This window comes from Rhineura floridana, chromosome 6 (assembly GCF_030035675.1).
Source record: "Rhineura floridana isolate rRhiFlo1 chromosome 6, rRhiFlo1.hap2, whole genome shotgun sequence".
In the NCBI taxonomy this organism is placed as follows: Eukaryota; Metazoa; Chordata; class Lepidosauria; order Squamata; family Rhineuridae; genus Rhineura; species Rhineura floridana.
In genome coordinates, this window is record NC_084485.1 from 34,645,304 (window position 1) to 34,914,263 (window position 268,960).

A 268,960-nucleotide genomic window follows, 5' to 3' on the forward strand; every position below is an offset into this window, starting at 1 on the left:
CTGGCAACCAGTCTCAAATCAGAACTACTACTGCCAAGTTTGAAGAGTCAGGGTACATTTGTTTCATTTCAACAGGCAATTGGCTTTGATTCAGAACTGTATAAGGAACACTCCTTCACTATTAACTCTCAGTAGTTATGATTTTTCTTCCTGCTGAGTGATTATACATGGATTAAAGAGAGAGCAGTTGAAATGCTCTCTCTCATTGTTCACCGTCACTGTAGAGTAAATAACAAGTGGAGGAGCCTGCAACCTCTCTCAGAACTCATTACTAAAAGAAAAGACTAAATAATCCTTTGAGTATACTATTTTCTGCTTGCTTTGATCTCTCTGGATACCATGAGAAGGGAATTCACTGCAACCTCCATCTGTGCAGTGTCTCCCATACAAACACAGAGGTCATTGACTGCAATAGCTGTATAAGAATCCAGAAGGCATTTCCCTTCAATAGCAAAAAAATCACAGCAGAAGAAACCAAAACCTACAGATAGCATAGTTTCAGAGGCATTCCAGGGGAGAACAGCTCAATTGCTTTGAAAGTGAAGTGGGTTAAAGAGAAACTTGGAACGATGTAATTGTCCTGCAGTCTGTTGTTATCTGTTAAAAATCTCTCAGCTGCTGCAGGGGGTGAAGTGGCAGGCCCTGTTCTGCATGGTGCCTTGGTGTTCACACCTGGGCATTTAGGGGCTTGTGCAGTAGACACAAGATATATTCTCTTCACTCGGATATTAAACTGCAAAGAAGGTGGGAGGGGGCTGATGTGCCAGGGCTCACAGGCAAGGAGTTGCAGTACCATGGAGAGCTCTGAGTGAGCTGCTTGCTCCAGCAAAGGTCAAGAAGCGATATACATTTTAAAGACTGCAAAAAAGGCAAATGCTATTTTAGGCTCCATTAACAGAAGTATAGTTTCCCAAATGAGTGAAGCATTCATTCCCCTCTATTCAGCATTGGTTAGGCCTCATCTTGAGTGCTGCGTCCAGTTTATTTATTTATTTATTTATGAGATTAATCTGCCACGCTGGGCGACTTACAACCAAACAGAAGTACATTCCATATAAACATAATCAGTATCCTAAAAATTAGACATTAAAAATTAAAAGCTTAAAAAGCTTAAAATTAAAAAGTTCTGGACACCACACTTTAAGAAGGATGCAGACAAACTGGAACAGGTTCAGAGGAGGCCAACAAGGATGGTCAGGGGATTGGGAAAGAACTGGGCATGTTTAGCCTTGAGAAGAGAAGACTGAGGGGAGATACGATAGCACTCTTCAAGTATTTGAAAGGTTGACACACAGAGGAGGGTCAGGATCTCTTGTCAATTGCCCCGAAGTGCAGGATGTTGAATAATGGGCTCAAGTTGCAGGAAGCCTAATTTCAACTGAACATCAGGAAAAACTTCCTAACTGTTAGAGTGGTATGACCACCTCCTAGGGGTGTGGTGGGCTCTCAACACTGGAAGCATTCAAGAGATGGCTGGACACCCACCTCTAGGGTATGCTTTAATTTGGATTCCTGTATTGAGCAGGGGTTGGACTTCATGGCCCCTTATAGACCCCTTCCAACTCTATGATTCTAAAGCATTCTTGTACCATTTAAACAGTTGTGGAGAATTTCACAGTTATGGGAACTGTAGTTTGTTAGGGTGCTGGGAACTGTAGCTCTGTTAGTTCAGCACCTTCAATAGCAGGAAAGAGGGGTAGCTCAGTGGTAGAGTATCTGCTTTGCATGCAGAAGGTCCGCAGTTCAATCTCCAGGTAGATCTGGGAGAGACTCCCTATCTGAAACTTGGGAGAGGTGCTGCCAGCCAGCATATACAATACTGACTTAAATGGACTCGGTATAAGGCAGCTTCCTGTATCTTGAATTGCAAAATGACCAGAAAAAAAGCCCTATCGTGCATTGCCTTTGTGGCTTTAACAGCAGCTCGGTCTGCAGAAATGACCAAGTGATTTTTTTTGCAGGTAAATGTCTTCATAGCCTGGTAAACAAGCTCGCAAAACTTACTAGCCTGCCACAATGATTGCTAGCCTGCTGGGGTTTGCCAGAGAAGGAATGGAGAGCTCTGGCCCTCTTGCAGCAGTCTGCCTTTCTATGTTAGGCGTGGAGCAGGACAGCCCACTTGGTTTGTTTTGGGTGATGAAGACAAATGGAGCTTTCTGTCACCCACCCACCAGCCTGTTCATTCGCATGCGTGGAATTCCAGCAATTCCTTGTCATCTATGGCTGCCAGGCTAGAGTTTAAATTCAAGGCTGCTGCTGATCAAGCTGTTATTAAAAGCACAGGGAGAGTGATCAGTTGAAAAATGTGCAGCCCTGATTATACCAGGAGTAACTGCAAATTTGAGGCATTTGTGCCAATTTTTACTTGCCTCTTATCATCTGATATGGAAATCCGTGCTGGTACAGAGTAATGCTACTTCACCAAAAACGGCATCTGTTTGAGGATCAGCAATTTTTAAAGCATACAAAGTAGCAAAATGGCTTGTAGTTTGAAAAATGTTATCAATACAATCTTCTGATTTACCTGTCTTGGTCAGTCGCTTACCTCTGTAAGGATAGAACTGGTAGGGTGGAAGGCAAGGAGGCCAATGGTAGGTGAAGCCAGAGCCAATGAGAGACCGAGTCAAATAATTATAGTTTTGCCCCCATCTTCCCAAGTGAGTTCCTCAAGGACGACACTGAGGCTAAGGCTATGTATACACCATACATTTAAAGCACATCCCCCTGCAAGAATAATGGGAACTGTAGTTTACCTCTCACAGAGCTGCACTTCCCAGCATCCTTAACAAACTACAGTTCCCAGGATTCTTTGAGGAAATGTGCTTTAGATGTATGGTGCGAACCAATGGTGGCTGGTGGCTCCATGTCAGTGGGGCAGTGGAATACACCCTGGGTTTTAGTCTGGACTGTCAAGGAGCTGTCCAAGGTTCTTGACAGTTCAGACTAAAACCCAGCTCCTTGACAGTTCAGACTAAAACCCAGGGTATATTCCACTGCCCCACTGACATGGAGCCACCAGCCACCATTGGTTCGCACCATACATCTAAAGCACATTTCCTCAAAGAATCCTGGGAACTGTAGTTTGTTAAGGATGCTGGGAAGTGCAGCTCTGTGAGAGGTAGAGTTAAGGTTCTTCAGCTGGCTAGTCTTCCTTACCTTTACCTCTGCTCTTTACCTAACTTCCTTCCATTGTAAACTGATATGCTCAGGGATCTGTCCCTTCTTCCTTTGTCTTCTTCAACTGTCCAAGGAGAGAGGAGACATCTCTGTCTTTGCTCTCTCTCCTGAGCCATAGGGCAATACCCAAGTCTGGGCATTGTGCCTCCAACTTAGTTAGTTAGAACTAGGTATACCTTTCCTATCTACTATGTATTTCTATAAATAAAGTAGCTTTTCTTATGTTACTAAGTCTTAAGAGTGATCTAAATGCAGGCTAAAAGCCTGCTACTTAGGTAAATACACACACTGGCACATATGCAGCTCAGACGCTCAGTATCTCTGCATATTTCCATAACAAGCCTGCGCTAGTTGAAAGAAGTAGGCAGATGGAACCTGACTGCAGTTGGTGGGATAGTGCCCTATTCTCCCTAATGGACCAGACTCCACCGGAAGGCAACATTTGCAGTTGCATTTTTTTAACCTTTCCTTTGATTGTATTTCATGCAACATCAGCCTCACAATGATGTATACCAGGGATCTGCATCCCCAGATGTTGCTGGACTCTGACTCTTGCCATCCCTAACTGTTGGCCATGCTGGCTGGGTGCTGGAATCCAACAACATCTGGAGGACTACAGCCCCCCCAGTACTGGCATATATAATAAACACAGAAGAAGGAGAGCTGGCATAGTTACTCCCTAGAATGAAAACAAAAACAAAACATACCATATATCACTGGGGAAAAGATTTCTGCATTTCTTTATTAGGTTTTGTGCGACTGAGCAATTCTTGCCAAACATTTCTTTAAATGCTAGGAATGGACTGCTGTCGGCATAATGCTATTACGGGAATAATGCTAGTCAAATCCTAGCTATATATCCTTAAGGACAGTTGGCCTGGGTAACTTCTGGCCAATGCAAGATATAATTCTCTTATACCAGAGTGCATGAGAGAAAAGCAGGCAATCAGATTAAAATGCAGTTTAGCATTTTCCTTTATTTCTAAGGAGACTCTAAAAATAGCTCTGTGCTAGTGCTCTGTCCATGCCGACTTGAGCTACATGCAGCTGAGATACTGGAATGGTCTGGGATAGAGACAGTGTAGAACTCCTCATAGACTGGTCTCTGCATACAGATGTACTATGGGGCAGAAAAGAGGATTCTGCACCCTCCAGATGTTCTTGGACCACACCTCCCATCATCTCCAACCAGTGGGATGGTCCCATACTGGTTGGGTCTGATGGAATTTGGAGTCCAAAAATCTGATGTCAAATTCATCATTAAAAAGTGGTTGTGTGCAACAAGAAATTCTGAATGGATACATCACCCGGACAGAACTAAAATGCTAACATATAAGAACCATGCCACACTTTAGCAGCCTGTTCTCTTTTAAAGAAGTAAAGTCTTTAAGAAAAAGATAAAACAATCACATTTAGTGGTGTGGACCATTCCAGCATGTTTATTACCAATCAGAAGTGTTTCATTTTTGTTTTTGCTGCACAAGCAGAGTAGCCAAGACTTCAAAATGGCAAAAACCGCCCACAATGCTTGAGCTATTTTGACTTCAAATTAAGTAGAAGCAGCTAAATGGAAGGTCAGCTGCTCAAACCATGACTGGAAACACAAACAGTGAATGCAATATGAGTTATTAGGTCTCCTTGAATTCATCATTTCTCTGCAGCTAAGGTTCATTTAATGGCTGTTGGCGAGACAACTGCAAGTGTATTGGAAATCTTGGTTGTACAAATGATGTACAGCCCACCCAAGACATGAAACAAATGGCTTCCAGCTGAAATATAATCCTGGCAACTCTCCCCACCTACTTTAGAAATTTTGGCTGCAAAGCCCTCATTTGTTAAACACAACTGCGTTATTGGCATTGCTGCAACATCCTGGTTGGGCTTATAAATATTGCCATACTGGAGACTTCCAACGCTTGTGGCTTATTCTAAAGAAGAACTGGTGTTCATACACTCACAAGAATACTTAATATCAGATCTAATAGGCAAACTAAACATTTTTGCCAAAAATGTCAGACCCTGCCATATTCCCATACATGGGAATACAGCGGCCTGGTTTGCACATAATGCTAAGCTAAATTATGGCTTATGAACAAGCAAGCTCAGGGACTCCTGGAGAGGAGATAAAGGCTGCTTTGCTCCTCCTCCAGTGGTTCTGCTGTTGTGCATGAGCTAAGCCATGGTTTAGATTAGTGTGTCATCCGAACCCAGGTTTATGGTTTAGCTTCTTCCAAACAAACCATAAGATGTAACGAAGGTTTGTCCCATGGTTTACAGTTTGTGGTATGTCTGGGATATACTAAACCAAACCATGGCTTAGCTCAGTGCAGTAGCAGAATGACTGGAGAAGGAGCAAAGAAGTGGCAATGTCCTCTCTGGGAGCAAACATGTTTGCTTGTTTCTACCAAGCTGTTGTTTGGCTTAATGTTATTATGTGTGAATATGGTCAGTGTTGCATTCTATGTAGGAGACTGTCATTTACAATATATACTTCCTTGGGAGTAAGTCCCATTTAACTCAGTGGATTAATTCTGAGTAAACCTATATATAGGCAGGCTGCGTAGTTCTCAGGAAAGCCTTCTCCCTGACATGCTACATTCCTATGATCAGGAAATTATTTTGTACAGAGTGGAGCATTGACACATATCTGTAATGTGAAATGGTGCAGTCCTGCAAGGGCTGCACGCCATGATTCTTCTCAGGGACCCCGGGGTGGGAGCAGAAAGGGCTAGAGAAAAGACATATCTTTTCTCCCACGCATTTGATAGATTGAGATGATGTTTTGTTTTTAATATGCTGCCAAACCTTCCTGTGGCTGTGGGGGGTGCTGGTATTGCTATTGTATTGTTGTTGTTTATTGTTATGTTTTTACAGTCTGTTTTATATGTTTTGTTTTAACATTGTGTAAGTTGCTTGGGGACCTTCAGGTATCAAGCGACTAATAGTAGTAGTAGTAGTAGTAGTAGTAGTAGTAGTAGTAATAATAATAATAATAATAATAATAATAGATCCTCCCTAAGATTAGATGGGGGGGAATGCACACCCCCAGGAATAATCAAGCAACAAAACAAAACACTGTTTTGGTAACTTATAAAGAACAGGGAAGTAAGAAGCCAACAATGTCAATTCCAATCTGTGTTCATCACATGAAGTGTTGTTTCTGTTCTGCTACAATTTGGCTTCCTCTTAAGATGGTATCTGCAGGAGGCCCTCACCTGCAGAGCACAGTGATCGACTGGGTGGATAAGGGATAAGACGGTCTTTCAGGTATCCTGGTCCCAAGCTGTATGGGGATTTGTACACCAAAACTAGAACCTTGAACTTGGCCCGGTAGCAAATGGCCAGCCAGTGCAATTCTTTCAGCAGCGGGGTGACATGTTGGCGATACCCTGCCCCAGTGAGCAGTCTCGCTGCTGCAGTTTGCAGCAGCTCCAGCTTCCAGACCAACCTCAAGGGCAGCCCCACATAGAGCATGTTACAGTAATCCAGCCTGGAGATTACCAGTGCGTGTACAACAGTGGTCCGTCTATCCCAGTCCAGGAATGACCGCAGCTGTTTTACCAGCCAAAGCTGGTAAAAGGCACTCCTAGCCATGGAAGTCACCTGGGCCTCTAGCAACAAAGATGGATCTAGGAGCACCCCCAGACTATGAACCTGCTCTTTCAGAGGGAGTATGACCCCACCCGAGCAGGCAACCGACCAATTATCTGAACTCGGGAACCACCAACCCACAGCACCTCTGTCTTGTTAGCCTTCAGTCTCAGTTTATTGTGCCTCATCCAGCCCACCACTGAGTCCAGGCAGTGGTCCAGGGCTTGCAAGGCCTCTCCCGATTCAGATGTTACAGAGAAATAGAGCTGGGTATCATCAGCATACTGCGGACACCTTGCCCAAATCTCCTGATGACCTCTCTCAAGGGCTTCATATAGATGTTAAACAGCATGGGGGACAAGATGGTACCCTGTGGCACCCCACAGCACAACTGCCAGAGGGCTGAAAGACAGTCACCCAATGCTATTCTCTGAAAATGACTCTGGAGATAGGATTGGAATTACTGTAAAACAGTGCCTCCAATACTCATCTCACCAAGTCGGCCCAGAAGGATACCATGGACAATGGTATCAAAAGCCAGTGAGAGATCAAGTAAGAGTAACAGGGTCGCACTCCCCCTGTCCTTCTCCCGATAAAGGTCATCCATCAGGGCAACCAAGGCCGATTCAGTCCCATAACCAGGCCTGAACCCAGACTGGAATGGGTCAAGATAATCTATTTTATCCAATAGTACTTGCAGTTGCTGCACCACAACCCTCTCAATCATGTTCCCTAAAAAGGGGGTATTTGCGACCAGTCGGTAGTTGTCACAAACCAATGGATCCAGGGTGGGCTTTTTCAGGAGTGTTCGGATCACCGCCTCTTTCAGGGTGGCTGGAACCACTCCCTCCCACAATGATGCATTGACCACACCCTGGATCTACTCGGTCAACCCCCCTCGGCAAGCTTTAATGAGCCAAGAAGGGCATGAGTCGAGAGGACACGTTCCTGGCTGCATCAATGCAAGCGCCTTGTCTACTTCATCAGGCCGCATCAACTGAAACTGTTCCCAAGAAGTTGCAGTACATGTTGCACTGGACACCTCTTTGAGGACTACAGTAGATGTGGATGGGGCACCAAGACTGCTACAGTAGCAAGCAACTTTACCCTCAAAGTGCCTTGCAAACAATTCACAGTGGGCCTCTGAAGGATCTAAGACTCCATTTCCTGGAGTTGATGTCAACAGACCCCTGACAATACGGAAAAGCTCCACTGGACGGCTACTTGAGGATGCAATGAAAGCAATGAAGTGGGCCTTCTTCGCTGCCCTCACTGCCACACAGTAGGCACGGCTATGATGTTTTACTTGTTCCCAATCAGCCTCACAGCAAATCTTTCGCCACTTGTGCTCTAGCCATCATCCAACCTGTTTCATTGCCCTTAGCTCACTGGTGTACCAAGGTGCAAACTGGGCTCCACAGTGCTGGAGAGGGTGCCCGGGGCAACCGTGTCAAGGGCTTCAACAGGGTCACCTGCTCTATCTACTGGAAACTCCCCCAGGGCATTCACAAATCCAGTGGATTCTATTAGTCTCTGGGGGCGGACCATGTTAATCTCTCCACTACCCCTGCAGGGAAGGATCGGAGCCACAAGTCTAAACTTCACGAGAAAGTGGTCTGACCATGACAATGGAGTGACATCCACCTCTCCTATCTCCAGATCACCCCTTCCTCCATCTGGAGCAAAAACCAAGTCAAGGTTGTGCCCTGCCCTATGCATCAGGCCGGTGACAACTTGAGACAGCCCCATGGTCATCATGGAGGCCATGAAGTCCCCAGCTGGAACACTAGAGGCAGCCTCAGTGTGGACATTGAAATCACCCAGGACTATCATTTTGGGCTTCTCCAATACCACAGGCGAGATGGCCTCTGCCAGCTCAGTCAGAGAAGCTGCCGGGCAGCAGGGTGGAAGGTACACCAGCAGCAACCGTAGTTTACTGTCTCCTTGGCCTGATACCAGGTGCAGGCCCTCACAGCCAGCTCCAAGACAGACTGGTTTCCTGGTGACAGAGATGGAAGTTCTGTAGACCACAGCAACTCCTCCCCCCCATCCCTGCAGCCTGTGCTGGTGTTGCACCAGGTATCCAGGTGGGCAAAGCTGGGTCAGATCAAGTCCTCCCAGCTCACCCAACCAGGTCTTGGTAATGCACACCAAATCAGCACCTTCTTCCAAAATCAAATCATGGATGAGTATGGTCTTATTGTGTATCGATCTGGCGTTAAACAACAACACACACAGGCCAGTGGGCATAGCAGATGCACAATGAGGAACTCATCCATGAGAGGAGTGGGAGGGAGGAACAAGGCATAGATAGCATTGCTCTCGTCTTCTATGGTAATTCACCACCATCCCATGGCTATATTTCCCTCTACCCGTGATCACCGAAATTAGGGTGGCATCACAAATGTCCCTCCTTACTAAGACTCCTCCTAAACACCTGATATGGACCCAACAAGAGCCCACCCACAAAACCTATCTGAGCCAATTATCCCAGTAGGACTCTGTGAGAATTTGGAACAGTCAGACCCAATCAATATTTTTCACACAGGGCACATCTACTCCCCCTCTGTCACACACCCAGGGAGGGCCAGCTTTCTGCCAGTTGCAGACTCTCACTCTGAAGGCATCTGGCAACTTTCTCCTATTCAGTTCACTGCATAGGCTCTCGCCCTGTGCAGGAACTACACATGAACCAGACGCCCTCCCTACTACCCAATCTCCTCCAGATTGGTTAGGAAAAAAGAAAGAAAGAAATAGAAGAGGGTAGCTCCTTCACCCTCGGGACTCCCTAAGGGGATCCCCAAGGGGTGACTCCCTTTGGTGTTCTCCCTTCAGTGGTGACCCCACCAGCAGCAGACCCACTGCCCAAGGGCAGCCAGGCTTATATGCCTCCTGACCCAGCCAGGAGCTGATGCAAGAGGCTGAGCGATTAACGGCAGCCTCTCTCTGGAGCCAGGGCCAGGCAGGGGGTCCCAGTCCTTGCAGCTCTTACCAGGGACTAGCGGCATCACTACGGGAGTGCGGGGGGTGCGGACCTCCAGTGCGCGCCCTCCCAGGGGTATGGACAAGGTGGCTGGGCTGGCGTGCATGTGAGCATGTGTGCGCACTCGAGGCCAGCCACCCCGTCCATGCCCCTGGGAGGGCACGCACCGGAGGGGCACCCAGCCGGAGAAGGCCTGGGAATGCTGGCACGCCTCCCTCGCCCCGCCGACGCTGCTCCTGGTCTTGCCCGCCCGCCCGCCTCCGAGGAGGAGTTGGAGCAGCCTTGCCAGGCAACGGCGTGGGGTGGGGCAGCTCTGGGTGTCATCCCCCTCATGGTGACACCCGGGTGCGGGCCGCACCCTCTGCACCCCGGTAGTGACGCCCCTGCCAGGGACTTCAGCTGTCTCAAAAGACAGCAACCCAGAGGAGCGAGCAGCAAGCACCCAGATGCTCACTCACTCCCAGGGCAGGTCTTCTTCAGTCCCCCTAGTGCTGCAGCTGTTCCCAAGGACCCAAAGGGCAGCTGGGCTTATATGTGCTTATATGCCTCCTGCATTGTACCATGTATTATTCCCTTATGCCTGAAGCTAAGGCATCTTCTTTTTTATCAGTAAAGATTCTGGGACATAACCCTGTCTTGTGTGGGAGGGCAGGAGAAATGCTACAGTAACTATAACAACAGGAATTAAATGAACAATAACTAATAGTGAGATACCACCCGCATTAGTGTAACTAGGAAATGATGACAAAGCAGCTGCTTATAGAAGATGCACATAGCAGAAGGATCCAGGATTCTAGTTTAAAAGACCTTTCTAAGCCACTGTAGCAAACCATGGCAACAGCACAGGCATTTTCCTGGCCACCTTGCCCAGAATGCCTGACGCTGAGAAGAAGGACCCACCTGGCCCTTTCTCAGAGCCTAGCTCAGGCAGTAGGGAGGTGGAGATGGGCAGCTAGCTAAATGGGATGGGAACTGAGCTTGGTTCCCAAGTGGTGTCCACACAATGCCACCTGGAATGGGTAGCAAATGAGTGGGAGGCAGACCGGACCAGTGAGGGGCCCTTCTGAACCCTGGGGCCCTCAGCCAGTGCCCAACCTGCCAGACTGCTGGCCCCAGGACTGTTACTATCAATTCCCCACTCACTGCAGCTGCCTGTGCCACATCAAGCACTGTTCTTGAGGGGCCTCTGACCATAGGGGAGCACAGAGGGCTGCAGCAGGAGATCGGAGACAGGAAAGTCCCACTCTTCAAGCAGAAGTCTTTGCATAATTCGGCCTTAAGTCTGGACTTTTTGTTGGAGTCTATTTTTATATTTTCAAATGTCATATTTTGCTGCAGAAGGTAATGGCTTCAAGAATAGATCTGTTTTGAAATTCTGTGGTTTATTATCACACTTGCATCTCATCTTTCATCCAAGGCTCTTAAAGGGAGGCAGACTGGATTATATGTCATTTTACTCAAAAAGTAACTTTCTAAGGTCAGCCAGGCCAAAAGACCGTTACTTGCCCAAGGCCACCCTGTCACATTTGTGGCTGAGCGGGGATTCATATTCACAGCTCAGTAGCCCAGCATCCTATGCTGGCTCGGAAAATACACAAATACACAAATGATGCATCATATACAGAACCTGGAATTGAGTGATATATTTGCCCAAAGTAGGACTGCCAACTTTTCAATACAGCAGTACTAGAACTATTTGGTGGAAACTATGAGGAAGTGGATTCAGCAAAGCATTAGGACAAAGGTGGGGAACCTCAACCCTAAGAGGCAAATATGGCCCTTGAGATCTCACTGTCCAGTCCTTAAAACTCTCCCTGAGCTACACCCATCACTTGTCTTGCTTCTAGAATCAGTGGAACTAGATTGGTCCGGTTGCAACCCAGCCACCTGCAATGGTGCAGTTAAGAAGGAGGCAGCCTTGGCTTCTGCCAGTTCCTTTCCTGACTGATGTAACGCACATGAGGGAAGAGGAGTTGGACAAAAGGGATGGCACAGGTGAAATGACGGCTCCCATATCTCCTGCTGCATGAGCCAATGTCAAAGTACAGTACTGGTCTCGGGACTGCAAGCTGGCAAATGCAGCTTGTAACATCACCATCACTCCCTGTAACTTGCCCAGAGGTTAAAATGTTCTTTTAAATAGATTCGGGTGAGCAATGAAAGTTGACACCAGCTGTGCTAATTAGGTTGCTTTATTTGGCTAACAGCAGCACTACATAGACTTAATTCTACAGAGCAGATAATACTTCATCACTCCCTTCTCTAGATCTTAACAGTATCTGTTGCTGGGTCACACACTCTTCCTGTCCAGAGCCCGCTCACATCTGGAGCTGGCCCTACGATCTACTCCTACTGAAAGTACAATCTCAATCACATTCAGCCAGGCTGACTTTAAAAAAGGATTACACAAATTCATGGAAGATAAGGCCATCAGTGGCTACTAACTATAGTGGCTATGTTCTGTCCTCACTGTTGGAGACAGTATGCTTCTGAATGTCAGTTGCTGGGAGTCCCAGGTGCTGCTGCATCCAGCTTCTGCTTTAAGGTTTCCCATACGCTTCTGGTTGGCCACTGTGAGAACAGGATGCTGAATTAGATGGGCCATTGGCCTGATCCAGCAAGCTCTTTTTATGTTTTTGAATTCCTATGTAGAGCAATCATAATAGCAATGGATGAGGTATTGAGGAGCAGAGGTAGAATAATATTTTCCCAGGCTCAAAACATCACATGTGGGAAAAGATGATATGCTTTTACTGGAAGAACCATTTGCTAGAAAAGATGCATAACAAATGCACCCTTCCTTCCCCTCCAAGGCCAGGAACAACAAGAATCTTGAATGACCTTGAAGAATTACTTGAGCAGGAACCTGCTGTTGACACCCCCTGTAGAAGGAGGAGGGGGATTGTTCCCTTTTTGCATTCACTTCACCCAATGAATTGAAATGCTTGAAATCCTGGTGCTACTGTATTCGCCAAGTATAAATAGAAGCAGTAAGGTGATAATTGGGTTCCTGCTTCATTGGGTTTCCAGTTCCATTCCATTAACTCAGGGCGGGATAAGGGTTTATGTCAATGTCTCATTGCTTCTAATTCCACTAATAGGTGCAATACATCAGCTTCTGAAAGAGAGCATGCAGAGGGGAGGGGAAACAGCTGAGTAGGGTCCTTTTTTATTATTTGCTTACCACTTTGCTAACAGCCCACTGTGACATGTCCAGAGTAGGCGGCTGGCCATTGCAACAGGAGAAGGAAGACTTTTCTGTTCCGATGAAATGAATAGTTTGTGAACATTAAGGTGCTGCAGAGAACCTCAAGCCACAAGCTGTGTGTATGTGTGTATGTGTGTGTAAAATAGCACTTAGCTTGTTTGCAAACCATGGCACTGATTCTGTGAGTGAAACATTTCTGAAGGGAAAGAAACACCATCTCTGTTAGCCTGGCAAACCCACTGCACCTAGCATCTTTCTACATATTCTTCATGCAGCTGATGAAATACATTCTTTCTGACAGAAGCTCTGATTATATTAAGCGTCATTTCACACACTGCACAAAGACAATGGGGAAAGGCTGTAACTCAGTGGTAGAGAGCATATGCTTTGCATAGAGAAGGTTCTAAGTTCAATCCCACAAGAACATAAGAAGAGCCTGCTGGATCAGGCCAGTGGTCCATCTAGTCCAGCATTCTGTTCTCATATTGGCCAGCCAGTTGCCTATGGGAAGCCTGCAACCAGGACCTGAGCACAACAGCATTCTCCCCTCCTGCTGTTCCCAGCAACTGTTAGTCTCCAAACAGGGCTGAGAAAAAGTCCTGGTTAGAAACCCTGGAGAGCTGCTGCCAGTCAGTGTTGGCAATATTGAGCTTGATGGACAAATGGCCCAAGTGTATCAGCATCCTATGTTCCTATGACATTTTGGGAAGTGTGAAGATGCCACTGTAACAGCTGAGTTGTTTGTTAGCAGCATGCACGGCACAGCTACAAGGAGATGTCAGTTTGACTAAGCCAGATACCTAATCCCAACCCAAGGAAGATGATGATGATAACATATAATAAGGGGATGCCACTCACTGATTATGGGGTTGGAACATTGGTCATTCAGGAGTATTGCATAAGATCCAACTACAAGGCTCAACATATCTCCATCTACCTTGTTATTTCCAGTCCTAAAAGTTGCCAGTTTGGGGATATTTGGACTGCAGAATGTTCATACAGTGTGAAGGTTGTAAAGACATGTCTGTGGAGTCTGTTGGGTTTTCCTCTTCAGAACACACCAGAATTTTGGCCTTATGGGCAGAGAAATGGGATAGTACTCCGAGGAGAATTTTCCAACTCTCCCCAAGGGCATTGGCTCACTGCTGCTTCTTAGAGACCTGGCTCTCACTTCCCCAACGTTTTTCCATGGGCAACAGCAGAAGAGTCTGCTGGTTCCTTTACAGCAGCCTTTCCCAACCAGTGTGCCTCCAGATGTTGTTGGACCACAATTCCCATCTTTCCTGACCATTGGTAATGCTGGCTGAGGCTGATGGGAGTTGTGGTCCAACAACATCTGGAGGTACACTGGTTGGGAAAGGCTGCTCTAGAGGACCAGAAGCATATAAGTAAATATCAGTAACCTCATGAGCTTCATGAGAATGTGAAGGTTATTTCTAGCAGCTGGCCCTGCAATGTTTTTATTTGGAAGTATTTTTCAAGAGTAGCAACGCATAGCCCAAGGTTGCTCTTCTGAATAGCTGCAGTCCTTAATAACTGAAGGAATGGATGATTACATGTATTGTATCAATTCTTCAGGAGTTTGAAGGGTCCCCTAGAGGATGGCCTTAACAATAATTAATACATTACAACAAATAAATAGAATATAAATGAGCTTGTCTTCCTTTCTCAAAGTTTTCCGTGAGGCTTTATTCATATCCTATGCAACCACATATTCATTATTATCCTCTGCAATGAAATACTATTATTTCCCCAGAGTTTTCAGTTCATTAGCTAAAGATCCTTTGGAATGTTGTTGTGCACACAATAGCAGCCACCGGGATCCCAATATTTTTGAGTAGAACAGCCATTCTGGGCTTAGAACTTCTAGGGTGGAAAAGTAGAAGCTCTTGTTTTCTATCCTATTTGCTAATTATTAGCTATAGAACAGGAAAAAGAGCATGTGTGCTCCTTTTCCCTGGGAGGAGAAATGGAGGAGTTTAACAAGGTGCACATGGGGATAGGGTAGGATAGCAAGTGAAGGATGATGCCTTAATATCTGTGATGTAAGTCAGAGTTGATACCTTCGCCGACTAAACCTGATGCATAGGATCTTCTGAAATAACCAAACTACTATGGTTTGTTCCACATGAGCAGTTAAGTCTGGGATTTCCATCCATTATTCACTTTTTTTTTTTATGGAGAATTCAGATAATGCCGTTCCCAGCTTGTTGCATTCTGGTGTTTTCTGTGATGTCCTCACATATTTTTCCTGACCTGATTTGTAAATATTGTTCCATTTAATTGCAAAGCCAGCCTGGCTGCTGTTGATTAGCAAAGTGTTGAGGTTTATCCGGGTTCCTGTGCCTTTAATTTATACCTTTCTCCTTACAGTTTCTGTCCCTTTTACAGCTTTCTGTTCAGTGGCAGCATTATTGATGAATAGCCTCTAGATTGCACCTTACTTACCCTGTTCCCTACAAAAATGGGCTGCTCTAGCTACTGTTTTTGCATTTTTGTATTTTCCTATTTAAAAATAAAAGAGAGAGAGAAAGAAAAAGCCTTGGGTGTTGAGATCAGCTGAGGGGGCCCTTTTGGTAGTTCCTCACCCTCAGAAGTTTGGGGGGGGGACCCAGGAGAGGGCATTCTTTGCGGCACCCTCCCTACTGAGGTGCATCTGGCAACTTCATTGTACAACTATTGGTAAATGCTGAAGACACACCTCTTTACCCTGGCCTTCAACACCTAAGATGTATATTTTTAGGACCAACCCTATTTTTTGTGATGTTGTTTAGGTTGTTTTTCACTGTTTTAATTATGTGCTTTAAAATAGGTGTAACCTGACCTGGGACCTCTGGGTGATGGGCAGGTAATAATAATAATAATAATAATAATAATAATAATAATAAGCACTGCAGTAGGTAGGGTTGCCAGGTGTCCAGTTTTTGCCTGGAGACTCTGAATTTTTGGGGTCCTCTCTGGGTGAGTCAGCTAAATCTCTGGACTCTCAGCTTTCATTTTTTAAAAAAATTAAGTTTCTAGGTGGTCTGGTTCACAAGATATACACCAAAATGTCAGCTGCCCCACATACAACTTCAGCGGAACGATCTCTTAGCTGGCTGCTCTAACCCCACCCTTTCAGGTTTGTAGCCAATAAGTGGTCAGGGTTGTGATTGATAAAGGATTTCTAGGCCTCAGCAGTACCTAGACTGCACTGCAAAGGTAGAAAACAGTTGTTTTTGCTTGTTCATCTGAAAATCTCATAAATAAATAAATGTCTTAATAATGGTGCTTCCTCCCGGCTAAAACAAGATCAGCACAGGACATATCTTCTTTCTATTCTTTGGGCTGATTACAGGTGTTGCCACCACTCACCATATGCTCAGGCACATCATGTTACCAAATTCTTCCAAGCTACACAGGAAGTGGATTGGACTGTGAAAGACCAACCCAAATTGTGTTTGCATTTTGACAACTTTGTAGTGTAGTACAATATCTCAGAGAGGAGTTCAGGTCTCCTGCTTCCCTGGTGCATTCACTATAGCTGCCCAATTTCCCTGCTTTTTAAAGTTGGATAGAAATATCTGTGGGCTATAGGTACATTCTTAAACCGCAAGGTTTTTTGCCTATTAGTGAATATAATATAATATACTGTCATATAATATAACATAATTGCTGTGTAGAACCATCTTTTTAATTATACTTCCAGCTAATTGAGTGAAAGCCTTGCCTCAACAGCACTAAAGGCCTCTAGAATGTAAGGGTTGTATCCAGTGCTAGTCCAACTCAAGCCCACTGAAATTAATGAACACGACCAATTTAGGACCATTAATTTCAATGGATCTACTCTGAGTAAATAACTTATGTGCTGTGCCAAATCTGTATTCACATGCCATTCATTGAATGTAAACATCAAATATACAGCTGCATGTATAATCTTTTGTACTGAAATATGAATGCCATTATGAAAGGAGCAAAAAGAAAGAAAAGGAGGGGTTGTTTATTCTTGATTGCATGGAATATCATGTATAAGTAATTGTAACCTAAGCAATGCAAGGGTTATGCAGACAGCAGCCCATGTTTATAAAATGCTCCTAGTCTTTTGCAAAGCCAGAATTATTTAAAGTGAAAACTTAAATTCCCCTGTAATCCTCCTTCTAGCCATTCAGGCCAGCTGCAAACCACAAAGGGAATGTTTCCAAGTGGTTGTCTAGCCTGGATCAAAAATGTAAATCTCAGCAGAAAAAGAGCGGAATTTATACCTGGATGTGCCTCTGTCCAGGCTGTGGCATACGTAGGAGGTTCTGAGCATTGCTGAATAGCAGGGAAGTGAACAGAATTGATAACTAGCCAAAGATTCAGTACAATTTTCAGAATATTCTGGGAAGAAGAATATTAGCCAGCCAGCAAAAGAACTTCCTAGATTTGTAACTACAAAGAGATACAATCCCTTTGCAGGCTTGTTTGAGTTGGTTTTCAAAAAGAGTCAATATCCAAAATTGGGATACAAGCGGAGATATGAAAGTCTCCTTCCCTCTTCCAAAAAAGTCTCTGCATGCCATTGGGGGATGGAACTAATGACACCATTTGGGCCAGAATGCCTCATTAAGAGAGGGGAAGAGATTCAGCCTGGTTTCTGTCATGGAACATGTCCCCATCTAATTAGGCTGCAGCTTGTCAACTGGCAGATGTGCATTTCAGATGCAGATATGAAAGCTTTGCTTCCTTTGGGGTCTCTGCTGAATTTTAAACAAAATCTTAGGTGGGAGATACTTAATCCTCTTTCTTTCTTTCTTTCTTTCTTTCTTTCTTTCTGGGCAATGACTCATATACTGCTTCCCACACAACAATTTCCCTCTGCTTGTCTCATTAAGACTCGGGGCAGCTGATACCAACAAAAAGCAGGGATGTCACAAGTTGCACCCGCCCCAACGTGCCATTCCCATCATATTCCAACTACACCTGCTCAAGCTCACAGGGCCAGATTTACATACAAGGTAAACAAGCTACAGCTTGGGGCCTTGCATTACAAGGGGGCTCGCGTTGAAAGACAAAGAAAGAAAGAAAGAAAGAAAGAAAGAAAGAAAGAAAGAAAGAAAGAAAGAAAGAAAGAAAGAAAGAAAAAGAAAGAAAGAAAGAAAGAAAGAAAGAAAGAAAGAAAGAAAGAAAGAAAGAAAGAAAGATAGAAAGAAAGAAAGAAAGAAAATGTTTACAAATTGCCACCGGAAAGCCATAAACATCATACAAAATGAAGATAATTTTTGGTAGGTATTGAATATCACTGTTGTGACTCGCTTGCTGACAACAGTAAACAGTAAACAATTCTATATAACGACGTACACAAGCGGCCTTTTGGATTCTTGCAGAAGACAGCCCGTGTGTCGGCAGCGGTGTCAACTGCGCTAACCCTATAAGTAATGCACATACTTGTTGAAGAGGGAAGGGCCTCACTCATGTTATAGCTTAGGGCCACAACAAATTTAAATTCGGCCCTGCAAGTTCAGTTCCTCCTTCCTGCTCCATCCCAGGACTGCCCATGGAAGCCATGAGAGCTAAAGGCCTCCTGGCTTCACCTCCAGGTGGAAGAATAAAGGCATGGAATTTAAAATGGGCAGCTGTTGTCCAATCAGATGCCACTTGCCATTGCTTTGTTAGCCCACCTACCTTTACCACTCATCCCTCCTCCGCTATGCCTCTGCACAGGTGTCCATGGTATGCTAGTCTACAGGGGCATATAGGGAGTAAATCCTGAAAACTCTTTTTGTTTTCCTAAGACTGGTTCCAACTTGGATCGTTCAATTTAATTTTCAATAGCACTGGTCACGAATATGGACTTGGGACAGGGTCAGTGTGTCGCCCACTGTCCTTTGATCTCATGGAGCAACCGTCACTTACCCAATGTATGAAGGGGGCTGTATTGAAACTTAGAAGTTTTACTCTGAATGTCATAAATTCTCTAAAATATTGCAGCGTTGCTCTGAATGTTACTCTCTTATTTTATGCACACAAATACATAGTTGTTTTCAACCAGCTGTATTTAAAAATAGAAGTGATTGGCTGTTTTCTCACTCTTCCATTGCTAGCCATCTGCTTGTTCTATTATGGTTTATAAAACAAAAGAAATGGAACTGCAGGGAAAATATCGATCCAGAAGGTTTCATCCCTGATATTTGGAGGTATCGGTCAACATGATGAACACGTGATCCACATACACTGCAGATTGTGCTGGAGTGCTCTTCAGCCTCTGAATCTCCTAGCAGCCTCGGGAGGGTACAGAGGGTACTTACTATCTATCAGCAAGAATAGCTGGGAGCTAAATTTATACTGACACCATCTTGGCTTTGATCCAAATGAATCAAATTAGCACTTTTTCCAACTGCATGTTAAACAGCCTTGTTTATTCCATTCTAGTATAGTTTTTGATAAATCCAGTATAGTTTTTGATAAATCCAGTATAGCTTTTGATAAATCCACAACTGGATGAAAATTATTCGATGCTACTTAGTTTGATGTATCAATGAAATGTGGTGTGAGATTTGTATTTCCAGCCACCATAGTAACTCACATTTCCCCAGTCTTAATGTGAGAATAACTGGAAAAATCTTTGCTTGCAAATAGATAATGATGGTGAACCCATTTGCAAGCAAATATATTTCCCCAGTTCCTGTCACATAAGGGGTAGGAGAAAGGTGTGTCCAACACTAATTTATTTGGGATGTGATGCAGTTAGGTAATTTTGGACTATCAACTTAATGGTCTTGTGGGAGGGGGATAGCTCCTTAGATGGCAATGTTTGCATTAGTTCACTTACTTTGAGATGTAGTAAGCTAGTCCCACTGTGTTTGGGGGCTGTCCTGCTCATTCTGCTGAGTGGGGACCTGGACTTTAACCCCAAGTCCTAGTCTGATAGCACTACTTAGTGAATAAGTGGAATGCAGTTGATATTTTGTACTTTGATTTCAAAAATGCTTTTAAACATAGTGACATTCTAGTGGATAAACATGTACATCTGTATCTTTGTTAGTAGTATTTCTCTATTTTTCTTGTTTCCTAGAATAGCTTGCTCATCCCTGCTCATGTGGGAGCAGTGTGGTATAATGGTAAGGGTGTTGGACTATGATCTGGGAGAGCAGCGTTCGAATGCTCACTCAGCTGTGAAGCTCACTGGGTGACCCTGGGCCAGTCAATATTTCTCATGCTAGCCTACATCACAGGGTTGTTGTGGGGATAAAATGGGGAGGGAAAAACCAAGACAGTTTCAGTGCCATGGCCAGGTCTGAAGCCAGACTGGAATGGATCCAAGTAATCAGTTTCCTCCAAGCATACTTGAAGCTGGACTACCACCACCTTCTCAAGCCCCTTGCCCAAAAAGGGGATATTCGCCACTGGGTGATAGTTGTTTAACATTTCTGGTCCAGGGAGGTCTTCTTAAGGAAGGGACACATCTCCATCTCCTTCAAGGCAGATGGTATCTTCCCCTCCTCCAGTGAAGAATTAATCAGTCCTTGGACATAGAATCCAACAAACTAGAAATCCCAAAATGGGCAGTCTGCTTCACAGAATCACTGTCTGTATGGGTGATGGTACTGAGCCTCAAGAGCAATTTAGTAGTGGGGACATACTGTCATCCCCTGAACAAAATGCTCACAGTGATCTTGAGCTGGAGTTGGAGAATGAAATCAAGGAGGCATCCAAAAGAGGAAATGGTGAAGTAATGGGTGACTTCAATTATTGTCACATACACTGAATACATGCATGTTCTTAGATGAATTGGTCATGAAACCGACCAGAAAGGTGGCAACCCTGGACTTAATCTTAAGTGACATCCAGGTGGCACCAGGTGCAAGATGTAAATATTATTGAAACAACTGGGAATAGTGACCATAATGCTATCAGATTCAACATATATTTAACATAGTCACATTTGACTTCAAAAGAGGAAACTTTCCCAAAATGAGGGGATTGGTAAGAAGGAAGTTGAAAAACAAAATCATGAGCTTCAGATCTCTCCAAAATGCTTGGGGGTTGTTCAAAACCACAATAATGGAAGCTAAGCTAGAATGTCTACTGCAGTTTAGAAAAGATGTAACCAGGGCTAAGAGGATGTCTGTGTAGTTAACCAGTGGAGTCAAAGAAGCTACTAGAGGCAAGAAAACTTACTTCAGAAAATGAAAGTCTTGTCCAAATGAGGAGAATAAAAAGGAATAAAACTTTGGCAAAAGAAATGCAAACAGACAATAAAGGATGCAAAAAGAAAAAAGAGAAAAGAATATGACACATTGCAACAAACATTAAAAACAACACCAAAATTATTTAAATACATGGGTGGTGAAAGACCAACTAGGGAAGCAGCTGGACCTTTGGACAACAAGGGAGATAAAGGTGTGCTAAAGGAGGAAAAGGAGATATGTAACTTGCCCCTAAGATAATCCTCCATACTTGAAAACTGGAAAGTGGTCAATGTAATGACAATTTTTAAAAAGGGATCTGGGGTGGATCTGGGAAATTATAGGCTGGTTAGGTTAATGTCTGTTCTGGGGAAACTGATGGAAAGCATTGTTAAAGATGGAAATACCAACCATATAGAAGAATAAGTCTTGCTGAAGCAGAACTAGTATGGCTTTTGCAAGGATAAGTCTTGTTTCACTAACCTATTAGAGTTCTTTAAGGGTGTCAGCAAGCATATAGATAGAGGGGATCCACAGGACATTGTGTACTAAGACTTTCAAAAAGCTTTTGACAAAGTACCTCACCAGACTCCAGAGTAACTTCAGCAGTCATGCAATAAGGGAAGTCCTCTTATACATCAGTAACTGGTTAAGAAACAGAATGGAGAGTAGGAATAAACTGACAGTTCATCCGGTGGAGAGATGTAGGAAGTGGAGTGCCCAAGGGTTGATATTGGGACCTGTGTTTTTTAACTTGTTCATAAATTATTTAAAGTTAGGGGTGAGAAGTACGGTAGCCTATTTCTTGATGCTAAGAAATTGTTCAAAGTGTTTAAAACAAAAAGGATTGTGAAGAGCTCCAAAAGGATCTCTCCAGATTGACTGAACGGGCGGGAAAATGGCAAATGCAATTCAGTGTGAGCAAATGTAAAGTGATGCACATTGCATTCCTAATTTCAGATATACATCAATGCTGAACTGGCAGCGTCTGACTAGGAATGAGACCTTGGATAGGTCAGTGTGTGGCAGCTGTGAAAAAGGTGAATTCCATGTTAGCGATCATTAGGAAAAGGATTAAATATAAAACTGCCAATATAATGCCATTATATAAATCTATTTGCCAGTTGCTGGGCATCACAACTGGGGAGATTGCTGTTGTGCTCAGGTCGTGCTTTTGGTCTTCTGATAGGCATCTGGTTGGCCACTGTGAGAACAAGATGCTGGGCCAAATGGGCTGTTGGCGTCATCCAGCAGACTCTTCTCACATTCTTACAGTAAGACCAAATTTGGAATACTGTGTATAGTTCTGGTTGCCTCATCTCAAAAAGGATACTGCAGAGCTGGAACAGGTTAAGAAAAGGGCAACAAAAATGACCAAGGGCTTGGAGGAACTCCCCTTTGAGGAAAGGTTATGACATTTGGAGCTTCTTAGTTTAGAAAAAATATGTGCATGGTGTGGAGAAAGTCATTTGATAGGAAGTTTTTCTTCCTCTATATTAGAACCATCCAATGCAGCTGAATGTTGGAAGATTCAGGGCAGACCAAAGAAAGTACTTCTTCACACTGTGCATACATCAACTATGGAAGTCACTCCCACAAGAGGTAGCAAAGAGCCCACCAATCTGGATGGCTTTGAAAGAGTTTAGACAAATTCATGGAGGATAAGACAATCAGGTGGCTGTGTTCTATGAAGGCAGTATACTTCTGAATTCCAGTTGCTGAAACCCGCAGGAGTGGGGAGAGAGGGCTCTTTCTCTCAGGTCCTGCTTGAAGGGTTGCCACAGGGATCTGGTTGACCACAGTGAGAACCGTTTGCTGGACTACATGGCCCTTTGGTCTCATCCAGTAGGGCTCTTCTTCCGTACTTCTGAGTAAACATGGGTAGGATTGGGACTCTTATTAGGGTTTTATCTCGCCTATATCAACGGGCTTAGGGCTACACTACAAAAGCATCACGAAAACGAGTAGGAGGCGAGGGAATCCATAAAAGGGCGACCCTGGCTGCCGGAGGAGGCAGACAGCGCATCCCTTGGACTTCCTCCAGCCACGCTGTGGGTGTGGCCTGTGATGGCGCAACAGCTCTGACACCGCCCGCTGCTCCTCCTCCTGACAGCCGGCCGAGGAAAGTGGAGGCGTGGCCGCGTCCGGCAAGTGCCTGCGGCGGGAGCATGCGGGTCGCAGCAGCTGCTGCCGCGCTACTTTCTGTTCCTTAGCCCCAGGGTTGCGTTGCCGTAATGCGCCGGGGGCTGTGATCGCAGCAGGTGGGAGCTGAACCCCGGTGCTAAGGAGGAACGGACCAGCAGGTGGCCACCTCCCGTACCTAGTGCGGCAGGAGTCGCGGGCGGGAGCCGGTGCTCCGGAGGTTGGCGCTGCTCGCGGGACGAGAGGCGATCCTCGATGTTAAGCGGGAGTTGGTAGCAGCCCCGGGCGGGCTCTTGGGTGAGGCTGTGCCGTGAATGCCCTGCGCTCCAAAGATACTGATGCCCGCAGGTCGGTGCCCGGGGAGGCCGGCAGCGCTCTGGAGTCTCTAGTTTGCCTGCGCGGTGCCATGCGGTGCCCCGGCTGATGCGCTGTGCCCGGGGCAGCCCCCGCCTCGCCATGAAGCGGCAGAACCTGCGCACGGTCTCGCTGATCGTCTGCGTTTTCTCCTATTTGCTGGTGGGCGCCGCCGTCTTTGATGCGCTGGAGTCGGAGGCCGAGATCGGCCACAAGCGCCTCCTGGAGCAGAAGCGGAACGACCTGCGAAGGAAGTACCGCTTCACGCCAGAGGACTATCGGGAGTTTGAGCGGCTGGTCCTGCGGGCCGAGCCTCATCGAGCCGGCAGGCAGTGGAGGTTCGCCGGCTCCTTCTATTTCGCCATCACCGTCATCACCACCATCGGTGAGTGTGTGGCGTCCAGTCCCCGCTCCCCGTTTGTCTACGGCTGGATGCCCCCTCCCCAATCCATTTAGGGCGATCCTAAAAATTACCCACCGAAGGGTGCGTTGAGTCACTACCTGTGACTGACTCTCTAGGGCAGGGAAGGAGTATCTATGTCCCTCCAGATGTCGTTGGACTCCAACTCCCATCAGCCCCCAGCCAGCGTGGCCAGTGGTCAGGGATGATGGGAGTTGGAGTCCAGCATCATCTAGAAGGCCACAGGTTTCCCACCCAAGAGCCAGAGGTGGGTGTGGGCTCTTTTCAGGCTTACCCGATTTCCCCCCATTCTCTCTCTGTCTCCCCCCCATGTGTGCTTGCTAAAAGCAAGGGGTGCATCTTTGCAGACCCTTTTACGTCAGAGACAACTATGGTGACCTGAAATGTGTGGAGGGGAAGCTGGATTTAAACCACCATCCATTTACTGGCTCTGTGTACCTAACTTATGTACATCCAAGTTGTATACATTTAGCCACCATGCAATCTGGAACCTACTTTTTGTAGGGGTCCTGATCATGTAATAGAGAGAGCCTACATGTGTCCAAGTTGTGCATCCATAGACTCTGTGCACAGAGAGCCCTTGAATACCTAGGAGACCAGGAATAACAGAAATACGTGCCATCCTGTGCCCCCTCTACAGATCCAGCTAACATAATTTCCAATCATGGGGAAAGGCCTCCTGAATAGGACATTCTTGTTTTAGGACTATAAGATGTAGCTTGCTGGATCAGACCAAGGTCCATCTAATCCAGCATTCTTAGCAAGAATGCCAGCATCCAACAAGCTATAGGTGGCCTGCCAGAAATTGGTGAGTGGGTCTTCCAGGAGAACATGTGCTGGGCATCAGCGGGGCCAGATTCCAACCTGGGCTTCCATCCTAGAAAGTGTGGAGCAGCTATGATGAAGGCACTTGCAAGTAAATACAGAGTGCTCTACCTGCAGCACTGTGTAACCAAAGCCAGCTTCTGCTTACCTAAAACTGGGGTGTGCATTTCCATAGGATTTCTGAAGCAAGCTTGAAACCCAGTGCTGCTCATTCTGGAAATCAAGTATCAGATACTCAATCATCTTGAAGCACATCCATATCAGTACATAGCGATCAAGAGAATTTGGATACTTATTACCTATTAAATTTATGTCCCACTTTTCCTCTCAAAAAGAGCCCAAGGCCAGATATGAGCAGCATTGGGTCTCAAACTTTCCTGCTTGTGCAGGAGATGGTGGCAGCTCATGCTGATCTCTCAAGAAGGCAAAGACAGATCAGCATGAGTTGCCACCTTCGACTGCCAAATGTCCACAAGCCACATTGAGTTGCCAAAGCCACCAGGACTCTCTCCTGCCCATTCTGGTTCCCTTTCCCTCTGCACTGCTCCGACTATAACTCCTGCACTGACTTTGCCAATCATCCCTGACCATTGCCCTGGAGGGAGTCCAACAACATCTAGAGGGGCGTGGCTTCTCCACCCCTGCAGTATGTGGTGCCAGCGAAGAGCTAAGTGCACGAAGATGGGTAATAAACACCAATATATCCTTAATGCAGAGAGCAAGTAGCTCAGCTGGCACTTTTGGGGGGGGGGCTGGAAGTGCCCTTTCCCCAGCATTTGTGGGTCACTGACAGGCACTACAGCTTCTGTCTAGCAAGCTAGTCTGCTAAATACTAGATGCTGCATTTTAATGACTAGCTACAAAGGCCAGGTGACAGTTATTATTTTTTTGCTACTCAATTATTTTATAGAGCCTTGATGGAAAAATAAAATTATAAAACAAATTACAGTAAGAGATAATAATGGTTGTTCAATAAACTCCCTTCTCATCCCATTTTGAAAGTAATTGCCCCATTTGCTGCAAATATAAAGTCCATTTATGGTGTCTGCATCCAGGACATTCATTGTGAACTGTCTGTTCTTTGTATAATTACAACTGGCATCAATGATGCACTTTTTCCACACAAGGGGAGAAGAAAAGCAGAATAAGCAGGAGAGTGTCCTGGTGGCTTTGGTAAGTTAATGTGGCTTTGGACTTGCCAAAATTTGTGGACATTCAGCATAGTCAGTGTGGATGCCAAGCTGTCATCAGAGACCTGTTGTGTATATTGTCACTCCCATTGGCTATGCCCTCATCAGCTGCATTCAGTCTTTTGTCCTCTTGCTGATTTTCTCTCCAGTATAAAATCCAGGCATCCTGAGGCGTCCCTACCATCTGGCAAGGTGAAGTGGCTCCTGAGTAAATTTTGTTGTCATGGGATTAGAGGATGGGGCCTTTTACGGACCGGTAACTGGTTTAAGAATAAATGGACATGTCTCATAATTGAGAGCTGTAAGATGTGGCATCTTCCAAAGATCTGTATTGGAACCACTGAGTTTTTTTAAAAAACTTAAACCAAAATGGTTTGAAGTTGGGATGAACAGTGAAGTGGCAGAGTTTGCAGATGGCACCAAGTTGTTCATGGTGATACCTACTTCACAGGGTTGTTGTGAGGATAAGATATGGAGGGGGAGAACCATGTATGCCACCTTGAGCTCCTTGGAGGAGATGATTATGATAATAATGATAGAAAGATTAGAAGAGCGCCAAAAAGATTTTTCCAAACTGGGTGAATAGGCAACAAAATAGCAAATGTTTAATAATGGAGAGGAAATTGTGGCTTTTTCTCTTCCTCCAATCCTGCTGTTGCACAGCTGTGAGATAAACCATAGTTTGGCTTGGTGTGCCATCTGAACCTAGGCTTGTGGTTTATCTTCCGCCAGACAAACCATGGGGTATATCCAAGGTTTCTTTTTCTAGTCCCCCCCCCAGGCCTTCACATCTCTAGCCTGAGGTTCTCCACTCTTGCACTAAGCCAAACCATGGCATAGTTCACAGTGGTGCAGTAGCAGGTGAGCCAGGGGAGCAGCACATGGGCTGTGTTCTCCTCTCCAAGAGCTCTCACGCATGCACATTCATGCTAAGCCATTGTTTTGGCTTAGGATTGCATAGGAATCAACTCAGTGTGCGGCAAGTGTGGAAAAGGCAAATTCTATGCAAGGGATCATTAGGAAAGGAATTGAAAATAAAACTGCCAGTATTGTAATTCCTTTTACACAAGTCTGTGGGGTAGCCACACTTGGAATACTGTGTACAGTTCTACTTGTTGGCTTGAAAACATATAGAAAAGGACAACCAAAATGATCAAGCAGTATGAAGAAAGGTTTGGCTTTTATTTGAAAGAAAATCTAAGTTTCAAGGCTGTGGGCAATAGTCTACTGAAATCCCAGAAGCCAGAGGATTCACGAACAGGATTTTCTAGTGCTCAGGCTGCATTACTCTGCATAGATCTTTGACACTCACGCACATACACATCCACTTAGCTGCTGTGATTGGCAGAATAAATGATGCCAATAAGCAAATATGTATGTTAGCCTAATTTGCATCATTCATATAGGTTTTATTTACTGCAGGGAGTGCCCATGAGTAAACTCTAAGACGAGTGCAACAAATTCTCACATTTTTCTCCCTATGGAGATTTTTTTTGAAACACATTTTTATTAATTTTCTTTTTCTCAACAAGAATGAAGTTATAACAATGAACATATGATAGTGAACATTGTCAAAGGCATGCTATGTAGCTGGAGCGATACAGAAAGTCTTATCCAGTAGTGTACATCAGAAGAAATGGGAGGTCTCGATGTGTAGTTGGAAAGGGAAGAAAGGAAGAACAGGAGTGTCATAAAGAGTAAGGTGGTCATGGCTACAGGCCTTTCCAAGTGTCCCAGTAATGTGGTAAAGGTTTCCATATAATGGATGTGTCCATTGTATAAGAAATAAAAGGATGTCAAATCAAGTAGGAGGAAGCTGGAGGTTCTTGTCCTTGTGAGACTTTCATCTGGTGTGTTGTCTTTTCCATAATCATAGTTTTCCATAAGTTTGTGTCCAGTGACAGATTCTGTGCAGCTTTCCACTGGGAGGCTATGGACATGTGAGCGGCAAGTAACATATAGATAACTACAATTGTTCTCAGTATAGTATCTCAGTATTATTGTCTTCAAAAATATTTAGTAATATCAATTTTGGACATAATTAAATTTTGTCTGGAAGAATTAAAAGCATTTGTTTTTGCACTAATTTCTGATAATGCTGTACATAAACACAGTAGATGTAGACAAGAATACTTTAGAAAGGGGTATAGTACCAGCAGTGTATTAATTTCAGAGAGTGCTCCCAAAGAGAGCTAGAGACCAATCAGAAGGGTCTAGCTTTCCAAATTGTGTTCCAGTCCCCAGTGTAAATTTCTGTTCCCAAATCTGACTCCCACTGCTTTTCACCGGATTCTAGTGACATCAGTGTAACATTAATAAGTATCCCATAAAGGCTGGATACCATGCTCTTTTGGCCTTTTTCCATGCTGAGAAGCAAATTTTCAAATTGCATAAGTGGCCTCAAAGCTTAACAAAATCTTGTGTGATAAAACTGCAGACTTGGAAAATAGTTACCTGTCCTGGATTTGCCTCTCTCAAAGTGAATTGGAACTGTTTGATAGGAATAGGAAGACCATTTGTGTAAAAATTAAGGTAATAAAGTTTTTTAATTTCACAGTTCTCCTATGGAAGTTTTTAAAATGATGCTGGCTAGCATCATCCCAGGGATGGTTCAAGTCTCTAATCTGTTTCCACCGAAGAGTGCCTGAGGCAGTTATGAAATCTATAACAATCAACTGGAAGTGCAATAAAAATTGCATTAAAATCCACACAGTAAACAAAATGTAGGTTATCATAAAAGTAAACTGTCAGTCTAGCAATCCAGCAAAATGGCAACAGCAGGAGATTGTCACTCTTTAGTTACCAGGCTTTTAATCTGGTGTCTAAATCTTTGAGGCCATTTGGTTCAAAAGGCTGTGTCTTGGATATAGCTTTTGATGGCTCTTCTATCCATACTGGTTACAGCAAGTGATAGTGTAATTCTGTTCCATCAAATTACTGATTTCTGTGTGTATTACAGAGGTTACCAGCTCTGCTTATGCTTGCACAGCTCAACTATGTGCATGAACAATTGCAGTTTTCAATCTGTTGGGTATACAGTACTGCAGGTATCTTAGTACAGCCCCCTCTAATTGTTTTTCTGATTGTTTTGAAAACAGGGCCCAAGAAGCTTGAAATGTTAAGCCTCTTATTCATGGAGAACCAACATGGTGCTCTCCAGATGTTGCAAACTCTACCTCCCATCAGCCCCAGGCAGCATGGCCAGTGATTAGGGATGATGGGAGTTGTAGTTCACAACAACCAGAGGGCATTGTGTTCGCTGCCTCTGTTGCTATTGATAGTGGATGACATTAGCATCCTCCCCCTTGCAGTCTCAGGTTTCCATATGGCTTGCCTTTATCTCTTGGAGCATTGTTTCATTCGGTATGCTGAGTGATGCTTGCACCTGATTAAATTAGAAGTCGCTCTGTTGGATGATATGAAAAAACTGCTGAAAATAAGAAACCGTGATGTCGTCATACTGATAATTTGGGCATTACTGTGTCTACCTGAGAACCAGTATGATACAGTCATATTAAATATTCATTTCATTTCTCAGTTAACCAATAACCAGAGTTCTCTGGGCAACATGCACATTAAAATGGATTAAAATTGCAGTACTAATAAAAATAACTTGTAGCAACACTAAAATACAGTACTGCCAAGGAATGTCAGAGCAGAGATATGGTGTTGGAATTGGACTGATAAGACCTGGGATCAAATCCCCATTCAGCCAGGAAGCTCTCCAGGTATGCTTGGTCACTCACTACCTCTCAGGTTGTTGTGAGATGAAAAATGGGTTGCCATCCTGAGTTCCTTGGATGAATGAACTAAATAAAATGACTTTTCAAAATGACAAAAATTATGTGACAGTGGATCATGTCACCATTGGGGGGATAGAGATGGTGGCAGGTTCCCCTCAACTTTGTTTAAAGCAAAGTTCCTGATGAGTTTCACTTGTCTTAATACTGTATGGCTTCTCTAGACCAGAGCCATAGAGAGTTGTGGCCTAGATAAAGAGTCAGTTTCTTATTGCTCCCTCATCTCCATAGCTCACATCTTTTGATGCTGCTGATCAGGCAAGTGGTTGTTGACAAGCTACGGTTGCATCCTTGCCATTGGACATCACCATTTATTTCTTTGGAGAAGGCCCATTTCTAATTAGTCAATCTAGTAAAAATGTTAACTTGTGGGTATCAGACAGGAGTGTTTTGCCGGGTAGAATGGAACTGCTAGCTATGTTGATTCCCAGGCAGGAGGATCACGGTTGCTTGCAAGGAGGCAGAGGTGGGGTGGGGAGGTTGGTGTGATGAAAATGCATCAGTAGGAGCAACTCCCCCGCTTTGGCTCTTACCCCCTCCCTCCCAGTGGGCAACACTGACTCATCTGCCTGGAAGTTAGTGTAGTAGTTCTACCCCACCCGACAACCTGGTCTTCAAAGGCTTAATGATGGTCCAACTATTTTGTTACTGGGCATAAACAAACATGTACTTCTTTGCTGAACATGCACATACCATGTGAAATGCAGAAGTCATTGTATTTTGTGTTTTAGCAGTGATCAAGTCTGGAAAAATAGGAGAGTTGTGCTTTACGGAAGGAGGAAGAGCTATAATCTGTTTGTATTAGGAATGATTTATTGACCCAACTTGTTTCAAGTCCTGTTGTTCTTTGCCAGGAATGGTGGGAGTTGTAGTCCACCAACATCTTGAGGGTGGCGGGTTCCCTCCCCCTGATCAATGTGCCCAGTCCCTAAGTACTCTTCTCTATGTACCCTTAAAAATCTGGTCCTTCAGAAGCAGGTGAGATTACATTTTATTCACGCTGTACAAAGTCACGATGTGTTCAGGGTCAGGTTGTGTAACCTAAAGGAACATTCATTCCTTGAGGCCACAATTATATCCTGCATCATTTATTGTCCTGAGTCCCCCACAGAGGAATACAGTTGGCAGAAACAGGCATTGCCTTGCATGTTTGTGATATAGATTCCCATTAAAGCTGCAATCTAGATAATGCTTACTTTTCTCTCTGTTACCTTCTTTGGCTGTAGGTTACGGACACGCTGCACCTGGAACCGATGCTGGCAAAGTTTTCTGCATGTTCTATGCGATCCTTGGCATCCCCCTCACCCTGGTCATGTTCCAGAGTCTCGGTGAGCGAATGAACATTCTGGTCCGAATGGTGCTGAAGAAAATAAAGAGGTGCCTGGGAATGAGGCAACCCACGGTCTCCATGAAAAATATGGTTGTGGTTGGCTTCCTCTCCTGCATGGGTACGCTGGGCATTGGAGCAGCTGCTTTCTCCTATTTTGAAGGCTGGACTTTTTTCCATGCCTTCTATTACTGCTTCATAACATTGACCACCATTGGGTTTGGAGACTTTGTGGCCCTGCAGAAACACGACGCATTGCAAAATAAGCCCCCTTACGTTGCCTTTAGCTTCATGTACATCCTGGTGGGCTTGACAGTGATTGGGGCTTTCCTTAACTTGGTTGTCTTTAGGTTTTTAATTATGAACTCTGAAGACGAGCGGCGAGATGAAGAAGAAAGAGCATCTCTGAGAAGGGCCAGGAATTACATCAACTTGAGACCCCGGGAAGAGAACAGGAGCAGGAACGATATCCTGCTCCCCATAGAAGACAGGACAAGTCAAATGAACCTCATTCCACTGATTCACGAAGAGGCTGGGAGGCAGAGGGGCAGGTCGTCGAGCTCCACCACGAGGGTCCCTTCCTTTTGCACGTGTCTGTGTTACCGGCCGCGGTTGAGCAGGAGCCCTGATCCTTCCCACCCAGAGGCCTTCAACGGCCATACCAACCTTGTATATTATAATTCCATTTCTTACAAAATCATGGAAGTCTCCCTGGGTGGTAAGGACCACACTGGCTTGTCTTCTCCCAGGAGCACTCTGTCATCCAATAGTCCCAGCTGCAGGGAGCACTCCCAACGTCGGAGGAAATCTATTTGAAATGTGCATGCTGTTTTTGGACCCCCCCCTTTTTCTTTTTTTACTCTGAGCTGTGTTCTACTACTGAACTTGTTTTTTGATGATAAATGATTAACTGAGATGCCAGGCTCTTCTGCTTGCCTTCCTTTCATCTCCTTATTTTTCCCTTTCCTTTGCAGGCACGTTCCAAAATGGCTACCAGCACATGGTGCTGCCAACTCCACAGTGGCACTGCTTGAGCACCACTTTTTAAAAATACTCATGGTGAATAAGAGTTTTTTCCAGCAACAAAGTATGTCACAATGTTTGCATTAGAAGCCAAGTGTTTCAGGGGATTTCAATAATAGAACCCCACAGTGCATCCGAGTTGCCATGTCATCTGTAGAAAGCCCTAATTATTCCCTTGGAGGAAAACTCAATTACATCATTGCAGCTTGTGTTCTAGGTTTGTTCTGGCTTTACTCCCAACTGTAGGAGTATGCAGGTGTAACTCCTACAGAATTTGGTGCCTTTCCCCTCCTGCTGTGGGGTGAGCTCTGCTTTCCCACCGCCCTCCACCTTAGCTCTTTTAATGGCACTTGTACCTGGCCCTGAATCCAGTGGTGTTTTGATTTTTGTGTATGTATGGGGAGGGGAGGGAACAATCCATGGTTTGGCAGACTTTCCGCTTTTTTTTATTGTTCAGGCTTCTAGCTTATGTTTATCCAGTTCAATGTGTATTCAGTCTTTTTTAAAAAGCACATGTTGGAAACACTGCCCCAGATGTGGGGGAATGGAGTGGCTTTGTGCTTGCTATAAGGGCCAGCAAAGTAGCACTCTGCTCAGCCAGCTAAAAGGAGAGGAAGGGAGATGGCTTTGTGGCTGTCACAATGCCCAGACAATCAGCATTCTGCACAGCCTGCTTTGCTGGAAACAGGGAAGCCTAGTTGCTTCTTAGAAGAAAGCTGTATGCCTGACCAAAAAGGGGTGAGTGAAGACCCACAGTGGGCTCATCACTCAACCTATGAATGTCTATGCAGCATGCTACTATTTTTTTGCTGTGTTTATACAATGGCTGATGTTGGACTCCAGCTCCCATTGGCTCCAGCTGCCATGACCAATGGCCAGGGATGATGGACGTTTTAGTTCATCGACGACTGGAGGGTCACTGGTTCCACACTCATGCTTTCAACTGCTGGGTCTCGACTACAGATTTGCATTCATAATGGCAATGCACAGAAAAATTCTGCTCATTGTGCAATGTTATGATGCCAATTTTAAAAGTGTATTGGGGATGAAGGCAGAATTTAGGGGAAGTGGGAAGAAAGACTGTGTATAAAAAGACTGTGCAGTCTTTTTAAGCCATCGGAAGTTGGTAATGTGATGCCAGTGTATCCAGCCAACTTTCATGAGCAGAAGTGATCCAATTAGAGGTGTTGCTTAGCTTGGCAGATAATTTTGTAGCAGTTGCCTGCTACTGCTGTAGCATAATACACACCTGTGACTCTCCCACCCCCAATTATCTATCCTCCAGATACTCCCACTAACACCGGGCTTTTCCAGCTGTCTATTCTAGCCCTTTAAAACAGGGAGAGGTGGCCACAGTAGAGCCACCAGCTGCTATTTGACTTGTGCTCCTTTGCTTGCTTTTTCAAACTTTCATTTTCTTCAGCTCTTCTGCAATCCTGAGAGTTCACTATAGAAGCCTTTTCTTTCCTAGGCCAAAAGTGTGTAAAGCAGTTGAGGGGAACCTTTGACCCTCCAGATGTTGCTGGACCACCACTCCCATCTATCTATCCAGCTAATTGAACCATAAGAAGGCCCTAGCCCTATTGGAGCCCTACACATATGGCATACATAGGGTAGAACTAGACTTTATTGGATGCATGGAGTCACTGTTGCTCCAGGTCTCCTTGCTTCCTCCTCCTCCTGACTGTGCTGCAATACAATACATGATGGGATGGACACAGGGCATGACGTCATTGCTCTGTATCTTCCCATCCCCACCTCACATTGTTGGTTGATCAGGGAAGGGAATATACAGTGCAATGACATCAAGCTATATCTTATGTTATAGTAGACTTTGAAAGAAGAAGGTAGCAAAGATATGGAGCAGCAGCTCCATAACTCTTAAAAAAGAGGTAGTCAATATGGCACTCTCCAAATGTTGTTGGCCATGCTGGCTGAGGCTAATGGGTACAATGATGGCTATAACATCTAGTTCTGGTGTGGAGAACCTTTGACTCTCCAGACGTTGCTGAACTACAACTCCCATCATCCCCAGCGAGGATGGCCAGTTGCCAGAGATGATGGAAGTTGTAATTCAGCAACATCTGGAAGGCAAAGATTCCGTACACCTGATCTAGTTCCACCTTTAGCTTAACGATTAATCTAGGCCTACTCTTGAGCACCTTTCATCCTGATCCTATGTATGTTTCCTTGCAAGTCCCTCTGACTTCAGTGGGCATAGGGTTATATCTTTAGAGCAGGGATGGGGAACCTTTGCCCTCCAGATGTTGAACTACAGCTCCCATAATCACTGTTTATTGACCATGCTGGCTGGGGCTGATGGGAGTTGGAGTTCCTTGACCTAAAGTTTTTCAGGTGCAATACACACACACGTATACATGTATGTACATCTCTTTCCGCTGGCTTGCAATCTAATAGATGTGATATAAAAAGGATGAGGGATCAGGAAATCATGCTAATTTAGCCAGAACATGTTCATGAAGTTACATGAATGTTTATTGACCAGGTGGAATGGTTACTACCAGAGACAGTTCTGGGAGAAGAGAAGCCAAATGACAGTTGGCCACAGATGAGATGATGCATGAAGCCATGCTGTCTCATCTCTGCTGCAGCCAGGCAAATGTCTCTCCGTTGTCGGCTTTTTTTCGGTAGTATTTTGTCCTGTGATGGATTTTAGACCGTAGACTTGGCATGGCAGGAGTCAATATGGCCCTCGGAATGTGGCTCTTGAAATCTCAGTCTCAAATCACTGCCGAAGGCAAACACTCCCCCCCCCCCATTTTCAAATCTGTGGGCCTGGGGTACTGAGGGAAAGTGCTTGGATTTGAACTGCCCCAAGATTTCTGGGGTAGAGAAAGTGCAGACAGAAAGCACCCCTTTACACACACAGATAGCTCCCTCAAAGGTGGATAATTAGTTTGGGACAATGGCCTCCCCTTGATCTGTAATTGTGATTGTTAATCCTGATCACTTCCCCTGGAAGCATCCATTCGTGAGGAACGAAGGCAGCTTTTTGCTTCTCTTTAACCCAGGGGGACCATTTAGGGGGGGAGCTGGGGCCAGGCACACACACCCTTCCCAGTGTTTCAAACAAGGGATCATGCTCCTCAAAAGCATCTTTATCTCTGACCAGCTCGCAGGGTCTGCAAGCTAACTGTTCCGTAAACCATGGAATGGGCATGCCCAAAGGTATAAACCTCCTTGCCTAAGAAAAGAAAAGAAAACAGAAGGCCCTTGTGAAGTGTTATTAACAGCTGATAATACTAATATAATTGTGAAGTGTTTTTTTTAAAATTGCCACAAATTCCCAATAATATATCGGTATTATTTTGCAATTTGACCTCACACGCCTTGGGGAAGGGCCATCGCCCAGTAACAGAGCATTTGCCTTGCATGCAGAAGGCGTCAGGTCCAACCCTTGGCATTTCTAGGCAGGACTGGCAGAGGCCCTATGTCTGAAACGCTGGAGAGCTGCTGCCAGTCTGTAGATGACAATGAGCAAGATGGACCAATGGTCTGACTCCGTATAAGGCAGCTTCCTGTGTTGTCCCACAAGAGTGTTCTTCTGGACCTTGTTGAATCACTCTTCCCCCTTGCTAAAAGCTTGTTGCCCTATTGCCCTGGTTAATCGCTTTGATTAGGAGTAGGACAGAATAGTTAAAACACGGTAACAATAATGGATCAGTGCTATGTAATCTTGAACATGCCCCTTTAGGCTGCATCCCTCCGGCTGCGTTTTGATAGGGGAAACAGTCTTGCCAGAAATAGGCACACTCCCATTTGAGCATATGTTGGGGGAGCACCTTGCATACAAAAATATGTACTATGGAAGAGCAAGTGAAGAGCGTGCAGCGACACTGTTGTTGCTAGGGCTAGAAAACGACATTTTCAGGACTTGGAAAAAGAAGGAAGGAGGTCCTTGTTTGACACAAAAGAGTGCCATCTTGTGGTCAACACAGAACCAGTATTCAGCAATGGCTCTCCAGAGATTCCAGAATTCATGGCAAAGTAAGAACTAAAGAAGCTCTTACATGCCCAACTGATCAGCTGGTTGAACATCTGGGCCCAAAGGCAAAAGCAGTATATTCTCAGTATTTTTATTAGCATAGTGCAAAATGAATCCACGGTCTTAAATTAGTTTGGAGTAAAGCAAACAAGTGAGTAATTCTCAGTTTTGATAACGGATAGAATATGAAGGCTGCAGTCCATTGCAGATGAAACTCGCTTAAACCCATTTATTTAAATGCACCTAAGGCATATTTATGCACACTTATCTGGGACCACATCCTATTGAACATAGTAGAACCTGTTTGTGAGTACATATGTATTGGATTATGCTGCATGGCTGTAGCCATGTGCTTATTTACTCAGAAGTAAGTATGCTCTTAGCTAAACCAACTTTCAGTATTTGCCAGCAGATGTGATAGGAGAAATTCCTAAATGCATCAGACCTGAGGTCAGATTGTTTTGAAATTGGGTGCTGAGCATGTTCTGAAAAGAGCTGTCTGTGTGTGGTGGAATCGTGGAGTTCACTAAAGCTCACCATGCACTTGTTCCTATGGTAAATATAGACTAATTTAGTCAATTTCCAGAGACTAATGGAATCCACTGGATTACTGAATGCTTTGGGGGAGTTCCCAGTAGAGAGAGCAGGTGACCCTGTTGAAGCCCTTGTCACGCTGTGGAACAGCCAGGTGCATTGGGCTCTCGACACGGTTTCCCCCAAGCACCCTCTCCGGCATTGTGGAGCTTGGTTTGCACCTTGGTACACCAGTGAGCTAAGGGCAATGAAACGGCTGGACAATGGCTAGAGTACAAGTGGCGAAAGATGTGCTGTGAGGCTGATTGGGCATGAGTAAAACATCATAGCTGTGCCTACTGTGTGGTGGTGAGGGCGGCAAAGAAGGCCCACTTCTCTGCCTCCATCATTTCCTCAGGTAGCTGCCTAGTGGAGCTTTTCCATATTGTCAGGGGTCTGTTGACATCAACTCCAGGAAATGGAGTTTTAGACCATTCGGAGGCCCAGTGAATTGTTTGCAAGGCACTTTGAGGGTAAAGTTGCTCGCCTCCGTAGCAGTCTTGATGCCCCATCCACATCTACTGTAGTCCCCAGTGAGGTGTCCCGTGCAATGTCTGCTGCAACTTCTTGGGAACTGTTTCAGTTGATGCGACATGATGATGTAGACAAGGTGCTTGCAATGATAGGTCCAGCAACGTGTCCTCTTGACCCTTGCCCTTCTTGGCTCATTAAAGCTTGCCGAGGGGGTTTGACTCAGTGGATCCAGGGTGTGGTCAATGCAGCATTGCAGGAAGAAGTGGTTCTAGTCACCCTGAAAGAGGCGGTGATCTGACCGCTCCTGAAAAAGCCCACCCTGGATCCATTGGTCTGCGACAATTACTGACTGGCCGCAAATACCCCCTTTTTAGGGAATGAGAGGGTTGTTGCGCAGCAATTGCAAGTACTCTTGGATGAAACAGATTGTCTTAACCTGTTGCAGTCTGGGTTCAGGCCTGGTTATGGGACTGAATCAGCCTTGGTTGCCCTGATGGATGACCTTTATTGGGAGAAGGATGGGGAGTGTGACCCTGTTACTCTTGCTTATCTCTCAGCAGCTTTTGATACCATTGACCATGGTATCCTTCAGGGCTGACTTGGTGAGATGGGTATTGGAGGCACTGTTTTACAGTGGTTCCGATCCTATCTCCAAGGTTGTTTTCAGAGAATAGCATTGAGTGATGGTCTTTTGGCCCCCTGGCAGTTGTGCTGTGGGGTGCCGCAGGGTACCATCTTGTCCCCTGTGCTGTTTAACGTCTATATGAATCCCTTGGGAGCTGTCGTTAGGAGACTTGGGGTGAGGTGTCAGCAGTACACTGATGATACCCAGCTCTATTTCTCTAACATCTGAATCGGGAGAGGCCATGCAAGCCCTGGACCACTGCCTGGACTCAGTGGTGGGCTGGATGAGGGCCAAAAAACTGAATCTGAATTCTAGCAAGATGGAGGCACTGTGCGTTGGTGGTTCCCGAGTTCAGATAATTGGTTAGTTGCCTGCTTTGGATAGGGTCATACTCCCCCTGAAAGAGCAGGTCTGTAGTCTGGGGGTGCTCCTGGATCCATCTTGTTTTGTACATCGCCTAGAGTGGCTGATGGCCAGCCAGATAGGCAATTAATAAATGTAATAAATAAATAAATAATAAATCTTTGTCGCTAGAGGCCCAGGGGACTTCCGTGGCTAGGAATGCCTTTTACCAGCTTTGGCTGGTAAGACAGCTGTGGCCGTTTCTGGACCGGGATAGCCTGACCACTGTTGCCCACGCACTCGTAACCTCTAGGCGCAGTTACTGTAATGCGCTCTATGTGGGGCTGCCCTTGAGGTTGGTCCGCAAGCTGCAGCTGGTGTAAAATGCAGTGATGAGACTGCTCACTGGGGCAGGGTATCGCCAACATGTCACCCCGCTGCTGAAAGAATTGCACTGACTGCCCATTTGCTACTGGGCCAAGTTCATGTTTCTAGTTTTGGCGTACAAATCCCCATACAGCTTGGGACCAGGATACCTGAAAAACCGTCTTATCCCTTATATACCCAGTTGATCACTGCTCTCTACAGGTGAGGGCCTCCTGTAGATACCATCTTATCAGGAGGTCTGTTCCGCACAACATAGGAAACGGACCTTTAGTGTGGCAGCACCTACCGTGTACAATTTCCTCCCCTTAAATATTAGACAGGCTCCAACTGTGTTATCTTTTCAGCGCCTATTGAAGACTTTCCTCTTTCAGCAAGCCTTTTAAGTTGAGACGTTATCCCAGTCTGCGTCTGTGTTGGAATTGCTTTTTAATATGTTTTTAAACCTTTTTTTTAAAAAAGCAATATGTTTTTAACCCTTTTAAAAAGATGTCTTGAAAGCTTTTAAAAAATGTTTTTAAAGATGTTTTGTTTTAATGTATTTTAAAGTCTGTTTTTATGATGTTTTAAAGTGTTTTTAGTGCTTTTGTTTGCCTCCCTGGGCTCCTGCTGGGAGGAAGGGTGGGATTTAAATCAAATATTATTATTATTATTAATAGTAATAATGATTATGATAATAATGATTATACAGCCACGAGAGTGGCTGTATACTATAGCCAGCATGGATTTTTCACATTCCACAGTGTTAAATTGAAAATACCCCCATTGCATTCTGATGCTCATTTCTTCCCATAAGCTCAACCTTACAAAAATTATAGTCCTGAACTCAGAAACGCTTGCTTAACAACCCTCCAAATGTTCATGGTGATACACAAAACAGTCAGAGAAAACTGAAAGTTCAAAGTCTAAAAAGAAAGAAAACCCAGAGCCCTTTTGGACTTTTTTCTGTCAGAGTTCTCATAATCTCTGGAAATTCATTAAAAATCAGCCATGTTCACAGAGTACCTGTAATCCTATTATTGACCTTGCCCCATACTCTGACCTTCATCCTCTGCAGTTTAAAAGTTTTTTAAAAAGCCTGGCTGATTTTTCATTAATTTAATTAATTTTGCATTGAACTGAATGATAATGTTGGGCATACTCAGTAAGAACCAACTATCAGTGCTCTAAAAGCCAGACTCACAGCTGCTTGGCTTGCCTAATCAGGGGTCCACACCCACACCAGACTTTGATTTCACTTTAGACAGTCATGGCTTCCCCCAAAGAATCCTGGGAAGCGTTGTTCGTGAAGGGTGCTGAGAGGAGACTCCTATTCCCCTGACAGAGCTCCAGTGGCCAGAGTGGTTTAACAGTCAGCCACTCTGATTGACGGTCTGTGAGGGGAACAGGGCGTCTCCTAGCAAGTCTCAGCACCCTTCACTAACTACACTTCTCAGGATTCTTTGAGAGAAGCCATGACTGTCCAAAGTGAATTAAAGGCCTGGTGTGGATGTGGCCAGGGACAGCTTTGGTTTAAATTTGGGTGGGAGGCTATATGCGCCTGCTGTAGAATAAAAAGGGAGGGAAATGCTGAAAAGCAATGATACTGTTCACAATGTTTTCCTTTTGGAAAGGAAAGGGCTTCCTCTCTACCCAGTGCCCACCCACCCAATCTCCTCCCCTTCCTGCCCCTCCCCCAGGACAGTGCTAGACTATGACCTGAGAGACCAGGGTTTGAATTCCCACACAGCCATGAAGCTCACTTGGTGACCTTGGGCCAGTCACTGCCTCTCAGCCTCAGAGGAAGACAATGGTAAAACCATCTCTGAATACCATTTACCATGAAAACCTATTTATAGGGTCGCCATAAGTCGGGATCGACTTGAAGGCATTCCATTTCCATTTTCAAACATGATTGCACAGAAATAAATCCCACTGAACTCAAAAAGTATGTAAATGATCAAACCCACCCTCCTCCTCCCTCCTATCCCCTCCCTCTTGCTCCTCCCCTCCTTTTGCCCCTCACTCCCCATCCCCTTCTAATTCCCTCCTTCCCCTTCCCCCTCCTTCCCCTCCCCTTCCTCCCCCCCGGTCAGTTTTACCTATCTTAAGCATGAATGCACGGGAGTAAATACCAATGAACTCTATAAGCATGCAAATGATCAAACCTGCCCTTCGCTCCCCCTTCCTTTGCCCCCCTCCAATCCACTCCTTCCCCCTCCCCCTCCTCCTCCCCCATGGTCAGTTTTACTTATCCTAACCATGATTGCATAGGAGTAAATCCCATTGAACTCAATAAGCATGCAAACGATCAGACCTGCCTTTCCCCTCCTTCCCCTCTCCTCTCCCTTCCTCCTCCCCTCTTCCTCCTTCCTCCTCCCCTTCCCATTACAGCCCTCCCTCCCCCCCAGTCAGTTTTACCTATCCTAAGCATGATTGCATGGGAGTAAATCCTACTGAACTCAATAAACGTGCAAATGATCAAACTTGTCCTCCCCTCCCCCTCCTGCCTGCTCCCATCCTCCTCCTCCCCTCTGCCCTTCCTCCCCTCCCCATCCCCTGTGGTCAGTTTTACCTACCCTAAGCATGATTGCAGGGGAGTAAATCCCACTGAACTCAATAAGCATGCAAATGATCAATCCATTCTCAGGAAACTTGCACAGGATCCCATTTCTTACCTCCCGGATTAAAAAGCAGAGAAATCCACTAATAGGCAAAAAACCTTGCGGTTTAAGAATATACCTATAGCCCACAGATATTTCTATCAAACTTTAACAAGCAAGGAAATTGGGCAGCTATTAGAGAATGCACCAGGGGAGCAGGAGACCTGACCTCCTCTCTGAGATACTGTACTGCCCTACAAATTGGTCAAAATGCAAACACAATTTGGGTTGGACTTTCACAGTCCAATCCACTTCCTGTGTAGCTTGGAAGAATTTGCTAACGTGCCACCACCTTACTGAAGTTAAGATCTGACTTGGCTAGTGCCTGGAAGGGTGGCTGCATCTCAGGTTGCATGATATATAATAATAATAAAATTTTATTTTTGAGTTGCCTATCTGGCCGAATAAACGGCCACTCTAGGCGACGTACAATATCATGATAAAATACAATATAACCAAAAATATAGTAATTAAAATTAAACAGCATTAAACAACATTAGAAACTGACCCATCCCCAGAGACCCCATAGGCCTGCCTGAATACCCACGTCTTTAAGGCCTGGCAGAAACCTGGCAGGGAGGGGGTGTGGCGAAGATCGAAAGGAAGGGAGTTCCAGAGGGTGGGGGCCACAATCGAAAATGCCCTCTCTCTGGTCCGCACCAGCCTAGCTGTTTTAACTGATGGGACCGAGAGAAGGTCTTGTGCGGCTGATCTTGTCATGCAGCATAATTGGTGATGCTGGAGGCACTCCTTCAGATAAACTGGGCCGGAACTGTATAGGGTTTTAAAGGTCAATACCAACACCTTGAATTGGGCCCGGTAAACAACTGGTAACCAGTGTAGATCCACTAACACCGGGGTGATATGATCACTGCGACAGCTGTTCTTAATCAAGTGTGCCGCTGCATTCTGTACCAGCTGTAATTTCCAGACCGTTTTCAAGGGTAACCCCACGTAGAGCACATTACAGTAGTCTAAGCAAGAGGAGACCAGGGCATGTATCACCCATGGGAGCAGATGTACAGGAAGGTAGGGTTGTAGCCTCCGTATCAGATGTAATTGATACCAAGCCGCCCGGCTCACTGGGATGGAACAAAAGCAATATATAAATGTAAGAAGTTTTTAAAAAATACTTTGGGAGTGGTCAGATACAACACAGAATGGGGTTAATGGAATAATAGCATAGGAAGACAGTTCTTTGTTGCAAATCACCACCATGGAAGTCTGTGTAGAGAAAACCAGATTTGGCTCAGGACTATCTGCACATAGAAGAAAAGTTCTGTGGACCCTGAGAGATGATAATCATTGCAGCTTAGTACTTCCACAGGGCAGCATACGCTGAGACCAAAGGGAGAGTCTGCTTGGATGCAGTCATTGGCTCCCTGGTGGGGAATTGAAACCGGGTGCCCTTTTTTTTCCTCTGGTGTGGTGAGATGCAGAATTTGGCTGTGGAGAGTGAGTAGCTTGGCTTTTTGTGGTTTCTCTCTTGGTGTCTTCAGAGTCTTTTATATTGCTGCATCACCTTCTCTACCCAGAATTGCCCTGGTGCTGCAAAAATAATATGATTTCAGGGAAGCTGCTTAAAATCATCAGACAGGTGGTGTATTACAAGTACTCTCAAAAACTGCAGATGGAAAGCACCATCTTAAACAGACATCCCTTTTTTCTCAGGAAGGAGGAAATGCCTGTGTAAGACAATGCCTCCTAAATTTCAGATGTATATCATTTAAAAACAACCCATTTTTAAAATTTCACAGCTATTTAACTCACACAAATGTATGCAAATATAATAATTCTAACAGTGCAGTTTGGGTGACCAGACGCAAACAGAAGAGGGCTGTTGCATCTTTAATAGTGGTTTTGAAGAGGGAATTTCAGCAAGCTATACCTGCTGAACATCCCTCTTCTGCACAACTATTAAAGGTGCAGGAACCCTGCCCCTTTGTCACTTCACCACCCTACGTGCAATTATATGCATGCTTTCGTGGAAGTAAGATCAGAGCTTGGAAAAGTTACTTTTTTGAACTACAACTCCCATCAGCCCCAGCCAGCATGGCCACTGGATTGGGTTGATGGGAATTGTAGTTCAACACAGTAACTTTTCCAAGCTCTGAGTAAGACCCATTCTATATAACAGACTTGCTTCCATTTAAGTGGATGTAGGATTGGTGTCCAACATTCTATCAAACAAGGTCTGGTCTATGCATGCAGCAGAATGAGGTGGTAGAATGCGTTGCACCACTACAAACTGCAGGTGGGTCCCCCCCCCAAAATGGTCTCTCATTTAAAAATACTTTCAGGTAAAAAACAAAACAAAAACACCCAACCAAAACAACTTAGCATATCAGCAGTTCTATCCCACCCCCCTCTGTAGAGATGGGGAACATGTGGTCTACACCTATCATTCCTGATCACTAGTCATGCTGGTTGGGGCTGATGGGAGTTGGAATTTTATTATATTTAAACATTTACAGACCACACTTTTTGTAAAAATACAGCAAGTTGGTATTCAACATACAATATTACAATAAAAACTTCAATACAAACCGATTGGGAAAAAGCCCTGGCTAAATAACACATTTTTCAGGAAACATCTAACAGTAGGCAGGTGTGGTTCCCGCTGAGCCTCTTCTGGCAGTGAGTTCCACAAGGCAGGGCCTGCCACATTAAAGGCTCTGTCCTTGGTAATGGCCAACTGAACCTCAGGGCCATGGGGAATAATTGAAAGTGCCCCATCAGAGGATCTCGGTGATCAAAGTGGAGCTTAACGAATCAGATGGTCCTCAGGAATAAGGAAGACTGCAAGCTGTCCATCCTTGCTTTACTGTGATTGTTTTCTTTCCACTTGCCCTGAGTTTTTGTGGGTTTTTTTTAATGTGGAGGAGAATTGTTAAAAATGGTATCCCCATCATCACTACCACCTACAATCTGAAGTGGCGCCATCCATATTTCTACCACTTCATTTTTCGGCTGTCTCATTTCCACCTCCTGCTGCAGGTGTAAACCAGGTCTAAGATTTCTTTAACTGAGTGTCAGCCCTACTCTTTATATTAGGCGCCTGGAAAAGCAAAGCCACAGCACCAAAGGGTAGCTAAAAAGAATCTTCAGGGCTTGGATTGTTCCTTAGCTGCTTCCGTAGGCTGGTTCATACAGTTGCTCACTGTGTCTGAGCAGCTTGTGACGCAGATAATGCCAGAGTACAAAAAACTGCAAAATTGACAGCACAGCAAGCAATGCCAAAGACCCTGCAGGAATTGATGAACCGGGACATCTGTAGTGCCTTGTTTGTTTCACAAAGAGTGGCTGTCATTCATGAAGAATCTGAGAAGCCAGCAAGAGAAGGCACCTGTTTATTTATTATTATTTGTTGCTGTCACAGTGCTTGGGTTGCTAGGAGATATTAGCAACAGAGAGAAGCTAATGCCCCTTTTTGCAGTTGGTGACGGGGGAGCTCATTGTGATTTTTCCACATCCTTTTTTTTTTAAAAAGCTTTCGAGCAATGGGGAAGTAATAAATCTGAGGCTACCTCTTCTCTTCCTCTGCCATTCTGTTTCTGTATTTTGTGTCTACTCTTTGCTTTCCTCCTCCTACCCTGCTCCCCCCCCACCATGTAGCTTAATAGGAGGGTTAATTTGAACCAGGGCTCAGTTTTGAAATGTCTGGTCAATGTCCAGAGTTCTGTGAGAAAGCTTTTGAACACTAGGCTGATTCTGAATTAAGCCAACTGAATTAAGCTTTGCATGTTGTTGCAGCAGAGTTTGTGCAAATGTGCATGAGAATCTTCACATGCTCCTCTATGGAACATATGATTAGTATTGGGTTAAGTGGATCACAAGCTAAAGTTGGATCATTAAGGAGGGGTCATATTCAAACAAATTGAGAAACACTGTGGTAGTCTGAAGAAAGGCTGGTGAGGCTTGCAGTGCCTTATTCCATGGAGAAATAGCTATGAATAAAGCAAACATTTGATTTGACAGTGTGCTCATTAACAGAGGAGAAAGATGCTCCATGTCAACTTTATCATGAAGGCAACTTCTCATTTTATGTTTTTTTCTTGAGGCCTGATGGGAATTAGTCACACGTATTTAAAATTGAAATGGAAATGGCCTGCCTTCAAGTTGATCCTGACTTATGGTGATCCTATGAATAAGAGACATGAGTGGGGATTTTAACTCACAGACTCTGGACTCCCAGCCAGGCTCTCCTCCCCACTACTTTAGTTATTACTGGGGATCCTCCCCCCACCTCACTGGCAATTTCTTCACAAGTGAAGGCTGCTTCTATTTTAAAGCTTTCCAACTTCTCTGTTTCTAGTGTGAGAGAGAATGCACATTTCCCCCTTAACCTGTAAAATATCCAGGTAATAATGTATGGAGAGCCAGTCATGAGCTTCAGAAGGTTAGCATCCATAAACAGGCCTCGAGCAGGTTTTGTTTTGTTTTTTAAAAAGAATGGATTCCTGTAATTTAAATGCAAATGAAAGCCCTTCACATGTGCACAAATGAGGTGCAAAATCGCATGCTATAATTTTCAGCCTTGTGAGTTGAGCCAATTGTGTGCTTAGTATGTAAACTAATTATTGCCTGAGAATAAAGAGGGCTATGTGTCACCTTTTATGAGCTGGAATCCATCTCCCTGACCCCAGCTGATTACAACTCAGTGGTAAAAAGAAAAAAAAACCGACTGCCTTCAAGCCAATTCCGACTTATGGCAACCCTATGAACAGGGTTTTCATGGTAAGCAGTATTCAGAGGGGGTTTACCATTGCCTTCCTCTGGGGCTGAGAGGCAGTGACTGGCCCAAGGTCACCCAGTGAACTTCATGTGTGCGGATTCGAACCCTGGTCTCCCAAGTCCTAGTCCAACACTCTAACCCAGCCTTTCCCAACCGGTGTGCCTCCAGATGTTGTTGGACCACAACTCCCATCAGCCTCAGCCATTGGCAATGCTGGCTGAGGCTGATGGGAGTTGTGGTCCAACATCATCTGGAGGCACACCGGTTGGGAAAGGCTGCTCTAACCACTCCACCAAAAGAAAGACACTTCTTTTCTTTGATGTGTTTTAATACTGAGCCTTGAGGGAAGAGACACATTTACTGTTGTGCCAATGCATCTCTTTTTCCTGAAAATGGGGGCAGGTGATGCTAGTCAAACTCTGCCCCTTTTTACTCTAAAACTCTGGTCGGATCAACTTGAGTGTTTTTTTAAAAATATTTTTAAATTCAGCTTCAGGCAGATTTTGCAACTGATTGGTAGATCAATCTGCTTGTCTTCCAGGTATGGCCAATGGAAACACTTTGCTGGAGGTTCAGGCAGAGACAGTGATTAGCCCAACACTTTGCTGTAGGTGGTCCTGAAAGGTCTAAAGTCAGCAGTGGGGAAGGGAGGTGTGGCCAGCAGAGGGAAGAGTCTCTTCAAAATGCAGCCAGAAACAAAAACCATTCTGGCTGCTTTAAAAGCGACTAGTGTGCCCACAGCCCGAGTCTCAGTGTCCCTGGAATATACAGACACCTGACCAATGCTCTCGTATTACTGAATTACAAATGGTACATTGTAATTTCATTCCGTATGATATTTTATTTTGAAACACAAACTCAAAACCAATTATTGTAAGGTGACATTGGTTTTATGTTGGGAAATGTTTGTAAGAAACATAAAAAACTGAAACATGCTGCTTACATAAGTATTCAAACCCCACACATTAATATTTGCTAGAGCCACCTTTCGCTGCAATAGCAGCTTTAAGTCTTTGGGGGAAGGTATGTATCAGCTTTGCACACAGTGTCGGAGGGATTTTGGCCCATTCTTGGCAGATTTGCTCCAGGTTGTTCAGGTTGGTTGGACTTCACTTGTGGACCAGATACAATTATACGAAGCATCAAATGTAAAGTCCTCTCAGGTGTTAAAATTGGCAGAAGGGGGCCTCGGACGTTCAGGGCATTCTCTGTGGAGGCCCCTCAGCTGTGGAATTCCATCCCCACAGAATTTCCCTGTGGGATTCCCTTCCCACATCTTCGTTATGTAGTTTTCATTGTACGCTGAAGAAGCACCTCTTTACCCTGGCCTCTCTCACCTGAGAGATAGTTTTAGGATCCACCCTATTTTTTTTTACAGTGATTTGTTTTAATTGGTTTTAATGTATTTTTAAACTGTTGTGACCTGCCCTGAGGCCTCATGGTGAAGGGCAGGCAAGAAAAGTATATCATCATCAAAAAAATAAATTCAATTAAAGGCATCAGATTCAACTTAGGAAAAAAAAATGAGGAATGTTTATTTTCAACAGTTCCAGTAGCTTAACACTACATTGTAAATTACCCAGCCATTTGTGTATTGTCTGGATAAAACTGATAGACAAAGGAAACAGCACATCCAAATCTTCCCTTAAAGACAAAGGACAGCATCCAACATTAATGTGCTGGACACTATGTGCGAACTCACACTTTGCCACATGTACAGCACTGTTACAGAGCAATCTGCCACAGAAGATGCCAAAGAGAGAAGTTCATGCACCTTATTAAAACTTCAATCGGATTTGTTAATAGAAGATACCAGTTGATAGAAGCTGCAGGAGGGGAGAGTGCTCTTCTCACTCTGGTCCTCCTTGAGGGCTTCGCGCAGACATCTTGTTGGCCACCTTGAGAACAGGATGCTGGACTAGATGAGCCATTGGCTTGATTCAGCAGGCTATTATGTGCTTAAGATGATAATTATTTTGTCGCCCAGCAGTCTCAATTTTTTGCTAACTTCATGTGCTATGTGGCTTGACATGCCAGTGGACAGGGCTTCTAGCACATTACACTATTACTTTTTTAACCCAGGGATAGTCCAGCAAAAGTTGTCTTCACTAAGTCCTACTGAAAGCAATGTTATATGAGTTGGTCACACCTAAGAACATTTCCATACATGAGATTTACACCACCTTTGAACATTTCTTGGTGGTGCTTAATGTATAATCAATGTATATATAGAAAAGTGAGAGACAAATGTAATTTAGAATGTATAATTGCAAATGTGTGCTGGGCAGACTGGATTTTTGGCCAAGGTGCATTGATCAAATTAGGATGCTGAAGCAGTCATAAAGCCATGACCCAAGTGGGTTTAATCATGAGATGAATGCAAGATGTGGTGAGGAAAATCTGATTCATGAATTCCCAGTCAGCGTTAGCTTCTCTTGGGATATGGACATTTCCTTTTACCAAGCAAATGCACTCTAGTTTGGAACATAAGAAGAGCTTGTTGGATTAGGCCAATGGCCCATCTCTTCTTACAGTTCTTACATCCTGTTCTTCCAGTGGCCAACCAAATGACTGTGAGAAGCCTGAAAGCAAAACCTGAGTTCAACAGCTCTGTTTCCTCCTGTGGTTTCCAGCAACTTGTATTCAGAAAGCATACTGCCTCCGACAGTGGGGTCAAAGCATAGCCATCATGGCTAGTAACCTTTGACAGTCTTAATCTCCACGTAGTTGTCTAATCCTCTTTTAAAGCCATCCAGGTTGGTGGCCATCACTGCCATTCCATAGTTTAACTATGTGCTGTGTGAAGAGGTACTTCCTTTTGTCTGTCTTGAATCTTCCAACATTCAGCTTCATTGAACAACCACGAGTTTTAGTGTTGTGAGAGAGGGAGAAAAACTTTTCTCTGTCCACTTTCTCCATGCCATGCATAATTTTAAACTATGGATTAGACAAATATATAGAGACTGAAGCTATAAATGGCTACTAGCCACAATACTTGTGTTCTGCCTTCATTGTTGGAGGCAGTGTATCTCAGAGTACCGGTTGCTGGGAATTACAAATGGGGAGAGCGTTGTTGAACTCGGGTCCTCTTGCGGGCTTCCTATGGGCATCTGGCTGGCCACTGTGAGAACAGGATGTAGGAACTGTATCACTGGCCTGATCCAACAGGCTCTTCTTATGTTCCAAACTAGAGCGCATTTGTTTGGTACAAAGAAATGTCCATATCCCAAGAGTGATCTCAAGACTGTGAGAACAGGATGCTAGATGGCCCACTGGTCTGATCCAGCAGGCTCTTATGTTCTTATGGTATTTGAGGCATAGGGCTGTACTCTATTAATTGGTTGCAGTAGGAGAAGACAGCTCAAGGATTCCCACTAGCATAACAGGACTCTTCCCCCCCCCGCTAAACTTTAGCACTGATTGGACCGTAATCATTTTATTCACTTGACTGATGCAAGTGATGCAATATTGATGCAACTGAACAGCAAAGTTGATTCGACTCCTTCTGTTTGGCAGAAGCCGTCATGTATATCACCGGGTATTGTCTGCCATCATGGTGAATGCTTTTGAACAGTGTGATATTCTTTGTTTTATACATCAATCCGTGCCTATAGTTTACAAAGGTGCATGTATTCCCCTGCTTTGGTGTCATGTACAGTAATAAAGGATGGAACAGCAGCTCTGGAAAAACACACAACCTGCCTCCCTTTAGCTTCAACCAAGTGTCTTTGCCAAACAGGCCCGTTAGAGGGCAGAGCTGCTGTCAAATTCAGAATACAAAACGTTGGCAGTGGCGGTGCCTGAAACAGCCGTGACAAATGTTGAACAGTTATCTGAAAACGAGATCTGACACATTTCTGAGCTTTATATTGTAACTTTTGACAGTTGTAGCATGAAATTCAACTACAGAGATTTTAATGGTCAATGAGTGGACTTGCTTACACAATTAAATTGAATTAAACCGATGGTATGGCACTACCCCAGCTTCTCTTTTTTTAAAAAAATAACCAAATGACCAATATTAATATGGCCTATTCAAGCCTGGCATCCCTAAAAACTAAGTCTGCCATCACATATTGTTATCCATGGTATATACTGCCATCTGCACATCACAACTTGCACACACCAAAAGGAATATATTATTGCTTGTAAGCCTATTCAGACTCTCTTCCTAAAAAGACTTTTTGTTTTATTTACAGAATACACGATTATGACAAACTTGCTAAGTTTTTTTTCAAATGGAAAATTACAACATCAAGTCCTTCAAGAAAGGCTGAGATCTTAGGCTAAGATCTTTAGCAGAGATGTACTGGACAACCGCAAATATTCTTACAAAGTATTAATAATAATAATTTAATTATAGTTTCAAGTGATGTTTCTATAGGAATATTTCCTGGAAGCTATTTACATTTTTTTCATCTGGGGGGGAATAAACTTTGATAAAATTTAACACATAGAATCTAAAATTAAACCAGTAAGGCCCTAAAAACCAGAGAACATGAGCTGTGCTGAAGTTCCATTGAATTCAATGGATATCTAGTCATGAGTAACCAATGTTCCATTTAATTCAATGCGACTTGTGACTGATATTCTCCAGACTAGGAAAAAACCATGAATACACATTGTATCAAAAAACTTTTTTTTTTAATAAAAAATATTAAGGTTGCAATCCTAAACATACTTAGAATGGAATAAGTCCCACTGAACACAGAAGGATTTATTTTTGAGTAAACATGCAGAGGATTGCACTGTAAAGTATATAATCTGTTAAAAAAACATACAGCATTTTTGTTTTTAAAGAAAATCTCCAGTGTCAAAATTATTAATTAGCATGTAGTAAACTAACTTAAGTATCTTAAAAATGTTGTCTTGCTATCTAAGATGGTTATTACTAAACATGCTTACACTAAGATTCTTACTGCCTCAACATCTACAGAATTTCATTTTAAACATAAATTTGTGACATTTCTTTTGCCTGAAGACCTAGTTTTTTAAAAACAGTACATGTATAAGGGATCCAGTATTAAAAACATTAAAAAGGTATACAACAGCATTCACAATTTGATTTTTTTTCTTTCTTCAAAAGTCCTTTGCCCCAAAGTTGGGAAGCAGTGGTTGAGCTAATTGCAGGATGGGTGTTGCTTAATCCCTGATCCTCAAAAACAACTCTGTGTATAGAGGAAGAATGTTTTGGTGCTTAAGAGGCAATGGAAATCCAGATTCAACTTCCTACCCTAAAAACAGATTTCTTGTGTGAACCTGGGCAATTCCTATGCAATGAGAATAGCTACAACTTGGAGGCCATTGACATAGACTGAAATACTGTTTCAGTAGTTAAATACTGTTTTGAAATATTTCATTTTGGATTTGTATTGTGAGATCAACCATATGCATTTCAGCACTATCATGTTATGGTTTGTTTGCTTTTTTAACTTTATAAACAGCTCAGAGTATTTTTTAAAAAAAATCTTGAGCACTCTTTACAATGATTAAATAAATAAATAAATAAATGTGACTTGATGGGCACTCCTGGAGCTAAGAGATTTCTCTCTATTTCTACCATTTGCAGTCAGAATCGAGGGGGTATAAAGCACTGCCAGATGACTGAAAAACCCACATTTGCATCTGAAAAAATTGAGGCTTTTAAGATGCCCTCCTGTTTTTGAACAGAACAATAGGGCAATGGATCTCAGAGCCAGTATTTTATGCATTCTCAGGATAATGGCTGAGAGGATACTGCTTTGGGCATGTTTACACCATCCATTTACAGCACATGACTTCCCCCAAAGAATCCTGGGAAATGTACTTTACTCCAGAGCTACAATTCCCAACACTTTTAACAAACAGCAGTTCCCAGGATTTAAATGTGCTTTAAACATATGGTGGGGGGGTAGTGATGTAGGTGTCAGTCATTTACCCAAAGAGCAAAGGGGTTGAAAATGTCATAAAACTAGGGTTGCCAGGTTCATGGCCTGAGACTGATCCTGTATCTTTAGGAGAAGAGAAAGTCAGCCAAGTGCAGGTGTTCTTGCAACTCTGTAATCTGAAAAACCACAAGGTGGAATTCTCCATTCCCCCTGCACAACTTTTAAAGATACAGAAGACCTCTTGGAGGCCGGGCCTGGCAACCATATGCATTTCAGCACTATCATGTTATGGTTTGTTTGCTTTTTTAACTTTATAAACAGCTCAGAGTATTTTTTTAAAAAAATCTTGAGCACTCTTTACAATGATTAAATAAATAAATAAATGTGACTTGATGGGCACTCCTGGAGCTAAGAGATTTCTCTCTATTTCTACCATTTGCAGTCAGAATCGAGGGGGTATAAAGCACTGCCAGATGACTGAAAAACCCACATTTGCATCTGAAAAAATTGAGGCTTTTAAGATGCCCTCCTGTTTTTGAACAGAACAATAGGGCAATGGATCTCAGAGCCAGTATTTTATGCATTCTCAGGATAATGGCTGAGAGGATACTGCTTTGGGCATGTTTACACCATCCATTTACAGCACATGACTTCCCCCAAAGAATCCTGGGAAATGTACTTTACTCCAGAGCTACAATTCCCAACACTTTTAACAAACAGCAGTTCCCAGGATTTAAATGTGCTTTAAACATATGGTGGGGGGGTAGTGATGTAGGTGTCAGTCATTTACCCAAAGAGCAAAGGGGTTGAAAATGTCATAAAACTAGGGTTGCCAGGTTCATGGCCTGAGACTGATCCTGTATCTTTAGGAGAAGAGAAAGTCAGCCAAGTGCAGGTGTTCTTGCAACTCTGTAATCTGAAAAACCACAAGGTGGAATTCTCCATTCCCCCTGCACAACTTTTAAAGATACAGAAGACCTCTTGGAGGCCGGGCCTGGCAACCAAGAAGTCTTCTGTATCATTAAAAGTTGTGCAAGGGGAAGGGAGAATTCCACTTTGTGGTTTTTCTCATTACAGGGTTGCAAGAACACCTGCACTTGGCTGACTTTCTCTTCTCTTAAAGATACAAGATCAGTCTCAGGCCATGAACCTGGCAACCCTACATAAAACAGAGAGGCTGAGCCTCAGCTCCTCCTGTTAACAACAAGCAGAATTTTACAAGTAAAATCCCAGGGGCAACAATCACCTATCAGATACATGCTAACTCTTCTACTTCCTCATAAAAGAAGTAATAATTAAAATTTACAGAAAGACACAGTTCTATTTTAAACTTTTGAAAGGCAGTTAGAGGTTAGGTTTAAAATGTGAACATTTGCTTTACAAATCCAAAATGACAAAATAAAAGTTAGATCTATGGGTCTTAAGTTTTTATTGTCATTTCAAAAGACGATACAATAAACTACTCCCCAAATCTTGGAGTGGCTTCAGAAACATCTTCTGACTCAACATGAATAACTGTTATGTATGGCGGAGAGGGTAGAGGAGGGGAAAGGAGATATTCTGGTTTGCACACCTAAAGAAGCTCTTTGGATTGTATTATGCAATCATACACAGAACAAAACTGGCTCCAGACTTTACACAAGAGGAACTGTTCCAAGCCAAGTGATATCTGTTATATTTTTAGCACTTGGATTCCCCCCCCCCCAAAAAAAACCATCTTGGGGCATCCCCAGTAAAAAGGCGTGCACAGGTGCAAAACAGCTGCACCTGTTTAAAATCACCTTTAGATGAAAAACTTACTTGCTCTTTTGTATGTCTACAGCACAGGTGGGCAATCTGTGCCCCCTGAAGCTTTCTAAAGCTGCCTCAATCTTCCATCACATCAGAGTTCCTTCCTTCCTTGTCTCTTTTTGCCTCTCTGGATTGTGTGTGTATAGCACACTAAAGTCAGAAAGGAATTACTTTCATTTGCTTTCCATATTGGTCTATTGCCATAAGTAAAAAAAATCCTCTGTATACTTGTTTGAGAGTAGCCCCTATCAAAACCAGTGGGGCTTACTTCTGAGTAATTCTGCACATGGCTGGGAATTCTAAACTAGATTAGTTAATGCAGAACACTTTTGTCTCTGGCTCTGCCCATTACTGGCATGTGGTGCCCAATAGATTACCCTGAGGGAATGCAGCCCTCAATAGAAAAACGGTTGCCCACCACTACTCTAGAGAGTAGGGGCTTTCACAAGGGAGGATAAGAATGAAAACAACAGCTTTACTTTGGAATGTATCATTTCTAGATGTTGTTCATGTGGACTGAAAAGTGAGGTGTTTGAAAATCAGATCCGTATTCTAGCTTTTCATTTACATATACTGGTCAGGGAACTAGGGAGGCCTCTGCAAATGTGTGCCCAGGAGCATTGCCAATCCTTTACCAAGGCAGAACCTTGTGACTGTTTCTGAGGTTGCCTCTACCTTTCAGCATTTTTACTCCTACTCCCCCTATTAACATTTGGGTAAGAACTGACGTCTACACTGCAGGGTACATACAAAACCGGACTAACTAGATTTACAGGCTCAAACAAGTAAGCAAAATCTTTGAATGTATAAAGCATTAACATCTGCTGCTCAGTTCCCAGGTTTGGAATGTGTTTGTTTTTCTCATAGTCCTTTTAAAGACAAGGTTATCAAAAGAGTCAATGGCTACCAATCACTAAATCTAACCCAGTCTATTCTAGTTCATACACATACTATACAATATTGCCTAGTACCTACTATACACAAATACGAAGAAGATTCAGTTTGAAGTATAGTTAAGTGTGTTTATAAAGGAATAGAAAAAAAGTCACAACTTATTTTGACCAGCATGCAACAATCTTCCTTCAGCCAATACACAGAAAATGTTTAATATGAATTGGAAAAGGAATTATACTTGAAACCACAGGCATAGAAGAAATTCAGATAATCAGACTGAAACTCTGGAACTTCTATGACTTTAATATATTTAAAATTAGTGTTCTCTTATGCTATTATCTATATTAGGTTACTTCTAACAGAGCTCATTACTGGGCCTACTGTTTTTCTAGTCATTTGGTTGTTATTTCCCAAACCATTAAAAATACTATCTATAACATATGACTGTCTAAGTTTCATTCTATAGTAAGTCATGCTTTAGTCATGCTTAGTTCACAGTCCACGTATAAACCTTGTTATTACTTTGTGGTGTAACAATAGATCAGGAAGCCATATTGAGAGATGGTTCCTAAATGTTAACACGGGACTCAGCATCTTGAACCTGTGAAACGAAATCAGCTTTCAATGTCCTAACAGGAAAACAGATTTGAGATAGAAATCAGTAAATCTTCATTAGAAATGAGAACGAAAACAAAACATCTAACAATGTACAAAAGGTAGATCTAACTACAGATAGAGTATCCTGGCCTGAAGTACTTTCTATAATTACTCTCTAGAGCCTCCAGTCATAGCTGTGACCAGGTAAATTGTTTCATTTGTTTCATTTGTGCAGTCTGCTGTATTAAATAAACCACCCACCTACTCTATCATGCAGAGCTTGGAAAAGTTACTTTTTTGAACTACAACTCCCATCAGCCCAATCCTGTGGCCATACTGGCTGCGGCTGATGGGAGTTGTAGTTCAAAAAAGTAACTTTTCCAAGCTCTATAGGTGACTCTTTCTCTTGACAATTTGCTGTCTTCTTAGCTGTATGCAGAGTATATATCTATAGCGATATCTTTTTATTGGTTAACATAAAAATTTCCCTTTTATTTTTGTGTTCATTTGAAAACAATCCACAAAGCCTATCTGCACTGACTAGGTCATTTTCACAAGTGGGTTGGACTAAGTCCCCCTTTCGCCCGCAGTCCTTTGATGGCATCATTGCTCCAGCTGAGTCACATGTAGCTCTGCTGAAAAATAAAGCTTCTTCTGTTGACTTGCCATACACCCCTCGAATGCACTAGAAGACACACCCTTATTTACTGAATCTGGAATGTACACAGCTTTGTGGCAATAATGGTGGATGGAGGATCAACAATGCATGATGAGTAGAGCACATCCACTCCTTGATCATACATATATACAGGCAGATGCATACACACAAAAAGACAAGTGGAAGCTGACATGCCAATGTTCATCTCTCCCTCCCATTCATTCAAAAGTGCATTATAGTCATTCACACATGTGCACAAACCAAGCGAGAGGTTGAACAGTGCTCTTCTAGTGTCACTGGTGAAAACACCCTTAATAAGTCATTAGCTGTCTTCTGGGCCTGAGCTTTGGGGAAATCCTGTTCCTTCTCCTTCTCCAAGTTATTTCATACCATGAGGGAATCAGCTGCCTGAATGCAACACTCCTTTTTCTTTCAGTGCAGGGTTCAAAGCTCTCCTGTATTCATCTCTCAGATGACAAAGAAAACTTCCTCTTCTGATATTTCCCCGCTTCTTCTTTTTTAAACACACAAACAAATTCAACCTTTCATGTTGTCGTTTCATTTACAAAGGCAGAAGAAAGTATTGCTACCTCAAACCGATCCCTTTCCCAGAGGAAAGTGGCACATCACAACCTATGCGCTACAAAACCACAAAGCATGACTAGAACATGGAAGCAAAAACGCAACAGGGTGAACAGCAAAAGCTGAGGTAAGGTATGGTGTGTGTTTTTGCAATGCTCATATCTAACAATGGCCTAGCGAATATCATCTCTGCCAGATTTCCAGTTTGCATTCAGCAACATTCTCTGTGCAACGTTTCAGCTAATGGGCTTGCTACGCACTCTGCATTACAACTAACTGGTATAACCAAAGCATATTCTTTTGTTCTTCCAGCAAAAATGCATCAGCAGTACTGTTGGCCTAAGTCCTGTAGTAGAAGACACTGCTGGTAGTTTGGCACAGTGTAAAAAATACAGTGATGTCTGTACATCAAACTGAACTGTGGAACTTGTTCTAAATAAATAGTTGCAGTTCCTTCCCCAAACCTCCACTCTTTAAAGGAAAACAAAAGTTTACAAAACCCACAAAATTTCCCTGAAACTACTGTTTTCTTTTAGGTCAGATGCTTGCTTTTGAATATTTAAGAACTGCCAAAAGTTCTCTTGTTTTTCAATTTGTAAAATAGCTTTAAGAAAAAAAAACATCTTCCCCAATTAAAAAAGATGCTGCAACATTTCAAGGTTTTACACTGATTTGAAGCAAGGGTGCATGAGTGACAGTGAAAAAGGGGAACAAAAAGGTATGTTTTGTGTGTGTCATTTCATAATTAGGATTCATTCCCTGCAGCTCCTCCTACTTAGATGGAGAAAGATCATTGCCCTCCATCTTGGTTCCTGTCCAAGGTTACTTGGCTATCCCCACCTTCAGGTTCCTCCAAGGACTGATCGAAGATGCAATGCGCTTGAGGACAGCGTTCTGGCAAACAAAACCTTGACAGCATGATTTTAAAAACAGAAGCAGTCCCCCCGGAACTTCCTTGTCAATTAAGACCTGTCACAACAAGGTCCTACTGTGCTCTCCAAGGAAAGCTGCGAGGATTGGCGCAGGAGTGGAGCAGTAGCAGGATCCACCATTGAAGAGGTTGGGAAAAGCTTATACCAACCCACCGCCAAAGTTGACAAATCAAGTTCTTCCAAAAGAACCCGGGCAACTCCCATGAAGTGTTTGCGTTCCATGCGTCCGTAGTTTCCCCAGACTATCACCTTGGAAACAAGAGGGGTGGGAGCCGTGCTTAGTTCACAATTAACATCACACAAATAATGGGAGGGTGGCATGGGACTGCTTTTTGACAATGCATTCATACAGATTAGGATTGGAACAATACTGAAGAAGACCAAAGAAGAACTCAAGGAGAAGGTAGGTGGAGATTCAGGTCAACTGCAGTGCATTTTCATAGTAGAAAATGCAACCTCCTGACTTCTAAGCTTCCTGGGCAAGCTTAAAAGTATGCACCACCTCCTCTTCCTTCAATTCTTCATAGAATGGCCGTTTATGCATTGTCAAAAAAGAGGAAATGCACTACCAAAAAAGAGGACAAAAGAGGACACAGATTTGTATAACACTTGCATATGCTAATAGAGAGCCAGTGTGGTATAATGGTTAGGGAGTTGGTCTATGTCGTAGGAGAGCAGAACCTGAATCTCCACCCGGCCATGAAGTTCACTGGATGAACTTGGGCCAGTTACTCTCTCTCAGCCAAACCGACCTCACAGGTTGTGAGGACATAGTGGGGAGGGGAAAACCATGTATACCACCTTGAGCTCCTTGGAGGAAAGGTCTGATATAAATGTAAGAAAGAAATGTACCCAGTGACATGCAACTAAGTTACACTCAGTGTAGACCTACTGAAATCAATACTCTGGGTATGACTAACATAGGACATCACCTCATACTATAATTTAAATAGAAATACAATACTTCTCATCATATTGACCAGGTGGCCTGTGTACCTGTTCAGTCCGCTGTCCTGGTGTTTATTGCTGATGGGCAACTTAAAAGCCTGTCCTGCTCTCCCTTGTGACCAGTCTTTTTCTTTAAACTGGATTTGACTGGGCAGTCTAAGTAGAGGGCTGTCCTTTGTAAAGTAGGACACATGGCTACTCTAGTTCTTGACCAAAATGGCAATTCATCAAAAGCACAACTTCTCTTTTCCTGTGTTGTGCCTCCCCCATAAGTGCCACGTTCTAGTTGGCTTCACAAGTCATCCTGCCCTAGTTGTGAGATTTACCCGCAGGTCTCCAACAGGTCCATCTTACCTGCAGTACTTTGCCTTGTGGACTCTCTGGGAAAAGTAACACTTGATTGTACAGGGGATCTAAGGATTTGCGAGCCACTTTGGTCTTTTTCTTTGCAATGCACACCCCATTTTCTAGAAGATAGGCCTTGATGTAAGCAGCTAGAAGAAAAACAGTAAAAGTTTGATTTTTCATGTTAAATACAAAGGATGTATGGAAGAATGGTTTAGTTGACAAGCGTTTGTTTTGAGGGGAAAGCTTCCTGCATATTATTGGAAGTGCCTTTTCCCCCCAGAAGGCCTTGCTTGGTGACTGAGAGAAACTGAAATAAGGTGCAACTGGCTTTGGTTTATGTTTATCTCAGTGGAGGCTGGTCCATTAAGGCAAATGGAGCACTGCCCCACCAACTTCAGTCTGCTCTCAGCCAACCCCGACTTGTCTGCTTTTTAAAGTTACAACCAGTCTAGGGGGTAACACTGCCTGCCATCTTCTTCCTCCTTAGTCTCAGTGCTGCCCTTGTAGAACTAAGTAAGGAGGAGGAGGATGGGGACAAAACTAGAACTAGTTGGCTCTGCCTGTCGTTGGCTCTGGCTCCACCTAGTGTTGACCTCCCTGCATTCCGCCCCACCAGTCCCAATGAGCACCAGCCACTACTGGTTTATCCCAGAGCTTGGAAAAGTTACTTTTTTGAACTACAACTTCCATCAGTCCAATCCAGTGGTCATGCTGGCTGGGGCTGATAGGAGTTGTAGTTCAAAAAAGTAACTTTTCCAAGCTCTGGTTTATCCTAAGTCATCATCACACATGTAACAAGTGTCTATCCAGGACCAGCCCAAGACTTTTTGCTGTCTAAGGTGAAGGACAAGATGGTTCCCCTGCTATTCCTTATACAGAAGTCGAATGGACTGAAAGGCGAATCTTGTTTCAACATTATTGCTGGGACAGTATCCTCCTCCACAAATTAGGACAGCAGAGTAGCTTGCGGGTGCAAGGTGGGTTGTCCACCCACAGAGGAGAATGCCTGGATGGGCTGACACTACTGTCCCTCCCTCATCCCAACTGTGCATCCCAGCATCTGCAACCTGAAGTAGCCACCTTGTTCTACCTAACAGGGCTGGTAATTCCTTTGTAAAAACCAATCAACCTTTGTCAATGCTAGTCAATGATCTAGCTATTATCCAGCATTTTGTAGAGGCAAAGAGCCAGCCATTTGTTAAAAGACAGAGAAAATTTAGACAGAGAGAGAGAGAGACTGAAAAACTCTACCTGGTAGGGTTTTGGAACCAGGCTTTGGAGTCAGTCCTCGGGCTTGAATGATATCCACTTCCAGTTGTCCATTTCGTTCCTGTAACCCAATTTCCACATCACCTGGACAGCAAGCAAAATGCAACATTAAGGACAAATATCCAATTGTCAACAAAGATCTCTATAAATGGCTGCTCACTGCCATGAGTACTCTTTAAAATTAGAGGCTTTAGAATAATGCAGTACTCTCCACTCTGTCACTAGATTATCATTACGCACAAGTCAGGCCTATACTTGCAAGGCATGAAACCCCACTTGATAATCTAGAGGTAAGGAAGATGTGGAGAAAGTGGCAACAGGACCACTGACCAGCCATTTCAGAGGATATGACTGAGATACTGGCCTACCACTTCTTAAAGTGGTCCACCAGGCAAATTAACTGCCAGACCCTTTGAACCAACCTTCTCTTTCAAACTATGCACCCTTCCTCAAATGACTTTTAATTTTTTAAAACAAATTTAACATCAGGAGAAAATCCAGAGGGAAACCTGTTTTGTTTTCAGAAGTTCTGATCAGTGAGGCAATAAAGGGGGACACATATTATAAAGGTGCATAACATTGTGTGTGGTATCATGAAAGTGAAAAGAGAGACATTTTTCCAATAAAGCTGAAGAGTGAGTGATTCAGGGACAGACAATATACTTCTTCACACCACATATAGTTAAACTATGGAATTTGCTACCACAAGATGTAGTGAAGGCCCCCAATTTTGCTTAAAAAACTGGTTAGACCAATTCATGGAGGATAAAACTATCGACAGATACTACTCATGACAGCTATACTATCTCTGGGATCAAAGGTTTTCTAATCAGAAATTCTCAGAGTGGTTTAATAGTCAATTGTAATTCTGTGAGCAGAATAGGAGTTTCCTAATAACTCTCAACAGCACCCTTAACAAACTACAGTTCCCAGGATTCTTTGGGAGGGAAGCCATACTGCTTTAAATGCATAGTGCAGATGGAGCCTTGGTTAAACTAGTATGGTAAATATTATTTGGAAATGTGACAAGATGACCACGTAGTAGTTTTTTTTTTTTTTTACAGCTTGAAAGCAGTTATTAAGAGGAGGTCACATCTAGGGAACTCAGCATAACATTCAGAGTTTTGAAACACTGACATGTAGAGGACTTCAGACAGCTCCAAGAGTGATGATCCAAGACTTTATTTTTTAAAAAGTTAGACATTATTGCCAACCTATATGAATTTAAGGGTATAAATATTAGATTCAGTTCAAAGAAAATTTCAAGAGACTTTTGACACCTTAGCATCCCACATCATTATGTTTTGTCTTTTCCTCCTGTGGGACAAGCTCTGAGAGATCATTTGGATAGGACTTTCTAAAGAAAAGTTACCTCCTTAAAAACCCTTAGAAAGCTTTTATTTTGAAACATGTTTTTGCTTATTACATCTACCACTACTTTGTGTGTGTGTGTGTGTGTGTCTGTTTATGTCTCATGCTCGCATACCATATCTTATTATGTAAATATTGTTTGATATTTTAAAGTAAACTAAATTGTGATAAAGGCCCTTCTCTTAAGTAATTTGATTTATATCTAATGTTGATATAATACCTGTCAGGACCCATACAATATTGGGGATGGGGGAGAATATTCGCTACATCAGATTTATTACTGGATTTTGACATAATCCGACAATCCGCACTGTTTTTGGACTGGCATTGATTTCTTGCAGTGGGTCATGGCTGTCATCAGCATGTTTTTTTTTAATCCGCTCCAAATTTTGCGTTATTGACTTCATAATCAGGTTTCCTCTAAACTGATGCATTCTTAACTCAATAGAACAAGTGCGTACAGCATAAGCATTTTCGTTAGCAATTATGTTATTTTTTCCCTGGGAAAAAACCCACAAATTGGCAATTGCGCAAACAATCAGGAACAAAAAAAATGGTGGATTGGTACTGAAAGCTGGACTGTCACAATTCAAATGGATAGGAACCACCAACCACCCATTCCTACACAACTTACAGGGGTACATTCTTTATGGGTAATGCCACACATTCTGGTTTACATAAGCCACTCAGGGTTTCCTTAGCTACTGGGATGATAGAGCTTGGACACTTCCAGATGGTCAGTGTCTTCAGATGGGATTCAATCACACACTGGCAAATTCAGGTTGCACAGTTACAGCTGACTGAGAGGTCTCACACAACCCGCTACCCCAAAAGATCAGACTTTTTGCGATAAAAAAATTGATGGGAAAATGCACTGGAAAGTGAGGGATCACACTTGCTTTGATGCAACATCATCTAACCCTCCCACAAAGAAATCAGAATGAATGCTCCTGAAATAGACAAGATTGTATAATCTCCCTGGAAACAAATGAATGCTCAATACACAGGTTATCTGGAAGCACCCCTTATCTGTTAGAAGCATACAGCGACACCGTGTTCATTTCTGTTCCTCTCTTGTATCCCTGTGTCTGTTTATACATTCATAAGTCTCTTGCGGTAGGGACCTAGCAAACCTGTACTTTGCAAAGCACCATGAACATTCATAGTATGATACAAATTCATACATACATTCATGTATAAACACATACAAATAATGGATTTCTGTTCCTTACCCATAGAGGTAGTGGCCAAGGTCTGGCGACCCACAAATTGTGCTGGCCCCATGCTACCGAGGAAATCGCTAAACTGCCCAGCGGCTGCCAGATGAACTCCATTGAAATTCAAGCTGTAAAATAAATTGGTTGTTGTCACTCATTATTTCAAGACCCAGTAATTAAAGAGCCTTAAGTTATCTGGAAATATGCATGAAATGAAGAGCTATTTTCTATGAGCTCCAGTCTCACTGGTTTCCACATTGGCTTGTTGCAGATCATCCACTTTCAGTTTCTCCCCACAACCCACAAGAAATGTGACTGTATTTATAATAATCACAGACAAAACAATTATAATCAGGATAAATTAGCTTGGGAAAAATTGTAATCTTTTCCTGTAGCAAGTTTCTCTCCCCTCCTTCCTGAAACTTTAGCCTGCGGGGCTGAGTGGTTTGCAATTAATTTTTTTGCTGATGTGCATACTCTCTCTTTCTCCCAAGGCTATTACTTTTGGGAGGGAATCTAAGCTAAACAGACTAGCTGTTCTCTATTTATACTCAAAGAAAAGCACATCAGATGAACGCAGAAATTCCCTTTCACCATTAAAAAATCATTGCTAAGCTGAATAGATTTGTGAAGTGAAAATTATGCATTAGTAGGATGTATCTGTTAAGGTGCATCCTGATTTACTTCCTTGCTGTATTTCATTTAATTTCACTTCTGACCCTCTGTTAATTTCTGGCACATTTCCCATACTAAAGTGCTTCCTCCACCCAGAAATTTGAAGGACTTTTTTTTCTTTTCTTTTGAAAAATTTAATTTCCTGATTATGCCACCAATGAGATCATCATGCACTAATCAGCAATTGCCATGCTTCTAAAATGATCTGAACGATCAAGAAAATGATCAAGAAAATTCAGTTGGATGTTCCTAGTCAACCCAAGATCCTGGTTTCTGGTACATGTGAATTGGACTGTCCAGGTTTCCAATCTTAAGTTCAGTTCTTCACATTTCCACAACAGTTTGCAATTTTTAAAAAGTCCTCATGAAAATTCATCCCTATTTCAGTGTGAATTTCTCCTAAAATATAATTTTTGTATGCATTTTTGCCTAATGTACATTTTTGCACAGCATGTTTTCCCTAATATTTATATTTCCCCTAGTATAATACATTTTGTGTGCTATTTTCACTAATATATGCATTTTGTGCATACTTTACCGTAGTACATACATTTCCGTACACATTATTTGGGTGAACTGCTTTGTAAAATCTGGAGAACTGTGAATTTCAAAGGATGGCTGTTGGAACCACAACAGCAGGGATCATTCAGTGTATGTAGGTTCATTCTGTTATCGGTTGGCTGACAGCAGATTATGATTGGCTGGAAGTTCTAGTCAGTCGGGAGTTAGCTGTTAGTGAGGGAGAGGGTTGACTCTTATCAACCCTGACCACTGACTGCTAGGACTGATGGGAGGTGTAGTCCAAAACATTTGGAGGGCACCAGGTTTGGGTAGATAATACTGAACTCGGCGGAACAATATGAAGATAGCTTCATATGTTAATGTGATCACAAAAAGCAGACTGACATATTAACCATGTCTAACTATGGATGATGCCAGCTCATCATCAGCCAACCTCTAACTGAATGGGGTTTTGACACCTACTAATTCTCGCATGTGGATGTTTGTAGGATTGGGGCAACTCATCTATATAATTAACAGAAAACACATGTCATCTTATGTACAGCAGGCATGGTATGAATGTATGTTTGCTCTTCTCAGTACAGATGTACCTTTCTCTAATGACACACTTTGGGGAAGGACCATAGCTCAGTGCCAAATAGGGATGGGTGAGAAATTCAATTCAAGCCAAATTTATCAAATTTGTACTTTCCAAAACAATGTGAGAACCGAAACACAGTCACATTTTGAACTTGGCACTTTTCCAAATTTTGCAATGAAGTTTGCCAACCAACCAGTGTTTACAAAAATGCATATGTAAGGGGAAAGTGTGCATAAAAATGAAATTATGAGTGAAAGTAACATACAAAAGCGCATTATATTAGAAATTGCTTGCAAAAATGTGTACTGTTAAAATTGCCTACAAAATGTGTTTATTAGGAGAAATTCACACTAAAATGCTAGAGAATTTTCATGAGGATTAAAAAAAATCTTTAAATTGCTGCACAAATGTAGAGAACTGAATTTAAGATTGGAAAAATGCAAAACAGAAAGAAATGCAATTGACAGATTTTTCCATCCCTAGTGGGAGAGGCTTTGCATGCAGAAGGTCCCAGTTTCAATCCCCAGCATTTCCAGGTACTGCTGGGAGAGAACCCTGTCTGAAATCTTAGACAGCCACTGCCAGTTAGTGTAGACAGTACTGGGCTAGATGGACTAATGGTCTGACTCACAGCTCCCCGTGTCCCTATGTTTCTTCCATAGAAAGGTGTGGGAAGCACAGTACTCCAGCATTTGACTTATTTGCATGGGTGGAGGCAGAACACAAATTCAGTATGGAGATTGGTTCTATGTGTATAGCCCAGGTAAGGAATGTGGGGCTGTTCTGGGTGCAAAAAGCCTGTACTGACTTCTCAACAAATTGTACATGATGTATGCACAGTTCAGTTAAGATACTGGAAGTTATTAGTTAGCAATTTTAGGTTTCACGAAGCAGAGATGCAGCATTAGTGAATGTATGACCCCAAGTACAGATTTGTTTCTGAGAAACTAATTTTAAGAAACAGTGAACCATTTCACAGGGCTGGTATGCATTCCCTGCGGCAATATGTGCCAACAGTGCCACAAAATTTATAATTATGCCATTAATGTGTAGCAGCTTCCACAGGAAAGATGGTTTAAAAGCAAAGGAGGTCATACGAGGAAAGCATGGCAGAACTGGTCCAGAGGACATTTGTTTATTTATTATTATTATTTATTATTTTATTAAAATTCTATCCCATTCTTCCTCCCAAAGGAGCCTAGGGCAGTAATTTATTTATTGACAAAGGTATACAGCCCTCTTGAAGATGCTGCGCTCTAATGAAAACCCTAGCAGAGAACTGAGACCCTGAAACAAAATCTTGCTTTGGTGCAGGGAAAGAAGTATTTATGCCCTCTGGATTCTCCCTCACTGGTTATTTCTTGACTTGGAACCATTCAAGGTGTGGATCGAGCTGGATTTTCCAATGATCTGCATATTCTTCATCTTTGCAGAACAATCCTGTTTGTTCTGAACTTCAATGGCTTTCCTACGACACTGGATTCCCCCTCTCAATATATTGTTCTTTTCTTGATTATACTCACATCACATCTCTCTCTCTCTCTCTCTCTGTGCCATCCCCCTCCATTTGAATAATGCAAGCTCTAAGCAGGGAGGAAACAAGCTAAGCCTATAATAGCCTACAACAGTGGTGGAGGAAAAGGCAGTGAAGCTGCTTTCCTTTTGAAATACTGATAATTTCTTTTGAAATATTGATATCTCCTTTCATTTATCAATATTTTCCTTTCAAAATATCAATATTTCCTTTTAAAATATCAATATTAATATTGATAGTTTGGGGAGGAAAAAAATGGACAGGTAAAAGCAAAAGACAGCAGACAAAGAACCAATTTGAATTGATACCACCCATTAGGTCGACAGAACGCTTTCAAAGCAGCACTAGGCAACGGATCCAATCCATAGTACAGATGCAAATTGAGAAATAATTACCTATAATTTTAAATGAAAATACAATTCTCAACATAGTGGGAAATACTGTGACCAGGTGAGCTGTATGCCTGCTCAGTCAGTACTCCTCCAAACTGACAGCTACCTTCTGGCTGGATTCATGGCCACCTTAGTCACCAAACTAATTTGCACCTTCAGAGTTCTACTGTCCCAGATGGAGAGGCTATCCAAAGCCAGCTGGTCAGGCAGTCTCCCTGCCTGCCTTGTGCTAGGAGACCCCCTCAATACAGAGCAGAAGAAAGTTAATCTTTGTTAGCAGTGAGGGGAGTCTCCCTGAGCTTCCTCTGAGCTGGGAGGAGCATGGGAAAGTATCCAAAATGAGACCAGGGCCAGCTCCAGATCTCTGGGGGCCCTTGAGCACAGGCTATTAAGTGGGGCCCTTGTCCTCCTCCTCCAACCATACTCCTCCTCTCTCATGGTCCCAGACCTTGAAAGGAAAAATCTCGACTGAACCCCCCCCCCTATTGTCAAAGAAAAGCAACACGACATTTTGAACTTTTGAAATTATGTGTGCCATTTTATTTATTTATTTATTTATTATGAGATTTGTTAGTCGCCCATCTGGCTGGATAGCCAGCCACTCTGGGCGACGTACACGATAAAACAGTATATAAAACAGTTAAAAAATTTAAAACACAGTAAACTAGCCTATTCCAAAAGCCTGCCTAAAAAACCAGGTCTTCAGGGTCCGGCGGAAGCTCATTATAGACAGGGCATGGTGTAGATCATTTGGGAGAGAGTTCCATAGGGTGGGGGCCACAATTGAGAAGGCCCTCTCTCGAGTCCTCACCAGTCTAGCTGTTTTGACAGGTGGGATCCAGAGAAGGTCTTCTGAGGCTGATCTTGTTGAGCGGCATCCCTGTCGATGCTGGAGGCGCTCCTTCAAATAAGCTGGGCCACAACCGTATAGGGTTTTAAAGGTTAAGACCAACACCTTGAATTGGGCTCGGTACACAACCGGTAAGCAATGCAACTTCTTCAACACAGGAGTGATGTGATGTCTACGGCGGCCGCCTGTAATCAGACGCGCCGCTGCATTTTGTACCAGCTGTAACTTCCGAACAATTTTCAGGGGTAACCCCACGTAGAGCGCATTACAGTAGTCTAGGCGAGTGGTGATCAGGGCATGTACCACCGGTGGGAGCAGATTATTGGGAAGGTAGGGGCGTAGCCTCCGTATCAGATGGAGTTGATACAGAGCTGCCCGACTCACAGCCGAAACTTGAGCCTCCATGGACAGCTGGGAGTCAAGAATGACCCCCAGGCTATGGACCTGGTCTTTCAGGGGCAGTCATACCCCATTAAGCACCAGGTCTATATCTCCCAACCTTCCCTTGTCTCCCACAAACAGTACCTCGGTTTTGTCAGGATTCAGCTTCAGCTTATTCCTTCCCATCCAGCCACTCACTGACTCCAGACATTTGGACAGGGTTTCCACAGCCAACCTTGGTGAAGATTTAAATGAGAGATAGAGCTGTGTGTCATCCGCATACTGATGACACTGCAGCCCAAATCTCCTGATGATTGCTCCCAGCGGCTTTATATAGATGTTAAAAAGCATTGGAGAAAGGATAGACCCCTGTGGTACCCCACAAATGAGGGGCCAGGGATCTGAGACCTCCTCCTCCAGTACCTCCTTTGGTACCTCCCAGAGAGGAAGGAATGGAACCACTGCAATACAGTACCCCCAATACCTAACCTCTGCAGACGGTCCAAGAGGATACCGTGGTCAACGGTATCAAAAGCCGCTGAGAGATTGAGAAGGACAAGGAAGGTGCATTCGCCTCTATCCCACGCCCTTCTCATATCATCTACCAAGGCGACCAAGGCTGTTTCAGTCCCATGTCCTGGTCTGAAGCCCGATTGAAATGGATCTAGATAGTCCGTTTCTTCCAAGTGTGCTTGCAGCTGTTTAGCCACCACCCGCTCAACTGCCTTGCCTAAGAATGGCACATTTGAGACTGGGCGAAAGTTGTTCAGATCTTGAGGGTTCAAGGAGGGCTTTTTTAAGATTGGTTTTATTATTGCCTCCTTGAGCACTGATGACATTATTCCCTCTTCAAGCAATGCATTTACCATCAGCTTGATTCTCTCTCCCAGTCTATCTTTGCAGCTCATGATGAGCCACGAAGGGCAAGGATCAAGTAGGCAGGTGGTCGGCTTTAAAGTTGAAAGCACCTTGTCCACTTCCTCAGAGGGAAGAAGCTGAAACCGATCCCACGCCACCGAAGCAACACTGATCACATCTGGCTCACTTCCTGTATCCACAGTGTACGGAATATCGCTTTTAATACGATCGATTTTATCCGCAAAGTGTTTAGCAAACTCATCACAGGAGACCTTATCATGTTCCAGCAGTACCGGAGCAACTGGACCGACCAGGCTCCGGACCACTTGGAACAGTCTCCTGGGACAGCACTCTGCAGATGCAATAGAGGCAGCATAGAAATCCTTTTTTGTTGCCCTTATTGCCACATGATAGGCTGCAGCAGCGGCTCTAACCAGTGTTCGATCGTCCTCAGAGTGAGACTTTCGCCACCGGCGCTCTAGCCATCTCACCTCCCGCCTCAGAGTTTGCAACCGTGGGGTAAACCACGGTGCCGTCTGAGTTCTGTTCAGGGGGAGAGGGCGTTTTGGAGCCACTCGGTTCAGTGCCCTGGTGATCGCGTCATTCCAGCCCTCCACCAGGGCCTCAGCCGAGTGGTTGTTTGCTTGCTCCAAAGTATCCCCAAGCGCATTCAAGAATCCATCTGGCTCCATCAGACGCCTGGGGCAGACCATTTTAATGGGCCCTTCAACCCCGCAGAGGTCCATCCTCACCAGGTAGTGATCTGACCATGACAAGGGGGTGATGGATGTATCCCCAATTCCAAGAAGTCCCGAGGTGCTCCAGTGAGACTGGCCTCCGAGTGCACGTTGAAGTCCCCCAACACCAAAAGGTTTTGGGACTGCACCCGCACATCCGAGACCAGCCCCAGCACCTCGGCCAGGGATTCCGTCGTGCAGCGGGGTGGGCGGTACACGAGCAGAATCCCTAGACTGCCCTTCGGTCCCAACCTCCAGTACATGCAATCTGCCACCTTGGTCTCATAGAGTGGGGGTCTGGTGATAACCAAGGACCTTCGATAAATAACCGCCACTCCCCCTCCCCAACTACCAACCCTCGGCCGCTGTGCATACGAAAACCCAGCTGGGCACATGGCAGCCAGAGTAGGAGCGGAAGCTTCATCCAGCCAGGTTTCTGTAATGCATGCTAGGTCCGCGCCCTCATCCAGTATCATATCATGGATGAGGGATGTCTTCTGGGCGACAGACCTGGCATTGCACAGCAGCACTCGAAGGCCGGAGCATGGAGCCAAGCACCCCCCAGCTATCTGTTGGTTCCGGGCAGGCCTGGAACGAGGGACAGATATTACGCATCTCTCTCTGGTTCCTCTTACCTGACATGGCCTGCCCCTAGCTCCCCACCAGCGTCTGCCGCTCAGCCTCGGTATACATTGGCCTCCCACCCTTTCCCCATCTCTCCCCTGTGAATAGCACATGCCCTGATGTTAGCTTCCGCCGCCGTTGAACCTCCCTCACAAGAAGTGGCAGAGTTGAATGGCGCCACAAGGTCTCTTCAAAAGGCCCTCCAACAAAAGGGAGGCGATGCTGTTCCACACAGAGTAGACCCACTGGATTAAGGCCAGTGCCACGGGCGGCCGCAATGTAAATCCGCTGCCAATCTCCTCTTCCTCCTCCTCCTCCGACTTAATGAGGGCCCGGCGGCAGCAGTGGCAAAAGTTCTCCCTCTTCGGCTGGCTACGGTGGACAAGGGGCCGGCAGCCATATGGTAGGTGTTGTAGGCTAATTGGGGCTCCACGGTCAGGAGGAGGGCAACGGCAGCGAGGCAACCACCCGCCGCCTCCTTCTCCTCCGGCTTTGAAAGAGCCCGGCAGCGGCGGCGGCAGTGGCGGCAGCGGCGAGGGTTTCCCAACGTCTCAGCCCTGCTAGCTGGCTGGGCTGGGTGGATGGATGAGCCGGCAGCCGTGGTGAGCGGTACAGGCCAGTTAGATTTTGCGGGCAAAGGGAGAACGGTAACAGCAGCGCTTCTCAGCCCAGCGAGAAGCCGCGGTCCAGAAGAGAAGATGCAACAGCCGCAGTTCCCACTCCTCTGCACCGGCCCTTCGCCCCGCTCCCCACCAGCGAAAGCTCGACTCACCACCGCCCGAAAGGAACACAACTCAACGCCGCCCAGCGCTCCAGAGACCCTCTTTGTTCCCTCTAACGCTCCCACCAAGGCCGTCACAGTCACAGTCACCAGATTTCGTAGGTGCTTATCGGCAGTACAGGTAACAGCGTTTTCTTCTCCATATGGGCTCCAAGAAAAGATGTTGAAAACAACTGCGGAGCTCTAAACGCAGCTCTAAACGCAGAGCTCTAAACGCAGCGTCCTCTTTCTACGCCGCCATTTTTTCATTCTTTCATTTCTTCATCACTGAATGGATACCCCCACCCCCAAACATCTAAAGTTAATCCTTGGGTCTCTCTACCATAATCTCATTTCACACTTCTTTTTGGAGATAAAATTGTAACATTTTTGTGCAAAGTACATAAAGAAATAATATTTGATATTACAGCAACATCCATAAGAGAGGTTGGCTGGTGGGTTGAGCCAGTGAGGGGCCCCTCTGAGCTCCCGGGCTTCGGCCAGTGCCCCAACTGGCCCACTGCTGGAGCTAGGCCTGGATGGGACAGGCTGGCAAGGGAAGGGCGTTGATGCAACTAAAGCTGTTAAATGGCATTACTGGGCTGTGGGCATATTGGTTCATTGCTCCTTCTTCCTCCTGTGTCCTCACTTCCTATGTTCTCACCTCCTATGCATTTTCTTTTCTCCTTTATTCTGCACAACTGAACGCATAGCTTTTTTCTACAGTTTTTTTGCCCCTATGTTCTATAAAAAGTTATTTTCTGTGTTTTCTATATTTTTGCAAATCTCTTGTGTTCCCAAAAGCTTGCCAATAATTTCCTCTTGTGTCTGGATGGTGACATCTTGGCTACACAAGGATCAGCACCCCAAGAAGAAATTCTCCAATAGTGTACAGGGTTCTGAACACAGCAGAAAAGAATTTGCTCCCCAAAACGTTTGTGTGATATGTGTTATTGCATTTTTAAGATGAATGGAATCTTAAGAGCAAGTCAGTTCAATTAATTTTGTCAGTAGGAGAAAGCTGAGTTCAGTTGATTGTGTTTGTACTTATTGTATATGTGTGTTTGCTTATTAATAAAATATATCTTCTAAATCACTATATTAAAGCTTAAACTGCATATAGAAGACAACATAGTTTGTGCATTCTAATACTGAATATTTACCCACAAAAGATATCATTGCATGTTCATCCAATAGTTTGTTTTGACATCCACTGATATTTTATTTCAATCCCACCTTTTACTGTAAGTAGCTATTATACTTGTTATTTCACTGTGAAAGTATTGGTAACATGCAACAGTTATTGGTATTCAATAGAATATGATAGTTGGCCTGCAATTGTAATTAATAGTTGAAAATTGACAGACAATGACATTTAAGGCTCATCTACATGGGAGCATTTCTTTGCAGCAAATACACTTCTTTTACCTTCATTATGGATTTGCACCATCCACAGTTCCTGCTCAGTGTTAGCTGCCAATTGTTTTTTCCCATTCATACAAGTAGGTATTTCTCTGGGAAGGATTAGTCTTGCTGTTTCCTTGTGGCCCTGACCTCTAATTGTACATTTCCACTCTCTCTGGTTGCTAAGTGACAAAGCATACTCCCAGCTGCAGTAGGTTCCTTTAAAAAACCCCGAAAGTGCAAATATCTGTGTTTTCCCTGCCTATGGTTGGTAGGATACAGCTGAAATACAAATCTTTGTTTGAGCAGTGTTACACTTTTGTGTACAAGTTAGGGCAAAAAGAAAATAAAGCACTATTTGCAGCAACATAAAAAAGGCCAGCAGAATGGAGGATAGCAGCCGGAAGTTGCTTGTCAGCCCACAGGAAACAAAATGAAAGAAGGGAAGAGGAGATACTGGGAGTGGAGAGGGGAACGATTGACATACCCATCTAAAAGCATCAGAGCAAAGTGTCCGCAAGCACTATAGAAACGAAGTGGAGACATTGTTTCTCCTCTTTTCATATTACCAGTGGTTTGGGTTAGCATGGATTTACAGGGGGGAAACTGCATGATAGCTTCTGTTTGCTGGTAACATCATCTGAACCATGCAAATGTAAAGGAGATGTGAGAAGCACCAAACACACAGTAAACCACTGTGTATATGAGCCCTTAGTGTATCATTGCACTTGATAGTTGATAACTTATGAGATTTCAAATTTTATAGCTAATAAAAGATTAGGGCTATCAAGATATACCATCAAGTCTAAGGACTCAGATTTCAAGATTTAAAAATGACACATTCAAAAACTTAATTTCAAATGAAAATATGTTGCATTCAGGATCTGGCCCATTTTAAATATTTGTATTATTGTTGTTGTCATTTGGGGTTGTATATCCCAAAATAAGAGTAAGCACTACCAGAACTGGAGAAAATGCCAGATCTGAGCATCTAGGTCCTTGAACTTTGAATTATTTTAAGTTTTTTTAGGATTATTGCAGTTTCTGAATTCATCTATGTGTGGCAAAATACACTGTGTATCTGTTGTCACACATCATGGTGTACATGCTATGTAGCAATATCCATGCAGGAAATAGTCATATGAAGACACATCCTGCTCTCATTAGGCAAATAGACAATTTAGTTCTGTATCCTGGGGGGTTGATTGGATTATAATCGATTTAATTTCTCAAGTAGAGCCACAAATGCAGGAAAATAACTTGCTTAAGTGATCATGCAGAGATCCTTGCAGGCTTTCACAATGCATGCATATTATTCTTGTTGGCAGTGTACTTATGGCTAAATCCATGGTGGTGGGTATTAGATTTTGACTTACAAGACCTGGATGGAAAACCCTAGTTCTGCCATGGGTTTACAGGGTGGTTTGGGCAAATCACAGGACTTTAGCTTCAGTTCCTTCCATGGGAAATAAGATATGAGGACAAACACTATTTGTTTAAAAAAAAGATGGCAAGGCTTCTATGACCAGTTTCATGGGAATTAGCCCCACTGACAAAGTCCTGATGGACATGTATTACAGAATATGATGGCAGAATCCTCCTAAGGTGGTAGAGCGGACTGTACCACTTCAGGCTGCAGGTGAGGGGGACAACCTTTTTTGTAATGCTCCCTGAACCCTACATTCACTCTCCTTACAAATAAAAAACCAGCTCATTAAAGGAGAAATGTTCCAGCCTAGTATTTTGCTCACTCTACTAATTTTCTACTTGCAGCAACTTCTCCCACTTACTGTCCAAAGTGGTACAGTCTATTCTACAACCTCAGGGTTCCACCACCTTATTTCCAACTCAGGATGTGCCATGTATAGTCCCGGCATCAGTGGAACCTACTTCTGTGTAAACATTCATAGGACTGGGCTGCATAGCACTTCGCTCATTAAAAGTTTATCATTACTGTTATTATTACTCTTCAAGTAATAACAGTAAATAAGAAATTAAATAATAACAAAATGAGTGAATTAATGAGTGAATGATAAACTTTGTGGCACACTTTCCTTAAAAAGGTTTGTTTAAAGGCCACATTCAGAAACATTTTCCTTAAATAAATTATAACACATTTGGAACATATACAGCAAGATGTGGATCACAAGTAACTGGCTTGTGATAAAATCAGTTTGAATCAGCAGCTGATATATTTCACATACTGAAATAAACCTAAAAGACAAAAATAAGCCATGCTTCATCTCTGGTACAGTGATTAATTTATCAGAGGTACTTGAACTGGTCATTTTCCACCTTAATCCTAGAAGTATATAGACATGCTGTAGTTAACTCATTAATGAATTAAAGTCCTTCTGGACATGGGATGTTTATGGAATACGGTTCTGCACGCTTCCATCATGTCTTTAATGCTATTTAACATTTATATGGGAACAGTAATTAGGGGATTTGGAGCAAGGTTCATCAGTGTGCAGATGACACCCAGCAATACTGTATCAACCAAGTCAGGTGTGGCTGTGTAGGTGCTAGACCTTCCTCTTTTAACAAGCCTTTTAAGTAGAGCCCTTAGTCCAGTCAGCATCTGTGTTGGGGTTGTTTTAAAGGTGTTTTTAAAGATATCTTTTAATGTTTTTTTTTTTTAAATTAAAAGATTTCTTTGATTTTTTAAAAATATGTTTTGCAGATCTTTTTAGTGTTTTGTCATTTGTTTGCCGCCCTGGGCTCCTTTTGGGAGGAGGGGTGGGCTATAAATTTAATAAATAATAATGATGACGATGATGACGACGATGATGATAAAGATAATAATAATAGACCAGTGCTGCCTTCGATACAGAGATGGGCTGGATGAAACTGAATTCCAACAAGATGGTTACTTGTTCCGGACAAGTTTGCACTCCCTCTGAAGGAACAGATAGGTAGCCTGGGGCTTTTCCTGGAACCAGCATTCACACTTTATGAAAAAATATGTGAATTAAAACATAGCTATCCTTTGAAATTCACACATATCCAATAGTGTGATGCAGTTCTCCAACCAAACAAAGTTTACAAGAAGTGCATATATTAGACCTTCCTCTTTCAACAAGCCTTTTAAGTAGAGACCTTATCCCAGTCTTTTGGAATTGCTTTTTAATATATTTTTAAAGTTTTTTTAAAACAAGATGTTTTGTTTTTAAGATGTTTCTAACATGGTTTCTTTTAAAGATGTTTCTAGCATTTTGTCTCTTGTTTGCTGCCTTAGGCTCCTTCTGCGAGGTAGGACATGATAGAAATTTAATAAACAATAACAATGGAGGGAAATGTGCATAAAATGAATATATTATTGAAAATAACATATAAAATGGTACATTTTATTGTTTCATATTCAGGAAAATTGCTTGCAAAAATATGTACAATAGTCAAAACTACATGCAAAAATGTGTTTATCAGGAGAAAATTGCACTAAAATGCTGATGAATTTTTATGAGGATTTAAAAATAAAACAACTTGCAAATTGCTGCAGAAATGCAGAGAACTGAAGGCTGAAAATATGCGAAGTGAGAGAACTGAAACTGACATATCCTTACATCCCTGTTTGGAAAGGACAAACAAGTCAGTGAATGGAGAGGTATTTGATACTACGGCAGAGAAGGGCTGTTCCCTTTTTACACAAAATATCAATAGGCAGCACACTGCATTATTTCTACCAAACCTGGAAGTGTCTGCACTCTTCATACAACCAAGTCCAGGGGACAAAACTACTGCTAGGCTCAATAAGCTGCCTCTTGGCCATTGGTTTTTTTAAAAAAGTGATAACCAATCTCTCTTCTTTTATGACCTTTGCCTCCTAGTCATTATAATTAATGATGCACTTGTTACAGCAGCATGTTAATGATTTTAATAAAATTAGATCAGATGGCCTTTTGAAACAGTACTTGACCCCTCCTCTGAACTTTATACATATGGGTGAATCTGCCCCAGGCAGCAGCTGACAGAGCAAATGTGCCCTGTATCACCAGGTCTGAACAAAGTCAGTAGAGGTCAGGGACTGCTGCCACACCACTGTAGTCAACAGAGAGCTGTGAGCTATGAGATGTGAGCAGAATGGAGAGAAGTGGTTCAACACCTTGGATAGCTCATTGAAAGTTTGAACTAAAACACAGAGTGAATTCCACTGCCCCACTGACATGCAGCCACCAGCTGCCACTGATGGAGAAACAACTCCTACTCATTCAGAACTATAGAGCTTAGTGGGTATTAGTTTACACAGTTTTTGAACCATGCTTCTGCACCATGCAACCACACAGGCATGGATCCAGAGATCCCATGATTAGGACTCCACTCATAGGATGCTCTCCCTGGCAGAAGGGGATTTTTGCCAATTCCCATTTTCCCCTGCAATCCCCTCTGCCCAGTAGTGGCTGATGCCCATTAGGATTGGTTTGGTAAAGGCAGGGAGACAGGTACAGCCAACTAATTCTAGTTTTGTCCCATTTTTGCAATCTTAAATTCAGTTCTTCATTTTTCTGTATGTTATGAAAATTTTTCAGAATTTTGGTGTGAATTTCTCATAATAAACCCATTTGTATGCAGTTTTGATTAATGTACATTATTTTGTAATATAATGCATTTTGTGTGCTATTTTCATGAATATATTCACTTTTATGCACATGTTCTCCTAAAATATGCATTCTGTCAACATTGGTTGAAGAATTGCATCACAGAATTCAGATAAGTATGGATTTTGAAGGACAGCTGTGTTTGGGTTCTCATATTGTTTGATAGATTCAGGTTTAAATGCAAACTGAATTGAATTCCTCCCCCATTGCTAATGTCCACCCAGATGAGCCACTGCCTAGGAGTACATGCTCAGCCCAGGAATTTGTGATCAGTACGAGAACCTAGCTCACAGGTCCTTTCAAGCAAAAATACATTCTTGGTTTGTCATATAACAGCTTTCTGTTATATCAGCCTAACTTTTGGGGAGGGGTGGGAGAAAGCTTTTTAGTTGTTGCAGCTGTGCTGGCTGGTACCCATTGGGACTGGTAGGGCAGAAAGCAAGGAGACCAACAGTATGTGGAATCAGAGTCAACAGGCAGAATCAACTAATCCAAGTTTTGTGCCCATCCTCCTTCCTGCTGAGTTCTATAAGGAGGAACAGCTCTAAGAAGGAGGAAGCTGATAGGCAGTGCCAACCACTGGACTGCTCTAAGTAAGCAGGCAGGCAGGTGTGAGCTGGCTGAGAACATATTGAGGTTGGTGGGGCAGTGCCCCATTTGTCCAAATGGACCAACCTCTGCTGTTCCCATTGATTGGGTTTCTGGGAGTAAGAAACCCTTGCTGATCTAAAGCAATTCACCCAGAGATAAACCACTTGACACCAAGTAACATTCTGCTCATCCCTGATGAAATTCTAAAATAAATATACAAAGGAGGGGTGAGGAACATGTGGCCCTCCAGAGGTTGCCAGATTCCAACTCCCATAATCCCTGGTCATTGACCATGTTTGTTTGGGCTGATGGGAGTTGGAGTCCAACAACATTTGGAGGGCCACATATTCCTCACCCGTGTCCTAAAGCATCTATCAACAAATATCAATAAACATAAGAAGAACCGGCTGGATCAGGTCAATGGCCCATCTAGCCAAGCATCCTGTTCTCACAGTGGCCAACCAGATGCCTATGGGAAGCCTGCAAGCAGAACCTGAGCACAACAGTGTCCTCCCCTCCTGTGGTTTCCAGCAACTGATATAAAAAACATTTAAAGAATATTAAAAGGAATATTAAAAGGGAAAAGACCACATAGCAGCAGGTGGAAATAACACCATCAGCAGCAAAGGTAATAAAAGATGAAAGTCTATGCAGTCTGGTACACAATAACGCTACTGAGTCAGTCATCTCTTTCACACTTATCTACTGGCTAATCCAGCCTTGGTCATCCTATTTTTCTTTTATTACTTAAACCTGACATATTATACCAGACCATACTCTCTGCCTCTCACCAGCATGTATATCACACTAATTACATGTTTAAAGGGATCACCCCATGTTGCATTGCCAGACTCACTATTCTGCCCCCACCTCCTTATGATTTACCCACATTCTTGACCTGTTTTTAAAATTCTGTTTTGCTAAGCGACAGTAGCTCGAACAGCCTAATGAACAAAACTGCTTACAGCAAGGAATGCTTTGAAGAATATCCCAAGTGGGAGCCATTCCCCTCCAACCTGCCAAATGTGACACATTAGTATGTGGAAGGCATCTTCATGCAGCTACATTTAGGCAACAGTATCATTAATTTCTTTTTTTGTCCATGTGGAATTTGTGACCTCTTTTAAAATCTATTTTTAAAGCGGTTCTGAGATCTTGCTCGCCAAGTGCTGCTTCAGAGTGCGAAGCCAAGGCTTTCATCTTACCAAAAACTTAAGATCTCATGGCTCTATCTTTCCAGCTTTCCAAGCTCTCTAGCCCCAAAGAGCTATTGCTCCACATCTTCTAGCAATTAACCTGGCTAAAGTGAAGGGAGAACCTTCCCTTCAGTCACCTACTTATGCTCACTGGGCAAGGGAAGTTCTGCAGCTTAGAGCAACCTTTCTCAACCTTTGGATCCCCAGATGTTGCTGGACTACAACTCCCATCAACCCCAATGAGCATGGCTAGTGGCCGGGAATTAGTAGTGGCTAGCATGGCTAGTGGCCGGAACTGTAGTCTATTTAATTTTGGGAATTGTATTATTTTATTGATGTATTATGTTCTATTGATGTATTGTTATATTCATGTTTTCTTTGTAAGCCGCCTTGAGGGCCTTTTGGCGATAAGGCGGGGTATAAATTTAATAAATAAATAATAAATATAGCAACATCCTGGGATCCAAAGTCTGGGAATGGCTGGCTTAGAGGTAGCATACCCAGTGGAGACTGGTGGCTGATGTCAGTAGGGCAGTGAATCCACTCTGGGTTTTAGTCCAAACTTTCAAGGAGCTGTCCTTGAAAGTTCAGACTAAAACATGGAGCGGATTCACTGCCCCACTGACATCAGAGCCACCAGTCTCCACTGAGCATACCTGCTTCATATGCATGAATCCATATTCAGTCTCTGGCACTTTCAGCTGAAAGAATCACAGGATATCTACTTGGAGAGCACTGCCAGTCGGACAGGACAGCACCGGACTAGATGCCCCAGTGTTCTGATTCACAATAAGACACCTTCAGTGGGCATTTCCAGAAACATGGGCACATGCAGACAGTAATTGTCTATGCTTCTTCTTGTATCATCTTAGCCTGGTTCTTACCTTGTGAACAGAAGGCCCTGTGCTCTGTCTGTGCTACTATGAGGACAGTCAGGGGTGCCTCCAGACTATTGCCTCTTTGGAGGAAGCCATGGCTGTAAAAGTGGTATAATACAGCTTTAAATGCATGGAGTGGATGTGACCCTTCTTACAGATGGATTCAAAAGGTCACCATCAATAGGAGGGAGAACTGAACTGAGGAGATGAAGAAGGTATCTTGGAAGCAGATCTGCAGCAGGATCATTACCAAGGACAATGTTTATCATTTTCAAATTTTGCTGTGGAGTCTATAAATCTGCTGATCAGCTCTTACCTGGAGAGCTGTAAATGGTGAATCAAATATAGCACACCATGTGTGCATCAGAGGAGAGATTCACAATAGATCTCTTACCCCAGCAGGCTGAGGACTTTTGCTAGAGGGTATTGTTTGTAAATAAAGTACTAATGATGAGAAGGGTCTGAGGCCTCTATGGAACAAGTTGCCATTCACCTGCCTGGAGTTGCTCAAAAGCTGACACTTTCAAAATGTGTTGGCATCGAGTTACCTGATCGATCATCTAACAGAATAAATGGAACAAGTAATCTTTCACAATTGGATTAATGGGCTTTTTCTTCATTACTTCTACTCCTTAAAGTGGATTAGCCTTGTTTCTGACGTTATCTAATATAGACAGTTAGATGTACTCCCAGTGTCCTCTCAGCAGTGAAGTGGAACAGTTTTCAGCAATATCCTTCTTCCTTTCAGGTGTTCCTGAGCCATTTTATCACTAACTTTTTCTAAACTACGCTATGCCGTAGTTCAGATTGCCAGTGGCCACATTTGCGTGTAATGAATGGAGATGCTGAGGATTGAACCTAGGACCTTCTGCAAGCAAAGCAGATGTTTTACCACTGAGCTATGACCCTTCCTTCCAAGGTTTCTTCTTGATTTCCCACTCACGCTTTCTGATCTGTCATCAGAAATGGCAATACCCATAAATCAGTGGGAGAACATTTCAGCCTCCTAGGATACTCTGTAACTGACTTTAAGGTGAGCACCACTTATCTGTGGGACTCTCCTGGTTACTGTCAAGGAGGACAGGACAAAGCACAGGCCATTCCAATACAAGTAGAAAAAAAGAAACAAAAGGCAATAGCGACTAACGACAGAAAGGACACTCCAGTGGCAGTGACCTGCAAGGTGTGTGCAATGTTTGTTTTCTTGCCTGAGAACAACATGGTGTGCATGTGTAACAACTGAAAGCTAGTGGCACTGTTGGAAGAAAAAGTGAGAGACCTGGAATGGCAGATGGCCACACTCAAGAGTATAAGAGAAGATGAAGAGTTCTTGGACAGATCGCTGGAACAACAACAGCAAAGAGAAGTACAGGAGGTGGAAGAACAGCAGCATGTTGAAGCAGAAGAGGAGAGTGTCTGTTATGGAAATATGTACATATATGCAGAGATACTCAGCAGTCTGAGCTGTGTGTGCCAGTGTGTGTATTCACCTTAGTAGCAGGCTTTTACCCTGCATTTAGATCACTGAGACTTAAGACTTAGTAAAATAAGAAAAACTACTTTATTTCTAAAAATACATAGTAGATAGGAAAGGCATACCTAGTTCTAACTAACTAACTAACTAACTAAGTTGGAAGTGCAATGCCCAGACTTGGGTATTGCCCTCATGGCTCAGGAGAGAGAGCAAAGACAGAGATGTCTTCTCTCTCCTTGGACAGTTGAAGAAGAAGACAAAGGAAGGAGGGTCAGGTCAGCTTCCCTGAGCATATCCGTTCACAACAGATAGAAGTTAGGTAGAGAAGAGCACAAGTAAAGGTAGGTGAGCCTAGCCAGCTGGAGGACCCTAACTCTATCTTCCTTCTGGAATACAAACAAAAGAATCCAAGCAGGAGTTGCTCTTGCCCCACTTCCAATACCTCTTTCTCAACAAGTGTTTGGTTCAGCCGAAGAGGTTTATCTTGTCTCACAGCTTGCAGTATCTGACTTTGCCCAACGCATTTGAAAATAAATGGGGCAAGGAATAAAAGGAATATGATGGTTGGAGTCTATTATCAACCACCCAATCATTTGAAAAGCAAATTGCCAACGTTTTGAGGAGGCATGATGTAATGATAATGGGGGAGGGTAAATACAACTGGATAGGTATAACTGAAATTTGGTAGGATGAATTCCATGACTGGAATACAGCAATTGAAAGATATAACATGATCAAAAAGAACAGAAGGAATAGAAAGGGAGGCAGAGTCACACTATGTGTTAAAAATATATATCCCTCCCTGCAGAGAAATACAGGAGGATGAGCTTGGTAGCCCCTCCGAGAGTATCTGGCTCAGCCATACTACATGCAAGAAAGATCTCGGAATTGTTGTTGATCACAAGTTGAATATGAGCCAACAGTGTGATGTGGTACAAAAAAGGCAAATGCTATTTTAGGCTGCATTAACAGAAGTATAGTTTTCAAATTGCGTGAAGTATTAGTTCCTCTCTATTCGGCACTGGTTAGGCCTCATATTGAATACCGCATCCAGTTCTGGGCACTGTACTTTAAGAAGGATGGAGACAAACCGGAACAGGTTCAGAGGAGGGCAACAAGAATGATCAGAGGACTGGAAGCAAAGCTCTGCAAGGACAGAATGAAAAAACTGGGCATGTTGAGCCTTGAGAAAAGAAAACTGAGGTGAGATATGATAGTACTCTTCAAGTACTTGAAAAGTTACCACACAGAGGAGAGCCAGGATTTCTTCTTGATTCTTCTTGAGTGCAGGGCATGGAATAATGGGCTGAAGTTACAGGAAGCCAGATTTCAACTGAACATCAGGGAAAACTTCCTGACTGTTAGAGCGGTACGACAATGGAGCCAATTACCTAGGGAGGTGGTGGGCTCTCCAACACTGGAGGCATTCAAGAGGCAGCTGGAAAGGCACCCGTCAGGTATGCTTTAAGTTGGATTCCTGCACTCAGCAGGGGGTTGGACTCCAAGGCGATATAGGCTCCTTCCAACTCTTATTATTCTATAACTCATTCTGGAACCGGGCATTTCAAAAGAAGAAAACAATGTGAAACAGCTGAATTACAATTAATGAAGAAGTTCTATGCAATCAATTGTGAGTTAAATTGGGATAAAGGATTTTTATCACACTACATATGTTAATTAGCTTACCAATGCCAGGATGGCTGTGACATTTGTGGCTGCTGGTTCCCTGCCTCACTACAAGTGTTAATACATCCATTTCAGCAATGATCACCAGTCTGCTGCTGTAAAAGGTTAATGTTGTGCCTATTTAATGTATATCTAATTGTCATCTAATGTAGTTTTGGCATCCTCATTGCCATTCGGCCGCCAACTAAAATTTCACTTCATGCTTTTGACAAAGTGGGCTTGAGCCTACAAACATTTATGCCATTATATATGTATTAGTCTTTAAGGTTCTGTAAGGCTCTTTGATTGTTTTCACTTATGCTTTGCTTGGAAAAAATAAGTCAGGAGCGGCGAGTTGCATCTAATGCTAAGCCAGTCACTCCTTGCCCATTGTATGAAGGGAGGAGCAATGCATGCACTGCTAGAGCTGTATGCATCAGCATGCAGCTTCAGGCACAAGCTCATTTCTCTAACTATGTTATATGGCCAGTGTTATGTCCAAATGCAGTCAGTGGCATTCAGGTTGGGAGCCCAACAGCGTCCCTGCACATTCTTGTAGGTAAATGAGTGGAGGGCTGACAACTGCCTGATGAACTGGGTCTATGCCTAAACCAGTGGCTCTCCAGATCCCATCAGCCCCAGCAAGCATGGCCCATGGTGAGGACTGCTAGGAAGTTGTGGTCCAGCAGTTTGGTTTCAAAACCATTTGCGCCTGCTCAAAACGATCCAGAAACTAAACCTTAAAATGTTTAGTTGTTTGTTTGCGACATCACATCCCCAGGAAGAATTCTGTCCAAGAAAGGCTTCTATGTGGAGGCATGAAGGGCCCAGCTAGATGGGATGCAAAATGATATAGATCTATGGGGGTGTCTGTTGGAACTGGTAGGATGGAAGGCAGGGAAGCCGACAGTAGTGGAGCCAGAGCGGATGACAGGCAGATCCAACAAAGGCTCCATTTGCACTATATATTTAAAGCAGTATTACACGAAAGACTGCGGGGAACTGTAGTGTGTTTAGGGTTCTGAGAGTTGCTAGGAGACCCCTATTCCCCTCACAGAGCTACAAGTCGCAGTTTCCTGGGAATAGTAGCTGGGGTAAGCTGTACTGGAGAGTGGGAAAGGAGAAAGTTGTCACATTTCCTTCCCTCCCTCCTGAAACAACCTTGAATAGAATAAGGAAGGAACCGCTTTTAACCTGTAAAAATCATCCCCCCTTCACAATAAAACTGTGAGGGGCTTGAGCAGTTAGTAACTCATCTTTCACTGCCCCCTCCAGCTTCAGGTGCCCCCACCTCTTAACTGCCACCTGAAAGGTCATGTTCCGGTCCAATGCTAGATCCCACAGAGAAGGCAGCAAGGCTAGCCAAAGGTTGCCAGAGCATGGCTTGCTTTAAGTGAGGCCTCTTAAACCTCTGTTGCCAGACTGCCTCCTCTAGGCTCTCCCCTTGTAGATAACTTCAGTGCCTTAAAGAGACAATCCTGAATCTGAAGTGGCTCCCCATCCTGAATCCCTGCAGCCTTGGCATGGTATTCAATGCTAGACCTACTCAGAGTTGACCCACTGAAAAAAAAAGGCATGAGTAACTTAGGTTCATTAATATCAACGGGTCTACTCTGAGTAAGACTTAGCTGAATACAACCTTCTGACTCCATGCCCAGATAAGTGCTAGATTCAGGGGTCATGACATGAACACTCTCCATGCTGGAAGCTCACTAGTCATGGCCAACCTGTTTCTGAGGTTTTTAATATTTTCTTTTTCTCATTCTTTACAGATTTATAGACTACTGCAGGCAGTCCCCATGTGTGTGTACACCACTGCCTTATATTTGGGTGGTCCCTTTAGCTTCCAGACTAAGTCACTCAACCATTTGGGTTTGCTCTTAGAGGGATCAGCTCTAGGTCTCACAGGCAGGCACATAGCAAACAGTGCTGCAGGTGGCTCTATAGTCTCCCATGCTGTATTTTAGAGTGGAGCAGGGAAACATGCTCACATGATGCCATGATGATCCCAGCCTCTAGGGAAGTGGCAAGAGAACATTTTGTTTTCAAGAGCTGAAATAAAACTGAAAGGGGAAAGGCACAGCAAATTGGCAATGTGTCCTTGCAGAACATGGTTCTGACTTCCATATCAAACAAGAGCATCCCCCTCTTGTTCCTCCTTGAAGTCACTGCCTGCTGTGCTATTTTAATGTAGAAAAGTCACCTTAGCATTCTGCAAACTAATCATCCCAGCGGCAGTCAGCAGAAAATAAGAAAGCCTTCAGCTGCCACACATTATGGACTGCAGCAGCCGACAATATTTTCTTCTGGGGCCATTTACCTGAATTCAGCTCTTCCAAGAAAAAAACAGTTGCTGGGGGGGGGAAGGGAAACAGTTACATAAAACATAATTAACCCTCCACATCTTGGTTACTGTACTATATAATACATGTAGGACATTGCTGGAATCAGTGGTAAGTTTCAGAATCTCTGTTGAATTGGCAAAATCCCTAAACAACAATGAATGTTTCCGAGTCTGAAGTAGCAGATTTTTTTTAATGCCAGAAAATAAGGATTGAGATATTAATGGAAAATCTGGTTAAAATACTTGCTGGAAGACTATAGGGCTGGGCAGGTACTATAACTATGACATATGCGAGAATATATTGAAGAATCCTACTGTTGACATAAAAAAATATTATGGCTTATGTGTGGGTTCAGGAGGCGTGTTCATGTAGTTCAGCAACCAGAGCCAAGAATCAGGCTGGTATGCCAATGCCTTAACCCAAACCAGAAACCTTTATGCCCACTATAACAAACCTAGAACATAGCTGACTGGTCACATCCACACTAGACAGTTAAAGCACTCTCATACCACTTTAATAGTGGTGTTAAAGTGTCCTTTAATAAGGGTCCTGGAAACTGTAGCTCTGGGAAGGATTACATTACAACTCTCATCACCCTTAGCAAAATAGTTTCCAGGATTCCTTCGGGGAAGCCATGACTGTTAAGTGATATGAGTGCTTTAAATATATGGTGTGGATGTGGTCAGTGAGTCAAACAATGAAAGATAAGAGACACATACCCAGAGAGATTCAGAGGGACATGAACTGAGTTTCTCAAGATACATCCACACTGATCGCAATATCTGACATCTTGCTTTCAATTAGACATTAAAAATGCATCTTACGTATGAACACAATGCCATGCTGAGATTGCTTGCAAACACAATGCATCGATTGGAACTAGCTTGTGAATTGGGCGGCTCTAATCTGAATCACAGGGCCCATCTGCATTATATGTTTAAAGCAGTATCATACCACTTTAAACAGTCATTGCTTCCCCCAAAGAATCCTGGGAAGTCTAGTTTGAAAAGGGTGCTGAGAGTTATTAGGAGACCCTGATTCCCCTCAGAGAGTTATAATTCACAGAGTGGTTTAACAGTCAATCCCTCTTCCTAGGTAACTCTGGAACTGTAGCTCTGTGAGGGGAATAGGGGTCTCCTAACAGCACCCTTCACAAACAACAGTTCCAGGATTATTTGGGGGAAGCCATAACTGTTTAAAGTGGAATAATAGTAGAATAAATGTATGGTGTGAATGTTGTCATACAGTCTCACCCCTTTCTTGTTCCGGTGTCCTGCAATGCATGTTCTCTGAATTCTGGGAATTGTAGCTCTGTGAGGGGAGTTGTTTGGATCTCCTAACAACTCCCAGCACTCTTAGTAGACTACAGTTTCCAGGCTTCTTTGGGGGAAACCATGACTGTTTAAAGCAGTATAATTTTAAAACAGATGGGACATATTCCAGTGTCCATCTGCACTGTACATTTAAAGCACTAATCTGGATTCACTCATGCTAGTTTCCTGCCAGCCATGATTTGCAAGTTGGAAGCCAGCCTCAGGACCATGCAAGACCCCTAGTTAGCACTTAACATGATTAGCATCAAAACAGAATAAGCCATGGTTACACTTGACAAAGGAAAGAGAGGGGGATATTCGTGACTGACAATAGAAGGAGGATGGGCACACATTCTTGAGGCTGGCTCTCCGATGCGGAATCCATGATTTGCAGGGAGCCATTTCTACACCTCCACCAGGTCCTGGATATGAGTCGGCATTCATGTCATGACAGCTTATCCCAAGGGCTAGGCTAACAACTGAAAGCAGGAAGAACAATTTGGTTTGTCACCGGCCTTCTTAGCCTGCTGTTCTCCTGGGGGACGTGCAAGCCTCCAAAATTGGAGGCTCATCAGAATGAACATGTAGGAACACAGCACCTGTATTTTTTCAGTGTCCACTTTGATGTCATTTGTGCTAGGTAAAAATCAGTGGAGTGAGTGAGTGAATTCCACCCAGAGCTTGGAAAAGTTACTTTTTTGAACTACAACTCCCACCAGCCCAATCCAGTGGCCATGCTGGCTGGGGCTGATGGGAGTTGTAGTTCAAAAAAGTAACTTTTCCAAGCTCTGATTCCACCTAAGATTTCTAGAGGTGTCACTAGAGAGTAATTTCCTGTGGCAGTTACCACAGGGAAAGGCATAGGAGTGGTGTGATGCTAGGCCATAAGGGAGGAATCCTTCCTGGGTGAGTAGTAGAGAAGGCCAGCAGCAGGCCAGAACCAGAAGACCTGTAAGACTGAGCCCCAGGAAGAACAAAAAGGTCTGCCAGAATGGGGCTGGAATTTGGAGGAGGTACTCAGGAGAAGCACAACTCAACCCCTATTCCCTTATCCCCATGTAAGAAAAAATGAAACACATCTATCATTCTGCTTGATCCCAGGGTAAGGAGATGCTGCAGGCAATAATTCATATGTAGTCCATCGTGCAATAATTCTCACATGTGGCCCCCAACTTTGTACACACATGCATTGGTCCTTGTAGGGGGCAGCAGCAGGGCCCCCAGCATACCACCTGCACCTGCACCAGGTGCCATAAACCCTCTGGGTGGCCCTGCAAAGCGGATCGCAGTGGGTGGGCACCTATTTATCCTAGGGCTGATCCTGCCTGGAGTTTGTACATTTGAAGCTTTATGTTTTTGTTTCGATAAAGAGTATAGTTGTATGCCACTAACTTTAATACATTCAGGATACTGAAATGGAGCAGGTTTTTACTAAGGTACTATACTGTATTTCTTTTGGAATTGTTCTGTTGCCCTCTCTCATGCTCATCTAATCAGTGCTGAAACATGAAAGCAGCCAGACTGTGCAGTGATGCTGCACAGATGATTCAAGTTATTTGTACATTGTTCCTGAGAGACTGAACTATATAAACTGAAAGGAAAGAATCGTTGTTGGCATGGAAAACAGATTCTATTCCTGCACAACCAAAAGAATCCACTTCAATTCTTAATTCTCTCGATTTTGTAATACTGACAAGGAACAAACTTGCATTACCACAACTGCATAGCAGAACTATTTCTATGGAGGCAGGTTTTTCATAGAAGACATAATCTATATTGCAATTGCAGAGTGGTAACAACAACAACAATAATGAATGATGGTACCTGACAGGACCTCTAGCTTTAAACCATCCTGTAAAGACATTATTGATGCACTTTATTGATATTGAATACCTTTTAGACTCTAAAATTTAGAGGACAACATTTCATAATTGCACAGGGAATTTTGTGCTGTTGTCAAACTTTTGGGCTTGAATCCAGAGCAAATAAGCTGCATATTGGTCCCACTGAAATCCATGGGACTTAAGTTAATCATTACTAATGTCTCACATTGATTTCAGTGAGACTGAAGTGCAACTGACTCAGGGCCTCCCCAGATGTGTTTTTATTGCACATTCATGATGATTTGTGTTCATTATGCTATCAGGGTGGTCATTCGCAATCCCACTTGCAATACTAATTGCACCTGCAGAAGTATTGAGGCTGTCATACTGCTTCATTTCCAGTTAGTGCATATCCTGTAATTTCCTGCTACAATCCTGTAACTTTTCATACAACAAATGTTCAGAATTTGTTTTTATTCTGCTTTTGTTGCTCTATAGCCCCTCTGGACAGCAATAATGTGATAGCATTGGGAAAACATCACAGACTAAGTAATAACGCAGAATAAATCCACCACTAACGCACTATTATTGTGTCAAGAACGTGTTACAGAATACTCCCGCAATATAACACCAGTTTGGAGGGGCTTTTGCTCTGGGTCCAACCCATTATTAGGAATATATGTTTTCCAGCTATTTAACCCCCAAACTACAGCATGCTTGGAAGGAAGTTACACAAAGGTGTATGGGCATCCACAGGAAGTTTTCCAGGGGGATAGGCAAAGTAAGACACTGAAAGGGCGAGCAGGTTAATTTCTCACAAAAAAGAGAGAGAAGAACAGTACATGTATATTTTACCTCATATCTTAGATTCTACAAACGCTAGAAACGTACTCTTTTTTAAAATGAATGCTGGAAATATGGGGACTATGTTGTTTGGGGGCTACCCCCTTGTCCCTCCCTGTGATTGCCCATACAAAGATGTCCACTCTGTCAATGTGGGTACAAATATGTAGAGGACATTGCCCATTATATTTTATAATGTCCTTGGCTGTACGACAATTGAAGATGGAGATTCTTGGGGTTTCTCATTCATACAAGAATTGGCTGGACAGTGGAAAAAAATAACATGCAGCTTGCTTGCCGATAACAGCATTCTTAATGGATAGGGTGGTCTTATTTGCTGTGGCTGCTACAAATCTGTGCTAAAAGCATTTGCTTGAGACAGGAGTTAATTAAATATTACTTAAAGAAAAAAGAAAATATAGGGTGGTATTCAATGTTAGTCCTACTCACAGTAGACCCTCTGAAATTAATGGGCATGGCTAACTTCATTAATTTCAATGGGTCTACTCTGAGTAGGACCTAGTTGACTACAACGCATACCTATTTGGGATTTTGTGGGTACTACTTGCTACTTACTTTCCTTCGGATCCATAGCTATTCATACTGTCCTCAATGGATTCATGGCTGGCTTGTCGGATTGTCCGGCTTGGCATTTCAACAGCCAGGCCAGTCTCTGTGCTCCGCTGGATAGCACCTTTGAGTTTCCGGCCATCTCCTTCTAAAAGCAAAGAGAAAGGGCATATGGGAGGATGAAAGAGAGAGGGGAAATAAAGGACAAGGAAAGTGATTAGGCGTTTAGATATGGAGTGAAGAATATACAGCAGTGAAAAGTGGCATACAAATACTCTACTTGTATTTGGGAATCTAGAAACCTGAAGCAGTCCACACTTTCAGGTGTGGCACGAAGAAGACCGACATCCTAGATGCCATTTTCCTTGTGGTGAAGCAGTTTTCTGAGTTTTTCCCCACGAGCATAGCTCAAAGGTTTGCTTGCTACTGCTAAAAATGTTTTATGGAGAGTCAGACCATTGGTTCATCAAGCTATATATTATCTACTTTAATTCTAACAGGAGAGGGGTTCAGGTAGCTCCTCTCGCATGTTCCAAGAAAGTACGGGGGGTATATGGTGCTGTGTGCTAGCATCATTCCCAACATGCCTAAGAGACCCACACACCATTCACAGGACTGAATATATATGCTCATAGAGCTTCTTCATGCAAGGGGATTGAGCCAGTATCCCCCTCACACAGAGCAGCTCTGAACATGCATACCAGTAAGTGCACAGAGCTCCTTCTCATCTATATCAAACTTTTGGATGACAGGGGTGTGTGACTACAAGGCATACTGGTAGTGATGGGATAATCCTAGCTGTGCAGCCCCCCTCGTATATTCTTGGAACACTTGTGTGTGTTGTCTGATTACTCACTAAATGATAGAGGCTCTCCAAGATCTGTGTACTACTGCCAGAGATCCTTGAACTGGATATGTTGGGGAATGAATCTAAGGCCTTGTGAATGCAAAGCACACAATCTGCTTCTGAGCTGTGGGCCTTCCTTACTTAGCAGACTGATTCACCAGAATAATTGGCTCTCCCATATTTTAGCATCCCTAAAGGACATTTCCAATCCAATATTCTAATAAAGCAGAAAGCTACCTAGATTCTCCAAATGTTTGTTCAATGGAAATTGAAAACGGCATCTGCATTGTTTTTTGGAACTCTTTCTCTGTGCTAGGTCCATTTAGGGGTGGATCTGACCATTCACCCCAAAAAATGTAATTTGTCTAAGTGTGAGTGAAGATGCCTCTTGGCCTAGCCGCACACTGGCATACCCAGTGATTGCATTCACAATGACAGGGCATCACTGACAACGTACCATCAAGAAGCAGAGATGAGGCTATTGCTACGGATGCAGATGGACAGGAGTGTATGGCAGGCTGGGTGTTGCCCTCACTCATCCAGAGAAAATCCCAACTGCAGGCATGGCAAGTACACTTCCACTCAAAATCAACATTGCCCAGTTCTAGTACCGGCTCCTTAAGCTGGTGTATCATCAGAGCAAATAACGGCACACACAGGAATGATAAACCTGGTTTATTTGTTGTTACAAAGTTATCCATTCTCAGGCATGGTTATCTGTAGATATCTAGGTGTAACCTTCATTCAGCAGGCTCATGGAAAGTTCAAACAAAAAATACCATTGCAAATGCTCAGAGAAGCGCAAAGGCATTTCTATCTTTTTTTTACACCAAAGGTGGTCAATATATTCCTGCAGCCATCCAAATTTTTGTCACCATGGTACATCACCAGATGTTGTATGGCTCCCAGCGATGTGCTTTTGATGATTTTCCCCCCTTTGAGGTTGTATAAACTAAATTTATAAGAGCGATATTAGGAACCCTGACATATGTCCCTAATTCAATTTTGCAGTTGGAGGTAGGCCAAATCTCTGTAGAGGCATGTGCACAGACATATAAGATAAACTTCTGACTAAAGCTGATTTTTTTCCAGTGGGATTAGCTCATTTGACTTTGACTGATCCTTTTCAGTCTAGATGGAAAAGAACATTGTCTGCATAATTGCTGAATCCAGGTTTTTCTACTGCCATTATTATGGCATTAGGCTATGTAGTAAAGTTAAAACTGTCTCCCAGTGAATTGTGGACATTGACCTAAAAAATCATTTGAGCTTGGCCGCACTTCACTCTAACTATGGAGATTATGCAAGAATATTCACAACAACAATTTATGTGCCAAATTTGTCAATCCCCAAGTATAGAAAAGTTTTCACGCTCGCTAGGCTTAATGTTTTACCTTCTGCGCTTTTAGAAGGCAGATTTAACAAGGTTCCAGTTCAACAGCACTTGTGCCCCTGTGACATGAGGGATGTGGAAACTATTGCTCATGTGCTGCTGTATTGTCCTTTTTATCAGGACTCCTGACTTGATCTGATCACCCCAATTCTTCAAAAAATCCCAGGGAGGTCTGATGCATTTTATTTAGAATATTTACTCTCAGATTGGAACCCGCAGGTCAAATACAGTGTGGCAAGATTTGGTGCATCGGCTGTTACCTGTTGGAGAGTGATGATGGAATAATAATAATAATAATAGCTAACCTTTTGGGGGCCTTTTGCCCACGGGGGTATTTATTTAACACCATTAGAGTCGTATTATTTGATGTTGCAGCTGTTTGTTTCTTTCTCTGTATAATGCTGATATGTTCTTATAGTTTTAATATTTCATGGTGCTGGTCTGTGACCATAATAAATGACTGATTGATTGGCATGGTTATCATAGCTAAGAGTCCACAGTCTCCGAAATCTTATGTATTGCTGCTGAATGCTGCTGCAATAAAAATTCACTCAAATATGAAATTTACTCAGCTTCTCACAGTCAAAGCCAGCAGATAGCCATGAATTTTATGAGACATGTGTTTGATGGTAAGACAGATTTTTAGTTTGCGTCAGTGGCAGACCCAGATATCACACCTAGACCCTAAGCCTAGTTCATACAAGCAACAGGTGAGGTGGCAAAACTGTTCCTGGACTGTAGCTCTATAGAAGAACATAGAGGTGCGGGAAAGCATGAATGCCTGCTTGTTATGAAAATAATAAATCCCTGCACAAATGTATCTGGAGAACCTTAGGCTAGCATTCCTTCTCCCTGGCATTATGGTTTTCTGTGTGCTGGGAGATGTTTTTATACAGAGGAGAATTCAGACCTACGGTATTCACACCTATAGTCTGGGAAGTGTACAGTCCAGAACTCCTTACCTGTGAATTGTTTTTTTAGGCCAGTTCTGGAAGTTGCAGTGTAAATTCTGACATCTGATATTCTTGATTGGTGTGTGAGAGAGAATGATCAGTTTGCACTGCAATAGCTGAATTTGCAAAGAAAATGTCCTACTGAAATGCATTCCAGTGGAATGAACAATTTTGATGACACAGATTCCCGCTCCTGACAAAGTAGCCTTCAAAAGACCATCCTCTTAAATTAACAGTTTCTATTTTCATCATCTGCTCTCACATTCCATGTTTCCAAGAATAAATTATGTTATATAATGAATATATAATAAGTACCATTAAGGCTAATTGCTTTGGCTTACGTCAGGAAGCTAAGAAGTTTCAGCTGACATGCAATACTTAAACCACAATGCTGACAAAGGGCTGCAAAATTCTAATTAATGAATCAAGATACCGAACTCTCTTCAAAATGTGCCCTGATGTTGGAATGTTATTCTTGTGTTTGTGCTCTCTCTCTCTCTCTCTCTCTGGCAAGGGACAGATGCCTGCTGTACACACGTCCCTCCAGGTGACAGACGACTGCCTTCCCAGACTGCATTTTTTTTAACCTTGATATTACAGTATATGTACTGGTATCCTGGCTACTGGACCATTGCAAGACCACGAAGGCATAAGAGGGTTAGATCTTCTGCCCAAAAGAGTCTATTGCCAAATCTCCCTCCACTCTTTTCCTATGTGTAATATAGCTAGAGGAAGAAAAATTCTCGTTACCCTCATGAATTCTGTGATCACCTCCCTCCTTTGCCTTACAGAGTGGAGAAACACTTAAGCAGGGGTGTAGTCATCTAGGGTTTCAGGGAGGTCTTGGACCCCTTACCATTTTGGGAATAGGGTCCCAGCAGGGTCCCTATGTCTCCAGCATCCTATGAGCCAAATCAGCAGGAAAGGGGAGTGTGTTGGCCACTGAGAAGAGTCTTCTAACACACTTCTTTGTCCTTTCTTGCTGATTGCAGCCAATAAGAATGAAAGGAGATGAGTCAGCCACTGAGAGGACTCTTTTCAGTAGCTAACACTTTCCCCTTTCATGCTTATTAGCTCCTAGGGATGTCTGTTGTTGTGGGAGAAGGCATTAATAAGGATCTCAAAATGAGGATCTCAAGTGTGTATATGGCTGTGACTATCATGAAGGGACCCTGCACTTCTCAATTTGTCACTATGCTACTACACCTGAGAAAGGCAGAAAAGGCCGCCAACATGAACGGCTTTAAAAGAGGATTAGGCAAATTCATGAAGGATAAGGCTATAAATGGCTACTAGTTACGATGGCTATGTTCTACCTCAACTGTTGGAGGCACTATGCCTCTGAATACTAGTCACTGGGAATCGCCCATGTGGAGGGTGCTGTTTCAGTCAGGTCCTGCTTGTGAACTTCCCAAAAGCATCTGGTTGGCCACTGTGAGAAGAGCAAGCAGGCCTAAATTCATCTTTGGCCTCATCCAACAGAGTTTTTCTTGTGTTCTTATGAGGGAAGAATGAATGAAGTGTGCACTTGTCTGTCTCTAGAGGTCCTCTCCTGTCCTTCCAAAGCAATAATGGTTCATAAAGTGGAGAGGTGTGTGTGAGAGAGAGCAAGTGAGTGAGAAGATGAGAGAGCAATTACATTATTTTTCATGCATCTTCTCTCTCTCCTCCCCACTCCTGCCCCACCAGCAGGCACACCAGGAAGGAGGGAGGGTGGGTTGGCAACTGGATGGCGTGAATGCACCTCCCAGAGGGCTGCACTTTGACCTTGGTTTGACGCACTGTCGTCACATGCTAATGTGCAGATTGCTCAAATGCTGATCATTCCCAGGACATAATCCAGTGAAGGCACATGATGCAGTAGCTTTGTTGAAGCTAAGCAGATCAGGGTCTAGCTAGCACCTGGATGGGAGACCACTTAGGAATCCTATGTGCAATACCTGAATTCCACAGGAGAAAAATGAAATAAATAAATAGTATAACACTGGATGGTATGTCAAATTGTATCTCTATAGATATCCAAAATATGCTAAAATCCCCAGAAACAAGATATCCACATCATACTTTCCTAACCTTACTTAGGTGTTCCACAAACAGAGGCCTTCCCAGATAGTTACCTAAAATGTGAAGTAATTAAAACGATATATTACAAAAAGTGTGCAGTTATTGCTGTTGTTATTCACATGTGGCATGGAATCCAGGCATTTTCCCTAAGGCAGCTTTTCCTCTGATGGGGTATCCGTATGCCCAGCACCCAAATCGCAAGACTGCATTGCTGGGAAACTGCAGTCCTGATTGTCCCCTCAGTCACTCTGGAGCCTCCTTTGCTCTTGCAGTTGCTGTGTGGAGTGCAGTGGTGAAAAGCGTCACCGGCACTCATTTGACAGTGGCTACATTACCACTAGCATCACATCATCTCCCCCCTCTTACCCTCTCTTGCACTGATGCCAATTCTCAATCCATGCGAGGTGCAGATGATGTTAGGAGTGCTGTGCAAACCCAGAGGTAGCATCTGTGTTCACACATTGCCTCCCACGTTATCAGTAGCATGTATGTTTGCAGAACCTAAAGGCGTGACTCGGGCTCAGCTGTTGCTAATGCACTTCTCATTTTGCCTTTGCTCTTCCCTCACCCTCAGCCAGATGGGAAGCACAGAAGGGTAGAGTGCTATGGAGGAACTGCTGAAGATCACTCCCAGCTTTCTTTTAATCACAGTGCACCACAATTACATAAATGTCCATTTCAGATACACAGTACCAAAGTGTTCTTTATTTTTTGGAAATCTTATCAGCCAACACCTCAATCAGAGCGGATGGAACTTCCTCAGCCATTTCTAAGAGGGCATTTTGAGATGGCTTCTTAACACTAGCCATCTCAAAACTGGCCGTGGGTAGATTTGTAGTGGTGTCCATGTCACCTCAGCTGTCTGCTTGAATTGGTGTTTTGTGAGATGGATGGATATGAATGGAAAGGCAAAGCCAGCTTGCAAAGTGCTTTTTCTATCAAGCCATCGTGCCCAGTGGTAAAAACAAATCCCAAAACCAGCTAAAAGATGGTTATTTACAGATGAACACTCTAATACTTTCTGAACTTCCTGCTGGGAAAAGATTTTTCATATTCCAGGGTTCCTATTCTTCATTTGCTCCTTTATTTTGAACACTGTGACCAGGATTTTCTGGGACATATACAACCTCATGGGGCTCATGTTAGAGATCAGCAGTGATGGGGGGGAGGGTTGGTGCAGCATTAACTGACAATATATGCTCAATGTACTCAGTGCTTGCAATCTAATACATGGCACAGAATTTGGCACTTCAAAAATCTCAGCTTTCCTCCTTCCTTTTAAAAACCAAGCTTCTAGGCTCATGCTTGTAATGAAAGGAGATAGAAATGATGGCAGTTTCTGACAAATATCAGAAACCAGAGAGGAATAGGAAGCGTTTCCAAAGGTGAAGAGATGGAGCATGTGTGGGGTTTAAAGTTCTTTTCTCCATTCCCAACTGGTCCCTACTCAACATGTTGATGGATCGCCATTCATATTTCAGGAATTCTGTGACAGTGGCAGCTGGTGGTTCTATGTCAGTGGGGCAGTGGAATCCACTCTGGGTTTTAGTCTGAACTTTCAAGGAGTGTGTCCACTGACATGGAGCCACCAACGGCTACTGGTGCATAATAAGCTTATTATGGGTTATATCCAATGAAGTTCTACTCAGAGTAGACCCATTGAAATTAATGAACCTAAGTGAGTCACATCATAAGAACATAAGAACATAAGAAGAGCCTGCTGGATCAGGCCAGTGGCCCATCTAGTCCAGCATCCTGTTCTCACAGTGGCCAACCAGGTGCCTGGGGGAAGCCCGCAAGCAGGACCCGAGTGCAAGAACATCCATTAATTTAAATGGGTCTACTCTGAGTAGAACTAATGTTGGATACAGCCCAAAGGACAGAGTGTGCTTAAATTTATATAACTATATCTATAGCTACTGTATATCTCTATATACCCAAATGGGTGCAGAGGCTTCAGGGGGCAAAAAAAGTGCAAAGTATATATTTTTTTAATCCTCATCATCCTAAAAAAGAGCAAATTGTTTTGAAAAAATAAAATGCATTGTGTCATTTTGTTTGTCATTTCCTCTCTGAAATCAGGAATAGCTGTAGAGGAAATTAATGACTGGTTTTTCAGCTTCACTTTTAATAATTAAAATCATGCACCTACAGAAAACCATGAATGCTTACACTATGGTCATGTCCTTGTTTTGTCCGCTAATGCACCTGAAGGAACTAACTGTCATTTACTTTGTCAGGCTAAATAAGCTATTTAGTTATTTATTAAATTTTATATACCATTTGATTGTAAACAAAACTAAGTGGTTTACAAAAGATATTAAAATTATCAGTAAAAGTATTAAAGGAAGTAATGAAAACATTTTTAAAACAAAAAAAAGCAACAAACAAAAATATTAAAATACATCAGTATCTATGCATCTGGATAGGCTTGCCTAAACAAAAATGTTTTAAGCAGGTGCCTAAAAGAATACAGCAAAGGTGCCTGCCTGATGTTAATAGGCAGGGAGTTCCAAAGAATATGTGCTGCCACATGAAAAGAATGATTTCTTTCAAGTGCAGAATGGAAATTATGTGGCGCCTGTAACAGTGCCTGTTCTGCAGATCAAAGTGCTTGAGTGGACACATCTAGGGTAAGGTGGTCCCATAAGTAAACTGGTCCCGAGCTGTGAAGAGCTTTATATACAAATAGTAACACCTTGAACTTGGCCCAGTAGCAAATTGGCAACCAGTGCAGATCACTGAGCAGAGGTCTTATATGCTGACAAGGTCTCAGTCCTCTCAGCAATCTGGCTGCAGCATTCTGCACAAACTGCAGTTTCTGAGTCAAGTGCAAGGGAAGCTCCACATAGAGTGCATTGCAGTAATCCAGTCTTGAAGCCACCAATACTTGAACTACTGTGGTCAGGCTCTCTTGGTCCAGGAACGGGCATAGTTGTCTTACTAAGTGCAGCTGATAAAAGGCACTTCTAGCCATTGAGACTACCTGAGCCTCCAGTGACAGAGGTGAATCCAGAAGCACCCCCAGACTGCATATCTGCTCCTTTGGGGGGAGTGCAACCTTGGCCAGAATAGGCAATTGACCAATTTCTTGGACATGGGAACCACTCAGCCACAGTGCCTCCATCTTGCCAGGATTCAAGCTCAGTCTGTTTTCCTTCATCCATTCCACCACTGCATCCAGGCACCAGTCCAGGGCCCGCACAGCCTCTCCTGATTCAGATGTTATGGCAAAGTGCAGCCGAGTGTCATCAGCATACATCTTGCCCCCAGACTCCTAATGATCATTCCCAGGGGCTTCATATAGATATTAAATAGCACTGGGGATAAGATAGTACCCTGTGGCACCCCACAGCACAACTGCCAAGGGGCTGAACGGCAATCACCCAATGCTACTCTCTGGACTTGGTCCTGTAGACAGGACTGGAACCACCATACCATGGTGCCTGCAATTCCCATTCCATGGAGCTGGTTGAAGAAGACATTGTGGTCAATGGAATAAAAAGCTGCAGAGAGATTGAGAAGGAGGAAGGGCGGGATATAAATTTAATAAATAAAATAAATAAAGCAAGGGCAAGGTTGCACTTTCCCTGTCCCACTCTCTATAAAGGTCATCCATCAGGGCAACCAAGGCTGACTCAGTCCCATGGCCAGGCCTGAACCCAGACTGGAACGGATCTAAATAATTTGTGTCATCCAAGAATGTTTGCAGCTGCCCCGCCACTGCTCTCCCTACCCCCTTCCCCAAGAAGGGAGTACTTGCGACTGGTCAATAGTTATTCTCATCCAAGGGGTCCAGGGCTGGCTTCTTTAGGTGTGGTCTCACCACCACCTCTTTCAAGGCTGCAGACCCTCACATAACAAAGTGTTAACATATACATATACAATTATTTATTTTATCATTGTAGTAATCTATTTTCTTTGTGAAGTCTTTCCTTTGAAGAAGCAGATGCAGCGGCAAACTCGACAGCGTGAAATGTGGGGTCGCATTTCATATACATCTGGGCTTTTAATTTTTTAAAAAATTAACAGCAGCTGTTGGGGAAGAGGCAGTTAGGATCAGGACCATGGTATATGGGGAGGGTTGTGGGTTTTTTACCCCCACACCATGGACGTGATGACTGCTATGTGGCACAGGGAGGAACCTAATCTTCCAGAACCAAACAGCTGCTCCTGGGGTGGGGGCAGATTTTTCACGGTGACATCTTCTCTCTTCATAGAAACATAGGAAGCCGAATCAGGCCACAGGTCCATCTAGCTGAGTATTGTATAAGGTGACTGGCAGTGGCTCTCTGGGACTCCAGACTGGGTACATTCCCAGCCCTACCTGGAGATGCTAGGGATTGGAACTGGGACCTTCTGCATGCAAAGCAAATACTCTACTACTGATCTACGATCCTTCCCCAGGACATTAGGAACACAGAAACATGGGAAGCTGCTTTATACTGAATCAAACCACCGGTCCATTTAGCTCCCGACTTATGGTGACCCTATGAATAGGATTTTCATGGTAAGCGGTATTCAGAGGAGGTTTACCATTGCATCCCTCTGAGGCTAATCCTCCCCAGCTGGCTAGGGCCTGCTCAGCTTGCCACAGCTGCACAAGCCAGCCCCTTCCTTGCCAGTAACTGCCAGCTGGGGGGCAACTGGGCTCCTTGGGACTATGCAGCTTGCCCACAGTTGCACAGGTGGCAGGGCACTTAACCCCTGAGCCACTCACTGTGGGGGTGATCTTTAGCTGGCCCTTGACACCCAGGAGACACAAGTAGGAATTTGAACTCACAGACTCTGGGCTCCCAGCCAGGCTCTCCTCCCCACTGTGCTATACCAGATGGCCCTTAAACTTGAGAGGAATGGAGTGGCATGCAAACTGATGACAGTGTGCCCAGGAAGTGTTAAGTGGGAAGTGTTAAGTGGGAAACCTGTGGCCCTTCAGATGTTGCTGGACTACCACTCCCATAGTCTCTCACCATTGATCATGGGGCATCTAGAGGGCTGCAAGTTCTCCACCCCTATGGAAAGGAAAGCAAACAGTTGTTGTGTATACGTTGCTGCAATGAATGACAAAAATGCTTCCCCAGAGGAAAACACTGAGGTGCAGCTGGAAGCTAGTAGAATCACCAAGAAATTTTGGTTCATATACACAATATTTATTCATCAGTTGAGATATGTTTGTACAGTTCTGGTTCCCCCACCCCCCTTTTTAAAGGATATTATGGTACTGGAAAAGCTACAGAAAGAGGAACCTTAATAGGATGGAGTACCCTAGCAAGGAGGAAAGAGTCTGGCTTTTTTTTTAGTTTAGAAAAAAAGATAAGAGTTGAGGGAATAATAAAGGTCTGTAAAGTCATAAACCATCTTGGGAGACTGAACAGAAAAAAAAAAGGACCAATGAAAGAAAAATCCTACTCCACACAATGTATATTTATTTTCAAGTTCATTACCACAGAAAGTGGTGATGGCCTCTAGGTTAGATGGAGAACAGGTCTATCATTCATGGAGAACAGGTCTATCAATCTGGACAAGCACTGAGAGTGAAATGCAACCACCATATCCAGAGCTATTGCATGTAGGAGTATTGGATGCTGGAAGCAAGTTAAATGAGGGATGATTGTTGTCATCTTACCATGCATGATGAGCATGGCCTGGCCATTGTTAGAGACAAAGTCCTGCACTACATAGATCCTTGATCTCATCCAGCATAATGTTCTAGTGACAATGCGGTGTCTCCTGAATGATGGTGTGCCAAAGGAAAATAATTTATCTTTGTTTGCTCATTAAGGGCTATCTGGTTTGAGTATTGATCTCCTTTCTTATGGGAGTGGAAGATGTATATACCCTGCACATTTGCAATTAAAACATGCTTTCAGCAGTAAAATGGACAAGCTACCAAAGAAAAAGGCTGTTATAGAGTAGATTGCAATCTGGAAAAGTCTTTTTGGGAGAAGAACTGTATTCACACAAGTAACAATTCTCATCTTCATTATCTAGTTCATATGTGGGCAACCTGTGGCCTTGGAACCACATATGACCCTCTCTCTCTTTCATGGTGCCAATCCGAGAGAGAGAAGGAATGGATGGATGGTAGGTGATTAAAGGGGTGGAGAAGAGAGTGAGTTGTGAGAATATGAATGAACAAAGAATTGAGGGGAAAGGGGTGTCTCAACTACTTTTCCCTTCAGCCAGTGGTGGCTGGTGGCTCTATGTCAGTGGGGCAGTGGAATCTGCTCCAGGTTTTTGTCGTACCTTGAAAGTTTCAACTAAAATTTGGCCTCCATGGCCTTCAGCCTTCAGCCCCCAAAAGTGTCCACCCAAGGGAATGTAGCCCTCAGCTCCCAAGAGGTAGCCCACCAATTATCTAGGTTGTCAGTAACATACACAGTGATAACATTCCAAGAGGAAAAATAACTACATGGATTCAGCACTGGACAGCTCTTATAGCCCAGCCATTTGCTGTAATACATACATACTGTGTCAGTGATAAGCCTGGCTGCGAAAAAGACAAATAATTGAGTGTTAGAATAAATTTAACCCGAACTATCACTAGAAGCTAAAATGATGAAACTGAGGTTATCATACTTTGGACACGTAATGAGAAGACATGATTCACTAGAAAAGACAATAATGATAGGGAAAACAGAAGGGAGTAGAAAAAGAGGAAGGCCAAACAAGAGATGGATTGATTCCACAAAAGAAGCCATAGACCTGAACTTACAAGATTTGAACAGGGTGGTTCATGACAGATGCTATTGGAGGTCACTGATTCATAGGGTTGCCATAAGTCATAATCAAATCAAATCAAATCAAATTTTATTATGCGGTCGTAGACCCAATATACAATTGATTTAACAGGAGGTAAAAGAATATAAGTTATAAAATAGAGCTAACAGAGCTCATATTAATACAGCATTAAAATAAACATTACTGGCTAAGAGAGATCTTACGTATAATTTGGGCAGCAAAGATGAACTTAGCAGCGGATAGGGTGATTAACTTGTCAGTGCAGGCCAGAAAATGTTTCAGTAATCGGTCAACAGGCCTGCCTGGGAAGCTTTTCATAATAGGATTTAGGTACCTAAGGCGTTCAACATTATAGTAGGGACAAACAAAGAGAATGTCATAATCAACTTAAAGGCACATAATAACAAAAATTAGTGTTTAAGTGGAATTTTAAAACATTTTTATGCAGTCAGGCATTTGGTTAATGCGGTATTGTTTTTACTGTTTTGTTGCCCTGTTGCCGTGGGCACCTTCAGGATGGATAAAAATATTATTATCGTAATCACTATCATCATTACTATTCATCAAGAGTAAGCAACTTGTTTGGACATGCTGCCCAATTGCTTCCACTTTGCTCCTCCACTGGCATGAGCAAGATGCGATGACTCATAATACTTATTACCACATGATAGGTCATTCAGAGCACTAATTCACCTTGCCAACACTATTCCGTAGATGCCAGGTTCCTTTGTTTGGAACTTTAAAAAACCAAAGTATTGATTATCTATTTGTGTATTCTACAGCTATTCATTCCAGCAGAATAGGGTGAATTAAGACAACCATTAAAAACAATAACACAGTGTCCATATGGTGTCATCTTTAACACTAAGAAATGATGGCTGGCACAGTTCTTTGAATGACCCATCATGTCTCAGCATTATGAGTCACTACATCTTGGCTCAGCCCACTGTTATAGATTCTTCAGGACATGCATGACATGCCACATCAAAGCATTTTTAAGATGAGCTCATCATGCCAAAATGTCAACACATGCTAATTTATTAATTTCGTATTATATATTCCCATATCTAGCCATAGGGCTCTGATAGCAGCAAAAACATATGCAGTTACTACATATTTAACTTTCAAATGTGTAATGGTTCATGATTCTACTCTTCTGGGAACTTCAGTATCTTTAGGCTAGTCATCATCTTCTAGCCTTATCCTTCCATTCCTGAATATGTAATAAAGCAGATAATTAAAGCACTTTAAAGCAGTTAAAGAGCACATGATATAAATACCAAAGGCATGATTCAGCCAAAGTTGAGCACATCTTTCACACTGAAATCAACAAGACTTAGATGTTCTTTGGCTCAAGTATTATTAGTCACATTGCACACCACATATTTAAAACACATTGGTTCCTTGCAAAGAATCCTGGGAACTACAGTTCTGGTAGCTGTAGGGTTCTGATAGCTGTAGCTCTGTGAAGGATAAACAACAGTTCTCAGGATTTTGGGGGGAAGTCATATGCTTTAAATGAATGGTGTGCATGTGACCAAGGATTCCTTTTAATCCTGTTGCTGTTTCTCCACTCTACTATTAGTTCTTGATTCTCTTGGCTTCTGTTTTCTCATTTTAAATTCCATCCATTGTGATTACCATTCAATTTTTCTCCATTTGGGTCCACACTTAGCTTCCACTCTATTGACACAGGAGGAAATTGATAGTGCATTGTAGAAGTATCTGTCTGAGTGGTGCATCTTCCATTTCTGCTAAATTAAGTGGTATTGATTCAAAGCTGAATAGAAAGTGGCTGGATTTAAAATGAATTAGCTTGCCTTCCAAAATTTCCTATTTTGCGCTGGAGCACACCGTGCACTAATATGTCCAAAGTTTATGTGCCAACAGGAGTTAAGCAGGTTGATTATACAACCAGAAAATTCTCATCAGTGACAGACCTGCCCAACTTGGGACCCATCTAGGACTACCACACAGCTAGAAAGTTCAGCTGGTTCTGTGGATTTTACACCCACCCCTATTTCCAGGAAAGACAGTTTCCCCATCTCTAGCTCATTTCTCACCCCCTATTTATCTATATTTCTGTTTACATTCTGCAAATGTCTACTACATGCTATAACGGAGACACACATATTTTTGGGTCCCTTATTATTTGGTTCATATTAACGGTGTAAGGCATTTTGTTGTTGTTATGTGCCTTCAATTCGATTATGACTTATGGCGACCCTATGAATCAGTGACCTCCAGTAGCATCTGTCATGAACCACCTGTTCAGATCTTGCAAGTTCAGGTCTGTGGCTTTCTTTATGGAATCAATCTATCTCTTGTTTGGCCTTCCTCTTTTTCTACTCCCTTCTGTTTTCCCCAGCATTATTGTCTTTTCTAGCGAATCAGGTTTTCTCATGATGTGTCCAAAGTATGATAACCTCAGTTTCATCATTTTAGCTTCTAGTAACAGTTCTGGTTTAATTTGTTCTGACACCCAATTGTTTGTCTTTTTTGCAGTCCATGGTATCCGCAAAGCATGTGTGCTACACACGCGCATTGTTGCCATCAACCAAGATGGCAGCAGAGGCTTCAGTCCCTTAGGGAAACCTCAGTCACCATCTTGATTGATGGCAAACCTGCGTGAAAAAAAGCAGAAAGGTAGGGAGAAGGGCCCCCAAACACCAATCAGCTTAGGGGCCCTCCTCAGCTTAATTCGGCCCTGGGAATAGGGGCTGACTGTTAAACAATTCTGGAAATTTTAGCTCTCTGAGGAGAATAGGAGTCCCCTTTCAGCTTCTTTGGGGGAAGGTATGAATGCTTAAAGTGGAATAATAGTGGAACAAATGTATGGTGTGAATGTGGCCTATGATTGGCCATTTAATATTGAGCCTAACTCTTGCCAGGCATGTAACTATTTATCCTGACCTTGCACCCTGTTTCTTCAGGAAAAGGTATATTCTCCAGCTATCTCTTTCCCCTTCTTTTCTCTTGTGAGAATCTATCTGCTCACCATCTTGGGTCTGGGTGCATGTAGGGCACCTCTATACTCTTGTAGATCTTGATTCTTATTGTATTAGCCTGATGCTGCCCACATATAATCTGTAAATCTGAATGCTGTAGTTTTTTCCCTTCCTTTTTTCTATTATTATTATAATATTATTATTATTATTATTATTAATAATAATAATAATAATAATAATATTTATTATTAAATTAGACATCAGTCACTTGACACCCGAAAGTCCTCAAGTGACTTACACAATGTTAAAACAAAAATAAAATACACTATAGAAACATAACAATAAACAACAACAAAACAATAATAATACCACCGCCACAGGAAGGTTTATCAGCATCATCTCATTCTATCAAATGCCTGGGAGAAAAGGTACATCTTTCCCTGGTGCTGAAAAGATGTCAATTATGGTGCCAGGCAGACCTCACTGGGGAACATACTCTGCTGGTGGGGAGCTACAACTGAAAAGGCCCTCTCCCTTGTCACCACCATCTGAGCTCCCCTTAAGGGGGGGACCTGGAGAAGTGCCTCAGAGGAATATCTATCGGTCTAAGTAGGTTCATATCGGAAGAGGCACTCCAGAAGATATTGGGGTCCTGAACCATAAAGAGTTTTATAGGTCACAACCAGCACTTTGAATTGGGGTCAGAAGTGTATAGACAGCCAATGCAATTAGGACAGGATAGGTGTTATATGCTCTGTTAGCCTTGAACCCTTCAACAATCGGTCAGCTGCATTATGCACTAATTGAAGCTTCCGAACCATTTTCAAAGGCAGCCCCACATAAATCGCATTGCAATATTTTGTTCATATCTTTCTGTGTGTTTTTTAACTGGGATGTTAAGGGTAAGTTTCCATACATTCGAGTAATGTGTGGGTTTTTAGACTGCTACACTCTTGGGGTACGTTTGAGTCTTATGCAGGGTGCACATTCTTAGGGGTTCAAATGTACACATGTAACAATGCATGCATATATTGGGACTTGGGATGTCTGCCTGCAGTGGAAGGAAGCTGGGTGTGTGGATGTCAAGGCAGCATTTGACTGCATGCACCTAATTTGGGAAACTGCTGGCACATCAGAGGTGGCCATTGGAAGCAGCAAGGAGCCTGATTCACTTGGAAAGGTGTCAGGTTTGGGTCCAGCAATAGGCGGCCTTTCCTCCAAGAAGCTCAAGGCAGCACACAGGGTTCTTCTCCCTCTCCTCCCATTTTGTCTTTACAACAAGCTGATGAAGTAGGTTAGACTGAGAGGTGGTGACTGGCCTAAGACCACCCCTGTGAGCTTCAAGGTTGAACAAGGATTTGAACTCAGGCCACACCAGTTCTGAACTGCCACTGAGTCTCTTATCATTTGGTTACTTGGTTCTTGCTCTGGGTTGGTTGGTTATGTTTCCCCCCCCCTTAAATTATTTTTTTCTTTCCTGACTTATTAAGATGCAGGGAACAGAACCCCCTGTGCACTATGTGTCGGGAGGTGTTTCATTATCCATCCATTCTCAGCTGAATAAAAGAAACCCTTTGGTCCAAAATACAGAGAGATAAAAATAGTATCTCAACAGAATGACATGAATACCTAATATCTTGATGCAGAGGCTACAGTATACAAAGCTACATGCTGTTCCACAGACTTTACTCGCTCGCTTTTAATTTTCAGTGTGCAAAGATACTTATATTTGTGTGTTTAATAAGCAAAGCTGCTTCAAGGAGTTGCACAGATGCAAAAGTCAATGACTGAAGTCATAAGGGCACACACAAAAAGAGTTCTGCTGGATCACACCAAAGCTCCATCTAGTTTCCGACAGCAGTCAGATGCCCACAGTCAGAGCATCCAGATGTTGCTGGACTCCAACTCCCATCAGCTCCAGCCAGCATGGTCAATGGTCAAGGATGATGTGTTGTAGTCCAACAATATCTGGAGGGCCAGACTCCCCATCCCTGATGCAGCTAATAGCCTTTCCGTACCATTTCTACCCAGCAACTGATATTCAGTAGCATGCTGCCTCTAAACATAGAGGTTCTGTTCTACCACAGCTAATACTCCTCAAAAGACCTTCATAAATGTATCTAAGTTCCTGCTAAAGTCATCTAAGCTAGTATGGTCTTTACCACCTCTTGCGTCATCTTGGGGAAAGGGCTGTAGCTTGGTGGTAGAGCATCTGCTTTGATGGCAGAAGGTCCCAGGTTCAATCCCTGGCAATTCCAGGTGAGGCTGGGGATGTCTCCTGTTTGAAACCCCGGAGAGCTGCTCAGAGTACGCAGTAATGAGCTTGATAGACCAATGGTCTGACTCAGTATAAGGCAGCTTCCTATGGTACTTTGTTGTTGTTATGTGCCTCCAAGTCAACTGCGACTTATGGCGACCCTATGAATCAGCGACCTCCAAAAGCATCTGTCACGAACCACCCTGTTCAGATCTTGTAAGTTCAGGTCTGTGGTTTCCTTTATGGAATCAATCTATCTCTTGTTTGGCCTTCCTCTTTTTCTACTCCCTTCTGTTTTCCCCAGCATTATTGTCTTTTCTAGTGAATCAGGTCTTCTCGTGATGTGTCCAAAGTATGATAACCTCAGTTTCATCATTTTAGCTTCTAGTGATAGTTCTGGTTTAATTTGATCTAACACCCAATTATTTGTCTTTTTTGCAGTCCATGGTATCCGCAAAGCTCTCCTCCAACACCACATTTCAAATGAGTGGATTTTTCTCTTGTCCGCTTTTTTCACTGTCCAACTTTCACATCCGTACATAGAGATCGGGAATACCAAGGTCTGAATGATCCTGACTTTAGTGTTCAGTGATACATCTTTGCATTTGAGGGCCTTTTCTAGTTCTCTCATAGCTGCCCTTCCCAGTCCCTGCCTTCTTCTGATTTCTTGACTATTGTCTCCATTTTGGTTAATGACCTTGCTATGGCAGTGAATTTTATACATTAACTGTCCATTGTGTGGAAAAATACTCCCTTTTTGTTCATCCTGAATTAACTGCCAGTTTCACTGAGAAACACTCCCCTCCCCATAAGAACATAAGAAAATGTCATTTCTTAGTGCATTTTAAGCAGCTGAATGCAATCTCAGTGTGACTAGAAGAGCTAGCATGCCACTGACAGGCATGTCATAGTCCTCTGTCCTTGATGGGTTGAGAATTTTGATGAGCATTTGAATCAAGGCATTTTATATTGTGTTTTATATAGGAACAAGTAAAAACTATGAGTGCCTGAATAATCTACTCGTTAAAAAGGACTATAGAAAATGGCAGGAGATTAACTGAGGGCAATGATCAGTCAGTTTGCATGCTTCTTTCAGCATGTCATGTGAGTCACTAAAAGCCTTCCACAATGCATGCAGACACACAGTTCAACAATGGAAGAGAAGCTGGTTAGGAGAAGCACCTGAAGTTAGGATGGATGGGTGAATCTGCCCATTTCAGTTTCGCATTTCCCCCCCCCCTTTAGTTCAGTTCCTCACAATTCCCCATCAGGTTGTGAATTTTTCAGAAAACTCCCCACTAAAATTCAGCAGGATTTTGCTGCAAATTTCTCTTCGTGTACAATTTTACCTTATATACACATTTTTACACAGCAACTTTGTCTTCTATAACACATGTTTTCTGCTGTTTTCAGCAACATATGCATTCCACGCACACTTTACCCTGGAATATGCATTTTTGTACACCTTACTTAGCTGGAGAACTGCACTGCGAAATTCGGAGAAGAGCCATCCACTTCAAAGAATGGTTGTGTTTTGATTTGTGCGTTGCTGCAGAAAGTGCAAATCAGTTCACCTTTATGCGCAAACTGAATCAAATCTCTCCCCATTCCTAATCAAAAGTCAGTTAAAGTAACACACTGCACAGGAGCCTGGCTACATTTGTGTGAAGTGACTCCCAATGTGTTCAGAATGGGAGGACAATTTTTCTATGACTGAAAAGAAACCTCCTCTTGAGCAAGGTGGTTTTGCTGGCATGACAGAACTCATCTCAACCATATTTCATGCAAACAATGTCCCATAGGGTTATTAGGAGCCCAGTTGTGGCAGCAGGTACATGTTAAATCAACACTTGAAAGCTAGCTTTTGCTTCCACCTGATATGAACTGGCAGCCATACCCCCACCTCTCCCTCTTTGCCTATTATTTATTTATTTGTTTTTATTTATTAAATTTATATCCCACCCTTCCTCCTAGAAGGTACTATAGGCAACACTTGACTCATCTAGATTATATCATGAGTCTTGTCTTTTAAAGCCCGTGGAGAACTAATGGATTTAAAGTACTTTGACAGCAAACAAAGAAATGTAATTCTTCTGTTTTTTACAAATTATGTACAAGCGGTTATAGAAGCTGAAATTCCAGTGCTCCATTTAATACAGCTACATCCGGAAATCATGATGATTCCAAATCTAACTTTCTGTGTGGATGGTAGTGGCTGCCAGCTGGGTACAGGCAACATGGAATGGTAGTTTCAGTTGCACAGTAGCTTCAGTTGCATTAAACTCCACGTGTCTATTCCAGTGAAGAGACAAATTTGGGACTAAGGTCTAGCACTCTGCCACTGGCAACCTTCCAGCTCCAAGGCAGTGGTAAAGCTGGAACTAAACACAGGATAGGATACCATACCATATCAATATTGTCTAAATCAATGCTTCCCAAACTTTTTTCCCCATGGACCACTTGAAAATTGGTGATGATTTTGAGGGACCATTTAATGATTTTTCTGCCTGCCGTAGAAATTATACTGTACTGTGCTAGATCCTGTGTGATTTTAATTGTATTTTTATTGCTTCTTTTATTTCATATACTGTATTTTATTGTATTACAATTTGCATTTCATAGAATGCAAATTGTAATATAATAAAATACAATATAAGAAATAAAAGAAGCAATAAAATACAATTAAAATCAACGTGAACATTTAATATGGACATGCCACAGACCACCTGAACGAAGCTTGACAGTTTGGGAACCCCTAGTCTAAATAGTGCACCTGATAAGGGTGTGGCCCTTAATAGTTGGAATTTCCTGGCATTTTGAACCTTAACATAGAAGGTCCTTAACACAACTAAACGGTTTTTGTTAATTAAATTGCGTTTATAATTTATTTGCAACAGCCTGTCCTGAACAGTTTCTGCAGCAAAAATTGTTTGTAAACCAATGGTCACAGTTTCCTTTTTAAGCACACAGACACACAGAATAACACCGAATCTCATACTGGATCCTATTTTACTCATTACTGAATACCTGAAACTCAAGACACATTGGGCTAGTTCTGATTGGTCCAGTCCAATGCATGGAGGGGACTGAACATGCCCTCTTTGCCTGTACATCCAGGGATGGATTGTACGACTGTGTGAGATCATTTGCTTGCTTTCCTAATTATCTCAAGTGATGCACATAGGTGGCAACTGGACAATACATCTCCATGTGTACAGGTGGGGATGGCATTAGCAGGTGGACAGAGAAAGGTTGCATGAATTCATGCTTCTCCACCCAGTAGGTCAGACTGAAAGGGGTGAATTTTGACAGAACAGGCCCATCAGTAACATTTACTGTCTGACTAGGTAGTTACTGTGGAATGTCAGGGAAGCAATGCCCTGTTAATGTGTGTGCTTTATCACTTGTTTAGTGATAGAGCACCCACAATGCATGAGAAGGCCACAGGTCCAACCCCCCGCAACTTCAGGTAGGGCTGGGAATTGTCCCATCTGAAACTCAGTACTGAGCTGGATGGAACAATGGGTCTGTCTCAGAGCTTGGCAGAGTTACTTTTTTGAACTACAACTCCCATCAGCCCAATCCAGTGGCCATGCTGTCTGGGGCTGATGGGAGTTGTGGTTCAAAAAAGTAACTTCTCCAAGCTCACTCTGTCTGAGTCTAAGGCAGCTTCAGATGTTCCTAGGTACATGCATGCCCACCATTCTCCTCTAATAGTGAAGAGGAGAGAGCAGCAGCCACTGCCTGAACTGGGGGCATGTGTGCCCAACTGAGATTACCTTGCCCTCGCCCCCTCCCAATCCTTGAGGCAGCACTGACCTTCCCAAGTAGTGCAGCTCCATTAACCTTGGACTGGCATTTGCTTCTGACAGTCATTATTAAAGAACATTGTTCCAATGTTTGTTACAAAATAAATGGCAGGACACAGCATGAAGAATGGCCAAAGACACTCACATACAGAAGCCAGGCCATAGTCAAAGCTAAATTGTTGTGGAAGAAGCTGGGGCTTTGTTGTTGTTTCTTTCCTTCTTTCTGGAGACCAGTCCAATGATTTATTATTTTGACACACCGTCTGAGTTCTTGCTAGAAGAACTCAGAATCACTAATGAGCTCGTCCTACTGGTATCTAAGAACTCTGCTCCAGGAAGTGAATTTGCATGCCCACCAGGATCCACCCACACACATTACTTTTCATGAATAAGGTCTAGAGCCAGCCTGCACACACACAATAATCACTCCACGCTAGGGATGGGGGAGAAATTTAATTCAGTTAGCATTTAAAGGCGAACCTATCAAACGCACACTGTCTGAAACCGTATGAGAAGTGAAACACAGGTATCCCTTGAAATCCACACGTATCCAAATGTTGCAATGTAGTTCTTCAATGAAAGAATGCTTACAAAACTGCATTATATTAGGGGAAGCTGTATCTAAAAGTTAGTGAAAATAACATACAAGAATGCATTATATTAGGAGAAATTGCTTTAAAAATGTGTGCATTAGTCAAAACTGCATACATAAATGTGTTTAGTAGGAGAAATGCACATTAAAATGCTAAAGAATTTTCAGGAGGATTTTTTAAAAACCAAAATCACAGATTGCTGCAGAAATGTGGAGAATTAAATTTAAAGACAGGAAAGATGAGAAACGGAGCGAACTGAGATTGACATATCTTTTGTCATCCCTACTCCACACCAATGGTTTACCCAACATAAAGGACTCTCTGTAGGCGGTACATCAGGGAGAGCTATGCTGGAGCTTCTCCCCTTGATGCCCTAATTTTCTAAGTAAATGTTTTAGACCAATCTGTCATAAAAAATGGCAACATTCAGACGCTATTGCCATAACAGCCCTGTGTCCTAGGAGATCGAAAGGTAAATTGGAAAGCAGCCTTTGTTCAATAAAAGGGAGATTCCAGTGAGACATTAATCAGAGAGTTGATTCTATTTGTGTAGAGCTCAATCAAGACCAAGAGCTTCTCCTGCTGATCACAATTAAAAAGGCCTGATCTCCAGAAGGCACTTGTCTAGCCTCTGAAGCTGGGGACACTCAGAGTAGGGCATCTGAGTGATGATGCTCTCCTTAGCGGACAGGTTCTAAAGAGGCAGCCCTTCAGATAACCTGGCCACAGGCCATTTGGGGCTTTATAGGTTGGCACCAGCGCTTTGGATTGGATCCACAAAGACCCTAGAAACCAGAGAAATTATTTCAATACAGTCCATCGTAACAAGTCTCAACTAGTGATTTCAGGGTATCTTGAATCAAACAACGTTTCCAGGCTCTTTTCTAGAAAGAACAGTCAGGAGAACCTGTGGCCCTCCAGGTGTTGTAAACTCTCATAATCCCTCTCCACGGGCCATGCTAGCTTAGGCTCACTGGAGTTGCTGTCCAACTGCTTCCCCATTTCTGCACTACAGTAATATTTTTTTTATTAAAATGCAACTACTACTGATATTGATATAGTATGAAATAATATTAAAATACTTCTCAGCAGTAAAAATGTGCCTCCAGCTCACATAAACATACCCTCCCTCCAAAAAACTACATTAAAATCAGAATCGCAGCAGCAGCAGCACCAACACACTGCTAAGAATTAAAGCAGCCACAGAAAAACAATTTAAGAACATAAGAAGAGCCTTCTGGATCAGACCAAGAGCCCATCCTGCCCAGTACTCTATTCTTACAAGCAGAACCTGAGCGCAACAGCACTCTCCCCACCTGCAATTCACAGCGACTGGTATTCCGAGACACACTGCCACTCATAATAGAGGTAGATCACAGCCACTGTGCCTATATTATTATTATTATTATTATTATTATTATTATTATTATTATTATTATTATTATTATTATTATTAGACTTATATACCGCCCGACTAGCAATAGCTTTCTGGGTGGTGAACACAGAAAATACAATAAAATCACATTGTATAATACAGCCAAAACATATAAAAATAAAACCATCTAAAATCAATCACAGCAAATTTTAAAATTACGTTAACTTAAATTAATAAGCCTAGTAGCTATTGATGTCATTATCCTCCATGAATATTTCTAATCTTCTTTTAAAGACACCCAGTTTGGTGACTATCACTACCCCTTGTGGGAGCAAAATCCATAATTTAATTCAAGGCCAGGACCAGGCATGGCTAGGCCCTTGGGCACCAGCCTGCCCTGGGAGGCCAAATACTCCCACCTGATACAGTTGGCACAGGGCTTCAAGAAGCTTGCTCGTCCTCTTACCTGTTGCGTCAGTGTATCTGTACACTGTGCATGCATGCCTGCCATCACCCAAGATGGTGGCATAGGTGTCAACCCCTTAGGGATGCCCCAGCCACCATCTTGGGGGATGGCAGACCTGCACGCACAGCACGTAGGGCATTTATACTGATGTGTTGATGCAACAGGTAGGTGGGGACGGCTTCTTTAAAGCCCGCACCAACTGTATTGGAGGTGGGGGTCCATTGGAGCTCTTGCTGTGTGATTCACAGTAGCGTTGGGTTGCTGAGTCCTGGCTTATTGAAGCCTTTTGGCCATAAGGTGGGGTATAAATTTAATTAACAACAACAACAACAACAACAATAACCCAATGCTGTCGCACCCAATGCTGCCATGGATCTCCGAGCAGGAACTTCACCGAGCAGGAACTTCACTGTTCCTCCCTAAGGAGGGCCTCTCAGGATGCCTCACCAGGACCCAACCTGGCCTCGGCCCTGATTTAATTTCTCAATCAAAAGCTAAACAGCAGATAACAAAAAAGATACAGCTCTCCCAACCTCTTTGAGGAGAAGGTTCCCCAGTTTAGGGCAATTGCTGAAGCCCTATTTGGGCATTATTAATTAATTTATTTTAACATAGCTATAGGGCACCTTTCAGAGTGCAACTCTTTCACATTGGCTTGCATAATACAATTAGGATATCGACAATACAAAGCATAAAAACAAGATAAAATTACTACATCTCTTACTCCCCCAATTAATAAGGCTTTCAGAAAGAGCGTGTGAGGGCTCACACTGGGGTGAAGGGTGGGAACACGTATACCAGCCCCACCTCTAATAGCCCTGCATACATCACACGCACCTGCTGCATTCTTGACATTCCTGCTTAGGAACTTCCCCACAATCAGCAACCAGTGGTGGCTGGACCATTAGAGCGAATGGCACGCTGCCCCACCAACTTCAGCCAGACTTCTTACAACCAGTCTAGCAGGTGGTACTGGCTGTTAGCTTAGTCTCAGTGTTGCCATTGTAGAACTCATCAGGGAGCAGGATGGGGACAAAACTGGAATTAGTTGACTCTGCCTGTCATTGGCTCAGGCTCTGTCTACTGTTGCCCCCCTGCTTTCTGCCTTACCAGTCCTGATGGGCATCAGTAACCGTCAGTTAACCCATGTTATTAGGGCTCTCAAGCATGAGGATGCTTCTCAGTGTGTTCAGTTGAATGCACTTACAAGCCCGCTTCAGACCATCCTGCACTCAGGGGGTAGAGTGGCCGACATGTACCTCTGCCCCCCCTGCAGCGTGAGCCCTTTTTGAATGTCTGAAGAAGGCTACAGAAAACCAAGCTCCTGGCCAGTAACATCTGAATCTGTTGCCAAAATGGAACGGCCAGTAGAGCCTGCTGACTATCTATCTATCTATCTATCTATCTATCTATCTATCTATCTATCTATCTATCTATCTATCTATCTATCTATCTATCTATCTATCTATCTATCTATCTATCTATCTATCTATCTATCTATCTATCTATCTATCTATCTATCTATCTATCTATCTATCTATCTATCTATCTATCTATCTATCTATCTATCTATCTATCTATCTATCTATCTATTTATTTATTTATTGAATTTCTTAGTCGCCCATCTGGCTGGCTATCCAGCCACTCTGGGCGACGTACAAAATAAGCATACAGATACAATAAACATTAAAAATCTGGACACAAAGATAATAAAAAGATAAAAAAGGCTAGATTTCATACGAGGAGAGATGAGGCTTGCAGTGCAATATTTTAAACATTAAAATCAGTACCTTGAACTGGGCCCAGAAGTAAATTGGCAAGTAGTGTAACTGGTGCAGAACAGGTTGTATATGAGCCTGCCTCCCAACATGTGTTAGGAGGTGAGCAACAGTGTTCTGTACCAGTTGGAAGCTTCTACTCTGAGACATTTTTAAGGGCAGCTCCATGTAGAGTCAGCACATTGCAGTAATCAAGTTACAGAAACACAGATCAGCATGGCGAGGTCTGACCTATCAAAGGGTGGTGGTGCGGGAAGCCTCCTTATTGGCCAAAGATGAAAGGCACTCCTAGCAAAATGTTGCACTCCTAGCAAAACATGCTTTAAAGAAAAAAGGCATTGCTGGGCCCAGGAATATCCCTGAGCTTTTTGCCTGATCTGATTTTTACTATACAGCCACTAGAGTGGCTGTATACTATAGCCAGCATGGATTTTTCACATTCTGCAATGTTAAATTGAAAATACCCCCATGCTATTCTGCTAATTCCTCGTAAGTTTATTTCAAAACAAAACCTTAGAAAACTTATAGTCCTGAACTCAGAAATGCTTGCTTAACAACCCTCTTTCATGGCGATACGCAAAACACTCAGAGAAAATCAAGGGTTCAAAGTGTAAAACAAGAGGCCTGTTGGACTTTTTTCTGTCAGTGGTCTCATAATTTGTTGAAATTAATTAAAAATCAGCGATGTCCACAGAGTACTGACCTATTACTGACCTTGCCCCATATTCTGACCTTCATCTTCTGCGGTTCAAAAGTTTCAAAAAATGCATGGCTGAGTTTTAATTAATTTAAGAAGTTTAACTTTGAAGTTTATTTTAACGTTGGGCGTGTTCAGTAAGAACCAACTGTCAGTGTTCTAAAAGCCAGACTCACAGCTGTTTGGGTTGGTTAATCAGGTGGCCACACCCACGCCAGACATTTATTTCACTTTAGAAAGTCATGGCTTCCCCCGAAGAATCCTGGAAAGTGTAGTTTGTGAAGGCTGCTGAGAGTTGTTAGGAGACTCCTGTTCCCCTGACAGAGCTCCAGCGGCCAGAGCGCTTGAACAGTCAGCCCCTCTTCTGGTGATTGTAGCTCTGTGAGGGGAATAGGGACTCTCCTAGCAACTCTCAGCACCCTTCACAAACTACACTTCCAAGGATTCTTTGGAGGATGCCATGACTGTCCAAAGTGAAATAAAGGCCTGATGTGGATGTGGCCAGGGACAGCTTTGGTTTAAATTTGGGTGGGAGGCTACATGCGCCTGCTGTAGAATAAAAAGGTGGGGGAAATGCTGAAAAGCAATGATACTGTTCAAAATGTTTTCCTTTTGGAAAGGAAAGTGGCTTCCCCTCTGCCCAGTGCTCACCCACCTAATCTCTTCCCCTCCCCTCCCTCTCCCCTCCCCTTCCTCCCCTCCCCCCCTCCCCAAGGTGCCTGCCTCATATCCATGGGCAGGGAGTTCCAAAGTGTTGGTGCTGCCACACTGAATAATCAGTTCCTTGCAAATGTGGAAGAAACATTATGTGGCACTTGTAAAAGTGCCAGTTCTGCAGATTGAAGCAGTCAAGTGGATTGAGATCCTGTCAATCACAGACAGGCTTAATCCTCTAGACCACGGCAATTCCCTAAAGCATCCCCCCTACTTCATCAGGAATCAGTTAACCATTTCTAATCTAGTTTAGACATAATCAAGGCATAACTGTGGTGACATTACCAGAGCTGCATGGAATCCAGTCAGTGGGTGCAGCAACTATGTTGCTTCAATAATGAAAGAATAGCTACTTAGTCACCTCAATTCTTTTCATTGTCTCATCTGTTAATCTAATTGTTCAGCAATCCAAATCTGGAGGAAGAAGGGTAGGGCTTTGGGAAGCAATTAATTACTGTTTAGTAGGCAAAGATTCCATTCGTTAAAATATTTTAGAAAGCAATTTTTTGTAGGGTAGAAGAGTCGCTATGTGATTCTTCTTTCAGAGTGGGTGAGAACATTGTCCCAGAAGTCCATCGGTGTGTCTAGAGACACATGTCATTTATTTATTTATTTTATTTATTATTTGATTTATATCCTGCCCTTCCTCCCAGCAGGAGCCCAGGACGGCAAACAAAAGTTCTAAAAACACATCAAAACATCATAAAAACAGGTCTTAAAATACATTAAAACAAAACAACTTTAAAAACATTTTTAAAGCTTAAAAAACGTATTTAAAAAGGGTTAAAAACATATATAGTTTAAAAAACATATTAAAAGCAATTCCAACACAGACACTGACTGGGATAGGTCTCAACTTAAAAGGCTTGTTGAAAGAGGAAAGTCTTCAAAAGGCACCGAAAAGATAACAGAGATGGCGCCAACCTAATATTTAAGGGGAGGGAATTCCACAGGGTAGGTGCCACCACACTAAAGATCCATTTCCTATGTTGTGCAGAACGGACCTCCTGATAAGATGGTATTTATTTAACTTCAAGGGCCAAATGGCTTTGCTATGTTGTGTATTTTGGAGAAACTAATATATTCAGAATATTTTGGCTTTGGCCAGAATATCATGCTTGTGGTGACATAGAGGTGCAGAATTATGATACTTATGACAGAGCCAGCCTAAATATTATATTGCGGGACTTGCTTGTTAAATAGCCTGATCTACATGCAGTCTCAGGGGTGTGTGAGGTGTTGTGGATTTTCATGGCACCCTAACTAATAGGAAAAAAATATTTGCTGAGAACAGATTTATAGAGGGCGCTGGAAACCATTTACAAGAAACAGTGATTAAAACAAGGTTGGTCTGTAGGAGAGGCTGGAATCTTACAGGCCCTGTAAATTATCCTGATGGTGCTCCAACCATGCACCTAGCCTGCCTTTCTACCTGTGGCCTCACTATCATTATTCATGTTTACAGTTCTGACAATTAACTGAGAAGTTTTTAGAGCCCAACACATACTAGAATTTTCATATAAGGCAAGGGGGATGGAAGGCAGCAAAGAAAATTAATTTTAAGACACAGCGTGACAAATTTCCTGCTCTAAATATATTCAGAGCAGCACGTCCTTTTTTTTTTTTCTGACAGTCCCTGTAATTGCGTTTCAGTTCCATACATATCCAGTCATACTGCAGCAGTCAGCAGCAATGAGCTGAAGGCTCCAAAACCCCTTTGGCCCAGAGGTAATGCAGAAATAATTTGCCACCCAATTGGTTTGGTACTGACAATTTGTCTGCACAAAGTCTCGGGGGGAAACCTGCAATCAAAAGAAATGGTTGTGTTGGTGTTTATTTGTATCTAATTTGGTAGTTGGAAGCACTGCAATTACCTCATGGCACAGCAGCAGGGGGGGGAACCTGCCCATGCAGACAAGGATACTCCTCCCCATAAATGAACCAGGGGCCGATACTAGAAAATGCCATAGGCTGTTCTCTGGAGTAGCAGACAGGCAATCAGAAACTGCTCTGGTCATTTTAGTATCTCTAGCCACTTCTCTAGGATTCCATGGAGGACTGGACTAACAAGGGGAAGTGTGCTGCACACTCACAGTGACTTAGGGTGCTTCCGCACTAGGTATTTACTCCAGAATGGCCACTGTTTGCTCACTAACATTTTACAGGGCATCTACACGATATCATCATCAAACTGTTGTTCTCCTGCATTTCCTCTGTACTTCTTCCATCCCTTTTGAAATCTCAGAAAATGCACAACTGCACAAGTGAATGGTCCTTCTCCCACCCATTCACCTATGTCACACCCACCAGTGTGGATAGAACAAAGTGCAATGCACACACACACACACACACACACACACACACCCAATGTATTTCCCAAATGTAGGCTGTACAGGGGTGTAGTCGTCCAGGGTCTCAGGGGATCTTAGCCCCCTACTTTTTTAGAAGCAGACTCTCAGCAGGCTCCCTATGTCTCCAGCATCCTACAAGCCAATCAGCATGAAAGGAAGTGTGTTAGTCACTGAGAAGAGTCTTCTAACATGCTTCCTTGTCCTTTCCTGCTGAATGGAGCCAATCAGAGTGAAAGGAGTGAGTCAGCCACTGAGAAGACTCTTCAGTAGCTAACACTCCCTCCTTTCATGCTGATTGGCTCCCAGAGACGTCTGTTGTGGGAAAAGGCATTAACAAGGATCTCATTCTCAATCCAGGAACAAAAAAGTGTGTGTGTGGCTGTCTCTAGTCACCTAGAAGAGTCTCATGCTTCCTTGTCCTTTCCTGCTGATTGGAGCCGATCACAATGAAAGGTGAGTCAGCTACTGAGAAGACTCTTTTCAGTAGCTAACACTCCCCCTTTCATGCTGATTGGCTCCTAGAGACGTCTGTTGTGAGAAAGGGCATTAACAAGGATCTCATTCTCAACCCAGGAACAAAAAAGGGTGTGTGTGGCTGTGACTATTATGAAGGGACCCTGCACTTCTGAATTTGCCACTAGACTACTGAAGCTGTAATTCCGCAAGTAACTTATACTGGAAAAGCAGCAAAGCGGCCAGTCTGCTAGGGATGGGCAAATCTGTACATTTCAGTTTCTCTCCATTTCTTACTTTTCCAGTCTTTAATTCAGTTGTGATTTTCAGATCAGTTTGTGAATTTTATTTTTTTTTAAGAAAAGAGCTCATAAAAATTCACCAGATTTTTAGTGTGGATTTCTCCTAATATAGACATTTTTGTATACAATTTTGCCTAATATACAGATTTTTGCAAATAGTTTTGCCTAATATATAGATTTTTGGAAGCAATTTACCCGAATATATTTTTGTATGTTATTCACTAATACATCCATTTTTATGGACACTTTACTGCAGCATACAGTGTACGTTTTTGTACATGATACTGGATTGGAGAAGTGGATTGCAAAATTCAGAGAAATACAAATTTCAATGGATGGCAATGCTTCAATTTGCATATTGTTTCAGAAAATGCAAATCAGGCACATTTGCCTTTAAATGTGAACTGAACCAAATGTCACCCCTATGCCTACTGGTACCACACTTAGCATATGGGCAGCATGAACAGATTCAGAAAGAAAGAATCCAGAGACAGTAACACTTATGCTATCCTAGGGCTCCTCCAGATGACCTCTTTATTGAGCATGCATCCTGATTTGCTTGCACAAAGCTTACATGGAGGTTATACAATGCCCACTCCTTATTGAGCAAGCATGCATCCCAATTTGCTTGTACAAAGGTTATATATCTTCCTGTCAGTCTATCTACACAGTTTAGTGCATTTCCTGCCATTTTCTTCAATGTAAAAAGTCCATTTTTGACATTTAAAAAGATGGATTTGTTCCACCAGAGCAATTTAATTGCGCAAACCTAGAATTCTTGTACATGACTGAATCCAGGGCCAGCACCAGACCACAGGGAGCCCCTGATCCCCCATGCGCACAGTCGTGCCATCTCTTCCATCGCCGCATCAGCACACATACCTGACATCACCCAATATAGCGGCAGGGGCATGGTGATGCCCCCGCCACCATCTTGGTTAGTGGGATGCATATACACACAGTGCACTGATGTGGTAATAGAAGAGGTGGCACAACCAGGCGTATTTAAGCGTGTGCCAGCTGTGTGAGCATGTGGCAGAGGGGCAGCCTGGAAAAGTGGTGCTCCTACTCTGAGATCCGTGCCACTGTCCGCTTGCAATTTGTGATCAAGCCCCATGACCTGATGCTGGCGGGGATCATGGAGCGAGAGCTCCACCCCCATAGTCTCAGCCACAGGGGCTTTCAGCCAGTGCCTGACCTGGCTGCCCACTAGCCCTGGGCCTGACTGAATCCCTCCTGCAAAATACTGACAAGTCTGGAGGTGACCCCAGTGCCCGATGAGCTTTGCAGCACAGAGACAATTCTTTTGGCTGTAAAGATCTTTCCCTTAGGTGTTTATTCTGTATTGTCTCTTTAGAGCTCATTTTTTGTATTGTTTCTAAAGCTATTGGGGTTTTTTAATGTAAATCATCTAGAGACGCATATGAAAAGAGATTCATAACTCCTAATACTTTGGAAGAAAGGCCAAGATATAAATTCAAGGAGTAGTAGCAGTAGCAGTAGCAATTGCAGTAGTAGTAGTGGTAGTAGTAATTTATTATTATTATTATTATTATTATTATTATTTTGTGCATGCCTTGCATACCTGTTTAGGAAGACATGATAATGGCTTTTTAGAAGGGCTAGATAGTCAGAGGTTGGGTCTAGCCGTGACTATTTGCCAAGATACAGGGAACCCTCATGCACACAACCAGCATAATTCTAAATACTGTATATGCTGAGGACAAAGAAAAGGGAAATGCCATCAACTTCCTGCTCTATTTTGAACTCCCAGAAGCATCTGCTTAGCCACTATTGGAGGCAGAAAGCTGGACTAGATGGACTTTTCACTTGATTCAGTGAAGCAGCTGCCCCAAAGGAAAATTAATATTTTATTTTTCCAACTGATTATTATAAATCTATTCAGAAATCCCACACTTGGTCCCAAGATGCAGGGGTGAACAGTAGTTTATACACAGTTCCATAGCCCTGACTTGATGGGTTCTAGGGATAGGCCTTTTCAACCCAATTGAGCACAGACTGCTGTTACATCCCTAACAAAACACAAACAGCTTCTAGCACATATATCAAATTATAAATAGGTGGAGTTTTCGTTATGAAACTGCATTGGGGAGGGTTGCATTCAGTTGGCAGTTCTGAGAGCAAGCACCAAACATTTGGCTTAGAGGCTTTGGCAGGTAAACAATGGAAGATTGTAAAATCCCATTGCTGCTTCAATTTTTTTGCATGTGTCTAGATTGAAGAGATTTATGGTGCAGAACCTTGTTTTATTATTAAGTGATAGAACACTCCGAAGTTCACCTCAAATGCAGAATGATGGGACTGAACAGCTTGCGAAGGCACACTCGTAAAACTGAAGCAAGTGTGGTGGAGCGTGTTACCTTTTGCAACTAGAAAGAACTAGAGTTATAAAAAATCAGGGGGAAGACAAACACCTACCACACTTTAGCACAATTTGTCTCTGCCAAGGCCTTGATTTCTGTTATTGTGACCAAAATCACTTACATTGTATAGCTACCTAACTAAAGATGAGACATAGAGTGGCTTGCACAGGTCCAACCCAATGGCTTTCTGGGCAAGATGGGATTTGCATTTGTAGCATCTCACTTGTGGAGACCACCTGACAATGCTGGCTCACAAGCTATAGCAATTTGTTCTTTTATGTCTAGCAGAGCACTGCCAAGCAGAGGTAGATTACATTCATTTGCAGAACATTTCCATAAATGCAAATGTGCTCAGTGCAGCTGGTGTGACTGACCTGCCTGGCACATAAGTGCCCATAAAATACTTGAGCAGGTGCCTGTTCAGCCACTGGAGAGCAATGCCCTACTGAGCGGAAATGACAATTCCAAATTAAGGGAAGACACGCCGACCTTCCCTCCAACTAACATCTGTTCCACTAACTACAGGGCTCTTTCAATTAAGGGTCCACAGCTGGCACACTGACATAGATTAGACAGCACGTGGTTCAGTTAAAGAATACCAAAGCAGACCAATAGAATTGGGCTTTATTTTAAGTGAAACAGAGATGGGCAGATTAGAAGGTCAATTTTATGTGCACCCTAAGATAATACACCCTATCCACACCATACACACGGATTGTATTTCCTATCTAAGCAGGTCACCAATGGTACCTTCCATGTTGGAGGCTCTGCTTCCTCTATGTCTAACCTAGGATAAGATGTAAGGTTGAATACATTTGATCCAGGAATTCCTTTTTGCACGTGTCATGTGGTAAACCTCCAGGAATTATGACTGAGATCTCCAACAACATCTGGAGGGCCACAGGTTTCCCATCTCTGCCTCACACTTGAATCATGGAAAGGTCAAATTCTCTTCCTTCCTGTCTAGGGTTGCCAGGTTCAGGGCCTGAGACTGATCCTGTATCTTTAGGAGAAGAGAAAGCCAGCCAAGCGCAGGTGTTCTTGCAACATTGTAATGGGAAAAACCACAAGGTGGAATTCTCCCTCCCCCCTGCACAACTTTTAAAGCTACAGAAGATCTCTTGGTTGCCAGGCCCGGCCTCCAAGAGGTCTTCTGTATCTTTAAAAGTTGTGCAGGGGAAAGGGAGAATTCTACCTTCTGGTTTTTCCCATTACAGTATTGCAAGAACACCTGCACTTGACTGGCTTTCTCTTCTCCTAAAGATACAGGATCAGTCTCAGGCCCTGAACCTGGCAACCCTATTCCTCTCCCATTGAGAAATGCCAGTCTGCTCCATAAAAGCAATTGAGTAGGAAGCAGCAGCTGGTTGCCAGACTGAGGATCAGGGCTGGATGGGCTGGGATATTGCTATCTGAGGACCTCAGAGCAAAAAATGGCACCACGCCCCTTGTCAAATTGTGTTGGGCCTGAAGGAGAAAATCCCACAAGCATCTCCCTCTCCCTGGCACTAAAAACATAATAGTAACAAATTAAATAACTAACCATTTGCTACCATTTTGTGACATCCAAAATCTGCCTGAGGGAGCTACATCCCCCTACCTAATAGTAGGGCTGGTCCTAACAAGGATTAGCAGGAAGGGAGGTGTAGTTTAAAAGGGCTTTTGGTCCATGGAGTTGAAAGTGTCCTCCCATCCACAGATCAGGACTAGAGGTCAAGAAGAGCAGAGTGCGTGCTCTAGTCAGGAGGAAGAGACAAATGAAGAAAGAATTGTGCAACCAGCTGATAGGAAGTCTGACCTTGCTTCCCTTAACTCTGCCTTGCTGAGGTATCCCACCCCAATGGAAACCAGCTTCTCAGGCTCTTGCACAGATCAATTTGCCTCCTGAGGCCTTTTTCTTCTGTTAATCCTTTTGTCCTTATAATCTAGTTTGTTTATTATTTGACTTGTACACTGCTTCATACTTCAAGAAATCTCTAAGCGGTTTACATATCTCAACAAAAATCAATGGGTGGTATTCCATGTTAATCCTATTCTGAATAGACACCCTGAACTTCATAGACATGGCTAACTTAGATTTGTTAATTTCAATGGGTCTACTCTGAGTAGGACTTAGTTTAATGAAACCCAATGTATTATATAAAAAATACAAATTCCACATTCAGTACAACTGCTGCTGCTGCTACTACTACTACTAATATGTACCATATTTTAAGTTACATAATTAAACAATAATCCTCTCAAAACAATGTACCTAAGTAAAATAAAGTAATATAAATAAAGATCAAAAGTGAATCATATACAAAAATACATCAACATCAGAATAGAAAATTACAACATGTCTAAAAAACCCTCAAATATTATGCCCCACCCCAAAGAAAACAGACAAAAACCCCTCATATGTAATGGTACAAAACAGGAATTCAGGACCCATGCTGTCATACCCAGTCACTCAGCAATCATACTTTCCTTGCACCCACCACATCACTCCATCTACTTACTACTGTACTCACTTCAATAAAACACTCTTAACATTCAACAGCCAATAACCATGTACAAGAAGACATTTCTGCTAATAAAGGATAGTGGAGGACTTGTTGTGCCTAGTCACTCCAAGAGGCTCGCTGCCTCCTGTTCTCTACTAGAAGATGTTTGAGGCCCTTCACACACCAACATTGTGCGTGTGGCTGTTGCCTTATTTGGATAGTGCTCATCGCCAGCTACCATTGTCTATTGCAGAATTGTTACTGGGGGTTACGGCTCATACGTTAACTTCAAGATGAACCTCTTCAGTCAGCATCTGAACCGTTTATCTGCTCTGCTTTGTTCTTTCCTTTTTGGATTCCATAATGCCCTCTGATTCTCCCTCAAATATGTTTGGAACATCTTGTTTCAGAGTCGACTGCTTTTTAAGCTTGGTTTTTTATGTATATTAGACCCGTTAATTCATTGTTTGCTTTCTGGCTGCACTTGACTATACCAAAAGGGGGGTGAGGTATTTGCAGCTGCTCCTCAATGTGAAGTGTGAGATTTCTTTCCCCATACTGAGGCAGAAAACAGCTATAAATTATAATTGTGAGATGAAACAGGAACTGTGTGCACGTTTAAGTACTTTCTGCCATCTGCCCTAATATTAGTAGTAGCAAGCGCTATACCTTAACAGAGCTTGGAAAAGTTACTTTTTTGAACTACAACTCCCATCAGCCCCAGCCAGCATGGCCACTGGATTGGTCTGATGGGAGTTGTAGTTCAAAAGGGTAACTTTTCCAAGCTCTGCAAAAAGTTACAGCTTGTGCTGAGCTAATTAATCATCCTCCCTAACGAGCATTCTAAATGCAAAGCTTGGCAAAATAACTGCAGGATAATTCTAAACATCCATTGGTGTGTAGGGTTTTCCCCGCTCTTTTTCTGTATGTTCTCTCGGTTTGTGGCAAACACTCTCTGTAACAATTAGCAAAGCAATCAAAAGATTTTATCTGCTAACCTAAATCAAATCAAAATAAAAGAGATGTTCTGCTTGTTTCTGGCAGAGATTTTGACTGAAACGGGGAAGTCTAGCAGCGGGGAAGCCGTCAAAGTCAAGACCGTAATCAATGAGCAAATCATGTGTTGGACTGATGAGGGGGGAAGGCAGATGTAATCACTTGCAAAGCCCCTTTCAACATTCGTTACAAAATGTATTTTTCTCTTTCCAGGAATGAGCTAAACAACAACCCATTGCTGCAGATTTCCTGCTGCTGCAGTTGGTTGCGTCTGAGCTGTCAGTAAGATACCAGCCCCACAGTTTCTGAGCTCTGGATACTTTGCACAGAAAAACTTGACATTCTGCACTAAGAGATGCTGAATTCTGCTACGTACATTCTGCAGATTTGCATAGTTTCTCTTCTTTTGAAATGCTCATTACTTTGCATAATACTGTACTTTCTGGGTTTGCTAGCCATGGGGAAGGACATTAAACCATGTAGGGCATTGAAGCCCTGCTCCCAACCATGTTGTCATCCCCACTACTACCAGGTTCTGAGAAAACTGAGGGTCTCAGATAGCTGATTTCTGTGACAAGTAGCACATTCTGCTTCTTTGTTTCTATGAGTCACAGCACCCATAGAGCCCTGGTCATCAGCTACTAGTGCACCTAGTGATTATTCATCCAGAGATATTGGCTCAGTTTAAACTTCACACTAAACCATGATTTGAGAATCCAATTGTGCAACAGGCAAACTATGGTTTAGAGGTGCTCATCGGCTTTCATTTTCTGTGTGCTCAGATAGTTCCTCCTATCTGTGTCATGCAGTAGTCTGGGAAGATAGAGCAACAACAGTAACTAAGGCCCGTAGGACTTCAGACATCACCCCAAACCATAGCTAGCACAAACCATGGCTTGCAAACCCATTTCAAATGAAATCTATAAAACGTTTGCCCAGTTTTGGGGTTCACTGTTGAAACTGGGCACAATGTCACTGGGGTGATATTTTCTGGAATGGGGTAGGGGGAAAGCAGTTTGACCAGTCTGGATATAGGGATGTCTTACTATGGGACTTCTCTTAGTATCAGCAATGAATCCTGCATCACATGTACTGGCATTGTTGCTAAGGTAAATAGCTCCCTCCCACTGAACCAGTTTCCCTTACACCCCTGGGGAAAATGAAGCCACCCACTCCAGCCTGTCATACATGAACTGGAGTGCTTAACTAGGGTGATGCTGGTTGAAAGCTCTATTCAAACCATGGTGTGTGATTGTGGTATGCCATCTCTTTAGACATCATGCAAATCATGATGCTCCCTTCACTGTGGCTTGGCATAAAGTCCAACTTATGTCATGTTATTCTTAAAAGAAAGCCAGATTGTGTTTGCAAAATGTGGTCAGTGCAAGATTCTCTTTTACCACGCAGTACGAGGACAGCCTTCTCCAGCCAAATTCCTTAATAAATCAAAATGACAATAAAACAGTTGGAGGGCAATGAATTATTGAGCAAAAAGCTAAACTTCATGAGCCAGGAGCTAACAAACAGCGAATCTGATTTGCCTGGGGATGCATTTATCGACATGCTGTGAATTGCTAGTCTAGCAAATGCTAACAGAGAAGGAACCAACGGTTTTTGATGTCATCATTAAAGAAAGAATGCTAATGACATTCTTTATACAGGGAGCAAGAAATAAAGTCAATATTCCTTTAATGAGAGGAGATATTTTTAATGCTGTGACTCCACTATGTTCAAAACCTGAGAATGCCATTATCAAAATATGCTAAGTGTACCAAGGGAGATTTTCCACTGGTATGAACTAGCCCAAGAGTCTAGGAATCTGTTATGGGTATTTATTAGGGTAAATGCCATTTAGGCTGTATTGTATCCCAAGTATTGCACTCCTATGCCTGCTAAGAGGCCTATCGAATTATTTTTTAAAAGCAGACAAAAGCTCCAAACTGCTCTTTAAAAAAGAAATATTTCATGGACCTGTCAATCATAGTCATTATGTCTTAAGCTGGAGACAAATAACATTTTTAAAGAAAGCTGAAAGGAGTTTGATAGGCACATTACTTTCCGGGGTGCATTCAAATTTCTCTTTTGTATCCCTGTCACATTGGTGCAACAGGTGGTACAGGATTTTGAAATGATACAAAACCCTGCAAAACCTATTTATGAGTGGTGAAAATGGGAGGACTATACACACCATGAGCTGCAATCCTTCCTTGAAACTACCTTCAAACCTTGAGGGAGTGGGGGTGAAGCCTGTTGCATGTTTCCATCCTTAGAGATGGAGACATTCCAACCTTAGAGATATTGTGCCAATTTTTCCAACTGTTGTGAGAGCAAGGGTATTAAGAAATATTACTATGAAGGATTGGGGAAAAGGCAGTTTGCACACTGAAAAGCAAATGTGGAATGTTGCTCAGCTTTAGAGTTGAGCTGAAATTTCTCAGAATTTTCTGAATATGCTGTTTTGCATTCCCTCAAAACAACAACACCCTTTTGGAATATTTCCTACACACCTCTAGAATATTCAGCAAAATATCCATCCCATTTTGCCCCTGTGAACAGGGTGGTGAATTTTGGGTGCAAGTATGGATCCAACCTGATGTATTTTAAGAGCACTGAAAGAAGCAATGAGTCCTCCTCTCTTAGCCCATAGCTCAGGTGTAGGGAACCTTTGGCCCTTCAGATGTTGCTGAACTACAGTTCCCAGCATCCCCAGCAAGCATAGCTAATGGCCAAGGATCTATCTATCTATCTATCTATCTATCTATCTATCTATCTATCTATCTATCTATCTATCTATCTATCTATCTATCTATCTATCTATCTATCTATCTATCTATCTATCTATCTATCTATCTATCTATCTATCTATTATTTGATTTATATCCTGCCCTTCCTCACAGCAGGAGCCCAGGATGATGGAAGCTGCAGTTCAGCAACATCTGGAGGGCCAAAGGTTCCCCATGCCTGCCATAGTTCATACTGCTGGATGACACAAGCAAAACATATAACATATACGCCTTACTGGGGCATGAGGGGCATGCAATTACAATTGCATGGAGCAGGTGAATGGGGCTATACTGGCTATCTTCATGCCCTGCTTTCCCTCCCACATGGTTCGACCATATGGGGATGATGCTTGTGGATGGAAGGGGGATGGGGATGTGATGGGGCAGAGTCCGCGGGCACAGTCTTGCTCCATGTGATAGTGATCACATAATCCTCATGCCTGAATAGGGCTGATTATTCTCCTGAATAAGACTATGGGTATGATTCTGCTGTTTGCTGTTGGTGTGTTGTCAAAGCTTTCGCCTGCTGTTATGCTTTGTGCGTGTATTGTGAATCACATGTGTTTTGTGTAAATATGTTTACATTACTGTACAAGGTCACTTGTTAAAGTGACTAATATGCTTAAATAATAGTCATAATAATGATAGTAATGTCAACCAGTATGAAATAGAGTTGAAATTTCTCAAAGAGAATTTTCTGGATTCACCCCACCCTACCCTTCCTCTAAACTGCTGGGAGACTTTCAGACACTCTTGAAGAATATTTGGCAAATGATCCCCTATCCATTTATTTCTTTATTTGCAACCCGCAAATAGTGTGGAACATTTCAAGAGGTCATTTTTCCCTCAGCCCTGCATTTTACTTATAGGAAAGGACACTCGGAGGGAGGGAGAGAGGGACAGAGAGAGAGAGCTGGTTGTAATAGCCTCTGTTCTGCCAGCACCAGTTGTTTGTTGCTGGGGAGTGCAATGGTCAATCAAGCACTGTGTGTCTGCGGGGCTAGATGGCTGGCACATCCTGAGAAAATACAGTTTATAATTCAGGCTCCACAGGAATCTATTTTTTTTATAAAATCAAGTCTCTGCTTTTCAGAATTTCAAACCTCAGTATATAATATACTAGCAAAGCAAAGAAGCTGCTGTTTGCTCTGTAAAGCCAGCAATTTTCATTAACACCACTGTAAGCGGCACTAGCATAAAAGAGGCCTTGATTTCATTCTAACGAAACAACACCTGAATCTGGAGGGTTTTTTTGTTTTTTTGTTTTGCTGGAAACCTTTTCACATTTTTTCAATGTCTCAAATACAACTTGCATTATCTATATGATTAATAAGCACAGAGCAGTGTTCTCTTTTAAAGTGTTTCTCTTCATCCCAATGCACAAGTATGTTTCAGTTGTGGCATCCCACAGTATCAGAAAACATTTCATGGGAGCATTTCTATCTTTGAAGTTTAATGGGTCCCTAATATGCAGCCTCTTATAATGCATTCGCTGACAAGAGAAAAATACCAAAAACGTCTATTTGCTGTACTGTTGTTGGTTTGTTACCATTCAAACTTGCCAGACCCCCATCTCAAATCCACAAAATGCAGGAGATTCAGACAATGACAGCCAGGCTCGATGGCATCTTGGTTAAAAATTCCGCCATGAATAGTTGAATACAGATTATTCTTTACCAAGCCAGAATTTCTTAGGAATGTGTCAACATCCTGCCTAGGTATGTGTCAACATAGGAAGCTGCCTTATACCAAGTCAAAATATTGGTCCATCTAGCTCAGTATGTCTACACCAGGGATAGCCAACATAGTGCTCTCCAGATGTTGCTTGACTACAGCCCCAATCATGCTGACTGTGCTACCCGTGGCTGATGGTGGTTGTACCATGTTGGCTATCCATGGTCTAGACTGATTGGCAGTGGCTCCCTAGGGTTTCATATAGGGGATGTTCCCAACCCTACTTGGATGTGCCAGGGTAGTGAAGTAGTGACAACTGTCAATTTGGATGGCTTTAAAAGAGGATTGTATGGTGGAGAAGGCTATCAGTGGTTACCAGCTATGATGGCTATGTTCTGTTTCTGCTGTAGGAGGCAGTAGGCCACTGAATACCAATTGCAATGGGAACTGCAAGTGGGGAGAGTGCTCTTGGGCTCAGGTCCTGCTTGTAGGCTTTCCATGAGTGTCTGATTGGCCACTGTGGGTACAGGATGCTGGACTAGATGGGTCTTTGGCCTGATCGAGCACACTCTTATTATGTTCTTATTGATGCTGGGACCTTCTGAATGCAAAGCAACTGCATGCAAAGAAAGTCCCCGATCCTCTCCTATTGGCAGGATGTCACAGACAGCCACATGGTCAGCTGTCTGTCTGTGATATCCTGCCAGTGGGTGAGGAGAATTTTACAAAGCCCTGGGATCTCCGACTGAGTGTGGATATGTGGTAAAATTCTCCTCACTACTTGCAAGCTGTTAAATGTTAACTATCCTGCAGCTCTTTATCCAGACAGACTCAGACCTGATCTACATTCTCTCTCACAACCTCACCACCCCATCTGTAATATGAGGTGGTGGTGGCAGTACCATCTCATTGTGCGCTGTATGTTTTGGACTGCAACTCCCATCAGCCCTAGCCAGCACAGTTGTGATGGTGGAGGGTGATTGAAGTTGTAGTCCAAAATATCTGGAGGGTATCAGGTTGGCGAAGATTGCTGTAGGGATTACATGTAGGTTTCTTAGCCACTATGCTACACCAGCGCAAGACAGAAAGACTCTCTTCTTTCAACAGTCTTGGGTGCTCCAGCATCGATACGGGTTGCATCCCTTACCACCCTCTGGACTTCAGCAAGTGCCTCACATTGCTATCTACACCCTGACCCATGCACTCATTAAGATCCAGGTTAGGGAAATAATGCACTGAACAATTTTCTTACGCATCAGAGCACCCATCATAAATCACAAATAGCTTAGCGAACCCTTTTCACCTGGCATTAACCATGCACTATTTAACCTCCACTTTGTCCCTTTCAAATTCTTTTTATTTTCACTTCTCTCATTTTCCAAGCCATTTTTACATAGCTTGCTAGTTGCATCTTTCAGTGTCACATGCTGATGAAACCCACTCAATTTGGACTAGAGGCCAGCTTGATGTATTAAACGTGCAATGTATCAGCAGTTACTGAAATGTGAAAGTGTGTACGTGATATTAGTGAAAAATATTCAGCTATAATTCAGCTAGCTAGACAGACCACTGGCAACACATGCAGGAGGGGAGAGTGAATGAATGGGCCATTTATAACATAGCCTGTTCATGTAGATCTGGAAACGGTAAGAGTAGCAGCAATTTTCCCACATACATATATTTACTCTCTCTGACACAGACATTTGGTTAATTTATTGACTGGCTAGGTTTTTTTTTTAAGGTTTACAATTAATCTGGAAAATATGAGAATGGACTGATATCAGGGTCACTTGTCCACACACTACTTTTAAAAGGTGCAATTAAAATGTAGCATGTAAATGTCTTAAAGGGATTTATTTATTTATTTATATATAAATATTTTATATTTATATATATTTTATATCATATTTATTTTGTATGCTTTTATCCTGACCTTCATCTTACAGACTCAGGGCAGGTTACATATCAATTAAAATTGCATATACCTGATTGGGGGTGGGGGCGATCATAATTTGCAACAGACCAAATGGAGGAGGCTTAAAGTGATCAAGTAGAACAGTGAGGCCCAGCACAGAAGCTCTTTTTATTTATTAGAGAACTCTACATTGCCCTAGAAGAATGGACAGCCTATTGGAGTTTTTTATACTGATAAAAATGATGGGTTGAATCCAACTATGATGTTGTGCTATCAAAATACATTTCTGCTTTCCCAAGGTGAGTACGTAATTTTTGCCAATCTCCCCTATATATTGTAGTGCCCCCCATTCCCCCTGAAAAGCTGCTCTTACATCTGGGAGCCCTCTAGGATATGACATGGAGGGGCTGCAGTAGGTAGGGGAGGGCTGTGAAAAAGGGGGTGCTCTGCCTTGTCCAAGTGAAAACACTTTCCAGTACTGCAAAACCACCTCTGCATACAAACCAATCTATTCTGAGTTCATTTTTATGCATATCCTACTGTCCCCCCCCCCATTTATTTATGTAGCTCTTCTGAGTTGCCTTTTCCTGGCCCCACTAGAACAGAAGTCACTAGAAAGGCATTGTCATTGAGATTTGCATGAGAGCTATGGGTCAAGAAAAACAAAGTCATACCAAGGTGACAGCCTTTATAAATATCTAAGATTGATGACAGATGATGAAGAAGCAGCCAGCCTGCAAAAATTTAAGCAATGTAGATGAATTATTCATTATCAAAGGAAGAGAACAAGAGGAACAAAGCTAAGGAAAGACAAGAATAGTGAAAACAGAAGAACACAAGGAAACACACACTTGGCCAACTACTATGAACAACAATGGTTCAACAATTTCAGGTAAGGTTCTGATGGTATCATCCAAAGTCAGTGATCAGCAGCTTTATAAGCCTTCAAGAGGTAAGAACTTAAGAGCCCTGCTGAATCAGACAAAAGGCCCATCTAGTCTAGTGTACTGTCCACGCAGTGGCCAATCAGATGCCTAAGCAAAGCATCCATATGCTAATAGGATCTAAATTGGTGGTGATAGGCCAGGAAAGAGACCTTGGGGTCGTGATGGTTAGCTCAGTGAAGAGGTTGACCCAGTATGTGGCAGCTGTGAAAAAAGCAAATCCCAGATTAGGGATCATTAGGAAAGAGAATGAAAATAAAACTGCCAATATCATAACGCTGTTATATAAATCTATGATGTGATCACACTTGGTATACCGTAGGATTACCAGATGGCCAGTTTTTGGGCTGATACTCCAGCTTTTGGGGGTCCTCTCCAGGTCTCTGGGTGAGTCAGCTTAATTTCCAGACTCTCAGCTTTCATTTAAAAAATATGTTAAGTTTCTAGGTGGTCTGGTTCTTGAGATATACATCAAAACGTCAGCCGTCACCCCCTGCAACTTCCGTGAAATGATCTCTTAGCTGGCTGCTCTAACCCCGCCCTTTCAGTTTGTAGCCAATAAATGAAGTCAGGGTTGTGATTGACCAGGGATTTCTGGGCCTCCAGTCTAAGACTCCATCGTAAAGGTAGAAAATGAGTGGTTTTTTCTGTTTATCTGAAAAACTCATAAACTAAGTAAGTATATAGCTGTCAGCAGTACCAAAAGTATTTTTTTTCTCTTGTGTTCGTGAGTCAAACAACTTTAAATTTTCCTGGGCTGTTGAAGATGGCAGTGTTTTGAAAACCTTCCTAATATGAAGCTTTAATCCAATAGGACTACTTTTACAGAACAATTTAGGCTGCTTTACATATAAAGCTCTAGAATCTGTGGCCCATCACTGACTCCATTATTCTGAATGTGAATCAACCATGTTCACATTTCTAATGTTTATTTCTTTTGCTTAGAATAATGAGATGTCTGTAAAAGCAGCCTGAAAACAGAGAGAGAGAGAACCAATGCCTTTTTGCACATACCTAACACTTCTTGGTCTTTCAAATAAATGGTATTTGTTTGTGGAAGTAATTAATGAAGCTATTTCCTAAATGTGGCTACAATTATGTGGCTATTAATACCCAGTGACATCACTCACATCATTCTTGGAGTGATTCACAGATGCAAAATTTGTAGGTGTTTGATAGCTAATTGTCAAATCAAAACAGAACAGTGTTAAATATAGTCCAGATTTGCCCTGGATTTCTTTAAATATAAACATAAAAAAAGCTTTAAAGCGCTGCACACCTGCAAGACTCATGGCATAAGGACTGGGAGACCAAGAAAGCAAACAAAACTGGGTTAATGAATTCTTTATGAAAAGTTGACCCCAGAAATTTGTATTTATGTCTAGTGATCATTCTTCATCTTGGCTTCTATGTGCAAGGAACAGATAAGCCGCTACAATTTCTTGTTGAGAACCGTGATAGACCCTCTTATGCAATTGATCAAAATTATATGGTACCCTCTTCAGAATTACAGTGTCTGATGGAGAGTCTGTTTTGTTTTGTTTAGAATGATTTTGAGGCTGTTTTTCCAGATAATGCCCTTCAAAAGTAGCTCACATCAATAAAAATACAACAGGAAAGGGAGATCAGTAATAATAATAACAAAACCCCATCCTGCTCTCCTCAAACATCAGAACTCATATAAAAGAAAACCAATAATAGCCACAGTCCAACCGTTAAAGCTGAAATCTTCATAAGTAAAAACTCTATTGCATAAGTACCCAACCTAGTCAGTTAGCTGTTGACTCCACAATTCATGCACCCTCCTTCCACACATGCACATATATTGGCGCTGTGCGTGGTCCTCTGTTGGTCCACACTTCTGAAAGAGTTTAGTACAGAATCACCATGGATTGTGCAGCTTTCATGGCTAACTACCTACCATAATTACAGGGATGCTTTGGGCAGAAGATACTTGTTTTTTCCCAGAACTGTAGAGCACTTGTAAATTATTGATTATGGACTCTAATGCCACAATGGAGGGATGGGGAACTTGTGGCTTTCCAGATACTGTTGGATTCCAGCTCCATTCCCAGCCAGCAGGGCCAATATGACAGTTGTAAACCAACAACAGGTACCCTAATCCTGCCCTACCAGAAGAATGGAAGGCTGCCCTCAATGTGCCTTCAAAGAAATCCAGCACCAACAGTACTACTCTGATGAGAGTTGACCTGATCCAAGTTAACTCTTTGCAGTGTCACTGCCTATTGGGCTCCTATTGGGAGGAAGGGCGGAATATAATAATAATAATAATAATAATAATAATAATAATAATAATAATAATAATAATAATAATGGAAGAGAGGCAGCTTGGTATTCAGCACTGGTTACCATGCGCATGTGTATGAGGCTCCAGAACAAAAGTCTGGATTACCTATTAGGATATGTACACTATCAAAGAGGGCCACAACTAAGCAAGGAATGGCCATCACACTGCAATTGTTTGAGAATAGGCTGATTCTCCTTCCCAATTGCTTTCCTTGAAAAGTGCTCATCACATAACAAGGGAAAAGCAGCCATGATCCATACCAGGGAAATTTTAAAATATGGTAGCCTGCCAACTATGAGGAACAGAATCACCATAGAAAGGGCTGCTTGTATTGTACACACAAGAGCAGAATGCCCACCAAAGAGCTGCAAGAATAGTAGCCTAAGCATCTCAACATATATTTTTTTCAAACAGATGCTACCAGTCCTCATGACTGTTGAGATATGCTTTAAAGTGTGTAGGCAATAGCTGATTTGATTTCCACCCCCAGGAAGCTTAATAGGCTTTTCTTAGTTAAGGAGCAGAGTGACTTGAGCACCCTTCATTACTCATTGCCTCTCCCAAGAGTCAGCAGACCAGAAGAACATATTATGCAAGTTCAGGAAATATACACATATGTCCTTAATTCATTTTTATTTTTATTTTATTTATTATTCAATTTATATCCCACCCTTCCTCCCAGCAGGACCCCAGGGCGGCAAACAAAAGCAGTAAAAACACTTTAAAACATCATAAAAACAGATCTTAAAATACATTAAAACAAAACAACTTTAAAAACATTCTTTAAAAAAGCTTTAAAAACATCTTAAATAAAAAGGGTTAAAAACATATTGTTTAGGGGAAAAAAGGTTTTAAAAAAAAACATATTAAAAGCAATTCCAACACAGATGCAGACTTGGATAGATCTTAACTTAAAAGGCTTGTTGAAAGTCCTTATGAAAATTAATAAGCATTTTAGTGCACATGTACACTAATACATACTTTTTTGTAGCGCAGTTTCCCCTAAAATAATGTATTTTTGTATCTTATTTTCACTAATATAGGCTTTTTTATGGGTACTTCTCCAGTATATGCACTGTTGTACACATTATGTCACTGGAGAACAGCAGTGCTAAATCAGGAGAAGGGTGAATTTCAAAGGATGCCTTGTTTCAGTTCTTGTAATGTTTCAGAAAGTGTAAATTTGGTAGGTTCACCTTTAAATGCAAATAGAATCAAATTTCTGCCTCATCCCTAGTTGCATGTTAGTGCAGATTTCTGTCACAGCAAATTTCTATAACAGATATACTGGTGATAGTATGACTGCAATCCTATGTACACTTCCTTGAGCGTAGTCCCATTGAATTCTATAAAAGTTGCTTCTAAGTAAGTGCATAGGATCCCACTGTACCAGATGTGGCCTGTTTGGAGCAGAGATTCATTGGTAAGAGGAAGGATGACTTCCTATATTATAATGATTATTAAAGTTGGAAAGGAGTTTTCCTCTAGCTGTTGGGCACCTTGCCCATCCTCAAACCAAAGGTGAAATGTGCAGCAAGCTGTCAGGCAGTCACGTTTCCAAAGCCCTGCATCTTCTTTGCAAGCAGCTTCACATCTGAGACTCAAGAAAATGGCATTTTAGTGTCTGAATGGCTAGGATGAACTAATTAAGCACCTGTGTGATACGAAAATCACATGGGTGTGTCCTTGAATTAATGAGCACCCAGAAAATATCTGAATGTCATCCTTGCCGATTTCCTGATCTCTCAATGCGGCACATTTGAGTGTTGAGCAGAACAAACAAGATGACTGTTTATTTACCAACAATTCAGCCAGTTATAAATGACAAAGCTTAGGTTCAAATGTGTGTCTTTTGCATCTGCTTTTTAAAATAAATCAAATTTTCTTGACCTGTACCAAATGTCTCTCTGTGTGTAATATATTATGAAACAGAGGGAGTAAACATAAATGCTTCTCCTTGCCCCATATATGTGGTTGTTGTTGTTATGTGCCTTTAAATCGATTTCAACTTATGGCAACCCTATGAAGTAGTGACCTCCAAGAGCATCTGTTATAAAGCCCTCTGTTCAGAACTTGTAGTTCAGGTCTGTGGCTTCCTTTATGGAATCAATCCATCTCTTGTTTGGTCTTCCTCTTTTTCTACTCCCTTCTGTTTTCCCAGCATTATTGTGTTTTCTAGAGAATTATGTCTTTTTATGGCACCTGCTGGTGGGTTACCCAGAGGCCAGGTGTGCTCATTTTTGTTACAGGGTTTTTTGTTAGGCTTTTGGATTCCTTATACTGGTCCACGGTCTGCCATCTTGTCTCGCAACCTTAAATCTGTAGTGGGCATGGAGGCAATTGTCCAGCAGAAGATTGGCAAGGAAGTGCTGGCTGGGCGGGTGATTGGCCCTTTCCAATCACCCCCCATCCCGAATCTCAGAGTGTCTCCTCTTGGTATTGTTCCCAAGAAGACAGCGGGGGGATTTAGATTGATTCACCACTTGTCCTACCTGCAAGGGCAGTCAGTTAATGACTTTATTCCAGATAGTTTGTGTACAGTCCACTGCTCAATTTCTTGTGCAGTGTTTGAGCATTTCAGCTCTTTTCTTGAGTGGGCTGTCCGGAGGCGAGCAGGTTTACATGCAGTGGTACACTATTTGGATGACTTTCTGTTTTCTGGTAGGGCAAACACAGGTGAATGCGACACTTAATCGCAATTTGGTGAGCTGGCGGGGGAACTGGGGGTTCCCTTGGCCTTGGAGAAGATGGAAGGCCTGGCCCTTGTCCTGACATTTTTAGGTGTAGAGATCGATGCCGTGGCCCAGTGTTGTAGGCTGCCCATGGAAAAGCTTAACCTCTCCACATTAAGGTTTGAGAGGTTGCAGAGGCTAAGAAAGTTTTTCTTTCTACCCTTCAGGAACTGGCAGGGCACCTGAACTTTGTATGCAGGGTTGTTGCACTGGGGTGGGCATTTTTGTGAACCGTTTATGATGCCATGATGGGGCTTTCATGGCCCCGCCATAGGTTCAGGGTCACGGCAACGTTGTGTGCTTACCTAGCAGTGTGGTCCTCTTTCCTGCAGGATTTCAATGGAGTATCCTTTTGGAGGCAGGAACGGCTCCTGGAGGCAGAGTTGCAAGTCCACTCTGACGCATCAGGGTCTTATGGATTTGGAGTGGTTTTTGGGTCTTCCTGGTGTAATGGGCGTTGGCCACAAACCTGGATTCAGGAAGGGCTGGACAAGGATCTGACCTTTCTTGAATTCTTCCCAATAGTATTGGCAGTCTATTTGTGGGCAGAGAGGCTGCGGAACTCTACTGTCCATTTTTGGTGTGATAACAAGGCTACAGTCCATGTTATCAATTCCCTTACATCCAGGAACACCAGGGTTATGGGCCCTGTTTGGCCTTTTGAAGGTTTAGGCTGCAATCTTATAACCAGTTTCTCTGAAGCAAGACCCACTGAACTCAATGGGATTTGCTTCTGGGTAGAGTTGGATAGGATTGCAGAGTTGGAGACTATTTCAGTTCTGATAAAACAGACACAGGAGCTGTCCCATTCTTTTCATGTTTCAGCAGAAGTACGTTCTGAATTATTCGGGACTGACTCTCACAAGCATGCAGAGGCTGAAAGCCTTAGATACAGAGAAGTGAAAAAGAGGTTGGGGAAATCACCAACTTTTATGAAAAATAGTTACTATTTTTGCAGTAACAGACTGACTGTACTTTGTAAAATGCTACTTTACAAAGGACTTGTTAATGAACCAATGTAACAAATGTTAAAAATCTTTGTTTCCCTTCTTGCTTATAAATAAATAGTTGGGGAGGGTGAATTGTGAATACGGAAGAGCCCTTTACAATAGGCAACAGAGAGCCTGGTCATGGAGAAAAATCTATTACTGCAATGCAAGAAAAAACACACCATAAACTATTTATGCACCAAAGATGCATCAATAGAAAAATGAAGTGTCCTGGAGGGACCCATGTTATATGTCAAAGTGGTGGCAGGGGATGAATTATTTATAGGTGCACAGAAAACACGGATTAAGACATGAACAAAACTAGGAAGAACTGCACGGGAGGGGGAGTAGATCCTAAGAAAAAGCAACAGGCTTGGGAGGGCATGTCCCACAACTAATAGTGTCAATGAGCCGCTGACATAGTGCCTTGCAACAACAGCAAAAAAATCACCACTCTGTCTGACTGCATGTGGAAACACCCATTTTTGCAAAACAAAGGGCAGGCTGGATTAGAACAATGGAGGAACAGTGTCAGGGACCAAATCCTGTTCTTAATCATGTGAACTAGAAAAAGAGACACAGGCAATGTGCAGGTACACAGCAGAGGTCCAACAGAGAACAGAATTTGAATATCTTAAATTAAAGAAGAAAACGATCTGCTGTGTTTTGTTTTGAAAAGGGCAACAAAAGGACATCAGTGATTTAATGGACAACCTTTGTTAATCACCTGCAATTTCAAACTGAAGCATCTGTCAAGAGGAAACATAGGCCAGCACAACTTGTGACCTGACCTGCCAAGCCAAACGCTGTTTACTGTGGCCTGCTAGGAGCGTGACCTTTCCTGCTTTTGTAGTTCTAAGCAGAAAGCAAAAACCAGGAGGTTTAACAAGTCCCTGGTGGGCCACCTGTACAAGCTGGTCAGCTGCATTTGCCTTGAAAGATCACAGCTTGTGGAGGCCTGGAATAGAGAATGCACTCTCGGAAAGGATTGACAGATTGATAGCTCTTTCTCGATTCTGTGGGTGGTGGTGCATGGCCGTTCTTAGTTGGTGGAGCGATTTGTCTGGTTAATTCCGATAACGAACGAGACTCTGGCATGCTAACTAGTTATGCGACCCCCGAGCATTATGTACGCCGCCTAGAGTGGCCGTTCATTTGGCCAGATAGGCGGCCTAAAAATAAAATTTTATTATTTTATTATTATTATTATAGCTCCCCATCTTTTATTATGAATACACTAATCTGGGGTTAATACCGTGCTTGGGTTGCTTTCTTGTATGAGATGGCCTTGGGGGCCAAACCAGAAATGACATTAATTACATGAATGCATGAATGCAGTTAATATGCACACTATATAAAGAGCCGCTAGAAAGGAATCCTGAGTAGCCGCTGGACAATGTGGGGTGGAAGGTAGGTTTTTCCAGCCATGTGTTGCAATAAACAACCTGTTTATTGATAATTTATCTTGATTTGTTTGCAGAGAGCTTAGACTAAATTGGCTGCATTCATTCTGATTTGTTTGCAATGCATGGAGGTTTGATTGTATCAAAGCAAGTGTTATTCTTCATTTTCCACTGTATTTCCCCACCCCTTTCCTTACCACAGAAAGCCTCATATTTTTGGGAAGCAGGTTTGTTACACAAGAACTCCCAATTAATTATAACTATTTTTCCTGCTTTTTTTTAAAAAAAAATTCTGCTGCTCCTTTATCTGGTCCTATTTGTTTGCTTATTGCACTTATTTTCAATTTTGGGGGTGATCCCATTTGGTGGAATACTGTAAACAACAATGTGACCCCTACCCAATCTATAATTACAACAAACAAGTGTGTTTGGAGGATGCTAAATTTGCTAAGGTTGTTTTATGTGGTTCTGTTAGGGAGGACAGAAATGCTTGCTCTGATTCCTGTGACCATCCATGCAGTACAATTTTTACAAATGTAAGCTGCCTGAATCCTTTAATAAACAAATACAAATGTACATACAAATCCTGTGGATTTGTTGGGGCTCAGTTTTTTCTCTCAGGCACTACATCAAAACTCTAGAAGACGCTGGCTGTTAGAGTGCCGATGACACCTAAATCTAGTTCTCTTTTTCCTCAGTGTGAGTGGCATCCTTTAATTAGTGTCTGGGATCAATAATGGAGTGGATTAGGGTGAATAACGTTGAGCTTAATCCAGGCAAGAGTGGAGTTGATGAAGGACACAAAATGGTGCCCTCGCCCCAGCTCACATACAGAAACCAACTGGAGTGGCAGTTGAATCTTAGGGCTCATCCACACGGCAATTTAGTGTGTGTCTGGTGCTACTTGCGTCCCTTTGTAATTTGCATGGTTCACATGACATTGCAGGCAAGCAGAAGCTATAATGAAGTCTTCCCCTTTAAATCTGTATCAACTCAATCCAATTATTCACTAACAGGCAAAAAACCTTGTGGTTTAAGAATGTACCTATAGCCAACAGATATTTCTATCAAACTTTAAAAAGCAGGGAAATTGGGCAGCTATAGTGAATGCACCAGGGGAGCAGGAGACCTGACCTCCTCTCTGAGATATTGTACTGCCCTACAAATTTGTAGGAGGGGAAAAGAAGGTCTGATCATTTGCATGCTTATTGAGTTCAATGGGATTTACTCCTATGCAATCATGGTTAGGATAGGAAAAACTGACCATGGGGGAGGAGGGGGAGGGGGAAGGGGAAGGGGGAGGGGGAAGGGGGAGGGGGAAGGGGGAGGAGGGGGAAGCGGGAGGGGAAGGGGCATATTGGAGGGTGGCAAAGGAAGGGGGAGGTGAGGTTTGATCATTTGCATGCTTATAGAGTTTAACGGTATTTACTTCCATGCAATCATGCTTAAGATAGGTAAAATTGACCATGGGGAGGAGGAAGGGGAGCAGGAAGGGGAGGGGGAGGAGGAAGGGGGGATTGGAAGAGAATGGGGAGTGAGGGGCAAAGGAAGGGGGAGGGAAGGAGCAAGAGGGAGGGGACAGGAGAGAGAAGGGAGGGTGGGTTTGATCTAGGGTTGCCAGGCTCAGGGCCTGAGAATGATTCTGTATCTTTAAAAGAAGAGAAAATTCAGCCAAGTACAGGTTTTCTTGCAACAATGTAATGGGAAAAACCACAATGTGAAATTTTCCCTTCCCCCTGCACAACTTTTAAAGATACAGAAGACCTCCTGCAGGCTGGGCCTGGCAACCCTAGTTTGATCATTTGCAATCTTTTTGAGTTCAATGGGATTTATTTCTGTGTAATCATGTTTGAAAATGGAAATGGACTGCCTTCAAGTCGACCAAACTTATGGCGAACCTTTGAATAGGGTTTTCATAAGAACATAAGAAGAGCCTGCTGGATCAGGCCAGTGGCCCATCTAGTCCAGCATCCTGTTCTCACACTTTCTACAGCCCTCCATGGTAAATGGTATTCAGCGGTGGTTTTACCATTGCCTTCCTCTGAGGCTGAGAGGCAGTGACTGGCCCAAGGTTACCCAGTCAGCTTCATGGCTGTGTGGGGATTCGAACCCTGGTCCCCCAGGTTATAGTCCAATACTGACCTGTGGAGGGGCAGGGAGGGGAGGAGATTGGGTGGGTGGGTGGGCATTGGGCAGAGGGGAAAACGCTTTCCTTTCCAAAAGGAAAACATTGTGAACAGTATCATTGCTTTTCAGCGTTTCCCTCACCTTTTTAGTCTACAGCAGGCACATGGATCCTCCCACCCAAATTTAAACCAAAGCTGTCCCTGGCCACATTCACACCAGGCCTTTATTTCACTTTGAAGAGTCATGGCTTCTCCCAAAGACTCCTGGGAAGTGTAGTTAGTGAAGGGTGCTGAGAGTTGCTAGGAGATGCCCTGTTTCCCTCACAGACCTTCAATCAGAGTGGCTGACTGCTAAACCACTCTGGCCACTGGGCCTCTGTCAGTGGAATAGGAGTCTCTGTGATGTTCCTGTATTAGTGTAAATATGGTAAGTGCTGTTTGTATAGAAGATACATGGTAAGTGGAGTGAAAGAGGAGGGGAAGTGAATGGGCAGTAGAATGCTGGATGATTGGCTGAATGTTTAAAATGGCTGACAGTATAAAAGGAAGAATGTCAGGTAAATCTGGGTGGATGTGGTGTGGATGTGGTGTGGACGTTGGTGGACGTTGGTGGACTTGAGAGGGTTGTTTTGGTGGGTTTTGAGAGGAGAGGGTGGAGTTCGGATTAATACTAAGACCAGTACCTCAGGAATAGATGTAACCATATGCTTAAGTGCCTTTTAAAGAAATCTTGTTATCTCTGTTATATAATAAAATACTTATTTGGTTTACCAAAGGCCTGATCCTTGGCTGGGGTTTCACAGACCAGAAGGGAGGGTGAGGTAAATAACCAAGGCTGAAGAGTGACAAATGGTGGCAGCGGGTGAAGGGAAGAATATAACACCACAAGTATTCAGAGCAAACCAGAATTATAAGCAGTCTGAGTAAATCAAAGGGATTGGGACAGCTTTAGCACTCAGTCACAGAGGTAACCAGATAGAGAGACTCAGGCAGAGTCTCTGGGACTACTGGTTATAGGACGTGACTGGTGGTGCTGCCTAGCAGGGGGATCTGTTGAGATCTGTGCTAGAGCGGGGAGAGAAACCATAAGAAAGGACAGTCCGGACTGGTGGAGTCCCTGGTGGTGCCTACAGACAGGCAGTAACCACGAGCAGGTAGGAACCTGACAGGGAGAGCCAGGGAAGGGTGTCACAGTCTCCTCTCAGCACCCTTCACAAACTATACTTCCCAGGATTCTCTGAGAGAAGCCATGATCGTCTCACGTGAAATCAAAGTCTGGTGTGGGTTTGGCCCACTGATCAGGCAAGCCCAGCAGCTGTGAGGCTTTTAGAACACTGACAGTTGGTTCTTACTGAGCATGCCCGTGTTATCATAGGGTTCCAGCCAAAATTTATTAAATTAATTAAAAATCAGCCAGGCATTTTTTTTAACTTTTAAACTGCAGAAGATGAAGGTCAGAGTATGGGGCAAGGTCAGTATTAGGATTACAGGTACTCTGTGAACATGTCTGATTTTTTATGAATTTCAACAGATTATGAGAACTCTCAGAGAAAAAATTCCAAATGGTCTCTGGGGTTTCTCTCTCTCTTTTTAGACTTTGAACTCTCTATTCTCTCTGACTGTTTTGTGTATTGCCATGAAAATTGACAGGGTTGTTAAGCAAGCGTTTCTGAGTTCAGGACTATACGTTTTGTAATGTTTTGTTTTGAAATGAGCTTATGGGAAGCATCAGAATGGCATGGGGGTATTTTCCATTTAACATTGCAGAATGTGAAAAATCCACGCTGGCTATAGTAATGCGAAAAGTACAGGAAAAACCATCTCAGCTTCACTGCGCTCCTCTGTATATGTGCTTTGCTTTGATTTTTTTTTTGTGGGCAGACTCTCTTATGCCCCATCACCCACTCCTTCCCCCTCTGCAGCCCGCAAAAGCTGCCACAGCTGCTGCCTGCTTTGCCTTTCACTCACTTCCTTCTCTAATCAATTTCATATAGTTTTGGGTCAATTGCACCCCAGGTTCTCCTGAAGAGGCATGCAATTGACAAGAAACAATGAAACTGATAAAAAAAATCATCCCCTTCTCCATTAGCAATGTCCATACTCTGGAGGGAGTAAATATGTAAAATAGGGGGCGGGACCACAAGGAAACAATACTAAACCCTTCCAGAGGAATGCCTACTTGTGTAAAACAAAAACAGCAGATAGGAAGCTACCATTGAGCAAGAAGAGTGAACCTTGAAAGCTATTGCGATGGTAAAAGCAGCTTTTTTGGTACAAGGTTTGGCTTCCATGTGGATAAACCCTTACAGTACTTCAATACTAGTGATGGAACATCATCCTCTACTGCACCTGAGGGCAGCAAGCTAACTTAGGTGGTACGGGCCAGTCATACTGCATATATAGCTTTGTCCTCCAGCAACTCACTGCTGCCCTCTGGCATTTGTTGCCTGAGGTGGCTTCCTCATTCTGCCTAATGATAAGGCTGGCACTGCAGCTGATGATGGTAGAAGATTTAGTAGGCTGTCTAGGTGAAGAAATGTCTGTCCTGGATGGCATCATATTCTCCCTAAAGAGATAGGTTTATAATGTGCATGTCTGTGCATGTGTTTTTGGACTAATTGTTGTTTCCCAGACAGCAGCTGTACCCTGGAATACCTTCTCCTATTTCAGCTGATTTACCTGCTATGCTGGCTACTAGAATACGGAGACTTGGACACTGTCATATATGTCTTGTACACATACAGTTCCAGATCTGACTCCTGCAATATACTGTGTGGGGCTGTCAAAGTCTGGAAACTTCATCTCGTCCCCAACACCATTGCCTTACTATTGATGGATGCAACTCAGCATGATCATCTTACAAGGGGTAGTTACCAATCGAAGAACCTGGATTTGACCTATAAAGCCCCAAACCAGCTGTGGGGAACGTTTGGCCTTCCAGACGTTGTTGTTGTTGTTATGTGTCTTCAAGTCGATTACGACTTATGGCAACCCAAGGAATCTGTGACCTCCAAGAGCATCTGTCATGAATCTCCTTGTTCAGATCTTGTAAGTTCAGGTCTGTGGCTTCCTTTATGGAATTAATCCATATCTTGTTTGGCCTTCCTCTTTTTCTACTCCCTTCTGTTTTTCTCAGCATTCCAAGCAAGGCCAATGGGCAGGGACATCTGGAGGGCCAAAGGTTTCCCACCCCTGCCCTAAACAGTTTTAAGTATCTGAGGAAGAGATATTTTCCATACGATTCCCCCATGAACTCTGAGATGACCCAACAAGCTCCACTAATAATACTCTATTTTATGTATGCCAGTTTGACAACCCCTGTGCCCTTGGCCACGAGTCTTGCCTTGCAGAGTTCCGCTTCCTCTTCTGCACCCTGCTTCACCTTGAAAACCCATTTGCACCCTCTGGCTTTCTTTCTTCATGGAAGCTCGTCAGGGTCCATGGTCTCATTCTTATGCAGTGCAGCTATTTCTTCCTGAGCAGCTTTTCTCCACTGAGCAGCCTCAGTGGAGCTGGCATTTCTGTTCCACCAGATTTTGGGGTATTGAGTCTTTTTTGTGTAGTCTGCTGCTGGTCTGTGTTGTTTCATTGGCTTTTAATATTTTTGTATGAATGTGTTTAGTTGTAATATTTTAATAATCGGTTTTATCTAAAACGTATTGTTTTATGTTGTAAGCTGTTAAAAGGCAGTCTGCGAAATCCTAATAAATTATTATAATAATTCCAAATGGACTAAAAGAGTGTGGATTGTGTGAACAAAGGGATGATTAAATTGTGGCTATTGGGTGGCAATCAAATGAAAATATGGACAGGGGTCATGACATATGTATTTTGGCAATTTTTCTTATCTCTCCATGACTAGATACAGTAGCTAAAATTCCCTGTTCTGCCCATCTATCCTCCTTTGAATCTGGTTAGCCAATATCTCAGAACACGCCTTTACTAAAATGTTCTTTAGGACAACAGCAATCTCATTGGGGAAGAATGTACAGCGACGGATGCCTGTGCCAATATCAAAGGGCAAGGCAGGCTACCATGGGATCTTCATGTTGCCATGGAAATGTCCTCATACAGTACAGCGTTTTGACACAGGCTGTTTCATTAAAAGCAGCATCAATATGGCTCACATCAAGTTGCCTCTAGAGTTCACCGCAGTTTCTGCAGCGGCTGACAGCCAATTCAAGTGGTCTGGCTATTGGGTCTTGACCAATCTGGCAGCTCTGAGCTTCAAAGCACATGAAGATGCTTTTTTAAGAAACATCATCATAAATCACTGTGCGACCCAGCATCTATTATCTTCGAGGATGAACATCATCATGCACACCTGTCCCCAGTGCAACTCTGCCTTGTTTTCCAGTTATTCCAAATATGCTTATGACCGTAACCCCCAAACTAGGTAAGGTATGTAATATGATGGGGTAAGGTATGTAATATGATGATGGCAGTGACTGCCCCAAGGTCACCCAGTGAGCTTCATGACCAAGTGGGGATTTGAACCCTGGTCTCCCAGGTCCCCACCGCCACTTCCTGTAGTGGCAGGAACTTTGGCCCTATATGTACTATACATTTAAAGCAGTATTACACCACTTTAGACAATCATGGCTTCACCCAAAGAATCCTGGGAACTTCAGTTCTCTGGGAACAGAGATTGATTGTTAAACCACTCTGGAAATTGAAGCTCTATGAGGGGAATAGAAATCTCATAATAGCTCTCAACACCCTTAACAAACTCCAGTTCCCAGGATTCTCTGGGAGAAGTCATAATTGTTTAAAGTAGTATGATACTACCTGAAATGTATAGTGCAGATAGGGCCTTCCTACCACTTTCTACCATTTATGGAGTGCATTTCCTTGCAAAGAGAGCACACTGAAATGCCATGGCACTTTAAAGATTCCTATTTATTTATATATGTCCAGGTTGAGCATGCTGAGGAAATAAAAAAGCATGAAAAGAGACAGGGCTGGTCCACAAAAGGATACCAGAGGCTTCTACTCCCAGCAGCTGCAAAAACTCACAATGCTTCCAGATTATCACCATTTTCAGGAGGGATTCAGTCACAATTAAAGCTGAACCCCCACCTGCACTATACATTTAAAACAGTATTACACCATTTTAAACAGTCATGGCTTCCCCCAAAGAATCCTGGGAAGTGTAGTTTGTGAAGGGTGCTGAGCAGGGGTGGCCTGTCCATATGGGTGAACTAGGTGGTTGCTTGCTTAGGTGGCCAAGTTAAGGGGGGCACCAAATTTGAGGGGGAAAATAGAAATTAAAAAATACAGATAAAATAACGAAGACGTCATTGTTTCACTTCAATGTAGCACTAATGAGATCGCTCAGTCAGTGCAAATATTTCTGCTTGCTTAACAGAGCAATCTCTCCTCCCCCCATGCGCTGTGGGGCCAGGGGTGGGAGAGAGAGGGAAGTCACGTTCCACTAGCGGGAATCCTTGCAATGGCTCCGGCTAGCAGGATGGTTAGTTGAATCTGTCATTATTTCAATTCCTGTGCGCATACAGGAGGAATGGGAATTCTAATTGTAATAAATAAGGTGGTCCATAAAAGAAAAGTAACAGCATTCACCAGGACCTTTTAAAGGGAGAGGTATGGGGGCAATTGCCTTGTGCCTCACACATGGAGGGGAGCACATGAATGTTGGAATTGCTGCCTTGTTGCCAACTCTTTTCTTTCAGAATCCCACTAATTTGAGTACCATAAACCTTATGAAAAAAATCACAAAACAAACTCTACCGGCGGCAGTGCCCCTTTGTCATGACAGCATGAGCAAGATGGTTGCAGGCACAGGTAGGGCTAATAACAGCAACCCAGCCCAACCATAGTCAGACTTTTAAAAAATTATTATATTTATATCTCACCTTTTTTCCTCTAAGGAACCCAAGGCAGCTCACATGATCCTCCTCCTCTCCATTTTAACCTCACAACAACCTGTGAGGTAGGTTAGGCTGAGAGTCAGTGACTGGCCCAAAGTCACCCAGTGAGCTTCATGACTGAGCAGGGACTACAACCTGGATTTCCTGAGTCTTGGTCCAACACTCTAACCATTATACCACACTTACTTCACATACACTATAGGCCGAGGGTCCTCGGTGCAGAGCCTAAAGGCACCAGTGTGCTCACAGAGACCAGAGTGCTCTCCAGGGTCTCTGCTCCCTTCATTGAACAATTATAAATTATAGTGGCCACCAGCTTTTCTTACCTCTCACTGACACAGTTTTCTTAGGCCCTCTACCATTACATTTAGCCATAGAATCAGAAATGGACACTACCAGTAGAGAGATCAGTTAAAATGGTTTGCTTTCTTCTCCAATGAGAACACTAATTAGAACTGATAAAACAGTTCTAATTGGACAGGACCAGCAGAGAGAAGAGAAAGAACAGTTCTACCCGGGCACTATCCACAGAAGAGCACGTGGATTCTGAGAAGAGGAATGGAGATGGCAAGTGAACAGCTGTACCTGTGTCTCAGTGGAAAGAAAAGCAGTTACTATGGGAGAAGGGGGGGAAAGGGGAGGATCTAGGCCAGGGGCTGGGGGAGGAAGAAAAAATGGAGGACCCAGGGCCTGCGTGGAAGGGAAAGGGTATACATGTGAGTATGGGTGGTGTATAACTTGCCTTCTGTGAAATTTATGTTGTGTTGGAGTAGAAGACTGTGGATTCACAGAATCATGGAATGGTAGAGTTGGAAGGGGCTTATAAGGCCATTGAGTCCAACCCCCTGCTCAATGCAGGAGTCCAACTTAAAGCACACCCAACAGGTGACTGACTCTCCAGTAGCCTCCTGAATGCCTCCAGCATTGCAGAGCCCACCACCTCCCTAGGTAATTGGTTCCATTGTCATACTGCTCTAACAGGAAGTTTTCCCTGATGTTCAGTCGAAATCTGATTTTCTTAACTTGTGCCCATTATTCCATTTCTTGCATTTTGGGATGATCAAGAAGACATCCTGGCCCTCCTCTGTGTGACAACCTTTCAAGTACTTGAAGAATGTGATCATATAACGTGTCTCAGTCTTCTGTTCTTAAGGCTAAACATGCCCAGCTCCTTCAGTCTCTTCTCATAGGGCTTTGTTTTCAGTCCCTGGATCATCCTTGTTGCCCTCCGCTGAACCTGTTGCACTTTGTCTGCATCCTTCTTAAAGTGCAGTGTCCAGAACTGGATACAGTACTCAGGATGAGGCTTAACTTGTGTTGAATAGAAGGGAACTGGTACTTCATGAGAGTTGGAAACTACACTTCTGTTAATGAAACCTAAAATAGCATTTGTCTTTTTTGCAGCCGCATTGCACTTTGGCTCATATTCAGCTTGTGATCAGCAACAATTCCAAGATCCGTCTTGCATGTTGTATTGCTGAGCCAAGTATCCCCCATCTTATTACCATGTATTTGGTTTCTTTTTCCTAGGTGTAGAACTTTGCACTTATCTCTGTTAAATTTCATTCTGTTATTTTCAGCCCAATGCTCCAGCCTATCAATAACCCTTTCTATTTTGTTTCTGTCTTCCACGGTATTAGCTGTGCCCCTCAGTTTTGTATCGTCTGCAAATTTGATAAGCATTCCTTGCACCTCCTCATGCAACCACAAATAAAAATGTTGAAGAACGCTGGGCCCAGGTCTGAGCCCTGTGGTACCCTGCTCATTACCTCCCCCCAGTTTGAGACGGAACCATAGATAAGTACTCTGAGTAAGATTTTGTCGCCAACAATGGATCCACCTGATAGTTGTTTCATTCAGCCCACAAAGGAGTAGCTTTATGTTTGGGGGGTCATATGCCCTACCTCAGGCTTTTACTAAGGTTATTGGGCAAGTTACTTGTCTTTAGGCCTTCTGGAAAAATGAATGTTTTGTTTGCAGTAGCAAATATTGGGATTGTTCACACACCCATGACAGCCATTTTGTTACTGCCCCCGCCCAGCCTATGGCAGCCCTTTTGTGGCAGTGTCCACAAGATCAGATGACTGAAGAAGAATTCCACTCCTGAAGAAGTAATGAAGTTTGTTTGTGAAAATAAACTCACATACAAGTTTTCCAAATATTTCTGTAGCTCTACAGATTCCTTAATTTTTCCAGTTTCCATAGCTAGTGGGGAACATTGGAGGTGCAGATGGGAGTGCCAATTGCATGGTTTGCCTAGGGTGCCAGTTGCTAGCAGCTAATCTAGGGCCACCCCAGGTGCCAAGCATTGTCAGCAGACCCTTATTCCCCTCACAGAGCGACAATTCCCAGAGTCCCCTAGGAAGAGGGACTGATTGTTAAACCACTCTGAGAATTGTAGCACTGTGAGAAGAATAAGTCTCCTAACAACTTTCAGTACCTTCACAATCAACACTTCCCAGGATTCTTTGGGGGAAGCCATGGCTCTTTAAAGTGGTATAATACTGCTTTAAATGTACAGTGCACCTGCTCCCTGATCCTTTTAACTGGACATGGTAGGGGCTGAACTTAGGACTTTGTGCTAGCACCATTCAGATATGAACCTTCTCTAGGTTTCTTCTGTAGCTCATAGTAGTTTTCTTCAGATGTCTCCTTATAAACACATGAAGTGTTCCCAGTTTATTTGAGATTGCCTAGGGGAGTCAAAATTTAGTTTAAATAGAGTTCTGGAAATTACCAGAGGAAAAGGACTGGCAATTCCAAACTTTTTATTTGTATTATCTAGCAGCCATTTGGCTTCTAGGTGTTGCTAGCTAAAACACTGCAAAAATGTAGCCAACTACAACCAGATAGGATCAGGCACTCTTACTGGTATAATGAGAATAGTCTATCAGCTATAACAACAACCATATTTTGTATATTTGAATGCTTGCTAATGGGCAGTGATGATACGTTTCTAGAGGTGCAGTGCTTGCTCAATGATCTTTGATGGCTAAAAGATGTTTCATGAGTTCCCTAGGGCACTCCAGCCAGGATGAAGCAGAGACCACTGTTCTGGAAGGAGTGAGTGAGAGAAAAAGCTTGGGAAAATAAAATATAATAGACCCAGTGAAGTAAAGTCAGGTCCCAGTTTTGCATCCTGCTGGAAGGAGAGTTTTAGGAGACTTCAAGTATATACTGTTTGCTTTTGTGGAAGCTGATGCTATTTTATAGACAGCTCAAGTGCAAGAGTGGTCACCCATGTTCAATTTGAGAATAAACAAGATATATCACAAAAATGCCACAGGCCCCTCCAGTGATCACTCATTTAACAAGTGAAGAAGAAGAAGAAGAAAACAACAACAACAAACAACCCTAGAACTTCTCACTGCTTAGGGAAGTGGAGAGTGCATAACAAGATTTAACCCTTGAGGTTGGTCTGGAAGCTGCAGCTGGTGCACAATATGGTGGTGCAACAACTCACTGGGGGAGGGTATTGCCAACATGTCACCCCACTGCTGAAAGAATTGCACTGGCTGTCCATTAGCTACTGGTTAGTTAGAACCTTAGTTCGAAGTTCTGGTTTTGGTGTACAAAGCAACTTGGGATCAGGATACCTAAACAATTGTCTTACCCCTTATATACCCAGTCGATCACTATGTTCTGCAGGTGAGGGCCTCCTGAAGATACCATCTTATCAGGAAGTCCATTCTGCACAACATAGGAAGTGGACCTTTAATGTTGTGCACCTATCCTTTGGAAATCCCTCCTCTTAAATATTAGACAGGCACCACCTTAATGCCAACTTTTCAGCATCGACTGAAGACCTTCTTCTTTCAACAAGCCTTTTAAGTAGAGACCTTATCCCAGTCTGCATCTGGGTTAAGAACGGCTTTTTAAGATGTGTTTAAAGCTTTTTTTAAAAAAAGATGTTTTGTTTTAATATATTTTAAAGTCTGTTTTTAATATGTTTTAGAATGTTTTTTGTTTGCTGCCCTGGGCTCCTCCTGGGAGGAAGGGCGGGATATAAATTTAATAAATAAATAAATGTATCCTGGGCAAGACAGCACAAAAGAAATAAAGATGATCATAATGGGTTGCTCTCACCTATTTGGGAAGTGTGCAACAGGCCCAAAGGGAAGTTATCCCTACATCTTTGGAATCATTTTATCCCTGTAAAAGTTTAAGATTAACTCTAAATAACCTTTGGCAGGAAAATAGACTCCTTCTGGATTTAAGTACCCTACACAAAAAGAGATTTTTCAGAATCTTTTAATCAGATTGTATAGAGAATGGATTCTACCAAAGACTTTCATTTTTTTTTAAATGAGACCTTTATACTAGAATGAAACAATCTGAGAGGAAGGAGACACAATATGAGGCATATGGGGGTGAGGAAAGGGGCCAGGCAGGATGAAGATGACAGATACAGGTCACTTGCAGTTGACCTATTTATTAGGCATTCATCCTGATTTGTCTCCACAAAGTTTGTGGGGAGGTTATATGGTGTTGCATCAAGCAATTGTTATCCCATACTTTCCAGTGCATTTTTCTGTCACTTTCTTCATCTCAGTGGAAGTGGAATGGGAAAAAATTGAGTACAGCCCTCAACAGGCTATAAAGTAAATGGGGGGGGAGCAGAGTGGATGAGTACACTATCACCATCCCCTTAGTCACCAGTTCAGTCACCTTGCAACTTGTGTGAAGTGTGAAGTGGAGAGCCTTTTGAAGCTCCCCACATATTTTGGAACTGTAATATACACCACTCAACAGTCCGCTGTCAAGAGTTTGCACGACATTTTGCGGATAAAGTCACTCAGATTCGCTCCGCCTTAGACGCTAGGATTGATACAGTCTCAGGGGATGTAACTTTGGCGCCTGCCTGTCCAATATTGATGGATTCCTTTCCATTTGTACAGCCTGAGGATGTGGACAAGATCCTTGGAGAGGTGAGAGCCACCACATGTCTGCTGGACCCTTGCCCTTCCTGGCTTATAAAAAAGGTCAGAGAGGGACTGGCTGAGTGGGTGAAAGGACTGGTCAACGCCTCCTTACAACAAGGCAGAATTCCAATGCGCCTAAAGGAGGCAGTTGTGAGACCTTTGTTGAAAAAGCCCTCCCTGGACCCCTTAAACATGGATAACTACCAGCCAGTGTCCAATATTCCATTCTTGGGTAAGGTAATAGAGCATGTGGTGGCCTCTCAGCTCCAGGGATTCCTGGATGAAACGGAGTATCTAGATCCATTTCAATCTGGTTTCAGGCCTGGTTATGGGATGGAGACGGCTTTGGTCGCCTTGGTGGATGACCTATGCAGAGAACTGGACAGGGGGACTGTGTCCCTGTTGGTTCTGCTGGACCTCTCAGCAGCTTTCGATACCATCGGCCATGTTATCCTCCTGGACCGCCGAGCTGGGATGGGACTTGGGAGCACTGTTTTGCAGTGGCTCCGATCCTTCCTGGAGGGGCGAACCCAGAAGGTGGTATCGGGGGACTCCTGTTCGACTCCTTGGCCGCTGGCCTGTGGAGTCCCTCAGGGCTCAGTTTTGTCCCCTATGTTATTTAACATCTACATGAAATCGCTGGGTGAGGTTGTTTGGGTGTTTGGAGTTCGGTGCCACCAGTATGCTGATGACACCCAACTCTATTTCTCCTTTCCACCTTCTTCCAAGGAAGCTGTCTTGGTTTTAAACCGGTGTCTGGCATCAGTGGTGGATTGGATGAGGGTGAACAAATTGAAGCTTAATCCAGACAAGACAGAGGTGCTCCTGGTCAGTCGTAAGGCAGATCAGGGAATAGGGATACAGCCTGTGCTGGATGGGGTTATACTCCCCCTGAAGACACAGGTTCGCAGTTTGGGTGTCCTCCTGGACTCAGCTTTAAATTTGGATTCCCAGGTTTCTGCAGTGGCCAGGAGGGCTTTTGCACATTTGAGATTAGTGCGCCAACTGCGCTCGTTCCTTGACCCGTCCGATTTGACCACGGTGACACATGCCTTAGTCACATCCCGTTTAGATTACTGTAACACGCTCTACGTGGGGCTGCCTCTGAAGACTGCTTGGAAACTTCAGTTGGTACAATGTGCTGCAGCCAGAATGTTAACTGGGGCTGATTACAGGGACCATACAACTCCCCTGTTAAAAAAGCTCCACTGGCTGCCAGTTTGTTTCCAGACACAATTCAAAGTGCTGGTGCTGACCTATAAAGCCCTATACAGCTTGGGTCCAGGCTATTTGTCAGATTGCATCGCCCTCTATGTGCCTGAGATCTTCAGGAGAGGCCCTTCTTTCAATACCTACATCCGTACAAGTACAACTAGTGGGAATACGAGATAGGGCCTTCTTGGTGGTGGCCCCTAGGCTTTGGAATTCCCTCCCTAGGGAGATAAGAATGACCCCTTCCCTGCAGTCCTTTCGCCGACAGTTAAAAACTTTCTTATTTCAGCAAGCCTTTGATTCCAAAGGAGGCCAAGGATAGGCCCAAAAGGATGTTATATTGTTCTTGCCAGTTTATTTTTTAATTATTCTGATTTTATTATGTTTTTTAATTATTAGAAACAGTTTAATGCTATTTTAAACTAGAGTTCATTTTTAATTATATCTGTTTATATTTATTCACTTATGTATTATATGCTTTTATTTTTGATAGGTTTTTAATTGTATGTGTCTTTTATCTGGAAGCCGCCGTGAGTTCCAATTTGGAAAAACAGCGAGGTATAAATAAAGTTAATAATAATAATCATAATAACTGTGGAAAATCCCAAGGGGAAAAAACTTACATGGTAACTTTGCTGGATTTGGAATACCTAAAGGAGGCTTATGTCTAGCCCAGGTGTGGGAACCTTTGGCTCTCCAGTTGTTGCTGAACTACAAAAGCCATCAGCCCCGGCAAATATGCCCAATGACCAGGGATGATGGGAGCTGTAGTTCAGCAACATCTAGACAGCCAATGGTTCCCCACACCTGGTCTAGCCTTGGTACTGAATAGGGATGGGTGAGATATTCGATTGAGTTTGCATTTCAAGCCAAAACTATCAAATTTGCAGTTTCCAAAACAATATGAGAACTGAAACACGGCCATCCTTCAAAATTCACACGTAATAGAATTTTGCAATGCAGTTCACCAACCAACCAATGTTTAAAAAAATGGATACATAAGGGGAAAGTGTGCATAAAAATGAATATATGAGAGCAAACAGCATGCAAAAATGCATTATATTATGAGAAAATGCTTGCAAAAATGTGTACTTTAGTCAAAGCCGCCTACAAAATTGTGTTTCTTAGGAGAATTTTGCGTGAAAATGCTGGAGGATTTTCATGAGGATTTTGTTTTTTAAAAAAATGCAAATTGTGGCAGAAAAGTGAAGAACTCCTGTTCTCCCAGGCGTTTTTAACAGCATTTAAATAGCACGTTTTTAACTTGCCTATCAGTTTTTATGGGTTTTAATTTGGTATGGTTTTAAATTTGTGTACTTGTTTTTAATGTTTTTAATTGTTGTAAACCGCCCAGAGAACTTCAGCTATGTGGCGGTATATAAATGCAATAAACAAACAAACAAACTGAATTTAAGTTTGGAGAAATGAGAAACAGAGGAACCAAAATGGACAGATCTTTTCATCCCTAATGCTGAAGGAGCAAAATAACTGCAAAGGGCTGTGGGGCCATGCCCTGGAAGTGGTATGTGGGAACGGCCATCTTTTTCTCCATACAGTTACCCAGGAAGAGTCAGTCCATTCCTTCCAGGGGATTTTTAGTCACAGAGCTATTCCAGACTGTTGGTATTTTCAACTGGGATTTATTTACATATCAGCAAATTCAGGTTGTACTATTACAGTTGATTTGGAGATTCTGTGCAACAAACTCATTCCTCCTATTCCCCCCCCCAAATCTGACTTTTTGTGATAAAGAAAGTGTTGGGGAAATTCACTGGAAAGTGTGGGATAACACTTGCTTTGATGCAATGTCATCTAAACTCCCCACAAACAAATCAGAATGAATGTGCAACAAATAGCCTACGTCATCCAACCTCCTTGCAAACAAAGCAAGATGAATACTCAGTAAACATGTTGTCTGGAAGCTCCCTCACTTTTCAACAAGCACAGCAAGCTCCACCCTTTCTAGCTGCTCCAGGCAGCTAGAAACAGTTCTGAAAGAGAAAGAATCAGAGAAGCCTTCTGACTACCTTGCAAAAATATAAGCTGGATCTAATCTACATGTCTATATTCCAATCAGAGCATTACCTGGCAGGTATCGATGGAGATTTGCTCCAAACTGGGTAGCCAAATGAAACCCTTCCTCAACCTCTTTCACAGCTGCCATACACTGAGTTGACCTTTTTGTTTACTGAGCTATTTACTACATAGAACAGCAAGATTCTTTGGCTGATCAGTCAGCACCAACTCAGACCCCATCAGTGTATATATGTAAATATATATATCTTGACACTTAACACTGAATTGCATTTGCCATTTTAATGCCCATTCACCCACTTTGGAAAGATCCCTTTGAAGCTCCAGATATTTCCTTTTTGTTTTTACCAACCTAAACAATGAGATGTCATTGGCAAACTTGGCTACCTCACTGCTTACCCCTCACTCGAGAACATTTCTGAACAAGTTAAAAAAGCACAGGCCCCCAAATACAGATCAGGAGGGGGGCACTTCTTACACCCTCTCCATGGAACTGTCCATTTATTCCTACTCTCAACTTTTTGTTCTTTAACCAGTTACTGATCTACAAGAAGACATTGCATTGTCTTTAAAATGCCAGAAGACTCTTTGGGTGCCTCCAGATTGTATTTTGCAAAAAGGTTTCAAAGTGAACTAAAGGACTCTGTTGTCCTAGCCCAACATATTCACCTTTAAAAAGAACCTGGCTTTTAGCAGTTTGAAAACTGATGGGAACATGCATTGATTAATGGGAAGACATGTAAACACCTCACAAGCAAATATGGATGAATGCTGGATGAATGCTCGTGGTCATACAGTATTACCCCATAAACAAATAAAGCAAATTCTCAATAAAGACTGGACACAATCTAATCTCTGTGCAGGTTTTTTGCAAGTAAATCAGGATGAATGCTCAATAAATAGGTCATCTGTGTTAGAAGTGTGACAAGAGCAACTCCCATTTGGTCCTCTTTGCACGAGGAGAGAGATAGAGAGATAGTCCTCCTGGCTGGCTAAGCTGCCACTGATCTGTGCTCATCTTTTCTGTCTTCCTTCCATTTATACTGATATGTCTCAGGGAGTTATTCACACCTCTGAATCACCTTCCTGTTTCTCTCTCTGATGACCACTGAAGGAGAAGGAGCCATGTTCTCTTTGTCTCCTCTCCTCTAGCATGAGGGGCAATGTCCAGGCATGGTCACTGCAGCCTAACTTTGTTAGCTAGACAGAAGTAGCACCTTTCCTATCCAGTATGTGATTCTATTAGAGAGCCAGTGGCACAGTGGTTAGAGTGTTGGACTACAACCTGGGAGACCAGGGTTCGAATCCCCACACAGCCATGAAGCTCACTGGGTGACCTTGGGCTAGTCACTGCCTCTCAGCCTCAGAGGAAGGCAATGGTAAACCACCTCTGAATACCGCTTACCATGAAAACCCTATTCACAGGGTCGCTATAAGTCGGAATCGACTTGAAGGCAGTCCCTTGTTTCTATTAACAAAGTAGTTGTTTCTTATTTTGAAACCAAGCCTAAGTCTGAGTGATTTAAAGCAAGGTAAAGGCTTGCTTTCTCTCAGGTCGAATCACACACATGCAGCACAGAGCACTGAAAAGCTACACTAAGCTAAACTCTGCTAATTTACAAAATCTCTAATTGATCTATCAGTCATTGGAGAACCCAAAAATCTGGAGGAGCCATTTGTTGTCTCTGCTGCAACAGACTAAGGCTGCAAACACACTAGTCGCCAGATCAAAGTGTTTCTGTTAGCCAGACCTGGAAGGGGAAGGGGTTGATCTGCCAATCAGTTGCAAATTCTCTTTGAAGCTGAGTTTTTAAAAAATGCACTCAAGCTGCTCTCAACAGGTTTTACAGTAAAAAGGGACAGCGTTTGACTAGCGTCATGTGCCCATGTTTTCAGAAGAGAGAGGTGGAGACGCACTGGAACCGACAGAACAGTGAGTGTGTTTCTACCCTAACACAGCGGCACCTCCGTCAACTGTTACTTTACACAGGGCCGGATTTAAACTTTTTGTGGCCCTAAGCTATAACATGAGTGAGGCCCTTCCCTCTTCAACAAGTATGTGCATTACTTATAGGGTTAGCGCAATCGACACCGCTGCTGACACGTGGGCTGTTTTCTGCAAGAATCCAAAAGGCCGCATGTGTATGATGTTCCATAGAATTGTTTACTGTTGTCAGCAAGGGAGCCACAATGATATTCAATAACTACCAAAAATTATCTTCATTTTGTATGATGTTTATAGTTTTCAGGTGGCAATGCTGTAAAAGGTTTTTTTCTTTCTTTCTTTCCAACTCGAGGCCCCTTGTAATGTGAGGCCCTAAGCTGTAGCTTGTTTAGCTTGTACGTAAATTCAGCCCTAGTCTGGGGAAGAGATCTAAAAAGGGTATTTTTCTGGCACCCCAAACCCCATCAATTTTGGCCACATGGCAGCGGCAAACAAATTAAACCTCTGCACCCATCCCAGCACCCTGATGGGGATGCAAATAGTCTCATTATTGGTCATCAAGCTGATCTTTTCATGAGGGCAATACTCCTGCTCCCCAGCTGATCTGCATGGATCAGGAAAGGTGGGGTCTATGTGTCCTGTGTCCTGTAAACATGTTCCTCTTGTGTATGTGGTACACCCACATGCAAATGCACCCACTTTTTGCATGTGAAGACTGGAGGGTTGACAAGGATGAAGGCAGCCCTTGGACCAAAAAAGATTATCCCAGCCTTACAGGGTTGTTAGAATTTCCACTAGCATGTGAAAGACTCTGAACACTTTAAAATGCTCTACAAACACTAGTATAGTGTTGTGTATCACATCACATTGTTTTACAATGTTTGGTATTGTAAGTTACACATTTTGGTTGACTAAAACACTGAACTGAAAATGTGCATTTCTCATCTAAACCAGATGTCAGAAACTGGAGAAGGCAATTCATTGCTCAGAGAACATGGGCAAATATGTTATTCCTCAAACTTGTGCAATTCAGATGCATTTCTTTTCAATAAATCAGTTGCATGCAGTTGTCACACAGAATGCAGGAGTCAGAGCTACAAGCACTTCAGGACTTCTCTCAGTGTAGGAGCCTGACAGACCAAAGGATTTCTTCTCTGTTTTTTAAAAAAAGCTGGAAGATTTATTGTTTTGAGATAATAAATTTTGCATTGAAATTAATTTTACATGTATTGGAAGTGACAGGAGAACATTTGCTCCTAGATAGAAAGATATCCAGCGACACGTTCAATTTAGAGTAAATTGATAGTAAAAAGATCCACACAAAAATCATATTTGGGACAAGTTCCCACCCACTCTCTGTTAGCAGAAGGGTTTCACACATGTACCACTTTTGAGCCTCTTTCCAGTTGTTGGGTACGAATGACATGATACAAGCACATTTAAAAATGGCTTCAGTGTTTTGAGGGCCATGCAGGAAGATGGATTGACAACTGCATATAATCTGTGAATAGATGCATCCAGTGGAGACTGGCTCTGATGCCTTTCAGCTTTCAGCACCTAGAAGGGCTCCTTGAAATTTCAGACTAAAACCCAGAACAGATTCACTGACCTTGGAGCCACCAGTCTCCACTGGATGCATCTTATCTGAAGCATATTTCCAGTCCTCCACCCACCATTTTTTTCCATAGAGTTGCACACATTTGGGAATGGTTTTTTACATCTTAACCTCTCCTCCCTATAAAGAAGTGTATCTGTGATCACTATTAACAGGCCCAGCTCCCTTCCCCAATTCCTCTTCCTCCTCTTTCATGACCTTGGGCAACTGTGGCATAGCCATTACCGTCGCTGTCCTCTACCTTCTGGTCTCAGGGGAAAGCCTTGTCAGTTTTGCTGATCTCAGTTTTTTTACTTGCACCAGCACACAGTAATGAGGAGTCTGTGGTATTGACAGATTTTTCCTCATACTGTGTCGGTTTCACTGAAGAACAGAACACAGGGGCTGAAAAGGAAATGAGGAGGGTAGATAGGCTGGTAATGTAGAAAGGAGGCTTACATACTGACTGACCGTCACCAACCATGTCATTATGAGTTTTACTTACTACATTTATATCGTTCCTCCAAGGAGCTCAAAGCGGGGCACAAGGCTCTCCTCATTCTATCTTCACAACAATCCTGTGAGTTATGTTTGGCTGTAATATAGGCCAGTCACTATCTTCATGGCTGAGGGGAGATTTGAATTTGGGTCTCTCCAGTCCTAGTCCACCACACTAACAATTACATTATGCTGACTCTCTGCATCAGAGTTGAGTGACAGGGCAATGTGGGCCAACATATGGCACCTTCGCCTACATTAGCTGCAGGGGGCAGAGTGTCATTTAAAGCAGAGTAATGGAAATAATGCACATGTAACTGAAAGGGGCAGGGACTCTGAAGTGATCACTGAAGGAATGAAACACAGATGGTTTTGCCCAGTTTTAATACTAAGCAGTCTTTGAATCTGGTTTTCCAAAATGGCACTAACATCTTTTAAAAGGATTACAGTATATATGTAAATGGTCAAATTGTTTTCAAAATGTTATTGACCCTGCAAAACATAAAAAGAAAGAAGCACTAAAGTACATTTAGAAATGACATGTGATAGTACTGTACAGGCTGTATCACTCAATGAAGAGTGAGGAAATTGCATGATTCAGTGGGTGGGAGGGAATGTAATAATTTGAAAGGTGGCATTGGAAAAGTAAGTTAAACAAAATGCCCTCCACCTCCATGGTCAAAATTTTCCCTGCTGTAGAAGCTAGCAAGCTGGTAAGAAAGCTGGGTTAGATGTGCTACATCCAAACATATTATTTCTCATGTGCAGTCTGACATAGCATAGTCCCAGAAAGAGTACATTATATAATATTTCTGTATTTGTAAGTTTGCTCACAGATCTTAACCACTCACCATGCACTCACGCTAAATTTGTATATCGCAGGACTTTAATGGCATTAATGGGGCAATGCAGACAGACCTTCCAAAGAAGGTACCTAACCTGTAGTATTTCTATGCTATTGCAGTAAAGTGCATTATCACCCTCATCAGATTGCACCATTTCCTCAAAATGTACACTGTCCAGTGCTGTCGTTCCACTTGTGAAACAGACTTCCACTTGTGCAATGGAAGGATTTCCTCTTTCTCTCTTTTCCCCTCCCTTGCAGCCCTCTCAAAATTCTCCAGGGGGTTGGGGACCCCTCCATAGCAGATTTGGGTGGTGTGTGGGGAAAGAAGAGAAAGGGGAAGTCTCATTGCACAAGTGAAACTTCACACACACAGCATTGAATGCAACCCACTTTAAAAGATGAATTTTCATTATAGGAGGAAGTTTCTTCAATGTGGAAAAATGGTAGAACAAGATTCACATCACAACCAAGAAAGCTCTCACACACAAAAAAAACCTCAGTGCCTTTTTGATGTCAAAATTGTCTGGGGGGAAATCAACACTAGTGCTATTTGGATGTCAAAATTTACCAGCCAACGAATTCTCACGGATGTCCAAAGAGGTTATACTACTTCAATCCGTGGGACTTAACTGTGCTTTTACCAAGCCAGAAAGCATTCAAGTTAGCTATGTTTTAAGGCAGCACAAGCCCAGTATTATAAAGCCACAAGAGTCAGCACGAATTTTTTGCATTCTGCAATGTTAAATCAAAAATACCCCCCATGCCATTCTGCTGCTTCCCATAAGCTCAGTTCAAAACAAAACCTTACAAAACCTATAGTCCTGAACTCAGAAGTGCTTGCTTAACAACCCTTGGCAATACACAAAACAGTCAGAAAGATTTGAGAGTTCAAAGTGTAAAAACAGAGAGAAGGAAAACAGACCCCATTTGGCTTTTTTCTGTCAGAGTTCTCATAATCTGTTGAAATTAATTAAAAATCAGCCATAGTCACAGAGTACCTGTAATCCTATTACTGACCTTGCCCCATATTCTGAACTTCATCTTCTGCAGTTTAAAATTTTAAAAAAATGCCTGGCTGATTTTTAATTAATTTAAGAAATTTAGCATTGAACTCAATGATAAGGTCGGGCATGCTCAGTAAAAACCAATTGTCAGTGTTCTAAACGCCAGACTCACAGCTGCTGGGCTTGCCTAATCAGGGGGCCACACCCACACTAGACCTTTATTTCACGTGAGACAATCATGGCTTCTCTCAGAGAATCCTGGGAAGTGTAGTTTGTGAAGGGTGCTAAGAGGAGACTCCTATTCCCCTGACAGAGCTCCAGTGGCCAGAGTGGTTTAACAGTCAGACGCTCTGACTGAAGGACTGTGAGGGGAACAGGGCGTCTCCTAGCAACTCTCAGCACTCTTCACTAACTACACTTCCCAGGATTCTTTGGGAGAAGCCATGACTATCTAAAGGGAAATAAAGGTCTGGTGCGGATGTGGCCAGGGACAGCTTTGGTTTAAATTTGGGTAGGGAGGCTACATGTGACTGCTGTAGAATAAAAAGGTGGGGGAAACGCTGAAAAAGAATGATACTGTTCACAATGTTTTCCTTTTGGAAAGGAAAGGGGCTTCCCCTCTGCCCAGTGCCCACCCATCCAATCCCTTCCCCTCCCTCCTCCCCTCCCCTCCCTACCCCTTCCCCAGGTCCTTTCACCTATCCTAAGCATCATTGTACAGGAGTAAATCCCACTGAACTCAAAATGCATGCAAATGATCAAACCTGCCCTCCCCTCCTCCTTGCTCCTATCCTCTCCCTCTTGCTCCTTCTCTCCCCCTTCCTTTACCCCTCCCTTCTCCTCCCCATCCCCTTCCAATCCCCTCTTTCTCCCTCCTCCTCCTCCCCTCCCCTCCCCCCCATGGTCAGTTTTACCTATCCTAGGACTATGACCTGGGAGACCAGAGTTTGAATCCTCACACAGCCATTAAGCTCACTGGGTGACCTTGGGCCAGTCACTGTCTCTCAGCCTCAGAGGAAGGCAATGGTAAACCACCTCTGAATACCGCTTACCATGAAAACCTTATTCATAGGGTCGCCAGAAGTTGGAATCAACTTGAAGGCAGTCCATTTCATTTTGAAGCATGATTGCACGGGAGTAAATCCCACTGAACTCAATAAGCATGCAAATGATCTGACCTGCCCTCCCCATCTCCTCCTCCCATCACCTCCCTTTTGCCCCTTCCCTCACCCTTACTTCATCCCTCCTCCTCCCCTTCCAATCCACTCCTTCCCCCTCTCCCTCCTTCTGCTCCCCTCTCCCCCCTTCCTCTTTCCCTCTCCTCTTCTCTCCTCTCCCCTCCTCCCCCATGGTCAGTTTTACCTATGCTAGCCATGATTGCATGCTCAGAGGCACATGTTACCAAATTCTTCCAAGCTACACAGGAAGTGGATTGGACTGTGAAAGACCAACCCAAATGGTGTTTGCATTTGACAAATCTGTAGGGCAGTACAATATCTCAGAGAGGTCAGGTCTCCTGCTCCCCTGGTGCATTCCCTATAGCTGCCCAATTTCCATGCTTTTTAAAGTTTGATAGAAATATATGTTGGCTATAGGTACGTTCTTAAACCGCAAGGTTTTTTGCCTATTAGTGAATTCTATTCTGTTTTGTTTTACCTATGATGGAAGGACAGGATTTATTGTGATGCCAACAAATACATCAAAGTAAATCTAAATGAAATGTTAATTTCAGAGTAGCCCAGTACTGTCTGGGTTTGCCCAGTGCTGAACCTCAGGTTTTCTGCATTCTAGGCATATGCTCTACCACAAAACTATTGTCTCCCGCCTCACCTCTGAGAGCACACTTCAAAATAAGGCCTAACTTGAAGATCATAGTGAACAGGGTGTCCCTTCAACCAACCAGTGCCCCAGACTTTGCAGACCTTTCAGAGAGTTTAAAATGCTTCATACCTAGTCACTGTGCAAATGGCTAAATACTCCTAGATAGGCATCCATTCTAAAAACATTATCTCCCCATAGAGATCAATTGAAATGTAATGTCGGCTTACATCCCAGTCCACAAAGCACTTTGCTGGCACAACCCTCTGTGCTAATTCCAGATTCTGGCCAGTCAAAGAGAGAGAGGCATTTACAGTCATAAAGCAGGAAAGGACTGTTCCTTTCTTTGTGTTCTTGTTTTATTTCCTAGTGAGATCAGTGGTAGTGGTGATGGTGGTTTGGGGGGTTTCTCATTGCCCTGCCACTGGATGTCATCCATTGTGCTGTGACAAAGCACAAGACCTTATCTGAAGTTACACCCCATCTTTAGAACTCCTCTCCCTTGCAGATGCAGATGGCCTTCACATTATTTGGCATCTGGCATCATGTGAAATCTACATGTTTTCCTGGGCATTTGGAGGAAACTGAATGTTCAGGGTCAGACTGTACTCATTACTGCTGCTGGATCTATAGTGCTTAATTCTTTTGAAAAATGTTCTACTTTGTCTTATTTGTGCTTCATTAGTGGTTCGTCGTATTTACTACGTATTTGTGAACTGCCATGAGATCCTATTTAGATGAAGGGTCGTATATAATAATGACAATGATGATGATGATAATTTGTCTCACTGTTCTGACAAGCAATAACTTTTTGATCTCAGTGGGATCAAGCAGGCTTCAGATTAGTTGCCTTTTGGGGCGAGGCCCATTTCTCCTGCTTTTCACCTCTGAAAGCCCTAGTGTAGAATAATGACAAGAAATATACACTGTGAGCTGGGAGGTCATGAGTTCAAAACTTATCTCCACTATGAACTCAGTGCGTGGCCTCAGGCCAGCCATTATAACTGAACCTCAGTACAATATGGGGACGATGATAACACTAATCTAACATATGGCTGCTGTAGGACCTTAAGCTTTATATATGTGTGTAGACACAAAACTTCCTGAATACGTGAAAAGTACTGTGGGTTGTATTAAATCCAGCTCAGAACAGACCCATTGAAATTAATGAATCTAAGTTAGTTATGTCAATTAACTTCAATGGGTCCACTCGGAGTAGTATTGAATACCACCCTATAAAATTAAATCTGCTTCAGCAGCATTATGAGAGCAGGGGTACCAAAGGTCTGGGGGCCAAATGCATCCCTCTAAGCCTTTCTGTTTGCCCCCCTGGGGCTCTCTCCTGGCCACAGCTACATTCCCTAGGCCACAGCCCTCACTGTCATTGCTCTGTGCCCTCCTGGATGGCTTGTGTCTGTCTGGAATACGTCCTTGAACTGTGATGACCCCTCCTGTTTGCCTGGAGGGAAGACAGGGAGATACGTGTGTGTAGCAACATCTGCCTCTTGTGCGGCTGGAATGTTGGCCACTGCACAAAGGTATGAGTCACACCCACTGCTCCTCCCACTTTTGCCTCTGGCTCCACCCACCACTGCATGTGGTCCCTGGAAGGTTCCTTATAAGTGCTTGCGGACTTCAGGCTGAAGAATGTTTCACTCTGTTGTGCTGCCTGTTTTGAGGGAGAACTGGGCAAGTTTCCCTCTGGGGAGGGGGAGGGTTTTCCACACCGCCATGGCTGCTCAATTCCCCTCCCCCGCACTGCTTCCCCAGTTCCTGACCTACCAGACGTCTGCTGTAGGAAAGGAATGAAGGGGCTTCTTTTTGCCCAAAAAGTATTTTCACAGAGGTTGTCAGATGCATTTGAAATGGGCAGTCAAACCTTGCCTCTGCAATAAACTCCCTAAATGACTTGATGCAAGCCCCTTTTTCTCGGTTGCCCATGTTTCTCCTACAGCATAGAGAGAGTGGTGCTTGCCTACCTTTCAACATTGTTGTCAGGCTTTGAAAGTGATAAAGGAGAACCACTTTGTAGATTAGAAGTGGCACATAAATGTTTGGTATGATCATCACCACCAAAGATGCCAGCTTTTTAATTGTTCCATTTGTCAGGGAGGAATGCAACAGGTGCCAGCTTCTTTCAGCACCTATTGGATTTCTGCCCACCATAAAGTTGTTAGGGATAGAGCCTGAAGGGATTTCTTTAAAAAAAATTATGCACGTAAAAAGTTCCCCCCCTCTTCTTTATTGATACAGTTAAAAATGTAAATTACTGCCTTCAAGTCGATTCTGATACAGTTAAGAACAACTCAAATCATACATTAACTGAGAGTAAGAGGGGTATATCATACATAAAGTAGATTTTCCTGCACTTAAACATACAAATAAATAATCTGTTGTTATTATTTGGTCACCTTTACAAAATGTGTAGGTTTTGAAAAGCCTCGGGAACCTTGTTTTTATTACAGACAGCTTTGGTGTATGTAATAAAGCTCCATCACTCTGCAACAAATGTATTTTTGCATTTTTGTCCTTTCGCTTCTTCAGCTTCTGCGTCAATTTCTCTATTAATGCTCTACCAATATTTGTAAAAGTGCCTACAGTATCTGTGTAATCGAAAGCCTCATTCTTCCTTCCTTCCAGAGAGAGAGAGAGAGAAAGAGAGAGAGAGAGAGAGAGAACAAGCCTGGGGAGGACTCGGCTATCGGACAAAAGCAATTCCCCTATCCAGGCTGTCTCCAGTCCTCCCACCCCTGCTGCTACAGATGGCCATGTAAATCTCAACTACGGATGAGGGAGACATTCAGTTCAGTTTGTATTGAAAGGTGAACCCACCTAACTCACCCTTTCTGAATCGACAAACCAAAGCACAGCCAGTCTTTTAAATTCATACTAATTTTGTAGTGCAATCCTCCACCCAAGTAATATGCACAAAAATGCATGTACTAGGGTAAAATTTGCATTCAAATACATATATTAGTGAATATAAATATACAAAATGCATTTTATTAGAGGAAATCGTATGTATGAGCTAAAATTGCATACAAAAATGTGAATATTAGGAAAAACTAACACTAAAATGCTGATGAATTTTCATGAGCAGTTTAAAAAGAAGAATTTGCAGACAGATGTGGCCATGGGGAGAGCTGAATTTAAGACTGGAAAAAATGAGAAACTGAGATAAACTGAAATTGAGAGATTTTCCCATCCCTAATCCCAGGGTTGTTTTTTTCTCTCCCCCAAATCTACTTTTTTTAAAAAAAAAAATGACATGCACTTGTGTGTGTGTGTGTTATGTGCCTCCAAGTCAATTACGATTTATGGCAACCCTATGAATCAGCGACTTCCAGTAGCACTTATCACTAAACAATTTGTGAGCCCAAAGAAACCCACTCAGGAACAGACTGACAAGCTGCAGCACAACTTCTCTGCAACAGTTCAGTAGCCACACAGACACTACACCTGAACTCTGCAATGTGGACATGCCTCCCTTTCAAATCAGGAGGGGGATACTTTTCTCTTCTTCCCTGCAGGCTCTTGCCTTTCCTGGCAAGTAAACAAGTGGAGGTGCAGAGACAGTTGGGACAAGTAAGAGACAGGGAAGTACCGGAAATCCAAGACACAGACCAAGATCTTTTTTCTCTGCACGCATCCCTCCCTCCCATCTGAAACATTAGACCAGGGATGGAGAACCCTTTTCAGCCTGATGGCCACATCCCCTTCTGGGCAATCTTCCAGGGGTCACATGCCAGTGGTGGGCGGGGCCACAGGCAAAAGTGGGCAGAGCAATAACTGTAAATGTTCCCTTTGTGCAGTAGACACATTCTCCCACACCCCTCTTTATTCTCCATCCAGGCAAGCAAATTCCAGCCAGGCAAAAACACTCACAGCAAGGGCGACTGCTTTGTTGGGCAAAGTGGGGTGGTGCCCGCCCAAAATTCTAAACTACCCAAAACCTCCAAAGCCATAGGCCAGTCTTTCTCTGACACCCACGGTAATAGCTCCACTGACTGAGAGGCTTCCTAGATGCACTGACCCTCTGTCTCCTGGGAGGGAAGTGGTTTTAAAAAACAAGCATGGTTACAGAAGGCTTAGTTTGGGAGGGCGGCAGACAAAATGCTCATTTATTCCCTCCCTCCCCCTTCTTTTCTCTTAGTAGTTAATGGACTCATTTCCATATTAAAAGACCCAGAAAATAAACAGAGAGCTGGACAGGCCTCTGAATGGCCCCCGTAACCAATCAGGACCATGCATTCTTCCTGTGGATGTCTTCTTTCCGAGACTGCCCTCTGCATAATTCCCTTCCCTCACTTTTAACACACACTTGCAGCCGAGCTAAAAAATTGGGTGTGGCAGCAGCCATTGATTTTACTTATTTTGTGTGTATGAGGAGAGGAGAGGAAGAGATTGAGAGAGCTCAGATTTCCTTGGATGAGGAGGAGGTTGTTGTTGTTATATGCCTTCAGGTCGATTGTGACTTCTGGCAACCCTATGAATTAGCAATCTCCAATAGCATCTATTATAAATCACCCTGTTCAGATCTTGTAAGTTCAGGTCTGTGGCTTCCTTTATGGAATCAATCCATATCTTGTTTGGCCTTCCTCTTTTTCTACTCCCTTCTGTTTTTCCCAGCATTATTGTCTTTTCTAGTGAATTCTCATTATGTGTCCCAAGTATGATAACCTAAGTTCATCATTTTAGCTTCTGGTGATAGTTCTAGTTTAATTTGTTCTAATTATTTGTCTTTGTTGCGTAAGCCCTTTAAAAAAATTTTGGTGGGTGAGAGAATGGTGGCTACTAAATTTACCCCCCAACTAGGGTTGCCAGGTTCATGGCCTGAGACTGATCCTGTATCTTTAGGAGAAGAGAAAGTCAGCCAAGTGCAGGTGTTCTTGCAACCCTGTAATGGGAGAAACCACAAGGTGGAATTCTCCTTTCCCCCTGCACAACTTTCAAAGATACAGAAGACCTCTTGGTTGCCAGGCCCGGCCTCCAAGAGGTCTTCTGTATCTTTAAAAGTTGTGCAGGGGGAAGGTAGAATTCCACCTTGTGGTTTTTCTCACTAAAGTGTTGCAAGAACACCTGCACTTGGCTGACTTTCTCTTCTCCTAAAGGTACAGGATCAGTCTCAGGCCAGGAACCTGGCAACCCTACCCACAACAGCACATCTTTCCTCCTTGGCTAAGTTGGGGTTTGAGAGAGAGGCTGTTGGCTTGCCTTTGGGGAAGTGTTTGCCTTCCTTCTTGAGTCTTTCTTGAGGTCTGGGGGCTACAAGGGAAGACAGGAGAGTAGGGGTGTGTGCATGTTCATTGGCAAAATTGATTTGTGGGTAGGGAGAAGAGAGCTTCCTGGATGCTTCTGTGATGAACTGCAAATGGAGAGGCTGCTTAAAGAAGGCTTTGTGTGTGTTTGTTCATTGCTTGGTGTTGCTGAGGTGGAGAGAATTTTGGTGGGGGGGCTGATTAAAGAGGGAGATTTGTGTGTGTATTTTGAAGGGCTCATGTGGGGCCCTGAGGCACTTGGACTTTGAGAAACAGTTGGTCAGCATGACTGTCTGGACCTTTGCAGCATGGCAGCTCTGTAGAATTTTTTTAAATGGGGGGGGGGAAACGACTGTCATTGTCAGGGCCTTAGACCTGCATCCAGTCATCTAAACCTAGCAGTGCAACAGATTCTGCACCCTTGGCCTTTGGTCTCCAGATGCTTTTAAGGAATCACAATTGGTTCTCCTCTAACCTTCCCTTCATACTTGATTTTGTTTTATCTGCCCATTCCAGGAATGCTGAGTATATTTCAAAGTGGCTGTGTAAATAATTTTTATTAATGGTAGTACAGCAGTAGTTAGCCTTTGAGTGAAGGCTTAAGGCTTTCCCACTCAATCAAAGTACCAATTGCATTTAGACCTTTATATGATAGCAATTATATTTTACCTTTTATAGCAGATTTCTGCAAGTTCCTGAAACAGCAATAGAAGGAATAAGATTTAGGGGGTGGGTAGGTGTCCTTCACCAAGGAAGAATACCTAGGTTGCTTGAAAGGCTGGATGATCTACAGTCCAGCATAAGTTAGATCAACTGCTCGGCCTTCAAAGAAGGGCTATTTTGCTCAGAATCTACTTTTTTAGCTTACCTCGTGCCATTGTTAATCCTGCCCTACTGCGGATAGCTGAGCACCTTCAAGGAGATGTGAGAAGGACTCACTAAGATTTATGCTCTAGGCTGACAAGAGATAGAAGTTATGAGATGGGTTTGCGAAAACTACTCAGCTATGAAATCACTTTCTTCACCTGAAAGTATGACTTTCCTTAAGGCCCCTCTATGGCCTGTCATTAGTTTAGGTACACACTGTCTCTTCATTACATCTCTCAAAAGGCAATGGAGGAACGGTAGTATCAGAGTAATACCAGCATAGCTGTATAACATACAGATCTGCAAATACACTGGAAGATGTTCCGGGCCCGGAAGCCATTTCATCTTATCCAGGACCCATTTGTATAGGACTAGTGCCTGGGTGGTGGCGGCAGCAGCGATGGCAGGGATGAAGAGTCGACCCGGGCAGTCGCAGTTGGGGGCTGGTTGGTGTCGGTGCAGAAGACGACTGGAAAGGGCGGTGCATTGGGGCAACTGGAGTGTGGCCATTCACACCACACCCTGGATGGAGGAACTGAAACATCTCACCACAGAAGCCTAGGGAGCAGACAGTTTTTGGACCCCGTTTTCCCTGATCACATTAGCGCTGTCGATGGGTGTTAAATTCCCATCACCTGCCTGGTTTGTCAGAGCTCAGAGTATCAGCTGCAAATACATTCTTCCTGAGTGTTTGAATCTTTTGCACTCGGGTCCCTTGAGGCCTACTCTGGCTTTTATACTGTATTTATGTACATGGATGTTGTTCATGTATTTTGCTTTGTAAATTAATTTGATATTGTATGTTTTTTTTACTGTACTTTGTGTATTCTGTTGTAAACCGCTTTGAGATCTTTCAAATAGTAAATGGTCTATAAACGGAAATATAAATAAATAAATAGGTTCTTTGGGGGGGAAGAAGTGTGTGTTGAATTTGTTTTAAAGCCTAAGTGATGGGGGAAATTAAATTTCCTCTACTGTTGTTCTTCCAGCTAAGGGCCACTTGATTTTGCCCCAAGTACATGAGATGGGAAACAACCTTGTAATCTGTATGCAAAAGGGTGATTTTCCTCTTTTCCACACAGAAATGTTTTTTGTACTGAGGATGCAGAGTAGCATGCCACGCCTTTGTGGAAAAGAAGCAAACCCAGCATCTGTCCATCAGATTTTGCACAATAATTTTTTCTTCCACAGAAACAGCATGAGAAGAGTAGCATTTGGTTGGTGCAAATAGTGAACATCTTAGGAAAGTCTTACTATATGTGAACAATGCCCTTGCTTTTTGTCCTTATTAGAGAGCGGCGTAATCTCCAAGCTGTCAAGGGCAGGCAGACAGCTTGTCTGAGAGTGACAACAAAAGTAAAATGATTATTTTGTTAGTGCAATATGTGCTAATATGATTCAGCCCTAACTGCACAATACAGAGTCCTCATATCATGCTATCACCTTCTTCAGAAGGAACAGAAATGCCGAGGAAACTTCCCACACCACTCTTTCCTTTCCTAACTTGCCTGCAACTGTTATTATTGAAGAAATTTCAAAGGTCACCCTTTTCCCTGTAAAGAGAACTCATTGCCATCTTGCTGCTGCTCCAGGGAGAAGGAAAAGTAATTCAACCTGTAACTAGTATTTACATCAGTTACTTCTGTTGTGTTAACATTGCATGCTCAGCCCTTTCCCAGTGATCACAAGACTGTTCTGCTTGAGACCAGGAAATCTTCGGACGATAGACTGTTCTGGATCAAGGTTCCGACTTACTACTTTGAAACTGTAAAAGGGTAACTAACTACAGAAGAAGTGGAAGGAAAGGAGTGTCAATGTCACTTCCCACCAATCAAAGGTCACCTCCAGACTGTCAGTGTTATGTGAGAGGGATTCAACAGCATATCGGAAATTTAGGTTTGCACAGTTGAAGTGGATTAAAGCACTCTGCTGCAACAAATCCATTTAAAAACAAATACTTTTTGAGGTTAAGAAAGTGGCAAGGAAATGCATTTGAAGGTGTGGGATAAACTGTTCAACAGGAAGGCATATAACTGGACATAGTCTAACTCCCACTTAAGCTTTGTGCAAGCAATTCAGGATTACTCAATAAACGGGATGCCTGGAGGAGCCCCCAAACAGTGTGTAGTAATGGAGCCTTCTACATATTTGTCCATTTGGGAACCATTAGCCAACAGGCCAGATCTGCCCCCCCCAAAAGCCTTTCCCACCAGGCCACTGACCTCTACACTCAATCCCTTCCCTCATCCTGGCCCTGCCCCTCCTATTGAGGTGATCTTCTGCAATGAAGCAGCTCCCTCTTCACCACCAGTTAGCTGTTTAGCTGGGGGTGGGGGGAGAGAGAGAGATTATAGGGAGCAGAGAAAAACCTCCCCATTCCTATGATTCCCTCCTCTCCCCACTCCTCAGCAAAACTGACAAAAGAACACAGGAAGCTGCCTTTGACTGAGTCAGACCATTGGTCCATCTGGCTCTGCATTGTCAGGGAATCTTTTCAAGCTCTACCTGGAGATGCCAGGGATTGAACTGCATGCAAAGCAGAAGCTCAACTACTGAGCTACAGTCCTTTCCCTGACAAGCTTTCACTCTTCACCTGTTGTGGCTCATTACAGGCTCAAGAGCAAAAAGTGGTGTGTGTGTGTGTGATTTACAAACGACTAGTTAATTTCAATTCATTTTGCTTGGAAAAGCAAAATAAAAAAAATGAGTCTTGTGGCACCTTGAAGGCGTAACACATTTATTATGGGCAAGAGTCTACTTCATCGTGGCATGGAGTTTTATTCTCAGTTGCAGGTATATATATATGCAGAGAGGTCGGAGAGAAATGAAAGAAAAAGTATAGTGGCAATTCAGTAAGGGATTGAATGCATTATATGAGCACAGTGACCCTTCACAAACATACTTAGCAATGCAAAATCAACATGGCCTTACTATGAGGCAGGTTAGGATGAAATATGGTGGCTTTGGGCCAATCACCAAAGTAACTTCATGGGTCAGCAGGAATCTGAACCCAAGTCTAACTTGAATATTATCTTTATTATACCAAACCAGTTCTGCCACATTACTAGTTAACTGTAACCACCTATGACCAACTGAACTACCCAATTCCACATGCACTCCAAACCATTTTGTTCAGGCCTATCTACGTCATCATTCTGGATTAAATGAATTCATCTAGTAATATGTATTTGCAAGGTTAGATCCTAATCTTTGATCATCTGTTCCAGACTGAATATTTTCATCTTTTTTATTACAAATTATTCCTGTTAGCCCCAAGAGTGTTTGAATTCAACTTCTTTAGAAATTCAGCCAAGAATCAGGGCACACCTATGCTAACTATTTGTAGCAAATACCCCTGTGTGTGCTTTAGGGCCTGTTTACATGGGACTCCAGATCCACATTAAAAATGCTGCTTTTTCCATCGTGATTGATTTTGACAGTTCACATACTTCTGCCCTCGCTATGAATAAAGTGGCTGTTTTTCTTTGTAGCATTCACACGCGTGTGTGTTTATTGCTATCAGTGTTTCCTTGTTGCTGCACCCGCACATTAGCACATTAACTGCGGAGGCGGGGAAGGGGCGGTGTTTCCCTAAATGAAGGAATAGGCGCTTGAAAGAAAGGGAATCGCTCCCACCCGTGGCTGTTAGGCTGTCCCTGTGTGAGATTGGTGTGCCTTTGGCACTCCGGGACAAGCCTCAGCATGTGTTCTGGGAAACATAAAAAAACCCCAAACAATTATCTTTAGAGAGACATTCAAAGCAGCTACTAAAGGAAGCATTGACCGTTTAATATTATCGCTCTTCGTGAGTGGAGCAGATACTGGGATGAGACGCCAAGGCAGCTCCCCTTTCCCCTTACCCCAGCAGCACCTTCGCCAGCCTCCTCTCACCATGGCTGCGAATAGGGCGCATGCAGCAGCCCAAGGGGGGGGAGAGATCCAGCTTTGGGGGGGAGCGGGGGGATGCTATGAGGCAGAAGAGGTCCTCCACACCCTCTCTCTCTCTCTCGCACACACACACACACGCTAGATGTAAACAACAGCACCAAAACCACAGCTCTGAGGAAGGAATTTTACGAGCTCCAGCCCTGCTATCCTCGATGAAGGCGTGGGGAATGTGATTTTGTTTAAAGGAGTGGGGGAGGAAATGTATTGGGGGGGAAGCAGGAGTAAATGGGAGAAAGGAAAGTGAGAGCAACCGGAAGTTGCTTCGTCAACCGCAGAAAACGAAATGACACCCCAAGACAGTGAAAGGGGCGGAGAAAAGGGAGGATCTAACGGCGAAGAAACTGCGCAGCCAGAAAAGGCGCTTAAAAGGTAATACATGGTAGAAGCAGGTGCGGATTTTAAAAGCAAATGCTGGTTTTTATCGCATCCATTTAATCCGGAGTTAAAGGCAAAAACAGTAGTATGCACGTGCGTTGGGTAAAACATCAAGTAAACGGTCCAAATTAAAAGGATCTGCAAAAAGCAGCAGATGTACATTTTTTGGGCATGTAAACAGGCCCACAAACAGCTTATACAATCCACATGGCATCCCTGATCCTGTCTTGATTAATGCTCTATGTCCAGATGCTAACCTTTGTGTGATTCCATTATGTCTGTCTGTTTAGATATTCCACAAAGTCCCTAATCTAAGACATTACTCTGCTGTTCTTCTTCTACTAGAGTTTGTTTTTTAACAACCTTTCTTTTCTTTTGTTAAAATAAGATTAAATGTGTGCATTTCCCACCTATTCACCCATCAAATAGGCATCAATCTGCTTCTCACACACCTCATGCTGCTTTTTTATCTGTTTCTGATGCCTTTCCCTCTGAAGTTACATAGCCTCCTTTAATCCAAATCTCTTTTACTTTTTTCTTTCTCTCTCACATGCACACATGGCCCCTCCAGAGGTTCTTCTTACTGTGCATTTATGATGATTTGTGCTCATGATGTTATCAAAGCAGTTGTACCTGTTTTCAATACTGTTTGCGCCAGCAAAATCTTTGGGGAGGACATGCTGCTTCATTTCCAGTCAGTGCATGTCCCGTAACTTTCTGCTGAAATCCTACAGTATTTTATACCACAAAAGTTCCGGTTAATCTTTTTGTCCCAATTTTGTTGCACTAGAGTGCAAGAGTGCCTCTCCAGATGGCAATCATGCAGATGTTGGGAAAGCATAGCAGAACTAATAAAGTGGAATGGTATGTGGATGGTCCATTATAAAACCACAACAATGCACTACTATTGCATCAATGGCATGTTGCAGAATAGATGCCCCTCCTCAAAATGCTCTGGAGGAGCCCACAAAATTGTTAGCACATTGGTATAAGAATGTTCTATGCACAGCTATCTGTATCTTGACCATGAAAAAATCACACCTAAGAGTAGGAATATAGGATACGGCAGCTTCCTATGTTCCTGAGTCAGGCCATTGGTCCATCTAGCTCAGTATTGTCTACAATAGACTCTACACTGACCAGCAGAGGCTCTTTAGGCTTTCACACTGAGATATTCCCAGCCTTGTTTGGAGATGCTGAGGATTGAATCTGAGGCCTGAACAGAAAGCACACAAGGAAAAGAAATGTGAAAGTAGGAGTGAGGGATGAAGGGATGGCAACTGCTAAACTGTAGTGAAAAACGGTAGAGGAAGGGCAGTAGTGCACACATCGGGAACCTTGATCCTACAGATCAGTTTAAGTGCAACTGCACCAGTGGTGACAGCTAGCAGTAATAAACTGCTGATGATATGCAGTAGTTCTGTGCCTGGAAAACAGATCTTCTTGTCTCTTTTGTCTCTCACACTGTCAACAGTGGCCACAGTTCAGCTTTGCACAGGGCTACATAGCTGTCACACATGCAGTGAGTGGCATATCTCCTAATGCTCAAGAAGAGGCTACCCTCCAGAAAAAAAGGTAAGAAATGTGTGGCTTTTATCTGGTGCTACCTCCAGCTTTCTCCTTCTTCCAGCTCAGTTTCAAAAACGGTAGAATGGAAAATTTCCTCTCCAGGGGATCAGAGGGGCTGAGAGTATGGTCTGGTGAATTTAAGCTAAGAGCCATTTCACAATGGCCACCAAATAATAATAACAATAATATTACCTGCCCTTCACCAGTAGGTCCCAGAGTGGGTCACAACAATAAAATACGCTATTAAAAACAATTTAAAATGTACACTGCACAGGGAGCTCGGACTAGTACTGGCTCCTGAAGAGCATGCCTATCGAATATCTGAAATTTCAAAATTCATTTTAATTAATAAGGTAGACATTCCTCTACCCCAGCCAAAAAAGCGGGAAAGGCCCTCTTCCTCTTCCTCTTCTCAGTGCAAAAGATTATCCCCTTCAAAGTCAACATGTCACCAGATTCATTCTTGGAGTACATCTATTCCCAGCACAATGTTATTTTAACCAATCAGTACATTTGCATGGATTAAAGCCTCCCTTATGTCAGATTGCTTTTAAACTTGCATGTTCTTGAAATGCATTCTGTGCCTCTACCCCAACAGCATTAACATGTCTGGTCAATTAATTATGGTCAGAGTGTTTATTCTGAGAACAGTGGGGCTTGCTATTTGAATAACAGGCCGCTCTTTTGTTTTTACGAGATCAGTGCCGATCTTTGCACAGAATGTACAGTCAGAGGGGGCTTTTGTTTTGGTCATATTTAAAGTTTTCCCTTTCATCACGTTATCCAGAAGGCCAAGGAACTTAATAGAAGGATTAAGGCTTGCACCATGCTTATAAATACATTTGATTTCAGTGTAAATCAAAAGGCAGAGAGTTCATTTGATTATGAGCAAGAATGACCCTTTAATCCTCTACACACTAATTCAGGATCCAAATTCGGTGTGCCTCACAATGCATACACACAACATGTGTGGTGGGCAGTGGCAGGCAGATTGCTAGTCAGGTGGTTTAAGTGGGGTGTCATCCACCGCTCCTATTGAGTCAGGGAGAGATTGAGTCAGCGCATCGATGATCGCACACAGTCCTGTTGAAAGCCAAGTAGAGCTTCCAAATCTGGTCCATCTTGTCCTCATCACTCTGATAGCCTAGGGGCTGACACCATTTGCTATCTGCATTGGCATTCCTACCTTGACAAACACAGCTCAGGATGCAGAGGGAGGGGTGAAAAACAAACACATTTCTTACCCATCCACCTTGAAGCCCTCACAGCAACTTCTGTTGCCCCTTGCCCATCATTTCCATACATTAGCCCAGCCCCAGTCATATATTAGCCTCTACCACCAACCGCCTCATTCCATTCATTCATCCCTATGTAGACAATTATTCCATCGCTGGATTTCCAATCTCCCCTTTTCCTCTTGCCTGCCCCCAAAATGTCCTTGGCGCAGGTAACATTAATCTACCACTTCCTCCACCACCAACCCATCACAAGCTCTTTAATTTCATCCATGCCCTTCACATCAGAGGAGCACAAACAAGGCTCCCAAGATGTGGGGGACTCTCTCCATCTCCAGAGGCACACAAAAATAGGAAACCCCATTCAATTCCATTCATGATGTTTTTTGCAGCAGGTAATGAGTGAGAGACTGGCAGGTGGTTGAGACCATACAGAAGCGACTCTTGCACCATCAGATTGTATGTGTATGTATGTATGTATGTATGTGTGTGTGTGCATTTTATATGTGGGAGAGAGGGGGGAGGGGGGAGGGCCGTGGCTCAGTGGTAGAGCATCTGCCTTGCATATAGAAGGTCCCAGGTTCAATCCCTGGCATCTCTAGGTAGGACTAGGAGAGAATCCTGACTGAAACCCTGGAAAGCCGCTGCCAGTCAGTGTAAACAATACTGATCAGTGGTCTGATTCAGTTTCAGGCAGCTTCCTATGATGCGCATATATATATACTACAATGAAAAGTTAATCAGCACAGGTGTGGGTGGCTCTCCTCTCTCCTCCGCATCTCTAGAATCTAACATCTCTCTTTACACCCTTTCCCAAGCCACCTCTTCACTGCTATTTACCTGGGAGAGAGACAGCTGACATGACTGAATGATATGGAACAAAGATTAACCCTACCCAACCTATCCATTTATTTCATTTGCACATTTATATCCCGCCTTTCCTTTCAAGGCGCTCAAGGCGGGCTGCATGCCAAGCGTCCCACTATCCTCCAACAGGAGCCGCCTCACCTTTTCCTTCACGCCAGCGATTAACCCCTTTGCTGCTGCCTCACTTGCAGCCCTGCCTCAGCTCTCCCTTCCCACCAACTCCAGCTCCAAGCCGCGGCTGGATCTGTCCGCTTTTCTTCCGCTCTCTCCCCCCCTCCCCGCGCCGAGTCTTACCCGCGTCTTCCTCGTCGAAGCTGTTCATGCAGGGGAAATAAATGGCCAGGGCCTCGAAGGACGCGGAGAGGCTAAGGCGACTCTGCGAGCGCTCCATGAAAAGCCCAGAGCCCGGGGCGCCGCCGGGGGCTTCGGCCGCAGCCTGCGGCTTGGCCAGCTTCGACGCCCCATTCTTCACTCGGAGCACAGCCCGCGGCGTCTTGGCTGCTGTGGGGGGGGCCTTTGGGAGTGAGAAATGGGCAGGCGGGGGAAATATGAGGCGGGGGGGTAGAGAGAAGACTTGAACCCACCCGCGAAGGCGGAAGAGAAGGTGATGCTAAGAATGGAAAGCGCAGGGAAGAGGATGCTGGTGGTACCCAGGGGAGAAAGGATGCGATGATCAAGGATGCTGTCAGGAGAGACGCTTCTTCCAGCAGCTGCTGCTGTTCTCCCGAGGAGACTGAAGGATGCCGCCGTCGCCGCTGCTCTTTTTCCCCGGGGGAGGAAGGCAGGCTGGTGGGCTCCTCGATGCAGATGTTAAGGATGGAGACTAAGGCTGCCGTTCTTGCGCCGCCGCGAAGTCTGAGGCTCCGGCTGTTCCAAGCCAGAGAACCACCTGCTGCTCCTGCTGAGCCAGCTCTCCCCCAGCGCCTTGGCTCTGCCCACAGCAGCACGTCTGGCTCGGCTCACTGTGCCCCCCCCCCCGCCGCCAGGCTGCGCTCCTCGCAGCTGCCCCTCTCTCAATGGCTCTTCATTCAGTCCGGCGTCGGGGGCGGGGGCTGCCGTGAAGTCATTCTTGGGAGGAAAGCGCGTCCAATCAGACTCGGCGGAAGGCGAGATGGGGGGAGTCGCGAGGCTTGAAATGGGTGGGCTGCTCGATAGGGTTGGCGGCGGCCGTTGCCAAGGGAAAAGTGAGGGAGCATGCGCCCTCTCTCCTTTGGGCGGGGTAGGCCGGCGAGTTGACAGGCCAACCTTTCATGCTCCTCGAATTCAGTTTCGCCGGAGCCTTTTAAGTGGGGCATGCATCGGCTGGAATGCTTATTTCTTTATTTATTAAATTTATATCCCGCCCTTCCTCCCAAAGGAGGCCAGGACAGCAAACAACAAGCAATAATAAAAACGTCTTCAAAACAGTTCCAATACAGATGCAGACTGGGACCGAGGTCTCCACCGAGATGCCTTGTCAAAAGAGGAGGGTCTTCAGTAAAGTGCCGAAAAGACAGCAGAGAGGGAGCCTGTCTAATATTTAATGAGAGGGAATTCCACAGGGGCGGTGCTACAACACTAAAAGCCCGATTCCTATATTGTGTGGAATGATCCTCCAGATGAAATGATACCTGCAGGAGGCCCTTACCTGAAGAATGCTCCTAATACAAATGGCTACTCCTGCAAGGCAGACAATATCTTCTGGGATGGGTTTTGGATTTTTTAAAAAATCCTTGGTAGAGTGTTTGGAAAGAGAGCTGGGGATCAGCAGTTTGGATTTTTTGGGGGGACAGGGATGAGCAAATGCTGATATGGTGAACATCTTGTATTGCCCGTCTCCTTGTTTTTGTACAACTTTTTAATCACAGCTTGCGCTTGTGCCTTTAACAGCATCTTTATCTGCAGGCAATGAACAGATATAATGCTTATGTCCATGCTGTGAACAGCTGCCCCTGCTCCTTTCTGCATATCAAGCGGCTGCTCAAAGGCACAGGAGCAGCAAGGAAGGCTGCTTCTCAAATAACGAGAGAGGAAGTTCTAGGCTTAATGGACAATATAAAAACTGACAAATCACCGGGCCCGGATGGCATCCACCTGAGAGTTCTCAAAGAACTCAAATGTGAAATTGCTGATCTGCTAACTAAAATATGTAACTTGTCCCTCGGGTCCTCCTCCGTGCCTGAGGACTGGAAAGTGGCAAATGTAACGCCAATCTTCAAAAAGGGATCCAGAGGGGATCCCGGAAATTACAGGCCAGTTAGCTTAACTTCTGTCCCTGGAAAACTGGTAGAAAACTGGTAGAAAACTGGTAGAAAGTATTATTAAAGCTAGATTAACTAAGCACATAGAAGAACAAGCCTTGCTGAAGCAGAGCCAGCATGGCTTCTGCAAGGGAAAGTCCTGTCTCAGTAACCTATTAGAATTCTTTGAGAGTGTCAACAAGCATATAGATAGAGGTGATCCAGTGGACATAGTGTACTTAGACTTTCAAAAAGCGTTTGACAAGGTACCTCACCAAAGACTTCTGAGGAAGCTTAGCAGTCATGGAATAAGAGGAGAGGTCCTCTTGTGGATAAGGAATTGGTTAAGAAGCAGAAAGCAGAGAGTAGGAATAAACGGACAGTTCTCCCAATGGAGGGCTGTAGAAAGTGGAGTCCCTCAAGGATCGGTATTGGGACCTGTACTTTTCAACTTGTTCATTAATGACCTAGAATTAGGAGTGAGCAGTGAAGTGGCCAAGTTTGCTGATGACACTAAATTGTTCAGGGTTGTTAAAACAAAAAGGGATTGCGAAGAGCTCCAAAAAGACCTCTCGAAACTGAGTGAATGGGTGGAAAAATGGCAAATGCAATTCAATATAAACAAGTGTAAAATTATGCATATTGGAGCAAAAAATCTGAATTTCACATATACGCTCATGGGGTCTGAACTGGCGGTGACCGACCAGGAGAGAGACCTCGGGGTTGTAGTGGACAGCACGATGAAAATGTCGACCCAGTGTGCGGCAGCTGTGAAAAAGGCAAATTCCATGCTAGGGATAATTAGGAAAGGTATTGAAAATAAAACAGCCGATATCATAATGCCGTTGTATAAATCTATGGTGCGGCTGCATTTGGAATACTGTGTACAGTTCTGGTCGCCTCATCTCAAAAAGGATATTCTAGAGTTGGAAAAGGTTCAGAAGAGGGCAACCAGAATGATCAAGGGGATGGAGCGACTCCCTTACGAGGAAAGGTTGCAGCATTTGGGGCTTTTTAGTTTAGAGAAAAGGCGGGTCAGAGGAGACATGATAGAAGTGTATAAAATTATGCATGGCATTGAGAAAGTGGATAGAGAAAAGTTCTTCTCCCTCTCTCATAATACTAGAACTCGTGGACATTCAAAGAAGCTGAATGTTGGAAGATTCAGGACAGACAAAAGGAAGTACTTCTTTACTCAGCGCATAGTTAAACTATGGAATTTGCTCCCACAAGATGCAGTAATGGCCACCAGCTTGGACGGCTTTAAAAGAAGATTAGACAAATTCATGGAGGACAGGGCTATCAATGGCTACTAGCCATGATGGCTGTGCTGTGCCACCCTAGTCAGAGGCAGCATGCTTCTGAAAACCAGTTGCCGGAAGCCTCAGGAGGGGAGAGTGTTCTTGCACTCGGGTCCTGCTTGCGGGCTTCCCCCAGGCACCTGGTTGGCCACTGTGAGAACAGGATGCTGGACTAGATGGGCCACTGGCCTGATCCAGCAGGCTCTTCTTATGTTCTTATGTTCTTATGTTCCCCATTCCCTTCCTGTTCTGGCCACCAATTTTTTCACCCGGGAAGGTTGCCTGGAACTTCCTACTGCTTGGAGGGAAGAAGGGCAAGCCCACTTAAAAAAAAAAAAAACCTGGTTCTGGTTTTCGTGAATGCATAGTGACTTATATTTCCATTCTTTCTCCTGTGTCTCCATCATTATATGATTTCCAGATACAGCCATATTAAATGGATCATTGAGCATCCATTACCATTTGTACAAAAGTTTCAATGAAAGGAACATTGTACTTATTTGTTATTAAAGCACTTTAAAGCCAGTATTACTGCATAGCCTTTAAAAGACAAGGCTCACTGTATACTTTAAAAAGATTAGTAGAATGTTGCCACTTTCTTTTCAAGCGTTTAAATTTACTGTTTGAAAGCGACCAATCTGATGCACAACACACTCATACACACACACTGTGAACATCAAAAGCATTCCAACAGTAGCTGGGAGAAAGGAAACAAATCAGATTTGATTAATCTCACCGCTGTCATACTTTGTTATGTCAACTCCTTCATTTAATGTGGAAATGAAGCAGCAGAGCTGTGGCAGCCTTCTCACAAAAATATAGGACCTATTTAGTCAATAGCAGTCCTTGCAGTCCTTCTGCAAAAATTCAAGCCTCAGCACAATCCATTTTCACTGGACTCGTGAGTGAGCTGCCACAGTCCAGGGTTTGTGATGTTGCATAGAAATAGGCAGGCTTCATTTCTGAACATTTCCTGAAGGCCACTTTCCTGCTCCTGTCTTTTACTTCTCCTCCTCAAAGCTCATCCAGAAAGGCTGGCTGCAAATCAAAAGCACCAGCTGTCCTGAGAAGATGAGCATTGCTCACCCAGGAAACTCAAAAGCAGTGTAGGCACAGTTGCATCATATGCTTCCATTTGCGTGGAGGGGTCTCTGCCTAGAGAATCTGTGTGTCTTAAGCCTCAGGTGGAAAATAAGATTGAGCCTTATCTTTCAGTTGGTTTTCCCAGCAACATGCAGGATTCCTTGGTGTGTCACAAAGAAAAGAGGCCAGCAGTCCTTTGCTCAAATCATTCCCTGTTGCTATCTGAAGGAGAATATAAGATTTGAAGAGGATATGCTTGCAACCATAAAATACACTGTGTGTCCCAAGATTTTCAGACTTGACAGCTAGTCCTATAAAATGGGATAGCCCCTGTGCTTGTTTATTTATTTATTTATTACATTTCTAGGTCGCCCTTCCTCCCAGAAGGTTGTATACAAGAATACAAATTATTATACAATTACAATGACAACATCATCATCAGGGGTGATGAAGTAGTTACAAATCCAGCACACTGCCAGGTGGACTTAAACTAGGGGTGTGCACGGAACACACGATTTAGTCTGAGGCTGTCTGATTCAGCTTGGGGTCTGAATCTGGACTTGGGAAAAATGAATGTGATGCCTCACCTCCCCCACCCACTGTTATGGGGAAATTAAAAAATGGTTCGACTTCTTATTTTTACTTCTGACAGAATTGGATTTACAGATATATTAGACCCTCCTGAGTGGATTGTTGTTGCTGTTGTTATGTGCCTTTAAGTCAATTTCAACTGATGGCAACCCTATGAAGTAGCGACCTCCAAGAGCATCTGTTATAAAGCACCCTGTTCAGATCTTGTAAGTTCAGGTCTGTGGCTTCCTTTATGGAATCAATCAATCTCTTGTTTGGCCTTCCTATTTTTCTACTTCCTTTTGTTTTTCCCAGCATTATTGTATTTTCTAGTGAATCATGTCTTCTCATGATGTGTCCAACGTATGACAACCTCAGTTTCATCATTTTAGCTTCTACTAACAGTTCTTGTTTAATTTGTTCTACAACCCAATTATTTGTCTTTTGCGCAGTCCATGCAGAGCTTGGAAGAGTTTTTTTTTTTTAACTACAACTTCCATCAGCCCAATCCAGTGGCCATGCTGGCTGAGGCTGATGGGAGTTGTAGTTCAAAAAAAGTAACTTTTCCAAGCTCTGAGTCCATGGTATCTGCAAAGTTCTCCTCCAACACCACATTTCAAATGAGTTGATTTTTCTCTTATCTGCTTTTTTCACTGTCCAACTTTCACATCCATAGATAGAGATCAGGAATACCATGGTCTGAATGATCCTGACTTTAGTGTTCAGTGATATATCTTTGCATTTGAGGACATTTTCTAGTTCTGTCAGAGCTGCCCTCCTCAGTCCTAGCTTTCTTCTAAGTTTTTGACTATTGTCTCCATTTTGGTTAATGACTGTGCCAAGGTATTGATAATCCTTGACAAGTTCAATGTCATCATTGTCAACTTTAAAGTTACATAACTCTTATGTTGTCATTACACCATTTGTTTCAAATCATTACTGGTTTCTGCTAGTAGTGTGGTATCGTCTGCATATCTTAAATTATTGACATTTCTCCCTCCAATTTTGACACCTCCATCTTGGTCTAATCTCATTTTGTATATGTTCTGCAGCAACTGTTGTAACAACTCTATTGGTATGCCATCTGTTCCTGGTGATTTGTTTCTTCCAAGTATTTTAATAATAATAATAATAATAATAATAATAATTTAATTTGTGGGTCGCCTATCTGGTCAATGGCCAGAGTAGCTTTCACCTCACATTCTAAAATTTCTGATTCTTTATCATACAGTTCCTCCATGAATGAATCTGTCATCCTTGCATCTCTTTTATAGAGTTCTTCAGTATATTGCTTCCATCTTCCTTTTATTTCATCTCAGTCAGTCAGCATGTTCCCCTATTGATTATCAACATCCCTACTCCCGTTGGAGCGTAGACTTGGATGATGGTCATGTTAATAGATTTCCTGTTAAATGTCATTGATATCACTCACTCAGACTTTGCGTTATAGCTTTTAATTGCTTTTGCTACATAATTTCTCACTATTAAAGCAACCCTGTTTCTTCTTAATTTCTCATTTCCTGCATAAAATATTTTGTATTTGCCTGATTGAAAATGTCCCATTCCTGTCCATTTTAATGCATTCACGCCAAGTATTGTAATATTGATGTGTTCTATTTCTTGCTTGACAATCTCTACCTTTCCCTGTTTCATGCTTCTCACATTCCATGTTCCTATTGTGTGTGTTGTACAGCTCCAGACTCTCCTTTTGCATCTGTGTGCATCAGCCTCTGGGCTTCCATTTGGCTTTGACCCAGTGGCATCCTTAGCCACAGCACTTCTCATGCTTGCCCGTTGTTCTTCCCCAGTAGCTCGCTGAGTGCCATCTGACCTGGGGGTCTTATCTTCCAGCACTATTTATTTATTTATTTATTATTTCAATTTATATACCGCACTTAGCGAAATAGCTCTCAGGGCGGTGAACAAACAAAATAAAATACAATCTCGTGTTGCATTCTGGATATGCTGTTCATACGGTTTTCAGGGTAAGAGGTATTAAGAGGTGGTTTACCATTGCCTTCCTCTGAGTCTGGATGCCTCTTAGTCTGGTGTCTCAGCTTTGACCATTCCGCCCTGGGTGCCCCTGCTAGGAGTCTAGTCTTTTGGTCTAAACTGCTGACGACATTCCTTTCAGCTTCTTTGACACTCTCAAACCCCCTCACCACGTTAAGGTGTGCATCCTAGAGGAGGATTGTGATGTTCCTGCTTATAGTGTAAATATGGTAAGTGCTGTTTATATAGAAGACATATGGTAAGTGGAGTTAAAGAGGAGGGGGGAGTACATGAGCAGTAGAATGCTGGATGATTGGCTGAGCATTTGAATGGCTGGGAGTATAAATGGAAGAATGACAGTTGAATCTGGGTGGATGTTGGGAGTGTGGAGAAAGAGGTGTTTGAGGGTGGAGGTCAGGAGTGTGGAGAAAGAGGGAGTTGGAGTTCTGATTAATAATAAGTCAAGTACAAAACAGGAATAGATGAAACCATACGCTTGTGAAACATTCTAAAACTCATCTTGTTATTTCTGATATTTAATAAATACTTATTTGGTTTACCAAAGGCCTGATCCTTGGCTGGGGGATATACATACCAGAAGGGAGGGCAAGGTAATTACCAAGGCTGAACAGAAACAGTATCTAATGGTGGCAGCGGTGAAGGGAGGAATAATAACAATTCAAGTATCCAGAGCAACCCAGAGTTGTATGCGTTATCTATAAAAATACAAGGGGGTTGGGAACAGCATAAGCACGCAGTCACAAAAGTAACCAGCTAGAGAGAGACTCAGGCAAAGTCTCTGGGAGTATTGGTTATAGAACGTGACTGGTGGTGCTGCCTAGCAGGGGGACCTAGTGAGATCTGTGCTAGAGCGGAGTGAGAAACCATATAAAGGACGGTCCGGACTGGTGGTATCCCTGGTGGTGCCTAGTGAAAGGCAGTAGCCACAAGCAGGTGGGAACCTGACAGGGAGAACCAGGGGAGGACGTCACAAGGATATCCTGAATGGATAACATGTGCCAAATCACATGTGCCAAATCACAAACAAATAGACCCAAGGGTTTTTGTACTAAGCACCTTTGAATTTTTATTTATTTATTGTCAGAACTGGATGCAATTTGCTGGTGTTGTAGCCCATCCTGAGGAGATGGAGCAGGATAGCTGCAGTGGTTTTCCTGCAAGGCAACATTTACAGTTGCAGGTGGGGGTGGGAAAGAATTCACTTAATCTCCCCTATTTTGTGGACAATTTGTACACATATACCATGCATGCAAAAGGTGTCCCTAGGTAAGAAACCTGCCAAGTTATAGACAAATAAGCCTAGGGTGGGAATAGCAAACAAGGTGCTCTCCATGTGTTGTTGCACTACAACCTGCATCATCCCTGGACTTTGGTCATGTTGGCTGGAACGGTAGTCCAACAACATATGGAGGGCATCACATTGGCTACTCCTACGTTAAACTTGATTTGGGGGGGTCTAACTAAAAGAGATTTGCCTCTCTCCCTGTGGTTTTATGCGTAACCACTTTAGGATGAAAATGGCATACATGATAGAGGTGTCCCTAGGAAAGTAGCATGCAAAATTTCTGAAGAACGGGCAAGAGCTAGGGAGTTATAATGAAATGGGGGAAAACAGCTTCAGGCTTATGTTCTGCTCAATTGGCCCCAAAAGCCACAGTAACATAGTGCAAATCTGATTTGATAGAAGTGGGTGGGTGTGCTTGTGGCACAGATGCAGAAGGACTTGAATGTCTAGCATTTTCCAGGGGCAAGCACCTCTGGTAGAAGCAGCAAAGTGCACAGAACAGAAAAGAACAAGGTGATACATTACTTCAGAATCTCCAATGCACTTTGATTCAAGAGCCCTGTTAAAATAAATCTTTTGGATTAGAAGCCAGACCTGTCAGTCACAAAAGATCCCCCCGGCTCCCTCTCCCCATTCTGTTGCTGTCCTTATATGCCAAATTGGAGAGGATATACACCCATTTTTGCAAACACAATGTCTGCAGCATTTTTAAAACATCTGAATTTCCAGAGTTCCCTGCAGTTCTTTAGAGGGCTTCAATTCAGGGTGCTTTGGAGAGATTCAGCTTTCAGCTTGGACAGGCCCTGAATCTGTCCCAATTCAGTTCTTGATTCAGAATTCATTCAAATTTTTGGCACATCTTTACCTTAAACCGTAAGTTTGGCTAAAAATTGTTTTTATAATTTTAAAAATTTGTGATCCATTAGCCATTGGGAGGCTTTCAAGAAGCCATTCCCCTCAACCAGTTTTCTGTTTGTACATGGCAGTAATAGTGGTCTACCTCACAGGCTTGTTGTGAGTGAGAATGAGTAAGGTAAAGTAACATTGTTACCCTAAGCCTTGGAATAACCATAAATCTTGAAGTTTAGAAGTAAGGATCTGTGCTGCTTCTTAGAACATGGAAGCAAATTTTGATTCATAGACCTCTTGCTGCTTTCACTTAATATGCTCCCAGATTGTTAGATGGAAGAGGTCCAACAGCTTTAAAGTACAAAATCTCACTTTTATCAGAGTTATCTAAGAGTGGATTCAAGCTATTAGCAGTTATGCATAGGCTTTTGAAAGCTTAATGCCTGTTGCCTATATACTGTGATTTTAGGTTGTTTTAAACTATTTTTAACAATGTATTTTAAAACTGTTGTAACCTGCCCTGGGACCTTTGGGTAAAAGGTAGGTAATAATAATAATTATAATAATTTATTGATTACGACATATGGCAACCCTATGAATCAACAACCTCCAATAGCATCTGTAGTACACCACCTTGTTCAGATCTTGTAAGTTCAGGTCTGTGGCTTCCTTTATGGAGTCAATCTATCTCTTATTTGGTCTTCCTCTATTTCTACTGTTTTTCCCAGCATTATTGTCTTTTCCAGTGACTCATGTCTTCTCATTATATGTCCAAAGTATGAACCTCAGTTTCATCATTTTAGCTTCTAGTGATAGTTCTGGTTTAATTTGTTCTAACACCCAATTATTTGTCTTTTTCACAGTCCGTGGTATGCACAAAGCTCTCCTCCAACACCACATTTCAGATGAGTTCATTTTTCTCTTATCCACTTTTTTCACTGTCAAATTTCACATCCATACATAGAGATTGGGAATACAATTGTCTGAATGATCCTGACTTGAGTGTTCAGTGATACGTCACCTAACATCTCTGACCATGTGGTTAAACTCAGTGCCACACCCTTATATTTCCCAAGATTTTTGAGCAGCTGATAGAGGCAATAATTATTTAGTTGGAGGTTTCAGATGACTTCCTCATGCAGTCAAGGGTGCCTTTCTTTCAAAGTAACTGCTATGGCTAGCAGTCTTCTGAATCCTCACAGTCTTTTTCCAGTCTCTCCATCACCCACTTAGAGGCTAAGTAGGTGACTAGCAGAGAAAGGACTTCCTCTGGGATATCAGCCTTATTATGGAAATATTTATGCAGAGTGATTCAACAGTCTGAGCTGCATGTGTGCCAGTGTGTGTATTTACCTACGTAGCAGGCTTTTACCCTGCATTTAGATCACTGAGACTTAAGACTTAGTAAAATAAGAAAAGCTACTTTATTTATAGAAATACATAGTAGATAGGAAAGGCATACCTAGTTCTAACTAAGTTGGAGGCGCAATGCCCAGACTTGGGTATTGCCCTCATGGCTCAGGAGAGAAAGCAAAAACAAAGATGTCTCCCCTCTCCTTGGACAATCAAAGAAGAAGACAAAGGAAGGAGGGGCAGATAACCTTCCTTGAGCATATCAGTTTACAATGGAAGGAAGTTAGGTAGAGAAGAACGCAGGTAAACGTAGGCAAGCCTAGCCAGATGAAGGACCCTAACTATCTCCCTTCTGGAATACACACAAAAGAACCCAAACAGGAGTTGCTCTTGCCCCACTTCCAACAAGCCTAGCCTTGTAGCTTCCTCCCCAGGTAACATCACTGGATATCATCATTGTTGTCAGTCATGGTGTCAGGTGAAAAGTCCGTTGTATTTACCCAACTTTGTAACTTACATCAAGAACTATGGTTCTTTGGGTTATTTTTACCTACAACTTTTTAGTTTTATACAGTTAGTTTAGGCTGTTTTTATTGTTTTAAGTCTGCATTACAGGCCACATTGAGGAATTTTAGGGTAGAGACACACTTAATGTTCTGCCATCTCCCTTTTCTGAAAATGGAAGCACATGACACTAGTCAAACCCTGTCCCTTTTTATTGTAAAACCTGGTGGGATCAGCTTGAGGGTTTTTTTAAAATTCACTTCAAAGAGATTTCACAACTGATTGGTAGATCAACCCATTGCCCCTCCAGGTGTGGCCAATGGAAACATTTTGCTGTAGGGAACTAGTTTGCTCACAGCCTTATAGTGGAAAGTACAAATGATATAATAAAAGAGTATAGAGTACCATTTTTAAAATAAATGAATAAAAACACACACAAATAAAACCCACCTTTGGAATAGACATTGTTATGATTGTACAACTGAGCACAGATTTTGGTGTTTTAAAATTCTGGGGAGTCTTGGCTTATTGTTAGTTATATTTTAAATGTAAGCTTCTGACCCTCATTGTTATGGAGGAAAAAACTGAGCATGTGCAGGACACTACAGTTGAGACCTCAGAATCCATCCTAGATGTCATGTCAAGACCTTTTTCAGCTTCTTTTATGTGATCTCTGTAGCATTTTAGTCCTGTTCTATTAAGCATGAGCTCCTTCCTTTCTTTCATGTCACACCCTGAGGGAAAATTCAAAAATCTGATCTTCTCCTACTTCAGATTTTGCAGTCAAAATTATTTGTATGAATGAAACCTATTTAACCAGACTTTCTTGATTTTCATAGGTTGTATTCTGTTTTGTAGGAGAGATTCAAGCACATACTGGAAATGTAGGTTTGTGCAATTAAAGTGGATTCAAGTTGCCTGGTGTAACAAATCCACTTTAAAAAACAGTGGTAGGGAAAGAGATGGGGATATGCATTGAAAAGTGTGTTGTAAACAAAGGATTAACAGGAAGATGTGTAAACACCTCACCATGTAAGCAAATCAGGATGAATTCTCATTGTCACATAACCTTTCTGTAAACAAATCAGGATAAATGCTCAATAAAGAGCAAATATAATCTAACCTCTGTGTAAGCTTTGTGCAAGCAAATCAGGATGAATGCTTATAAATTACCTCTATTGCCAGAGGCAGTATGCTTCTGAATACCAGATGCTGGAAACCACAGGAGGGGAGAGTGCTGTTGCACTGAGGTCCTGCTTGCAGGCTTCCCATAGGCATCTTGTTGGCCACTGTGAGAACAGAATGCTGGACTAGATGGGCCACCAGCCTGATCCAGCAGGCTCTTCTTATGTTAACAGACTGTATGGAGGAAATTCTAGACTATTCTAATAGTGGTGTTTGGATTTTTGACATGCAGGCTGCATACTCTTTGTTATTCAGAACTGTAATGTATTTGAGCCTTGAGAAGATCACAATGGATAGCTGTGCCTGAATACTTTGACGAATGTAAAGAATGAATGCACACTTCAGCATTGGCTGTCAGAAACAAGTCTATAAAGAAGCAAGTTCCTGGTATTACAGACTGATAAGGCGGCAGTCTTAACCCCAACTTATCTAGGACCAAGCCCCATTGAATTCAATAAAACTTACTTCTGAGTAGGCATGGTTAGGGTTGCACTGATTTCCATGTAGGGATGGGGGGAGAAATTCTTTACAGTTTGCACTGAAAGCCAAATCTATCAAAGTTACACTTTTTGAAACAATATGAAAGCTGAAACAGCCATCTTTCAAAATTTGCACTAATCTGAATTTTGCAGTGGAGTTTTCCAACCAACCAGTGTGGACAAAACTACATAGATTAGGGGAAAGTGTGCATAAAAATGATATATTAGTGAAAATATCATACAAAAATGTGTTATATTTGAATGTACATTACTCAAAACTGCAGACAAAAATGTGTTTGTTGGGAAAATTCGCCCTAAAATGCTGAAGAATTTTCATGAGGATTTTTCTTTTAACAAAAATAGCAAACTGCTGCAGAAATGTGGAGAACCGAATTTAAGACTGGAAAGATGAGAAACTGAGAAAACTGAAATTGACCAATATTTCTATCCCTACTTCCATGAGAATCAAAACACAGGTTAGAGAAACTGCATTGCCTGGTTTGACTTTAAATCTAGTCAAAATGTTGGCATGTGGGGTATTTTTTTCTTCGTCTTCATGGCTGTTCCCCACAGACGCTTATGCCTCAGATCCTCATCACCTATGTTCAGCTGCCACCACTTTTGCCTTATTCTCCACAGATTGGCAATTTTTAAAGCAAAGCCTAGATGGCAGTTCAACAGTTTCCTGTCAGATGGTACAGCAGGTGCCCATTTTTATTGTTACTCAGTTTCTGATGGCACTCAGTTTCCAAGAAAAAGAAGATCCTGCAATCAACACACTGAAGATGACCTTTAATTACTAAAATTCATTTGAAGTCTGGAAATGTAAGATTCCAAGCAAATTCATTGCTGAAATGGTAACATGTTACAGTCTCATGGACAGAGTAGTGGCAAGGGGAAGTGACCTGGATCAATACCAATGGTCTGGGTCAGTATAAGTCAGCTTCCCATGTTTCCAACTGCCAGGCTAAACAATAGTTCAAACATTTTTCCAAAGAAGACCATTTCACTGAAAAATAGTACAATTGTTTGAGCGTCTACAGTTCAGGTATTTGAAAGGGCCATAGCTCAGTGGTAGGGCATCTACCTTTCATGCAGAAGTTTCTCGGTTCAATCTCCAGCATCTCCAGGTAAGGCTGGGAATGTTCCCTGTCTGAACCCCTGGAGAGCTGCTTCCAGACAATACTAAGCTAAATGGACCAATGATCTGACTCGGTATAAGCCAGGTTCCTATGTTCCTTTCTATACATTATGCAGAATGTGATGGCAGAGCACAGTGGTTGATTTTTTGACTGTATCACTTCAGACTACAGATGGGGAAAATATTTTTGAATGCTCCCCTGTGTAAGCAATTCCCAGCATTTGCGGGCCCAGGAGAGATGTGCATCCAAAAGGAAGGATAGTGAATAACAAGACCAGAGACAGACATGGGATAAAATAAGGCCACAACACTTTAGCAATTACAGTAATAAGAGGGTTTGGCTTGGCACAGAACACGATTTTCCCATCGCATAGCCCATATGCTGTGAGATGTGTAAGACAACACCTCCCCCCCCCAGCTTTGGTCACCAAGGTGGGGAAAAACCTGATGAGTTGGTCCCCGCCATGGGAAGGGGAGAAGGGGGAATAGAGGCCTTCCTTGGGATGGACTGGAAATGGAAGCTCCTTGCCAACCGGGGGTACCTTCGTGCCCCTCAAGCTGGGACAAAGGGAATCGAGGAAGCACTTCATATCCCTTAAGGAGACTCCCTTGCAGGGCAGCTGGGGGTCATGCACCCAGCTTTCATGGTTTCAGATTCTACCCGATGCCAAATTCCCGTCAAGGTGTTGTGACTAATAAACTAGGAATGAAACCAGATGATGGACTAAAGGGTTGACCGAATGCAGAGCCAAGTGAAGAATGAACCCCAAGCCGTGGGGAAAGCAAAACCCACAGGAACAGCCAATCATCCTGGAGGCAAATTCCTTCCCAGCCCTGGAAAAACTGCAGCTGCTGCAGTCCACAGCGGAGGTGGGTGGCGGTGAGGAGCCTGGACCTTTTTTAAACAAGTGTGGGTGGGAGAGGAAGTCTTCACCAGAATGGCTGCAGAGAGCTGGGGTGGGCCTGTCTAAATAGTCCCCGAGCAGACATAGCGGGGGCAGTTGTCCCTCCGGGCCGCTTGTGGGTAATGTTGATTGGCTCTTGTAAGAGCATCACCTGTCCCCCTCTCCTGGCATTGTGCAGGAGAGGCATGCCCTCCTCCTTCCTTCCCGGATGCTCGCTGCACCGCAACTCGGGTTCCCGGTAAGCCGGGAACTGTGATATAGTAAACTATGGGCACTTCCAGACTGTTACTATTTAAGGGTGCGATTCAATCACATACTAGCAAATTCAGGTTGCACAATTATAATTGATTGGGAGGTCTTGCGCAACAAACCCACTTCCTCAAAAGATCAGACTTTTTGTAATACTGAAGGTGTGGAGGAAATGCACTAGAAAGTATGGGATAACACTTCCTTTGATGCAATGTCATCTGACCTTCTGTCAGGCCCAGGATGTGACTCAGGAACCAGACCAATGATTGTAGTTAATTCGTGTTTTATTGGGGTAATGTCCAAACAAAGACTGCGTTTTCTCATGAATCAATACAGGGATACAGGTCCTGCGGCATTGGGAGAAAGTTGACAGAGCAAGGGACTTCTTCCCGCCTGTTCTTTAAGAAGGGGCCAAACGGGCGCGCAATCTTTCGCTCCTCCTTAACTGCCCCTCAGGTACTGCCCGCCTTCCCCCCCTTCTCTCCTGTCTTTTCAGCTGTCTGAGTGTGCACGGTGAGGGGGGAAGCATCACCCCCTCCTCTTCTGAAGTTTCCGATTCCAGGATGGGGGATAGGGGAGGGGCTGATGGTAAACTGCCTCCCCGCTTTTCGGCTGTGAGCAGCCCTCCCTCTTTCCCCTCTTGCTCTGAGCCTGAAAGAGGGGGAGGCGTGAGAATGTCCAGGGAGGTCTCAGGCTCCCCGTCGCTAAGCGACCTTATCACTGGCAGTTCCTCTGTTTCGTCTTCGCTCCAAACGGGGGAAGTTCCTCCCCCTTCCCTCTGCCATCCATCCGAATACTCTTCTCCCAACTCTCCGGGATCCAGCTCCCCGGGATTGGGACCCCAGCTCTGCCTTCCGACACCTTCCCACAAACAAATCAGAATAAACAGGACAGCCAGCAGCACCATATATCTTTCTTCAACAAGCGGGTAGATTTAATGTAGTGCTCTTCCTGATATGTACTCAGGGCCAGTGCCACAGGGCAACCAGGTTGGACCCTGGCTGAGAACCCTCGGGCCCATGGGACCCCTGAAGGGCCCCTCCTTAAGGTGGGTGGGTAGCACTCAATTCTGCAACAGCTCCCTACCCTGCTATGGATTGTAGAGAGAGAGCTCCCAGGCACCCTCCCTACTACCACGTAGGCCCACAATGCCTGCCTACATGCCATACCTACTTTTCCCTTGAAGTAAATACTGGCTGCATTGCAGGCACATGCCTGCCATCAACCAAGATGGCAGCAGAGGTTTCCCTAAGGGGCTGATGCCCCTGCTGCCATCTTGGTTGATGGTAGGCATCCGTGCATATAGGGTTGCCAGGTCAGAAGCATCCCAAAACCTGAGATTTGAGGGGCGGGCCCTAGTGATGTCATGGGGTGGGCCCGAGTGATGTCACGGGGTGGGCCCGAGTGATGTCACGGGGCAGGCCCGAGTGATGTCATTAAGCATGATACATTAAGCATCAATCACAGTTGCTTGGAGCATACAATTAAAAAAATTCTGATTGGAAATTAAGATAGAAATCTTAGCTAAAAGATGGAGCCTGGGTAGCGAACATTTAATCTAGCCGACTTGCTTTCAGTAAGAAGGGTTAAGTGCCTTCAGGCTAGGGCAGTCACCAGAAGGCCACAGCAGAGACAAAGGAGCCTAGTGTTGTGGAGATGTTAGATGGGAGCTTTGGGGAGTAAAGATGGATGCTCCTGAAGGCTGCAATTCTAAACACACTTACTAAGGGATTAAGCCCCATAGAACTCAACAGGACTGACTTCTAAGTAGATATAGTTTGGATTGTGCTGTTGGTAAACCTAGACTAGGGTTCTTCTGCAAAGACATCCATATCCAAGCAGGATTGGCAACCCCCTGCCTGGAATACTCTGCCCTTATCTTTTAACGTGCCTGCTCCAAACTTTTTTTACAGATTTGACCCTTCAGAAAGAGGTCTGAGAAATGAGTAAGAGTAAGAAGTATCTTTTAAAATTGTTCTTTTCAATTCACTCTTGAATGAACATCATACCTAGGGCAGATCCACACCATTCCTTTAAAGCACATTCAACACCCATTTGAAGCACATGAATCCCACCACAGAATCATGGGAACTGCAGTTTGTTAAGAGTGGTGAGAACTATAACTGTGAGGGGGAAATGACACTTCCCAGAATTCTTTAGGGGAAGTCATGCGCTTTAAATGTGAGTTGGATATGCTTTACACATATTGTGTGAATCCACTTAATAAATTTTGCCTGCATGTAAATTGTTTTAATTAATTTTTCAAAATGGAAATGAGCTATAAACTGTAGTGGGTGACCATGGGGTACTCACCATCTCTCAGCCCATCTACCGCTCAGGATGAAAACAATGGAGAACCATGACTACCCCAAGACATACTTAAAATGTAAAGGAAGTATTGTACAACCATAGTATGAAATCGGATACTTATAGGGACACAGCATGACAAAACTGGGTGGAAGTAACGAGTGGGGTACCACAGGAATCGGTCCTGGGCCCAGTGCTTTTCAACATTTTTATTAACTACTTGGATGAGGAGGTACAAAGCATGCTTATCAAATTTGCAGATGATACAAAATTGGGGAGCATAGCTAACACCGTGGAAGACATAAAGAAAATTCAAAGGGACCTTGATAGGCTGGAGCATTGGGCTGAAAACAACAGAATGAAATACAACAGGGATAAATGCAAAGTTCTACAGATAGGAAAAAGAAACCAAATGCACAGTTATAAGATGGGGGATACTTGGCTCAGCAGTACGACATGTGAGAAGGATCTTGGAATTGTCATTGATCACAAGCTGAAAATGAGCCAACAGTGTGGTGTGGCTGCAAAAAAGGCAAATGCTATATTAGGCTGCATTAACAGAAGTATAGTTTCCAAATCATGTGAAGTATTAGTTCCCCTCTATTCAGCACTGGTTAGGCCTCATCTTGAGTGCTGTGTCCAGTTCTGGTCTCTGCACTTCAAGAAGGATGCAGACAAACTGGAACAGGTTCAGAGGAGGGCAACAAGGATGATCAGGGGACTGGAAACAAAGCCCTATGAGGAGAGACTGAAAGAACTGGGCATGTTTAGCCTGGAGAAGAGAAGACTGAGGGGAGATATGATAGCACTCTTCAAGTACTTGAAAGGTTGCCACACAGAGGAGTGCCGGGATCTGTTCTCGATTGTCCCAGAGTGCAGGACATGGAATAACGGGCTCAAGTTGCAAGAAGCCAGATTTCAACTGGACATCAGGAAAAGCTTCCTAACTGTTAGAGCCATATGACAATGGAACCAATTACTAGAGAGGTAGTGGGCTCTCCAACACTGGAAGCATTCAAGAGGCAGCTGGACAGCCATCTGTCAGGAATGCTTTGATTTGGATTCCTGCATTGAGCAGGGGGTTGGACATGATGGCCTTATAGGCCCCTTCCAACTCTACTATTCTATGATTCTATGAAAATATTTATATAAGCATGACTATCAAATATGTTTATTATTTATACAACCTGTAAAGATATTTATAGTGCAATCCTATGTTTGTTTACTCAGAAGCAAGTTCCAATGTATTCAACGGGGCTTACTCAACCAGGGAAAACTGTACCCTGAAGTGATAAGGAACTTGTTCTTTTAACAAGTCTTTTAAGTTGAGACTTTATCCCAGTCTGTGTCTGTGTTGGAATTGCTTTTTAACATGTTTTTAAACCTTTTCTTAAAAAAAAATTTTTTAAAGCTTTTAAAAATGTTTTTAAATATGTTTTGTTTTAATATATTTTAAAGCCTGTTTTTATGATTTTTAAAGTGTTTTTAGTGTTTTTGTTTGCCGCCCTGGGCTCCTACTGGGAGGAAGGGCGGGATATAAATCAAATAATAAATAAATAAATATAAATAAATAAACTTCATTCATTTTTTAAAAAAAAACACAAGTCTGCGCTATGTTTACTCATAAGTCCCATTAATTTACAGCACAATTCTAACCATGTCTACTCAAAAGTAAATCCTAATGGAGTCCAATGGGGTTTACTCCAGGTACATGGGATTATTAGAATTGCTTTACTCCCAGAAAAGCAGATATTGGATTAAATACTTTCATATTTCATAGCCCAGGGTCTGACTCTTGGACAGAAGAGGAAAAAAACCGTTAAGCCATATTACTTATGCAGACTGCAAAAATCTTAAAGCCACCATTTTCTGACGTTGAAATTAAGCCTAGGCATGCCTGGATCAACAAGTCACAACCGTGGCTTCATTGGCTACAATCCTGAAGGGTGGGGTTACAGCCAGAGCTTTGAAAAGTTACTTTTTTAAACTACAACTCCCATCAGCCCCAGCCAGCATGGCCACTGGATTGGGCTGATGGGAGTTATAGCCAGAGCAAGGAATTGTTCTAAAGATCTGTAAAAAACAGTCACGAGGGTTTTTTTGACGTTTTGGTGTATATCTTGGGAACCAGGCCACCTAGAAATTTTTTTTCTTAAATTGAAGCTGAGAGTCCGGAGATTAAGGGGTGCTAGCCGGAGAGCCGGAGGGCCCCCCAAAAAACGGAGACTCCAGCTGAAAACCGGAGATTAAACAACATGGGGGCAATTCTGGCTGGAGGTGAGAAAAGCAAGGGCGGGGCCGGAGTCTCCGGCCGTTTGCCAGAGATCTGGCATCACTACGTGCATAGCATGCATGCGTGCCATCAACTAAGATGGCGGTAGAGGCATCAGCCCCTTAGGGAAGCCTTGGCTGCCATCTTGGTTGATGGCAGGCATGCATGCACAGCGTGGGCAACATTTGCTTCGAGGGAAAGGTAGGTGCAGAGCTTGAAAAAGTTACTTTTTTGAACTACAACTCCCATCAGCCCCAGCCAGCGCTGGGGGTGATGGGAGTTGTAGTTCAAAAAAGTAACTTTTCCAAGCTCTGGGTAGGTGGGATATGCGTGTGGGTGCCGGGGCCTGGGGCAGGCTGGTGTCGAAGGGTCCTGGCATGCGTGGCACTGGCCGTCTGTGTACTACATGCAGGGAGCATGTGGGGACTTCAAAACTTATGACAGATTCATCCCTGCCTTGTGATGTGGCAAAGCCCGGAACTCTGCTATCTTACTCTACATACAGAGCTGGTTCTGTCATTAGGTAGAGTGAGGTGGCTGTCTCCGTTGGCAGTTGCTGGGAAGCAGCAGTGAGGCATTAAAGGGCTGAGTTGTGTGTGTCACAAGGCTTGGGTTGTATCCCTTCCTGCCCTCAGGTGTTTTGGAGAATGCTGTTTCAGGCTGCATACGCGCACCATACATTTAAAGCACGCTGCTTCCCTCAAAGAATCCTGGGAACTGTAAACCCCTCACAATTCCCAGCACTCTTAACAAACTGTAGTTCCCAGGATCCATACATAGAGATTGGGAATACCATGGTCTGAATGATCCTGACTTTAGTGTTCAGTGATATATCTTTACATTTGAGGACCTTTTCTAGTTCTCTCATAGCTGCCCTCCCCAGTCCTAGCCTTCTTCTACTTTCTTGACTATTATCTCCATTTTGGTTAATGACTGATAAGCCTTGACAAGTTCAGTTTCCTCACTGTCAACTTTAAAGCTACATAACTCTTCTGTTGTCATTAATTTAGTCTTCTTGACGTTCAGCTGTAGTCCTGCTTTTGTACTTTCCTCTTTCACTTTCATCAGCATTCGTTTCAAATCATTACAAGTTTCTGCTTATAGTATGGTATTGTCTGCATATCTTAAATTATTGATATTTCTCCCTCCAGTTTTCACACCTCCTTCATTTTAGTCCAATCCTGCTGTCCGTATGATATGTTCTGCATATAAATTAAACAAGTACAGTGATAAAATACACCCCTGTCCCACACCTTTTCCGATGGGAAACCAGTCAGTTTCTCCATATTCTGTCCTTACAGCAATAGGTTGCGCATCAGGACAACCAGATGCTGTGGCACCCCCATTTCTTTTAAAGCATTCCATAGTTCTTTATGTTCTACACAATCAAAGGCTTTGCTGTAATCTATAAAGCACAGGCTGATTACCTTCTGAAATTCCTTGGTCCGTTCCATTATCCAACATTTGTTTGCAATATGATCTCTGGTGACTCTTCCCTTTCTAAATCCAGCTTGGACGCCTGGCATTTCTCACTTCATATATGGTAAGAGCCTTTGTTGTAGAATCTTGAGCGTTACTTTACTTGCATGGGATATTAAGGCAATAGTTTGATAATTACTGCATTCCCTGGGATCTCCTTTCTTTGGAATTGGGATGTGTATTGAACGCTTCCAGTCTGTGGGCCACTGTTTTCTTTTCCATATTTGTTGACAGATTTTTGCCAAAATTTGGACAGATGCAGTTTCAGTAACTTGTAGCAACTCTGTTGGTATGCCATCTGTTCCTAGTGATTTGTTTCTTCCAAGTATTTTAAGAGCAGCTTTCACTTCATATTCTAAAATTTCTGGTTCTTCATCACACAGTTCTTCCGTGAATGAATCTGCCATCCTTGCATCTCTTTTATATAGTTCTTCAGTGTATTGCTTCCATCTTCCTTCTATTTCATTTCAGTCAGTCAGTGTGTTCCCCTGTTTATTATTCAACATCCCTACACTTGGTTTAAATTTCCCTTTCATTTCTCTAATCTTTTGGAATAGGGCTCTTGTTCTACTTTTTTTTTGTCCTCTTCTATTTCTATACAATAACTATTTTAATAGTTCTTTGTCCCTATATACTAGTCACTGTATAATTGCATTTAGGGTTCTGACAGTGTGTCTATTTCCTTTTGCTTTCCTTCTCTCTTTAACCATTTTAAGAGTTTGGCTGTGTAGGGGCAACCAATACTTGAATTCAAAGACTTATGTCATGTGTTATGATTTAATTTCTAAATAACAGGTATGGACTCAGTCTTGTCTGAAAATCACACTTGGGCCCTCATAGCTCTTCCCCTGTCCATGGATTTGCAGATAATAATTGATGCTTTTTAGGCAGGAGACAGTGGCATTCCACACATGTGAAAAGGCACACTTTCCTAAATAGGTGCTGTACAATTCCATTGTGATTAAAACAGCAAGCCCTACCAAGTCAAAATGTTACCAGCTGTCATTGTGCATTGTGTGTATGCAGCCTCTTTTCCGGTGTTCAAGTAATTTCCACCTGCTGGTCTGATTGACCTCTATATATGGAATTGGGGCGGTATCTTGCCCTCTGCTTCAGGCTGCAAAATGTTCTGAGCTGGCTCTGTTTATGTATCAAATTGCTCTCCGTCAGGTGTGGGGAACCTTTGGCCCTCCAGATGTTGCTGCACCCCTATCAGTGGAGGCGGCACCCCTGCCAGTGGCTCTGATGTCAGTGAGGCAGTGAATCCATTGCAGGTTCCCCTTTCACTCCTTAATTAATCACTTATACTGCTTAGCAAAGTAGGCATTTCTTATTCTGTCAATAGCCTACATAGTTTAGCTAGAAATTATTTCATTATTCAGTGTTTCACTTGACATTTGAAATCCTGTTAGTGTATTTACCAGGTGAGCTTCTTTCGTAGCCAACTTAACCCCAGCTGAGTTTTGTTTGGAATTTGCTATTTGAGCCTCCTTTTTTTTACCTTTGGAAATAGATACTGCTTGCATGTGCAAAAGCAGGTTGCTTTTTTAGAAATAAAAAAAACCCTGACCCACATAGCTTTCTTTAGCAAATGTGGAACAGACGCTTTGTGCTATATACAGAAGGTATGTGGAGGCGGGAAGACATCATGAAGAGTTAGCAGGATGCCGTTGAATGAGAGCTAGGTTATTGTGCAGACAAACGGCTTCCTTCATGTCTTTCATTCATTCCCACTCATGTCACTGGCAGTGTCACAAATGGAGGCGATGTTGGAAAGATAGGAGCAATCTGAAGTGTCTGCATTTTTACCAGCAATGTTTGCAAAGCACAAGCACATTGATTGGGAGGGGTAATCCGGTTCCAGTATCATAGTCTTCTCCCTCTCTCAGTTGTAGATTTCCCACTCTGTTACCATCAAGCAAACAGCACTCTCAAACTATATGTCCACATATCAGGCAAAACAAGGGCAGTCTAGATATCAGCTTGGCCCAGATAACAGTGCACAAAATCACCAAGCCATGCTGTGGCATTCTGTCTGGGACTTGTTTAGAAAGATACTGCTAGCCTTGCCCTGATTTCGGAAAGATTAAGCTACTGAGATCTTTGGGTACTAAGATTAGACTGAGCACTGAGTTGTTGTTGTTTTGTGTGTGGATCATTCTTGGGGATTTAAAAATATTAATTTGTCAGTGTAAGAATATAATGCTAAATATCCCCTATTAATTCCCTGGTAATATAGTGAGTGGCTGAGATGGATGGGGATCCAATTCTGCTAGCCTTCATGGGGATATAAAAAGCAAGCATCCTATAACCCAGGGATGGGAAACCCATAGTCCTTCAGATGTTGTTAGATCTGAACTCCCATCATTCCTGACCATTGGCCATGTTGGCTGAGCAATGATGGGAACTGCAGTCTTAACAATACCTGGAGGGCCACAGGTTCTTCATGCCTGCTGCAACCTGTTCCAATACACAAATTAATGTGTATTTGACTGTTTGCATGCATGGCAAAATAGGCTGCATTTGTCACAAGCGATGCCATTTCTTCTTATACAGAATTGAAAGATGGATCGGAAAAGGACTTCATGTGGAGTGCTTCATTCTTAAGTTTAAAATTCTGGATATGCCTTTTTAGGCATAGGTATGTGTAGTTGGAGAGTTCACTGCTTGGTCTGAACTCAGTGTTAGAATCCTTCACTTTTAATGCTACTTGTACCACAAACTAACTATACCAATAGTATTGTTTTTTTGAAAAATTAATAACACTATATTTTTTCCTTTTCAATGCACCCTTAAAAACTATGAAACCAGTGATGCAGAGTGACTTATGAGCAAAATCAGTGTGTTCAAAATCAACCCAGTGCTTTCAGCTAAAAATAGGGAAGGAAGAGCAATGCAAATGCAACTGGCTGAAATTCACACAGGTAGCTTGATTTTTCTGCAGAAATCCTTTGGTTGTAGCCAATAGATGTGGAAGTGGAAGGGTAACCCATCTTTCACTTCCCTGCTTCCCCCCTACAGCTGTTGGCACAGGATCTCTCCACTTGGTTTCAGGTGAATCCTCCTCCCACTGTAGCCTTGCAAGAAACAGCTCATGCTATTCAGGACAGACGCCCACCCTCTGGAGATGGTTTTTGTGGAGTGCAGAAAGGTAGCTGTGTAATCTGCCTTCTTCTTGTGCAACCACTGGATATACAACCCTGTGGCTGGAGTCAGGAGAATGCAATGAAAACTGAATTATATCTGCAGATTTCACACATGTACAATGTACAATAGCAAGCCCATTGAAAGCATAGGGTGAGTAAGAAGGCAGGGAGAAGGGGCTCAAATAGGTTAAATATGAATAACCTGGGGCTCAGCAGCAAGTATTTGGGAAATTCTGGGCTCTTGTTAATTAGTATTCTATTTTTATCTGTGAACAAACATTAAATAGTTGGTCACATGGGTTTAGTCAATGAACATTCCCAGTGCTATTTATAGCCAGATGCACATTCCTCTGAGGCTGGTTCATTCACTTAAATAGGTTTCAGCAAACAGAAAAGAAACATGTCTAGAAAGTATTTTCTGAATAGGTTTGCTGTGTCAAAAACATTCAATTTTAATTCGTTGTGAAGAAAACTGATACAACTGGCAAGAATGACCAGAGGTTAATTAATTTTTTCTCCTCCCAGTAGACAACCAAGATTAAAGCATCCACAATCCATGTAGCATAGAATATGCCATCATAATGTCACATAAAGAGTGCCTGATCTAATTTCATTGCTGCCACTCCAGGAAGAACTTGGAGTTGCTAATGTCCATATACATATGTGTACCTGTTGTCAGCCTGTCATCTGAAACTTGCCATTGGCTGAGCGACTGTGATGTCATCGAAAGTTCATGGTGTGTTTTAACTGTTGGAGGAGGGCAGTCAGTCCATAGTTGCTGCAAGAGAAAGGAGGAGGGGGGACCCCAAGATGCCAAAAAAAGGAATTCTTGAGTGGAAAATCCAAATAGATGTATTGAAAAGGAAGGAGCCCAATGCGTTTCGGCCACTCGAAACTCGTGTTAATGGTTAATTTCCTATTGCACAGAATTGGTGTAGAGATTACATGCACATTCTGCATATAAAACAGTTCAAGATAGACATTTTAGATTCATTATCCCCTGACAAAGGCCAAGTCTCGAGTGGCCGAAACGCTTTGGGCTTCTTCCTTTTTAATAAATCTATTTGGATTTCCCACTCAAGAAATCATTTTTTTTTTGGCATCTTGAGGTCCCCCCTCCTCCTTTCTCTTGCTGCTTTTGGATGCCATCCTCCCCTGTTGTTTGCTTGCCTCACAGTTGCTGACCAACAGTTAGATCCTGTGAGGAAAACAAAAGGGCAGCCTGACTGGGCAACACCAGACTGCACCCAGGGTATTGTGGTCTGAGGGAGGAAATAGGCAGGGTGTTGCCATTTTCAGTGGTAACTACATATATATTGTTACTGGAGATGGGGAGGGCTCTACTCACTCCTCCGACCAACCCCCTCCCACCTCAGCCTGGATTTGCTCATCTGTGGCTGTAATTTTGAGGGTAGCTGGAGAAACTGCATACACCACACATCACACCAACTGTTTCTTTTAAAACTGTTGGGTTTTTCTTGTCATTTTGCAATGAAAAGAAGAGCTGAGGAGGTGAGTTTCCTCTGCAGCTACGCTTGATGGTGGTGGAGAACCAAACTAGGCTCGCTGGTGAGGCAACGATTCTCCTTAGCTGTAGAAGCTTGGAGGGCTTCTTCTGGATGAGGTGGCAGCTAAGCAACCTGCAGATGATGGACCTGAGAGCCGAGCTGAAGCAAAAAGACCACCCTTCTCAAGCAGCTCAAGAAAGTAAAGAAGTGGCATAGGGGAGAAAAAACATACCCTGAGGACTCCCAGCTTGGAAGGGGTTAAATATTTTGTGTGCCTGTACTGCTGCAGGCATTTCACAGTATGACAACCATTTGGTACAAATATAGTATACTATGGAGACACAGATGGGGGCCTGCAACAAAATGTTGCAGTGAGAAGAGCTTCAGTTCAGGGTTCCATCCACTCCATTCCCTTCCCTCTCTGCCCCAGTTTTCTTCCTCCCATCCCAACTGCCAGTTAATATTCCATGACTACTGAGCATGTTCTGCCTTCATTGGGATTCCTCTCCTACCTATGTTTTTAGATTTATTTGGGTGGGGTGGACTTCAGTCTCGTTTATATTAACATCAGTGGATTATATTCAGTGATACTTATACTCAGAGTAGACCCATTTACATCAATGGCTTTAAGTCTATTGATTTCAATGGGTCTACTTTGAGTATGACTGTCATTGGATATCACCCAATGAATAGTGATGTGGGGGTGCTAACTCACGGTCACCTGAATTCATTCTTACTGCTGCTTTATACATTACATTATTTAGGTGTAATCCTAATAGTTATTAAGGAGCACCTAAGAGTGAATGGGACATACATACATCATCACACAGATACGCACAGAGAGCCAAGCAAACACTTGGTAGTAAACCTGTGGAAAGGCCCTTAAAAGCTGGTAACTAAAACAGCTTTGAGTTCCTAGATGGTATGTAAGCCTCTGGCTGTGGAAGTTGGTGTTAAATATTTAGCAGTAACTAGAGCTGCTGGGGTAGTTTAAATCCAGTTATCTGTGTGGAACATTGACTTGCCTAGAAATATTTTAGCACTTGCTGCCAGTGATGCTGCGACTCCAGTTGCTCCTCGCTGGTGCTCATCATTTCTTTTGAGGTTAGCTATGATACTGTGCCACCATGTTGTTAGGGTGCACAGTAAGTCCTATGCACTGCATATGTAAAGTGTTGATACCTTTGAAGGAAAGAGAATTGAGGAGGGCAGGCGGCAGGCACAGAGCTTGGAAGATTACTTTTTAAAAATAATAAATTACAGTTGCAATTACATGGCCCAAAAAAGTAGTAATTACCATCACTAGTACAATTACTCTGAGAGTAACTGATTACTTTTTCTCAAAGGTAATCACTACAATTACATTTCAGTTACTTTTTTAAAAAAATGCCTACAAGGTGCTGGCCTTGGCTGCTGCACATCTAAGTAGCCTAAAACAATATTAAAAATAAACACACACATACAGAGGTAGTAGAATAATTCTATTTATCCATAAGTTAGCAATGGTGGTCTCTCCGCTGGTAAAGGAGGTGGGGAGGGAGGCAGGGGCCACTACTCAGATCTTTGCATGTCAAACCAAGTGCAACCCCCCCCTCAGCCAGCCAGCAAAATCTCTCTCACTTAACCACTTTCTGGACCCTGCCCTGCCACCAACTAAGGGAGACGCCCAAGCAAACATTTTCCCCTGAGATGCAAAAACGTTAAAATACTGCAAATGCAGCACAGTAGCCAGAGAGGATGGTGGAGGCCACTGTGTGCCAAGGGCAAACACAGTATTCACATATGTACACACACACACACACACACACTGTCATCTTTCACCTCCACAGTTCTTTTTTCTCCATTCTGCTGCTGCCTCCTTCTCCTCCTTTATCCATGTTCTTGCCCTCCAGCTCCTTTTTCCCTCCACTCCATTCTTCTCCATCACCATCCATTTTTTAAAACAATTGTTTCCTCCACTCCACTGCGTCTCACTCTCCACCTCCTCCCTTGTCGCCTCCTACCCACCAACAGAGCACGAGGGAAGAGCGACGCTGCACAGAAGCCCAGTTTGAGGCACATGATTCTTATCCACAAATCAGAGGAGCAGAAGACTTCCCCTGCTTCCCCCCCCCAAGCAATGACCAAAAGTAATGCTGGAAACATTATAATTACTCCACAAAAGTAATAAAATCACTCCTAGTTCTATTACAATCAAAATGTAAAGGAATTATCCACCAATTCCTCAAAAAAGTAATGAATTACAAGTAATTCGTTACTTGTAACGAATTACTTCCAAGCTCTGGGCAGGCATTGGTCAACTGATGTGTGCAATTAAGGGACTCAAGTTTTAATTACAGGGCTTTGACAATATGTAATATAAACGTCACTGTTCTTTGGGAAAGTCCCTGGTTTTGAGGAACAGGCCATTTTTGTTTTTTAAAAATGTTTTAAAAGGGCCTGCTTTTTAAATATACTGATTGAAAGAATTTATAAAGAGGCAAATGTGCATGTAGCACTTAACGTTTGCTTTATAAAGGCAGAGTATTCACCTGAAGAATGCAGTGGGGTGTTAGTACTAATGGCTTCTCTGCAGTTTAGCTTGCTGCAATGAAGGGGAAGGGCTATAGCTCAGTGGCAGAGTAATGGCTTTGCATGCAGAAGGTCCCGGTTCCGTCCCTGGCATCTCTGGGTATAGCTGGGAAAGATTCCCTGTCTGAAACCCTGGAGAGCCATTGTGAGTCAGGCCACATTCACACCATACATTTATTCCACTATTACTCCACTTTAAACAGTCATGGCTTCCTCCAAAGAATCCTGGGAAGTGTAGTTTGCGAAGGATGTTAGGAGGCCTCTATTCCCCTCAGTTAAATTCCTTGAGTGGTTTAACAAACAATCCCTCTTCCCAGGGAACTCTGGGAACTGCAGGTCTTTGAGGGGAATTGGGGTCTCTTAACAACTCTCAGCACCCTTCACAAACCACACTTCCCAGGATTCTTTGGGGAAAGCCATGATTGTTTAAAGTGGAGTAATAGTGGAATAAATGTACAGTGTGAATGCAGCCTCAGTGTGGACATAACTGAGCTGGATGGACCAATGGTTTGGCTCAGTATAATGCAGTTTCTATTTTCCTAGGTGTATCGTGCAAAATGTTGAGCCAGCAAGAACCATGGATGAAGAACCCACTTGAAAATAAGGTTCTAAATGTCAATTAGTGGATGCAATCAGGGTCCATGCATACCATGCCAAACTCTGGCCAATGCATCAGCCTTCCTTGCATCCTTCACCCTGGTTCTATTTCCTCAGCAGCAACCCGGAGGAACAAGGAGGAAAAACACTATTACTAAAACCCAGAAACTTCAAATTATCACTGAAACAAATACACTGTTTTATTAAAGGAGTGAAGTTCATAAGAATTAGATTTTGTAATGAAAAACTATTATACAATCATAAATGAAGGGACAAAATAAAAGAACTGAAAGTTATATTGGCAGTATTTGCATAAACTTAATGGTGTTATAGGATTGATAGAAAACAAAACAAAGATAATACTTTGACATTACAGCAACTTAAAGTAACTTGGAAAATATCTTAAAGTGATGTGATATATATTTTTGCATAAGCTAATTAATTAAAACAAATAAAAACAGAATAACTCATATATTTTCCTCTTAAACTCCCTCCAGCCCACTACTTGTATATTATTACTCTAAGTTTCCTAGAATATTAGAATAAAAAAGGCATAGTTACCTGTGAGTGGGTAAGCCTGAAGCCTTCAGCTTGACAAAGCATGCAAAAGCAGAGCAGAGCAGATAGCCAGAAGAAAATAAGAAAAAGTAATCGAAAGGCAATTCCGCCCCCCCAGAAAAAAGCTTTTTTTAAAAATGTAAATACTTTCCTTTATATTACCCAGCAAGCTTTGATCAGGAGGTTGAAATTATCCAATAACAGAACATGAATTTCAATAATTGTGGGTTGTAACCCACAATACGGACCATGAATTACCATGGATCTGTCTGCCTCTTTTATTGTTTCTAGTTCAGCAAAGCAACAGTATTACTGAATAACCTCTTAACTGCATTGTAATTACTTAATTTATTCTTCTTGCATGGGGAGGGAGTGGGGCCATAATTACTGATTTCCTCTCATATTTTTCTTTTTCTTTTGAAATTTAATATGAACAGGAAACAGTAATAGAAACTGTAGGGAGGAAACTTATAATTAAAGGCACAGTAGTCCTCAAAAGCCTCAATAGAGTTTTGCCAGTCCACAATGGGAGGCTGGCACTACAATTGCATTTTAACTTTTAAAAATTGCCACAAATTGACCTGAAAAGACTGGAGGGACAACACAGAAAACACTGGAATACAAACAAGAGAAGGGCTGTAGGTCAGTGGTATAGTTATAGCATATGCTTTGCTGTACTATTTCCAGATAGGGCTGGGAAAGTCTTCTACCTGAAACCCTGGACAGCCACTGCCAGACAGTGTAACTAATACTGAGTTAGATGGACCAATGGTCTGGCCTGGCAAAAGACAGCTCATTTGTTCTTAGCTGGTTGACAGTGATTTCTGGATTCTCCCAAAAATTAAGTGAACAAAGGGTGTTAATTTTGGACTAAACTGTTAATATGGAATCAACTTTAGTAGTGCAGGGATTGTTTTAAGAACTTACCTTGTCCTCTGCACTTTCCTTCATTTGAGACTCTATGTGTATGTGATCTGAAGAACCTGCACCATAGAATCATAGAACCATTTGTGTGTTTCTAAAACTAGCTGTGCTATTAATAGCTCTGGAGGTCTGAATAAATAGCTTTAAAGGCAATGTAGAATTTGGCTGAAAAGTTCAAGAAAATCACAGAACATTCCTCCCTATGCAGAACAGACCAGGAAGAAGTGGAAATACTGATTGGTCATTGGAATGACAAGGGATCAACACAGGACAATCTTCTAGGCAATAATTCCTCATTTCAAAGCAAACACAAGGAATCAGTTTAGTAGTGAATACAATAAGAAACAGATGGACTAAACCATTACAGGGACAATCAGGTGTCTGCCTCCAAACTCAGAAAAACCCATCTGTGCAGTGTCAGGACCTGGGATGGCATGGCATATCTCCTCTGACTCTGTTATTCCCAGGATGGGGGTAGCACAAGTTAAGTATAATATTGTTTTACATAACAAGCCTATCAGGTGCCACAGTTGCAACTGGCAAAACTAAATGACTTACCTGCCTGCTGCAACATTTCAGTGTGCATAGGAGAAAAATTAGTACAGGCTGTTCTGTCATTCTTATGCCAGTTTCCTTAGCCCTTGGAGCTGTCTCCTAGGTCATGTTCTGTTATGGATGTAGCTCAGGGGTGGGAAACCTCAGACCCAGAGGCTGAATGTGGCTCTCCAGACCTCTCTGTCTGGCCCTCAGGATTTCCCCCAGAACACTAGCCTCCCCAGCCACACCTTTTGGCTGAAAAGTGGGATCCTGTTTTGCACACTCATTGAATGTTTTTACCAGGCTAGCATGTGTCCTTGAACTCTTAATATTGCCTCTTGTTTGCTTGGAGGGAGGTCAGAGAGAGGTGTGAGAGTGTGTAAAAGCCATCCTGTTGTACAAAGGTAAAATAGATGTTTGTTGCTCTGCCCATTTTTGCCTCCGGCTCTGACTACCATTGCCCCCTGGAAGGTTCCTAGGAAGGAATGTGGTCTTTCTGCTGAAAAAGATTCCCTACCCCTAGTGCAGTTGAGAATCAACTGATTCTCAATGGCTGATTGATTGAATTGATTGAATGAATGAATGATTGAGAACATTACAATACTTGGCGTGAGTGAATTAAAATGGATCGGAATGGGACATTTTCAATCAGGCAACTACAAAATATTTTATGCAGGAAATGAGAAATTAAGACGAAACAGGGATTGCTTTAATAGTGAGAAGTGATGTAGCAAAAACAATTAAGAGCTATAATGCAAGGTCTGAGCGAGTTATATTAATGAGATTTAATGGGAAACCTATTATCATAACCATCATCCAAGTCTACGTTCCAACAGCAAATGCAGAAGAAGAGGAATTGGAGAAAATTTATGAAAAAGTACAGGAAGAAATTGATCACACACCAAAACAAGATGTGCTGATAATCATGGGGGACTGGAATGCAAAAGTAGGGAACAGAGAAGAACTGGGAATTGTGGGGAAATGGGGCTTAGGAGATAGAAATGAAGCAGGAGAAAGACTTATCAAATTCTGTGAAGCCAATAATTTGTTTCTTGCAAACATATTTTTTGAGCAATAAAAAAGATGACTGTACACATGGACATCACCAAATGGTCAATATAGGAATCAAATTGATTATATAATTGGTAGCAGAAGCTGGAGAAGTTCCATACTTTCTGTGAAAACAAGACCAGGAGCAGACTGTGGTACAGATCATGAACTGGTCATATCAAAATCAGAGTAAAGCTAAAGAAGAAGAACAAAGCAATCATAATGCCCAAATACAATTTAAATAACTTCCCAGAAGCATATAAAGATCAAATAAGGAACAGGTTTGAGGCTTTAAGCTTAGTTGTTAGAGAACCAGAAGAACTATGGATTGAAGTCAGAGACGTTATCAGGGAAAAATGCAAAAAGATAATACCTCTAGTTAAAAAGAGAGAAAGACCTCAATGGATGACTGAAGAAACTCTTAAAATGGCTAAAGAGAGAAGGAAAGCAAAAGCAAAAGGAGATAGACACATGGTTAGAACCCTAAATGCAACAATACAGAGACTAGTACATAGGGACAAATAGAACTATTACAATAGTTATTGTATAGAAATAGAAGAGGACAACAAAAAGGGTAGAACAAGAGCCCTATTCCAAAAGATTAGAGACATTAAAGGAAAATTTAAAGCAAGGGTAGGGATGTTAAATAATCAACCGGGGAACACACTGACTGACCAAGGTGAAATAAAAGGAAGATGGAAGCAATATACTGAAGAACTCTATAAAAGAGATGCAAGGATGACAGATTCATTCATGGAGGAACCGAATGATGAAGAACCAGAAATTTTAGAATGTGAAGTGAAAGCAGTTCTTAAAATACTTGGAAGAAACAAGTCAGCAGGAACAGATGGCATACCAACAGAGTTGCTACAAGCTACTGAGACTGAAACTGTCCAAAGTTTGACAAAAATTTGTCAACAAATATGGAAAAAAAAACAATGGCCCACACAGTTGAAGAGTTCAATATATACCCCAATTCCAAAGAAAGGACTCACCATATATGGAGCAAGAAATGCCAGACGTCCAAGCTGGATTAAAAAACGGGAAGAGGCACCAGTGATCGTATTGCAAACATATGTTGGATAATGGAACAGACCAAGGAATTTCAGAAGGAAATCATCCTGTGCTTTATAGATTACAGCAAAGCCTTTGATTGTGTAGATCATGAAAAACTATGGAATGCTTTAAAAGAAATGGGGGTGCCACAGCATCTGATTGTCCTGATGTGCAACCTATATTTTGGACAAGAGGCTACTATAAGGACAGAATATGGAGAAACCGATTGGTTACCAATTGGAAAGGGGTGTATCTTATCACGCTATTTGTTTAATCTATATGCAGAACATATCATACGGAAAGTGAGATTGGACCAAGATGAAGGAGGTGTGAAAATTGGAGGGAGAAACATCAATAATTTAAGATATGCAGATGATACCATACTACTAGCAGAAACCAGTAATGATTTGACATTAATGCTGATGAAAGTTAAAGAGGAAAGCATAACAGCAGGACTACAGCTAAACGTCAAGAAGACTAAAGTAATGACAACAGAAGAGTTATGTAGCTTTAAAGTTGACAGTGAGGACATTGAACTTGTCAAGGATTATCAATACCTTGGCACAGTGATTAACCAAAATGGAGACAATAGTCAAGAAATCAGAAGATGACTAGGACTGGGGAGGGCAGCTATGAGAGAACTAGAAAAGGTCCTCCAATGCAAAGATATATCACTGAACATTAAAGTTAGGATCATTCAGACCATGGTATTCCCAATCTCTATGTATGGATGTGAAAGTTGTACAGTGAAAAAAGCGGATAAGAGAAAAATCAACTCATTTGAAATGTGGTGTTGGAGGAGAGTTTTGCAGATACCATGGACTGTGAAAAAGACAAATAATTGGGTGTTAGAACAAATTAAACCAGAACTGTCATTAGAAGCTAAAATGATGAAACCGAGGTTATCATACTTTGGACACATAATGAGAAGATATGATCCACTAGAAAAGACAATAATGCTGGGGAAAACAGAAGGGAGTAGAAAAAGAGGAAGACCAAACAAGAGATGGATTGATTTCATAAAGAAAGCCACAGACCTGAACTTACAAGATCTGAACAAGGTGGTTTATAACAGATGCTCTTGGAGGTCGCTGATTCATAGGGTTGCTATGAGTCGAAATCGACTTGAAGGCACCTAACAACAACAAAGACAGGAAAGCAGGTCTGGAACTCCCTCCCCACACAACCCCAGCCATGGATTGATCATTTACTAATTGAAGAGGCAAGACTTTGGAAGCACATCAAGAGACACAAAACCACTTGTTAAATTCTCTGTCCCTTGGACTTTAAGAGACAAGGCTTTTGTACATGTTTTATAATTCCTTGTAGATCCACATACAAAGACATACTATACTAGATAGATACTTATGCTGCTTCAATAACCGCAATTCCCTGGTTAATCCAGTGAGATGCCTTTCCATATTACATTGCTCCTCCTGTAAAATAGTCACTTTGGCAAACCTCTTGATGCCTTGTAAGGGACATAGAGATAATAATAAGCAGTTTCAGATAACTGAAAGGGCACAAGGAAACATAGTGGCAGCTGAGACCTGAGGCTGGAAGGGCTTAAAGAGATTCCTTCCATTGAAAACAGTAGGAAGTCCTCTGCAACTTGGGTTGGGACTGTGGCATGATCTCAGTCTGGTTTGCCTTCTTTCCTGCACTGACTGTTCATTAAAAAAAATCTGTCATGCGAGGGCTACAAGTTTGAACAATATCAAAGCTAGTTTGGCCCTGAGAATTGTGACAGATATAAATGATATCATAGCACTCGGGAGAAGTTGCCCTCTTCTTCACCAATGCTCAGCAAAAAAAATTAAGGAATTTGCATAATACTCCCTAACTGAAATTCCCTGGTGAGATTTTAATAACAGGGACAGTAAATTCCTATGCAGGCAGATTCATTCTTCCGGGCCCCCTGTATCCTACCCTGTCTGCATTTCAGCTCCTAGGCAGGCAGAGAAATAACAGCTACTGCAGATGCTGATGCATTACTTCCCACTATAGAACTGTCACTCAGACAACTTGTTATGCATAGGTGTGATGTCAGATCCCTGTCTAACAAACTCTGCTGTCCATCAAAAAGGCTTGCAATGTAAGAATGAAATGTGGCAGGTTTGTGATTCAGTACTATAGCCCTTTGCTGGTGCACTTCACTTCCAACTTTGATTTATTCAGAATTATGAATTATTGCTATTGTTGTGACAGCATCAGTGTCCAAGGTGCTCTGCAGCATACAAGAGGAGAGGTCCCTGCCCTGAAGCGCTTACAATCTAAAACTGAACAGTGAGGAAACAACAAAGGAAGGGGAAAGAAGTAGGGACAGGAGTAAACAGGGGAGCAACACGCTGCTGCTTCAGTTACATGCACCTAGGCAAAATTGCAAGGGGACATGGGACTAGGGGGTTGTGCCAAAGGAGTCATGGAAAAGGTGGGCATGGAAGTGGGATTCAAAGGAAGAAAGAGAGACAACATCACACAGGTATTCTGGAAGGCAGTTCCAATTAAAATTGGTGGCCAACTGACAGTCTTCTTCAATTCACAGGTGTGGCTATGCTATTTTTAAGTGCCCTATTTGTTTATCCTAAAAAAAGAAGCTCCGTGCCAACACAGCATAGGTGTCATGTTCTTGTCTGATGTTGCCAGATCCCATGGAGAAAGTAGCAAGGCTAGTCAAAGGCTGCTGGACCATGGATAGCTCCGAGTGAGCAACTTGCTCCAACAAAGGTTAGGAGCGGACTGAAGCCTTTTAAGCCTCTGCCTCCAGACTACCTCCTCCATGCTCCACTCCCTTGGATTGATTCCATAAATCAATAAGAAAGCTACAGACCTGATAAGAAAGCCACAGACCTGAACTTGTAAGATCCGAACAGGGTGGTTTACAACAGATGCTGTTGGAGGTCATTGATTCATAGGGGCGCCATAAGTCGTAATCGACTTGAAGGTATATAACAACAACAATGTCCAGATTGCTGTTAGATTCAGGGTTCATGTCATGACAACAGTATTTCTATGCTGCACTGGTGATTACTAGTGGTTGTATATGTGCATGCCGCTGTAGGCAAGTGTCAAAGCAGGCAAACAGGTTCAGGTTATGCTGTTTCCTTTTACCTGTCTGCTTCCACTGCCTCTGTCCTCACTCCTTCCTACCACCAATGGCCACCAATACATTTTAGTGTTTAGAAGCTCACATACACACATCAGTCCCCTTAAAAGCCTCTATGCTTTGGTGCAGTGGTTAGAATGTGGGACCAGGGCCACATTCACACCAAACATTTATTCCAATGTAAACAGGCATGGCTTCCCTCAAAGAATCCTGGGAAGGGTAGTTTGTGAAGGCTGCTGAGAGTTTTTGGGAGACTCCTATTCTCCTCAAAGAACTGCAATTATCAGAGTGGTTTAACAGTCCCTCTTCTGAGAGAATTCTGGCAATTGTAGCTCTCTAAGGGAAATAGGGGTGTCCTAACAACTCTCAGGGCCCTATGAAAACTAATCTTCCAAGAATAATAGTGGACTAAATGTATGGTGTGAATGTGATCTAGGAATAAGGAGCACTCACGAGGTAACCTTGGACTTGTCAGCATATCTTTCAGCCTAATCTACCTCACAGGGTTATTGTGAGGAGAATCATGTACATTGGTCCTTGGGGGAAAGGTGGTATAGAAATGTAATAATAAATATGATGTACATAATGATGTCAAATTTTGGTAAAAATTATGTGCTGGTACTCATAACTTGATAAAAGTGTCATGCTTGCCAGCACAAAATGGCTGCCATGGGCAGCAAAAAAAGTGGTGCCAGTACTCTGTACTGGTGAGTACTGTCACAAAAAAGACACACACATGCCACTTAATTTTCAGCCTCCCCACCCGACTCAGAAAGGGAGTGGTAAGATGGAGGGGCAATCCAGCATTCAGAGTGCTTCCAGACAGGGGCTTAAAACTGTGAATGAGTTGTTGAGATATCACAAATGGGTTGCTGGCAAATGGTGAATCTGGATTAAATGGAGAGAAAAAACCCAGGCTGGTATTGTGTGACAACAGTGTCATGTGGATGCAGCAAAAACATTTACATGAGGCGCATCAGTCCCACAATAAGCACTCCTCTGGAGGCACTCCTTTATGTTCTGCTATGTTAACCTTTGTAATGGAAATCGCAACCCCAAGCCTGATGAGCGGGCTCACACCACTGCTGAAAAGCTGGCTGCAACTGCTCTTTAAATGCTGCTTCTGTATTCACATGTATCACAGCAGAACGGCAACATTTCTGAATGGCGGGTAAAAGAACAGCCCCCTCACTATAGTATTCCTTGGGCTGCCGCTGCTTTTGTTGCTGCCGTTAGGTTTGTCCTTGATGAGGACAGATGTGCAGTAACCAACCAGCACCAAGGTGAGATGGAAGCTGAGGAGGAGTACAGAGGAATGGGAGTCTTCGCTGCAATGAAGGAACATGATGGCAACCACAAAAACAAATGCTGATCTAGTCTCTCAGCTCTTAATCTAAAGGCCACTGAGAGATTATATCATCCCTTTATTTTGAGTGGTGGTGTAAAGGATGGGGCACCTGGCAGTTTTGCAGAACTGGTCCTAGAAAAGGAGACAAGGCTGGACAGTGTTCAAGGCAGAGGTTCAGTACTGACAAAATTTAGCAACAGGAAAAGGGAAAATCACAGGAAAGGGTGATTTGCTGTGCAGAAAAGGGCAATCAAAATGATCATGGGCTGGAGCAACTCCCCCAGGAGAAAAGTTCACAATATTTGGTACCATTTAGTTTAGGGGGGGAAAGGAGTGTAAGAGGAGTATGATAGAGATGTGTATAATCAAGCATGGTATGGAGAAAATGGATAGGCCTCTCTCATAATACAATTGGTCATGGAATCAACCAGAGGGGAGGTGACCCTGGGGTTAATCTTAAATGATGACCAAGACCTGGTGGAATATGCAACTGTTGTTGAGCAGATTGGGAATGCTATCAAATTCAACATATATGTAACTGGACAATTGCCAAGAGGTCCAACACTTCAAAACAGGCTTCAAAGCAGGAAACTTTTTTTTAAAAAGGTAAAAAGAAGTCGAAAGGGAAAGTCAAAAGGCTCAAATCTCTCTGGAATGCTTGGGGGTTCTTCAAAAACCACAATAATAGAACTCAGCTAGAACAAATTAAACCAGAACTGTCACTAGAAGCTAAAATGATGAAACTGAGGTTATCATACTTTGGACACATCATGAGAAGACATGATTCACTAGAAACAATAATGCTGGGAAAAACAGAAGGGAGTAGAAAAAAAGGAAGGCCAAACAAGAGATGGATTGATTCCATGAAGGAAGCCACAGATCTGAACTTACAAGATCTGAACAGGGCGGTTCACAACAGATGCTCTTGGAGGTCACTGATTCATAGGGTTGCCATAAGTCGTAATCAACTTGAAGGCACATAACAACAACAACAGAGTGTATATTGCAGATCAAGAAAGGTACCACCAGAGCCTGGAGAATGCCAGTGTGGTTAATGAGCACAGTCAAAGAAGTTAACAGTAATACCTCAGTTAAAAAATCCTCTGGGAAAGAAGCTCCTTTTAACAAAGTCTTTTTTTGGGGGGGTGAGGGGTGCGCACTCTGACATAGCCAGAATGTGGCTCCTTATCTACTGTTTGTTTCATTTGTTAGTTTTAAATAAAGTTTGCTGAAATATGTTGAACCAGAGCTTGGAAGTAACTAGTTACAAGTAACGAATTACTTGTAATTCATTATTTTTTTGAGTAACGAGTGGGTAATTCCTTTACATTTTGATTGTAATAGAACTAGGAGTAATTTTACTACTTTTGTGGAGTAATTGTAACGTTTCCAGAATTACTTGGGGGCATTACTTGGGGGGTGGCAGGGGAAATCTTCTGCTCCTCTGATTTGTGGATGAAAATCATGTGCCTCAAACTGGGCTTCTGTGCAGTGTCGCTCTTTCCTCATGCTCTGTGGATGGGTAGGAGATGACGAGGGAGGAGGCGGAGAATGAGACGGGGTGGAGTGGAGAAAACAATTATTTAAAAAAATGAATAGTGGTGGTGAAGAATGGAGTGGAGGGGAAAAGGATCCGGAGGTCAAGAACATGGATAAAGGAGGGGAAGGAGGCAGCAGCAGAATGGAGAGAAAGAACTGTGGAGGTAAAAGACGACAACGTGCGTGCGTGCGTGCGTGAGAGAATGAAAACTGTGTTCACACTTGGTACACAGAGTGGCCTCCACCACCCTCTCTGGCTACTGTGTTGCATTTGCAGTATTTTAACTTTTTTGCATCTCAGGGGAAAATGTTTGCTTGACTGAGTGTCCCTTAGTTGGTGGCAGGGCAGGGTCTGGGAGGTGGTTATGTGAGAGAGATTATGCTGGCTGGCTGAGTGGGGGGGTTGCACTTGGTTTGATGTGTAAAGATCTGTGTAGTGGCCTCAGCCTCCCTCCCCACCTCCCTTACCAGTGGAGAGACCACCACTGCTATCTTATGGATAAAAAGAAGTATTCTACTACCTCAGTATGTGTTTGTTTATTTTTAATGTTGTTTTAGGCTACTTAGATGTGCAGCAGCCAAAGCAGCACCTTGTAGGCGTTTTTTTAAGTAACTTAAATGTAATTGTAGTGATTACTTTGGAGGAAAAGTAAAGTAATCAGTTACTTTCAGAGCTATTGTAATTGTAACGGTAGTTACTACTTTTTTGGGCCAAGTAATTGTAACTGTAATTTATTACTTTTTAAAAGTAATCTTCCAAGCTCTGTGTTGAACTGTTCTTCTTTTTTGTGGTGTAGGAACCTATCCCTATTCTTTCCATGCTATTCCAATCTCTGATACCAAAGTTTCTGTTAAAGAAGTAATGTCCAGAGATGCATCTGCTTTGTCAGCTGAGGTATTATTAGAGGCAAGAAGACTTCCTTCAGAAAACAGAAGTCTTGTCCAAATGGGGAGTACAAATAACAAAGTCAGACTTTCGCAAAAGAAATTCAAGAAATCCAAGCAGACAAGGGATGCAGAATTCTTGGATCACATTGCTAAAAACATTTAAGACCAACAGTAAAAATATTAATAGTAGAAGTGAGAAACTAGCTAGGGAGGCTGTTGGATCTTTCTAGAAAAAGGGAGTCAAAAGTGTGCTAAAGGAGGCAAAGAAGATTGCAAAGAAGCTGAATGAATGTAGGGCAGATCCCTGTGCCTGGCCCTGAACTAATTTTCTTGGGTTGTGAACAGAGTCAAACAGCAGCAATAAGAAACAAAGGTCCAGGCCTACGGACAAATAAAAAACGAACTGGATGCAGATGGCACTCACCTGAGAGTTTGCAAAGACCTCAAATGTACAATTGCTGATCTTCTAACAAAAAATGCAACTTGTCTTTAAGATCAGCTTCATTTCGAGGACTGAAAAGTCCCAATGTAATACCAGTGCTTAAAAAATGGATCTGGGAAATTACAGGGTGGTTAATTTAACATATAAAATTTTTGCACAAGTGTCATGTTCCAATGTGTGTGAAAGTGTTAGGATGAAGGGCAGCATCTTTCACAAAGCATCTTTATGAGATTGATCCCTGCTCTTTGTGTGCTTGAGCAATCACAGGCCAGGTATGTGCTCTAGTACAGAGGATGGCAACGGTCTTGGGTCACCAGCAGATGACAAACCCCACCCACTGCTGTCAGTCATGGTATTTACAGACCATTTATAATTTGAAAACTGGTTTACAGCCTTTATTGTGTTTGCCCATACAATGTCATTTAAGTCACTATTCCTCCCAGCCCACCCCATTTTATAGAAAGAAAATGGGTCCCCTTTGCACATATGAATACAGATGTGGTTGCTGTTGCCTCCGCAGGCTGAGCCAAATATGTGCAAAGACTTCTCCCCACATAGGTCTTCCAGATGGCGTGTTTATGTAATGTGCAAACAATGCATATTCCAAGAGGCCTTGGGCATCCACAGAGGCAACAGCAACCACACCTACAGGTCAGGTACACAGAAGATGCAGTGACTTGCCCGAAGTCCTGTTATGATTTCTTGAGAAACAAATAAAACCAACATGGTAGTAGGTGTCTACTACAGACCCCCTGGCCAAGAAGAGGTTGTAGACGAGGCCTTTCTCAAACAAATCTCTGAAATCTCAAGGAGGCAAGAAGTAGTAGTGATGGGGGACTTCAACTACCCGGATATCTGCTGAGAGACAAACTCTGCAAAGCACAAAGCCTCCAACAAATTCCTGATGGGCCTTGCTGATAATTTCCTTTTTCAAAAAGTAGAAGAAGGAACAAGGAGATCGGCAATCCTGGACCTGATCTTAACTAACAGGGACGAATTGGTCACGGGAATTAAAGCGGTCGGTACCTTGGGGGAAAGTGACCACGTAATGCTGGAATTCGTGATTCTGGGGAAAGCCAAAGAAGAATATAGTCAAATATGGACCTTGGATTTCAGGAAAGCCGATTTTAGCAAGCTCAGGGAAATGATGGGTAGGATCCCGTGGCTAGATAGACTAAAGAAAAAAGGAGCCCAAGAAGCGTGGGAGTTCATGAAGAACGTATTACAAAAAGCGCAATCGCAAACAATTCCAAAGAGGAAGAAAAACAGAAGACATCAGAAAAAGCCAATGTGGCTACACGGAAGACTGGTGGAGGAGGTAAAAATAAAAAAGAGCATGTATAAAAAATGGAAGGAAGGACGCATCACCAAGGAAGAGTACCGACGAGCGGTTCAGGCTTGCAGGAATAGCGTAAGGAAAGCTAAAACCCAGAATGAGCTCAGGCTGGCGAGGGAAGTGAGGAACAACAAAAAGGGGTTTTTCAGATATGTTCGAAGCAAGAGAAAGACCAAGGAAATGGTGGGATTGCTGCTCAATGAGGATGGCAAAATGTTGACAGATAACAAGGAAAAGGCAGAAATGCTCAACGCCTATTTTGCCTCCGTTTTCTCCCAAAAAGGGAACAGGGTGCAACCTTGCATCGGTAGCAATCTCAGGAAGGGGTCGGGATTGCAGTTCAATATTGATAAGGAGATAGTCAGGAAATACCTAGTTAACCTAAATGAGTTCAAATCTCCAGGGCCTGATGAACTGCATCCCAGAGTATTGAAGGAACTTGCTGATGTACTCTCGGAACCTCTTGCCATCATCTTTGAGAAATCCTGGAGAACGGGAGAGGTGCCGGAGGATTGGAGATGGGCAAACGTCGTCCCGCTCTTTAAAAAGGGTAAAAAAGAAGATCCAGGGAATTACAGGCCGGTCAGTCTGACTTCAATACCGGGAAAGATATTAGAACAGATAATAAGAGAGTCCATTGGCAACTATCTAGATGACCAATGCTGTGATTAGTAGGAGCCAGCATGGGTTTGTCAAGAAAAAATCCTGTCAAACTAATCTCATCTCTTTTTTTGATTGGGTCACTAGCTTAGTAGATGGTGGAAATGCTGTAGATGTCATCTATCTAGATTTCAGCAAAGCGTTTGACAAAGTCCCCCACGACCTTTTGATTAGCAAACTGGTCAAATGCGGACTAGATGGAAATACGGTCAGGTGGATTCACAACTGGTTGGAAAACCGTACTCAAAGAGTGGTCGTCGGTGGCTCTGCTTCGGACTGGAAGGAGGTGTCGAGTGGAGTGCCACAGGGTTCTGTCCTAGGGCAGAACTCTTCAACATTTTTATCAATGACTTAGATGATGGGGTGGAGAGAAGCCTTATGAAGTTTGCGGATGATACGAAACTGGGAGGGATAGCTAACACAATGGAAGACAGGAATAAAATCCAAAGGGACCTTGATAGACTAGAAAATTGGGCTGAAATTAATAAAATGAAATTCAATAAAGACAATGCAAGATTCTGCATTTAGGCCACAAAAACAAAATGCACGGGTACAGGATGGGAAATACCCGGCTTAGCAGTGGTGCGTGTGAGAAGGACCTTGGAATTGTAGTGGATCGCAAGTTGAACATGACCCAGCAGTGTGATGCTGCGGCAAAAAAGGCAAACGCGGTTTTGGGCTGCATAAACAGAGCTATAGTTTCCAGGTCGAGGGAAGTAATAGTCCCACTATATTCTGCATTAGTCAAGCCTCATCTGGAATACTGCGTTCAGTTCTGGGCACCTCATTTTAAGAAAGATATAGACAAGTTGGAGCGGGTTCAGAAGAGGGCGACGAGGATGATAGCCGGTATGGAGAACAAGTCTTACGAGGAAAGGTTGAAGGAACTTGGCATGTTCAGTCTGGTGAAGAGAAGGCTGAGGGGTGACATGATTGCACTCTTTAAGTACCTGAAGGGCTGTCACATAGAGGAGGGTACAGATTTGTTCTCTGCTGCCCCAGAGGGTAGGACTAGGTCTAATGGTTTTAAGTTGCAGGAGCGTAGATTCAGATTGGACATTAGAAGGAACTTCTTGACAGTAAGGGCAGTTCGGCAATGGAACCGACTGCCTAGGGAGGTGGTGGGATCCCCTTCGCTGGATGTCTTCAAGCAGAGGCTGGACAGCTATCTGCGGGAGATGCTCTAGCTGTGGATTTCCTGCTGTGAGCAGGGGGTTGGACTCGATGGCCTACAAGGCCCCTTCCAACTCTATGATTCTATGATTCTATGGAGTTTGTATCCTGGTTTCCAGATCAAAGTTCAACTCTGTACAAAGAATTACAGATGTCAGTTTTTGTTCATGGAAAATTAACTAAAAAGAATTTTAAAAAGAGCTCCTGGAATCCAATAGTTTTAGCTCAAATTTTAGTTTTTGACTAAAATGTTGGTAAATTCCCCTTGTGCTGCAGGAGGTGAGCAGCCTTCCTTAATCTGTAGTGCCTGATTGCATAACAGAATAAATGGCTTGCATTTCATCTTTGTTTCCTTCCTTCTCAAGTAGGGCAAATCAATTCCTGGGTGGACTCTGCTGCTACTGTTGCTTATAGCTAAGCACAGACAGTGGTCATATTGATCTCAAAGATCCCATGGTGCATTAAGCAAAGAAGTTACAGGCTTTCTGATCTGTCTTCCACCAAAACCCTAGCTTCAAACCTCATTCATAAAACATGTTAAGAAAGTCATCAGGTATGATTTTGTGTTGTGTACGTGCATGGACTTAGTTACACACACACACACACACACACACACACACACACACACACACACACACACATGAGAGAGAGAGAGAGAGAGAGAGGCTGCAGTTTAAGTCATATCACCCATTTTGGCCCATTTGTGCTTTACCACTGAGCTATCTGCCTTCCATCTTTTGTATGATTGGATCCTACTCTGTTCCAGTAGCATCTGTATAGCAGATGGAGAGCTTGGAAAAGTTACTTTTTTGAACTACAACTCCCATCAGCCCAATCCAGTGGCCAGCATATGGCTGTGGCTGATGGGAGTTGTAGTTTTAAAAAAGTAACTTTTCCAAGCTCTGGGTGGTTCCCACATCAGTTGTGACTCCTCACTAAAGGTCAAGAAACTCTGGGGTGGCAATGGCCACGTCATTGATTCACCTCACCGATAGAGTTTCTTTCTACAAACATTAGTGACATGGCATATCATCCAATCATGCAATAGTGGTTCTCATAGCAGTTACAATTCCCAGAGTGGTTTAACATTTTTCCCCAGGGAACTATTGGAATTGTAGCATTGTGGGGGGGAACTAGAGTCTCCTAATATCTCTTAGCAGCCTTAACAAACTAAAGTCTCCAGGAGTCTTTGGAGGACTCCATGACTGGTATCATAGTGCTTCAAATGGGTGGTACTCAGTGCTAGTCCTACTCAGAGTAGACCCACTGAAGTGAATAGACATGACTAACTTAGGTTCATTCATTTTAATGGGTTTACTCTTAGTTGAATAGAAACCAATGTATGGTACAAATGTAGCCTACAATTGCACAACTTGAATTTGCTAGCACCTAAGTTAAAATGTCTCCTATGGCCTCATTTTAGTATGAATGAAGGCACCTCGGTTGACATGGGTTTATGCTTTAATCTAGATATTGGAGATTTCTTTACAAATAAAGATAAATCCAAATGTAGCAAGCATTTTGTCAAATGGACTGACCAGCATTTGGTATTTGAATAAAAAAGCTCTACAAGGCAATCAGAACACTCCCACAGTGTTGACTCATGGTTAGCGTTCAGTCATTTGCACATCCATCTAGGGGTTCTAAACAGCTGTAAAATAAAAAAGCACTCCTACCACTGCAGCTTGAAAGGCCAACGTATTTACATTCTGGAAAAACAAAATGCAAAGCACCATCTTTGTGCATTGAAATAAGCTGAATGAGACAGAGGCTGATGGCACTGTTCACACAACAGTTTGAGATGACAAGATACACTTCTTGACCCATACCAAAAATAAAGCTGATAAGAGATTTCTAACACTGACATTCATTCTGATTACCTTCCTAAGTGTATGTTAAAAAAAAAAAAAGCCCAAACCATAAAACCAAACATCTAGGGCCCATCCATAAGGCTGTATAATCTGTAGTTTATTGCTTTGTGTCCTCATTAATTCACCGTCATCCATATGACGTTGCAAGGTAGTAAGGACTTTCATGTTCACAAATCCACATTAGAAATACCATCGAAAAACCGATATGCTTTCCTGTATCAATAATTTATTTATTTGTTTATTTTATTATTTGATTTATATCCCGCCCTTCCTCCTAGTAGGAGCAAACAAAAGCACTAAAGACACTTTAAAACATCATAACCTTCTGCCTGCAGGAAGAGGAACATTGCGCTGCCAAGGAGGGGGAGCCCCTTGTCATCTGCTGCTGCTGTGCTGCTTCCCCTGGCTGTCACCACCACCACCCTTCCTGCTGGACTGCTGCTATTAACAGCTGCCATGCCCTGCAGGACCAGGTCCCAGGTACTCAGCCAGCTGTGGCTAACCTTTTCCACCTGTCCCTCCTTGGAGGGATATATAGGCTGGCTGGCTGAGAGGTCTGGGAGACCTTCTGCCTGCAGGAAGAGGAACATTGAGCTGCCAAGGAGGGAGAGCCCCTTGTCATCTGCTGCTGCTGCTGCTGCGCTGCTTCCCCTGGTGGTCACCACCACCACCCTTCCTGCTGGACTGCTGCTATTGTATTTTATTGTATTTTAATGCTATTTAATTACTTGTTTTGTTGAGTTTGCTATTTATTTCTATGTTTTTGTATTTTATGCTGTTTTACTCTTATGTACACTGCCCAGAGAGCCTTTTGGCTTTGGGCGGTATAGAAATTAAATAATAAATAAAAAAAATAAAAATAAAAACAGACCTTAAAATACATTAAAACAAAACAACTTTAAAACATTTTTAAAAGCTTTAAAGACATCTTTTTAAAAGGGTTAAAAATATTGTTAAAAAAGGTTTAAAAAACATTAAAAAGCAATTTTTATAATCAATTGCATCTGTATACTCAGATGCAATGCCACAGACTTTCCTGCAATAGGCAGTCCATGGGCATTCCTTCGTCATATGCTAAGCCCACTGTCTTCTTCCCACTCAACAGCACATCCATAAACCTGCACACGTGTGGGAATTTAAAAAATAAATACATCTCTGTGCTGTTCAGAAAAAGCATGCAAAAAGCAAATGACCGTTATGGACCAATCACTGAAAAGGGTAGACTTAGGGGAGTGGCCAATGCTTAAGTAATTTAGACACCCCCCAAAAATAGCCCATACATGTGGATGCTTGATAATCAGGTTTTCACAATAATCCAACCACAAACAGGACATGTATGGATCTTGAGGCCACCAACCAAATATGGAAAATGTGGATTTTGTTGTTAGGTATGGATGGGCCCAATGTGTCAAGATGGACTTTGTATGCCCTTTTTCTTCAACTGAATTGCATCTGACAGCTTAAAGCCAGATTTGTTTTTCTTATTTCATTTGTGAAGAAGCTAAGCTGTTGCAAGGAGCTCTGTTCAAACAGCATGACTTTTGCAGCGCTTATTTCCCTTTATTGGAAATGAGATGGTTTTTCATTAAAGTATTTATAAACAAAAGTATCATTAACACTCATTGTCTGCAATAGTATCTTTCCAAAACACTATTCTTCATCTCACAGTCCCTTGTTAGGCCTCAAATTCATTGTGTTTTCCCTGCTTTTGGTATGTTAACAGCAAAAGAAGATTTAGGTTGCAATATGTAGTCACTTTGCTGAGAGTAAGCCCTGGAGAACTCAATTGAATTTAGGGTGCTTCCTGTATATTGAGCATTCATCTGGATTTATTTGCAGGGAGAATAGAAACCATTGGCTATTTAATGAGCATTCATTCTGATTTGTTCATGGAAAGGTTAGTTGATGTTGTGTCAAAGTATCATCCCACACTTTCCAGTTCATTTTCCCTTATTTTCTTATTACAAGAAGTCTGATATTATGGAGAAGTGAGTTTGTGCTCAAGACCTCTCAATGAACAACCTAAATTTGCTATTATGCGACTGAATCCCACCACAAAATAGAGACTCAGTCTGGAAACACCTTTAGTTTTGAATAGATATGCAAAGGATTGTGTTGTGTGTATCTGTGAAGATTTCCCATCACTTTATCCATATCAGCAGAAGCGTCACCTGTTTCATTTCTGCATTAAAGGCTGCTGTTAAAACACAGGAACAGGGCTAGATAAACAAAATGGTAGTCCTAATCTCATATTTATTGTCATCTATTTTTTTTAAAAAATGTGTTCAGTCTTTCCTCCAGCCAGATTCCAACAACTCACTTGAAACAACTATTCCTCCCAACAGCACATTAAGGTGGTAAGTGCTGGCAGGGTTATGGCCAAAATGGGACTGCTGAGAAACAAAAGGGCAGAATCAGCATGCTCAAGAGAGCCCCAAGTTTTTCAGCAGTAATTTTTTAAAAAACCAAAAACCTCAGAGGCAAAAACCAAAACGTACAACAAGGACTGAGCATGCTTAGTTGCTGTGGAATGTAAAGTGACAGGTGGACAAGAAAAACGGAACATAGGGAATTGGTGGGAGTGAGTGGAATGCTATCTAGAGCCCGGGCAAATAGAAAATAATTTCAACTGGTGCCTAAAAATATAGTAATGTGGCTGCCTGGCAGTTGTGTTTAGGTAGGATATTCCACAAACTGGATGGTATTACACAGAAAGAATGGCCCCTATCCCTGAAAGGCACCCACCTGTGGAACGTCATACAAGGTGAATCTTCCTGCAGATGATATGCAACAAAACAGGCATATGTGTGTTTTTTCATGGCAGCACATGGCAACAACATGCTAGATCCTCATAATTCCCTACATGTAAAGCAGATATACTGTAATGTTCTGTTGGCTCACAATTTTTACTCTTTCCCTTCATTGAATAGATAATCATATTATAGCTCAAGGAGTTCGATAATGTCCCTTCCCATATCCCTTCTCTCAATCTCTTCATTTCCTGGAATCCATAACGGAGAGCTTCTCTGATACTAATTAAAACTAATAACCAGCTCTGACATCCCATTAGAGTTGATTCTGAATTGAAAATCTACAAACTATTTCTCCTAATGAACACTATGGAGAGTTTGGCAGCAAAACAAGATTAATATTTTTCCCCTCCTGTGTTTTGCTCTCCGCTTCTGTCAAAATAAGAACTTATGCAAGCCCGATTCAAGCTCATCCACTGTTCCTAAATGCTCCCCAGACTTTTCACAAGACACAAGACTTCTTTGCCTTTCCTGTCCATAGTATTGTTGTTATTGTGAGGGTGATGACATAAAATAGGGACTGGCGCACCTGTACATTTAAAGATGCCATGTGCTGTAGTGGTTAGAATTTTAGACTATGAGAGGACAGCCTTGAGGTCAAATTGCCACTCAGCTATGAAATTCACTGGATGACCTTGGGTCAGACACTCAGACTCACCTACCTGACAGGGTTGTTGTAAGGATAAAATTGGGGTGGGAGTGGGCAGAGGGAAGCATGTATGCTGCCCTGGATTCCTTAATGATATAACAGTGATATACGAGATAATATTTTGACACTTTGCTACAGAGGTAAGAAAAGCTTCACTAACCCCTTGTTGAGGAATATTGGCAAGTGAAAATTTTGGTAAATGAAACTTTTCTCACCCCCAAAGGACTGTGACATGACAAAGTGCACCTGCCATTTTTTCCTCTTCTCCCCAATTATTACAGGTCCTAGAGACTTAAGGCATGTTCAAAGAGAGGAGGGCAAGCATTAGGAAGTAAGGAAAGAAAACACTTTTGATATTGAAAAGACCCAGCTACATCCATCATGTTTAATGCTGGGTTACTGCTTTCTCACTGGAACCATATCCTAGAGACTGGGACCTACTAACTAATGAGAACAAATAAAGTTGGTTAGGTTTGCAATCGTAGGCATACTCCTAAGAGTAAACTCCACAGAACATAGCAGGACATTATGTACAAGCAAATATGCCCTGGGGAAGAGCTGAGGCTCAGTAGGAGCATATGTGAATTGATCTTTCAGCTTTTTGATTGTAGATTGCTCGACAGTGATGGCTGGTGCCCATTGGGACTGGCAAGGCAGAAGGCAAGCCCAGTGCTACATAGAGCCAGAGCCGATGACAGGCAGACCCAACTCATTCTAGCTTTGTCCCCCATCCTCTTCCCTGCTGAGTTCAAAGAGACTGAGGAGGAGGAATGCCACCCCTCGCTGGACTGGTTGTAAATAACAAGGCAGGCAGATGTGGGAGGGCTGAGGACAGATTAAAGCTGGCGGAGCAGTGCCCCTTTTGCCCTTATGGACTAGCTCCCACTGCTGTTTGAACTCTGTGTGTATCACACCGAAGATCTTGTTGGTTGGATGGTCAATAAAAGTCCTATAAATTTCCTAAATAAATAAATATTTTTGCACGGAAGGTCCCAGGATCACTTTATGCCATCTCCACCTAGGGCTGGGAAAGACCTCTATCTAAAACCCTGAGAGTTGCTGCCAGTCAGTGGACACTTCCAGATGACATGTTTATTGAGTACACATCCTGATTGGTTTACAGGGAGGTTAGATGATGTTTATTTATTTATCTATTTATTGCATTTGTATACCGCCCCGTAGCCGAAGCTCTCTGGGTGGTTTACAACAATTAAAAACATTAAAAACAAATATACAAATTTAAAAACACATTTTTTAAAAAAGCAATTTAAAAACACATGCTAAAATACCTGGGAGAAGAGGAAAGTCTTGACCTGGCACCCAAAAGATTACAGTGTTGGCGCCAGGTGCACCTCGTCAGGGAGATCATTCCATAATTTGGGGGCCACCACTGAGAAGGCCCTCTCCCTTGTTGCCAGACTCCCAGCTTCCCTCAGAGTAGGCACCTGGAGGAGGGCCTTGGATGTTGAGCATAGTGTACTGGTGGGTTCATGTCGGGAGAGGCGTTCCATCAGGTATTGTGATCCTAAGCCATGTAAGGCTTTACAGGTTAAAACCAGCACCTTGAATTGAGCTTGGAAACATACAGGCAGCCAATGCAAGCGCACCAGAATCGATTATATATGTTCGAACCACCTGGTCCCTGTTACCAATCTGGCCGCTGCATTTTGCACAAGCTGCAGCTTCCGAACCGTCTTCAAAGGCAGCCCCACATAGAGTGCATTGCAGTAATCTAACTTGGAGGTTACCAGAGCATGGACAACTGAAGCCAGGTTATCCCTGTCCAGACAGGGGTGCAGCTGGGCCACCAACTGAAGTTGGTAGAAGGCACTCCATGCCACCGAGGCTACCTGAGCCTCAAGTGACAGAGATGGTTCTAGGAGAACCCCCAAGCTATGAACCTGCTCCTTCAGGGGGAGTGCAACCCCATCCAGGACAGGTTGGACATCTACCATCTGGTCAGAAGAACCACCCACTAGCAGCATCTCAGTCTTGTCTAGATTGAGCCTCATCCAGTCCATTGTCGCAGCCAGGCCCTGGTTCAGCACATTGACAGCCTCACCTGAAGAAGATGAAAAGGAGAAATAGAGCTGCGTGTCATCAGCATACTGATGGCAACACACTCCAAAGCTCCGGATGACCGCACCCAACAGTTTCATGTAGATGTTGAACAGCATGGGGGACAGAACGGACCCCTGCGGAACCCTATACTGGAGAGTCCAGGATGCCAAGCAATGTTCCCCAAGCACCACCTTCTGGAGCCAACCCGCCAAGTAGGAGCGGAACCACCACAATGCAGTCCCTCCCACTCCCAAATCAGCCAGTCTTCCCAGAAGGATACCATGGTCGATGGTATCGAAAGCCACTGAGAGATCAAGGAGAATCAACAGAGTCACACTCCCCATCTCTCTCCTGACAGAGGTCATCGTACAGGGCGACCAAGGCTGTTTCCATGCCAAAACCAGGCCTGAAACCTGACTGAAATGGATCCAGATAATCGGTCTTATCCAAGAGTGTCTGGAGCTGGCCTGCCACCACTCATTCAAGGACTTTTGAGGTTGTGTCAAAGCAAGTGTTATCCCACAGCTTCCAGTGAATTTCATGGTCACTTTCCTTATTGCAACAAGTCAGATCTTTGGGGAAAGAGGGTTGTTGCACAAGACTGCCCAACCAACTTTAATTGCACAACCTGGATTTCCTGGTATGTGACTGATTCCCACCTGAATATAGTGACAATCTGGAAGTGCCTGGTGGAGACAAGCAGTGGCCTTCTAGAGCTCTCTATCTGCCCTTAGGACTCTCTGTAGAAACACAGGAAGCTGCCTTATATTGAGTCAGACCATTGGTCCATGTAGCTTAGTATTGTCTACACTGCCTGGCAGCGGCTCCCCAGGATTTCAGGCAGGAGTCCCTCCCAGCCCTACCTGGGGATGCCAGGAATTGGGTTTGGGACCTTCTGCATGCGAGGCAGATGCTTTACCACTGACCTATGGCCCTTCCCCGTGGTCCTGCTCTGTGGCCTCCCTTAGTGCTATTGCCCTCCTGGAACATGTCCTTGAATGATGACAATCCCTCTTGCTTCCCTGGATGAAGGATGGACAGATGTGTGTGGGCATGTGTAGAAATGAGTGCTCTGCTAAAACCTGACCAATTGCCCCCACACCTGCAAAGAAGACTTGTGAGACACAGCATTGGTTTGGTTACATTTGTTAAAATATAACAGGTTTCAAATCAGAATTGAACATGTCCAATCAGCCAAATTAGAAAACATGGGCAGGTGAGGTATTAAACGAATTCTGGCAGGGATGGATCCACCCAGACCCCTGGGCATGTATTATAGCCAATTGCTGTGGCTCCCCAGCCAAGGATGTGGAATAACTCTCACTCCTTCTTAGGTGAGCCTTGCGTGTGCATCTCCTATGCACATCCTGGACCTGCTGTACTCGCATTCACCCTAATGTGCATGACAGCCCACAAAAGGCACCCCCCCAGTTCAGAAAAGACCTAGCAGAGTCCTGAAGGGTGCCCTTACCCAAGAATGCCTCAGTGTACCAAAACATCTTTCCCCCAAGTTCCTCACCTGCCTGAACTCAATGCCTTTATAGGCAATTCTCTCTGGAAGCCAAACCAATCAGACCCAATGTATAGTTTGGGACCCCACCAAAAAAATTCCTCCTTGGACAGATGACCAGCAATGCCCATACTGCAACAGGGAGGGTGCAAACAAAAGCAAGGAGGAGGCTTTAGGGGGCAGAACAGACTTAGATAGCTCCGCTTCTCCCCCTCCCAACAGCGTGGGATGTCAGATGTCCCTCTCTCATTCCCCTCCCCTTTGCGGGACACCCTGCCCAGTCCTCCTTGCCAAGGGAGGTGTGGGGGCAAACCCATCCCTACATTACCGTGGGAACGTTATTTCTCAAGAGTTTTTCATGGAGGAATAAGATTTCAATTTTCCTGCCTCTTTCTCAGGGCTCTTAGAATTCCTTTAGAATGTTGGTGTGTGGGGGGTTGAGTTTATCTTACTGTTATGAGATGGTTGTGGGTTTTTCTTCTTTCCATTAAACTTTTCTTCTGCTCTTAAGCCAAGGAGGCTCACAGAATGGCTTATATACATGGGACAGTTCCTGCCCGCAGACTTACACTCTAAAAACATCACACACAAAGGAAAAGAAACAGGGAGGGAAGAGGAAAAAAGCAAACTCATGCACCATTTTTAAATAGTAGTTCATATAATGATCAGCATAGAGATAGATGTGCTTCTTAATCTGAAAAAGCCCCATGGGAGAAGTGAACTTCATGATGTTTTCCCTTGAGCTTTCCCCTGGCCTGCCAGGGAGGTTGGCAATTGAAATTGGAGTGGTTGCTGATTGTGTTTTTGAGGGGCATTTTTCTTTTATCATTATTATTTTTCTGTGCTGATTTCTTTCTTTGTTAAATTTATATTGCACCTTTTGTCCCAAAGCCCAGAGTGGCAAACAAAACACACCACAAATGATAAAATGATTAAAACATCTTAAAATCAGTTCCAGTACACATGCAGACTGGGAAAGATCTCTGCTTAAAAAACTTGTCGGAAGAGGAAAGTCTTCATTAGGTGCCAAAAAGACAACATAGACACTCTTGTCTAATATCAAACAGGAGAGAATTCCAAAAGGTAGATGCCACAACATTAAAAGCTCGATTCCTATATTGATAAGATGGTGTCTGCAGGAGGTTCTCACCTGCAGAGTGCAGTGATCGATTGGATATATTAAGGCTGAGATGATCATATATGTATATATATCGTGGTTGAAAGCATAGGGCTTTTATACACTAAAACCAGCACCTTGAACTTAGCCCGATTGCTCATTGGAAGGCAGTGCAATTCTTCCAGCAGCAGTATAACATGGTGGTGATATCTTGCCCCGGTGAGCAGCTATATTTGCAGCTTCTGGACCCACCTCAAGGGCAGCTCTATACAAAGTGTGCTGCAGTAATCCAACCTGGAGGTTACCAGCACTTGGATAACGTTTTACTTTCCTTTTATAAGTAAAAAGACAGCAAACCATTATCAGGTATGCAGCCTCCTTGCTTTTCCATGTGTACAAGAAAACCTACCCAAGGAGGATGCCATGGGGTTTTCAGGAAATGTGGGTGCACAGGAAGGCTGAAGAATGCAGACCACTGGAGAGATGATTCATAAAAAGAAAAGGAGACTCATAAACACCCCACTGGAAGAATATATCTATATCTATTCATGAGGGGCCAAGCCCCTGCACTTGCCTGCTCACTCACCTCTGTGACTCCTGTATAGCACGGCAGAAAAACAACCACATATATTAGGTCAGAGGAAGTATGTGTTCCAGAGCTGTTTCACTTCCTGACCCCTCTGTTCATGAATCATGCTAAGTGAGCTTGAATTTAGCCAGATGTCCCCTAATAAAGGCAGAACTGAATTGGAAGTGTAGGTGGTCAAAGCTGTCTCTCTCTCCAATCCCCTTTTAATGTATTTTCTGCTTTTTAAATGCAACATTCAAAAGAACCTTTAAGCTTCTCTTTCCCCATTTGTGGCAGAGGTGACTGTTGTTAATGAAGAACAGAAAGTGGAGGCGTGCACGGTTTGAGCTGAATGCACATCCTAGTTCAGCCCCTTTGCCATCCTGCTGCCCTTCAGATGTTTTGGACTACAATTCCATCAGCCCTAGAGTTGTCATCTAAAACATCTGGTGGGCACCACCTTGGGGAAGATTGTTCTAAGCAATACAGCCTTACATTCACAGTACAGACAGCTTTGGTTCACTTTGTTGGACACTTGTTAAGAAAGCTGGACTTTGGCTTTGTTAAGGGTGCTGGGAATTGTACCTCTGTGAGGAGTAAACCACAGTTCCCATGAGGGCCAGGATTAACAAAATTAAGAAGTGAACAAACATTGATTTAAGCATCATGTATTCCTATTACTTGTTGGGTCCCTTCCCCCCCTCCAGTTTGGAGATGTTATGTTACAGTTCTGCACAGATCAAAGGATTAGGAACACAAACAGGTTTTCTGAATACTCTTATTCATTTTCCTGGTAGTCTCAGTGTGTAAACCCCCAATCTGTTTCCTCATCTGGTAGAAGGGGGAATGTCAGATATTTTAATAAGACTGAATCCAAGTGTGAAAAAGAAATGTTCTGTAAATGAATCCTCCGAGGCTGAAATGGGGTTCAGGACATGGATACCAAGAAAGTTGTTGCTTCAGCTTCAAGATGAGAAGGAAATTAGAGATTAGAAGGGTCAAATTATTTCATAGGGATTGTGATTGTCATGGGGAGGAAAATACATGGCTTTTATCTTATACCTTTGAAACTGACTCTTCTCCTCAGCCACTATTTCTGATTTCCTTTAGCTTAGGGGAGGATTGGGGAACCTGTGGCCCTCCAGATGTTGTTGGACTCCAATTCCCATCAACCCTGACCATTGGCCAAGCTGGCTGGGGCTGATGGACTACAGCTCGTATCTAGAGGGTTACAGTTTTCCCATCGTTAGGCTGGGAGAAAATCCTAACACATTGTTACATTAACTTATACTCACCTCACTTCTCAGAGTGGTGAGAAGCTCCAGGAATGCAGTTTTTCTCAGTTTTGGTTGCCTTTGGAAGGAGGTCACAGGAGGCTTATTGACATTGAATGAATGAATGAATGAATGAATGAATGAATGAAATTTATTTCGGTCACAGACCAGCCGATTATTGACATTTTGTAATAGCTGTGTTTATTTACAAGTATACCAGTTGAACATAGGTGGAGACCAGGGGTGTAGTCATCCAGGATCTCAGGGAGGTCTTAGACTCCTTACCTTTTTGGGAGCAGGGTCCCAGCAGGGTCCCTATGTCTCCAGCATCCTACGAGCCAATCAGCATGAAAGTGTGTTAGCCACTGAGAAGAGTCTTCTAACATGCTTCTTTGTCATTTCCTGCTGATTGGAACCAATTAAAGTGAAAGGAGATTAAACAGCCCCTGAGAGGACTCTTCATAGTACCTAACATTTTCCCCTTTCACACTTATTAGCTCCTAGGGATGTCTGTTGTTGTGGGAGAAGGCATTAACGAGGATCTCAAAAAAAGGTTGTGTGTGGCTGTGACTATCGTGAAGGGACCTTGCACTTCTGAATTTGCCACTATGCTACTGGTGGAGACCAGGGGTGTAGTCATCTGGGCTCACAGGGGATCATAGACCCGTTACTTTTTTGGGAGCAGGGTCCCAGCCAGGTCCCTATGCATGAGCCAATCAGCATGACAGGTGAGTGTGCTAGGCACTGAGAAGAGTCCTTGTCCTTTTGTGCTGATTGTACCAGACAGAGTGAAAGGAGATGAGTCAGCCATTGGGAAGACTCTTCTCAGTAGCTAACACAGAGTCTCCCCTTTCATGCTGATTGGCTCCTAGGAGCTTCTGTTGTAATGGAGCATGGACTTGCAAGATGACATGGAGAGGAAGGAAGACAAGGGAAAGAGGAAAAGGGGGAGTGGCTGTATCATAAAGGGACCCTGCATTTCTGAATTTGCCACTACATTACTGGGGAGACCCAGTTTAAACACTCCAGCAGACAGCCAAAGTCTAATTCTCAGGCATCAGACCTCCAGTGTAGATAGCTAGCACCCTAATCAGTGTAAGAGTTCCAAAACAACTCTCTTTGGCTGTAAACCAGAGCTTGGAAGATTCCTTTAAAAAAGTAATACATTACAATTACTGTTACATGGCCCCAAAAAGTAATAAATTACCATTACAATTATAATAGCTCTGAAAGGAACTCATTACTTTACCGTTACTCAAAAGTAATCACTACAACTACACTTGTTACTTTTTTTAAAAAAAAATGGAGTGCCTACAAGGTCCTGGCCTTGGCTGCTGCACATCTAAGTAGCCTAAAACAACATTAAAAATAAACACACTCATACATTTTCAAGTAGTGCCCACAGACTTCAAATTTTGCACGTCATCTTTCAAAATGTAGTAAAAACTTACCTTCCTAATGTGCACTTTGAATGCCATTACACTCTGACTCCTTATATATGTCCTCACCAAAAAGACTGGGTTGGCATTTTCAAAGTTGGCTGGATACTGCATGAGATTATTATATATCATTAGTAATATTTTTTCTTATACATATACAGTATATAAGCTGAACGAGATGTATCAATGTAAAGAATTTTTCTTTCTCTTTTATTTTTTATTTTTATTATTATTTTAGTACTACTTTGTAATTTTCTTTTCCTTAATAAAGATTACTTTAAAAACTATTAATAATAATAATAGTAATTAATTAATTCTGCACAAGCCTCTATGCACTATTACAAAATTGCCTATAGCTGGGGGGGGGGGATGGATTGAAATGGGTTTGCTTTGGAACTTTGGAAAGGAGGAACGATATAGAATAAACTTCCCCTGCCAGCAACTAAGGCAAGTGTGGGCTCACCTGCCCAAACAAACATTATTAGGGTGTGGGAGGCAGGCTGGCTAGCTAGCTAGCTAACAGTGGTGGTCTCTCCGCTGGTAACGGAGGAGGGGAGGGAGACAGAGGCCACCATTCAGAGCTTTGCGCACCAAACCAAGTGTAACCCCCCCCCACACACACACTCTTAGTCAACAAGCATCGTCTCACTCAACCACCTCCCAGACCCTGCCCTATCACCCACTAAGGCACACCCACCCAAGCAAACATTTTCCCCTGAGATGCAAAAATAAACACTTCAAATGCAGCAAAGGAGGGCGGGGGAGGCTGCTTTGTGCACCAAGTGCAAACACAGTATTTACACACACACACACACATACACTGTCATCTCTCACCTCCACAGTTCTTTATCTCCATTCGGCTGCTGCCTCCTTCTCCTTTATCCATGTTCTTGCCCTCCAGCTCCTTTCTCCCTCCACTCCATTCTTCTCCACCACCTTCCATTTTTAAAACAATTGTTTTCTCCACTCCATCCCCATCTCGCTCTCCGCTGATGTTATGACCTACTGATCCCCCAAACAACTCATAGACACACATTTGCAGATGCTGATTTATATGTATAGATGCAAATTTAGAAAGTAAACATCACAGAAGCCGACTAATTTTTCTTCTAAATCACCCCAGATAAATTGTTCCGTTAATTTGTACCCCACCGCAGGTCACTAAAAATCAATTCCTCTTCACAGCATTTATCCTCTGTTAATTTCCCAACAGATCCTGCTCCAGACCAATTTGTTTCGCTTTTCAGTCCCCACATTCATTACCCCCAAATCATCTCTAGATAAGGTAATTTAAGATGACTTGTTTCCCATGGTAATATTATATCCAGTAACACACAGAAAATTCAGTTTCTCCTAAGTTAGTTACCCACCCACTCAGGGGCTCATCCGTAGCAATACCCCTGCCCTTCTCACAAAAATCTGATAGGAAACACTTAAGATTATTCTACCACTACCACCTTTAAAAGGGTAATCTGTGTTGGAAATATTGGGATATGTCAGCTTGATGGGATTTGTATGGGGAAAGGGGAAATAGAGAGGGGAACCTCCAAACTTCCTAGACTGTCTTTCTGACCTAACGTGTGCTGACCTTCCTTTAGGTGTGTGAACTGATACTCTGAGGTTTCTGACCTCATTGCTTGCTCCTCCCTTCTTATTTGTCCAACCTTGGGAGAGAAGCCATCTTTTCTTTCTCTCTGTCTCTCTCCTCAGCAGAGATCAAGGAGCAAGCATGGCTCTTTGCATCTCTACCTTTAGTTAGAACATGTAGCGCAGTGGTAAATTCAGGTGTGAAGGGTCCCTTCATGATAGTCACAGCCACACACACCCTTTTTCTGAGATTGTCGTTGTTGGTGCCAGCAGAAAATGGCTGGCATAGGCAGCAAAAAAAAGGTGCCTCTACTCTGTACTGGTGCGTACCATCACCAAAAAAGCCCTCCTAATAGTATATTACTTGCATAGTTTGGGGGCAGGCAGTGTGCTGGCTGCTTGTGCAGTAGGGGAAAAAAGCTTAGAATAAACCCTGCCACTGGCCATGCTTGCCAGGGTTGATGGGAGTTGTAGTTCAGCAATATCTGGAGGGCCAAAAGTGCCCCACTCATGGCATTAATGCAAAATACAGTTAGGGAACCTGTGCCCTCCAGATGTTGTTGGACTCCAACTTCCCATCAGCCCCAGCCAGCATGGGCAATGGTCAGGGATGATTGAAAGTGGAGTCCAGCAACATCTGGTGGACCACAGGCTGTCCACCCCTGATGTTCAGCATAGAGGGTTTGGGGGTCAGTTTTATTGAAAGAACAATTTGTAAAAAGAAAGATATAGACAAGCAACTTTCCTGCCATGGTGGAAGGAACATTACACAGTTTTGTGGACAGATTTTCTGGTAGAGTTGCCAACTTTTCCCCTCTTTGCCTCTGATCTACACTTGAAACAGCAGTCTGACGAGCAAAAATTAACCAGGCGATGCTTAGAGAAGCTGTGAAAAAAGCAGAAGAAAAGAGTCATTAAAAAAATCAGAAATTTTTGTACAAGTGTCAGGAAATTCCCTCAGAAAAAATAGAAGAGTATATATCCAAACAGAATTTGCCCAAAATTACAGATCTTCAGAGACAAGCTATTAATGGTCCTATTACGTCAAGAGAAATATCTGAGGCTATAAGTAAAATTAAATTAGGAAAGGCGCCAGGACCGGATGGACTATCAGCAATGTATTATAAATGCTTGGAGGAGGAACTTTTACTACCTTTACAGTATACAATGAATTCTATTTTACAAGAGGGGAAGATACCGAATAGTTGGAAAAATGCCAATATAACATTAATACCTAAAGAGGAGCAGGATTTAACTAAAACAAAAAATTATCGGCCAATATCTTTACTGAATAATGACTATAAAATTTTTACAATGATTTTGGCTGAAAGAATGAAAATAATATTGCAACAATTTATTCAGGAAGATCAAGCGGGGTTTTTACCTAAAAGACAATTACGTGATAACGTCAGGAATGTTTTGAATGTATTGGAATATCTAGAACAACGGAATGACATACAAGCTGCTTTGATTTTCTTGGATGCTGAGAAAGCATTTGATAATTTGAACTGGAAATTTATGTTTAAGGTTCTAGAGCAAATGGACTTTGGAGATAATTTTATAAAATGGATCAGATCGATTTATACATCACAGAAGGCACAGATAATTATCAATGGGGATTTAACGGACTCATGTGAAATACAAAAGGGCACAAGACAGGGATGTCCACTGTCCCCCCTTCTATTTATTCTGGTTTTAGAAGTGCTGCTTAGAGACATAAGGCAAGACAAAAGGATTTCGGGAATAAAGATAAAAAAAGAGGAATATAAATTGAGAGCATTTGCTGATGACTTGATAATTGTATTAGAAAATCCCTTGGAAGGAATCAAAGTATTGATGGATAAACTAGAAGAATTTGGACCATTAGCAGGATTTAAGATCAATAATAAAAAAACGAAGATGCTGGTGAAAAATTTATCTTTAAGAGATCAAAAAGAGTTAATGGAGAAGATAAATTTTAAAATAGAAGAAAAGGTGAAATATTTAGGTATCATTATGATAAATAAAAATTCAAAGTTGTTTCATAATAATTATGAAAAACTATGGACAGAGATTAAGAAAGATTTGTTAAGATGGGATAAATTACAGTTGTCATTAATGGGTAGAATATCTGTAATAAAAATGAATGTATTGCCGAGAATGATGTTTCTGTTTCAAACAATACCTGTCATATCCTCTGATCTACCTTTCAAACAATGGCAAAAAGATATTTCTAAATTTGTTTGGCAGGGGAAAAAACCAAGAGTTAAATTTAAATTATTACAAGACACCAAAGAAAGAGGAGGGCTGGGATTACCAAATTTGAGACTTTATTTTGCTGCTTGTTGCTTAGTCTGGATAAAGGAATGGATTCTATTGAGGAATAAAAGATTATTGGATTTGGAGGGTCACAACCTGAAGTGGGGATGGCATGGGTATCTATGGTATGATAAAGTAAAAGTTAATGTGGATTTTAATAATCATTTTATAAGACGTCCTTTGTTGAACATATGGAATAAATACAAAACAAGGTTTTTTTCGAAAATACCACTATGTGTTTCAAGTCAAGAAGCATTTTATAGAAGAGAAATGGCTGGAAAAGAGAAATGGTTAACTTACCAAGAACTATTAGAAAATGTGCATGGTGAATATATAATGAAAGAGAGAGAACAACTAATAAAGGAAGGATATAGTCCACAATGGTTTGCCTATTTACAATTGTTAGAAAGATTTAAAATGGACAAGAAAATGTATGGGTTTGAAATAAATAAATCTGATTTTGAAATAGGTTTGTGTACAAATGATGAATGCATAATTGCAAAAATGTATAAATTTTTATTAAAAATGGACATGGAAGAAGAACAAGTAAAAGAGTGTATGGTTAAGTGGGCAAAAAATTTTGGTTATAATATACAAATGGATCAATGGGAAAATATGTGGAAAAAAGGTTTGAAATTTACATTATGCTATAATCTTAAAGAAAATTTTTATAAAATGATGTATCGTTGGTATATGACTCCAGAAAGTTGTCAAAAATGTATAGTAATGTTTCTAATGTATGTTGGAAATGTAAACAAGAAGAAGGATCTTTTTATCATATGTGGTGGTTGTGTAAACAGGCAAAATTATTTTGGGCACAGATAGGTAGGATGATGCAAAAAATCTTAAAGATAAATATTCAGTCAAAACCAGAATTTTTTTTATTGGGTTTTATGGATAAACAAAAGGAAAAGAAATATGGAAGAATAATATTATATATGATCACGGCAGCAAGATTACTATATGCACAAAAGTGGAAAATGGAAACGATACCAACAATGGAAGAATGGCTATTGAAATTAATGGACTTAGTTGAGATGGACAAACTGACATGTCTTATTAGAGAAAAAACGACAGATACATTTCTTAAGGAATGGAAGCCTCTTTTGGACTTTTTGTTGAAAGAAAAAAATGAAATGATGATAATGGGATTTGATGATTAATTAAGATAGACTTTGGAAAAAAGTGAATTTCGTATGTTCTAGGAGACAGGTTTGATATATATTATATACTTATAGCTGATCTGTAACAAATCGGAAGTCAAGTTTTTCTTTTTATTTTTTTTCTGTTGTATTGTTTTTGTTGTATTTGTATTTGTTTTTATAAACATTTGAATAAAAAATTATTATAAAAAAAATCAGAAATTTTAAGTACAAGTGACACATATATAGTGTGTCGGAATCAGTCCATGGCTGGCAACTAAGCAACACTCAAGAAGCTCCAAAAATTAGGAGTCATTTGCTGTGCTTGCCTGCACTAGCCCTTCCATGTTTGGAATCTCTACACACACTACTGTCTGAGACATTTCTGGATCCAGATTAAAAGTGTTAGCCTCAAATCTCCTAATTTAACCAGAATCTTCTCCATAATGCTATTCACTAGAGGAGCCATCTGGACTGGCATGTTATTAGCTTAGAATAATTTTACTGCTTTGCAAATCTCATCCAATTTCATAGGTTTGCTCCAGTTTCCCTGTGGTGCAATCTGGGAAGGCTGGACAGCAGCTTGTCTGCTCACTCTGTGACATTTCCAGACAGCCACACAAGCTTCAGGCCTCCTCCTGAAACCCTTTATTTTAAGTGATGTTTTGTTTCGATTCAATTATTAGAGCACTGTAGGCTGCATGCACCTGAGCATGTGCAGAACTCTTTCTCCATCTGATTGGAATCAGCTTTTTTATGAAGAACAGTGTATCGAAGCATGCTGCTCCTGGGAGCTCAATGAAGGTTCTGCATACCTAGGACGGTTTCAGGGGGTGGCATTGTTGGACACCCCTGGGTGTCCACAGGGGAGATCAAGAGGAGTCATCATTCCCAGATTCCCAGCTCTCATTTACAATGAAAAGGAGGTTTCTAGAACTTGTAGAACCTGAGATATGAGATAAAATGTTCAGGCAATAATTTCCTTCTCTGTTTTGTAAGAAACTAGCCTGCTCCCTCCTGTCAGTTTTTTTTAGCCAATGAATGAAATTATAGCAATGGTTCATACTTAGAAAAGTAGATCAAGCCTAGGGGTAGCCAGCATAGTACTTTCCAGAAGTTGTTGGACTACAATTCCCATTTCTGTCCATTGAACATGCTGACTGGGACTGATGGACTTGGAGTCCGACATCTGGAGGGCACCATGCTGGCTATTCCTGATCTAGCCATTAGACAAAGGAGAGGATAAACATCCATTGCCTAGACTAGGAGTATGCAACCTGTGGGTCTCTGGATGTTGTTGGCCTCTCATCAGCCCCAGCCAGAGTATGGCCAGTTGTCAGGGATGATGGGAGCTAGGGTCTAAAATATTCTAGAGAAGGAGATTCTTGATTTTAAAGACTTTTCTGCTGGTCTCCCATAGAAAACAATTTAGGCTTCCAGGATTTTGATGTAGCTGTGTTGGGAGAGTAATGTGTCAACCCCCAAACAAAAGGTAGCAGCAAAGACAGGAGTTCATGATCTTTCTAACTCAGGTCTTATTTCATACCCAAAAAAGAATGATTTTAAACATTTTAAGTATTAGTCTACCAATACAAACGAAGTCCATCATTATTCCACCCATATTTCAGGGGCTGTGGTTGAGGATTATGTCAGCCCTGCAAAGGAATCCAGTATTTTTATAATCAATTCGCTGCGGGAGGAGTTACAGTAGTGTATGGCAACCTTGAGGTGAAGTCCAGTGTTGTTACCTTAGTTTGTTGTTGTTTTAAAGGCCGCGGGGTTGGAATGATGAAATTGATTGTTGCCACAGTGCAATTAAGAGCTGGAGGAGTTGTGAAAGAAGCCAGGAAAACAGCTAAGGGTTTCAGCTGTGAATGGAAAAACATTGTCTGAATGTCAGGTCTACCCACAGATCAGGGATGGGGAAGCTGTAGACCTCCAGATGTTGCTGGACTACATCTCCCATCACCCCTGACCAATGGCCATGCTGGCTTAGGCTAGGGATGGGATCTGTTGGCTGGTGCCAGTTTGAAAGTATTCCATCAACAGAAGATGCCAGTATTGATTCAAGTTTGTTCTTTGTCCTTTAGCCACTGCTTTTACAAAATCATTTTTCCCCTTGCAAAAAATATTGATATTAAGGAAATATCAATACTTGTAAAGAAACTCCTGATATTTAGAAAGGAAATATTGATATTTTCTCCAAAAATATTGATATTTCCTTTCATCTATTGATATTTCCTTTCAATCAGACTGGTAAAAGCAGCAGATAGAAGACAAAGAATGAACTCGAATCAATACTGCCTGTTCGGTTGACGGAATGCTTTTGAAGTGGTTCCAGTATTGGATACAACTAGGGTTGTGCATGTACCCGATTCGATTTGTGGCTTCGATTTGTACATGCAGATCAGGCCCAATCTGGTCTGGACAGTTTCCAACCTGATTCAGATCTGAATCCAGATCACAATCTAGATATTACAAATCTCCAGAAATCTCATTGATTTACATTGTAAAACTGAAATAGGAATAACTTTCTTGTTTTTAGACTTGGGGACAACAACATCTGGATAGCACCAAGTTGGGTGAAAGTGCTCTATCTGATCCCTTTGAAAAATGTCATAAGAACACAAGAAGAGGCTGCTGGATCAGGCCAGTGGCCCATCTAGTCCAGCATCCTGTTCTCACAGTGGCCAACCAGGTGCCTGGGGGAAGCCCGCAAGCAGGACAATGTCCATCTCTATGCATGCCAGTGCTAGCTCATCTAGTGGAAAACATGTTACTTCCCCGATTAATCACCCAAAGCTGTCACAAATGCAGGGAGAGGCAGCCAAGCAATGCCTAGGAAGTCATCCGAGGTCATGCCATCTTCACTTTCATTGAAACAATTCCACCATTTATTATACTTGTATGATCAGTGTCAAATAATGACCATAAAACATAACACAAGACAAAAGATTTATGCTGAATGTCTCAGAAGAGAACATATTAGAATAAGAGGAAGGAGCAGCTCCCCTATAAGGAAAGGTTACAACATTTGGGGATTTTTAGTTTTGAGAAAAGACGAGTAAGAGGTGACAAGTTGGAAGTGTATAAAATTATGTATGGCATGAAGAATGTGGATAGAGAAAAGTTTTTCTCCTCTTATAACACTAGAACTTGTGGACATCCAATGAAACTGAATGTTGGAAGATTCGGGATAGACAAAAGAAATTACTTCTTCACACAGTGCATAGTTAAACTATGGAATTTGCTCCCAAAAGGGGCAGTGATGGCCACCAACTTGGATGGCTTTAAAAGAGGATTAGACAAATTCATGGAGGATAAGGCTATCAGTGGCTACGTGCCATGATGGCTATGCTCTGCCTCCACTGTTAGTGGCAGTATGCCTCTAAATACCAGTTGCAAGAAACTGCAGGAGGGGAGAGCCCTTTTGTACTCAGGTCCTTTCTGTAGACTTCCCACAGACCTTGCACAGTTTGACCACTGTGAGAATGGATGCTATATTAGATTGGCCATTAGTCTGATCCAGCTGGCTCTTCCTATGTTCTTAGTGTGTGGCTAAACAAAGGTAACTGTACTGTGCTTCTTCTCAATTAGCATCATTTCACCAGAAACACCTTAGAATTCTTCCTGTAATTCCATGTGAATTGTTGCATCAAAAAATCCATTTTCACTACTATCCGTTCACACTGTGAAAAGCTACAGGTGACCACAACTTCTAAGCATGTCCACACTAGGTGTTCATGCAGCAAGAACTGTATAGGATTGTCACATGTTATGAGTGTCAGATTTTTTTCCTGTGAAACCACCACCACCACCACCAATTTGTAAATTCCAGTGTGGTGTAGTGGTTAAGGTGTTGGACTATGACCTGGAGAGCAGGGTTCAAATCCCCAAACAGCCATGAAGCTCACTGGGTGACCTTGGGCCAGTCACTGCCTCTCAGCCTCATGAAAACCCTATTCATAGGGTCACCATAAGTCGGAATTGACTTGAAGGCAGTACATTATTATTATTTTGCCCAGGAGTAAACAATTCAGTTGAACCCTTTTCATCAGGGTTAGTAAACTGCTGATCCTCAGGCCTGATCTGACCTTCTGTGATGGCCCACTGGCCTCAAAACCCAATATGGTGGTAGTGGAAGTGATGCCCCAGGAAAAAAAGTGTGCAGAACATAGTAAGCGCTAACCCTGAAGGGTTATCAATACCTTGGCATAGTCATTAACCAAAATGGAGACAATAGTCAAGAAATCAGAAGAAGGCTAGGACTGGGGACAGTAGCTATGAGAGAACTAGGAAAGGTTCTCAAATGCAAAGATGTATCACTGAACGCTAAAGTCAGGATCATTCAGACCATGGTATTCCCGGTCTCTATGTATGGATGTGAAAGTTGGACAGTGAAAAAAGTGGGTAAGAGAAAAATCAACTCATTTGAAATGTGGTGTTGGAGAAGAGCTTTGCAGATACCATGGACCGCGAAAAAGACCAATGATTGGGTGTTAGAACAGATTAAACGAGAACTATCACTAGAAGCTAAAATGATGAAACTGAGGTTTTCATACTCTGGACACATAATGAGAAGACATGAATCACTAGAAAAGACAATAATGCTGGGGAAAACAGAAGGGAGTAGAAAAAGAGGAAGACCAAACAAGAGATGGATTGATTCCATAAAGGAAACCACAGACCTGAACTTACAAGATCTGAACAGGGTGGTTCACGACAGATGCTGTTGGAGGTCGCTGATTCATAGGGTCGCCATAAGTCGTAGTCGACTTGAAGGCACATAACAACAACAACAACCACCTTAACCCTAAGGAACAAATGTTGGCAAAAAGAGAATAGAAGGACATATGACTGAATAATTCCTGTTGAGAACAATTCCTGGGATGGCAGCAACAATATACCACCCAAAGTATATGCTGCTTAAGCTTCAGATATACTTGAGTGGCAAAAGTAGTATTAGTACCTTCAGTGGGAATGGAATGTATTTCTCACCTCTTCCCTTTATGGCATGAGTCACAAAACTATCCTTTATGGAGCATGATTTCTATACCTTTCAAACTCGTGTACTTATTGTGTGCAATGAGTCACTTTCTCCTTTGACGTTCTGCTCCATCATCTTCCTGCAACTGTGTTTTCTCCAACTGTTTTGTGGATCAAGCTGTGAATTGTCTGATTCATTAAAAAAAAATCATAGTACCTCAATTCAAGTGATGTTGTCAAGGCCCTTGAATAAAGGCAACAGTTCTTGACTAATCAAGGCAGCAAAATCACTCATTGTTGGCAAAAAATTCATTAGCGGAAGCGTGGATCAAGATACCTTCTAAAACATTTACATTAAGGTCATAAGAATGCTGTTTCAGGGTGGACCTTTTAATTAAAAAAACCTTTACAAATAGCACCCTACGGTTTCAGGCTGTGCTGACGAATGAATGAACTGGTTTGTAGGAATGTGTTTTGAGCGCTAAATAAAAGATGCAGATTGTAATACAAGCTTAAGTGTATCACAAGCAAAAAATAATGCTTAAGAAGCCAGCAGAAAAGATATACCTCATTAGAATTATTTTTGGACAATGATGGATGACCTCTCCAAGAGATTTTTCCAGATAAATATGAAGATCTTGGATCATTTATCCAAACCAATCTGACACCCAGAATAATATCAACCTTTTAATTTTCTCTTGCTCAATACAATGGACAGATGTGGCTCCATTACTTTCAATAGAGAATAGGGAAGGGATTGCAGGGGCTGGGTGTGTTGGTGGAGAAACCAAGGGTGAACTGAAGCCTATCTCTTGTGGAGGACCTTTTAGGGATCCCCAGACAGGGTAAATCCATATTAAATTTGGGGGAAGGGGGGATACAGGCTGTCATTTTGATGCCAACAACACATTGTGTGGATACATGAGGAGCACCAGTCCCTCAAGAAACAGTCACTTGGAAGCACCCTTTGTCCTCAGATGAGGGTTTCTTCTTCTTCAACTTCAACTGTCTCCATCTCCCTGTCTTCCCTACTCTCTATCTACTTCAGTACAGCTTCCTGTGGGTTTCTGTTTCAGCCACTTTCCCCCATTTGAAGCTCAAACTAAAGCCAATTCATTCTCAAAAAATGTTTGGCCTTTCTGGGGAAGAGAGATTTGGCCATTATCACACATGTTTGGGGCACACCCAGACTAAACTGCAGCACTCTCTGTGTGTTCAGAAACTTCAGCTGGTGCAGAATGCTGCTGCCAGGGTGTTGTGTCTGCCAGAATCCTTTTATTAGAAGCACATTTCTCTGTTGTTTATTGGATCTACGCTGGGTCAAGGTTGGTTTCCAAGCCTAATTCAAATTTACTGACCGTTAGCTTTAAAGTCCTAAATAGTTTGGGTCCAGGGTCATCTAAAGAATCTCCTGTTTCCACATGATTCTGCAAGTTGACTGAGATCAAGAGGAGGCTCTGCATCCTACTGGCATATGAAGTGTGACTGGTCCGGTATGACCTTCTTGGATGTGGCACCCATACTCCTGAACTCCTTCCCTCAGGTAGCCTATCTAGTGCCTTCCCTATCAACTTTTTAAAAACTGGCAAAGACCCTATTTTTCAACAGGCCTTTAATGAGTGATGATTTGCTCTCTTGATCAAATTTGTCATTGATGATACTGGTCACTTTCTTTTTCTGCTCAATTTTATTAAATTAGATTATTTATTGACAACATTTATAGACTGCCTTTTATCAATGATTTCAAGGTAGTTTACAAAAATTGAAACAAGTTTAAACAATTAAAACAATTTTATATTTGACAATTTATTCTTGCATTTATTTATTTATTACATTTGTACCTTGTCTTTCTTCAAAGAAACTAGAGGCAGTACACATGGTGTCCCCTCCATTTTATCTTTACAACAACCCTGTAAGTTAGGTCAGGCTGAGAGAATGTCACTGCTCCAGCATCACCCAGTGATCTTTAAGACCAAGTGGAGATTTGAATGTAGGTCTTCCCGATCTTAGTCTTACTCTCTAACTACTAGACCACATTGGGTCAAACATTATTTATTTATTAAATTTATATCCTGCCCTTCCTCCCAGAAGGAGCCCAGGGTGACAAACAAAAACACTAAAAACATTCTAAAACATCTTAAAAACAGACTATAAAATATATTAAAACATATTTAAAAACATCTTTTTTAAAAAAAGCTTTAAAAATATATTGGAAAGCAGTTCCAACACAGACTGAGACTGGGTTGAGGTTTATCCTTAAAAGGCTTGTTGAAAAAGGAAAGCCTTCAGTAGGTGCCAGAAAGATAACAGAAATGGTGCCTGTCTAATATTTAAGGGGAGGGAATTCCAAAGGGTAGGTGCCACAACACTAAGGGCCCAATTCCTATGTTGTGTAGAGCGGACCTGCAGATCGCAGTGATTGACTGGGTATATAAGAGGTAAGATGGTCTTTCAGGTTTCCTGGTCCCAAGCTGTATAGGGCTTTGGACACCAAAACCAGAATCTTGGACTTGCCCCAGTAGCTAATGGGCAACCATTACATAATTACAGTTTTTACCAAACTTTTTTTTGCCAGAAAGTAACTTATACATTTCCATATAATTAATGAACTAAACATCAACATAATATTAGTGAATGCAGAGAACAGCAAAATATTGGTGAATGCTGAGAACATATAGACTGCTGTCATTCACCTCCAATGCTAGACTTACTCAAAGTAGTCCCATTATAACTAAGTTAGTAAGGTCCATTAATTTCAGTAGGTCTGTTCTGAGTAGGTCTAGCACTGGATACAACCCCATATTATTTTCTGCAGTGGAAAGATGGATTTTGTGGTCCTTTAAAAAGCAAAGACAACAGCAAAACAAACAAAACAAACACTTTCCACATTGCAGTGGCGGCTGGTGGCTCCATGTCAGTGGGGCAGTGAATCCCCTCTGGGTTTTAGTCTGAACTTGGAGCTGTCCAAGGTGCTTCAGCTTGGACAGCTCCTTGAAAGTTCAGACTAAAACCCAGAATGGATTCTACTGCCCCCTAACATGGAGCCACCAGCCGCCACTGCCACATTGTAACAAAAACTTTGCACAAATTCTACTTTTTCAGTATCTCCACCCAATCTTCCTGCTCTGGTGTCTGTTCTTCATCTCTAACACAAGCTTAGTCTCTCCTCAGTCCAGGCACTACTCTTGACTCTTGGGACCCAGCTACCCCTCTGCCTGCTGGCTTCAGCTCAGCCCTGAGAACACTGGAGGGCAAATTAATAAAACAGTCTTTTCTTGGGTTGTCCATGCCAGTCTTGGCTATCTGGCAACTTGTAGCTGAGAGAGGGCTGCAAAATAGGAATTGCATCTTTGTCTGGCTTTGCATTAGCATTCTCAGGACAGCTCTGTTAAGTGGTTTGGCATAATTGGATGCTGCAATAATTGAAGACCATACCGTTTCTAGAGATAGGAAGTCAGTAAAAGAGACATTAATTACACAAGCTGAATCTTTCCAGCTGGCCTTTTGCCTGATGCTACTCTAGAAATCAACATTTTTGGGGTCCTTTTCCATTCTCTATTCTGTTCTTCAGCTTGCAGTGTCTATTTAATAGTCTACATATCTAGAGTTTGTAGGGGAGGGGAGGGAGAATATTGATTTTGTTTGCATTTGAATGAGAAACGATTTAATCTGCGCTTCTCAGATCAGTGCAAATATCAAAGCACAGCTTTCCTTTGAAATTTTGCAATGCGGTTCTGCAACCAAAAATGCATATGGTAGGAGAAAGTGCACACACATATATTGCTATTGTTATTGTTTTTGTTATTGTTGTTATATAATAATAATAATAAAATTAAATTTATATCCCACTCTTCCTCGCAGAAGGAGCCCAGGGCAGCAAACAAAAACACTAACTGCTCTCTAAAACATCTTAAAAACAAATGATTATGGAAGAAGGAGAGTCTGACTCCGAGGATATTATGACCAGAAGGCAGAGACCACCTGGATAGTAAGGGAGGAGCTGTGAGGGCAAGGGAATATCCTTCTTTGAGAAATACACCATTAATTGAGGTGTGGTTAGATATAGGAAGGGACAAATCTGTCGGTTCCTCTCCGTTTCTCATTTTTCCAATCTTAAATTCAGTTCTCCATATTTTCACAAAAATCTGTAATTTTTTTTTTTAAATCCTCAGGAAAATTCATCAACATTTTAGTGTGATAATACACATTTTGACTAATGTGCACATTTTTACAAGCAATTTCCCCTAATATAATGCACTTTTGTATGTTATTTTCATTAATATATTTAATGTTTTTTAACGTACAGTAGGGCCCCACTCATACGGCAGGTTATGTTCCAGACCTCCGCCTAAAAGCGAAACCCACCGAAAAGTGGAACTCAGTCAATAAAATGGCACCTGAAAAACACCATAAAAGTGGAACAAGCTCTGTATGAATGGGGCCTTACTCTAATTGAAAGCTGCCGTATTAGCGGAATGCCAAAAAGCGGGGCCTTACTGTATTTTGTTTTTAAGATGTTTTAGAGAGATTTTAGTGTTTTTGTTTGCTGCCCTGGGCTCCTTCTGGGAAGAAGAGTGGGATATTATTTATTTGTTTGTTTGTTTGTTTGTTGTTGTTAAGCCCTAAGTGACTTGGAACCCAAGTACCTGAGGGAGCGTCTTCCCTGTTACCAAAAGACCTATGCATCATGATCAGCAAGAGACACCCTGCTCATCCCACCCATAACAAAGGCTAAGAGGGCAATAACAGAGTACAAGATATTCTTGGTGGTGACCCCCAAACTCTGGAATTCCCCTCCGAGTGATATACAGTCTGCCCCCACTGAATGTGTGAACCTAAAATATAAGTGTGTTATGTACAGGCAACAGCCTTGTTGCAGTTTAAAAGAGGTCTGTGAATTAGCATAAATTAGCCATGTAAAATAGAATCATTGGGTTGTACTCAACTAACTTTTTACTCAGAGTAGACCCATTGAAATTAATGGACCTACAGTCATCATGGCTACTAATTTCAATGGGTCTACTCTGAGTAAAACCTTAGTTGAATACCACCAAGCAGCAGCTGGTGGCTCCATGTCAGTGGGGCAGTGGAATCCGCTCTGGATTTTAGTCTGAATTTTCAAGGAGCTGTCCAAGGTGCTTCACTGACATGGAACCACCAGCCACCACTGATACCACCCATTGGATTGTATGCAACTAACTTGGTAAACTGTGTTGTTCCTGCACACTGTGTCCCTTTAGTGCTGAGGAGCCATTGCTTTTCCACAATCGGCTGAAACAGAAAAGACTGATTCCACGTGACAGTCCAGAAGAGCCTTGCTGGATAGGGCAGAGGCACTGTGCTAGCCTCCCGGCTAGTGGATCGCTGTTGCTTAATAGGTGGGAGAGAGGTGAGGCGAGGCAGTGTGGAGGTTGGCATAGTACAAATGCACTGGCAGGGCTAATCTGGTGCTTCTGTCCCATGCATTTGCACCATGCTGACCTCCCCACTGCCTCCCCCATCTCCTCTTCCCTCCTGGTAAGTAACAGAGACTCACCCGCAAGGAAGCTACCATAGCAGTTCAGCCCCAGCTGGCAAGCTGCTTCTGCATAAGCCTTCACATGAATGAATAAGTGATGAATATACATGTGGTACATACTTTATTTTAAAAAGCAGACAGCCTGCCGCAAACATGGTGGGGGGAGAGAGATTGCCAGTTGAACCAGCATTTGGTAGTACTAATCATGCAAATTATGAAGCCAGAAAACATGCAGGATCACATTATGAAGAACCCCACAATAACTTCTCATTTCTGAGAGAAACAAGGAGGGGGAGAATGGAGCTTCTGTTTCAGCCTTACCTTCTGAAGTTGCAAAATCAGACTGTGATCTGTTCAGGAACCAGAAATGTAAATTGCACCGCTATCCTTGGGAGCGGGCTATAAATCTAAATGTTGCAAACAGAAATACTATTACTTCAGCTCTTTAAAAAATGATACACTCCCCGTCGCAAATCACTAGTTCCAATTATATCTTTCCAGTCTCTGAAGTTTTGAAATGCTGATGAATATGCTGCTTGGGGTAGTCTTGCTTTCATACTCCCCTTTCCCCCACAACGCACACACATAGCTGCCCATGAAGAACATGTGCAGTTAGTTGCCTTATATTTTCTCCTGACTTGTTCTGTGCCGGGAAGTGGTAGAAAACAAAAGATGTGTCCGTCTCGCCCAGTGGTGTCTGCTGGGGCTCTCTCTGGGATCTTGCAGCGGTACCTCTTTCCCAGCCCTGAAATTGGAGGTCCTTCAGCTGTGGAAGCCAGGACTGAATATAGGACCTTACACCTGCAAATTGCCGTGTGGACTGTGCAGGCCTGTAGGCACAAATTGTATACTGTAGAAGTTAGAGGCCTTCATTTTTTATTATTAGCAAATTGAGCAAAGATGAAACCAGAAAAAAGAAAGAATAAGAAGAGATGAAGGAAAGAAAAAGATATAATATATAAATAACAACAAAAACCACTATCAGCTCACCTTCCAGATACAATAATCATCAGTACACCCATATTAAGTTAATATAAGCCTTCCAGATGTCCCAATAGGTATCCACATGAGATTGACTATAAGAAATATGTTCAAATGTAGCCAGGGTAGTAAAGCCCCCAGACCGTTGCTTAATAGATGGTAGGTGTTTATGCTTCCAGGCTCAAAGTATGAGGCCCTATCTGCACTGTAAGTTTAAAGCAGTATCCTACCACTCTAAAAAGTCATGGCTGCCCCCAAAGAATCCTGGGTACTGTACTTTGTGAGGGTTCTGAGACTTGTAAGGAGACCCCTATTTCCGCCACAGAGCTACAATTCCCAGAGTGGTTTAAGAATCAATCCCTCTTCCCAGGGAACTCTGGGAAATGTAGTTCTGTGAGGGGAATAGGGGTCTCCTAACAAGTCTTAGCACCCTTAATAAACTACAGTTCCCAGGATTCTTTGGGGGAAGCCATGTCTGTTAAAATTGCTATGACAGTGTTTTAAATGTATAGCGCAGATGGGGCCATAAAGTGAGAGGCCATAAGAAGTCAATGCCAAACAGGGAAATACTAAATACAGATTTTTAAAAAATATATAGTTTATTAGAGTGTTCATGTTACTACAATAAAACAAAACAGTCTCTTGTTTCCTAACCCCACCCCTTCCCAGCTCTCCCACCTCCCTTTGCCCTTATGCCTTTTTTTTTTAATCTACAGAATTTTAATTTCTGACGTTCCCTTGTTTGGTGTGTCCCACAGTGTTCAGGCTCACATACACAGATAAGGATTAGGATAAATGAGTGCCAATGCTTTCCTGGAGTCCCAGATTAACAACCGTTAATTTGGAGAAATTTCCATCCCTGCATTTTGCCTCCCACTTCTTCTGGTGGTGGGTATTTTAAATCTCTTGGAAGCTTGACTTTTTATGTAGATTTTGGAGCAGAATTTTCTCATGGGCTGCTAGGTGCAGGATGCCTTGTGTCCAGTTTACTGTGCTTGGTGTGCCCCAGGCTTTTCAATGCTGGAGGATTCTTCATTTTGCTCCTAGCATGGCTTGGAAGAGATGGCGAGGTGATCTGCTGGCTTTGCCATCCCTAGTTGCTGCTCCTTTCACCAGCTGGGAAGGCCCCTCATTCTTCCCTCAGAGACAGTGGTGGTGGGTGGCTCCATGTCAGTGGGCGGTGGAATCCTCTCCTGATTTTAGTCCATACTTTCATGGAGCTGTCCAGGGTTCTTCAGCATGGACAGAGAACTTATGGTGGAAGCAAAACAAAAGATGACAGCCTTGCTCTGAAGGAAAAATCCCTTCCCCCCCCTTCCTTTGTCCAGCAGATAACTGATTTCATTGAGGTGCCACACCAGACTCCCATCAGGTGCAAATTGATATGACATTCATAGAGTGATCTTGATTCGTCCCCATGCCCCACCTGAAGATTTGATCCTGTGGCTTCATGCACATCCTCCAAGAAACAAGTAACTATATGTTGGCCTTAAGTAGCAGGTGAACCTTAACCGGGTCTAGCATATTCAGCAAAAATGTTTGCAACCTGGCTATATTTAAGCTTTCTTCACCTACAGCATCATTATAACTTCTAGTGCTAGCTGCCTGGGCTGAGTAAGAATTAATGGTTGCCCCTTGCGCAGTGTACAAATGGAGCATGTGATGGCTCAGCTAGTTATAAATCTCAGCAAACTTTCCATCTGGACCAAAGTCTATTTATATCACAGCAGACCCAATTAACTTTCAAAAACAGGGACCAGTGGTAAGTCTGATTTTTTTTTTTTTTTACTGAAGAGTTTGTATTCCGTTTGGAAAAGATCAGCATATATTCCACGCAAAAAGGTGCAGGGGAGGGGGAAACACAAGCTTGGTGTTTTGCAGGGGAGAGGAAAGCAGGGACCTTTGAGGTACAGGAGCTCATAGCCCCCTTTGGCCACACGCTCAAGGAGAGTCATTCCACCAAGAGATACATACCAAAGAGCAATAGTGCAGAGCATTCCCAATTTATTAGGATGACTGCCGTCTGTGCTTACAGGTTTAACTTGTACAGCCCATTGGGATTTAAGAAAAAAGGTTTTTAGCCAGCTACAATCTTGCAAAGAAGTTTTATCATGTAAGGCAGCAATCCAAAACACACTTACCTGGGAGTAAGTTCCATTGAACCCAATGAAGCTTACTTCTGAGTAGACATGTATTGGATTGCAGCCTAAATTGCAAGCTTGAGCTGGGAAACCGTCAAGAAAAAGAAAAGAAGTTTCTGGCTTCTGTTTGATTATACCAGCCTTTCCCAACCAGTGTGCCTCCAGATGTTGTTGGACCACAACTCCCATCAGCCTCAGCCAGCATTGCCAATGGTCAAGAAAGATGGGAATTGTGGTCCAACAACATCTGGAGGCACACTGGTTGGGAAAGGCTGTGCTAACCTGTCACAAACATGGAAGTTACATTATCATCTCCTTGCCGGAGCAAGGAGGATCCATCAGTACTCTGGAAATGATATCATGACCTCTCCTTTGAAAAAAGTCCCACTACACTGTTAGGGCAGCACTGGCTAATCTGATGCCCTCCAGATGTTTTGGACCACAACTCCCATAAGCCCCAGTCAGCACAGAGGCTGTGTTATAGTATGACTGAGGGGCGGGGGCTGAGTCTCTTGTGCACAGCCCCAGATCTTACAGGACAAGATCAAAGCCCAGTGCTGATGAGACCCAACCACCCACTTACCCACTCACCAACCCACCAACCAACCAACCATCCATCCGAATTAGCTCACAGACCCAAATTTACATCTGTACATTCTAAATTACTATGTGCATATGTGTCAGGACCTACTCCACGAGTCTTTTAAGGAGGTAGCAACTCCCCTGACTATATCACTGAAGGGAAGTGATGGAATGAATGCCTCAGCACCACCCTGAGGTCCAGCTGGTGGTGTTTTGTGAACTAGATAATGCATGAAGTGCCCTGGTTCACACATCATGCTAAGTTAACCATGGCTTAGCATGTTGTCTGTACTTGGGCTCTCTCCAGCCTAGTCATGAGCTGTAACATAAGTTTGTCCCATGGTTTGTGGCTCATGGTTTGTCTGGGAGAGCTAAACCATGAACTCAAGTCCACATGACAAGCTATGCAAATCCATGGCTTAGCTCAGCACAGTGCAGTAGCAGAATGACCAGGAAAGAGCAAAACAGTTGCAGTCTTTGGAACCTGCACACTTGTGTTCATGCTAAGCCGTGGTTTGGCTTAGTGTGATGGGCAAACAAGGCCACACTGTCACTTTCTCAGCTTTATCCTACACCTGCTAGGGTCCATGACTTCTGCATGGGTTACCTGCAGTTCATTCACACTACTGCTAAATCAGCTCAAATTTTCTTAGAGCTGTGACTTGAATCAACAACCTTGTGTTCATAGGCCAAGACTGAGATTGATGAGCTGCTTGGAAGATGAGCCAATACTCCCCATGGATAAGGGAGAGGAGTGAAACAGAAATGGATAAGCTTACCAATTTGGGCCTTAACTTCCAAATTTGAAACCTGTTGCTCTTTTGGTAGCTGAATGCTATGTTTTGAGGAATCAGACATTTCCTGAAAGTTTGTATGACTCACATAGCGGGGAGTTTTTTCCAAAGCTCCCTTGCCTGCCCGCCCCAATATGTTCACACTTTAAATAACAGAAGGAGAATTTCAACTATTTAACACTCATATAACCTGAAACCAAAATTACTTAAGCCAGAGTACTTGGATTTAAGCCAGTTCTGTTCCACTTAGGTAGACATCCAACATTAAAAGGCATTCTCCTTCTTATGATAGATTGGGTCTAATCCATCAAAAAGTTATAAAAAACCCCTCATTATATTTTAAGAATATCTTTGTGCTGCCTTGTTCCCTCCTTAGCTATCTATCAATCACAGACCAGAAACCTACGGAAAGCGTGAGGTCTGGCAATAGGTGGATTATTTTTTAATGGGAATCCGAACTATTAGTAAGAGTCTGGCATGTATATCTGTCTTGAACCACAGAAAGCATGATGTGCCATTATTGGATTTTTAAAGAAATGCTCCCTTTTTAAAACATGGCAGCTCATTGGTGCTAATGGTATCATTTTTAAAGGCATTTGAGAGGGAGTGATGGGTGTGACGTTATGCAGTAATTGAATCTCAGAGTCATGAAAAGACTGAGGTCCTGCCACAACACTTGTGTGCTATCTTGGAGGCACAGGTAGGAAGTGGCTAAGGGCTCTTTCAGATGACCTATTTATTGAGCCGTCATCCTGGTTTCCTCTCACAAAGCTTATGCAGAGGTTAGACTATGTCCTGTGTTTACTGATCATTCATTCTCATTTGTTTGTGGGGAGGTTATACGGCAATGAACAGGCATCCTGATTTATACTTTATCCCATACTTTTGGTGCATTTCCCTGTCACTTTTCTAACTGCTTTGTTTTTTAAGTGAATTTGTTGCACAAGGGTGACAGGACACTTTAATCTACTTTAATCAGTGGAGGCCAGTTCATTAGGGCAAATGAGGCACTGACCCCACCAACCTCAGTCTGCCCTAAGCCAGCCCCTACCTCTTCCCTCATTATTTACAGCCAGGCCAGGAGGTAGCATTGGCTGCTGACTTCTTCCTCCTTGGTCTTAGTGCTGCCTTTGTGGAACTTAGCAGGGAGGGAGATGGGAACAAAACTAGAATTAGTTGGCTTCACCTGTCACTGGCTCTGGCTCCACCTATTGTTGACCTCTTGCCTCCCATCCAACCTGTCCCAATGGGCACCAGCCACCACTGACTGTAACTGCACAATTATTTATTTTCAGTATGTGCTTGAATCCCTCCCACAAAACACTAACAGTCTGGAGGCGAACTAAGTGGATTCTGCTTTCCCTGTTGTTGTTGTTATGTGCCTTGAAATCGATTACAACTTGTGGTGACCCTATGAATCAGCAACCTCCAATAGTATCTGTTATAAACCACCGTGTTCAGATCTTGTAAGTTCAGGTCTGTGGCTTCCTTTATGGAATCAATCCATCTCTTGTTTGATCTTCCTCTTTTTATACTCCCTTCTGTGTTTCCCAGCATTATTGTCTTTTCTAGTGAATTATGTATTCTCATTATGTGTCCAAAATATGAAAACCTCAGTTTCATCATTTTAGCTTCTAATTTAGTTCTGGTTTAATTTGTTCTAACACCCAATTATTTGTCTTTTTCGCAGTCCATGGTATCCGCAAAGCTCTCCTGAAACACCACATCTGATCCACTTTTTTCATTGTCCAACTTTCACATCCATACATAGAGATCAGGAATACCATGGTCTGAATGATCCTGACTTTAGTGTTCAGTGATACATCTTTGCATTGGAGGACCTTTTCTAGTTCTCTCATAGCTGCCCTCCCCAGTTCTAGCCTTCTTCTGATTTCTTGACTGTTGTCTCCATTTTGGTTAATCACTGTGCCAAGGTATTGATAATCCTTGACAAGTTCAATGTCCTCATTGTCAACTTTAAAGTTACATAAATGTTCTGTTGTCATTACTTTACTCTTCTTGATGTTCAGCTGTAGTCCTGCTTTTGTGCTTTCCTCTTTAACTTTCAACACCATTCGTTTCAAATCATTACTGGTTTCTGCTAGTAGTATGGTATCATCTGCATATCTTAAATTATTGATATTTCTCCCTGCACTTTTAATACCTCTTTCATCTTGGTCCAATCCTGCTTTCCGTATATGCTCTGCATGTAGATTAAACAAATAGGGTGATAAAATACAGCCTGTCTCACACACTTTCTGATGGGGAACCAGTTGGTTTCTCCATATTCTGTCCTTACAGTAGTCTTTTATCCAGAGTATAAGTTGCACATCAGGACAATCAGATGTGGTGGCACCACCATTTCTTTTAAAGCATTCCATAGTTTTTCATGATCTACACAGTCAAAGGCTTTGCTGTAATCTATAAAGCACAGGGTGACTTTCTTCTGAAATTCTTATGTCCGTTCCATTATCCACCTTATGTTTGTGATATGATCTCTTGTACCTCTTCCTTTTCTAAATCCAACTTAGACATCTGGCATTTCTCACTCCATATATGGTAAGAGCCTTTGTTGTAGAATCTTGAGCATTACTTTACTTGCATGGGATATTAAGGCAATAGTTATAGATAATTACTGCATTCCCTGGGAGCCCCATTCTTTGGAATTGGGATATATATTGAACACTTCCAGTCTGTGAGCCATTCTTTTCCATATTTGTTGACAGATTTTTGCCAAAATTTGGACAGATTCAGTCTCAGTAACTTGTAGCAACTCTATTGGTATGCCATCTGTTCCTGGTGATTTGTTTCTTCCAAGTATTTCCAGAGCAGCTTTCACTTCACATTCTCAACCTTCTGGTTCTTCATCATACGGTTCTTCCTTGAATGAATCTGTCATCCTTGCATCTCTTTTACAGAGTTCTTCAGTGTATTGCTTCCATCTTCCTTTTATTTCATCTTGGTCAGTCAGTGTGTTCCCCTGTTGATTATTCAACATCCTTACTCCTGGTCTAAATTTCCCTTTAATTTCTCTAATCTTTAGGAATAGGGCTCTTGTTCTACCCTTTTTGTTGTCCTCTTCTATTTCTATACAATAACTGTTGTAATAGTTCTCTTTATCCCTATGTACTAGTCGCTGTATTGTTGCATTTAGGGTTCTGACCGTCTTTCTATCTCAGTTTGCTTTTGGTTTCCTTCTCTCTGTAACCATTTTAAGAGTTTCTTCAGTCATCCATTGAGGTTTTTCTCTCTTTTTAACTAGAGGTATTGCCTTTTTACATTCTTCCCTGATAATGTCTCTGACTCAATCCATAGTTCTTCTGGTTCTCTATCAACTAAGTTTAAAGCCTCAAATCTGTTCCTTATTTGATCTTTATATTCTTCTGGGATGCTATTTAAATTGTATTTGGGCATTGTGGTTGCTTTGTTTTTCTACTTTAGCTTTATTCTGATTTTTGACATTATCAGTTCATGATCTGTACCACAGTCTGCTCCTAGTCTTGTTTTTGCAGAAAGTATGGAACTTCTCCATCTTCTGCTATCAATTATATAATCAATTTGATTCCTATATTGACCATTTGGTGATGTCCACGTGTACAGCAGTGTTTTTGGTTGCTCAAAATATGTGTTTGCAAGAAACAAATTATTAGCTTCACATAATTCCCTAAGTCTGTCTCCTGCTTCATTTCTATCTCCTATGCCCCATTTCCCCACAATTTCTAGTTCTTCTCTGTTTCCTACTTTTGCATTCCAGTCCCCCATGATTATCAGAACATCTTCTTTGGTATGTAATCAATTTCTCCCTGTACTTCTGCATAAAATCTCTCCAATTCTTCTTCTGCGTTTGCCATTAGAGCATAGACTTGGATGATGGTTATGTTAATAGATTTCCCGCTTAATGTCATTGATATAACTCACTCAGACCTTGTGTTATAGCTTTTAATTGCTTTTGCTACATCATTTCTCACTATTAAAGCAACCCTGTTTCTTCTTAATTTCTCATTTCCTGCATAATATATTTTGCAGTTGCCTGATTGAAAATGTCCCATTCCCGTCCATTTTAATTCATTCATGCCAAGTATTGTAATGTTGATGTGTTCTGTTTCTTGCTTCTCACATTCCATGTTCCTATTGTGTGTGTTGTACAGCTCCAGACTCTCCTTTCGCATCTGTGTGCATCAGCCTCTGGGCTTCCATTTGGCTTTGACCCAGTGGCACCCTTAGTCACAGCACTTCTCGTACTTGCCCGTTGTTCTTTCCCAGTAACGCACTGAGTGCCATCTGACCTGGGTCTTATCTTCCAGCACTATCTCGTGTTGCATTTTGGATACTCTATTCATAGGGTTTTCATGGTAAGAAGTATTCAGAGGTGGTTTACCATTGCCTTCCTCTGAATCTGGATACATCTTAGTCTGGTGTCTCAGCTTTGACCATTCCGCCCTGGGTGACCCTGCTAGGAATCTATCTTCTTGGTCTAGACTCCTGACGGCATTGCTCTAAGCTTCTTCAGCATTCTCAAACCCCCTCACCACGTTAAAGTGTGCATCCTAGAGGAGGTTAATTTGTTCTAACACCCAATTATTAATAAATAATTAATTTGTTCTAACACCCAATTATTTGTCTTTTTCCTGGTCCATGGTATCCACAAAGCTCTTCTCCAACACCACATTTCAAATGAGTTGATTTTTCTCTTATTGCTCTCCCTGTGTAAATCAATTTGGAATGTATCCTTTGAAACCCATTGTGACATTTCCATCTTCTAGTGTGCTGCAAAGCCTGTTTGGTCTGAGTTGCCTTGTAAGAGCAGGTTATGACTCCATCAGTAGGAAGCAGAAGCTTCTTCAAGGCCTACCATCCCACCCCAGCAACATTCAATGTCTTGTTTTCACAATGAAGATTAAAGCTAGTCCTCTTCAGATGTTCAGTACAAACACACAAAGAGGCTCTCATGAATAAGCAGACATCAGCATATATTCTAGAGGACAGGGTTAGCTTGCTCATTCACAAGTGCTTCTTCATGCATTACTTTGTACTGAACATCTGAAGAAGGCTGTTGCTAGTCCAGGTTGATCTTGAAATAATTGCTCCTGTCTACACATCAAGGCATTCCACATCCATTTGTTGACTGTCCTGTGTTGTTCATAGATCACTGGGCTAGTTCACATATGCACACTGAGCTTATTATTATGATTCACTACCTGGTCGAGCATGGAGGTCCACCTATTTGTACACAGGTAGAACACTTATCTTTTTGCCCTGGCCATTAGTATTTCCTCTTAATCATCATTTCTTATGGTAACCAGGTGTTAGTTACATGTAATGGCATTTGCTCATATTCCTCCCTCCCTCTGATGTTTCTGCATGGTCTTTTTTTCATTGTACAGTCCTTAGGAGCAGGGACCTGTCTGTGCTGCATATGGAAGTGTGATTTACTCTGGTAGCATAGCATATGTCACTGCAATAAGAGTACAGAATCACAAAGAGAAATGCTACTATGAACCAATTGGTTCTCATGATCCTTGGGTCTGATTCCCCATCTTTGGGGGATGAGGCCATGGATTTAGAGGAACTTTCAGAATGAGAGATGGCTGGTTCTGATAGAAAGCTCAAATAGGGGCAAATCTCTCAGATATTCCCACTGCCCTGGAAGCTTTAGTGCAAGAGGAGCCCATTTTGCCAACACCTCTCTAGCCTAAGGAACTTGCATCACCTTCCTCTGGCTCCGATAACTCCTGCCCAGAATCCCCTATGGAGCCATAGTCTCCCATGTGCCATTAGAGTCAATGTCTGTTAAAGCAGAGCATGATGCTTTAACTGAAGAGGCTTCTCTCACTGGAGGCCAAGTTAGCCACCTAGATTGTACTGCATCTCTGTTTCAGGCTCAGTCTGAGGTTGTCTGTTGCTGAAGCGACCTTTGAGCTTTGCACCTAGGAGTCTAAACCATGTGTGCCTTATGAAGCTCCCCAGGATGCTCTCTGCATCCTGTAGTCTTTTACTTTGCCTTGCTTGATCCTTCGCTGCCCTGGGGCTGAAAAGGTTCCCCTCCTCTGAGGTAAACAATAGCAGGGGTATTTACTCCAGATGGGAAGGTTCATACCTCTCTCTTGTATAGTGTATTGGTTAAGAGATTGAGCCTTGGGCCTGGAAAACTCATTGATCCAATTTTAATTTGGTCCTGAGCTCACTAGATGGGCATAAGGTATGCCCTGATCTCTCATCTCTCATCTTTCCATCCCCTCTGAAATATGGAGATAATAAATAATACTGCTCTACTTTACAGTGCTATAGTAAAGGTTACTGAGATAATGTATATGAAGTGCTTTGATAGTGCTATATAAATACTCTATAACATTACTGTTTCTCACCTTGTTAACTGGTGTCTGGTTTTATTTCTGTCTCTTTCGCCTACTGATTATTTACTGGCTCAGAGGTTAGACACATTCAAGGAATGGTAGTCCAGGAAAACTGTGAGGACCTGTCCATGCCCAGAATCAGAAGTGAATGAGGTTTCCTTAGAGGAGAAGGAGGATTCCACCATTGAGTGCAGCAAGTATTGGGATTAAGGAGAGACAGCACATCCTGACTGACACCCTGAGGCTGCCAACACTGAAGATGTTCCACTCAAGGAGTCTGCAGATCCAATACATCCTGACTGATTCAACTTCCTTATTCAAGACTCTCCACAATCACTCTGGGACCTGTGGAACGGTAACAGAAACAAATCCAAGCCAAACCCCAGTTCTGACAGCATGAGGCTTTTAGTCCTTGAGCTCTATTAGGAGAAGGAATCCGAAATCTAAGAACATGCTGTATCAGGGCCCCACTGATGCTCCAGAAAGGAGTGGAACAGCAGAACATACTATCTACCTTTTCACTTGTCGGGGTGTTGTTGGCACAACACGTCCTTCTACTTAGTTCTGGACTTGTACTCTTGCAATTAATTCTTAGGCTGGACAGCTCCCTTGCTGCTCCAGAAACTTTGCTATGGGCCAATTCCTTGCTGTGTTGGACAGCTCCCCATACTTGACAGTAAGATAGGAAATTCTAAGCTTGGCTTAGTGTGAGGCTTGGCGGCAGATCCTGGAAGGGCATAAGGGGTAGGCCACGCCAATTTAGGGGAACAAGGGATAGATGTATTATACCCATCCCTTGTTCCGGGCCTGCCCAAAACCAGAAGATAGCTGGGGGATGTAAGACTCCATCCAACCTTCGACTGCTGTTATGTAATGCCTGGTCTGTAGTTCAGAAAACATCCCTCATCCACGATCTTATCCTGGATGAGGAGGCAGACCTGGTATGCATTACGGAAACCTGGCTGGATGAGGCCTCAGCTCCCACAAATGAGGCCATGTGCCCAGCGGGTTTCCGATATGCACAGCAGCCGAGGATTGGTAGGCGGGGAGGGGGGGTGGCAGTTATTTATCGAGAGTCCTTAGTTTTCACCAGACCTCCTCTCCACGAGACCAAGTTTGTTGATTGTATGTACTGGAGGTTGGGACCAAAGGGCAGTTTAGGAATTCTACTTGTGTACCGCCCACCCCGCTGCACAGTAGACTCCCTGACCAAGGTGCTTGAGGTGGTCTCGTCTGTGCGGTTGTTTACCCCAAATCTATTGGTTTTGGGGGATTTCAACCTGCATGCTGAGGCCGCTCTCATTGGAGCCCCTCGGGATTTCATTGAAACCATGACTTCATGGGAACTGCACCTAAGTAATATAGGTCCCACCCACGTAGCTGGTCATACTATTGACCTTGTGTTTGTCTCGGCTGAGAAGGGAAGTGATCTGAAAATAGGGATTGTTTCTTCTAGCCCTGTGTCATGGTCAGATCACTATCTGATGAATATGGATCTCTCACTGCCACATACCCTCCGCAGGGGACAAGGACCTATTAGGATGGTCCGCCCCAGACGCCTGATGGAATCCAAAGGATTGCTGAATGCGCTGGGTGATTTGGAGCTTACTGAAGGACGCCCGGTCGAAACCCTGGTGACAGAGTGGAACAGGGAGATCACTAGGGCAATAGACCGGGTGGCACCGAAACGTCCTCTCCTCCTGAATAGAACTCAGACTGCACCCTGGTATACACCACGGTTGCACAGTCTGAGACAGGAAGTGAGACGACTAGAACGCCGATGGCGGAAGTCGCGCACTGAAGGCGATCGGACACTGGTTAGAGCGGCAATTGCAGCCTACCAGCGGGCAACAAAGGCAGCAAAGAGGCATTTTTTTGCTGCCTCTATTGCGTCTGCAGAGTGCTGTCCCAGGAGGTTGTTCCAAGTGGTCCGAAGCCTGGTCGGTCCAGTTGCTCAGGAACCTATGGAACATTCAAAAGCCTCCTGTGACACATTTATAAAACACTTTGCCGATAAAATCGAGCGCCTAAAGGACAAGATTCTGTACGTCGTGGTTACAAGTAGTGGTCCAGAGGCGGTCAGTTGCAATCCGGTCTGCTGGGATCGGTTTCAGCCTCTTCTCTCTGATGACGTGGACAAGGTGCTCTCTACTGTTAAACCAACCACTTGCTTGCTTGACCCTTGCCCATCATGGCTCATTATGAGCTGTAAAGCGGAACTGGGCAATGGGATTAAGGCAATGGTAAATGCGTCCTTGGAGGAGGGTACAATGCCATTAGCCCTCAAGGAGGCAATAATAAGACCTATTCTGAAAAAGTCCTCCTTGGATCCCCAAGATTTGAACAACTTTCGCCCAGTTTCCAATTTACCATTCTTGGGCAAGGTGATTGAGCGTGTGGTGGCTACACAGTTACAGACACACTTGGAGGAAGCAGATTACTTAGATCCTTTCCAGTCGGGCTTCAGGACTGGACATGGAACTGAAACAGCCTTGGTCGCTCTGGTGGATGATATGAGGAGGGCGTTGGATAGGGGAGAACACACTTTCCTCGTCCTCCTGGATCTCTCAGCGGCTTTCGATACCGTTGACCACGGTATTCTATTAAGTCGGCTGGAAGGGCTGGGAATAGGAGGCACCGTTTTACGGTGGTTCTGTTCCTATCTCTCCAGCAGATACCAACGAGTAGCGTTGGGGGATGAGGTTTCAGACCCTTGGCCCCTCAACTGTGGTGTGCCACAGGGCTCTATCCTCTCCCCCATGCTATTCAACATTTATATGAAACCGCTGGGTGCCATCATCAGGAGTTTTGGGCTGCAGTGTCACCAATATGTGGATGACACGCAGCTCTATCTCTCATTTAAATCCTCACCAGAGTTGGCTGTGGATACCTTGTCCAATTGCCTGGAGTCCATAGGTGGATGGATGGGAGAGAACAGGCTGAAACTAAACCCCGACAAGACCGAGGTGTTACTGGTGGGGGATAAGAGAAGGTTGGGAAATTTTGACCTGGTACTTAATGGGGTGAAATTACCCCTAAAAGACCAGGTCCGCAGCCTAGGGGTCATTTTGGACTCCCAGCTGTCTATGGAGGCTCAGGTTTCTGCAGTGAGCCGGGCAGCTTGGTACCAACTTCATCTGGTACGTAGGCTGCATCCCTACCTTCCTTTACATCTGCTCCCACGAGTGATACATGCCCTGGTCTCCTCTCAATTAGACTATTGTAATGCGCTCTACGTGGGGTTACCCCTGAAGACGGTCCGGAAATTACAATTGGTACAGAATGCGGCGGCACGCTTAATAAAGCAGAGCCGTCGCTGAGATCATGTTACACCATTGTTGATGGAGTTACACTGGTTGCCAGTTGTGTACCGGGCCCAATTCAAGGTGTTGGTACTAACCTTTAAAACCCTATACGGTTCCGGCCCAGTCTATCTGAAGGAGCGCCTCCAGTATCACCAAGTATGCCAACAAACAAGATCAGCCTCACAAGACCTTCTCTCGGTCCCACCGGTGAAAACAGCTAGGCTGGTGCGGACCAGAGAGAGGGCCTTTTCGATCGTGGCCCCCACCCTCTGGAACTTGCTTCCTTTTGACCTGCGCCATGCCTCCTCCCTGATGGCTTTTCGCCAAGCTTTAAAGACCTGGCTGTTCAGGCAGGCCTATGGGATTTCTGGGGTGGGTTAGGTCTTTTATTATAACTGAAGGATGGTTAGTTGAATTGTTGTGATATTGTAAATTGCTGTATGTATATGTTTTTACATTGTATTTTTATTGTGTACGTCGCCCAGAGTGTCCACTTAGGCGGACAGATGGGCGACTAATTAAATAAAATTTTATTATTATTTTTTATTATTAAGCTGTAGAACTCCATATTGGTGGGAATGGAACCACAACTGACTAGGTAAACCGGTCCTATGCATTTATTTATTACTAGGGGCTTTGCCCATGTGCACTTTATGTGCCAGCCCCCCCAGGACTCCCAAATACACACACACACGGACTCCCAGCCCATCCAGGGATTCCCAAGCACACACACACCAGGCACTTCCAAACACATACAGATAGCAGGCAACTCCTAAAACACTCCCGGCACTCACTGCCAGCCCGGTTAGGCAGATTACCAGCCTCACGCTTGCCCAAGCTGCTGCTGCTGCTGGTGCTGGGATGCCTTAACTGTTTATCCGCGTACCATGTTGTCACTGCTGCTTGCCTCCCATGCCCACCTGCCTACCCCCACACTCGCTCACCCCCCACTTGGCTGCCCCCACACTTGATTTCCCACCCCCATCCTCACTCATTCACCCCCTGCATAACTTGAACAGATAACTTGAACAACTATAGACCTGTGGCGAATGTTCCGTTCCTGGGCAAGGTTCTGGAGCGGGTGGTGGCCGACCAGCTCCAGGGGCTCTTGGATGACACTGATTATCTTGATCCGTTTCAATCCGGTTTTAGGCCTGGGTTTGGTACCGAAACAGCCTTGGTCGCCCTGTATGATGACCTTTGTCGGGAGAGGGACAGGGGGAGTGTGACCCTGTTGATTCTCCTTGATCTCTCAGCTGCTTTTGATACCATCGACCATGGTATCCTTCTGGGAAGGCTCACGGAGTTGGGAGTTGGGGGTAATGCTTGGCAGTGGCTCCGCTCCTACTTGGTGGGTCGTCAACAGAAGGTAGTGCTTGGGGAACACTGCTCGATACCCTGGACTCTCCATTGTGGAGTCCCACAGGGATCGGTACTGTCCCCCATGCTTTTCAACATCTATATGAAGCCGCTGGGTGCAGTCATCAGGAGTTTTGGAGTGCGTTGTCACCAGTAGGCTGATGACACGCAACTCTATTTCTCCTTTTCATCTTCCTCAGGTGAGGCTGTTAACGTACTAAACCGTTGCCTGGCCGCGATAATGGATTGGATGGGAGCTAACAGACTGAAGCTTAATCCAGACAAGACCGAGACGCTGTTAGTGAGTGCCTTCTCTGCCCAGATGGTGGATGTTCACCCTGTTCTGGACGGGGTTACACTCCCCTTGAAAGAACAGGTTCGTAGCTTGGGAGTTCTTATCGACTCTTCCTTGTCTCTTGAGGCTCAGGTAGCCTCAGTGGCAAGGAATGCTTTCTACCATCTCCGATTGGTAGCCCAGCTACGTCCCTATCTGGACAGTGACGACCTCGCCTCAGTCGTTCATGCTCTGGTAACTTCTAGATTGGACTACTGCAATGCGCTCTACATTGGGCTGCCCTTGAAGACAGTTCGGAAACTACAGTTAGTCCAGAATGCAGCGGCCAGATTGTTGACGCGGACAAGAAGGTCCGCTCATATTACACCCGTTCTGGCTCGTCTGCACTGGCTTCCTATTTGTTTCTGGGCTAAATTCAAAGTGCTGGTTTTGACCTATAAAGCCTTACACGGCATGGGACCGCAATACCTGGTGGAGCGCCTCTCCCAATATGAAACTACCCGTACACTGCGCTCAACATCTAAGGCCCTCCTCCGAGTACCATCCCATCGAGAAGTTCGGAGGGTGGTGACTAGAAATAGGGCCTTTTCGGTTGTGGCTCCCGAACTATGGAATGGTCTCCCCGATGAGGTGAGTCTGGCGCCAATGCTGCTATCTTTTCGGTGCCAGGTGAAAACCTTTTTATATTCCCAGGCATTTTAATGCGTATTATTATATGTATTGTTGTATTTTGCTACTGTTTGATTATTTTTGTTTACCTTTGTTGGTTTGATTCTATTGTTTTATTGTATTTATATATTCCTGATTGCTTTATTTTATGTACACCGCCCAGAGAGCCCTTGGGCTTAGGGCGGTATATAAATTAAAATAAATAAATAAATAAATAAAAATAAATAAAATAAATTCTATCTCTCATTTAAGTCCTCACCAGAGGCGGCTGTGAATACCTTGTCCAAATGCTTGGAGTCTGTAAGTGGATGGATGGGAGAGAACACGCTGAAGCTGAACCCGGACAAGACCGAGGTATTGCTTGTGCGTGATAAGAGAAGGTTGGGAGACTTAGACTTGGTACTTAATGGGGTGAGAGTACCCCTGAAAGACCAGGTCAGTAGCTAGGGGTCATTCTTGACTCCCAGCTGTCCATGGAGGCTCAGGTTTCGGCAGTGAGCTGGGCAGCTTGGTATCAATTACATCTGATACAGAGGCTACGACCCTACCTTCCTGTACATCTGCTCCCACGAGTGATATATGCCCTGGTCTCCTCTCGCTTAGACTACTGTAATGCGCTCTATGTGGGGTTACCCTTGAAAACGGTCCAGAAATTGCAGCTGGTACAAAATGTTGCGGCACGCTTGATAAAGCACAGCCGTCGCCGGGATCATATCACCCCAGTGTTGATCGATCTACACTGGCTACCAGTTGTTTACTGGGCCCAATTCAAGGTGTTGGTATTGACCTTTAAAACCCTATACAGTTTCGGCCCAGTTTATCTGAAGGACCACCTCCAGTATCACCAATCATGCCGCCTAACGAGATCAGCCTCGCAAGACCTTCTCTCGGTCCCACTGGTGAAAACAGCTAGGCTGGTGCGGACCAGAGAGAGGGCATTTTCGATCGTGGCCCCCACCCTCTGGAACTCGCTTCCTTTTGACCTCCGTCATGCCCCCTCCTTGATGAGTTTTCACCGAGCCTTAAAGACCTGGCTATTCAGGCAGGCCTATCAGATTTCTGAGGGGGATTAGTTTTAATAGTATTTATTGAAGATGGTTTTAGTTGAATTGATGCTGATGTTGTGTTTTGTTGATTATGTATTATTTTATACTGTACTGAATTGTTGTATTGTATTGTTGTACATCGCCCAGAGTGTCCGTTTACTTGGACAGATGGGCGACTAATAAATAAAATTTTATTATTTTATTATTATTATTATTATTATTATTATTATTATTATTATTCACCCACTCCCCCCCACTTGCCTGCCCACCATCCTTACTCCCCTCACTCCTTCGCCTTGCTTGCCTGCCATCCTGCCACCCTGCCCTGCCCCCACATGTGAAGGAATGATGGCTTACCAAAATATTGTATAGCTAGATTAGAAATATTTCTGGATTGCTTTTAGAGCAAATCCCTCTCAAGGCAACTTACATTAAAAAGGATAAAACATAGTTCCAATCAAATACAATAAAAGGTAAAACAGCAGTTTGTTAAAGCATGTTAAAATTCAGCACTACACTCATAATAATTTAAACAGCTTAACAAGAGCAATTTAAAACCAGCAGTTTAAACTAGCAGCAATATAACTCACCAAAAAAAAGTTCAGCACTGTCATTAAAATCAGCTTGGAATGAACAGATTTTTTGGAACCTGTTTAAAAGCCATATGTACTGAAGGGGCCATATGTATCTCCCTTGAAAAGAAGTTCCATAGATATAGAGCCACCACAGAAAAGGCCCTGTCTCTGGTGCCCAGCAATCTTATAGCCTGAAAGGGCAGGGCCACAAACAGGATCTCAGAGGCCTATCTCAAAGGCCAGGCAGATTTCAATGCGTACAGGTAATCCTACACATAACTTGGCCCCAAACTGTTTTAGGCTTTCGAGTTCAACATCAGCACTTTAAGTTGAGCCCAGAAATCCACCAGCAACCAATGCAACTGGTACAATTGTGGTGCAACATGCTTCAACCACCTGGCCCTAACAAACATCTGTGCTGCCGCTTAAAGTTGCTGACCCATCTTCACAGGCAACCCCACATAAAGTGCATTTCAGCAGCCTACCCTGGATGTTTCTAGTGCATGAGCAACTGAGGCCAGGTCCACTTTTCTTAGATAGGATTGGGCTGGCATATCAGTCTAAGGTAGTAAAAGGCTTTCCCAGCCACCAACACCATTTGTGTTTTCAAAGATAGCACTGAGTATGGAGAACCCCCAAGCTTGGTCCTTCAGAGGGAGTACAATCCCATCCAAGACTATTTGCAATTAGAGATGCTTGAGGAATTGTGTTTTGCCAATTCTGATATGAAATGACCGATCTGTATCTCATGGGCTAATGTGCAGATTGTAATGCACCTACCATTTCACACATCTCCAAATTTTGCTATGCAGTTCTCAGCTCAAAACAATGTACCCAAATGTATATAAAAATGCATACTTTAGGTTAAAATACTTAGAAAAGTGTACTTTGTGAGAACATCTATTCAGAAATGTGTATTTTGTCAGAAAATACTAATTTGAATATTATTTTTGTGCAGTTTTTTTAAATTGCAAATTAATGT

At 42.9% G+C, this 268,960-nt stretch overlaps 2 protein-coding genes across 3 annotated transcripts; one reads left to right on the plus strand and one right to left on the minus strand.

Annotated features, from left to right (window-relative positions):
* The first annotated feature begins 23,134 nt into the window (after positions 1-23,134).
* On the plus strand, positions 23,135-32,081 carry KCNK15 (potassium two pore domain channel subfamily K member 15). The gene is made up of 2 exons (XM_061631425.1): positions 23,135-23,987; positions 31,065-32,081. The coding sequence occupies exons 1-2, from the start codon at positions 23,672-23,674 to the stop codon at positions 31,979-31,981; spliced, it is 1,233 nt and encodes a 410-aa protein (XP_061487409.1). The 5' UTR covers positions 23,135-23,671; the 3' UTR covers positions 31,982-32,081.
* A 24,231-nt stretch (positions 32,082-56,312) lies between these two features.
* Positions 56,313-178,490, minus strand: RIMS4 (regulating synaptic membrane exocytosis 4). Of its 2 annotated transcripts, none has more exons than XM_061631426.1 (6): positions 177,710-178,490; positions 89,060-89,201; positions 62,459-62,571; positions 59,838-59,939; positions 58,593-58,732; positions 56,313-57,539 (listed from the first exon to the last, which is right to left on the minus strand). In XM_061631426.1, the coding sequence occupies exons 1-6, from the start codon at positions 177,804-177,806 to the stop codon at positions 57,321-57,323; spliced, it is 813 nt and encodes a 270-aa protein (XP_061487410.1). In that variant the 5' UTR covers positions 177,807-178,490; the 3' UTR covers positions 56,313-57,320. The 2 variants fall into 2 exon arrangements, with proteins under 2 accessions (XP_061487410.1, XP_061487411.1); XM_061631427.1 differs by having other exon boundaries at positions 89,060-89,198; positions 177,710-178,489.
* Positions 178,491-268,960: the final 90,470 nt, after the last annotated feature.

Coding starts and splice junctions, on each gene's coding strand:
- KCNK15 (XM_061631425.1), top strand. CDS start 23,672: ATGCGCTGTGCCCGGGGCAGCCCCCGCCTCGCCATGAAGCGGCAGAAC. Junction 23,988..31,064: donor CACCGTCATCACCACCATCG/GTGAGTGTGTGG, acceptor CTTTGGCTGTAG/GTTACGGACACGCTGCACCT.
- RIMS4 (XM_061631426.1), bottom strand. CDS start 177,806: ATGGAGCGCTCGCAGAGTCGCCTTAGCCTCTCCGCGTCCTTCGAGGCC. Junction 62,572..89,059: donor AGCTATGGATCCGAAGGAAA/GTAAGTAGCAAG, acceptor TTTATTTTACAG/CTTGAATTTCAATGGAGTTC. Junction 57,540..58,592: donor CACAAGGCAAAGTACTGCAG/GTAAGATGGACC, acceptor CTTGTTTCCAAG/GTGATAGTCTGGGGAAACTA.